The sequence below is a fragment of the Drosophila serrata genome, unplaced genomic scaffold (genome assembly GCF_035046125.1).
Source record: "Drosophila serrata isolate PLE 108 unplaced genomic scaffold, ASM3504612v1 contig_130, whole genome shotgun sequence".
Classification (NCBI taxonomy): domain Eukaryota; kingdom Metazoa; phylum Arthropoda; class Insecta; order Diptera; family Drosophilidae; genus Drosophila; species Drosophila serrata.
In genome coordinates, this window is record NW_028257028.1 from 158,502 (window position 1) to 406,717 (window position 248,216).

The following is a 248,216-nucleotide window of genomic DNA, read 5'->3' on the forward strand; positions in this document are numbered from 1 at the left end:
TAGATATGAGAAAACAAATACTTTATTATCAGAAAACTAATATGTAAATACAAAAAGCCAAATTAAAGTTTAAATAAGGTTAATCTTCATTTAAATAAGACAAAATATAAGAAAACCATAAATTAAGTTAAACTTGATATAAATAACATGCTGAATGAATAAAAAATAAAATACAAATATTATCAATCGGCATTTTTATATGCGTATTTTCAGGGTAAATTCAAGTTTTCAAATGTCATAACTAAGCCAAAAATGCAGTAATTTCAATTCGGGAAGCTTTTCCATGTTAGTTTTTATTAGGGTTATAAATCTGCATTCTCAATTTAGAATTTTATGAAATTCCAATTTTTAGCAATTTTTTAAAATTCAATTTTCATAATTTTAACCCTTAAAAAAATGTGAAATTTTTGAAAGAATTAAAATTCTGTCGAAGATAGCTATATCGATTTAGCTTTTCATGCTGATCAATAATATATATGGTTTATAGGGTCGGATATGATTCCTTCCATATTTTTTAAGCTCCTGACTAAAATTTTAATACCATTATTTGAGCCAATATTTACCTATGTTTTTATATGCCAATTTATTCAACAAATCAATGTTTAAAAAACTCATAGCTTAGCCAAAAATGTATTAATTTCAATTCGGACAGCTGTTCTGTGTTAGTTTTAATTGGATTAACAAATCTGCATACTCAATTTAGAATTTTTTGAAATTCAAATTTTTATCAATTTTTCAATATTCAATTTGCTAAATTTTAACCCTTATAAAAATGTGAAATTTCTGAAAATATAAAATCTTTGTCGGAGATAGCTAAATCGATTCAGTTTTTCATGCTGACCACGAATATATATGGTTTATAGGGTCGGAAATGACTCCTTCACTACGTTTCATGCTTCTGACTGAAGTTATAATACCCTGTAAGGGCATCTTCGTGCAAGGGTGCATAGCTGGCACAGCTGATTCTGGATCTTGGTTAGAGCCCTTCTATAGCATCTATATACATGATATAATTGTTTTGGTTAAGACTTACCGCAGTTGAGGACATGCTTTTTCGACATTGCTTAATTCCTTTCAGTGTAGAGAGATATTCTTGGTGACTTCAAATAGGCTTTTCATGGTATCATCGAAGTTACCTTCTTCCTGGTTATACACATGTAATTGCATTGGCCACGTCATATTTTTGGCAATCACTATCACTATCACTATTATTATCAGCATCGATGTAAAGAGGAGGAAGGCCGTGGACAGAATGAGGCGAGTGCGACTGCAGTGGCTGTATTTATAGTCTCCGAGTGAAGGAAAGAGAGCGAGAGAAAAAAGAGAGAGAGAGAGCGCTATAGAGAAATGGATATCTCAAGAGATGGGCAGAGAGAGATAGAGAGTAAGGGATCCCTAGAGCAACAGAGAAAGACGGAGAGAGAGAGTGGTAGAGAGAGAGAGAGAGAGTGCTAGGCATACATTTACGATCGTTGCTATTTAAGGTATATAATTGATGCCGATCAAGAATATATATGCTCAATATATGATCGAAAATGAGTCCTTTACTGCGTTGCAAACTTCTGATTAAAGTTATAATATTCTGCAAGAGTATAAAAATATATAAAAAATTCCCGCCTTTAGTAAAATATGTACTATTATTTAGTCTTAATATATTTTTCATTCTAAACTACTCCACAAAATACTTATTCAACATATTTTCAATGCCTTTTTTTGTGCAGTGCATGAGGTGCAATTCCCAAACTCATCCTTATTCCGGTCGACACGAATTTACGGCGATTTTGCCGTCACTGGCAGGACATTTTTCGCCAGGCATTTTGCAGGAATTGGCTGCCGTTCCCGTTCCCATTCCCATTCCCCTTCCCGCTGCTGTTGCTCTCCGGGCCAAATGTCTCAAGTCGTGGCTGTCGGGGATTCCTGAATCCTGAATCCTGAAACCTGAATGCCGAGTCCTGAGTCCTGAGTGAGTGAGTGCATCCGTCCTGCCGCGCAGTTTACTGCTCATAAAAATCCATTAAATTATTCAAATGGCATAGGAAAAACAGTTCTCTCCGAATATTTTCGGCCATGACGTCGACACACAAGCGGAGATTTTGTTCAGGAAAATAGAAAAACGGATGCTGCAGGTTTTTAGTGTGTGTTTGATTTCAAGCCATTTCTCTACCTTGTCCTTAATTCATTTTTTTCCCTCTTTTTCCTTTTCTATTTTTAAGTTTATTTTGACTTCATTTTAAGGTATTTTTCCGCGTTGGCTGCTTAAAATAAAAGACAGCCGGCGGTTGCAGCCCAGTGAGGCATGCATCAGAGGAGGAGCCAGAGGAGGAGGCAGAGGAGGAGGCAGTGGAGGAGTCAGGGGAGGAGGCAGTGGAGGAGGGGCCCACACATCCTGTACATCCACTTGACTGCCAGCTGAGGTTCCCGCCACATCAGTTCCAGTTGCAGCCACCAAGCTCCAGACCCAGACCTAGAAGCTGCACCTACACGGAGCAAAAATTGATGTATCCACAAGGAATTGTCCAAGTAAATGCAGGAATTTGTTTAAATTTAAAATTAAAATTAAATATTGAAGCTAACTTGTTGCTTTAAAAATGGAATTTGTAAGGCTTTCAGTTTGTATTTAATTAAAAATTTAAGGTGTAACTTTAAGTCAGACAGCGGGGAAACCAGATGCAACGACCAGGCCAGAGACCAGAATAGCGCAGGTCAGGATGCGGCTGGGTTAAGTTGGTTTAGACCTGGATGGGAGGGGCAGGAGGAGCAGGAGTAAGAGGAGGAGCAGCAGCAGGAGGAGAAGGAGCAGGAGGAGCAGGAGGAGCAGCAGCATCCATCGGTTCCACACTAAAATGTAGGCGGCGAGAAGCTGATGCTGCTGATGCATGTGGCTACGCTTCACATGTGGCGGAAAATTTAAGGAAAATGTGTGAGGAAAATGCGAGAAACTAATTATAAAAACAACTGGGATTAAATACCCAAAAAAAAATAACTTGCGAAAAAGATTATTTATATAATTTAATAAGCTAAATAAATACATATCTTTCCTTTTTTTTATTGTGGGGTAAGCTTAACTTAGCCCCACTGTGCCAGGTGGGTGTGTGTGTGTGTGCCCCGCCCCCCTCCGAGTGTGTGTGTGTGTGCGCTTGGCATTCTATTCACAGTCTGGTTAGCCCAGCGGCATATCTAATTATTTGCCCACAGAGTCATCAGCAAAACACTGCCTCCCACAAAATCCACCATTTCGTCCTGCGCTCCTTTGTGCACCTGCAGCCTAGCCTCTGTGTGTGTGTGTGTTTGTGTGTGTGTGTGTGTGCCTCATTATGCTGGAAAATATATAGAAAACGAATTTTCTAGTTTGCCAGCACACGGTACGCGCTATTTTATAATATCTCTCTCTCTCTCTCTGTATTTTTTTGCCCCCTAGTTTAGCTTAGTAATTACATATTTGCACTGTTATTACCCGTGCATCGTGGTCGCCCTTTTTGAGATCCTTTATTTATCTGTTGGCAGCCTCCTCTGCATTACATAATTACGCGCATGTGAATATAAAAGTGCGTAATGGCTGCGGGGCATATATGTTTATGTATATGCCATAATGGCTTTCAAGGACAGCAGCAGCAGCAGCAGGAAGCCAGAGTCAGTCTTTGGCAGGATTAGCTGGCCAAGAGAGGGGGGAGAGGTTCCAGGATCAGGATACAGCAAAACAGCTGCAGGATTCTACACGAATCGAAATACAGCGAAATGGGTTTTAAAAAGTCAAAAGTTTAAGTCGGCTTTGAGAGAGGATTTGAAATTCTATAATTAAATACAAGAAATGCTTAGAAAAATACATATATTTTATATGAAATATATATATTATATATCATTGTGACACATTTAAAAGTATCTTCTTCTGCTCTTCCCTCTTAATTTAAGGCTCAGTGCCTGGGCTTGTGTCCTGTGGACATGTGAGGCCCAATATTAACCTGAACTGGAATTCGTAGCTGGAATTGCTACAATGTCGATAAAAGAGCAATCTAACCGCTGCCCGGAGCAACGATTCGGATTCGGATTCGGTTTCGATTCGTTCCCTTTTCCTTTTCCATTCCCAATCTCGTTGTCGTCCCCCCCTGAAAAGTAGGCAACACTGCACACTGCATTTGAAAGGCCCAACCGGATCGTCAATTTCAATGGGCGAGGCAGAGAGGGAGAGAGAGAGGGAGTGTATGAGAGAGAAGAGGGACAGGTCGCCACTACTGGACACTGGTGGGTCAGTGGTTCAGTGTCCCTGCTCCTGCTCCTGTCCTGCTCCTGTCCTGCTCCTGTCAACGGTCCGTCGCTGTTGTTGTTTGGCTTGTGACACGTGGATTGCCGAGAGATTTCGCTGCTTGTTAGCTGTTTGCATTCCTGTGTTTTTTGCCCTGTCGCACTCGTTAAACATTCGTTGGCCATTCCCTTTCCCAGTGACTTTGGCTCTCCTTTAACCTATCCCTGGTTTTTGTTTTTTCTGGCAGGACTATCAATGCTAAAGTCAGTTGTAGGTCTTCAATCTGCTAGACCGCGAATGGAAATGATTTTATTTACATAAATTAAATGAAATTCAGACATTTGCATGGCCTTAAATTAAATTTAAAAGGTTTTGGATTATTCAAAGGATCTTATTTTAAATGAAATTTTAAGTAAAATATATAAAGGATTCAAAAATACTAAAGAAACCCATTTCAATGTTCTGGCATACTCTTGTTTATCATTTATTTACCTAAGAAAATAATTCCGAACATAAATCAAACAGTTTTTAAGCCTTTAACCTCTGCAATAATTATTTTCCCTTATATGTATCAAATATTTTTCCTGCTCAGTTAACACAGTTTCTACATCCAATTAAATATTTAAGGCTTCGCAGCCGAAAGTCGCTTTTGACTTTAATCCATTTGTGTATTTCAAAATGCATTAATAAATGATATTATTTACTGTGTTTGCAGATGGAATTACATGTGCAATATGGACAAGAGAGTCGTCATTCAGGCCAGGGATTTATCAGTTCGTCGACTGGGGAACGATGACCTCAATTCCGAACTGAACTGAAATTTGTTTGCAGTTGTAATTATAACATAGTTTGCTTGCACAATTATCTATGTTATAATTGTTATTGTGTTTACCCATTAGTTGTAACATATCCAAGGATATATATATATATTTTTTTAATATATTTTAGGGGTTTGTCCAAAGGATTTCGTTGGCTCAACGCATTGCGCAATTGTCAAGTGTCCACCGTAATTAATAGCGAGCTGCTGCGAATGCAATAAATAATCGATACTCACTTAATTCCGCCTTCTGTTCTGTGTGTTTCAGTTACTTCTTTTTATTTTTTTCGGTTGCCTTGACTCGATTTTAATTAATTTTTTATGGACTCTGTGCTCGTGTGTGTGTGTGTTGTTAGTTGTAAATATCCGGCAGGGCTCCGCTGTTTTCCTGTTTTCCCCAGCTTTCCCTGCTTTCTCTTGCTTAAAAAGGAGCACAAAGGCAGCCGGAATGATGAATGACTGCCAAATGAACATGTTTGAGTGGGAAGTCGGCAGAGATGAGCTCGGAGAGATAGAGTCGGAAATGTACAATATAATCGAAGCGATTTCATTCGAGGCATGCACACACACAAAACACAAACACACACGCACTCCCTGCCCCCAGTAAAAAGGGGTATTCCCCTTCAAACTCAAGCTGCATTCCACAGTGCGGCTGCCATATAAGCTCCATTTTTGTAATTCTAAATTTACACTTCAGGTTCTCAAGGCTCTTCAAGCTCATATTTAGTTTAAAGGACACAAAATCGTGATTTTAGAAAACTCATAACTTGGGCAAAAAAGCCTTGATTTTAATTTGGAAAGCTGTTCTCTGCTAGTTTTTATTAGGTTAAAAAATCTGCATACTCAAATTAGAATTTTTTGAAATTCAAATTTTGTTCAATTTTTCATAATTTAATTTTCACTATTTTAGCCCTTATAAAAATGTGAAATTTCTGAAAAAATTAAATCTTTGTCGGAAATGGCTAAATCGACTCAGTTTTTCATGCTGATCAAGAATATATATGATTTATAGGGTCGGAAATGACTCCTTCCATATTTTTTAAGCTTCTGACTGAAAGTATAATACAATTTTCTGACTCGATTTTATCTTTTTTTTTATATGACAATTTCTTCAACAAATTAAAAACTAAAAAACTCATAACTAAGCCAAAAATGCATTAATTTTAATTCGGAAAGCTGTTCTGTACTAGTTTTTGTTAGGTTAACAAATCTGCATACACAGTTTAGAATTTTATGATATTCCAATTTTTATCAATTTTTCAATATTCAATTTTCCCTATTTTAACCCTTATAAAATTGTGAGAATTTTGAAAATTTTAAATCTTTGTCGGAAATGGCTAAATCGACTCAGCTTTTCATACTGATTAAGAATATATATGATTTATAGGGTCGGAAATGATTCCTTCACTGCGTTTCAAACTTTTGAATAAATATATATATAAGACCCTGCAAGGTTAAAATAAAATGATCGGGTTTTTTTTTGTAATCCCAGTTGGTTTCTTGAAATTTATATAAATATTTATATTTTTATTTGACTCATTTAGAGAAAAAAGAAATGTTCATTCATTTTTTAACGGAAATTAGATAACGATGTGATTCAAATTGGTTGGGAACTGGTCAGCTGATGTTGATGACATCGATAAGTCCCATTTATCGCCCAAAAGCTTAAACATCGCTTAAACATCGCCTAAATATCGCTTAAGCATCGAAGCTTTCGATAATCGTAAAATGATCTCTCACGGAAGCGGTTGGTTTGCTCTCGTTTCGCTGACCAAAATCGGATGAACAAGAACTAAAGAAAAGAAAAATGAAACTGACTCAACCGCATGGAGATCGATCGAATTAAATTATAGCCCGGAAAACGTACGGCGGAAAATCAGTGAAGTGAAGTAGAAAGTGTGAGTGAAAAGTGCAAGTGAAAAGTGTAAGTGAAAAGTGTAAGTGTAAGGCCTGAAAAGCCCCAAAATGGCATTTTTTTTCTTTTTTTTTTGTTCTAAAGCATAAATTGCGAAAATATATGTACAAAAGTACATAAATTGCCAAGATCAAAGCGTTGCTAGTTAAGTTGCTAGTAAATTTTGTTGTTTTTTTTATATGTGAATGTGAAAAGAAGAAAGATCAAATGTAAAAAGGTACCGCAAATATTCTTTCTTATCTCCTCTCAATCGTTTCACTACACTCGAAAAAAATATTCGAGGTCATAAGTATTAAAAAAATAACATGAAGGGAGAGATATGGAAGAAGCGGTTAAAGTGTATAATAATAAGTGTGCTACACTCGGAAAAAAATAATAAATAAAAATATGAATAATAAAAAATAATCGTGGTTATAATAAGTGTGCTACACTCGGAAAAAAATAATAAATAAAAATATAAATAATAAAAAATAATCGTGGTTATAATTATCAAACAAATAAAAATAAAATATAAAAGTGTGCCTGCCCTTCAATTAATTCGAAGACTAAGACTTGCTCCTCCTTTTTTTGCGTGTAAGCTTTGCCAGCTAATTATAATCGCCGTTGCGATCTGTACCAAGAGCAACTGTAAACGAGTGGAAGGTAAGGTAAGTGAGACAAAAATATATTCTTGTTCCTCTTGTTTCTTTGGTTTCTTCTTTGACTTTACGCCCGCATTTATTTCTTATCTCGATTTGCAATCTCGTGGTTGTCATCCGGAAAGCTTCTGCTGCCGCGTTTTAGAGTTGTTTATCTTGGCAATTTGTAAAACGTAATTTAAATTGCATTTAGCATGCACTTCAAGCTTTATTTTACTTAATAATACTAGAAGTAGTATTATTATGCCCTTTTAAGTTAAAATATAATTATTTTCTGCAGTTTTAAATATAAAATTAAATTGATTTATTATATGTTAATCATATAATGTATATTTAGCCTTTTCTTTTTACTAAAATGAACATAAAACCTATAATGGTTGCTAGTTATCGATGTCCCACTGTATCTGATTATTGATGAAGCTCCACTGACAGCCAAAACGAACGGCAACAAAGCAGCAACTTTCGGGTTACCTGTACCAGGATTAGGCATCTGTCTCAGTCTCGTCATCTGTCTGCCTTCCCATCGCCTCAGAGATGCTGGCCGCCTTCGTCTCCGTCTTAGCCTTGGTCTGTGTGTCCCTGCCTGTGTATATGTTTCATCTTCCAGCTGTCATTCGTTCACTCACTCACTCACTCACCGAGAATTGATGGCATTTGCCAAAAATACTGATGACACGCATACACGCACATATACACTGGCAGGCACGCACACACACACACACACACTGGCAAGCGGAATGAGAACTTTTGTTGCATACTTAGTAGGGCAGGACAATGCGCCACTGATTGAATTGCATGTAAATTAACTTGCTGATCCGATTAGGGACGAGACGACGGAGGCCAACAACAGAAATAATATATCCAATGCAGAGCGAACTATTTACACAGAGAGAAAAAATCCCTTCATATATATTTGAAGCATTTTATAGCATATTATTTATTTATTATTTTTAATTTGGTTTCATTTGTTATTGACCTATATATATAACATATATTACTAATCATTTATTATACATTGTTTGAAATTTACTTATTTATATAAGAAATTAATAAGGGGACTCTTATTAAAATTCATAATTTGATGAATATATATTTATTCACCAGTTGAATCTGACGGCGGGTTCATTTGACTTGAATTTATGGGTACTGATTATATCAATTGATGAGTTCTTTCCTTCATTTATTAGTACTTTTTACTAATTATTGAAGAATATATTGGTAAAGAGAAGTTTATTAACTCACTTACTGGGCAATTCTTAAGCGAATTCTTACCCATTTATTATTTCGTGTTTATTGTCTTATTGGTGAAAACAAGTTGGGGAGTATATTTTTTGACTGGGTAATAATATTATTGATTTATAATTGACTTACCAATTAATTAAGAATTTATTTATCAGACTTTATGCTGGTCAATTCATTGGTGAATTTAAGTTATTGAGTTCATTTGTTGGTGAACTCTTCAATGAATTTGGATGCATTCATCAATTAATTAATAAAGAATATGAATATGAATTCGATTCGTTAAGTCTTTAGTAGTTCCTAGGATTTAATCTTGTATTTTTTTTTAATAAACTAAAACTAAGATGATTTTTCTCAGCGTTTCGTCAGTTCTAAAAAACCGCATGAACTGCGCCAGCAGGTAAATGGCGAACGAACTCGCACACTGCCGCAGATACGCATGAAGGAGCTAAGTACACACACACACGCACACACACACCCACACACACACACGCACACACACACCCACACACACACACACACACAGAACACCCACACTCATGGCCACCGCCTCGGGCAATTTCATTTGCTGCTGAGCTCTCACACAATTGAAATTTTTGTTGCATACTTTCGAGCAATTTGTTTGCAACTCAAGTCGGCCGAACACACACACACACGCACACACACACACACTCACAAAAAACAGACGGGGAAAATCCATCCATTCCGCTCGGCTCTTTACAGAAATCTTCCACAGATTCCACACTGCCTTCATCCTTATTCTCTTCTATTTTGCCCCCGAAAAACTTGGACTCGATTTATTTTGATGCACTTTTTATTTTCTGGCAGGGATTTTTCTTCTTTCTATTTTCTTGCTTTTCTTTTTTTGTGTTGAGAACAGAACGGAAGGGAGGGAGGGAGGATGGTGGGGGAGTGGATTTGATGGTCGACCGAGGGATTGGAAAAAACTTGTGCATACTTTTCGTGGCACATTTTCATTTTGCCCCTTGTTCGTTATGAAAGCGGAGCTTGGTTCAAAGAGCTGCGACCACAATTTGGCTCTATCCACCAACTGCCATTCACCCTTCAGCCACTCCCTCTCAGCCCGGATATATATATATATGTATATATATACTATATATTTTAGGGAGGGGGCTATCTCTTGACCAGCGCCCGAAAAGAAAGCAGGAAAAACTGTAGACGAACTTATTTATTTTCATACTTAGAGCTTTGGTTTTGGCTTTGGTTTTGGTTCCTCTTTTTTTCCCTCCGCTTACTTTCCTTTGAGGATCTGCGCGCTTTTCGCGAAAAACAAAACAAAAGCTGACGGGAAATATTTAATTAAAAACAAGCAAAAAAAAAAAGAAAAGAAAAGAAAAGAAAAAACTGCTGCCAGCAGTTGCTCACTTCTCTTGATAAAATCATTAGAGGGGGACAAGAGTCCTAGGAAAATCGAAGGGGAGTATCGTCATGTCACATACAACATATTATTTATGCACATAACAATGATGCAGGGGGCTCAGCGGCTGATTCATTTACATAATCGCCAATTCATAATCTGCCCTGCTCTGGGAGGGATAATAATAAAGTCTAAGGGTGGCAGAAAAATAAAATAAAATTAATGAAATGCGTCGCCTTCTTAGAAGCATCCCATAATCCTGGGGCAGCTTTCAATTTCTCACAAACTCACATTGGAAAACTGCTTTCAGAAAAGCCGAATTTCAAGACTGAATTTCAAGGCGAAGTTCTTTAAAAATGAATTATTTTGTTTGTTATTTTTTTGATTTCAAAACCACCTACATATATGCCTTCCCTAAAATCAATGGGGGGAAAGGAAAACATTCTTTATATATGGTTTAATCCTGGCTTGAATGGCATTTAGGATTACCCTCCAGCTGTCGTCCTTCCGTATCATTTGAGCCACTTCCCAATGGCTCATTCTTCGCTCCACACGATTCGGTGTGGTTTTTCCCAGGGATTTCTTTCACCTTTTTCTTCTCCTTTGAACTTCGTCTGCATCAATTATACAGATTGCGTATATAGTATATATACTACGGGATAGTAACTGTTAGCCCCGGGATAGTCGCATAATCAGTGCCAAATGGCACAGGACACACAGCACACAGATGTGGACACTGGGACAAACTCATAAAATTCATGAAGGGGAGGCTTCCCAAGCCCCAAAACCCCAAACGGACTTTTCTGAAGACCAACTGGCTTACGGTACATTTGGCATTTTCCGCAAAAAGGGACAAACTTGCCCCGATTTTCACACTACGCAAATATATATATGTATTTAGTATATTTGTATAATCCGGGGACCAAATGAGATGGAATTGTTTTGTTCGGACACTTGATTTTCATTTTGTAGTTAACAAATTCATAAAACGAATTCCTTTCCATGTTTTCATCTGGCTGACCGCACCGAACTCATTTCCAAGTCAGAAATTACAACGCCAAAAACCAAACCAAAAAAAAAACAAGTGAAAGTGAAGGGGTGAAAAATGGGCAGAGTGCTCTTCGGAAAAAAAGACAGGGTAAAAAAAACAAGGAAAATCCGCAGGGGGGCTCCTTCGAAAAATATTATGCAGGTTTTATCCCATTTTTAGCCGCCCCCAAAAATGGTTTAGCCAAAACAAGCAACACACGCAAAAAACAGGCAACAAGAAGGCCAAAAAGAAATACAAACAAAAAACGGTGACAGCGGTGATAACATACACACTCCAAATAAACAAAAAAATAAGAAGAAAAAACGAGGGAAAATGGGGAAAAATATTTAAAAAAAAAAAAGGAAAAAGGGAGAAAACAAGGAGAAAAAATAGAAAAGCAGGAAAACGGAACAAAGCATTCTAAATTTGAGGAACAATGTGGTGTATTTTTTCGGTTGCTGTTGTTGTTGGCAGAAGGCGTGAAGGAATCAAGCGAATATATTAACACATTGAATGCCCTCTCACGATTATTCCCTTTAACAGGATACTGATTCAAATTGATTTGATTTAATCTAAGCATTCAAATCGAATAAATATCGAATCAAATCGATCAAGAGTTCCATTTCGGCCATTTATAAACACGAAATTAATCTCATTTGCATTAAATGGTATCAAATTTTGTAGAAAAAATAGTGTAGGGGAGTGGATTTGTTTAAAATAAGTATAGCTAAACTGATTGAAATTAGGAGATATATAAATAATATGAATAAATTCCTCAAAATTGATCTATAATATATAATATTATAAGATTTAACAAATCATAGGGAACAAATTTAAGGACTGTGCTCCTTTTAAGAGCGGTTAGGTGTAGGAAAAGTCGAGAAAAAGTGGCTTCTGTTGCTCTCAAACTCCAAATTGCTAACCGCCGTTGTGCGTTTTGTGGCGGTCAGTGTTCAGTTTTCCACATTTCCGAGGTTCGTCCAGGTGAAACTTGCGGCGCCACTGGCAACGGGAAAATACCAGGAAAATGCTGCACCGGCAGTCAAGCTGAAATTGTGACACAATTTTTGACGAATGTCAAAAACTGAACCGTAACAAGTGGATGCACACAGCGAAAGGCGAAAGACAAACAAATGAAAGGGACCAGGATGCTGGGATCCTGGGATGCTGGGATCCTGGGATGCTGGGATCCTGGGGTGTGGTGTGAGAGGTGAGGAGGTGGGGAGGTGGGGTCCAAAAAAGGACCCAACGAATGGCGGTTAATGGAGGCAAGTGCCGTAAACCCGCATCAGCGCAAATGTCATTTGATGGATAAGTTTTCGGGCCAACCTCTGCCCCAGCCTCTACTCCCACTGTCACAGCCACAGCCACAGCCACACCCATTCCTCGTTCTAGTCCTGGTGCCAGTTGTTGTCCCAGAGATGCTCTGGCATCCTGGCACCGAAACACAGAGATAACTATGTTCCACATTTAATTATTCATGAGGCGACAGAAGTGCCGGAGCGAGACAGACTCTTTTGATTAATGAAGCAGCTGAGACAACATCAGCAATCAAATTAATTTTAGTTACATGAGCGGATTATAAAGAAACAACAACGCAGCGAATGGATTTGTATCCGAATTTTGTTCAGGACTTCGACTAGGGGATGCTCTTTTGGATTGGATTTACATATGATATTCATTTCGAGCCTTGTAAACAAAATAAAATGAAGTTTTGGTTACAAAATAACCTAGAAAATAATGTTGAAAAATATTTAGTCAAATTCTTTGTTAGCCTGCTATTTCCATTTTGGTTTTTATGTTCCGCAAAACAAAACAAAAACTAAAGCAGGACGAATGAAGGCAGAAACACGCAGAGTAACAGAGAAAAAACCCTGGGAGGGACAGCAACAAATCGCTTTGGGGAACAGAGGCAACGGCGAGCGGACATTTTTCACAACTAAATGAAGTAATTTAAAATAATTATCAATGCTAATTTAATGAGGCCTGGGCCAAGGCGCCGGCTGCCGAGGGCTCTTCCCCGTCTCCGCAGGATATATGTTGGCTTTGCTTGGTTTTCCCTTATTTTTTTTGCGGAGGAAAGGCTATATTTTTTTTTGTTTGTTTTTCTGTTTCATGTTGAAAATGTTGCAATTGAAATGCATTAAGCGCGCGTCTAGACGGCTTTTCCACATTTATTTACAAGTTAACGTTCATACAAATTAGCCAAAGTCAAATTGGCTGGTACTTGAGGGAGGGACAAGGGAGGGGACAAGGGAGGACGAGGCCTTTTGCGCCCTCCTCCCCCTCCTTCCATAGAAATGCATTGGGAATCGTTTGCGTCGACAAGTATGCAACATAAATTGTGCAAGCCGCTAACGGTAATTGTAGCGCCGCCAACATGACGTATACGCGATATTTGCCTAGCTGCAAATGAGGCTGCCCCTCTCTCTTTCTCTTCCTCTCGCTCTTCCGCCTGCTCACTTCCGGTGGGCATTTGTGTGTGTGTGTGTGTGTATGTGTTGGCGTGCTCAAGCGCCTGGAAAATGCCGCTAACGATGACGTTAACGTTGCCTTTTACTCGGCCCGTTCTCGCATCCTGGGCGCCTAAAAGCATGCAAAGGCAATTTAAATTTTGTGCGCATTTCAATTTGCAAAATGGCGGAATAAACAACAACAACAACAACAACAAAGGGAAAAAATAAAGACTGAGAAAGAGAGCGAAGGGAAAAGAAGAGAATGCAGCTCGGCAATTAATTGTGCGGTAAGCAGAAGAGTAGAAGAAGGGATAATAAAAGTCGCTGGGAGGTAGGGAAATTAAGAATAAAGTTTATAACAAAATTTCACAAATAAATTAGAATATTACAGAAATATTTGGAGTTAATTTTAAGATTTATGTTTAAAAGGTAATAAAAATAATATAGGAAATAAGGTTTTAATATTTTCCTATACATTTTTAAGCGCTTCTCTTTTCAAGCAAATATTCCTCAACAAATATAATTATTTACCATATTTTTCATAAGCACTTCTCTCTCAAAGCAAACATTTCCTTAGCAAATACTATTATTTATAATTATTAACCCCTATATGTGTTAGTCAACTAAAAGTTGTGTATTTTCACAAAAAAACCCACTCTACGAAATGAACAAAAAGTATAAACATAAATGCCACTAAATAATTAATGTCGCGCTTATTTATTCCCGATATAAATATGTTCTCCCCTTGTTTATATTTGCCCATTATTTTCAAAGCCACACATAGTCACTTTTAAATGCTGTCCATAATTTGTTGAAATTGGTTAAATTTAATTAATAAATGCACAAAAGCTTGCTGGCATTCCAATGAACTCGGTTAATCAACTTGTTTACATTCAATTTAAATTCAATTGGAATTTTAATTTGCGTTATTTCGGAAAGTACATATATTTGGGAAAGCAAGTAATCCTTGAATAAAATTGAGTAGCTCCTTGCAGGATTTACACCAAAAAAAGCAACTTGTTTCGATCAGAGATGCTATTGCAATTACAAGGATTCCTTGCTGCCAATAGAAATTCCTTTTTGCAAACGAGACCCAAAGGGAATCTATCTCTATCCGTATCCGTTTCCGTTTCCGTGTCCGTTTCCTGCAGCTGTAGCTATATGTGTGTTTATATATATATATATTTCTGTTGCTAAGTGGCACGCGAGGATCCCCCTTTGCTGACCCGTTGATTGAAACGCTTCGCTAGCGCGTGGCATTTAAACTTTAATGCAATGGGAAAAGTGGTGGGGAAAAGAAGCATTGGGAAAACTGATGGTGGGGCAGAAAGGAGGTTGGAAAATGCGGCGGTGGTGGCCAGTCGGGCAAACAGCAAGGGGAAAGTATAAATTGGACTGCAATGGCACTGGACTGGACTCGCAGTGTGGGCAAGCCGCTTAGAGAAGTGCACAGAGCGGACACAGAACAGCACAGCACGCACATTAAAAGTTCAAATGGCACAAAAATAAAAATCCGCTTACAAAATTCCAAAGAGAGACTCGGACAAACAAAAGACAAAAGGACAAGACTGTGGCAGTTAAAAGTGGAATAACAGCAGGCCAAAGTAATGCCACGCATCGCGTTGGCCATTAGCCCGGGGAACTACTGTCCATTTTCAACTCTAGATTCACTTTACTGATCGATAATCAAGCGCCGGAATACAGTAATAGAATAGAGTCCTAGAAAGCCAGGAAAATGATCCAAAAGTAGCCAAAAAATATACAAATTGTCAAGCAGAATATAGATTTATCGTATATACAATTGATACATTTTGATTAGGTTGGTAGCTTCGCTATTATAGCGATTTATCAACACTTTTCTTTTGCAAATTAAACAAACAAAAAGTGTTGGTAAAATACTATAATGTGGTAGTTGCCAACCTAATCAAAAATACTTCATTTTATTGGTTTAACAAAGCAGTCTATAAGTTTACAATCAGCCAATGTCAGTTGCTATTTTCACAATATTCACAAACCTGGAGCGAGTTGGAAAGAATTTCTTTACTTTTTGAAGAAAATGTTGGATTACATATTCAATATCCTAATCGTAGGGGACGTGGGTGTGGGAAAGAGCTCCCTACTCAATCGTTTTATGGAGGACCAATTCACTGACAGCTACAACGAGAACACGGGCGTTGAGTTAAAGACTTACCAAGTGGAGATAGCGAAAAAGAGTGTTCTTCTACATATGCTGGACATCCCCGGGGAAGAGCGCTTCCGGGCCATGCTGCAGATTCATTATCCGAAATGTCACGGAGTGATCATTGTCTACGACACCACCTCACTAAGCAGCTTCCACCAGGTGAGCTCCTGGGTGCAGGAACTCCGCGATTACTGCGGCAATGAGGTCAAGCTCATGTTGGTGGGCACCAAGTGCGACGAGATGGAGAAGCGCCAGGTGACCGGGCCTATGGCATTCTTATACGCGGAAGGGCATGGCCTCACCTTCTTCGAGGCATCGGCTAAGAGTGGCAAAAATGTAACGAATATCTTCCACACCTTCGCTGGAGAAGCCTACTATAGCTTGGTGTACAGGAAGGGTAATGGGTATTGCCAGCAGGATGAAGAGGGGAACGAAGGCGATGGCTATGTTCCATCGTCATCGAATTTTTTCATCAAGGAAGATCATGAATATTGCCTGCAGGGTGGCCAGGACAAGGACCAATACGATAGCGATGGCGATGTTCCACCTCCATAGAAATGCTCCAAGAAGGAAGGTAATGAAGTTTGCCAGCTGGGTGGACAGGAGAATGTAAACAAGGACGAAGACCATGACGATAGCGATATTCCATCACCTTTGTTATGTTTCAAGAAAGAAGATGATGGAGATCACCAGAATGATGAAGAGGATAAGATGGACAAGTCTATATCGAAGGCCTTGTTTCCTATTAATTTACTAATTTCAAATATAAATCATTAGCAGATAATTTTGCTTTTTTATTAATATATGCTAGTTCAGCCTCTTTAAGGTGATGTTCTGAAGACATTGATACATGTTTGATGATGTTTCCATCGACGTTATTCCACTTCTGTCTGCTAAAGGGAAAGAAACACTTTAAGCTAGTCTCCTGGACGAGTCCTTGGACTGTGTCAGGCTGACCTTTATGGGGATACACATGCTGTGGCCATAGCTCTGAATGTGGGGGATGGACGGGGAATGAGGGGTCAAAATGATGCCAAACTAATTACTTGCTAAAAGCGCAAACAAAGGGAAAAGAACGGAAAGGAAAAAAGAAAATAAAAACAATCACAACAATGGGGATGCAAAAGGGCCTGGAGGCTGACACCATATCTCCGATCGCACACTTGACGACCTCTAACCCGGCTCCTGGCAGGACGAAACAATGGGGGAGCCGGCAAGCAGGACTCTCGAGAGCCAATCAATGCAAAAATTGTCCCAAAGTCAACTTGCGCAACATACATCCATGCAGGGGAGGTCCTTTTTTGTCCTTATGGAAGGATTTTCATTAATTAGTGGCGAACATTTTTGAAATGTGTGAGTGAGTGTGTATACCCATTACATACAAAGCCTGCATATTGGCCTGAAGCCGATTGACGCTTAATTTAGTTGCGCCATAAATGCTTAATCCGAAAGTGAATTGTCCCAAAGGGAAGTTGGCTTAAACGGTAAAAGACGCTTTTAATGAAAACGTAGATTAGCAAAAATACTTTTCGATTAAGCTGCTTTAATTAATTATTTATAATCTTTGTGCAAGGGACTCTAAAAACTTGAGGGTATTAAAGTAGGTTTCGGCTTGGCTTTGCTACATTTTAATTATATTAAAAACTTAATTTATTATCGAGTTTTTTTTTAAGATTTTTGTATAAGCAGTGGCTTTTTATATCAGCCAAGATCGTAGCCCGGAAAAGCGTCCAAGCTTCACGAGTCTTTATGGCTTCTGGGGGATTGTCCTAGCTCCTGGACTGGGCTTAGCAGCTGATTAGGTCAGCGGCCAAGGAAGGGTCCTTGGTAAACGAACGGGGTCCTTGCAGTTCGATGGCCGTCGTGGTGCTAAGCCAAGGCATTGGGGCTGAGCACGGCTCAGCTGGGGCACTAACCAGGGCGGTCAGGACACGCCCCATGTACACAAGCAAGGACACTCTCATTGTGTGTGTGTGTGTGTGGTGTGTGTCCTTATCGAAATCCAGTGCTGTCACTTGTCGGGCACTTCACGGCAGCCAGTGATCTCCCTTGAGTGTGTTGAACATACGCTTCTTATGTGACTCCCTCCAGCAGCAGGTCCCATGTCCTGCGTCCATGTCCTGCTTCCTCTAGCTCCTGCTTCGGCTCCGCTCTTCTGTCTGTGTTTGCTTAGCCCCTGGACTGACCCCTGACCCCTGGCCGGGGCTTATACAACCACTCAGTGACACAAATAAAAGTAAACATGATAAAACCATTGAAACTTTTTCCATTTTCACTTTTGAGTGTGTTTGTATTTTGCTTCACTTTGCTTTTGTCCCTTTTTTTTGCAGTACCCTCCCTGACCGGGGTCCGACTCTCTTTCCCCCAAACACAGAGCAATACACTGAAAAGAATTATTTAGCATGGCCGAAAGAGGAGGAGATATATTTCCTTGATAAGCATCAACAGGCGAATCAATTTAGACGTACAGCTTATCCTTAAACGGCTTTATCAATAAGTTGCTCCTTCTCTTTGATATCGCTACCATTTTTTGATTTTTTTTCTTATATATTGTATAGTACTATATTATTTTTTTAGGTGTAGTAGTACACATTCACCCCCCAACCCTCCTCTGGATAGAGAGCTGCATCTCTGTGTGGGAGTTAATCTCAAGTGCAGCCGAGAGCTAAATATTTACCATTGGCGTTGACTCTGCGCCTCTCTACCACCGCAAATACAAACACAATGCCGCCAAATGCTGACCGCCTTTGCCGCCCACCTGGCGCCACGCCCCCTCTTAGCCATTTTCGCCATTTCACCGCAGACTTTTCCCGAAGCTCCAAGCTCCAAGACCACCGCCACCGCCACTCGTGTTGACTTCTCGCTTATCATCGATGGAGCTGAGGTCTGTCCATCCAAACATGTATTCAAATGACCGAAGCAACGCTGCAACGCTTTTCTCTATTTTGTACTACCATTTATACACCCCAATTTTCCGCCCCTTTCCGCCCATTTTCCTTCGGCTTTCCACCCACTTTTAGCCACTTTCTAGCCCACTTTGCCTCCCCTTGTTTACGCTTAACTAACAAGCCAAGCTAAAAGTTAGCTAGCTGCAAGCCAAAGCTACTTTCGCTGTCTTTTTTCGTCCTTCTCGTCCTGCTCGTCCTATTCCTTTGCCACTCATAAAAAAAAAAAAGAAAGAGAGTCCTGCTGGCTTGTTGTTCATAAATTGTTTATGTTGGTGGCTACCCTGGTCCCGGATTGTTTTTAGATTTCAACTCTCCGGCGTGTACATATTTGTGTCAGTCGTTGAACTTGCCCCCCCGAACAGCACTGGCAGACTCTGCATAAAGTGTAATGTAGGCATCACAGAGGGCTGGTGGAAAAAGGATTCAGTTTCAGGATATTTTAACGGCTGATTTTCCACCAAATTGTCGTGATAGCTGACTGCATTTCGACGGTTTTCAGGCCACGTGAACTCGTTAATATTTAAGTCTCTCCAGCTTCAATATTTCAGCATCGCTCAGCCTTGACAGCGTTATGAAGTGAGTGTTGCGACTGCAGCAGGTGGTGTGCCTGAGTGTGCGGTGTGCGGTGTGTGTTGGAGTGTGTGTTGCTCGCTCCCATCTCCTGGGAAACTGTCAAATGTTTCATGAAGATTTAACTCACTTGTCGCTCCAATGAGGCGCCTTATTATGAGCCGGATGCAGATGGCGGATACGGCAACGGATTAGGGACAGGGTCATGAAGGCCGTAGTCTTATTGTCTGCAAACAATTGGAAAAAAAGTGCACGTAACGATGTCTTAATTAAGCTTTGGCCGATGGCTTAATACATATATTTTTTGTGGTAAGCAAAACCCATCATCATGACATGAAATTGGAACATTTTTGTGTTTAACATAAGTTTCAGTGAGTTTGCAGAATCCCAATATATGGGGGTGAAATGTTGTGGTTTTGTCTTTTTTTTCTATAGAAAATTTCAACAAAATCGTTATTCTTACTCATTTATATTTATATATATATCGTTACTGTATGTATATTGATTATTTTGTGGCCATCTTATAGGAATAATAGTTCATCTTTGCTCGCTCTGTTTTATTGTTCTTATTTGCAGGAAGTTTAGGAAGCCTACTCGTTGTCTTTACTAGTTATTTTTCTTATTCGTCATTCCGCTTACTGTTCTTTTGCCTGTGGTTTACTCGCTCCTCTCCAATCGTTCTTATTAGCAGGAAGTGCAGGAAACCTACTCGTTGTCTTTACTAGTTACTATTCTTATTCGTCATTCTTACTTATTCGTCCATTCGCTTACTCTTTTTCTGCTACTCGCTCCTTTCCAAGGATGTTATCTTCCTGTAAATTATTACTGACCATCTCAGCTAGTAGAGGGCAAGAGTCAACGCTCCTTGGCTATCAATCAGGGGTTAAGCGCGAGCAGAGATGGAACGCCAATGGGTTAACTATGTGTGGGGGGAAAAGTCGCCATTGCCATCGTCATCGTCATCGTCATCGTCATCGTCATCGCTATCGCTGTCGCTGCTCGACAATCATTTACCGAGCAGCTTTTGCCTTTCACTTTTCACACATGCCGCAATTAATTTCCGTTTGATTGTTTGTCTCTGTCCGGGAGCCAGGATTCGGGACTCGTTTTCCTCGTATTTGCTCGCCACACAGCGAATGCGATTTAATTGCTTTGGGACTGCTGTTGCTTCGACTTGAGCTTTTCCCGCACCCGCTTTTCCGCCACTGCATTTTCCGCTATAAATAAAGCAGCTAAGCGCTCGGTGAGGCATTGCAGGTGGCAGTCGGGATGGCAAAGGATGCTGCCACGTCAAGAACTTTGCCGTGTGTGCGATTCATTTGCTCGCGCTTCATTTGTTGCTGCAGAAATAAACTGGCAACGGGGAAAAGGATAATGGAAAATGAGAATCTAGCTCGTACATATGTACATGTGTAGGTACATGAATAGGAAAGTTCAGAGTGTGTTAACCAGTGTTGCCAGGCGACAACAAATCATGCCAAAAATAAAGCTTAAAAGGCAGGAAATCAAGATCAAAGACTGTATTATCCTCTTTCTTCACCTCCTTTCATAATACATTTTGCAAGTCTCTGACTTAATTTAAAGCTTCTAAGTTAATGGGTCTAATTCTTAAGCTTTAAAGTGGTAGAGAATTAGAGAATTACCATTCTTTGAGCCAATATTTATCTATATTTTTATATGCCAATTTTTTCAACATCTCAATCTTAAAAAACTCGTAACTTTGCCAAAAACGAAGTAATTTCAATTCGGAAAGCTGTTCTTTGTTAGTTTAAATTAGGTTAAAAAATCTGCATACTCAATTAAGATTTTTTTTTAATTCTAATTTTTATCAATTTTTCAATATTCTATTTTCACAATTTTAACCCTTATAAAATGTGAAAATTTTGAAAAAATTAAATCTATTTCGAAGATAGCTAAATCGATTCAGCTGTTCATGCTGATCAAGAATATATATGATTTATAGGGTCGGAAATGACTCTTTCCATATTTGTTAAGCTTCTGACTAAAATGCTAATACCATTCTTTGACTCGATTTTATCTATATATTTATATGACAATTTTATCGATAAATAAAACCTTAAAAAACCCATAACTCCATAAAAAATGCATTAATTTCAATTCGGGAAGCTTTCCAATGTTAGATTTTATAAAATTATCAAACCTGTATACTCAATTTAGAATTTTATGAAATTCAAATTTTTATCAGTTTTTCAATATTCAATTTTCCAAATTTTAACCCTTATAAAAATGTGAAATTTCTGAAAATATTAAATCTTTGTCAGAGATAGCTAAATCGATTCAGATTTTCATGCTGATCACGAATATATATGGTTTATAGGGTCGGAAATGACTCCTTCCATATTTTTTAAGCTTTTGACTGAAAGCAAAATACCATTTTGACTCGATTTTATCAAATTTTTTTATGACAATATTATCGCCAATTTAAAAATTAAAAAACTCATAACTCCGTAAAAAATGCATTAATTTCAATTCGGGAAGCTTTCCAATGTTAGATTTTATTAAATTAACAAATCTGCATACTCAGTTTATAATTTTATGAAATTCAAATTTTTAGCAATTTTTTAAAATTCAATTTTCATAAGTTTAACCCTTAAAAAAATGTGAAATTTTTGAAAATATTAAATCTTTGTCAGAGATAGCTAAATCGAATCAGATTTTCATGCTGATCACGAATATATATGGTTTATAGGATCGGAAATGACTCCTTCACTACGTTTCATGCTTCTGACTGAAATTATAATACCCTGTAAGGGTATCTCCGTGCAAGGGTGTATACCTGGCACAGCTGATTCTGGATCTAGGTTAGATCCCTTCTATAGCATCTATATACATGATATAATTGTTTTGGTTAAGACTTACCGCAGTTGAGGACATGCTTTTTCGACATTGCTTAATTCCTTTAGGTGTTGAGTGATATTCTTGGTGACTTCAAGTAGGCTTTTCATGGTATCATCGAAGTTACCTTCTTCCTGGTTATACACATGTAATTGCATTGGCCACGTCATATTTTTGGCAATCACTATCACTATCACTATTATTATCAGCATCGATGTAAACAGGAGGAAGGCCGCGGACAGAATGAGGCGAGTGCGACTGCAGTGGCTGTATTTATAGTCTCCGAGGGAAGGCAAGAGAGCGAGAGAAAAGAGAGAGAGAGAGAGCGCAATAGAGAAGTTGATATCTCAAGAGATGGGCAGAGAGAGATAGAGAGTAAGGGATCCCTAGAGCAACAGAGAAAGAGGGAGAGAGAGAGTGGTAGAGAGAGAGAGAGAGAGTGCTAGGCATACATTTATGATCGTTGCTATTTAAGGTATATAATTGATGCTGATCAAGAATATATATACCAACTCCTGACTAATATCTTCCTTTTTAGTTGTTATTATTATTATATTTATAATGTAAGTGTAATGTTTCTCCGTCCTCCGCAAAGAAGGCCTTGCCTCTTGGATCAGCTTGGCCCCGATGCCACTGTCGTTAGAATTTTATGGAATTTATGGTATTCAACACACACAGGCATACACACAAGCGTTTATTTACAAAAAAAAATATTAAAAAAAAAACTCTAAAAACAAAAGAAAACCAATCGAACGGGAAAAAATCAAGTCCAGTATTTAGTCCGTTGAATGAAGAGTTCGCTGCCGCGTCATCGCATCATCGGAGGACCAATCCGTGAAAGTGATCCGTAGCCACAGGACGTAGTCGAACCAAGAAAAGGACACGAAAAAATTCACAGGTTTAAGTTCAAGGATATTCGGGGGACTGACCGACATAAAGATAAAGATAAAGAGAGAGACATAGGGATCCGGAGAGAATCGGATCTCATACCAAGTGCCAGGAGCCGGAAACCGGAAACGGGAAACCGTAAACAGGAAGCGGCAGCTGCCTCAAAATCCAAATTTGGAATATCTTTTCCACTTTTCTTTTTGATATTTATTTCTAGTCAGGTAATGGATGTTTTCGTAAAATTACCCTAATTTTGGGATAGAAATTAAACAGATTATATAAAATTAACCTATATCTAGCTAGGATGGTCATCAATCTAAATCCGGCCACTGCCAGCGATTACAATGCGAGTGGCAATGGAGGCGGCGATGGTGTAGGAAATGGCGGAGTTGCCGTTACCGCAAGTGCCAACGTTATTGACGGAACTGGAGCCGGAAACGGAAACGGAAGCGGAAGCGGAGCCAGTGACGGCAGCAGTGGAGCCGGAGGCGGAGGCGGAACTGGAACGGGAACCGTAAACTTAAACGGAAATGATAACGGCGGTGAAAACTCGGAATTAGCTAACGAAAACCAGAACGGAAACGGAAACGGAAATGGCGGCAGCGGCAGCGGAAGCGGCACCAATATAATGGGCATCATAACCCATGCGATTTTCAACGGTATCATCTATCTGCATGTGATCTATGCCGGCGAGGATTACTCCAAATGGATCACGCTGGACGAGGCGATGGCCTTCTGTCCCAGCGGCGTCGTGGCCTACACGACCCTCCAGATCTCCGAGGTGTACGATGTGCCCATGGAGCTGCTCTTTGATTAGGCCCTTCGCCCCACCTGCAACCGTCTTTTGTGAGGAGTGGAAAAGTGGATGAGCTTGGATATAGAGTGATATACATGTACAGCAGCTGCGGCTTTTGGCAATTGGCATTTGGCAAAATTGAAAAAAAAACGTTAAGTGGAGAAGAAGTCCCTCAGGAATATCCATTGGGTAAACCATTAGAAAATCTGCAAATGTTCGAACGATTTTCCACAAAAAAACAAAAAAAAAAAAAAAGAAATACTTAATGCCAAAATTTTGAGTTAGGATAATGCTGAAGGTATATTCTTCAGTCATATTCGAGAAATCCAAGATCCACGAACCAAAAACAAAAGACAAACACTACAAAAAATATTGATGTTGGCTTCGATGATGATGGAACTGAGAAAACTGGTTGAACTTTATGGTCTGTGGAGGATTTCCCATATTCATTGGCACCATCTCCCCGAAGATTATTCGTGAAACGCAATGCGCTTATCCAGACGATGTATCGAAAGCTATCAATATTTCATAAAAAAGTGTATTAAATCTTAAAAAAAAGTCATTTTTCTGGAGAAGGTTTTGGGGGAAAATCATATTTAATAATATACTTAATAATCTTTAGAGAACCAAGAAATCAAAGGCATAGACAAGTGTAGGGACTTCTTTTTATTTCATTAACATTGTCACAGAATCCCACATAATTAAGTTAATATTTCAATGAGTGAAAGTAGGTTTTTGTCTTTTAATTTTCCCTCTTTACTCTATGTGGCATTTACTTTTTCATTTAATTCCATAAAAAAAACTCCTTTCGGTGTGGTAAATGTCATCCGTCCAAACTGTGGCGACTCACGTGCCCCTGTGGCATTTGTCAGCAGAGTTTTTACGAGGGGAATGGTCCTAGTTGGGGCGATGAAGATGAATGGACAGCGGCGGAAGTTTAAGGAGCCTTTGCCACGCAGCCAACACGGCGTATGCGTAATGCGGCCAGCCCACAGAATTTGGGCATTTCAATTGCAAATTAGCCAAGAGCCAACGTCAACGTTCGGATGATGCCACGCCCCAGTGCCGCCCCTCCTGTGAAGTGTTCCCCCGGCCTATCTGTCTGGGTATGCAGGACATTGGGTATATCCTTTTTTAGTTAAAGGAAACTGAAGTAATTAAAATTGAAGGATTACCCTTTTCTTATTTTTCTATTCTTTACATATATTATATTATATTATTATATATTATATTCCATTTTCCACACATATATCTACGATATATATTTTCCTCAATTTTAATTTATACAAATTCTTAGATATTTTATAATTAATTCCAAGCAAATCCCTTAGTTACCTTTAATTGCACTTAACTTTTGCCATCTACTGGGTATCCCCTAGGTCGAGGCTTTCTGTCCAAGGCATTCTTTCTTGTTAGCCTTCGCCTCTCTCTCTCTCTCTCTGTGTGTGTGTGTGTGCGGCAATTTGAATGATTTATGTTGATTGCGTATAATTGCATGTTGTGTCCTTGTCCGCCTCTTTGTCCCCAGGTGCGTTAGCCGGCCACGTGACAAATCCCCGCCAGTTTGGCCCCCTTGCCCCTTGCCCCTGCAAGCTGCTCCTTCGCTTTTCCGCTTTTCCATTCCACCTTTTTCCCGGCAAAGCCATCGCCTAACCTCAGACATTTTGCGGCGCATTGTTGTTGGAGTTGAGGTTGCTGCCGCTTTTATGACGCTCCATCTGTCAGCGGCTTGTTGTGACAACGTTCCTACAGGGGAGTTTGTCTTTTTTTGTGTTGTTTGGAAAATGCAGGAAAAGTGGAAAAGCAGGGGTGGGGAAGGGGAGGGGGACGGGGACAGGGGCTAGACGACCGGCTGCTTATCTAATTACGCGCCCGAAAAGCACGCAACACAAAAATGCCAACCGAAGTTGTCTTTTGCGGCACGACGCTTCATTTTTCTAATGCCAGCGGAAGGACGAGGGAAATGGTAGCCAGGATGGTGGGTCAGGATCTGGGTTTTAGATCTTAGTGTGCCTGTGTGTGTGTGCCTGTGTGTGTGCCTGACTTTTGCCAAATGGCAGAGGCGCGCGCGCATTTATTTCGCTTGTAAACGAGCGCAATTTGCAATTTGAGCGCGTCCGCTTCGCGTGTAGCTCTCCCCAACTTCCGAACTTCCTAACACCCCTCCATTTTGGACAGGAAAAAGGGGTGTGTGGGGTCGCCCCATTTGCAATTGAATATTTATTTGCATTAGCTCCCCCCCGCCTCGGGTGTGGCGCAACTAAAAAATTATTACGCATACGCAGTGTTGTCAGGAGGCAGAAAAAACCTAACGAATAGCAAATCAAATCCAAAAATAAAAGAAAGGAAAAGAAAAGAGCAGCAGGAAATAAGAAAATAGGTGACCAAAAGGATTTGTTTTGTTTTGTTTTAATTATTTATTTGTTTTGAGGGAAAGAAACTAAACATGATACACCTCATTTAGTGTGTGAATTTTTAAGGAAACTTCTCATTTTGTTAGCTCTTAACTATTCACAGATAGTTTAAGCCATTTTCCACTGATCTGGGCTCACTTAAACATGGAAACCTGGCCACACTAATAACATGCATAAGACCCAGTGAACCAGTGAAGGAAGCTAATAAAATGTACTTTATGCCGGAACGTGCATGGACTCTGAAAGCGTCCGAAAAACGCGTCCTGACAGGCGAAATCCAGGGGAATGTGGTTAATGTTAGAGGGGGGAGGGTAGCACAGGAAAATGTGGCTAAAAAAAAAAGAAAGGGGGAAAAGCGAACATCCTTTGCCGTTCGTATCTATCCATCTCTCACTCACTCTCCTGTTTCGCTCGCATCACGCGGGTCCTGGCTGCCTAATTATAATTTTGCATTCTGCTGGCGCATGCAAAATTCATGAACGAGAGAATTCCATTCCATTTCAGTACATCTCTCGCTCGGTGCCGGGGCGATGTTAAACATAAAACTTGACAACATCCTCCGGATGCGTCGGTGTCCGTTTTCAGTTTTTTTTTGGTACCCTTTGAAGGGTATTAAATAAATTTGGTTCAACGCACTGAAGGAGTCATCAACTGCAGAGTTTATAAAACAATGTGAATTTTAACTTGGCTTTTTATTCAACATGTTTTTATCTACTTGGAGATATTATATTATATCCTATAGCTATAGCTTTTAATTTAATCAAACTGAATTACCTAATAAGGATTCAATTGTAAACTGCAGGGTATACAAACATCGGCAGGATAATGTTTAGCTTTGTTTCTGGTTTCTTTTTTTTCCTTGCGGGAGGGCAGTGGTCCTGGGTCAGAGGTCGATCAAAGCGAACGCATCAACGTTAAGCGTTTTATGGCCAGAATGTGCGTTTCATTTTGGGCTCCACTGCTGCTCCTGCTGCTGCCAGGACTTTTTGCGCTGATTCGCACAAGCTCCAGTGGCAGTGCCACATCCGCATCCACATCCACTGCCGCTGACAGTGGCACTTCCACTTCCGTTGGCTGACTGCCCGTCTGCCCGCCCGACTGCCTGTTTTCTGCAAATGTTGCAAATCTTCGCGAAAAACTTGTCGTAAAAATATTTCCATCAGCCAAAATAAAGCAGGAGCGATGCGAACGAGCAGCGGATGAAGATGGAAGATGGCAGCGGACACGGAGGAGCTGGAGCTTGGAGCTTGGAGAAGCTGGCGGAGACCCGGAGGAGGAGCTGGTTTTCCTGGGAAGGGGCTCAGATAAGCGCAGCATATAGCCCCGCCAACCTTCGCAATGAAGCAATGAAACTGGCAATAAACAAATGGCACAAATGGCAACGGATGTGCACAAAAAAAGAGGAAACAAAATGTATGAAAAGCGCAGAAAAACACACACAAAATGAATGGCTAACAAAAGAACGAGAAAAGGAACTAATGGTACCCTCTAAATAAAACATAAATGTATATAAATTTGGTGATATATAATCATATGTTAGTTTTAGGTCTATAAATAATTCGACAAATAAACATAAGAGTATATTTTGTGTGCAAAATATGTTTTAAGTTGTTGTCAATTCATTTAAAAGTGTTCTTTTTAGATTAATAATAAAGTATTAAGCAACTATCTTTATAAAAGCTTCAATTAAAATCTAATTAGGTGAAATTCACAAATATGTAATAACAGTAAACTAGATTTTAAATCCGTATTACTATTTACCCTTAAGGTTTTCTTTTGTTTAAATCGAATGCAAATTTTACGCGAAGATTACTCATACGCAGAGTTGTCTAGGTTGTTCTCAAGGCTTTTTCCTCTTTTTGTTGCTTGAAAATATTACAATTAGTATCATTTAAACCTTTTTAAATTTAAATCTATTTTAAAATTAAACTCTAACCAAGTTCTCCCTGATATCTTGTTCGATTTCATAGCCATCGCTTATTCATTTGCCCCACGAAAGTAATTAAAGGTGTTTTTTGAACTTTAAGCTTTCATATTTTGTCAGACGGCATAAGTTTTCTTGGCTTTATGGAATCTGCAAAGTTTTTTGGGCAAAATTCTGGCCAAATTACCGAAACTACCGAGGGTATATAATGGAATGAGAGCATCGAGCTCCATCTCCAGCTCCAGCTCCAGCGGCGATGGAGCAAAATGCCACCGGAAGACGACGTCGCGGCGCCAAAAGCAGTGTCGTTGGCTCGAAGGGGGGAGGGATTTTAATGGGGGGCTGGAAGGATGGGGGGATGGGTGGAAATGGGGGCCTGGGAATTACGGATTGGAGGTGATTTCGGTGACAAGGGGCCGGAGGAATGGTGGCGAATTTATGAAGCATAAGCTGCATAAACATTAAGATTACATAAACGTCGTCGGGAATCCTTTGGCAGGACAACGACACTCGGCCCGGCGCGATGAAGATGAAGAGGAGAAGACCCTCAGAGAGGAGAGGTGGGAGGTTTGGGAGGCTAAAAAAGGGAATAAAGAGGAAATAAGGCTTAAAGGGAAATGGGAGAGAGAAGGAGGGTCCTGCAAACAAGCGACGCTTGCAACATTTTAAGTGTCGATAATTTGGCAGCGGCAGGACTCGTATTCCGCACTTCGTACACTTCAAAGCGTGGCCCTGTTTAAGTCTCATGCATATGCATTAACGCAGACCAAAAATAAAGAGAGAAAAGTGGGAAAAATCGGGAAAAGCGTGAGGAGCGAAAGAGGAAGCGAAAATGTTCTCATTGCAACAAAGGCATTTGCATTTTACATTTTGGTGCCACTGCAAATTAAATAAATGTAAATTTTCAGCCCTAAGAAAAACGCTATAGCTTGCTGTCATAAAAGGTATCGCCCCTTAAGATATCGCAATTTATGTTGTTGCAACTTGGAATTGATAAGATTGATGATAAGAGGTTTTAACTAGGAAAACTTGCAAGAAATGAAGCCTTGAAAACTATGCAAATCTTTAAGAGATTTTACTAGGTTAGGGAAGACTCTTTACTATCAGAAAATCTATAATATATATGTATATATATATTTAAACCAATCCAAGTTAGTGTAAGCCTAAATCCCTTATCTGAGAGGACTCTCCTTGACCAATGGCTTCTCGCTAAATCAATTAAGTATGGTGAATACGTTTCCACTTACTCATCCGCACATCTGTTTCGAAAATATATATTTTTGTAACCACCAAAACCACAGGAGCAGGAGGAGCAGGAGAACCAGGAGGAGGACTCGTTGTCCCCCAGCGAAATCAAGGAATGCGATGCAATGGCGGCCAAATGAGGGGCCATGTGTAATGGCCTTCGACCAGTGAGAGGTCTGTGTTCCGGTAACAGAAATCGGGATGGGCGAGAAAGAGCCCTCTCCTGCCGGTTGCTACGTGATTTGTTTGCCAAATTGTGGCAAATGTCTGTGCGAGTGTGCGAATGTGTATCTGCAACTCAATTAGTGCAGAAAGAGGACGAGCAGAAGCTCCGCACTTGGTTTATTGAGTTAGCATGACCCTAATTTAAAGATGATTTAAAATTCCCGCAGCGAAATTAACCAAACATTGGCAAATACAGAGGGGGATGGGGATAGGGACGAGGACAACGCGCGGGGACTTGGGCGAGCGATTTATCGCTGGCTGGCATTGGACGCTAATGCGACGCATTTATCATGGACAGGACACGGCACCGACTCCCGGCTCCCGGCTCCCGGCTCCGGCTCCAGCGATGGCGACGCAGCGCTAATGGTCGCCACTTGGCCAACATAAATTATGCTTAATCAGGAGGAGCAGGCAGGCAGCCTGGCGACCAGCAGGAGCAGGAGCAGGAGCAGCGACGCAACTTGCCCGGAAATCCTTTAATCGAAACAACAAGCAGATACATGGGCAATCATCAGATACACAGATATACAGATACATAGATACACAGATACATAGATGCAGATGCAGATACAGATGGCGAGGAGGAAATGCAAATTGAAAAGCGAAGCCACAAGAACTTTCACATTACCCCTTATCCATCCCTCATAATCCATTCTACTAATTTGCAAAAGGAAAACCTATAACGTTTCTTTGCTTATTGATGGAGATCTCTTAATTTCTATATCTGTATATGGAAAATAATAATTAAACCCTCTCCTTAAGAGTGGCTTAGGAGACCGTTTCAATTACCGGTGGCCACTCCTCGCTTATCCTGGCAACATTGACCAGGAGCCACAACATAATTTGCCAACAAGTCTCTCAATATCCCCTCGTCCCCGGGTCAAGCAGCGATTTGACTTTGGGCCAATGCATTGATCGGCCAAAAGCGAGAGCCAAATCAAATCAAAGCCGGTGGAGAGACAGGACTCTGCCACGTCTCCTTGCCACATCCTGGCAGCACCCGACCCCCCAGGCTGTCATCATATCATGTCAATCAAGAGCAGCAGGAAACACTTTAGCCTTGGCCAAGACAGCGACAGCGACAGCGGCATTAGGGGGTTAAGCGGGGGCCAAGGGGTGGCCAAAAGGGGGTGGAGGTGGGGGAGGGGAGTGGTTAAGGAGGCGTTAGGGGGCGTGGGGTGAAAACATTAAACTAAGCTGGCAGCCAAATGGCAAACTAAGTGACGAAGCCTGCGCGAGCCATTAAGAGCATTCGTGTTCCTCTTCGGGCCCTTCCACAGAAATTGAGTTGTGCACTGAAAGAAAATCACTAGGGAGATGTGTGAAAAATTTTATCGAAAAATTAAAGTTTAAAAAACTCATAACTTGGCCAAAAAAGCATTAAATTCGATTCGAAAAGTTGTTCTGTGCTAGTTTTTAATGTATAATTAAATCTGCGTACTCCACTCAGAATTTTATGAAATTTAAATTTTTATCAATTTTTCAGAATTCAATATTCACATTTTTACACCCTGAAAAATTGTGAAATTTTTGAAAAACATAAATCTTTATCGAAGATAGCTAAATCGACTCGGCTTTTTATGCTGATCATGAATATGTATGATTTATACGGTCGGAAATGACTTCTTCTATATTTTTTAAGCTTCTGACTGAAAGCATAATACCATTTTTGTCTCGATTTTATTTATATATTCATATGGCAATTTCTTCGATAAGTTAAAAATTAAAAAATGCATAACTCCGTAAAAAATGAATTAATTTCAATTCGAGAAGTTGTTCTGTGCTAGTTTTTATTAGATTAATAAATCTGCATACTCAATTAGGAGTTTTTTGAAATTCAAATTTTTATCAATTTTTCAATATTCAATTTTCACAATTTTAACCCTTATAAAAATGTGAAATTTCTGAAAAAATTAAATTGTTGTCGGAGATAGCTAAATCGATTCAGCTTTTTGTGCTGATCAAGAATATATATGATTTATAGGGTCGGAAATGACTCCTTCTATATTTTTAAGCTTCTGACTAAAAGCAGAATACTATTTTTTGATCGATTTTATCTATATTTTTATATGCCAATTTCTTTGACAAATTAAAAATTAAAAAATTCATAACTAAGCCAAAAATGCATTAATTTCGATTCGGAAAGTTGTTCTGTGCTAGTTTTTATTAGATTAATAAATCTGCATACTCAATTAGGAGTTTTTTGAAATTCAATTTTTTATCAATTTTTCATAACTCAATTTTCACAATTTTAGCCCTTATAAAAATGTGAAATTTCTGAAAAACATAAATCTTTGTCGAAGATAGCTAAATCGATTCAGATTTTTATGCTGATCATGAATATATATGCTTTATAGGGTCGGAAATGACTCCTTCTATATTTTGTAAGCTTCTGAATGAAAGTATAATACCTTTTTTTGACTCGATAAATTAAAAATTAAAAAATGCATAACTAAGCCAAAAATGCATTAATTTCGATTCGGAAAGTTGTTCTGTGCTAGTTGTTATTAGATTAATAAATCTGCATACTCAATTTGGAGTTTTTTGAAATTCTATTTTTTATCAATTTTTCAATATTTAATTTTCACAATTTTAAACCCTTATAAAAATGTGAAATTTCTGAAAAACATAAATCTTTGTGGAAGATAGCTAAATCGATTCAGATTTTTATGCTGATCATGAATATATATGCTTTATAGGGTCGGAAATGATTCCTTCACTGCGTTTGAAGCTTTTGACTAACATTAAAATATTATGCAAGGGTAGAAAAAAGTCAAATTTATTTTTATGCCACACACAAGTTGTGTCAATATTGACAGTTTTTGTGCTTTTTCATTGCAATAAAATGACACGAAATGGTTGTAATAAATAAAAGGCGGGCTTGCCTCAAAGGCTTATTGCAAAAGCGGACAATGGCGTTGCCATGGTGGCCATTGATATTTTCCGTGTACCGACGGACCACGCCCCCAGCGGCAGCCTCCTGCAGCGCCTTTGTTGGCCTCAAAGTATGCAACACAAAACAACGAGGAATCGTTTGCCGATGCGAAGTACAAATGATATCATTTCCACTGGGCGTGGCCATGTGTCATGCATCCTGCCACTCAAGGACATTGCCTGCTCTTGGTTCCCGGGGAGCGGGATGTTTCGCCAGACAAAAGTGTGAAAAAACTTCAGGCAAAGACTGAAAGTGGCAGAGAAGCAGCGATTTGAAAGAAGCAAGAACTTCATAAAAAAGAAAATCAAGAAAAGAAAAGTAAATGGGGAAAGCACTGGCTGGGAAATGGCAGAGAGAGAGAAAGGGAGAGCTAACAATACAAAGAAAATAAGTAAATATTACTGGAAACTTTCCACACATGATCGATAATTGAGTTTGAGTTTACAGATTTTTCTGGGTAATGAAAACAGCTGTGAAAAACAGCTCTTGAAATATAAATCCTTCTTTAATTATTATACTATAAATATATATTAATGTCATAGTTATTTAACCATTAATAAATTAGGTTTTTCCACTCCCTCCCTTACCAAACAAGAACTGAATCACTTTAAACTCCTGGAGAACCCTTTTTTTTGGCAATTGTGAAACCATATTGCAATCATTGTGGCTTTTCCACCTTGGCAATATTTGCTCATCCTTCATTTTGCAAAAGAAAAAAGCGAAACTAATCCCCAAACGCACTTCGATATGAGAAATGAATAAATATCCCCCCATTCTCCTTCTCCACTCTCAAATTTTTGGCAGACTTCAGGTCCTTTTGGTTCTGTGTCCACGCCCCCCTGGGGGCTCCGCTTTCATTCCGCAATTTATGGACGCGTTTTGGCCTTTTGCCGGTGAGTTTGTTTTGGGTTTTCGTTTTGTTTTTGTTTGCGTTATCTTTGCGCCAAAGCAAAAATGAAATAATGGCTATACCCACCGATCTCCCAGGTGGATATTTACGCTTGCCGCCGATCCATGAAATACACTCCTTTAGAGTGAACTTTAGAGTTTTCTTTTCCCAGGTTATTCTGGGAGCTTAAAGGTAAAACAATTGAATTTTCAAGGCATACGAGAATTAATTTTTAAAAAATTCTTGCTTGATTCGAAATATGTTTAGCCTTGACTTGTTGTCCTTGAACTGAATGAATTTTCATGTCCTTAAAGATCAGATCTCTTGACTGTTTCCCCAGGGCGTTTTCGACTTGCTTCAGCCTGACTTGATATACGAATATATATTTTTTTGTTGCCTCTTTTCTTTTTTGGGCAAATTCCTGGGAAACAAAGTAATTTATAGCTAGGAATTTTGTGCGCCGCCGTTGCCAGGACAACAAAACGGAATCGGCGATGGGTAACAGCACGGGCGAGCGAGCAGGATTCGACGGGAGAAAGGATACCGGAGGGGATTCCTAGAGAGAGGGCACGTAAATTGTGGATGACAGTTGAGGCGATGTCGCACAGGGCGCGCCTTTAATTACAACAGATTTATTTATTGCGCATACGACGCGTTGGCCGCCGCCTTGGAAAAATAATGGAAAAAGTGCAGCAGCTAATTTGCAACGAAACGCACCTCACAGAGAGCCTCAGAGCTCAGAGACCGTCTCACCTGACATCCAAGGCGATAAATTGTCATTAAAATGAGACTGCTGCTCCTGCTCCTGCTCCTGCAGGTCCTGCAGGAACCGAAGCTTGTTAGCGGGGGCCAAACGCTAAAAGTGTAATTAAAATTTAATTGCTTGCCGGCAAAGAGAACGAATGGAGGGGGCAGAGGAGTTTCAGTTGGAAATGGAAATGGAGACGAAGATGGCCTTAATCATCGTCCTTACAGGATACGCATTGCAAGCCACAGCGAATCAATGTACTCCTGGAAAGGGCTTATCCCAAGTATATTATTTTTTCTGTAAAAATATATCTACACTTCTATTATTTTCAATCAAATTACTTGCGCTTAAAATGTTAAATCGGACCTCACCATTGAATGGCTTTCTGTTTGACATGCGAATTGTATATATTGACATATTTTACCATTATTGCATTACTGAACAAATATTTAGCAATTTTTTGTGACATTTTTTTTTGGTTGTCCCTTTTTTTGCCTTTATACATTTCTGCTATTTATTTTGGTTTATTTCACTTCTACCTTTTTCTGCTAAAGTTTTTTCCCTTTATTTTCCATCTGTTTTTTTTTATCCTAAAAAAATTCTCTACCGATATGCAAAAATTTTTAATGAAATTACGAACGTTTATGGAAATGAAAAGCGTATTTAAAATATTATTACTGACCAGAATATTTAATTTAAGCACGTACCATTGCGATTTATTGACATATATTTACTTTGCGCTACTGCAAAAATATTTTGCAATTTATTTTTCATCTGAATTGAGCCGAGCGAAAAGTTTAGAAGAAAATAGAAGCACTTTGGGCGCGTTCATGGAAAAGTATCTCAAGTCACAGACAAGAAAATGGGCAGCAAAGAGGCTATGTAAACATGGCAATTAAAATTTAATAAAATTTAATGAAAGTTGATGAAACAAATCAAAAGCAAATTGTAAATAGCCAACGGCGTTGGCATGGCTTGGCCAGGCCAGGACCTCTCGAACCTCTTCGTTCCCTCTAACCGAATATATATATATTATATATCTATGTGTGTATATATATGGTTTTGTGGCCATGTTTCGGGTCTGGAAACTTTATCGATTTCCATTTGCATTGTGGGCGCCGCCACCTAGTGGCCAATAACCGAATAAGAGCAGTTTGGCCAAGATGTTGTATGGCCGAAACAAATCTCAATAATTGTGCCCTGGAGTTGTAAGCGCCAGTGCAGATAATGATGGTCAAGATATTAGCACTGGAAAGTGATAACTTTATCCATTTTGTTGTAAAATATTGATGGGAGGAGGTTCTTGGAGAAAGTAATTGCTAAAGGTAATTAGTAAAGTTATGGAATGGGGGAAAAGAGTTTGCAAGAAGGTGTTTAAGATCATATTTAAAAAGGTTCTTAAGCAGAAGGAGAAAGTAGAGTATAGAATGTAGAGCAAAGGATAAATTATACTTCAATATTTCTGATATATGTTATTTCCCCAATAAATGGCAATTTATTTTGTAAACCTAGTTTTTCGATACCAACTGTTGGAAATACCATATACACGCCTAGGTGGACACCCCGCTTGGGCCGATAAATTGATTTATGTGCTTGTTTGTCAGTTGAACTGCAACTTGTGCATAAATTTCAAATTGCCATTGCCACTGCCTGCCACATGTGGCGCCACACCCACTCCACCACCTCCGCCCTTCTATGCAGCATATATGTATATGTATATATATATATATATATACACTCGTGTTGAAAAGTTGGTCCACAAACGCATCTACACACACTCACATACACTCGACCATTGGGTGACCTCTTTTTGGTCTAGAAAGGATATTAAATACCTCGACTATTTATTTGCTGACCAAACGAACCGAAAGCCAATATGCCCGGCCTGATATTTTAGGCGGTATCTCTCTTGGCGGGCAGATTGTTTCCACAAGTTTTCATGTTGCCTCCCTGCTCCATGTTGCTGCTGTGCTGCTCAACTTTGCCGAGCATCTTCATAAATATTTTGAGTTCTTGTCTCGGATACCTAACAAAGTCGCTGTCAAGAAAGTGGCAGGTGCAGGCAACACACACACACACACACACACACACTCGCCGGTGCAACTCCAACAAATTCTCAAACTAGAACAACTACAGCAGCAACACCAACATAAAGTAACATAGAGTACTATCCAACAACGCCAAGAAATCGACCAAAAAATAATGCAAGAAATTATACAACAACAAGGATGTAAAGACATTTGTTTCCTGCCACACTGAACTGAATGCATCTTAATTTCTTAGTTGAAAATGAAAACAATCAAGAAAATGTACATATGTACATGCAAGTCTTGAAATAGCTAACAAACACCTCAAGAAAACCACCTCAAAGAGTGGGTAATTGAGTGGTAACAACTTTTACTCAGTATCTTCAACATACACCAACAAGGACTCCAATAAGTACACCAATGGATACTCACAATCTAAACATTCCAACACAGGTATATATTGGAGATCGCTTCCATGGTTTATATAAAATAAGTACTCCAACAAGTACTCTAAGACTTACCACATCAGATAATATTAGAAACACTAACAATACAACAATAAATACACCAACAAGTACTGAGCTCAGGCTTTGTTTTTACCAAATATTGCACTTAATGAATATATGTTGTTGTATCTCTTAAAAGCCATTTTGCTGATCCTATGTTAAGGTGTTTTCGATTAACGTCTACACATGCATGTTGTTGGGGCTTACCGAATCGTGGGGGAAGGGGAGAGGATTGTGCAATTGGGGAATTGGAGTCCCGCAGAGATTGTCGCTTAACCCCAACAAGGGGATTACATGCCAAAAACCGATTCCCAGGCCACCTGCACCTGCTTCTCTCTCTCTCTTTATCTCTCTCTCTCTCTCTCTCTCTCTCTCTCTCTCTGTCCCTCTGTTCTATTGAGTGAGTGGTACAGCAATTTCCATTTAAGCCATTTTCATGGCTGTCTTGTTGGGTGGAAAATGCCACGCCCCCCTGCGGCTTGAAGGGCTGTCAACGCCCTCGAGGCAATAATGCTCGTCGTAATGCCGTCGCAAGCTGGGAAAATCGTTGACGAGCTGAAGCTTGCGGTATACTATTTGTAGCCAAACTTAATCACATACCATGTGTGGGTCTCCTCTAAGATGTATATATATTAATATAAAGGGATATATGTAAGTGTGTATATCCTGTGCGTGCTAGAAATTCATCACATTAATTTGGCCAAAATAACGACAATCAAAGAGTTCATGTCAAAGAAATTAATTTCCTTAATGAATTTATCGAAGGCATTTGCTCAAGTATTTACCCTGCATTGCAATTTTGTGTTAAGTACACAGCAGGATCAATTAGGACTTGTCCTGGTGATTTGATTAGGGTCAAAAGTGCAGCATCTTCTCATATACATATGTATATTATTCTGGAAAATGGAAAGTAATTATCCAGGGGTCAGAAATGTTAGCTTATTTACTTGAAGTTTCCCCACAGAATACATGGAATTTCTTTGGACTTTAATAACTATGGGTTATTGCCTTTGAGACCATCATCGGTGGCTGTGTTAATCGATTAATTATCGCCGTTGAGGATGTGCCTTTGCTGGGCTAATGTGACCAAAATGCGAGTACATGCCCGCAGAGAGCCTTGAACAACTTGTTTTGTCCCAGAGGCAAGTGCTTACATGGCATCCTTCCATGTCCTCCTGCTCCTGCTCCTGCTCCTTGCGATGGGAAACCCCTTTTCCCGCTTTCCCGCCACCGCCACATTCGTTGTCTGCTTAAGTAACAAAAAGATCCGGAGTGCAACGCACAACATGCAAAAATCTACACACGCAGACACAGGCCACAACACACACACACACTCAGATGTAACGTGGCAGCTGCTGTCTTTATACACTTGAAGAAATTCTAAGAATTATATAAAAGAGTATGCAGTTTTTGTGGGAAATTTTAATAGAAAATCTATGATAAAGATTAGGAGCAAATAAGAAAAGCAATGGATATAGTAGACGAAAATACGTGCAAAGAAAGGAAAATATTCAATATTAAATAGCAAATAATATAGATGGCAAATATTTTTTTGTTACAGTGTAAGAACAAGGTGGATACTAGCTGCTCTCACATTCAAAAAGCCAGCAACAAAACGCATAAATGTGCGCAGAAACCCACACAGCTGGCGTAACACTCACACACTTGGTTACATGTGTGTGTGTGTGTGTGTGTGTGTGTGTGTGGGCTATCTGTACCCTCCCCCTCCACCCCCCTGCTCCACCCACAAGGCCACCGCTAACCCTCAGTACTTTTGGCCTTGTTTGGCCTCGTGGGACCAACTTCAATTCAAAGCGAACAAACTAATTTCCTATGCAAATTGAATGGCAGTCAAGTGTGCGAAGTTCGAGATACATTTGCAGCAAATGCTTTTAAAAACAACCCACACTGGCACACACACTCCCTCCCCTCCCCCACACACACACAACACACACCCAGGGAGAGAAAGAGACTAAACTGTGTCAGGTTGTGCAATGGTCCTGGATTTGTGCGCTAGGACCTGCAGCCGAATAGTGCCTCCTCTCTGATTCTTGGCTATATAATTTACTTTTCATTTTAATTGCCAAATGGTTAGTGTAAATTAATTGCCCACCCAACCCCCGCCCCTGAGCACACACACACACCCACAGCAAGCCCCCTTGTAAAACATCTAACCTCCAAGAGACAACAAACCCATCCAATCAAGTGTCGTTGCGAGAGGGTTCGGTGTGTGTTGGTAGTGGTTATGGTGTCGCCAAATAATTCGACTGGCAAAATTACAATACAATAAGGATCGAGTAACTGGCAAATTGGCCAGCAAGATACACTGTGAGAAATTGTGTAACAAAAATAATAACAAGCCAAGTAACGGCTCAAAAAGTACTCATTTCTATATGAAAAATGTCTCTGAAATAACTTTGTTTCTTGTTTTTAGATTTGAATAGGCTAAAATATTTATGTTTCATAGCCTTACAGGGTATTACAATTTGATTCAGAAGCTTGCACATAGAAATACTTTTAAAATACATTGCAAAATAAACTGCAAAATATTAGAGTATAGACCTAAGTCTGTCCTAAATAATGTTGATTTTTATGAGAAAACCTAAGAATATTAAGTTAAGTATTCTGCTCTCTTTTTGTTTTATAGATAATACCACAACAGGCATTTATAGATTTATTTTTGATATGCTAATACTTATTATTTCAGAAATGTTTAAAGTTAAAACTCTAACGTTTTTTAAACAAAATGCAAAGAACAAAAGATGTCTCTTCCGTTTGACTTGTGACTTTGTTGTTATTATCTTCTAGTGCTTCTGGTGGCTAATCGAAATAAGTAAAGTGTGTTGCTACCTTTAAGGCCCATATGCCACTGGATGATGTATCATCATTGTCATCATGCCACATGTCCTGTAATTGCAGGGGATGCCCTCCTGGCCCCAAGGGGCGCTGAGTACTTGCCACCCCAGGGACCCCACCCCCCCAAAGGACCTCGACCCCGACCCCGACCCCGACCCCGATGCAGATCCCCATCTCGACCCTAGGACCCACTCTGTAGGCACTTGAAAATTCCCAGCAGATAATCCGGCCCACGCCGCTGACAAGTGGATGTGCTAGATGGTGTCCTCTGGATGCTGTGTTCTGTTCTGCTCCTCCTGGCTGCAAGGGATGTGGATGAGGATGAGGATGTGGATGCGAAATTGTGGATATGTAGAAATGAAACTCATTCGTCATACGCAACGTGGGCCGGCGTGCGGAGCGAAATGGGAGTTATTCACGTACGTGAGATGGGGGCCAGGGCATTGTTGTTTGCTGTGGAACTATGGCAGCATTTATGATGCTTTGATATATCGAAATGGCAGGAAGCCAAATACGTTGCCAGTTTTTCCTTCTTTTTTGTGTGCTTTCCTACCAGCTTTTCCTTTGCTGCCGACGCCGCCATTGCCATCGCAGTTTCCATGACAAACATTCGCCGTCAGTTGACAGTCATAAAATCAAATGCACACACACCACACACCAGAAATACACTCGGAGCTGGGTGTGACAGCTGCTGCCCCCTCTTAGTTTTTTTCTGGATTTTTTGGATTTTTTTTGGAGGGGTAGCTCAAGCTTATGCAGCTCAAATATTTTTGCAACAATTTCGTTTCGTTTGCTGGGTAAATTTACTTTCCGTTATGCGGCCATTTTCAACAAGAGAACTTTTTGATTTTATTTCATTTCGTTTCGTTTAAACTGTCTTCCTTGTCCCGCTCCTCGTCCTCTATCTCTTCACTTTTAAAGCCAGATTTAAGCTATATATATATAGAGAGATATAGATATATAAAAGTTCTATTCATCTTGCAAAATTTGAGAATGACAGCCTCTAATTGATTGACGTAGATGTGGCCTGTCACTGGAGGCATAATGAAAAGCACATTTATTTCAATTTTCAACGCTTAAGTGGCTTGATTTCTACCCTTTCCCAGGAGGAGCTTGAGGTTTTTCCAAGAAGAAGAAATATATATATGAAAATAGGGAAAATAGTTATATTTGTATGGGAAATATATAAAGGCGTACTGCATCTTACTCTTTATATAGTCTTTGGTAAAAATGATGACAAGTATCAAGCGATTATTAAGTAATTTGAAAGCTTGTATGATTACCATATATGATATTATGCATATTTATAGAAATTATTGTAATATCTCAATGCGTTAGAGTAAAATGATTCAGAATATAAGAAACCAAATAGTAAATGTCTTCAATCATCATCAAAGTTGTCAACGAAGGCTCTTATCCTTATTCTCATAGCTACAGGTGGACTGAATTTATTCATCATCATAACCTACTTAGTTGGAAAAGCTGAAAACCAAAAAGCATTCTTGGCTGACCTTTCCCCCATTCCTCGGCCATTTTCCGCTGCTTGTCGCTAATTGTAATTGGAAAATTTATTTAGAGCGTCTGCAAATAATTGCGCATTAATCAATTTTTGGCGCATAAGAAACACGCTGACAGGCCAGGCAACTGGCATTTGGCTTTGACGTCATAACCAGGCTTAATAATTACCCGGCTAAAAGTGGGAAAAATTTATTTGTATATTGTGCAGGGAGGGGGTGTTTAATTAGTTTGATAACGGCTTCTCCTTGGCCTCTGACTTGGAGTATTAAATTGACAGGACATTATATATATGTCTATATGTGTATATATGTATATTTGAATGGAAAGTGGTGGATTATCAAATCAGAATTGCTGCCAATTATGACGGGATAGTGAAACCTAATTAGAGCATTTAAAGCGTTAGCTTTATGGCTGCCGAGGTCATAATGAGCAGGAAGTGAGCTCTCGTGTCTCTCTGTCTCTCGGTCTATTTCCCATTTTCCTTTACCAACCATCTACCCATTTTCTCATTACCCCTTTTCATCATTTTCCCGAGACTCTTTTTTCCTTTCCGCTGGCGGAACCTGTTCTGTTCTGTTATGTTCTGTCCTGTCCTGTCTTCTATGATTTAAAATTGGCTGCTTAATGCACTTGGAAAAACTATTTTAAATGAAGAAATATTATAGCTTTCAATGAAATAATTATTAAAACAAGTTAGTGAGGTAATAATGTAATTTAAGTAAAACAGTATTACAATTGTAAGAGCTGTAATAGTTCTATAAATATCTAAGAACTTAATCAAAAGACAAACCTAATTGTAGAGGTATTTGATAATTAAACTAATAACACATACTTTTCAGAATTAAAGCTTAAAACATTCATTGTTTAAGTAGCTAATATAATGATATAATATTAGCCAAGGGTTTTACTATTTTCCAGATTATCTCCCTAAATAAGTATTTAAAAATAATTTCTCTTTTAAAAGCACATTATAAATATGTTCAAATATTATCTTGCTTTGCAATAAAATATAAATATAATGTATATATAACTAATATCTCTAAACTTTTCTGGCCATGCAGCGTCGTGTGTCGCCAAGGCAACTTGGTGCCCGGAAAAGCGGAAGAGCCACTCCCTTCGCTTTCCCTCTCCCCCTCTCTCTATTCTTTTTGGAAATTTTCCTTTATTATTGCATTAGTTGTCGGCTGTTGTTGTTTGCATTGTTGTTGCAGTGTCAGTTAATAGAAAAATCTGCAGGCAGGCAAAGTCTTTCTAAAGTTTTTTGCCGGCTCTTCGTCCTTCGTCCTTCGTCCTTCGTGCTCCTCCCTTTGACCATTGCGCTTTCCTGTGCCAACCAAGGGAGTATTTCATAATTTAGCCCAGCTTGTCGCTTGCTGGCCGCTTTTCCTTGCACTCTTTCCACGCTGTTTCCCTTGATTTTCCCCCCGCTTTTCCCGCACATTTCCCCATAGCTATCCCTCACCCTTTCGCTCTCTAGCAATTTTGATTGTACACCCGCCAACAATATTCGAGTTGAGTTAAGTTGATTTTCCATTCTCTGCGCTCTCGGCTTTTCTTTTCTTTTCCTTACTGTTCTTTACTGTTCTTTTCTCTTGCTTTTGCTCCTGCTCCTGCTCTTTTATTTTTCATTATTTCCTTTTATTTTCCTCGGCCCCGATCTTGGCATTTCGGTGCCGTGTTTTGTGTGTGGCGCAGCGTGAAATTGAATTAGGTCAATGCGTCAGGGGGAAAATGGGGGAAATGGAGGAAAAGGGGGCAAAAAGTGCCAAATACTATATAGAAATTGGGAAACTACAAAGTGCAAGGCGGAGAAATTCCCCAGTAAATGAAATATGCTTCCAACTATGCAATAAGGAAAGTTTCCTTCTGCTGAAAGTGAAACTGAAACTGAAACTGATGAAAAGCGCAGCTTGAGTAGAACTATTTCCGGGAAATATGCAATTTAGACGCCATTTTGTATTATCTATTTCTGCATTTATTTCCTATTCTCTGAAATATTCTCATAAATAATAATGGGAAATTTCCGCTGCAAGTTGATTGATTATTTACCCATATTTATGAGATCATGCCGCTGGGACCATTATTTTTGTTGGGTAATTAACTTTGCTGTGGAAAATCGGGTCCGAAGCAAATTGAATTCTGGGACAATTCCCCGGCTGAAACGCATTAGAGAGGGAGGGAGCAAGGATGGAGGAGGAGCGGATCGAGTCCGAATCCAGTGCTAACCCGGGCTAACTGATGATGAGGTGCCAGCACAGGCCCCAATGGTAAATGAGGCAACTAAATCATAATTGTGACAGCAACTGCTACGCACAGAGGGACACTGGCTCTGGCTCTGTGTTCCAGCGTTTCAGTGTTTCAGCGTTTCAGCGACAACGACAACGCAGCCCATTAACAACTTCAAATAATTTCGCATAATTTATTGGCCAACATGCCGGCCCACTGAGCCCGAAAGTATGCCACGCGCCAGAGTAACGAAAAATCCAGGACATTGGAGTAAAAACTCCAACAAAATTATTAATTACACTTGGGAAAAATAGTGATGGAATTTTAAGGATTAGTATTGTTAAATTTTAATATGAAAAAAAGAGTTATAATGCCATCTGTGTGTCCAAGCAATGCAATTGAATTTATAGGAAAAAACGCATATATTTTAACCTTACCTTCTTTCTTATTGTTAGTTTTTTAGCTTTACTAGAATTTTTTATAATGATTTAAAAAATTACTAAAAGTATGGTTCATCACTTTACTTTAAGCATTTTGAATGGTTTAGCATTTAAATTGACTAGAGTTTAAATAATAATAAAAACTGAAACAATTGTTGAACAAATATATATTTTATTAGTCTTGAATCTTTAAAAAATGAACATGATTTTACCTTAAACCCATTTATTAAATCATTAGATTAATTTTTTAATTACATTTGAATTTAAACACTCTTATTCTTTTGCAATTACTCAAAGAACTCCACAATATACCTCTTAAACCCTAAAAAATCTATATAATATTATTCAATATATATATTTACATAAAATTTTTCTTAATTTCATTTATTTTCTAGTAATTTTAATTTGTAATTTTCACTTTCTCTCTGTACACCCTGAACATTGTTCATATTTCAATGCAAAAACTCGTGAATCCGGGTGCTGTGCTCATTAATTGAATTTTGCGCCCTAATAAGTACATTGGGAATAACGCCCTCTCCACAAGCGCGGGGCGTGGCATGCGTAAAATGCATAATTAACACGGCAAAGTGGAATTTATCGAAACACACACACTCGGCCATGTCCATAGCCATAATAATAATCATAGCCATGGTAACATCTGTGTGTAGTGAAAACAAAAAAAAGCAAAAAAAATAACGTATACGCACTGGTGCCCTTACGGAAAGATTAAACCATTGGGGAAAGCAACTTGCACACCATATATACATACCATATACATATATATATTTATATATCCGTCAATTTGAATTAAATGTGCGCCAATGTTTTGATTGCAGAAATGGATTTTCAGACCGGTTTGTTGCGGTTGTGTTGCACAATCAATATATTGAGAGCAGAGACTGGGCGTATTTTCTGCATTGATTGCAAACTGCCTGGCACACCTGCCATGCTACCTGCTACCTTTTACCTGCCACTTTAATTAACATTAACCCTTCGGAGAGCATCATCACGTAGTCAAAGCTGAAAATTGTTTTCATCGCTCCAAAAGGAGCATCCTCATCGGCATCATCTCATCGTCATCATTATCCGACCATCGACGATGTGCCACGCCCACCTTTCGGTGAAAATTTGCATTAAGCGAAGTGGAGTGCAGATGCGGAAGTAGATATTGATGCGAATGCTGGGTTTTTACCCAGGTGAATTGCCGTAAAGGTGCTGTGTGTGTGTGTGTGTGTGTGTGTGTGCCATAAACAAAAACTCATTAACCCAATTTCAATATTAACCCAATGAAAGTGCACTGGCAGCGGTGCCAAAGGCGAACGGAGAAGAGAGAGAGAGGGGGCAGACCCCATAGAATACATATCATATAATAGGATATAACATATATATGGGGAATACTTGTATAAAAACGCATTAAGTAAGGGCAAAGCAAAGCTCCAAGTGGAGGTAATTATCTCTTACTAAATGTGGAATGGGGGATTTCTTGGCAGAGATAACCAATTATTTTCCTATCGTTCCTATGGCAGCTATATATATGTATATATATAGTCCACCGATTCGTCATAGTCCGACTTATATACTAGTAAAATTATATAGAAGAATAACTCCATAGTTTCATTGAAAAAGCTTTATTCAAATTTGTTCCAAAACAAATCTCTCACATGTTTATGATTCCCAACTGGTTCTAACCTCCCCGGAACGAAGTGACTGCTGCCGACCACGTATCAGAAATGTGTTGTGTTACAAAAGTTGCAAGTCATTGTTTACAAGTGTTCAAAGTTAGTAACTGATCATACATACTTACTCGTCATAGTTAATACTGATCATAGTTATTTGCTGATCAAAATATATTGTTCAAGAATATATTTGAGTCGATATTTATTTATATTTTTTATATGACAATTTTATCGACAAATTAAAGTTTAAAAAAGTCATAACTAAGCCAAAAATGCATTAATCTTAATTCGGAAACCTTTCCTATGCTATTTTTTATTAGGGTAATAAATCTGCATACTCAATTTAGAGTTTTGTGAAATTCAATTTTTTATGAATTTTTCATAACTCAATTTTCACAATTTTAACCCTTATAAAAATGTGAAATTTCTGAAAAAATTAAATTGTTGTCGAACTTAGCTAGATCGACTCAGTTTTTCATGCTGATCAAGAATATATATGATTTATAGGGTCGGAAATGACTCCTTCCATTTTTTTTAAGCTTCTGACTGAAATTATAATACCATTTTTTGACCCGATTTTATATATTTTTTTATATGACAATTTTATCGATATATTAAAAACTAAAAAACTCATAACTTAGCCAAAAATTAATTAATTTTAATTCGGTAAGCTGTCCTATGCTAGTTTTTACCAGATTAATAAATCTGTATACTCAATTTAGAATTTTATGAAATTTAAATTTTTATCACTTTTTCATGATTCAATTTTCACAATTTTAACCCTTATAAAAATGTGAAATTTTTGAAAAAACTATATTTCTGTCCGGGATAGCTAGATCGATTCGCCTGTTGATGCTGATCAAGAATATATATGCTTTGTAGGGTCGGAAATGACTCCTTCACTGCCTTATAAGCTTCTGTCTGAAATTATAATATGAAATATATAATTATTAAAATGTTTATGAATTTAATAATATAAGGAACAAATGATACTAATGATGGATATAAATATACTTTTATATGAATAAATAATTTCCAATTGAAAGGTTACGGTCTAGGGCTCAGCAGGTGTTCTGCCGCAAAAAAAGAAAGATATAAATAAAGAAACAAATAAGTCTTTCACAACTTGAGTAAAAAACCAGAGTTTTTATGGCATTTTTTGTGTATGAAATCAATGTCCTTCTTTGTCAAAGGCTCAACTGGGAAGGGCATATTTATTCGATAAAAAACGCCACAACAAAAATGATGAAAGCGTCAATCAAATAGGAAATATCGTAAAAAAGAAAAATACGGACAATAAGCCAGAAATCAATTTTCCAACCAAACACCCGAACTCGTATGAAAGTCAATATGTAACTTGTCAATAAATATATATATTTTTAAATATTATAAAGTCCTTTTTGATCGGTGAATGTATGGCTAAGTGCTCTGAATAGCTTATTTATTTATATCGCAATTTATTTTAAATCAAATTAAATGCATATACACAAAGCTAGCTGAAACTTCCTCACAGAGAATATATATAGCTGCGTTTCTCAATCATTCCGTTTGTCAGAGCTCAAGGATTCGCCATACTTAATCAGCCGCAAGGCCAATGAAGGCCTGGACGAATCCAGGTATGTGACCCAAAAAAAAATGCCATACATTAATTAGAAGAAAGCTCAGTGTCACCAGTGATTGCCCAGTCTGATTTATTTTGGAAACCCAACCGAACTCCGTCTCCTGCCCCCTCTTATGACCACAGCAAACTTTGCCAATAACTGCAAATGCAATGCATTAAGCCTGGGAAAAAGGGGAAAATCGGAAAAGCAACGGTCCAAGCTGAAAGCTTTTCCTCCTCAATCTCCTCGGGCTCCTCGTGCTCCTCGTGCTCCTCGTTCTCCTATCGCCACTCAACGCACCTGTCGCAAAACTGACATTAAATTCACATTACAAAATTGGTTGCCTGCATTCGGCGTATCAGTTTTTGGTTACCTTGTTGCAGCAGCCACCAGCAACAACTACTTGATGGACCAGGGATCGAGGCGGAGACTGGAGCCGGAGAGCTGGGAGCTGGAGAGCTGGCTTAAAGGGGAAGCCATCGATGCGCTCCACCTGCCCGAAAAAGTTTCTTTTAATGGACAAAGTTGGCACTGAACGCTGAACGCTGGCCGGGATTGCCGGGGAACTCGAAACCTGGAAAACAGCGAACTGCAGCCCGGAGATGGAGCTGATGCCAAAGCTGAAGCTGAAAACTGCACAAGAAAAAAATACAGTATCATCTCTATTTTAAAAGATGGAAATCATAAAGGTTGGATTCAGAATTCCAATATAAATTCTCATAACAAATTAAGCAAACAAAAGTGTGAATAATGTGTACATACATTCTTTTGCCAGTTTTATTTTTATTTATTTTTTTTTAAATTTACAAAATGTAACAGCATTTCCCTGAATTTGCCTAGATTTCCATTTGATATTGATATACGTTTTTCGGTTGTGTGCGCTTTCGCCTTGCTCTATTTGAGTTTCAAGTTGTGAGCCGCAGAGCCGCCGAGCCGAGCCGAGAGGGTTTCACCAACTTTTTCCGCCAACACACAAATTAAATTATAAATCAGTGGGCGTGGCACACACCCACACACCCAGTGCACCTGAACTGGAGACCAGTTTGGTTTTGGATTCGGGCTTGGCTTAAGTCCTAGCTGATCCTGATCCTGGTCCTGGGTCGGTTATCGCTTTGAGTGATTTTCTTGCTCGTTAAATTTTGCCGCTGCTGCTGCTGTTGCGACAACGCGGCGTATGCGTAATCTATCAGATTGAGCCACAAAGAAAAGTTTTCCTCCCCCTTAACCGAAGAGAACTCAAAACTCTGGGAGACCTGACATTTGATGCCATTTAATTTGAGAGCACAAACTTTTGCCGGCAGCAAATAAATGTTTGAACCTACAGACACACACGACCATGAATCATGAGTGGAAACAATCGAGGTGGCGGAATAAATTGTGCGAAATGCGAGTAGGTAGACGAGAGATTATAAAGTTGAAATTATTGTTTGACTGCCAAATCGATGGAGTAAATATGTATTATTCAAGTCCATTCAAAATGGCAAAGCAATTAGGGCACACGAATTTTAATTAAAACTGGAATTGGAGATGAAATTCAGTTGGAATGAGCATTAAGATAAGAAGTTATTTAGTCACATCATCAACTAATGCTTAATTTTACATCTCTGTTTGTGTAAACTCTTCTTGAACTTGTATATCCTTCAATTATTTGATCAATCAATCAAGCGTATCTGTCAGTTTGATTATATCTCTCTCTCTCTCACTGTGATTGCAACACGCGACTCAAGGTCCTTTGCTTCCAGGATCTTTATTGTCCTCCATTGTACTTAAAGTGCAGCATTGTAGTTATAGCTTTTATGTTGAGTACGAGGTAGATTTAAGGGGTATTTTAGCAGTGGGGTATATAGGTATAATCCTAGCAGGGTTTTAATAAGAAATGAGTATAAGAATAAAGATAGATGTCTATCTATATTTCTTATTCTTAAGGCTTACTAATTTAAAATGCTACATAATCACATACTTAATAATTTTACAAGACTACCTACAAATAGTTAATATTAAAGATTCATTAAAGTTTGCAGCCTTAAAGTTTGCAAACATTTTCATATAATTTTTTCTCTGCTTTCCCCGGTATTTAATGGTCGGATCGAGATGCCTTTTTATACCACCCTCTGTTGTTTTTCTTTTTTGTTTTTTAAGTTGTAGTTGTAGTTGCTTGTAGTCGCTGTTGCCACGTTACCTCGAGCAACAATTTAGTCTTCTGTTCGCATTAAATGCTTGAGCTGCTTAATGAAGGAAATTAGCAACGCAGCCGTCCAGGCGGCGACAGGAAAGGTCGGTAGAGAGATAGCCGGAAGTGCAGACAGAGAGAGAGAGAGAGAGAGGAAGCGGAAGTTGCAGGGAGAAGCATCTAAGCCGCTGGTGTTGCATTGTGTGGGCAAGAACCCAAGCCATCGTCTTGCCATCCCTTTCGTTGGAACCCGGAGCCGCATTCCCCTCGAAGTGCCACCCCCTGCCAGCAGCGTGTAACATCCATCTGGCAAGCCAGTGGAGCGTGCAAGTTATGTTTTCTTTGAAGTTCATGAAGCAAAATGTCTTAATTACTGAAATGAGATGACGAGACGAGACAGAGGAGCGCCAGAAAAAAAGTATATGTATATATACCATGAGAATTCTGCTCATACTAATTAATTTGCGGCGGGTAAAGGAATAAAAATATATATATTCCCTCTGCCTCTCTGGCAGAAAATGGCTGCAACGGGGCGGAACGAAAGTATATACCATACATAACATACATATAGCTTGGCCTGGGTGTCCTGGTGCACATCCTGCGGCAATAACTCACGACCACTTTATGCGCTTAAGTGATTTCTAATGCAAACCAATTTCCGAAATCAGGCACAAGCACTTGAAGGCAAGGACAAAAGGCCCACCTACCCGGCTCCATCACCACCATCAGCAGCAGCAACTCCCCTTCAGGGGGGAAAATCTGAAGTCAGAAATGATATTCCGTTGATGGGGATTGGAGGGACTTTTAGGGAGAAACTCTGGCTCTGGCAAAGGCTCTGGCTGTAACACAGTCGCTTGCCAAAGGACGCCGTCTATCAGGCAAATGACAGTCGCGTCCTGCCTCGTCCTCGTCCTCAGCTTCCCGCTCCTGTTTGTGTGCGTGTGTGTGTTTCCCATGTCCTGTAGCCAGACGATGTTTGTCTTCGACTTGGTCCTTGGCTTAATATCACATGCAGAACTCGCAGAGCTGTTCGGAACCAAGTGCTGCCAGCAAAAAAAATGCCTCAAAGAGCGGGGAAAGCGAAAAAAATTGCTGAGAGGAAGTGAAGCGGCAGGAAGTAAGGGGCGCAAGTAAAACAAAAAACCAAAAAACAGAGAAAGCTATCCTCCGCAAGAAGGACTTTGCTTTCGGAAATGGGAATCTATGTGTGATCCCTACTTCGATCCGTTTACACTTTATGCCTTTTCTATTGTTAAAAATTAAATAAAACAAATTGTAATAGATTTAGTTTATATTCAATTTGATTAGCAGGTTTTTTTGCCATTATAAAAAAGTACTGGGACACCCTTCATGAATATTAATAATATAAAATTTATTTTAAAATAATTTAGAGCACAAGGAAATACTTCAAAATACTTCGCAACGTCCCACTGTGCGAGGCAAGGACTCGGCCAGCAGGCAGCAGCGGAAAATCATAAAGGAAAATATTGAATTTACTGCAAAAAATGCAAATTTCTCCTTTGAGTCAAGCCGGAAATCTTCGCTGACTTCTATGTGTCCTGGGTATCTAAGGGGATATAAGGCAAACTTTCTTTACAAAAATTATATAATTGTATAGTCCTTATAAGATAATTAAGTAAAGTATAAATATACACTCTTGGATATCTAATTTTATATGTATTTATATGTAAGAGTACAGGGTAATCCGTTGTCTATCCCCTTTTATGGCTGCTCATCCTGCTTGTCAGTTGTACTCCTTCCGGCTCAAACTTGTTCCTTGCTGCTCTTGCCAGGACACCAGCAGTGGTCACCAGCCAGGACCAGTGCCTGTCTCCTTCTCTGTCTGACCGAGTGTATATGTGTGTGTATAATAATATTGCCACAATTTGCTGGCCAGTGCCAGGGCCGCAGGGCAATAAGCCAGAAAGCATCGGCCATTATAACCCGTATATCCCTGCAGGATGCTGAACATTACGCGCTCACCTCGCAGCGTAATCAAACATATTGGCAACGGCATCGGAAAAGGGAGCAGGGAGCAGGGAGTTGGGAAAAGCGAAAATGTTTATGAGCAAATGCCGCCGCGCGAGCAATAAAATTTAATATGAGCAAATGATGTAGGGGGAATGGGGGGAGCTAGATCCCCGATTTCGATCCTTATTCCGATATCGATGGGCACAGGGGTCGGTGGAGTAATAACCACAAATAAAAGCGGCTGGCAGAGGCAATGACAATAAAGAATGAAGAGCAAAATCAAAGTTATGCAATGGCAATGGCAATGGCAATGACTCTGCCCCTCTAAATGGGGCTCCCATGTGCGATAAAATTAACAATTCAATGAAGTGAATTCGAAATGGCAAATCGAAAAGCGAAATTGCACAAAAGAACAAAACCATGAGCTCAAAATAAAGGAAGAATCGAAACTTGTACTCAGCCGTCGGAGGAGCTCATAAAAAATTGCGTATACGCCCGGGCGCACAGAGTCGCACAATAAAAATTAAAATGAAATGTGCAAAATAGAAGCCAACAATGAGAAAAGTTACCCAAGCAGCTTTAACAATTACGATTGTGTCTGTTTGTGTATATATATATTATATATACATATGAGTCTGTTCTAAATTTGATCACTTTCCCTCGGGGAGGGAATAAAGTCATGTGGGTCACCTATTTTCTTTTTACCGGGTTTCCCTCGCAACTGACATTGTTTTTAATGTTTGTTTTCTAATGTTATTCACTTTTTATTTCAATAATGAAATGGGTAATGTGTGCATAAGCTTTAGTTTTGACTTTATTAGTTGTTTTTTTCGTGTTGTTTCATAATATTAAAAATTTGAGTGAGGTATTTAATTTGTTGCTTTTTATAACTCGGAAACAAAACCCCAATGAGAAGATATTTGAATTAACAGGTGCTTCTTCTTTTATATAATAAGAATAATATTTAATATATAATACTATATATACATTATATCCAATTGATATTAATAAAAAAACATACATCTGCAGAACTATAGATATTTTTAAGAGAAAGGCTAGTTAACCTCTTTGATATAATGATTTTCAATCGAAATTTCTTTAAATAATATATAGAAAAAATTAACAGTAACAGTTATTTTTTTTGTTATAAAGGTAAAAGGATGAAAAATCCACTAAAAACCCTAAGCAAAAATCTCTTTTATGCCACAAAAATTCTTAATTAAATGCAGATGTGAAAATTGCCAAGGCATCTGCTGTACACAAAACTAAAATTAAATAAATACAGAAGCTTAACTACTACATAAAAATAAATATTTAACATACCGAAAACTATTTTTCAACAATAAACAAAATGATTGATTGGATAAGTGTGTAAGCCCAAGGTAAGCTCCTGTCAGAATGTTAATTAAAACGAAATCTAAATAGTTTTGACATGTTTCTGGGTGAGTTACTTTTGGGGACAGAAATCGATGAGGAAAAGGCGTTTTCTATTTGTGTGTCTCTCTCTCTCTGGTGTGTCGCTAAAATGTTTGCATTTGGCTTAAATGCAAAATCTGCAGATATTTGGCAGAAAGCCGGCACTTGCTGTCAATGGCAGCATCTGCGGTTAGCTGGAAACATTCAGGGGGGGGAGTGGGAGGAAGGAAGGACTTCCGCATTTGAATTGTTCATATTTTGATTAATTTCTCTGTGCTCTATGTACTGTGCTCTGTGCTCTGTGCTCTGTGTTCTCTGGCGGCTGCTGCTGTTTGTTTGTCAAGCGGAGTAATTGCGTGCTCGCAATTATGCTCGCTCTCGCACATGCAAACTGCAGTTGGGCAAATAAAGCGCTAAAAGCATAAACTAAATGAATTAAGCGGCGCCCGCTTACAGTCCCTCTTTCCCCTGCTGGTGATGCCCTCGGAAAAACCACCAACCCGAGAAGCTTTTCCAACCCACACCACTCCCCCTCTAACAGGCAGTGGAAGTTTATATAAAATATGAGATAATAAAAAGTGAATTATGTGCCTGCACACACACACACAGATGCACAGCAGAGCCAGCGGAAACAAAAAAAGGAAGAGCAACAAGGACAAAGGTCCCGACTAGGGGATATCCTTTGATTCAATTTAATATTTAGTAAATTTTGTACAAGAAAAGTATGAAATCATATATCCCTTAAAGATATTTTTCAATATCTTTCATTGTTTATATAAATATAAAACTGAGGGAAATCTCTGACTCTATTACGAATATATACCCCCAATTCTAGGCGGGAAAAACTCATGGATGATAGGCAAACGCAAAGAGCTGAGATGAAGAACAACAAATAAATGTGAATACAAACATAAAGCAATAAAAGCATCAACAGGGGCAACAACAACATTTAATTGCAATTGTTTGTCCGCCAGTTAGTTTTTTATTTGCACTTTAATTATGAGAAATAGGAGCAGAAGCAGCACAGCAGGAGCAGCAGAAACTAATTTTCATAAGTACACAACTTTGTGCGCTGCAGCAGTTGGGAAAATGAGGAAAAGTGCGGAAAATTGGGAAGGAGAATGAAGTAAGGCGTGCTGGTTGTTGTTGGGAGACATATGACTTATGACAAAACACAAAACTTGATGGCCAAGACGACTGTTGACCACTCCAGAGACGGTCCTTGGCGCCAAGGATCCAGCCAGGACGAAGCAACGCTGCAAGTGAAGTGAATAAAGCAAAATGAAATAAAACACTCGAGCCGTGCAAATAATAAACAAACAAAGTTATAAATAATAATGCCAGCTCTCTGTGTTTTTTCCCCCCCGAGTGAAATGCTCAGCAATTATGGCAATTTCAGGAATGTGTTGCATAATCAAAATAGCAAAATAACTTCAAAGGACCTTCTGTACGCTGCCAACACTTAATGGAGACAATTAAGGACAAGCTAAATGCATAAATGATTGAAATTAAAACTAAATACAAATTAAACAAGAAAGGAAACTTACTAAGGGAAGGTGAAGTCTTTACACCCTTGCAGTTTCGAATTTAATGAAAGAATCGTATCGGAAATCTATCATAACTGAGATTAAAAAAAAAACGCATTCTTTACATTTTATAAGACAATTTTTAATACAAATCAAAGTTTAAAAAACTCATAAATAAGCTAAAAATTCATTAATCTTAAAAGGGAAACCTTTCCTATGCTAATTTTTATTAGGGTAATAAATCTGCATACTCAATTTAGAGTTTTATGAAATTCAATTTTTTATCAATTTCTCATAACTCAATTTTCACAATTTTAACCCTTATAAAAATGTGAAATTTCTGAAAAAATTTAATTGTTGTCGAACTTAGCTAGATCGACTCAGCTTTTCATGCTGATCAAGAATATATATGATTTATAGGGTCGGAAATGACTCCTTCCATATTTTTTAAGCTTCTGACTAAAAGCATAATACCATTTTTTGATCGATTTTATCTATATATTTATATGCCAATTTCTTCGACAAATTAAAAATTAAAATATTCATAACTTAGCCAAAAATTGATTAATTTTAGTTCGGAAACCTTTCCTATGCTATTTTTTATTAGGGTAATAAATCTGCATACTCAATTTAGAGTTTTATGAAATTCAATTTTTTATCAATTTTTCATAATTCAATTTTCACAATTTTAACCCTTATAAAAATGTGAAATTTCTGAAAAAATTAAATTGTTGTCGAACTTAGCTAGATCGACTCAGTTTTTCATGCTGATCAAGAATATATATGATTTATAGGGTCGGAAATGACTCCTTCCATATTTTTTAAGCTTCTGACTAAAAGCATAATACCATTTTTTTATCGATTTTATCTATATATTTATATGCCAATTTCTTCGACAAATTAAAAATTAAAATATTCATAACTTAACCAAAAATGCATTAATCTTAATTCGGAAACCTTTCCTATGCTATTTTTTATTAGGGTAATAAATCTGCATACTCAATTTAGAGTTTTATGAAATTCAATTTTTTATCAATTTTTCATAACTCAATTTTCACAATTTTAACCCTTATAAAAATGTGAAATTTCTGAAAAAATTAAATTGTTGTCGAACATAGCTAGATCGACGCAGCTTTTCATGCTGATCAAGAATTTATATGATTTATAGGGTCGGAAATGACTCCTTCTATATTTTTTAAGCTTCCGACTAAAAGCATAATACCGTTTTTTGATCAATTTTATCTATATATTTATATGCCAAGTTCTTCGACAAATTAAAAATTAAAATATTCATAACTTAGCCAAAAATTGATTAATTTTAATTCGGAAACCTTTCCTATGATATTTTTTATTAGGCAAATAAATCTGCATACTCAATTTAGAGTTTTATGAAATTCAATTTTTTATCAATTTTTCATAATTCAATTTTCACAATTTTAACCCTTATAAAAATGTGAAATTTCTGAAAAAATTAAATTGTTGTCGGAAATAGCTAAATCGATTCAGCTTTTCGTGCTGATCAAGAATATATATGATTTATAGGGTCGGAAATGATTTCTTCACCACGTTTCATGCCTCTGACTGAAATTAAAATAGCCTGCAAGGTAATAACAAGTCCATAATCTGGAACCAACAAACCCTTATAATACACCCTTAACAAAGAGGTTTGCGTTAGCTTTTATAGCGTTCAGAAAGCAGCCATTGAACTTTAAATCAGCTCAAGTCAGTCCCTACTTTCTACAGTGCCTTATCTGGATCTGGATTGAGCTAGGTAGACATAATTTTACTTTACTTTTACTTTTCTACGATAATGTGTGAAAACGTAATCAAGATACTGATCATAGGGGACGCGGGAGTGGGCAAGAGTTCCCTAGTTTGGCGCTATACCGAGGATCACTTCACTCGCAATTACTTCGAGACCACGGGCATTGAGTTAAAGCATTGCCAAGTGGAGGTGGCTGGAGAACAGGTCCTTCTACATATTTGGGACGCCGCCGGCAGTGATCGCTTCCAGGACAGTATGCAGAATTATTATCGCAACTGCGACGGAGTGATCCTCGTCTACGACACCACCTCGCTTCGGAGCTTCCGCAACGTGAATTCCTGGCAAAAGGAACTCGCTGATTTTTGCAGCAATGGGGTCAACCTCATGCTGGTGGGCACCAAGTACGACAAGCTGGAGGAGCGCCAGGTGACCAAGCAGAAGGCATCCCGCTTCGCATCGCAGCAAGGTCTCTCCCACATCGAGACATCTGCCAAGAGTGGAGCAAATGTTAAGAATATCTTCGATACCTTGGCGGTAGAAGTCTACAACCGCCTGGTGCTAAGTTCCAAGGAGAAGGATAATGGGGATGGCCAGCAGGGTAGACAGGATAAGACAGACGAGGGCGATGGCCAAGGCCATTTTCCAACACCATCGAAACGTTCCAAGAAGGAAGATGACGGAGATCGACTTCAGAATGGCCAGGATAAGGCGGCCAAGGACTATGTTCCATCACCATTGTAAATTATCATGCTGCATGCATTTGCATAGTCTCCCATGGTCCAGCACTTTGTCTTAATGTTGTGAAAGCATAATAATTTCCAAAGATGTTTCTCCACAAACAAATTCAACAAGGTTTCACCCTGTTTATGTTTTTCCTATTCTAATAATGTAAAGATATAACAAATATAGTAGCCCGATTTTCTTACAATTTTACACAAAAATCTAGATTAAAATATAATGGCTATATACCAAATTTGATGCAAATGTGTTGAAAACTGGAAAAGTTATACTTGTTTTTTCTTAAAATTTTCCTATCGTTCCTATGGCAGTTATATATATGTTTATATATAGTCCACCGATCCGCCAGGTTCCGACTTATATACTAGTAAAATTATATAGAAGAATAACTCCATAGTTTCATTAAAATAAGTTAAATTTGTTCCAAAACAAATCTCGCGCATCTGTGCATATGATTCCCAACTGGTTCTAACCTTCCCGGAACGAAGTGACTGCTGCCGGCCGAGTATCAGAAATGTGTTGTGTTACAAAAGTTGCAAGTCATTGTTTACAAGTGTTCAAAGTTAGTAACTAATCATACATACATACTTACTGGTCATAGATACTTACTGATCGTAGTAGTCAGATCTTACTAGTCAGAGATATTTACTAGTCATAGATGCTTACTGTTCAGAGTTACTTTCTGCTCATTGTTATTTAGTGTTCATTGATACTTACTGGTCATAGATACTTGCTGATTATAGTTATTTACTCTCTTGCTCTTAAAGTATATACATATATGTATATATATGGTCAAAGATGACTTTTGACTAAATTAAAATACTATGCAAAGGTATAAAAACTAAACAAAAATCAAAGGAAACTTGCGGAAACCACAAATTACCTGGTTAATCCTTTGATGACCCTCATTTCTTGTTTTTTTGTTAATTTTTTGTCTCTAGTTTTTGGCCTACCTCAGGATCTTTTGATTGCCTGTGAATCTTGTAGGCTTTTACCATTACTAATCGCCTTACTATTTCCCAGATTCCGGTTTCTGGCTCTGGTCCTCGTCCTGGGGAAAGCCCCTAAAGTCCTTTAAAGGCTGTTCGCAGTGCCTTCAATGGCATTTTCCAGCGTCACCGCAAACTTTTCAGTTTCAGTTTTTTTATGTCGTGTTTTATTTTATTTTTGTTGTGTTTCTATCCCCTTTCTCACTCCAGCTCTTTTTCTCTTTCTTTCTCTCTCTCTAACTTTTCTTTTTCTCTCTTAGTATCCAAGCTTTTTGTGTTCTCTCTTCCATGTTACATTAAATTGAACAAATTCTAGCGAAACAACAACAAAAGCAGAACTAGGGAGCACAAACTGCAGAGAAGCTGCAAAAATGGGGAAGAGAAAGCTAAGGAAGTCGAAGATTGGATACCCTATCAGTGTCCATTTCTAACAAAATATATAGAAAGTCTTGCTTAAGTTGAGTTTCAATTATTCACTTATAAATGCAGTTTAGTTTTTATCAGAAATATTTTATTTAAACTAGCAAAGCGCCATTTAAAGTTAATAATACTATTAATAATTAAAATTATATATATACATATATATAATTAAGAAGTAATGAATCAGCTATCGGTAGTCCTCATAAAATCTTTACCATCTGGGGAAATCACCTACCCATCTTTCTATTTATAAAGTATACATGATATGATATATACCCTCTCCTAAAAAAAGAGTATGGAAAATGTCTGAAAACTTTTTTTGCGCGGCCTATACTCGTATATCGGTCCTTTTCGCACTAATTACGGCACACGTTAACTGTCAAGCGCAGAAAGAGATGGAGAAGGGATGCTGCTGCAGAACTGCAAATTAAATGAAAATTCTACAAAGTTTTTAGTTGCCTCTGGATTTTTTAATTTTTTGTTATTTTGTTTTTTTTTTTTTGTTCTAGAGAGCCAACTAAGAGTTCCCAGAGTATAATAAAAATCAGAGCGGCAAACTTTATTTTTATGCCGGTACTCTCTGGCCTCTATCATAAGTATTTAATGCACCAGTCTTAGTGATCAAAAACTTTAACAAAATCATTCTATTAAATTTTGCCTAATTTTACATGTTGCCTAAAAACTGGGAAATCTTATGATTATAGAGAAAGTGATTTGGAAATGTGTATGCATATCGAGAGAAAAAGTACAATATGATTTATTAAAGTCAAAGTTCATAAACGATTGTAACTTACAAGGATTGTATTCAATTGAATTGGATTGTGTCATAAGTAAACAAAAAATTTTCCATTCTCTTAATCAATTCATAATAGTCTTTTTTTTTTTTAAGTCAAATCTTAAAAAAATCATAAATAAACCATATTGACTGGTGGACGGAAAATTGTATTGAATTGGATTGGATTGTATCATAAGAAAGCAGAAAATTTGTGCTTTCTTTAAATCATTCTTTTAATCAATTCATAAGAAAAATCATAAAATCAAATCTTAAAAAAATCATTAAAAAACCATATTGTCTCTTGTCTTTTGATGGCTCTCAACCATCAATTTATCCTATAAATATTTCAATATTACAAAAAACATAAACGGAATCCATAAAATCGAAATTTAAATTCCTAAGAATTAATGTGTGTGTGGGGTGAGTGTCCACAACCATTTGTTTCTGCATCAGAGGTGTAAAAATACACCTAACAACCAATTAGGAAGATGCTCGAGGATGAAGTAAGCCGGGTTGCCACGTTGACAAGTTAACATGATGAATGCAATGAACGGGGGTCCAGGGAGATCGGGGGCATCGGGATCGTCGGTGCTTGTTAAAATTGATTGCCGGCCAGAAACTGAATAGGGCCAAAGACAAAGGCAACAACTGCTTAGGCATGTTACCTTTTTGCCGCTCGCCTAACCTGGCCCAAAGAACATTGATTTATATTTGTATTGACACTTCACCCGGTCTCCTCCCCCGCCCCGTCCCCTGTTTGTTTGCCTATCGCACAAATTTGTCTTTGTCATTGTTTTACAAGCAACCTTCACTGCCTGCTCCTCCCACCCCCCCCGGAAAAATCAGAGGCAAATACAGAGAAAAGCTGAGGGAAATGAAGGCAAGGAAATCAGGCAAAATCGATTGGGCCAGAAGAAATAAGGGGGGACTGAAAAAGAGGCAGAGTTTCAGAAATGATTTTAAAGCTTTAGGAAAAGTGAATAAATAGCCATACATATATTTAAGCCATAAACTATAATTATTTATGTGACTAGGTAGTATTTCTTTAGATATTTCTTTAAAATTAAATATCTAAGAATATGGTGTTTGTTTCAGGGATAAATTTAGATATTTATCATATATTTTAATATAGTTCTAATAACTCAACTGAGCTTGATTTATTCCCTAAAGTGTTGGTTTTTCCCCCTCTCAAAACTATTGTGAATTCAATGAATTTCTCCAAAATTTAAATTAGGAAGCACACACACAATGGTGCAATCTGCAGAGCAGAGACAAAACACTTCAATGGACTCATTTCCGCTCGAAACTGAAATTATTTCAAAGTTGACACACGAAATTACCATTGATAAATGCCGGAAATGTGCTCCTCATTCCAATGGATCTACTGCCACTGCCACTGCCGTTCCTCGTTTTCCTGTGGTCAGAGGTTATTCAGGGCATTCCGGGGAATCCTCCTCCTTCACAATGGACATGCAAATTGGACAGGGGATGCATTGCATTGAACCTCAGTTGAATCCAAATTCGGATCGGGGGAGGAAGTGTAGTGTAGTCCAGTGTTTGTGTGGCCTGTGTTTGTTTAACTCGGTCATCAAGTCAAAACAAGGGGCGGAATGGGTTTAAAAACAACAACAAAACGAAAAAAAAAGAAAACCAGGGCAACCGTATTTGATTGTGTTGAATGCAGCATGATTGGAGGTTTCCTTAAAGGACTATCAGATATATATTCATGTATGTCACTAACGACTTCCTGCAATTAATGTCCATGTCAGCATCATCACCAGAGGGGTATGATTTAGTTTCGGATAACCCACAAGCCACAACAATAAATGCAATTAAGTCCAATTTTTCTATTGGAACATATTACACAAATCTCTTTCCAAGGCCAAGTTCATTATACATGATAATTAAAAGCATATACTAGGGAGTATTTATACTAGATTAGATGCCTAATATTACAATTAATAAATTAACTAATTAACCGAAAGTGTTGACACAATTTGTATTATTTGTTTATTAATAAAGTGCTTATGTTTCCACTGACCTTTTATTATCAATTAACAATGATTTTCGCAATTTGCCTTTTACCCAAAAGTGCCTTTCTCTCTCGGTGGCTGTCATCCTTGTATCCTTGAAATTGTTATTTTCCATTCTCCATCTCTGTACGCCTTCTGGCCATTTGATAGAGTGGTTTATTTTTGGTGCGCCTTCGGCGATCGATGGCACCGAGTTATTTTTGACATGTCGCCCTGTCAACGTCAACACAACGCTGACATCCAAGTGGCAGGCCAACACCTGAGACAACCATCATCCTCTTCATCCTCCTCCTGCGAGTTCCTAATGCCATTTGCCATTCGAGAGACAGAGCCATCGAGTGCCTAATGATGCAAGATTTACACAACGCCAAAAAATATACAACATTTTGATTAGAAAAATCTGTTTTAAGCAATGTCCAAGATCCTTGAATACTTACATTGCAGCTCTTGAAGTAAGGTTTTTTTCTCAATTTTGTTAAAGATTATTATCCTTTTTTTGTTGCTGTGCACCGAGTCCTGTGTTTGTTTATCTAACGAGTAAATACGATTTTAATTAAATGTAAATCACATTGTCAAGCCAAACACACACGCACTCGTACGTACAGTGACAAGAACAGCAGGCAAGCCATAAAAGTTACTCGAAAGCTGCGGGAAAGCGGATGGAAAAGTGGAAAAGTGGAAAAGGGAATGGGGAGTCGGAGTGGGAAAAACAACAGCCTGCTTGCCTGCCTCCTCCCAGCTGGGTAGACGTCGGAAAAACACAAACAAAATATAGCTTTCGCATGTTACTCATACGCCCCGCTGCTCGGCAGCCCAGTAATCTCCATCTCCATCTCCAACTCCATCTTCTTTAGCATCAGCATCCAGTATGAGCCATGGCCACGAAACACCCTTGAGATTATTAATTAAAAGACAAGAAAACATAATTTCTAAATTTCCATACAAAAAGCAAACAGAGTTGGGGGGCTCCCTGAAAAACAATGGCAAAATGGGAATTGAAATTGGATATTATTGTATGTACATACATTGTTCTTTTTGGCGTATGTACATATGAAGAAAGCTTACAAAAGACAAGAGTTATGAATATACATATGTACATATGTATTTACATTCTCGTCATATTTGGTTTGCTGGACCCAACTGGAAGCGCTCTTTGAGAAATTCCAACCTTCTGATAGCAGCGCCAGTTTGTGGAAACACAAAACAGAAAGAGTTTTACATTTGCAAGAGGTTTAACATACAATACAAACAAAATAAATAGTAATATCTCAAATATTTACTCATTAAAAATATATAACTGCACACATGTGTGTGTAGTTTCATCAACTACAACATCATACAACTACATCATGCAACTATTTCCACTGGAGGTGCATTAAACATTTGTGCTTTTGGTGAAAATCACACAATCACACTAAAGATGGTTTACGTCGAAACTTATTTACTCTTTATATAAAAAAATAATCAGTTTATACAGTTTGTATGGGTACAGCTGTGTTTTTAACTGCCGATGCTTTTCGTTAATTTAATCATTCAATCGTATTGGGAATTCCCCGAATATTAAGGAAGCACATATCCAAATAGAGTTTTCTTGTGTTTAAAAACATATTTTAAATGCAACATATGTTGGAAAAACACAAAAAAAACTGTAACTGAAATACTGCATTTCCCTATTACCATGCAATTACTTATAAAATATATTCCATCTTTATTTTGAACATACATAAATCTGGATTATAATTTTAATACATATAAAAAATATATAAATTATTAATATCCACAAGAAAATATATAAAATTATGTACAATAAGGATCGTTCTAAATGAACGAAGCCTAACGTCCACTATTTTATTATCTCGCATTGAGTTGTTTATTTTTGTAATCAATTTTTTAATTATACAATGGGTTTATTATTATTATTTATGTTCTTTATTTACTATCACAAAATATGAAGCATATAAATGTGATAAATATCATATAATAATAATAAATATCACACAGAATTCTCTGCAAATGTATAATATTTTATAACTATTAACTAACTATTTCAAATTTAAAGAAAAAAAGGTGTTCGTTTCCCCATTACCATTCAATAACTTATAAAATATAATATATCTGGATTATAATTTTAGTATAATAAATATCAAAATTATGAAAATCCAGAAGAAAATATATAAAGATAGTCACAAGAATGATGCGTTGTAAATAAACTAGGACTTATGTGCACCATTTTATTTTCTTGCATTGAGCTTATTTTTAAATCAACATTTTAATTATACAAATACATATATTATTATTATGTTTGTTCTTTATTTACTATAACAAAATATGAAGCGTATTGGCAAATGTATCATATTTTATTGCTATTAACTAACTATGTAAAATTAAAAGAAAAAAAGCTGTTTGGTTTGATGAAAACTCTAAATGCTGTTTTGCTTAATGCCTTAATGCATTACTGAATTTGTTAGCAAAACTTTTACGCGATAGTTAATATCGATAGTTGACACATGTCTGAATTTGAGCTTCCGGTATCGCTTTCGATCTATCGGTCTCTTTCTCCAAATCTTGCTTAACGAACGGACGCGTGCGCGGAAGTATAAAAAATAAACAAGGTGAGAAATACTAAAGAAATATAAGGAAATACATAAAGGATTGAATAGCTGAAGTGTTAGTGGTATTATACGGAATATTTGTTGCTTGGATAATTGGATTCCAAAGGTGGATGTCCATAGGATTCCCATCAGATTTCCATATAATCGAAAGAGTAGCCTTCGAATTCCAGGAATTCCCCCCTCTAATTTTGTTAACTTTTCTCAGCGAAATAATGGCTAATCGTTCGGATAAGGTAAAATCTTCCCAGAAAATCGAAGATCAAGTGTTGGCATTGACTGGTGCCATGCCGAAAATCAAGGTGAGAACCAAGAAGCATAACTCCACGTGTGAACCCCACGCTACCTTCAATTCCAGCTCTATGATTCTTTTACTGCCTTGTTCTACCGCGAGGGATCGGAGATCCTTTGCACTGGAATTGACAAGGACAAGGTGGTTAGAGTATTTGACGACGAGAGCACTTTGGCTGATGAAATCAAACTCATGCAAGCGTTTGCCAATGACGATGTCGTCGAGGTCAAAATTTACGTTTATGATAGAGATGCAAAGGGGGAAGAGCAGAAGGAGGATGAGCAGAAGAAGCCAGAAAATAAGGAGGAGGAGCAACTAGTGGTGGAGGTCAACCCCAGCGAGGTGGACCTAGAGGAGCTGGACTAGTGTTCCGATCAGAGAACAAAGTGAAATCCAAGAAGGAGTCTACACAATTTGCGCAATTTTCATCTTTTGCGCTCAAGAAATCAACACAAAAACATTCGAAAAAAGTGTTAAATATCCATGAATAAAATAATCCACTCAACACTATATATGTGAAGAACTTGAGTTACTTATTTCGTAATACTTATCCAAAGTTTCGCTTAGAAGTGGAAGTACTTTGAACTGCGGATTTTTGACCTCTTGGTGACCCTTAAATAACCCTTCTCTGTATATATATTTATGTGTATATCTCCGACAGAGATTGCCACCTGGCTGGCTGGCTGCTTGCCCATCAATTGCAAAATGACACCGGGGAAGGCAGCTCTCTCAGAGGCGTTTGAATTGATGATGCCGTTGATGGCATCGCTTGCAGGCGTTGCCAGGAAAGTCTTACGACATGTTCGTTCACCTCGACTCAAAGGAAGGATCCGGCTCTGCTGCTACATCTCCGTATCCGTATCCGTCCGTGTCTCTTGTCGTCTTTCGTCGTCACCGCTTTCATTTGCCAGCAGCAGCCACAAAAGGCATGTGCCATTGTCGTCGTTTATGCCGTCAAAGTGAAAATCCATGCGAGAAATTATATGTCAAAGTTTCACTTTTGATATGCCAAAGCATTTGCGTACAGCCCACAGAGGGGAGTGGAGAAGGATGAGCATGGAGCCGGGACCGGGACCGGGGACGAGGACGATGCTGGCCTGGCACTGCAACGCGGCACGCTCCACTGACGCACTGACAAAGACACATTTGCGGCCCACACAGCGCTGAAGATGAGCAATGGCAATGACGAAGGAGGCTGTCAGGCGGACGAGGGGGAGGAGAAGGATCAGCAGGAACAAGGGGAGAGCGGGTGATGGAATGCGGGGGGGAACTGAGTGCTACCAATTACTCGAGTTACTGGGCCAGTGCAAGTCCGGGTCCGGCTTTCCTATACGGGTCCCTTTAGGTCGCTTGGCCAATGCCCTCACGCGACTTTCCTAAGGGAACCCTTTAACAGGTTTTTATACCTATTTATATATATTTCCTAATCTAATTTTAATTGATTTTCTATAATTTTAGATAAGATTAAAGTAAGCTTCAACATTCAGGTCTGATTGAAGGGTATTTAGTTGGAATTAACCCCTTGTCTCTGTACTTCTTTTTGCCATTGCAGTTAGCTGTGCGTTGTCCTTTGGTTTTGTCTTGCCTCTGCTGCCTTTTCCTCTTTCCACAATTTCCTTTCTCTGTTGATTTTTCCTTGGGTCTGGCGCCATGACCTGCACAATTCCAAATTTCCATTGGGAGTATATCTGATCTGATAGGAGAAACAGAACCTGAAATTATTTGAGGACTTGCGCTAAACTCTGCAAAATATGAAACTGCATTTAAAGGACCAACATATCTTGCAAGTTATTATTTGGTTTGTTAATTAAGTTGAGCTTCTTTCCCTAATTTGGTTTCCTATTTTGCAGTTTTGATGGGCATCTCAAGGGTCGAGGCTTTACCCAGCTTTTCCCTCCTTCTCTGGGTTGGAATTTTCCGGCATCTTTGGCTCCTTGGCTGGTGGCATCATTCAGAGCAATGTAATCTACCCTACTTTGAAGTTGACAACATCCTCCTCATCCTTCTCCTCCTCGTCCTCGTCGGTTGCGGTTGTGGCTCTGGCTCCAGCTCCGTCTCCGTTCGAAGCAAAGCTTTCCCGGACTCTGTAGCTGCATTCCGGGTTGCTGCGGCCATGGATCCCGTCCTCAATCTTCCCAGGTTGCCATTGCCTTATCAATGTTTGCGCACTTTGCTTAATTTGATTTCGCATTTGGCGGCGCTTGGGCCTTGATTGTGTTTGTACTCGCAGCTTAGCTGGCCACGCTGGCAGCCGCATTGAGTGGCCTGGTCACACTGCTCCGCAAATTGAACGACCATTCTGCCCGGAGGAGGGAAGGCTTCTCCTTTCAAGCAACCACTATTATTGGGATTTGAACTTGAAACGAAGACGATAAACTGTGCTCCTCTGGGAAGTTTAGGGTCTTATTTTCGAAAATATTCAGAAGAAAGTATGCCAAACTTTTAAGTGAATCAGTTTCTTTTCGCCTTAGGTACATATTTTCTTGGAAATGAAATGTAGAACCCCAAGATTGATGTCGAATCAATTGCCACCGCCGAGATTCAGATGAAAGTCTGGAACTGAAATTGGAGCTGGTCCTAGGACTCCTTCCCACTGGTAATCCTTACGGCCCCTTGACAGCCTGTAGAATTTATCGGGCTCATTAAACGCAGTGCACTCCCTTTCCTCGAATCCCTCCCCCAGACAGCTATTGGAGGGGGCAGGGATGGAATGGTATATGGGATGGAATGGTTCTCTTCTCCCGGCAAACACTGACATGCAATTTATAGCCCCGACTGGTAATTGACAGACACTCGGTTACTGGGTCCTTGTTGCTGCTACTCCTTCGGTTTGCTACTGCTGCTGTTTATTAATAAATTGTCACTTTGGCATCTTCTGTAGCCCGGGAAAAGGCTGCACTTGCAGGAACTAGGAACAAAGAAGGGAATACTTTGATAGGAGATGGTAAATAATATAAAAATATTGTAGCAACTTAACCTCTTTATACTGACTGTATATTTCGTTTCATAATTTTCTTAGATCTTTGGGGTGAAACACAATTTTCCTTCAGTGTGGCATTATAGTTGATGGCCAAGTTGGGTTAGTGGGCAATGCTAGCAGAGATGGAGGATGAAGCAGCTGGAACCCATTGCCAATTAGTATCTCATCGCCCCCCAACATGGGGCATCCTTCGTATCTCGGGGGCCGTCTCCTTGCCTAATCCTTGTTAAGCTTCATCGAAATTGTATCATTATCATATCGAGAGCTGCCATTTTTGGCTTACACAATGGACGGGCTCTGAAGTGGGCTTCCAGTACCCAGGTTCGTCTTCGTGTTCCTTTTCCCAGCTCCAATATCCAGACACACTTGCTGTCTGCTATCTGCTCCTGCTCCTGCTCCTGTTCCTGCTCCTGCTCCTGTTCTCGCGATACCTGAGGGAAATCTCCATCGCTCTCCATCGCCCAACGTCTCAATTCAATCTGTATAATGCTCGACGGCGCTGGGCTCCAGCTTCATCTCATCTCCTCCGGCTGCAAGCTCCTCCGGCTTCGATTTTGGCGTTAACAAGTTTTCTCCTTACACTTCTTTACACTCTGCTGTCCGGAGTCCAGACTGTGGTCTGCCTGCGGAGTTCGCAGCCGCAGCTTAAGCTGCTTATTATCCCGCGGGGCTTGGTCCTGGGTCTGACTATATGTATCTCTCCTCCGCCAGCACTAATTGGATTTCTCCGACCCAACTATCTGGACTCTTATCTCCGCCCAAACTGGCCCATATACGGGCCAAAAAAAGAAATTCAATTGTCGGACTGATTAAGCTATGGCCAAGTGGCGGCGAATCTAATTTAATTTTAATAGAAATAAATTTGTCAGAACGAATACATATAATTAGATATATATTTAATCATTATTTTTATTTGAAGTCAAGTGATAAAGATGATAAAACTAAGATTCAGGCATTTAAGTTTCTTCAAACTTGTTTCCCATTTGATTCTTCAAAAATCAAATTGTTTAAGGTTAGAAAAAACTTTTGAAATGCTCCCTGAAGCACGTGAGGATCAGTCTATTGTCCTTTGCCATTCCCTGTGATCATTATCAGAAAGAATAAGTAAAGATAAATCAAATCTCAGGACCTAAGCTTCGATTTTGTTTGGAACGGAGTATATTATTGCAATATCCTTGGGCAATGGGTACCCCGAAGGGGGTCAAGGAGCAATGATGTCCTGTCTGCGACTCCGCCTCATCACTTACGGTTAATTGTGATGGCAACGGGCGCAAAAAGAGCACATAATTCATGGCACTCGGACAGCAGTTACAGCGGCCAATGCTAACAAGGACATTAATAATATCGCACGCAGACGCTCGAATGGCGCCTGGGCACAGTGAGACTTTGACTAAAAATATCTAGAAAATGTATAGAAAATATCTGGATAGGAATTAAATACTTGAGATATCATTTGGGAGCATATAATTGCTTTTAATGGAGTTAATACACCTTAATTTAAGCTTTTACAAATGGGACTATATCCTTTTTGTATTATTTTTTTCTGCCCGCGAATCTTCACTGTGTCAAGGCTCCACTGTGGTGGGGTGGCAAATGGCCATTGCCATGGGACGTGGTCGGGCACAAAATGCAGTTAATTAATCATTCCGAGGCAAAAGTAGTTGCGGCTTGATTTATTTTCGGCCAAAAGAACAGAGCGCGGGCAAAGTTAAAGTTTTTATCTGGCCAACTTCAGACTTTTGGGCTGGCGCACAGGCCTTGGCCAAGTTATTATTATTATAAAAAAAAAAGGAAAACCCGCGTCAACAGGCAAGCACAGTGAAAACCGCAGCGACAGGAAGTCACTGGCAGGACTCGCAGTGGGTGTGAATTTCAGGGGGAGGAGGACTATGCAGCTATGAGTCGATTAATTAAACCACAAGCGTTTAAGCGGCAAACCGCGGGGGGTGGTGGTGTACTGAACAGCTCTGTCTGCCAAGTCGAGTTTACTTTAATTTGACTTTCCCTGCCACACCCACACTCACACACTCACACTCACACTCATACTCGTTTGCTCGCTCAAAGAGAGAGCCCGCATCCGGTGCTGTGCACGCTGCTTCTTCAACTTCCGGTCCCCACGCGGCAGAGGCAATCAAATTTCGTATTAATTATGTGCTTAACCAAACACCTCACACACACACACACACATACGCACACGCACACGCCAAAAGGACACTCAAACACACACACTCGTACACACGTACACACATGCAAAAGAGGACAACATCATCAACAGGGCAAACAACAACGAAAACAAGTGAAAAGGAGCAGGAGAAACAGCAGTCGAAGGGGGGCCAGATAGTGTTGATATTTAAAGCTAACAAATATTAATTTTATAGTAATTTATTTAATTTAATTAACAATTTATTCTTCAAAGGTAAATACTAAATTATAATCTGAGGCTCTTGACTAGGATATCCATATTGGGATTAAAATGGAAGTTGATCATAAGGAAATCTATAAAAGTGCTTAAATTAATTATATTAAGAAGAGTTCTTATGAATTGTGAATTCTTTTCAATTAATTTGTTTCTATTTAAACTAAAAATGCTGCAGAAAAATGTTTAAAATATTAACATCAATGCAATGTCAGCAATGAAAACTTAAAAATTACCATACAATATATTTTAAATATTGTTTCCAAGCTCAAATGTTTTCGAAACTAATTAAACCTATAAAATTTGTGCAATTAAACTTGAAATAAAGGTTCATTCAAACACATTTTAATTATTTCGAAATTTTCGAATACAATTTAAAATGTTAGCATTGAAAATTTTAAAAATAACAACTGTTTTCAGAATTTTGCAAACCCAAAACCAAATAGATCATAGCTCAGTCAAAAATGAATTAATTTTGAATCGGAAAACGTTGCTGTGTTAGTTTTGAAAGGCTTAAAAAATCAGCATATTTTGTTTTTAACTTAAGAAATTCAATTTCTTTTCTTTTTTCGAAAAACCTTCTTGACATTTGATGCTGATCAAGAATATATATGATTTATATCCCTCACTGCGTTGCATGCTTCTTAATGATATTACGAATACCCTGTAAAAGGGTATCAAAATGTCTTTTGCAGTATTAAAGTGTAGCTTGAACGTAGCCAAACTGTCAGCACTCCCGTTGTCGGCTCCAAAATTGTAAACTGCCAGCCTGGGGATACGTTGACGCCGACGCCGACGTCTGGCGTTGGCACAAAGATTATGCCAGAGTCCGCACCCCCTCCGCCCTCCGCCCTCACCCTCATCCTCACCCTCATACTCACCTCCTCCCGCACCCGTTGTACCCTATACCGAGAGAGGGTCAGGTCAGGGACAGGCGACAAGGCAATAATTCTTTGGTTTTCCACATTCTGCCGCCGCCGTTGTCGAAAATCTTTTTGCGGCTTATGTTACAGCATCCCAACCGAACACACACACACACACTCACCCATCGTCCTGGCCAACCAGATGCGGGTCCAGATGGGCGGCTGTGGGCGTGTCCGCTGGGACGGGCGACACATGTTACGGGTCAGTGGCGCTGCTGTTGCCTCCGCCGGTGCCGGTGCCGCCGGCGGCTTACACTTTTCGGTTTAGATTTTATTCATTTGCATATATGCATGCTTATGATGAGATTTATTTATTTGATTCTCGCTCGCCTCTCCCCTTTCTTTTCTTTTTTTTTTCTTTTTTTTTGGGTGCCACGATTATGGTCGGGTTAAGTTAAGGCGGCGATGTGGAATTTAAGCTAGGTGTCACACATCGACCTGGCAGCCGGATAATAAATTGTTCGTATCAGAGCCACCAAAGGAGACTGTCATAAAGTGGGAAATTCGCCTTCGCATCGGGAGCATTTAGGGGGTTATATTATGAAATATCTCGTGTGTCTGCTTTAATCTTTAAACAAAAATAATAATCCCCATCGAATGATCAATTATCTCCATTTAATTTTAATTAATATAAACCCAACAACCGCATGCTCATTCAGTGATTAATCATATGCAAGTTCTGGAAAAATCATTATTCACAACCAGGCAATGATTGATCATTGGCAGTTGAATAAATTATTTCATGTCATTTAAATGTGCTGTCTGCTCAAGACGATTATTCTTTGTGTATATCACATAATCATTTTCATTTAAAGAAGACAGTGACCCTATGCTCAAGTCACCATTATCGATGAGCCAATACTTCATTTTTCCACTTTGTGGCACAACAATTTATCGAAAATCGACTTGTGTACAGTCACGCCCAAGCACGCAACCAGGTGGCAACGCTGCGCGAATGTAAACAAAACCCTAACCTAACTTTGGCACGCAACACGCGCGCGATTAGCAACAATTTGTACAGCAATTAAGCTCAAGTGCAATAAAAGTTATTCGCAATGCAGCAGCGGGTACAGGAGCAGCAGGAGCACAACCAGGAGCAGGAGCAGGACCTGAAACTGTACAACAACGATGACAGCCACAAGTCGCACAAGTCGGCAGCGGTGGAAGCCAAAAGTTATGCACTTTTTTAAGTGAATATGATTGCATTCTAATGTCAGGCCATAAATTAGCGACTCGGACTCGGGACTCCGGGACTTGGGCACTCCGTTGGCGTGGCATGACCTCAGCTCAGCACGCGACCCACGCCGCCGCTGACAGTCAGCTCCTCCTCCTTGCCTCGCACTGCATCGCATCCCATCCCATCCCATCACATCCCATCCCATCGCATTTCCCAGGACCGATGAGAGGAGCCCCCACTGCGCGTTACGTGACAGGAGTATGTGAAACTTTTCAACTTGAACGAAAATTTATATGCTGAAAAATATAGCGAGCGAAGCCAGTGGCACACCAACATCAACCAGCCAGCGGCCACAAAAAAAGAAGAAGGAAGGGGAAAGAATGAATGAACGCGGCCCATAAAAGAGTTTGGCAAACATAAAATACCCAGTACAGGTTTCCCCATCTTCTTTACGATCCTAGCCATAAAAGTATGGAATGGCTTCATTTGATTTCAAACTACTTGCTGCGATATGGTTGTAAAAACTATCAAAGAGATAGGGTTTGAACTGGCTGCCATTATCAGAGAAGCTCCTCGAATGCCATCACTTGAGTTGGACTTGTTGGTAAAGTTGGGGAAATGTCTGGTTGTAAATCTGCAGGACTAAATTGATTAGTGAGTTTATTTAACATTTAACATTGGCTTGCACATACCAAAATTCAGATTTAAAGCTCTTAAGGAACTCGGGTTCGTAATGTTGAGTTATATTAACAGGAAAAGGATGAATTTCACATTGATCACATCAGATCTGTGACCCTCTTGATCCTTATTATATTTTATAATGTTATTTCCCAAACATTAATTAGATCACATCCCATTTTTCAGATTATTATATTTCATAGAAACCCCACGAATGCTTATATACCCTATCCAACCAACCAAGCCAATCGCGGGATATCAAATACAACAAAAAGTGAAAGGGCAAAAATGTGCGAAAAATTCGCAATGCATGACTAGGCCAAGGGGGAGAGGGAGGGCGTGCGAATCCTAGTACAAGGATAAGTGTGAGGACGAGAACCGGGACCAGGATCAGGACCAGGACGAGTGCAAGTGCGAGTGCGAGAGGGTGTGATGATGTAAAAGGTCTGCAAGTGGGGCGGCGACATTTTGTGCGGTTTCGCGTGCCACTGGAAACTTGAACGTGCTCTAGCTCCTGCTCCTGCTCCTGCTCCTGCTCCTCCTGGTCCTGCTCCTGCGGATCCTGCTGCAGCTTTTGGCTCCATCACATCTGGCACTGCCAAGGCCAGAAAGGGCACGGGCAGTGGGCGTGGCACTCGCATGCCGCCCGCTCAGAAGAAGATGAAAAACTGCTGCGGATTACTACGTGGTGGTAAAAACTTTTTGACGCTTGATTTTCATGCTGATTGTAATCCTTGTGTACGAGTATTTTTTTTTTTTTTTTTTGCTTTTTTGTTTGCAGTATGATTATGGACCTGCGGCTGAATGTGTCGGCAATTAAATTGAATGGCAACTATATAATTAATTTATTAAAAATTACCTTATAATGGTAATGAATTTGAGAGAATTTTCTGTATACCTACACAGAAACCCAAAAAGGGTTTACCAAGCCTGTAACTCCTGGACAATGGATTGTGGTTGCTGCAGCGAGAGTGATTCTCCTCCCAGGAGGAAATCCTGCTCCTGCTGCTGGACCCAATCTGGCGCTTTTCCCCCGAACTGCGTGTATTTAACATTTTTGATGTGGGCCCCGCAAAAAGGAGGCAAAACTAATTTATTTCCATTAGTCGGCGACGTTGGCCACGTGAAATACTTCCGCTAATTGGCATTTGACAGGCCACGCAGAGAAGATGGAGCAGCTCCCAGATTCAGGATCCGAATTCCAGGATCCAGGATGCTGAATGCTGAGTGCCGGAGACCTTGGGAAACATTTTGTAATTAATCATTTTCTGATTTGGCACTCCGGTGGGCTCTCCAGGACTCTCCGGACTCCCTGGCATTTTTCCGGCCATTTGGCGTCGCCAGCCTGGCATTTTACGCGCCGTTAAAGTTTAATCGAAAAAGTATTTTTGTGGCCAATGAAAATTCCAATAACGAAATGCCGGGACAGGCCAGGCCAGGTCAGGTCCTCAGTCCGCCAGCAAACTTCTTGACTTTTTTATGCCCCGCAGGGCAGGAGAAGTTTTCGTACGTCGCCTTCCAACCTCCACCTTTCCAGGTCACTTTTGGTTGATTAGTGCGGGAAGTGGAGTGGATGCCTCTCCGGATGCGGACATTGATGCAGCCAGCCTGCAATTGACGGACTTGGTCGTCAAATTGTCTGCCTGGATGGAACTTCCGCAATGTGTTGCGTTGTGGCCATTCGCAGGAAACAGGAAAACTTTTCCCACCCCCCGTAATGCGCAATTAAGCAAAAATTCCACAAAACCCTCCAGCCCCAGCTTCAGCTCCGTTTCCGGATGAGATTGGAGTGGAGCATCACCTAAGCGGTGGAGGCGCAAGTTAAAATGTTGAAAAATTGTGCGGCTTCACGGGTCTGAGGATGGGATCAAAGGCGGAGCAATCGCAACTTTAATTGCATGGAATCAAGGCCCAGGCCGGAGGTACATAAGTATGCGCACTAAGTTGGCCAACAATATATAGGAAAAGTTTCGGTTTATTTAGTAATAAAGTTTGCACAGGCATTTATGTAGTTCAGTTAGTAGTTGTGGAAAAGTATACATCACATTTATACAGGTAATAAATGAGGGTACTACATCTCAAAAATAGGAAATATTACTTTTCCGATATAGATTCCTATAGTGTGTCACTGATTTTGTGTCAAAAGTGTTTTCATTCACATAAAAGCTTATTGTCTTAGCTCCTGGAATTGTTGTTACTTTATTTATGATTTGTAGAACTTCCTCTTCGAAACAAATTCAACTTGGCTTTAACGTTTTGACAGCCCATTAAAATTTGTACCTTTTTTGACACAAAATCAAATAAATTCATAGGTCTTACACTTACCCACTGCAAAAGCATATTCGAAGCTGATTTTAGCCACGATCGTACGTGGACGCCCGCAGAATGGGAGATCAGGGAGGAGGAGCCACTGCCCACCAGCAGAAGCAGCAGTCGGAACCCAAAGTGCCACCAAAGGTGGAATCGAAACCGGAAGCGGAAGCGGACGCCAAGACCACGTCACCGAATCAGCAAAAACACCACAACGAGCCACAATTGCTGGCAAACGAATATCCCAAGCTGGTGCGACGCCGATCCAAGGGAGGCAACCTAATGACAGCCATCGAGGATATTCAGCGATTGTGAGTATGAGTCGGAGAAATGAAAGAGAAAATCCTTTTTCGAATGATTAGAGGATATATTTTAGTTCTTGATATTAAATTGTGTTGTTTGAAGATAATATTCTGCATTTCATAATGCTTTCTTCACTGACAACACTCTTTGCTGGATAACAACTCACGATATGTTAGGCTATCGCACATCCTTCACTCAATAGTAATCAATTTTGCCTCGAATTCAGGCCCACGGAGGTCATCTACCAGGAGTTTGACCGCTTGCTAAACCATGCCCAGGGCCAGATCAAGGAGGTGGCGGAGATGCCCTGCGGGAATCTGGCCAACCGACTGAAGGACTGTCTCTATCACAATCGCCAGCGCTCCTGCCAGTGCTTCTCGGCCATGGAGCAGTACCGCCAGTGTGTCCTCCGGGCCACCCAGGACCGCGTGGATGACATGGCGGCCAGGGAGCCCGTTATGATCCCGGTGGTGCCGCCACAGCCAACGCCACGTCCCGCAAATCCACCGCAGCGTTCGCATCGCAGCTGGTGGCGGCCCTGGACCTGGTTTAAGTAGCCTTTTTATCCGGTTTCCGGATCTCATATATAAACCGTAAAACCGTAGCCGAAACCGAAACCGAAGCCATTGCCGAATCATCGGAGGCCTTCGGAGGAGCGGTCTCAGTCTCAGTCCGAATAAAGAAATGGCTTTATTAATTAAAAGCAGAAACTTGAATCCATTTAACTGCCGGGGCCTGGGCCGGTTCCAGGTGCTGGGAATTTCCACAGGATTCGCTCATTCCCACTCTCTCCCTCTCTGCCGCAGGACTTGGCCACAGTGTTGACTCCGGTTCGGGGAAATTGATAGTGCGCTTGTTAGTGTCTGGCTGCCTTTGTGAAAATTCAATTTACCTCGAAATTTCCTTTCAACTCACGAATTCTAAGGGAGACGGAGAGAGAGAGTCTCAGGTCCTGTTGTCAGGCTTCTGAAGAGTACATTTTTACAAGTCCTTCAGGATAGTTAGCAATGTTGCAAATATATATAACTGTGAGTCCTGGAATTAAGTCACAGTGGGTCTATTGTTAATATTTATAACAAATTGTCGAGAAGCTATTATTGTTTATTATGTCTGGTAATTTCCATTTCCATTTCTAGACTTTAAACGAGGGCTTACCCAAGTCTTGCATAAGCTCCAGCGATGCGCATTTCGATATTGTGTTGCTCTTTCAATTTGTGGCTTTGCCTGTCCATCATAACCAGCTGTCACTGTGGCGGACAGGCGAGAGGTGCGCTTATGAAATGCAGATTCACATTCGCAGTCATGGGGAGATAGATGAGACTGAGGATGAGGATGAGACTGAGGATGAGGATGCATATGCCAGCTCCAGTTGCACATTAGCCCTCAGGGGCCCTCTCTCTGTGTGTGTGTGTGTCTATTCATTCATTTAAATGTCTATATCATGTGGCCAGAAGGAGGCCAGGAGTCTAGAGTCGACGGCGGGAATGCAGAATTGCAATTTGCAATAAAAGTAAATCTGCTCTGGCGCCGAACTCTGGCTGGCTGGCTGGCTCCTTACATTGTTAGTCCTTTGGTCCTTTGCTCCTTTGCCCGACCCCGAAAACCAGCTGCTGCCGGCAAATAGCCAAGGCTCTTGACTATGTAACCATATAGAGAATCCTCAGCCTTATTTCTCTCGGTGCACCGCTGTATGTGCTTGTGCTCACGGTTTCTGGTTGAAAGCCTTTCGGGCAAGGTAAGCAAACATTAGAATTTATTAAATCCAGCTCAGGCATGCCGTACCGCCCACTCACTGCCTGGCAGAAAAACAAAACGGCAAAAAAAAAGAAACAGAAAATAGGGAGGAAAATTATTGCATATAAAGCTCACCTTGCTGTGTGTGTGTGTGGAGCAGCACATTCAACTTTTGGGAGGGGGTGGCCCCTCACCTCACACACGGCGGACACCAGATTCGTTTGTATTATCTCGACACACACACCAGTACACACACATCCTGGCACACACATAATCCAAGCTTGCTTTTAGCATTTGGCAAGACAAACAAAATGGCAGTCCCAAAAAAAGGAGTTATCCTGCCGCTTCACTGACCAAAAAGAGGAGGCAAGGACATCTGATCATGAACACTGATGATCGGTTTTGGGGGGTAACATAAGGATCCAAAAATAACAAGAAAAAACCTTTTCTACCGAGATTTTCCACCAGAACATTTTTAATAGCATACTTTTTTGGGAGATTTTTGAAACCAACCTTAAACCCTTTCTTTCGCATTCCTGTTAAATCTTCCGATTATTTGCTTAAGCCAGGAATCAAGGAAAATGCTAAAAGAAAGGAAATGTAAGCTGCCTCTGTATTTGAGTTATTCGTAGGATTTGCCAGGTAACATAAGTTGTTGCTTCCTCAGGAAGCAGGCGATTTATTATCGCAACTTAATCTCGCACAAAAACACGTCAAACCTAAAAATCCTTCAGCTACACCTACCCTCAATGTGTGTGTGTGTGTGCTGGTGTAGGTGTGCATACATTTGGTTTGCTCGCCGTTGGCTTCATAAAAAACCAACTACATGGAGTGCGCATAGCAACAACAAGGAAAAAAACAGAAAGCGGAGAAAAACATGCAGGCAAATCACAGTGTACAGCGCGCACTCACTTTTTCTTCTTTTTTTGGAACCCCCTTGACAACCCCGCCACTGGAAATTTCCATTCAGCTGCCCTTGTGTGGCAGTTACACTGAGAAGAAAATTACGAGAAATGTAGGAAATTTATAACAAGAATTTCAAAACTATGTCTATCCATAAGTCGTAAACTTCTACTTGGTAAATAAGTTAACATAAGTGGGAAGACTCCTAGTGTAATCTCTAGGAAAACCTAGTTTTAATCCATTGATTATCGAAGTTAAAGGTTATCGATGAACCCTTCTTGGTAGAAGCGAAACAGCTCGATTCATGCATTCACGCAAAATTACGTATACGCACATGTGGAATTATACCATTACAGCATTAAGGAGTCATTTCCGACCCTATAAACCATATATATTCTTGATCAGCATGAAAAACTGAGTCGATCAAGCTATCTCAGACAGAAATTTAATTTTTAAAAAATGTTCGCCACTTTTTAAGGGGTAAAATATTGCAAATTGAATCATGAAAAATTGATAAAAATTGTCATAAAATTCTAAATTGCAGATTTTTTAAACTAATAAAAACTAGTATAGGACAGCTTACCGAATTAAAATTAATGCATTTTTGGCTAAGTTGTGAGTTTTTTTAATTTTTAATTTGTCGATAAAATTGTCATATTGAAATAGATAAAATCGAGTCAAAAAATGGTATTATACTTTCAGTCAGAAGCTTAAAAAATATGGAAGCAGTCATTTCCGACCCTATAAATCATATATATTCTTGATCAAAATGAAAAGCTGAATTGATTTAGCTATCTCCGACAAAAATTTAATGTTTGAAAAATTTTCGCAATTTTTTCAGGGCTAAAATATTGAAAATTGAATCATGAAAAATTGATAAAATTTTGAATTTCATAAAATTCTAAATTGGGTATGCAGATTTAATAATCTAGTAAAAACTAACATGGGAAAGCTTTCCGATTTAAAATGTATGCATTTTTGGCTTAGTTGTGAATTTTTTAATTTTTAATTTGTCGAAGAAATTGCCATATGAATATATAGATAAAATCCAGTCAAAAATGGCATTATGCTTTCAGTCAGAAGCTTAAAAAATATGGAAGGAGTCATTTCCGACCCTATAAATCATATATATTCTTGATCAGTATAAAAAACTGAGTCGATCTAGCTATCTTCGACAAAAATTAAAATTTTTAAAAATTTTCGCACTTTTTTATGGGCTAAAATATTGAAAGTGGAATATTGAAAAATTGCTAAAAATTTGAATTTCATAAAATTATAAATTGAGTATGCAGGTCTATTAATCTAGTAAAAACTAACCTGGGAAAGCTTTCCGAATTAAAATTAATACATTTTTGGCTTAGTTGTGAGTTTTTTAACTCTTAATTTTCGATAAAATTGTCATATTGAAATATAGATAAAATCGAGTCAAAAAATGGTATTATGCTTTCATTCAGAAGCTTAAAAAATGTGGAAGGAGTCATTTCCGACCCTGTAAGTCATACATATTCTTGATCAGCATGAAAAACTGAGTCGATCTAGCTATATCCGGCAAAAATTTAAGTTTTTCAAAAATTACACAAATTTTTGAGGCGTAAAATATTGCAAACTAAATATTGAAAAATTGATAAAAATTTGAATTTCTTAAAATTAATTAAAAAGTATGTAGATTTTAAAACCTAATTAAAACTAGAATAGGAAAGGTTTCCGAATTAAATGTAATGTATTTTTGGCTTAGTTGTGAGTTTTTTAAGATTTAATTTGTAGAACAATTTGTCATATAAAAATATAGATAAAATCGAGTCAAAAAATGGTATTATGCTTTCAGTCAGAAGCTTAAAAAATATAGAAGGAGTAATTTCCGACCCTATAAACCATATATATTCTTGATCAGCATAAAAAACTGAGTCGATCTAGCTATCTTCGACAAAAATTTAATTTTTTTAAAATTTTCGCAATTTTAATGGGGTAAAATAAAGAAAATTGTATATTGAAAAATTGATAAAAATTTGAATTTCATAAAATTATAAATTGAGTATGCAGGTCTATTAATCTAGTAAAAACTAACCTGGGAAAGCTTTCCGAATTAAAATTAATACATTTTTGGCTTAGTTGTGAGTTTTTTAACTCTTAATTTTCGATAAAATTGTCATATTGAAATATAGATAAAATCGAGTCAAAAAATGGTATTATACTTTTAATCAGAAGCTTAAAAAATGTGGAAGGAATCATTTCCGACCCTATAAATCATATTTATTTTTGATCAGCATGAAAAACTGAGTCGATCTAGCTATCTTCGACAAAAATTTAATTTTTTTAAAATTTTCGCAATTTTTAAGGGGTAAAATATTGCAAATTGAATCATGAAAAATTGATAAAATTTTGAATTTCATAAAATTCTAAATTGGGTATGCAGATTTATTAATCTAGTAAAAACTAACATGGGAAAGCTTTCCGAATTAAAATTTATGCACTTTTGGCTTAGTTATCGGGTTTTGAAAAATTTGATTGGTCGATAAATATCGATTTAAAGAATGCAAATATTTTAATCGAATTAATTTATTTTCAATACATGTGTTACTCATAGTTAGTTTTCGGGCTTTATAAGCCATTTGATTTATTAAAAATCATAAAAAAAATAAATACATCTTTTCGAGTGCAGTTCGTTTAGCCGTGTGTTTTCCGTTTTTGGGTTTTTTTTTTTTTTTTTGGTAACAATTTTTGCCCATTTCTCCTGCTCGCGCTCCCTTCTCCCTTCTCTGCTCCTCTCTCTACGCCTTTTTTCTATTTTTCTCGTTGTGCCATAAAGATTATTATGAAAGTATTTTGCTAAGCTTTTTGAGTTGAGATGAGATGAGATGTGTTGGGTTGGTCTGGTCTGGTCCTGGGTTGGGTTGGGGTTTGAGGTCTCGGGTTCCGGGTTCCGGGGGTTCCAGGGGGTTTGGGGTTTTTCCAGTTTAGGTCCGGGGCTTACTGGCATCTCTGTTGCTCGCGCTATCTGGCCCAGCATCCGTCTCTGTCATGCCATTTGGCTGGCACTCTTGAGGCCTTAAGTGTGCATGCATTATGCCATGTGCAAGGACCCCGCCCCACCGCGTATAATATGCATGCATGGATAATTTATCAGGACACACACACCCACACCCACACACACACACACACACAGCACAGGGCATGGCATGGCTTTAAATTTGATTTAAGCCACATGTCCCTGTCCCTGTCCCATGTCCACTTTAATTGTGTTGACCAAACTGACAGCGCAGCTCAAAGCAATTAAATGGTCCAAATCAAGCACAAATCTCAGCTGAAAAAAGAGAGAAAATGTCAATGTTTGGTTTAACATTAAGACGGGGAATTGGTAAATACTATAAAGAAATTATATTAAATATATTATACAAATAATATAAATAACTACATTTTAAGTCGGGGAATTAGTTTAAATTAGGTAAGAAATCAAGTCTTCACTATTCCAGTTACTATTTCATTATTTATATTTAAGTGTGCTTTTATAATTAATTATTCATATTTGAGTTAACATTTGAAATCCTTCCCTTAGGTGATGCTAACTGGACACGAAACCATGAATGATATAATTGTGCTTGAGTGTTAATACCAAGGACTTCACCTCATCCTTGTTCACACACACACACACACACGGCACTAATCCGCTGTCCGGGGATTTTCAGGAACGGAACGGAAAGGACTCGAGAATATGCCTTGGCAAGGAGTAACATCCTGGCTTTGTGCCTCCCGGCATTCTCGATGTTTGTTACGCGTGTAAGTCTCTTCATGCTTTATTTTTTTTCGGGGGGGGGGGACTTTTGGTGGATGTTCCTCATCCGCCGGATGCCGGGGAAAATGGGATATGGAAATGCCTTGGCATCGGCTTGGCTACATGGAAATCGGATAGAGGCGAAATTTGTTGTTTTTATGGTGTCTTCAGCTGTCTTCTTTTCGGTGTCGGCGTTGCATAAAGTGCATTTTTCTGTTATCCCGACGAGGTTTTGTTTTGCACATCTACAGCTCCCAGCCTGGACCATTTTCCCTCCACCCACATACATATATTCGCTCAGATTTTCCCCCCATTTTCTTGCACTAGTACAGAGGGCACTTGTTTTCAACGGAATCAATTTAGCGTAAGAAGTTTCAGTTCCCAGCGCAAGTTGTTGTCATGTGCAGGGGTAAAGAGGGGGAAGGACGCAGGACTCGTCGGTCAGGAAGGGTGTGTGTGTGTGTGTGTATATGTGTGTGTGGTGCAATTATGCCAACGACAGCTGCCTGGCAGCCTCGTCGTCGTCGCTCTATTAATCAAAAGTTATACAAAAAGCCAGCGAACTTCGCCACACGACTTGCCCCGCTTTTGCCCCGCGCATTTTCCCCCTCTCCCGACTCTCCCACATAGAGCATTTTCCCGGCAACGCTTTTCCTGTGCTCAGCTCAGCTAGCTCCCTATTCCCAGCTCGCTTTAGCCAGCTTTTGCTCCTGGCGCCGGCTTCGGCTTCAGCTTCCTCATCCTCATCCTCATCCTCATCCTCATCCTCATCCTCATCCTCATCCTGTGTGTGTGTTCTTCTTGTTGTTTGCAATTTAACTTTGCTGTGAGCGAAGGCGAAGCCTCTTCATGAGTTTGGCCCAAGCTTATGTGCGCATACACTGGGAGAAAATAGATGCCCATTTCTTACCATATATGTTGAGCATAACTCCCTTTACCTAGTATTATCTCGCAGTGCATGAGTGGCCCGCAGTGAGTAAAAACAAGATATAATATTTTATGAAAGCTTTCGCAACCACTGCCCCCTTGGCAGCCACATTGAGGCACCTCCTCCTCCCAGCTCCACCTTCATGACATCCCCCCATCCGGACTCTGGGACTCATTGCCCATAAATAAATAAAGCAGCCAAACACAATCAAAAACCAATGAAGCAGACCAGCAGCCACAAATGACAGAAGGAGCAGCCAGTTTCGACCTTATCCCCAAACCCCAACCCCAACCCCAACCCCATCATCATCGTCCTCATCATCGTCGTCCTTGTTGTGTCAGCTTTTTGTCCTCGTCCTTGGGCAACCGAAACTCTGTAACTCTGTAACTCTGTTACTGTGTTAAGTTGGAGGAGCTGAGACTGGGAGCTGGAAACCAGAACTCGACTTTGGAGCCACTGTTATATCAGCAGTTCCTACTTCCAGACCATCGGTATTGGGATCAAGGATTCCCAAGGATCCTATGTTAGGTGCTCCTCTAAAACTCCTCTCTCTCTTCAACATCAAACTCAATAATTTGGAAACGTTACAAAGTTCTTCGCTTAATTTAATTTCCAAAAGGCTTTCTCTAACTCGATTCGCGTTTATCGCTGGGCGACAACTTTTTAATTGCCAGGCGTCGTTCGCATTCTACATATGTATACATATATGTATGTATGTGTAATGATGTCCTGGCAAAGTCCTGGCAAGTCCTAGCAAGTGTGTGTGAGTGTTAATAAATAAACAGTCCCTTGAATGGGGTAACTCTGAGGAGGGGGCGACCTCCGCCAAGTAGTTCCCTGTTTTATTTAAGCTTTTTCATGTCGCCACTAATGCGCGAATAAGTGGTACTTAAAATAATACTTAAACTACTGTTGGTTATTCAAAATAAAACATACTTGAGAACTTGATAAAGTTAAAGAAAATATTAACATTAATATTAAATAATAACCAAGGAATAGTAACGAAGGTCTTTGTGTTACTTTCTGTCTTACTTTGGAACCTTTAAAAGTTAATGTTCCTTTGAAATGGTTCTGTAAGGTAATTTCCTTAACATATATATAGTATATAGTATAGTATATATATATAGATTAATTTGTATGTATATAGCTTCAGGATCTGCTTTAATTCGTGACGCTGCGTGATGTGCTTTTCATTTGCCCTAAACGTTTGCGCCATTTGACTTAATGAAGCTTAAAGACAATAAAACGCTTAAGCACACAACTTTGCCAAAGCCACCCTACACCCACACATCACCCACAGTGTGTGTGTGTGTGTGTGTGTGGCACAACAACATTGTGTCAACGTCAAACGTCTTTTTCTTGCAACTTTCTGCGCTCGCGTCATAATTTCTATGAATTTTATACACTTTGATAAGCATTCCATTGGCATGCGAGGCACGTTCGCGTTCGTGGACCATCCTTACAGGACGTACCTCCCCCCTAACAGGAAATCCCCCCCCCCCCTAGGAGAATGCACTGAAAGAAATGTGTCAACTTGAGCTAATTTATGGATCTCTAGCTCTATCCATATACCGATGAGAAGGTAGTCAACAATTTGAAGAAAAACCAAGTAATTTCGCTTGGATAAAGGGAAACATCACCCCTTTTTTTTGTCAGTGTAAAAGCCACCCCTCCTTTGGCTGTTTGTTTTGTGAACTTCTGCCGCCGTCCATGTAAATCAGGCCAAGCAACAATTAAACGCGCCAAGCACGACAATACTTAGGGCTAATGGCCACGGACCAGGACTGCCCAGGACCTCGGACAATTGTTGGGTGGTGGGGAAAACGGGGTGGTGGGAAAAGGGGGAAGGTGGTCGGGGGAAAATGGCTGGTAAAAATCGAGGTGCTGGTGGCAAGCCTTTGGCGCTTCCGCTCCCATTTCCGCTCGTTGGCCGAAAAGTGTAAACAATTAAATTTTAATTAGAATTCGCATCGCTTGACATGCGACATGGAAATGGAAAATGCGAATGGAAATGGTAATGGGAATGGACATGGGGGGGGGATGCCAGCAAAATGTCAGTTGCCGGAAAAGTGGAAAAGCCACGGGAGGTGGCGGCAAAGTCTGCAACTGGAAGTCACAGTCACATTCGCACACTGAAAACCGCACTTCCGATCTCCGCCACAGGCACACAGACATTTCATTTCCGTTCTCGTCTGTTGGTTAATTTATTGGGCACCTTGCACGTCGCCCCCCCCGTGACCCCTTCTTGACCCCCCGAGGAGGTGCCGGGATTGTAAATTAAACGGCTGACAGTTAATAGAAAACCGAAAGCCTCTCATTTGGCACATTTGCGGTCGTCTCTGGGTGCCTCCTCTCTCGGTTTGATGGATTGCCGGCTTAGTTTTAGCCAGTTAACTGCCGCACTCGACAATTTATGCTACCAATTCCGGTAAGGTGTCGAGAGCCGTAAAATACGATAGCGGCAGGGAGTGCGAGTCCTGCAGGAGAGGTGCGAAAGCGACGGCCTTAATGCCCAAATTGTGGCTAATGAAAATGTCTAAAATTGCTCAGATGATTTGTTGATTTACCAGGGACTGTGGGCTCTTAGCGAGTGGCCTAACAAGGCCATAAAGATTACGGGTCAACAAAAGAGCAAATAATATACAACACCTTTTTACACACACACATTACGAAGGACAATACTTTATTTGATGACTGTAAGCAGTAGAGTGCTTTCGAGATATACAACATATGCTTACATATATCCTTAAATGTCATAAGATTTGTATAAACCCTAAGAAAAGGCCTTTCAAGTGTTTGGTGGTGTTTTTTTGTAAGTTTATTAACAAATATAATGTAACTAATATAATAGTTGCGTGTCTTTTTGTTTCTCTTTTTCATTGAACACATTTAACATATAGAAATATATAAGAAGGATTGCCAGGATCAGAATCAGGTGCGAGGGATGGATTTATGGATGTCTCTATTTGCTGTCGTGTGTCCTTGTGTTCCTTTAACAGCCGCCACTTTTGCCAAACACTTGAAATCCTTAGTTCCTGTGGTACTTGTGGTAGGTCTTGCGTGGAATACGACGCTGAATTGAACGCTTCAGGCTCATCAGAGCTGGCAAATCCTTTCGCAAGATCATGCCCTCGATGGCCTTGAGTCCCTTGAGGTGAGACATGGTCCAAGATTTCTTCTCAGTGGCACAGTCTGCAAAGCAAATTAATATTTTAGCCTTGTCAAATGGAAATCATTCCGTCAGGAGGAACTACTTACTCAATAAATCGTTAACTTTGATTTTCTTATAGTGTTCTGCTTTCGGCTGAACACAGAATCCTTCCTCGATATGTCCCATTGGCTTTTTGGCCTCGATCAGCGAAATGGCAATACGGGAGCCGTGCTTCTCAGCGGAGAAAACTGGATGAGCCTGAGTGCCGGCTCCGTAGAGAATGGCGAAGATTCCAGCTGGAACGGATAGAATGTGATATATAATTAGTATATATATAATATAAACAGACTATATATTTGGTATCCTCCTCCGGCAGGACTTATACTCACTTATCCACAATAGCTTGCCTAGCAACATTTTGAAAAAATAGATTTACTATCTAAAAATTTAACTAGATTTATTTTATACTATAAACTGTTTCCTAAACTTTTTGATTCCTATTTTCTGGTTCAATCTATTTTATTTTGAAAGCACTTTTTTGGTTTTTGGGAGCTGTTCACTGTAGAACGATCGAATTGGAAGTGAGGTTTTGCTGTTGGCTTCTTACACAGATCACATTTTACGAGTGCCACATAGACTAGGGCTTACTTTGATCTTAGATTTTCTCTGAAATGGGTTACTGAATGGGTTTAAAATTTTAAAGCTAAACAGTTGAAGGAGCTTCATTAAAGATAATTTAAATATATTCTACCATCCTCTTCACCTGACCTGATTTATGGGGGTATTTCTTTTCCGGGAACATAAAGTAGTTCAGGAACATTGATATAAACTTAATAGCACGTTACAAAAATAAGTTTGGAAAGCCAAAGTTTATACACCTTTGCAGTTTGCATTTGAATTATTGGATCATATTGGAAATCGATCATAAATAAGCCCAAAATTAGTGCATTCTTTAAATTAATTTGTATGGATATTTTTATATGATCAAATTTTTCATAACTAAGCCAAAAAAACATTAATTTCGATTCGGAAAGCTGTCCCATGTTAGTTTTTACTAGATTAAAAAATCTGCATACTCAATTTAGAATTTTATGAAATTCAAATTTTTATCAACTTTTCAATATTCCACTTTCAATATTTTAGCCCATAAAAAAGTGCGAAAATTTTTTAAAAATTATATACCCGTCGGAGATAGCTAGATCGACTCAGTTTTTTATGCTGATCAAGAATATACATATATGATTTATAGGGTCGGAAATGATTCCTTCCATATTTTTTAAGCTTCTGAATGAAAGTATAATACCATTTTTTTAATCGATTTTATCTATATTTTTATATGACAAATTGTTCTACAAATTAAATCTTAAAAAAATCACAACTAAGCCAAAAATGCATTAAATTTAATTCGGAAACCTTTCCTATTCTAGTTTTAATTAGGGTTTAAAATCTGCATACTTATTAATTAATTTTAAGAAATTCAAATTTTTATAAATTTTTCAATATTCAGTTTGCCATATTTTACCCCTCAAAAATTTTTGAAATTTTTGAAAAACTTAAATTTTTGCCGGATATAGCTAGATCGACTCAGTTTTTCATGCTGATCAAGAATATGTATGACTTATAGGGTCGGAAATGACTCTTTACATATTTTTTAAGCTTCTGACTGAAAGTATAAAAACGTTTTCTGACTCGATTTTATCTATATTTTAATTTATTAAATTTTATCGACAAATTAAAAATTAAAAACTCATAACTAAGCCAATAATGCATTAATTTTAATTCGGTAAGCTGTCCTATGCTAGTTTTTACCAGATTAATAAATCTGCATACTCAATTTAGAATTTTATAAAATTCAAATTTTTATCAATTTTTCAATATCCAACTTTCAATATTTTAGCCAATAAAAAAGTGCGAAAATTTTTAAAAAATTAAATATTCGTCGGATATAGCTAGATCGACTCAGTTTTTTATGCTGATCAAGAATATGTATGACTTATAGGGTCGGAAATGACTCCTTCCACATTTTTTAAGCTTCTGAATGAAAGCATAATACCATTTTTTGACCCAATTTCATCTATATTTTTATATGACAATTTTATCGACAAATTAAAAATTAAAGAGCTCACAACTAAGCCAAAATTGCATTAATTTTAATTCGTAAAGCTTTCCTATGTTAGCTTTTACTAGATTAATAAATGTGCATACTCAATTGAGAATTTTATGAAATTCAAATTTTTATCAATTTTTCAATATTCAATTTTCACATATTTACCCCTTAAAAAATTGCGAAAATTGTTCAAAAATTTAATTTTTGTCGGATATAGCTAGATCGATTCAGCTTTTCATGCTGATCAAGAATATATATGGCTTATATGGTCGGAAATTACGCCTTCCATGTTTTGTGAGCTTCTTACCTTGGCAAAGGGTATAAACTTTTTTTAAAGAACAGCGCCTTCGTAATTCAACTCTGTGGTGACTTTGTTCTGCTCTTTTTCCACCACGCTCATTTCGCTCCTCGTTCTAGTTCCACTCTCTTCGCTCTTCGCTCTCGTCGCCCCTGAACTTCGTTTTCGCTCACGTGATCTTACCACTGCTCGGCTGTTGCGAAAAGAGGAAAGCGAAAAAAAAGAACGCAATTGCGGAGTGCTGCTGTTAAAAATTGTTTTTAGTCGTGAAAAAACGTTTAATAGCATCAACTAAACTATTAAATCAGTTCAACTAAGTGCAGTTTATGCGGGGACATTGAATAAATCACCAAATATGTGAAATTTCAAAGAATAAAGACGAAATGAAAAGTGAGCGCCGCTTCTCCGTCCAATTGGTGTTGTGACTGCGTCAAATGGAATGTGAAAAAATCATAAATTGTGCAAACGCCGAAGTGAACTTGACAAATAACTTAATAAATAGCTTTTCTGATAACGAGAGAAGACGTTTTTAAAATAGTTAGCTAGTACATATCTAATTAAAGCCACTAAAACTGCAATAGAAAAACCTGAGACTCCCGGCGACAATGTGAGACAGGGAGCAGCAGTCGCCGTGCCGTCCCGTTACATACATACATACATATATGTGCGAGGAGTTTAGGCATATTTAAGTGTGTGTGTGGGTGCATGGCAAGAGAAAGAAGAAAAGGAAGGCAATAAAATTAATTGTTTTCCTACTGCGTTAGTGTGACCAGTTTTAAAAGCTTCAAATGTAACTAAAGCGTTAAGGCGAACATAAAGTGCAGTGCTACATAAATGTGAGTGTGTGTGTGAGAAAATTGGTGTGTTGGTGCGTTTAATTTTGCTGTTCTTTCTATTCCTTTCCATTTTTTTGTTTTCTTTTTTTTAAGTGCAATGGTAATTAAGTATGTCAGAAAAGAAAGCCTGTGTGTGTGTTTTTTGTTTGTTTTTGTTTAAGTGTTTAATTATTGAATATATTAAATATTGTGATGTGTAAATGTGAGTGGGAAAGGAAGGAAAGATTTAAAATCACGCGAGTGGCCAGCGTTGAATATGTGCGGTGTGTAAATGAATTTTTAATTCAACAAGAAAAAGACGAAACAAAATATTAAATTCGGTGAGTGACAACTTGAGTTCATTTTAATATTGAATGCATTCCAATTCCATCTTACACATAATGGAAACAATTTTATTGTTCGGCCTACGAGATTTTTATAGTTTTTCACAGGAAATATAAGAAAATTTTAGTAGATTCTTCAATTTGAACAAATTAAAATTAAAAAATTAGAAAAAAAAATTCAATAATATTTTAAAATATATATATTTGAAACTAAGTATGCAGATTATTAATTATGCATTCATATGTAATTAATGATACAATCAAATGTTTGACTTTCTAAAGTTGCCATGCTTTCTTTGATGGACATATAAATAACGATAACAATAAAATATAATTTTTGGCGGCACGCGTTCCCGAACAATAAAAACAAGGAAAACACAAAAAGAAATTAAGGAACTGGCCGGAAAAGGGACACCAGCCAAGTCACTTGCCGAATCAAGATGCCGTATAACAAAACAAACAACAACAAATGTGGATATTTATACATACATAAAAAAAGCAAACTTAATTTTCGACCCCCTCGAAATCGACCATCTTGAAATAAAAAAGGACGAACTGGCAATGCCCTGCCCCAAAGAGTTGCAGGTTATCCCAGTGGACGATAACCCAAGTGGATGCCCAAGTGGATGTGGTCCGATCGGGGCAGCTTTCCCTTTAGATTCAGACGAGGGGCGCAGAGTAAATATTACAAAAATGTATTACACGGGACGGGACTTGGGCGGATAGGAGCGGCTCGGGGGGAAATGGGGAAATGGAGATGGAAATGGCAGACGTGACAAAAATGCTTAAGTGAAAAGTTACGAGCGAGCGGCGGAAATCGCTTTTTCCCTCCGGCCCCACCCTTCGACTCTTGTGTTTCCCTTTTCTTTTCTTTATTTTATTTTGCTTGTTTTCTCAGCGTAAACCCCCGAAAAAGTTCCTTCGCGCATTTCGTTTTCCTTTTTTTAGCTTTGTTTTACTCTTTTTTTTTTATTTTTTGGGTTGTGTTACGTTTTTGTTTTGCTCTCGCAGCTGCTTAATATTTTCTTGTTTACGTTGGGTTTCGGGGGGTGCACTGAGAGATAAAATTGATGCTGTTTAAATTATGTATAATTTAAAGTTGGATTCGATTATGCTTTATTTCCTTTTTTAAAAACGCTAAATCCTTTCGTTTAACTTCTTGTTCTTCTCTTTTAAGCCATGAAATAGGTGGAGAACGATAAAGAAGTAGTACTCGGAAAATGATTTATTCGGTTAATTATAAATATTAACATATATCTTATAAATTAAAATGCATACATCAAGAATTCTTTTGATTTATCGTCTTCAATTGTGTTTAACAATTTTGTGTAATTTCTATTAAGAATAATATTTATTTTTGTGTGCTGCCCTGGGGCCAGAAGCTGTGCGGGAGCGTTGAATGAGTGGCGCTGCTGACTGGTGGCCTCCCGTTGTTCATCATCATCCCGAGTGGGTGTCATCCTGGGCGCCTCCCGCTCTGCTGTCAAACTTTTCACGCACGCACGCTGCCGGCGAAGCGATTTCCCGGCACGGGTTGAAGACGGCACGCTGCCGGGATGCCAGGATGCTGCTAGGATGCTAGGATGCTAGGATGCTGGGATGCTGGGATGCTGGGATGCTGGGATGCTAGGATGTGAGGGAAAAGGAGAGGAGCCCGCTCCAAATCGATTTCCGCTTCATTACGCCACCGCTTATGCGGCGCCCCCGAAGCAGAGCGGCGGCTTGAGCGGCGGGCGGGCGGGCACAGCAAGCACTTCAAATCGTATCAATCATCTTTCAGAAACACTTTGCACACCCCACCGCACACACACACACACACACACCACACTCACACACTCGGAGTAAGATGTGGAAGACGCTTCCGCCTGGCGAAATATTTTGTCCGTCCGCCACTTGCTTTCCCTCTTTCCCTCGCACTCATATGTCAGAGACAAGACCCGCAAATTGTTTGTTTGCTTTTGCATGCCATTCAGACACACACACACACACACACACACACACACACTCACACAGTGTTATTTCGTGCCGCTTTCATGTCATTTTTCAAGTTTACACAAAATATTTCAAGTGTTTGATGTCTTTTACACCCGAAGCGCATCAATTTCCTCTTCCCCTCCCTCCAAATTTGGCCATATTTTACATTGTTTCTGCCTGGGAATCCCCCGAAAACGGAGAGCTAGCAGTTTCCAGATCCCAGATATATGTATATAGATACAAAACTAGGGCTATTTTTCGTTTTTCATCTGCGGCAACTCAATTAAAATGTAAGCCAACCGCAAATGGTGGCGTAAAAAACATATAAATATCGCGTATACGCCGCGTAAATCCATAATTGCATTTGTTTGTTATCGCCGCATAAGGGGAGGGCGTAGTGGGGTGGTGGGGTGTGGCTCTAGTTGAGAGGGGGGGTAGGGGTCCAAGAGGTCGAACCATAACAAGCAGCAACCAGAGCCAGTGCACACGGTCCATATATCCATGCTGTAACCAAGTACCGATAAACGTTTTCCCAGGAAAAACTATCAAAACAAACAAATACAAAGGAAAATGGAAAGAAAAAGAAATGTAATTTTTATTTAGGAGAAATATGTGGGGAAAGGTTTATTAACAATGTTTCTATGTGCTTAAATGTTTAATACAATTAGTGGAAATCCATATTGAAAGTAAAGAAATATAAAACAATAAAGAAAATGAACTTTGGGAAGCCGATTAATAAGGATCAATTTCGAAATCGATCATAACAAAGTTTATTAGGCGATCTTTATTGTCTTTCTTCTTGGAAGATGTTGGTGGTGATGGAAAACCGTTTTATTTTTTGGGGTTTTCCCAGAGAAATCGCTTTTCAGCACCACACCCCCTCTCTTAGCATGTTTTTATATGCATTTCGTTGCATTTCCACTTCAATTTGAACGTGCAATGTATTTTTAAGCACTCGGCTGGGCGACACGGGTTGCGGGGAAGGGAAAGCAAAAGGAAGCTGGGAAATGGGAGGGAGGGGGGTGGCCTTTGGTGGCAACAATTGCCAAGTGCAGCACGGCATGATCATCATCATCATCGTTCCCAGCATCATCATCATCATGAAGAGCAGCGGCAGCGGCATCATGATGATTGCCACTTGAGCGCGTTTTTTGCGCCGAGCTTGCTCTGGTTTTTATTTTTTGCCAGCTAACCAGCCGGAATTCTCCACACCCCAAGGATGCTTTCCAGGACACGTGCGAAAGTGTGTGTGTGTGTGTGTGTGTGTGTGTTTGGCGGGTGGTCAATTATTTGTTGCTACTTTATAAACTGGCAGCGAGAGCGCTTTTGTTGTAGTCTCTCTTCTCCCTCTCAACCAGCTGCTGCATAAATTGACCCCGTCGAGTGGTTTTTCTACTCTTCTCTGTCTTGGCCAAAAGGTGTAACCGGGTAATCGAAAGATATCGGAAAATCAGATAATCGGAAAACCGGAAAATCACACCCGCCCCAAAACGAGTGCGGAAAGAAAGGCAGGCGGCATGAAGGAGCCGGAAAAACTTTTCATATAAATTACAGGAGGCGTGAAGGAGGCGCATTTGGCATTCACCGAGAGCCCCACAATAATATTTATTTAAAACTCTCTGCCAAATGGCTCGGGGAATGCTCCTCCATCTTCACACACACGTGCACCTGCTTAGCAGGTTCTGCTTCTGCAAAAAAAGAAAAGAAAGGAAAAACAAGAATACATTCCCGATAATTTGAAAGTAATTCGTTTAAAGAAATTTACGTGATTTGCTTAACAACCCAAGGGCGTCGAGGAGTCCTTGGGTGTATATTGAGTTGTCCAATGACACGCCATAATATTTCCTTGGGCGTGATCTCTCCTCCGGCCGGGTTAATATGTGCGCCATTTGCGTGCCACCGAATTATTGCCTAATCACTGCTCCTTGGGCCGGCATCCTGTACAGGACATGGCTTCGAAGGGATGTGCCGCCTGGCTGCTGCTGCTGCTGCGACATCTTAGCTGGCGTCGTCAGCGGGTTGTAGTGGCGAAAGTAGCCGCAAGTAAAAGTTTCCTCCCTCAGCCAATTTGGAGCCGAAAAAGAAAATTTGTAGGCTACGCAAAAGTTTTTCCGCCGCCGTCCGCAAACCTCTTCCTGGGACCTGTTTTGGCGTTGGAACTTTTCCGTATATAAATGGTAAATACAGACAGAAAAATTCGGAGAGATCTCAAATTATCTGAAATAATCTCTATTAATGTGTTACTAAATAAATCATTTTTCATTTATTTATTTAATTCTATTGTAGGAGAGTTTTTTAGCGAGTGTTTTCTACTTTTATTTTTTCTACTTGCTGGATTTTACAATTTTAGTCAGAAGCTTAAAATATGTGGAAGGAGTCATTTCCGACCCTATAAATCATATATATTCTTGATCAGCATCACTAGCCCAATCGATCTAGCTATCTTCCACAAAAATTAAAAATTTTAAAAATTTCACATTTTTTTATGGGCTAAAATATTGCAAATTGAATATTGAAAAATTGATAAAAATTTAAATTTCATAAAATTCTAAATTGAGTATGCAGATTTATTAACCTAGTAAAAACTAACATGGGAAAGCTTTCCGAATTAAAATTAATGCATTTTTGGCTTAGCTGTGAGTTTTATAATTTTTAATTTTCGATAAAATTGTCATATTAAAATATAGATAAAATCGAGTCAAAATTGGTATTATACTTTCGTTCAGAAGCTTAAAAAATATAGATGGAGTCATTTCCGACCCTATAAATCATATATATTCTTGATCAGCATGAAAAACTGAGTCGATCTAGCTATCTCCGACGAGTATATAATTTTTTAAAAATTTGCGAACTTTTTTATGGGCTAAAATATTGAAAGTGGAATATCGAAAAATTGATAAAAATTTGAATTTCATAAAATTCTAAATTGAGTATGCAAATTTATTAATCTAGTAAAAACTAACATGGGAAAGCTTTCCGGATTAAAATTAATGCATTTTTGGCTTAGTTATGAGTTCTTTAAAGATTAGTTTGTCGTAAAAATTGTATATAAAAATATTCTTGTTTTAAAGACCGTTATTAATATCTTATTTATTCAAATTAATATTCTATGCATTTGAACTCCTGCTTGCAATTTTAAATATGTGTTTTCTGTAGTTCATTTATTTGATGTATTTATTTACATATTAATTCTGACATTAACTTTATTATAATGTCAGCAGAAATATGGTCAAATGGGTTAACTATGTTATTTAAAACTTTTCCCTATAGCTCTCTCCTAAGTGCCAGACAATTTCCAAGTTTTTCTCGCTGTATTTGCAGATATCTTTGTGTATATATCTTAATGTATATATACACCTACAGTGTGTTGGTTTTTTTTTTTTTTTGCTTGGCCCGCTTAGAGTCTATCTGTTGTTTAGTGGCCCTAAGGCAGTCAGACAGGATGAGGGGCGAGCCTGGGCGTGGCATGTGCAAAAGTTTTCGCAGAGCGCCGAGGCGCCCGGCTACCAACAAATACCAAAACAAACAGCCAACAATGGCAAGTGGCAGCGGTTAAGCTGACAGAATGCTGAATTCGGGATGGGATTCGGATGGAGTGCTGGCCGTGGAGTAGTGGTCGTAGTCGTGGTGTTGGCGGATCTGCAAGATAAAGCGCTGAAAACTCGAAGCCGGCGGCGGGCAGGCAGGCAGTCGGAAAAGTCGGGGAAAGTCGCTCAGCACAAAATGAAAACAAATTGTGTTTTATACACTTTCCATTAGGGTTACTCGGGCGAGAGCGAGAGCGAGAGAGAGTGGCATCATGCAAGTTGAAGGTCGTTCTCGTTCTCCCTTTGGCGGTGATGATGATGACGAGGAAAAAGGACACAAGACACAGGACACAGGACGCTGGACGTAAGACCTAAGACGCAGGATGCGGACTCCTTTGCCGGATGATAGATAATCGGGCGACTCAGCTCCAAATAAAGTGATAAAGCACAGCGTGATGGAGAAGTTCGGATGAAGCTTGGATGACTTGGGGCTCCAAAAAATACGACCGTCTATTTGTTTACAGCGAGGTGATTTCATCGAGTCACTGCTCCTTTATCCGGAGGAGTTTTGAGCACAAATTGAGTGAGCGGCGAGTGACAAGTAAAAGGGAGTAGGGAAGTATGTAATAAGTGGATATTTGAGACTCACTATTGACTAGTAGCGAGTGGAAGTGGCGAGTGACGAGTGAGAAGTGGCCAGGCATATTCAGAGCGAGTATTCAAGGACTTTCTTAGGGATTATCCATGGGAGAGTTCTACGAAATGACCAATAACTAAAGTATATTTCTTCTGTATAGAATGTGCTTTTCAGGTATCTTGCCATACCATTTATTTTTCAACTCCCACTCGGGTACCCCTGATTTTCCATATAGACAGCAAGCCCGAAAAATTGAAATATTAAGCCAAACAAATCAGGCTGCCGTTCGACACGCGCAGCATTTATCAGTGTTTTCTTCCTTTTTTTTGTTGTGCTGGTTCCTTTCCTTTTTCGGCAGTCGCACACACACATAAACAGGAACCGGAAGCGAAAAACAGACAGAGAAAGGGCTGGAAAATGGCCGGCGGCAGCGTCTGATGCCGATAACAGGAGCAGGGAGCAAGAGCCGGGCCCCAAGTGCGGAACAGGACGCTTATTGACGTTGAGCAACGCTTATTGGCGTACTTAATCCTTTTGGCAAATTCCAATAAATTACGACAAAGACAGGAACAGAGACAGGCGGCATCAAAGCCAGCCGAACATTATCCTTTACGAAAAAAGAACAAAAAACAAGAAAGGAAGCTAACATCGGCACACCGAAATTTGTTTATACCCTTGCAGATTGAAATTCGATCACTAGGAATTAATAGAACATAGATTATATATATTTATCTTAAAAAACAATAAAGTAATGCCTGCTTTCCATTTATTCATCCATATATTTTATATTTACAGTTTTACATTTACCGTTTTGGGTTTTCCTCTGTTTTTAACGATCGCTTTGTATAGCAGCTATATTATACAGTAGTCCGATTTTCATTAAGTTTAACACAAAATTCTAGATTAACATTTAAAGACTAAATATTAAATTTTATGAAAATCTGTTGAAAACTGGAAAAGTTATAATTTTTTTTTTCTATAAATCGTCCGATTGTTCCTATGACAGCATATATATGTATATATATAGTCCACCGATTCGCAATGGTCCGACTTATATACTAGTATAATTTTATAGAAGAATAACTCCATAGTTTCATTGAAATAGCTTGCTCCTAAATTGGTTCAAAACAATTCTCTCACATGTTTATGATTCTCAACTGGTTCAAACATCCCCGGAACGAAGTGACTGCTGCCGGCCGAGTCTCAGAAATGTGTTGTGTTACAAAAGTTGCAAGTCATTGTTTATTAGTGTTCAAAGTTAGTAACTGATCATACATACATACATACTTACTGGTCATAGATGCTTACTGCTCATAGTTACTTACTGGTCATAGATACTTAGTGTTCATTGATACTTACTGATCATAATTACTTATTGAACATAGTTACTTAGTGTTCAGAGTTACTTACTGCTCATAGTTAATTACTGATCTTAGTTCTATAAATTGTCCGATTGTTCCTATGGCAGAATATATACGTATGTATATAGTCCACCGATTCGCCATGCTTCGACTTATATGCTAGTAAAATTATATAGAAGAATAACTTCATAGTTTCATTGAAATAGCTTGCTCTTAAATTGGTTCAAAACAAATCTCGCACATGTTTATGATTCCCAATTGGTTCAAACCTCACCGGAACGAAGTGACTGCTGCTAGCTAAGTCTCAGATAAGTGTTGTGTTCCTAAAGTTGCAAGTCATTGTTTATCAGTGTTTAAAGTTAGTAACTGGTCATAGATACTCACCGTTCAGAGTTACTCACTGCTCATAGATACTTACTGATCAGAGTTACTCATTGCTCATGGATACTTACAGTTCAGAGTTACTTACTGTTAATAGATACTTAGTCTTCAGAGTTACTTACTGGTCATAGATACTTAGTGATCATAGTTACTTGCTGCTCATAGTTACTTAATATTTATTTATTCTTACTGAACAAAGTAACTTAGTGGTCCTTCACTGTGTTGCAAGCTTCTGCTTGAAATTATAATGCCCTGTAAGGGTATAACAAGAAGCACATAGCACGCAGCATGAAAAAAATCATCAATAGGCCATGATGAGTTTCTGATTGCAAAGCAGTCAAAAAGGGAAAAGTCGGGCGAAAAATAAAGAAAGAAACAAGGACTAAGGACCGAGGGAGTGTGGAAAGGGCAACGAGGATACGGATGATGGCCCCTGATTGTCCGAACGATGCGGCCATGTCACCCGGGTTAGCTTCGAGGGAGACCCTTCTCCGGGATTGGTGATTTTGGGGCAGTCATAAAATCGAACTGACGCTTTATGGGTCGTCCAAGAGAGAGGGAGACTTCTACCTTGCAGTCCAAGTCCAAGTTCAAGTCGAAGGCTAACTTAAATTGAATGCCGAAGGACCTTTCTTACCATTTACACTAAGACTAAACTCAACTCGATAAGAATGTTAATTTTTGTCCTTTTTGGTTTTATTTAAACAATAACCAAAGTCCAATATATACTTAAACATTAAATTACTTAAACGGAAATAACACTTAGAACCTGTTCAACGCATAAAATTCCGATCCGAAAAGCAAATTTCTTTATATTTCTTATGTTACTTTATTCAGTTTTAATTTTGTTTGCAACTAAATCGAAATCAATTTGAAATATCACATTTGAAAGGAATTGTTTAAAGAAATCAATAGACTTAAAGTAACGAAAGGACCTTTTGGTAAATTTTGCGTATTTTTGCAGTGTTTTGGCCCTGGTCTGTTGCTCTGGCTTATCTCTGGCCCAACCTTCTCCTTCGGTCCCCTTCTCGGTCCAATTCCGGAGTTGTGCCCCTTCCATCGTCGGTTTGTCTGCCGCTTTTTATTGTAAATGCTTTGCATATTTTTGATTGGCTTCCCGACCCCTGGCCAAATAAAAAAACAATAAGAATCCTTTGTCCCACCGCTTCCTTTAATTTTGTGCTGGCTCCTGTGTGTGCTCCTGCTACTCTTCGGCCTCTTCTTCCTCCTGTTCCTGTTCCTCAATCTTCCCCTGCTCATGCTCCGAATTATTTTCCTCCTCCTGGACACAGTCTTCGTTCGAGTCGTCCTCGGAGTCAAAGCCAGAGTCCCCCCTCTCATTGAGAAGTTTCCCTCCATACAGGCTGGCATCAATGCGCCGGCAAAAGGCCACAAGACGCGGGTAGGAGTACAGGAGCTCGGCCAGCTCCCGGTTGGGTAGCGGAGTGTTGAGTATTCCCACCACATGGCCAAAGACCAGAGCATCCAGCTCGCAGGGCTGTGAGCCGCACAGGAAGCCCTCCGAGTCATCTTCGTGCTCCTCCAACTGGTCCATGAGGGCGTCGCAGCATTCGCTGACCTCATCGAGCACCTGGTCGGTGCTCAGATGGTGCCACTGGTAGACGCGGAGCAGTCGCATGGCCTGACGCTGCTTGTAGAATCGCCGGAGCAGGCTCAGCAGCCAGGGATGACCGGCGCCGCTCCTTCGGGCCGTGTACAGGCGATAGTTGACGGGATCGACGTAGCTGAGATGAATCTCGGCCAGTGTGAAGACCGTCTCCACGTAGTTGACCATGCAGCGCATATCCTCGCGCTCCTCCTCCGACAGCCAACGGCCCAGAGCCTTCGATGGCCTGGTGGCCGCCACATGGTCCACAATGGGCTCGAATTCGGCCAAGATTTGGAACTGACCGAGTCGGAGCATGGGCAGTCCGGTGAGACGGCCGCCTTGGGTCATGAACTCGGCATGGGCGCTGATCTTCTCGGCAAAGGGCAGGCGGCACAGGCGCAGGTATGTCCTTACGGCAATGCAGCTAGTGCGTTCCGCCAGGAGCAGCTGACTGTGCTCCGGCGGCTGATGCAGTTGAACTAGCTCCGGCCAGGGCTCCTCCTCTTCGTCCTCGTCCTCCCGCTCATCATCCACCTCATCATCAAGCTCCTCCTGCTCCTCGGGTGTCCCCAGCTGTTCCAGCTGCTCCTGATCAGCAGCTGATAGCTTATCCACCGCTTGACCCGACTGCCTCAAGGCGGCGGTCAGATTCTGCTCCCGATTCATGGCCGGAAAATGGGGAAATTTTGTGTTGGCTTTTTGAGCAAGAGACTTGAAATAATTCCAAATGAAATGGAAATTAATCGAAAGTGTTACTGGTTTGTTGGGAAATTTTCTTTTCTCTGTGTGCAAATCGATTATTTTTTATTATTTGCGTGCTGTGTCAGGGTTTAAATGAATTTTATCATTAAATTTAAGGAGTTTAATCGGGAAATGTGCAATTAGTGATGAGCAAATAAAACTATATTTGCAATTAAGCCAATTATATATACATAAAATCGCTGGGGGGCATTATTCCTGCACTTTTCGTTAATGCTGAGCTGAAAATCAGTTTCAGTTTCTGTTTTGAGCTTCGGCTTCGCTTTGATGATGAAAATGTTTTGTGAATTTTCCGCTCAAACGGACATTCCGGCAATTAATCATCGGGGCGGCTCTCCTTCTGGGGGGGAGGGAGCATGGAGAAGCACTCAGCACTGGCCTAAAAGGTTTGCCCCACTCCCCAGTCCCCTCCCGGCAGACTTCAGACAGATTCGCGGACTCTGGCATCGAGGATGATAAATTACACAAGCGGAACGTTATTATGCAGGAGTCCTTGAGGACTCCGCCAGGGAGTGCTTCCGGAGCTGAGCCGCAAGAGTCTAGAGTCGAATTGTGTCCTTGACGAGTTTCAAGGATCATCAGGTATGAGGCTTAATTGAATAGGAGAGTCAGAAATGTTTATTATTATTTCCTACCATTTTAGTACTTGGTAAATCTTTAAAATACATCAATATTTAATGTTCCTCTTAAGAAACCCAGTGAAATCCTGGACAAATATAGCCTCTGAATACACAATTTCTTTCTGTGTGTACAAGGACTCACCCATAATTACTTTGGCCGCTGACAGCCAAGAAAATCTGATGTGCGATTGACGGATTATCCCAGTTGGCGATTTGCCTTGACCCGCCTTTGCCTTTTGGGACTAATTTAACGCTAAATTACGAGTCTTGGAGGCGAATTTTTGATTTTGCTAGCTGAATGGGGGAGGTCCTAGAGCCCTAGAGGCCTAGAGGCCTAGGGGCCTAGATTCGAGGTCAGTACTTCCCTGTCGTTGATTGATTTTGGCCAAAATGACTATTGGGAATACCTCAAGGCTTCAGTACTGCTCATAGTCCTGCCAAATTAATTAAGCCCTGCTTCAGCCACTTCACACAAGTCAGGGAATTGAACAAAGCGCCAGTCGTGGTCGTGGTCGTGGTCTTCCTCCTCTGTGGTCCAGGTGGCAGGATGTGGCGGAGACAGAAGGATACTTTTGGGTGGCTGGGCGCTGGCCCGGTTGAAACATCGTTTCGGCAACAAAAGCCAACAAAAGGCAACAATTCTTACCCACTAATAAAGAATAATATGACTGCCATAAAACTCAATTTATTACCAAAATGTCGACAAGCACCCCTCTTCCTCTCTGTAGCCTCCATTGCGTATGTGTGCCACTGTGTCTCTCTTTCACTTTTCGAGAATTACGACCTCCGGATGGAAAGGAGCAGGGAGCAGGGAGCTGGGAGCAGGGAGCTGGGAGCAGGGAGCTGGGAGCTAGGAACCACGAGCTGGAATCCTGAGACACCACAGCAGAGAAAGTGCCGGCGAAAAAGGAGAACGAATGATGTACGGAAGTGAAGGGGAAACGGCAAAAGTTTATGCTGCCATTTTTGTTTGGCAATTTTCTATTTCTATTTCAATTCCAAGGCGTCGTTTTATTTGCATTTGGTGTGAGAAATGTGTGTGTGTGTGAGCGCGACTGGCTTGGCCTTCTTACTTTATCAGGATACCAGAATACCCTGTACTATGGAGGTCCTGGCCAGTCCTCGTTAACTCAGGGACAAGTGCAAAATAAACATAACCAAGCTGAGAAAATGCTTTCATTTTTTATTCGTTGATAAATCTGTATATTATTTTTACTATGTTAACCCTTAAATACTTATGCCAAATTTTACTAAATTTATATTTTCTCTTATTCTTTCAGTATTTTGTTATTAATTGAAAATGCAATGAAGAGTCGGAATCAGCCATCAAAAGCTTATTATAAAATTGTATGATATGGAGAAGAACAACGATGATATGTGAGTGTTTAAACCTATAATTATTGATATATTTATAACACAAAAATGATATTTCGAATCTTTAAACTATTTGAACTAATATCTTCAATTATTTATATTATTTTTATCTGGAAATTTTGAATTTTCAAAAAAGAGTTTTTCATGGTTATAGTTAGAAAAAAAAGGGGTAGTTGAAATATGTTTTATATTTGAATATATATAAATTATAATGCTATTTTACACAAAGAATATACAAATATTTTCCACAAAAGTAACCTTTATCATAAAACTTGAATATTTAATTCTGATAATATGGCAATAACAGGGTATATCCTGGCTTAGTACCTCCTCATCCGTTGGCATCGTTAGTCCTGGCTTCTAACGTAATTCTTTCGCACGACTCTCCGGCTTCGTCCTTTGTCTTCGTCTCCTGCATTCGCTGCTCCGTTTCCATCTTTGTTGTGCAATTTTATTTGCTATTTCGGTTTTGTGCTCCTCCATTCCACGCTGCTGTTGCTTGTTTCGTTTTCTCTTTCTGTCTTTCTGTCTCTCTTTATTTTATTTTTATTTATTTATTTTGTTGCCACAGTTGGCCATTGTTGGATATTGTTGGCCAGCTGTTAGACGCATTTCGCCGGCCGCTTTGTGGCCAGAATTCGGCGGAGCGAAGGACTCCTTCCTCTAGAGACCGCTAAATAGCCGTTTGGCTGAGCTAATCCACGGCCGGAGTGTCCTTTGTCTGGAGGAGATAAGCGGGCACTCGGACAAAAGCCGGCAGGACATAAAGGACGAATCACAGCTGATGGCGAGGCGGGATAAGCCAACTTGTTGGGGCCTGTTCAAGCAGGTACTGCCAATTGGTTAGGTGTTTTGCTAAATATATTAAATAATAATAGGAATAGGAGTTGAATATGTTCCCCAATCCCTAAATAATTATCAAGTAAACTTGGAATTTAAGCTTTTCCCCATAATTTGAACCGATTTTCTTCCAAGGACAGTCCTGAGCAGCATTTTCTTATTGATTTGATCGTTCTTTCTACATTTGTTGAAGGCTGTCTATCTCATACAGTCTCGTCCTGTCGCATTATCATGCTTATTTTGCGGTTGTCCTGATGGAACCAGAACCATTACCTCCCCCTTTCTCTCTCACATCCTTAGATGGAAAACGAAATGGAAAACCTTTTATGTTACATTAAATTTGACTGCGTGCCGAGTGATGCGATGGTGCGATGGGAAAGGGTCCTGTGACGACTTTGCCTTGGTGTCCTGGGTCTTGGTCCTGGTCTTGGTCCTGGTCCTGGGTCTTGGGCTGGCAGCGGGGGCTGAGGGCTTGTCAAAGTTGTCGCAACATTGTGGCGCTGTCAGTGTCATTGTCGCTGCAAATTATGGCGGCCTGAATGCGTAAATGATGCTTAATTAACATTTACCCGGGCTCCAGCCAGGCGAAAGCCGAGGAATGTCTACGATGTGGCAGGCAGGCAGTCAGGCAGGACTCCCCGGACTCCTTTCAGGCCGAAAATAGGCGGCAGACAGGACGAAACGGGGCCAAGTGGGGTGTGCAGCTGACACGGCCAAAAAAAGTGGGCCAAAGGTGAAGCCAAGGAAAGAAGACCACAAACAATGCAAAGAGAAATATTTAAAACCAAAATTTAACCATCATTTTGTGGAGTTTCTACAAACATGTCTGGGTACATTTTTCTGGCCTGCTAAACGTGTTTTCTTCACTTACAACATTCAGAATAATATAAAGAAGTTCAAATAGTGTAGATATTACACTTGAATTAATAATTAGTAAAGCATTTTAAGTAGATCTCCTATTTTTCTCTGTGCAGAGCGCAGTGGCAGTGACATTTAGAAGTTTGTCGGCATGTTTGGGGTAATCGGAACTAATTGCAATGCCGGCGAGTGCGAGAAATACGGGGAAAACCCCTTTCGGCTGACCCTAATTAAACCATAAGTCAGATAAGGCACGCACTCATGGAAATCACTTAGCCGAATTAGCCCAAAACCGAGATGCTGGCCAGGCCAGAACGAGGCGAAATGAAACCAAACTAGAAACGAGAAACGAGAAAACGAGACATTGCGTCAACGTCGCAGGCAACTCAACTCAACTATGGCGGAGGTCCCTTTCCGGTTTTGGTCCTGCAAAATGGGGATTGAGGAGGGGCGAGGAGAGCGAGGGTTGTAACATAGGCGGGACAAGACACGCTTTTAATACAATTAGAGCGCTTAAGTTAAGTGCTCCCAGACTACGCAGATGGCCAGATGCTGCTTATGCGACGAGTCCTGAAACTCCAGGCTCCAGGATATGGCAACTGGGAACCCCAGGCTGGGACGGAACGGGGCCAATGGCACTTTAAGTTAATGGCGTAAGCAGGGAACAACAAAGGATTGAACTTTGTTGGTGGGGACGGGCGATAAATGAAATGAACTACAGGTGGACCAGGGAGCAGGGACCAAGGACCAAGGGGTTCGAGTCGGGATTGGGTCCTGGTTTGGCCAGGGTTAAGTTGGGTGCCAATGAGAGCACGAACGAGGCAATAAATTAGAAATAATAAGGTCGGGCAGGCGGCTAAGACTAGCGGTTACCTAAGGATTTATATATATTTCAATTGAATTAAATATTTCTTAACATTTTGGAAGAATAATTTAATATTTAAGCCTTTGCTGGGTATTTAAATTAAGGTCAGAAGATTGCAATGCAATCAATAAGTCATTTTCGACCATATATACTATATTTTCTTATTATTTAATTGTAATTTAAATATAAATACAAATTCACACCCGAACTAAAAACTCAAGTCTTGGCATCAAGTCAGCCTTGAACTCCTTGTGTCAAACCGAAACTTTAGCTCCCCAACTGAAGTTCTACAAATATTCAGTATATTTCCATTCGCCGTAGAAGCAAGACCTTTAGTTCATATTTCTAATTTATTGTTCGGAAGTTTTTCAAAAATTTATAAAATTTCCATCCAAGTTTTAAGGTGTGTTCATTTTTTTTACTCTCATTACTGAATACTGATTACAATAATTTCCAAAGATGTTCGTGTGAAAGAATCTGTGAAGAAGACTTTGGTTTCCTCGGCGTTCTTAAACTGCGTTTCTTTTATTTTCACCAAAGCTGCTTCTTCCGGGTTTTGCAAGATGACGATAGTTTCCCGAGCTTAAGGAAGCACCGGATACCAATTGTCATCTTGTGAAACTGGGGAAAAGCAGCTCTGGGGAAAGTAAAAGAGCTTCAGCTCAAGGAAGCCACTGTGAAGCAGAAGCTAGTGAGGCATTTCCATAACCGCCTGAAAAACCCATCGTTAAGCAGGGCAGGTAAAGCGAAAGATCCTGGGATATCAACCTTGACAGCAAAAGCAAATCTCTACGATTTCCCAGAGTATGTATTAAATGCTGTGTGTCCTCGATGCGATTGATCAAAGATCAAAGCCAGCATATCCTTATAGATGAGGATACGTGTCTGAAGAACAAATCTTGCTTAGAGTTTGTGGAACTGCTGTGGCAGGGACCGTCAGTTGTGGCAGAGCATGACCTTGGTGTCGCCCAGCTACATGACCAACTCGCTTGACATGATCTGTGTCTTTGGATCAGCCGGAGGGCCCAAGAAGTCGGTCACCAGGTGATAGCTGCTTCACTATCTTGCAGGGCAGGATGAAGGATGAACTTGATTTTAAGCCATTAGATGGAACTACCTCTCTGGAAAGCCTCTACGGATTCTACATGTTGCAGAAGCGGTTTATGATTAATGATTGAATCATAAAGTCCATCAAGAAGCGCGATAATAATCTCTAGATGTTGTAAATGCTTTAGCACGATTTCAATTTTGAATTCTAAGACCCTTTGACAACAATTTCAAAGCTCTATTGTTTAGCATTTTATTTGTTCAATTTCTTGGGAATCGGATAAAGGAGTTTTCCTAGATTCAGGAGCCTTTTTCCTTTAATCCTTTCTAAATACCATTGCATGGTCTTCTAATTAAAGTCCAAGTATTAGCACTGCTACGATTTTAACCAATTTGTTTGCTGTTGAAAAGGGGCACATAACCAATAAACCCCCTTTTAAAAAAACCCCCGTACAGGGTATCAAATTTGACGTGCCGTCTCCTGCAGCTTAGCACTTACACTTACACTTCCACTTATCCTGGCGGCGGACCTGATTAGGTCCATGCCATTGACTAACGCTGACCCAGACGGAGGGAGCAGCTCTGGGCCACCAAGCCCTGATCCTGCGTCCACGGTGTCTGCTCCTGGCATAGTGTTAATTGAAAATTAATGGTGCGATGGCAACACAAAAAAAAATAAAAGAAAATATGAGAAAAAACTAAACATGAACATTTTCGCTGACTCGCGTTGCTAGCAAAGTCCGCGGCCAGGTGACGCCGGTGAAAATGGATTACAGGCGGGAGGGAAATGGTCGGGAAAAGAGGTGAAAATATAGGGAGAGGCGTCGGCTTGGCCTGAAGTGCTAAGCAAATTAACATTTCCATAATTAAATGCGGATGACGTGGCCGAAAAGGGTGCTGTGGAAAGGCAGTCGGTGTGTCCAGCAGCCGAGGTATATATGACGGCAGAAAGGATCTTCGTGCCGTTTTTAATTGTGATTAATTGCGAATTTCTGTGCCCTCGTCTGGACTTTCTCTCTACACTGTAATAAAGAAGGTTTTCCTTCCAAAATACAGAAAATCAGTTAAAATATTTCAAGTTTCGTCGAGTTCATTTAAGAGTAAACCCAAAGAGCTGGCACTTTTTTTTACAGTGCACTCGACATTATTTCCTTACATATTTTCCCCATTGTGCGGAGGCGTAAAAGTTGCGTGGGCAGGGGGCGTGGCAGGGCACAGAGGAGCAGATGCCAACACAATGGCGACAATGGCTTAACACTTTGACCGTATCCCTCTGAGCCAGGACACCGGCCCCTCCCCTCACCTCCCTGCCCAGCCTCCCATCACAAGTGAAGGTTAAATTAAAATAAGTAGGTATGTCCGAAAATAAAATAGCGAAAAAGGGGGACAAAGAGAAAGCGAAAGGGAAAGGAAAAGTGGAAGGGGCAAGGGGAAAGCCGAGAAAGATGGAGTGGAGGAAATTAAGGAGGACGGCAGGATAATGAACGAACCGAAAGCAGGGAAAACAATAACGAGGAGTTAAAGAATGAAAAGAATCGAAAAGAAATGGAACTACTTTCACAACAAAGGGTCGTACTTTTCCTTTTCCCACTACAAATTTGGAAATCTTCGAAAGTTTTCTTGGTAAACAAAATAAATTGAACAAATCGATTTAATAAGCCTGCGAATTGAATTTAATTCACATGCACGAGGAAAATAATCAAGTCGATCGAATCAATTAGAAAACCATTATAAGCCATTACGAAATTAGTTTCAAAGGAAACTAATCAAAAGGCAAAACAATCAAAAATTTAGACATAAACTTAAGGGAAATAAAATAAAATAACATGATAAAATCTAGAATCGTATTAGCTGCAGAAAGACGAAGTTTATATACCCTTTCAGTTTCAAATCGAATTATAGGATCGAATCGGATTTCGATCACATATTCGCATTCTTCAAATCAATATTTATCTTTATTTTCATATGATTTTTTTTGATTAAATCAAAGCTTAAAAAACTCATAACTATGCCAAAAAAGCATTAAATTCCATTCGGAAAGCTGTTTTGCACTAGTTTTGAATAGGTTAATAAATCTGCATACTTAATTTAGAATTTTATGAAATTTAAATTTTTATCAATTTTTCAATATTCAATTTTCACAAAAAATTGTGAAATTTTTTCAAAAATTAAATTTCTTTCGGAGATAGCTAGATCGATTCGGCTGTTCATGCTGATCAAGAATATATATGATTTATAGGGTCGGAAATGACTCCTTCCATATTTTTTAAGCTTCTGACCAAAGGTTTGGGTCTTGGAAATTACAAAATCTGAATTCAAGTCAAGAAATTGTTGAGGAAATATTAAGAAAACAGACAAGGACAAATCCATCAGATATCAGGAAGACCCAAAGGATGCTTTAAAATCTAATTGAGAAATTGTTGTATTTAAAAACGAAATATAGTGAAAGTAATTGTATGCGTCCTTCCTTTCTTCCTGCGTTTAATACTACCATTTAATTATAATTACCCACCTCTAGCTTCTGGGAAAAAATTCTAATAATTTAAATTTAAGCCAAAATCTGGCAAACAATAAACTTTCAAGGAGCAGGGAATATCTGCACATACGTTATGCATGGAGCCAAGCTGTCCGCCAAAAAGTCAAAGCCAGTCGTTGAAGCCAAGGCAAATAGGACAAAATACACACACTTTGCACACACACACACACACTCTTCGCACACTCGCACAGCTGTCTTTTGGCCACAATTTTGGCGGCGTATGAGCCGCTTTGTTTGTGTGGGCGCCCACTTAACACAATGTTTGTCTTGGCAATTACACGCGCCTCCTTCGGCGCTGTCCGAAATTTGTTGCCAAGCAAAATTTGATTGTCAAACAGGGGGGGCAGATGGGGAAAATGCCTGGGAAAATTCTGTTGGAAACTCGGTCTTCGACATCTTTGGTTTCTTGGTCAAAGAGAGCCTACACTTGAGCACACGAATAATTCCATTACTTAACATTTGAGTCGCAAATAAGGCACGCAATGGGGAAAAGTCAACGAAAAACCAAGGCCAAGTTTTATGTGTGTGTGTGAGGGTGTGTGTGTGGTGTGTGTGTGTTTGAGGGGAGTGTGTGTGTGTGCTCGACTATAAATGTCTCCTGTGACCAGTGGCAACAATGGAAAAGCTGCTGCTTAAGTGATACAAAATGCAAATACTTTGGATACGTTGATGATGGAGCAGCATTTGCGACTTGAATTGCACTGCAAAAAAAAAAACAAAATCAATCAAGTAATATTTAATACAATTTATTCTGTGATAATAATCTTAATTTAATACTGTATAATTCTTGAAAGAAAGATCTTGAGAGGATGAGTTTGCTGCTACTCATTTGTATTGCTTTGCTGACATTAATGATTATTAAAACTAGTTTTTACTTGGATGTATTTTTGGTAATTACCTATATTTTTTTTCTTGTGTAACTGGCGGTTGTAGTGGCTGAGCATTCATTTTCTTTTTTGTCGTACTTCCTTTTTTTTGGTTGAATGGCAGGAAGGCAGCAAAGTCACTTGACGAGCTTCCGGCTTAAGGTTATTTGCACACAACTCCTCTTGGCCCTGGCCTGTGCCTTTTGCCTTTGTTGTGCCAGTGCCTGGTGATATCCACTCGTCGATTGTTGTCCTTGCCGCCCCACCCCCCCTCCCACTGCATCCTTAACCGCCCGCTCGGCGGACGGCGTCTCTCGGCCCTCTTTTGGGCCGTAAAAGTGGCGTCCATGTGACAAATATATGGCGGCATCTTGTCGCAGCTTAAGACGAAATGTAAACACAAACACGGCCCAGACAGCAGCACCTCCCGCCCCCCCTTGAATGTTAAATTATGCGTGGCCCCCTGGCACTATCTCCGGCGCCCTGGCTTTTCCGCTTTTCCGCCGCCCGTCAGTTTGTCAGCTCGTAAAAACAAATAGCGAGAAACACAGAACTGCAAACGCAGACACAACTGCCGAATGGTAAATGGTAAACGGAAAATGGAAAATGGAAAATCAAAAACTCATCTGCATGTTGCTGGATCGTTTAAATCAACTCGAGCTTTTGGAGTTTCCACAGCTGCCCAGTCACGTCCCGCCATCAAGAGGTTAGTGCCGCTTAAAAATCTCTCTAACCAAATGCAAAAAATGGAAAATAAAAATAGGGAAAAATAAAAGAAAAATGCGAAAAAAGAAAAGCTAAACAAAGCGACGGGTCATGTGCCGCTGTTTTGTTATTTTCGACCATAAAGCTGGCGAACGAGGTGACGAACGATCGTGACCATAATAAATTGCCAGAAGGAGAGAGAGGAGCAGGAGCAGGACGAGGACCACGACCAGGACGAGGCTTTCATTCTTTTCAATTCAAGGGAATAGTGAAGCTTAAACTGTGATTTGTTGTCGGCATTTTTCCCATTTTCCCTCAACATTGACATTTCCGAATTGCAGTAGTTATCAGGCTTCAGACAAATATGCGTTTTATATGGGCTTTGAGCGGGTTTTTCTTTGGTTTCAGGGCAGATCCTTGAATTCAGTGGGGGAAAATAACATAACCAATAGGATATTCTACCTAATCAGGTCAATTTTCTCTCTAGTTATTAAAAACATATTTGTTTTCCATTTATTTTTGTTGATTTATTCATACAAAAGCATAATCATAAAGCAAAACCTTTCTAAGCTTCATTTGCATATCATAGTTTTTCAAGCTTAATTAAAGTCATAAATTTAACACATAATATATATGGTACCAAAAAGGCTTAATGACTGCTTTCAGAGAAATTTATTTGATAGCAAAATTTAAAAACAAGCAAAACCAAGCTAAAATCAAATTAATTGAAATTAATTATTTATGAATGTTTAGTTGGAAACCAATTCAGCATTGAGCTAGTCTTAATTTTAGCTTTAATATTAATATACTTGATGTTTTTCCAAGCATAATTTACACTCTACTTGAGTTACTCAATACTTTTCATAGTTCAGTTTTTTCCTAAAATCCTTTCCTTTCCTTTCCTTTCCTTTCCTTATTCTGTGTCCTTTTTTGTGTATTCCTTTTGGGGATTTCCACTGAGCTGCCTTCAATGCAGCCATCAGACATGGGCTTACACACTTGGCCAGCCTGTCCATGGCAACCCATTAATGCCTCCTCTTCCAGCTCCAGCTCCTTGGCCAGGATCCCCATCCAGGATCCCATTTGCCGGCGGTGCTTTTGACGCCTCGTTCGGTGGGGGAACAAACGAACCTCTCCTCTGTCTGTGGAACGTCAATTCAATACGTTTAAAAGTTCATTTGCTGTTTAGCTTGGTCATTATGTGCCTAGACCCATAACCATCCCGTGCTGATTCACTGCCTCCCAGTCCAGTCCAGTCCAGTTCAGGGCTGAGTTGGGTCCGGACTTTGGAGCTGAAGTCGGAGAAGGGGATTCCCCCCATCTTGGATGGGGAGCGGGGAGTCCCATTAAATGGGCACTCAATGTGTTTGTCTAACTTGCCATTTGCGATGATAATAATGTTGTATGGCCGTTACATTGATGTTACGGCCAGAAGGACAGAAGGACTACGGCTTCGTCCATTGTTGTCCTGCCTTTCGCATTGTTGTTGCTCCTGTCCGAGTATTTCCAAATCGTTTGGCTCGACGTTTTGATTTCGTTATCAGTTTTTATGTTTATAAGTATCGGACACATGCACACAAGGCACTCCTCCCCATGTCTGCCCCTGCCGATATATACTCTCTCCCCCCGTTGAGTTTAATTCATTTTGTTAGGTTTTAGGGTAAAGTTTGATATATAGTGAACTCTGTGCTATATATTATTATATTTATTATTATTATATCAATATTCAAGTTAGAGCCCACAAATATAGAGCAAAAATATGTTTAAACAGTTGCTATTACAGGGATTATATACCATTTATAAGTACAATTACTTAAAGTTAAAAAGGCATTTATTTCATAGAAAATCTGATACTTAAAACTAAATGTTTAACCTTTCTTTTCTGCTACAAACTCCCACGATTCTCATTCATTAAAATATTTTGTAGGGTATCTAAAGCTTCTCCTAACCGCAGCCTATTATCATGTTCCCGGTTTTTGTTGCTTTCAGCCTGATGTTGTTGGCCTGCCTTTTATTTTTGCGTTGTTTGGTCAATTGGAAAACATTTCGTTGCAGACTTTTGGTCGCCGTCTCGCTCGCCAAACCGCCGGGCGCCACCGAAAAGCAGAGAGGCAGAAAAAGAGAAAAACAGGATGGTAGGAAAATGGGGGGAAGGTATTTTCCGAGGGGTGAAAAACGTTGCACGTTGCCCGGGCATAATGGCGTCGTTATTATTTTGGCATTAAAAAGAATTAATACGCTTCAATAGTTCTCGTTGTCGTCGCCAGGAGTCTCGAGACGCCTCTCGACGTGAATAGATCGTTAGGGCAGCATGCCAGGCAGGCATTCACCCCGAAAGCACCACCCACCACCCACTGAACACCACCCACCGACTTTTCCTTTATCGAGTCGGCTTTCGCTAGTTTTTCCATTCTGCCTTTGGCTTTGTCACGCATTGGGGAGCAATTTTTGGGCTCTCGAAGCATGCAAATGGAAGAAGAGACGTCGCCGGCAGGCGGAAGACCGGAAGAAAGGCTGAAGAAAGCCAAGAGGGGGAGGGGGGAGGAGAAAAGCCGGGAAATTGCCAGGCAGCAAAGGTCCGTCCGGGCATGAGACACACGCATTCTAGGATGCTTCACAGTCAGCCGTGCATGGGCCAGCACGATTTCCCTTTCGGTGCCATTTTCCCCATTTTCCCATTTTCCCATCTTCCTATTTTAGCCATTCCTGTTGGCCACATTCTTATTTGGCTAAATACGCTGCTTTATGTTTTCATTTGCCCGCTGGGCCAGCTCCTTGGCAATGCCATCGATATGGTTATTAATATCTTTAATTGCTTTTGTTAACAAGAGTAGAGTTCTGTTTATTTATGATTTAAAAAGCGAATTAAAAATGCTACATATGTAGGTTATATATGCCATCATATCCACACAAAAATAAGTCATTAGTGCTGACCCAAAGAGCGGTTAAGCCCTGCTGCTGAATAAAATAACACAATAAATACCGAAAACGGGTCAGAGTGCAATTACGTGGCTAGGAAAAAATTCAATAAACCCTGTGTGTGTGTGATTACACATCGATAAGTGCTTAAGCCCCCCCTTGTCAATCCGCGTTTAAATGCGAGCACAACTGTCAATAATTGTGCATAATTCCATGTTGAAAGCTTTGTCCTTCGTCCTTCATCCCGTGTCCTGTGTCCGGTGTCCTGTGACCTGCATACTAAACAAACAATGGTCGACCGGCCACTTGACACGCTAAATGCTGGTGAATCCTTTAGGAGAGTGCTTAGTCCTGCCCGTGCTGGTCAGCATGATTAACCCGTGATCCGCAGGGTATTGTGTGCTTAACCCATGCTTTTTATATGGCAAACAGAATAAAAAAATCAGGAGCATTTAACATATCCCTAGATTCATTTTCAATTGAATTACCATTTTATGTTTATGTAATGTTTCCTTTGTTGTCAAGTCAAAATGCATTAAAAAATGTGAATATTATTATTTGTATTTATTGTGGTTTGCAATTAGAAGTGATATTCTTTCTGCTGCTGCTGCTGCTACTGATAATAATAATTATGACAGGAACAGGGACAGGAATTTGCAAATTCAATGCAAATTCGATTTGCAATCGTTCTGGGCGAACTGGAATCTGAATCAGAATCCGAAACCGAATCCAAAACCGAATCCACAGCATTCCAATTCCAATTTAGTTGCACGCAAATATTTATTTAATTTCTATGCAAACTCATGCACAGATACAGATGCAGATGCAGATGCAGATGCGGATGCAGATACATATGCAGGCACAGATACAGATACAGATACAGATACAAATGCGAATGCGAATGCAGATTGGAATGCAGATATAGCTACATATGCCGAGTGCCAGATACAGATACAGATACGGCAACAGATACAAATGCAGACACATAAATACAGGTGCTGTCACTGCATATCTATTAGATACACAAGCCCCTAACAGGGGGATGCGGATGCAGATGCGGATGCCGAATATTTTCATTTTGGCATTGCCTCAGTTTGCATTTCGTTTTTTGGCAGGAATTTTTGGAATTCAGCATCCCTTCTCCGCCAGCAATTATGCCTGTGTCCCTGTGTTTGCTTTTCATCTTCCCGGATTCCGCACTCTCCCCAAAAACACACACATAGGTATATCAAAATACACACACACAACATCCAATTGGATTAGATTTGAGATGCATATTTTCAATGCTCTGCGAATGGGCCTTTGAACTGGAAATTTATTTGCTTATTAGAAGCAATGGAGGCCCCAATTAAAGTCAAGCTCACAAGCTGTGTAATTGACTCGACCCGGGGCAACAGGGGAAGGACACACTTGTTTGTCTCTCTCTCTCTCTCTCTCTCTCTCTCTCTCTCTCTCTCTGTCTCTGGGAAGGACTCCTCACGTTGGGCAAACAACGAGTCCTTGCACTGAATGCAGTGCCTCGATAGCCATTGTTATTCCCCGATTGTGTCGCCTCAACTGCCAACATCAATGTTTAATTAACACAATCGTTCGGCATTGCTTACAGTTCATCGATTATTTAGTCTTGCATTTCCCAGGGAAAAACTTGTACCCAAGTACTTGAGTTGGAGATGTCTTACGATGGTAGATATGTATCCCTCCATCTCTTGAACAAATTGGTGTTTATGATCTCTCTCCCATATATCTATTGATTAACAATTATCCACAGCATCCATGATTGAGTAAAGTGCACACCATGTGGAAAATCATTTTCCATGCAAACTTTTCACCACATTAACCCCTCAGCCAGAGGAGAGCCTCTCCCCGATAATAATTATACAAATGGGCGAGCGACCATTTGCTAGATTTTCAATTGCAAATGTGTGTGTTTTGGGGTAATGCTCCCAGAATGATGAATCGCATCCGGGTGCCAAGTCCTTTCCCCTCCCCAAACTCTCTGCTTTTGGATACCAATAATTTCGAAATGGGGAAGGGGGAAAACACTCTACAATTTGCCATTTAACCATTATGGCCATTGGAACCCCCTGTGCGATTGGAGTGCCGCCTTTGTTTGCTTTTTTGTCACTCTTATTCCTGTTGTTGTCATTGTTGCTGCTGCTGCTCTTGTTTGGGTTGGGAAATCATGGGTTTCCATGAGCGAACCGGAAGCAGGAAGGCGAGTGAAACCGCTTTTGTGCGCGACTCCTGGATATGTTTGTCAAAAAATGAAAGCAGATAGAGTGAAAGGCAGTGGCAAACAGGATAAAAAGGATGGCTAATGAACACAACACTCTCCAGCTGCTGCTGCTGCTGATGCCATCGATGAGGGAGGGATGATGGGAGGATGCCTCTTAGTGCATTTTGCAATTATGACTGGCTTTTTCCCCGAGTTTTCCGGCAACAAATTTAGAGCGAGCGTAAAATTTGCAATTAAATGCCAGGCCACGCCCACTAACAGAGCACACATAGCAGAGAGTCTGTGTGTTTTTGTCACAAATGAGGTCAGTTCCCCTTTTCCGCTTCTGGCGATCGTTTTTCTCCATTTCCCCCCATTTTGTTAAATTTTTTTTTTAGCTTGTTGTGACGTTTTTTGGTGCATTAAGGCAACAAAAAAGCTGGCAGGAGGATGTAACAGCAATGGGCAGTCAGGTGGAGAACCGCTTCCTCTCTCTCCCTCTCTCTCTCTCTTCCCCCTCTCTCTCTCTCTCTTTTCCCCCTCTCTCTCTCTCTTTCTTCTGGCATCACAAATTGCGTATACGACGCGCTGGTCACGATGCAATAATGCCCCGACGTTGGCATTAAAAACAAAACTGAAAATGAATACAAAACAAGGATGGAAAAGTAAGGAAGTTGAGAACTTGTGATACCCTCTAATACGGTTTATTTAAGGGCATGAAAAAATAATTCAACTAATTGAAAATGTAAGAAATATCTCTTAAAAAATAAGACAGTTTGCTAATAGATTTTTATAATCAAATGATTAACTGTGGGTTATTTAGGAAAAGTGACTCTTGTAACCTTAAAAAAGGAAATGTTTTTCAGCAAGGACCAAAAAAAAAAGGACGAAGGAAGCAGCAACAGAAGCGAACAAACAGCGACAAGAAAATGACAGAAGGTTTCGATTATACAACAGCAGGACGAGAGTTGAGAGAGAGAGAGAGAGGGGCATGTGTGTGTGTGAACAGGGCAATATATGAAGCTTGTTGTTGTGCCAGCGGATCGAGTGTGTGTGTCCTGCAGCTGAGGGCGTGGCTGCAGTGCAGTGACACTGCGCCCATTCCGTTGACCCGCATCAAGGACAAGGAGGGGGCAGAGGCCCTCTTTTGGCGAGTGCAAAAAAGGGTTCGCAAATGATAAATGACAAAGGACATGCACATACGCAGGATATCTTTGCTGCCTGTCTCTTTTTTTCTTTTAAGCAGCTGTTGCCCTGCTCCTCTTCCTGTCTCTCAGCTTGTTAAGTAATGCGTGTGTACGTGGTACATCAGCTGTTTTCAAGGATTTTGACTAATTGGTTTCAGTTGAGACTTGCGCCAGGCTAAGCGAGATATAATTTGAAATAAATGTCATACACTTCTGAATTCAAACTGATTTTAAATACATTTCCAATCAATTGGCTTTATTTTCGCAAACTAAGTCCTATGAAGTCCTTTCTTTGCAGAGAAAACCCGCCTTGCAGCCCTTTGAGTACTTTCATTTAATTGATTTCATTCTCCGTTCTTCACTTTCATTTAATTTGTTCAATTTGATCAATTTTCTATGTGTTTTGCATCCACTTCAATTGATTTTGTCGCTTTTTGTAGTCCTTTTATTTACATTTCTTGTTAAATATTATGTTTTGTGTGTTGTGAGCTTTGCAAAAAATTAAATCATTTTGTCTTGTTTCTTCATTATATTTTACAGTTTTCTTTGCCTTTATTATTTTATTTAAATTGTCTAATGTCTTGACTATACTTTCATAAATCCTCCATTTGCCACAGTCTTGCAGTTGATTGGTCAGAACAAACAAAAACAAACGATTGTCGGCATTATGTAGACACTTGTCTAAGGCTATTTCCATAGTTTCGTAAAATAAGTTTGCTGAAAACTTACTACAAGTATTTAGGTACACAAAAGAATTAAAAAGCAAATACTTAGGGATTATTGAAATACAATACTTAGTTGCTACAATAACTAACTTTGAACTCCCATTGAGACGTTTTCAAAGTCTTTATAAATAAAAACCCTGTTAATACAAATATTTGAATACGCCCTTAGATACATCTATATAATATACATATGGAATACAAGGCTGTGTGTGTATATATCTCTTCTCAAGTTTCCACTCGAGCGAGCCATTTTAATTAGGCAAATCAACACGACGAAGAAGTTGAAACTGAGATTTCCATTGAAATGGCGACCGTTTGACGGAACTTGACACTTGGCTGGACATCTTGGCATGTTGGCAGCCGGATGTTGAACTTTAAGGATGCCACTTAAAGTACAAGTGAGGGGGGAGTAAGTGCATACATATGTACATGCACCCTGTGTACCATAAATAGCCCGCATCCGGCTTGTTCAATTTGCGGCTACATGAAAAAGGCAAGGCCCCCGAAACTCGACCCTTTCCGTTTCCGGTTTCAGTCCGTTCCCATTCCGTTCCTCTTGCCATGCTACTCGCTTAATTTGATTTCTGGCCGGAGGGAACGTGGTCGGCGATGAAATTAGCACCGCCTCCGCCTCCACTTTGCATAATAACCCGGACAGGACAGGATAGGATAGGACAGGACACGACAGGACAGGACACGACAGAACAGGACAGGACAGGGCAGGACAGGAGAGGAAATGGGGAGCCCGGGACTCGACCGGACCGTGAGCAATTCAATTAAATCGCTCGTCGTTTTAAAAACAAATAAAAATCCAAATAAAAATCAAAATTAAATTCATGCCGACAGAGTTTCGGGGACACGGACACCGAGCACCGAGCAGGAGTCCGAATCGGAATCGGACACGGATCCGGATGGAATGGAGCATTCCAATTGGCATTTCAATTTGATTTGCTGGCCAGCCATCGCCGAGAGCGGTGTTTTTAATGTGCAAATCGTTTGAATTGTTCGAATCAATTAAATTTCTGGCCACGCATCGCCAGCCGTTTTTGGCTTTAGTGAGCTATTTTGATTTATTTAATATTGCTTTTGTCGCTTGTTGTTTTTTGGCTGTCTGTTTCCCGGAATTAATAAAAATTAATTGAATCAAAAGCTTGCACTGATCGAAGCGTATAAATTCGAGATAAAGTTAATTCCCGGGAAGCCATTAGAGGCCAATATATTTATGTATGTTGTGGGAGGTTATATATATATATGTTACATATTAAATTCAATTAGGAGCTATGACCATACCATAGACGAGTCACCAGTGACCAGTGGCCCGTAAATTCAACGAAATTCACGGCAGGCCATCAATCAATCAGTTAGTCAATCACTCAGTGCAGCGTGCCAAAAATCAATCTGTCGCACTAATTTCATCAATTTAAGCGCAGTTAAAATGCATTTATTTTTTTGCCCTTCTGCCAGTCAACGAGTCTCATTGCATTTTTGCATCAATTGTAAGTGATCGAATTCAGGTTATTGGCATTCTAAGGGTGAGGCTTGATACCCTAGCTATTTTTTGCTTTTTATACCCTTTCAGGGTATTCTACTCTTAGTTAGAAGCTTGCGAAATAGTGAAGGAGTCATTTCCGACCCCATACATCATATATATTCTTGATCAGCATCACCAGACGAATCGATCCAGCTATCTCCCACAAAAATTTAATTTTTTTTTAAATTTCTCAATTTTTTATGGGTTAAAATTGTGAAAATTGAATATGAAAAATTGATAAAAAATTGAATTTCCTGAAATTCTAAATGGAGTATGCAGATTTATTAATCTGGTAAAAACTAGCATAGGACATCTTCCCGAAATGAAATTAATTAATTTTTGGCTTAGTTATGAGTTTTTTAATTTTTAATATATCGATAAAATTGTCATATAAAAAAATAGATAAAATCGGGTCAAAAAATGGTATTATAATTTCAGTCAGAAGCTTAAAAAATATGGAAGGAGTCATTTCCGACCCTATACATCATATATATTCGTGATCAGTATGAAAAACTGAGTCGATCTAGCTATCTCCGACAAAAATTTAATTTTTTCAACATTTTCGCAATTTTTGAGGGGGTAAAATATTGAAAATTAAATATTGAAAAATTGATAAAAATTTGAATTTCCTGAAATTCTAAATGGAGTATGCAGATTTATTAATCTGGTAAAAACTAACATAGGACATCTTCCCGAAATGAAATTAATTAATTTTTGGCTTAGTTATGAGTTTTTTAATTTTTAATATATCGATAAAATTGTCATATAAAAAAATAGATAAAATCGGGTCAAAAAATGGTGTTATAATTTCAGTCAGAAGCTTAAAAAATATGGAAGGAGTCATTTCCGACCCTATAAATCATATATATTCGTGATCAGTATGAAAAACTGAGTCGATCTAGCTATCTTCGACAAAAATTAAAATTTTGAAAAAATTTTCACATATTTTTAAGGGCTAAAATATTGAAAATTGAATATGAAAAATTGATAAAAAATTGAATTTCATAAAATTTTGAAATGAGTATGCAGATTTATTAATCTAGTAAAAACTAACATAAGAGAACATTCCAAATTGAATTTAATGCATTATTGGCTTAGTTATGATATTTGAAAATCTTTGATTTGCCCTATAAATTAACATATAAAAATAGTGATTTAATATATCTAGAATACACATATTTTATGTTTTCTGTGAAGTATACAACATATATGTATATTTCTCTTTGCATTCTAAATAATAATCAACATAGAATAAAACATTTCCACTTGTTTCATGTTTGTAAAATGCTTTCCCTTTGCATTGTGGGGTATCCAAGCTTCGGTTGAAAAGTATTTCTTTGGTCGCCACCAATCTGTCAGTCGTTATCCTGTTTTTTGATTAATGATCTGTGTCCCAGCTTTGAATTTCCTCCCCGGTTGCCAGGCTTTTCCGTTCCGCTCACCGTTCCTAGAGGGGGGGAAGGAGGGAGGGAGAGACCATTAGCCTTGGTTTTTGGGCCCGTCCAAATGTCAATTTCATTTTGAGCCGCCCTGCGGCTTGAATAAATTGTATCCAGTTCGTCGATTGCACTGATTGCAGCGTGCTTTGGCTTTGCTGCTGTTTTGTTCGAGGGGGGAAAACGGTGAAGGGAATTGGGGGCTCAACAAATTGCATAATGCCAACCGAAATGTAAAATTATGGCGATAGCCGGAACCCCCTCTCTCCACCCCATCCCAATGAACCACAACCAACGAGGGGTGCTGCTCCTGCTCCTCCTGGTGATGCTGATGCTGTGTGCGGGTTAATTTGATTTTAATTATGAACGAGGACGCGACCAGCAGCAGCAGCAGCAGCAGCAGCAGGCTCGTTTCCCTGTTTGCGGTTAATCAACTGTCCATTGCATAAATATTTTGATTGCCACAAATGCGCCAATGGCCAAAGCCGAGGCCTTTGCCCCCGCCTTTGCCTTTGACAGGACCAACAGCACCGCATACCAACCACATCGAGCCTCGAGTACTTTGGCCCCGAAAATGAGGCGCCATCGTTGCCGCAGAAAATGACAATTAAAAATAATTTCAAATGCAGACGGGAGTGCCGGAGGGCAGGGAGTCATAGATGGGAGCTCCATCTCAAGAGCAGCAGTGCATTTCATTAAAATTTCAAGTCGACTCAACTTTCAAGCACCACACACACACAGGAGGACAGCACTTGACAACAAGAGCCGCCACCACCACCACCATCACCACCATCAGATCCGGATGCCTGGTCCTGGTCCTGGTCCTGGTCTTCTGCCACTTCTATCCTCGCCAGTGCACACTCCACACTCAAAGTCCGCTCGGAAGCGCCATTTAAAATTAGTGAAAAGTTAAAGCCAGAACGGAACGAGCAGACAACATGAGCTGCCCCGCAATTAAGTGGAAGCGAAGCCGAGGAGAGTCCTCACGACGAGGAACGGGCTGAGGGATACCCTGGAAGCTGACGTGAAAACCAGTAACAAGAGGGAAATAACTAGAAGCTGTACGTATTTTCTCTCATAAAATGTATAAAATACAAATGCAATTGAAAGCATATACTACAAGTGCTTACCAGGACACATAACGTACCTACCCGAAGCATCCTTGTTGTGGCATCTGCAGGATAGCAGATCCTGGATGGCTGTAGGTGCTGCAGATGTGGGCGATGGCGATTGTAGCCATCGTTGGCCTCGACTGAAATTCAAAACGTCCAGCCAAGTGCTGAGCTGCCATTCCGGCAGCTCCTCCCTCTGGATCCTTTCGCCATTTTCACTCCCTTCCTTCGTTCCTTCCGCATTGCAGTCATAGTTTTGGGGAAAGCCAGAGCATCTAGCGAAGGGTCAAGCGATGGGGGACGGAGCCATCGAAGACACAAAATTAAAAAATTCCAACAAGAAAAAACCCCAAACCCAAAGAGACCAAGGAAAATGCATTCGATTGACTTTGCTTTCGTGTGTATTTCTCATTTTGTTTCGGTTGCAATCTTTCTTAATATTGAATTTCATTTATCATTTATCGTTTGTTATCGATTTTCTGTATCGGGTTATGCTCAGCTCTTGCCGTTTGCCTCGCCTAGTTACCAGCTATCGCTAATCGTTAATCGCTCAGCGCTCAGCGTCTATCGTTTATCGCTTCTCGCTTGCCTTTTGCTTTTGAGCGTTCCATTGCTGTTTGTTTTGCTTCGTTTCGTTTTGCCTTTTTCGGGTTTCATTTTCTATTTTGTTTTCTTTTCCAGTAAACGCACTCACACACACATATTCAGTTTAAGTTAAGTTTTTTTCTCATTTTCGTTTAATAATAACTTAAGGTTAAATAACAATCACATTTACTTATTTTTCTTTTTGTTTTCGTTCGACCCAAAAAAAAAAGTTCTGCACACCTTTCCTAACCTTTATATTTGATTTACGAGTAGTATAAGAGTTGTTTATTCATTATTTTCTTTATAGTTATTAATATTCATAATATTATTTTCCCATTGGCATCCCCTCTCTCTCTATATCTCGTGTGTTCGCGGGGCTAAAATTGTCAATAAAACAATTGGAACAAACGTGAACGAAAACAACAAAACAGTGGTTAATCGTTAGTCAGGGATTATAATCCACCTTTAAACGTACGCGTGCCGCCCGTATATCGGAGTTATCGGAGTAATCGAAGTAATCGGGGGCGCTGGATAATTCCTACTACTTACAAATTACGCGCTACTTGCAGTGCACGGTTTTTTCTGACTATTTTTGTATTTTTTTGTTGTTGTTTTTTTTTAATTCTAAGAGAGTTAAGTTTTGTTCTATGCTTTATCAATTGGTGTATGTATACTATATATACCTATATATATATAGGGGTATATATATAGATGTATATATGTATTTAATGTGTGGGTCAAGTATACGGAAATAATTTCTGTTGTTTTGTTTTTAGCATTTTTTTAACGTATTTTACCAATCGCTTAGGTCTATCGTTAGCCTGGGAGCTCGTGTCCCCACACACAAGAAAAAATATATGTATAATATATATATATATTGACTAGAACTATTACTATTTCTTTGAGTTTTACGGTTTAAAAGGTTACATATACATATATGTATATATATGTTATATGTTCTGCTGTAATCACCATATTGGCATTGTATAAATTGTTCGTTTCATCTTGTAAATTGTGTTTCTTTTTGGCTTGCTACAAAAGTTCGGCACATTTGATTTTGTCATGTTGTGAATGTGTTTGTAATATTTGCGAAATATCCATAGTCGCCATTAACGACTATTATTTATTATTATATGAGTGTGCTTGATCCAAATCAGGGTTTATTTCTTGTCCAGGGAAAAGTTTTGTTCTTCCAAAAAAAAAAATCGAAAAATTTCTCACTGAAAATATACTTTTTACGAACTGAACAACTGGAAATTGGCCATATTCGATTTAACCTTTGAAACCCACTTATTCTGTGCCAATTAACCCTCCCTCGGAATGTCCGGACAAAGGACAAAGGACACACTCTTGGATGTTATTCAATGTCCATAGAATTTCGTTACAATTATTCTCCTTCTGCATATTTTCTTTTTTATATTTTTTTTTGGCTTTGTTGTGTGTAAATAATTATCCTAATTAATTATGCATTATTACATATAACTGTCTGTTGGATTTAATCGTATTACTGTTACTATTTCTCGTTACTCTTTACTTTAACTCGTTACTCGTTACTTGCCTCGGTTACTTGTGTTACTCTTTACTGTTACTATTACTCGTTAGTTTTAATGGTTGTTATAGACATTGAAGTACTCGTTATTAGATGGTTGATGCAGGTGGGGAGAGGCTGCCAGCCGCAAATAGACAGTAAACAATTAAATATATTATTAATCGCATTAATCGCTCTTTAATTGTAATTATTATTATATTACTTGTATCTCGATATATTTGGAAAATCAACAAACAGTAAGTGGAAAAAGTTTCTGCTCAGTGTTGTGTATGTTTATAAGTATTTTTCTCTTCGTTCGCCTTGTGGTATCAGTGGTATGTATCAGTGACCCCTTTGAGTCCTATTGATACGGATTGAGAAAAAAAAGGACCACTTCTCGCTCACCTTTCACTGGCCGCCATTCTTAACTGCCATTCACATCGACCATGGAATGCATCCCGTTGCTCAGCCCATTCCCATTGCCATAGATCCCGCTCTGCGGCGGCGGAGGCGAAGCTGGGGGCGATGCTGGTGGAGTCAAGGTGGCCGGCTCCTCGGCCTCCACTTTGCCCAGTCCGTTGGCACTCCCATTGCTCAGAATGGCCTTCTCCTCCTCCACTGCTGACTTGGTGCCGAGATGGTGCTCCTGTGCAGGTGGCGGCGGTGGCGGAGGCAGGCTGTCCAACTGATTGGACTCCAGCAGCGAGTAGTCGCCGAGCTCTGAGTTGATCTCGTCCGTGGATGGTGGCGCCGGCAGGCTCATCAGGCTGTCATAGTTGCCTTCGGGCTCTGTATAGACGACATCTGGTGTTGATTCTGACTCTGCCTCCGCCTCTGGTTCCTCCCGAGTCTCCTTAGTGGGCTCATCTTTGACCTCCGGCTGTGTGTCTGCATTTTCCGGAAGGTCAAGTGGCTTTTCCGGCAGTTCTGATGAGGCCTTTTCTGGAGGAATCTCCAAGCTACTTTCTGCTGGCTCCAAAGGGGCCTCCTTCTGTGGCGGATTCTCTTTCTGCTCGGGCTCCTGCTCCAGCTCCAGCTCCTGCTCCTGTTCTTGCTCGGGCCTTGGGCTGGCCAGGATAGGCTGAGCCGTTGGCGAAGTGGTGGCATAGCCAGGCTGCTCGATGACATAGAGCTCCTGGTTGCCGTAGGAGTAACGCTTGTTGGAATCACCCGACGAGGTGGAGCTGAGGTCCGACTGCGAGAGGCCGGTGCAGGCACGGATCTCAGCTACAGGAGGTGCCTGCTCCTCGAGGGTCTGCTCCTCGGCCTCCTCGATGAGATGCAGCGGTGCAGCGGCATGGCCGCCGGCAAAGTCCTGCGGCGGAGCATGGATCTGCACCTGTTCGTGGCTCGGCGGCAACGAGTGCTCGTCCAGGAGATGGACCCCATTGCCGGTCATTTTGGTGTCGAAGGGCAACTCGGTGGCATCCAGTCCAGCGGCAGTTGAATCTGCTGGCTGCGTGGAACTGGAGTCGATGCCGCGGGCCACCTCCACGACAAAAACGCCGTCCTTGTCCGTGTGCATCTTGGTCTCCCGGGCGTTGCGCGAGATGTCCTGCAGGGAGGAGAGAGGAGCAGGCATTGAGAGGGAGATAGAAATGTAGATGGGGGATAACAGGTGTGTGCAGGTTAGCATGAGACAGGTGCTTGTACACACACGCACACAGGGACACACTCAGATAATTGGCTACGACAACAACATCAAGGATACAGGGATACAAGGATACAATAGAGAGAGACAGAGAGAGAGAGGTGAGGGGAAAAGGAGGCGATAGAGCAGACAAGTGTCGAAAATTGAATTTGCATATACGCTTGAGGCTCTCACTCACACACGCACACACACACACACACACACAGTCCTGGCACTCCTTACAAAGGCTAAGAGGAGTTCCCTCCTTCTCATTACCCAAAAATAATCAAAAATCACATTAAATCAACCGAAAAACGACATAATCTGGGTGTGTGTTTAACTTTGAAAACAGTGCTTAATGGCTAAGACTTAGATCTAGGTTCTAGGGCAGGTTTTAATCGCTAAAGGACACAAACAACAGCATTTTCCGGATGCAATTTCCCAAACAGAACCGCAGGCAGAAGGTGATGCAAAGATACACAGAGACAGGACAGAGACAGAGATTAGGATGAGAGAGGAGAGATGGACAGGCAGCAAACTACGACAACATCCTGACGAGCGAAGAGACACCGAGTGGGACTAGGTACAAGGACACATCCAGCCAAGGACCTCGGCCCGATCGGATGACTAACGAACTTACGTGGCGCTCCTCGGTGACAACAATCAGATGATTATCTTTGAGAGTCATCTTGGTGACGGAGCCACTGGGAGCCACTTCGACACCACCATTCCCACTCACATTCCCACTCTGAGCTCCATCTGGCTCGCCACCGAATCGAAACTGGAGGCACTCCAGAAAGCGGCCTTGACTGCCAAGGAGGGCTGCACCCGGAGTGGGTGGCTCTACCGACTGTGGATGCCTCCGCGGACAGCCCGTCGACGTGGTGGTTGTGGCACTGGCGGATGCAAACGCAGCCCCAGATGATGACGAGGACGAAGGGGATAAGGAGGCGGCAGAGGACTGCAAGGAGACAGGGCAGGGCAGAGCCTTGGGTTCAGTATTCTAAAATAGGAATGCATCTCGCACACACACACACAGCATGGGACACACACTCTGGCACAGAAATTTCATTACCGGCAAAAGGGAATTCATTTAAATGTCAACTCAACTTGGGATTCAAATGGCGTTCAGAAGGATATGCACTTTAACGCTGAAGATGCATATTTCACATGTGTTAACCGAAACTTTAACCTTATCCTAAAGAACTAAATTCATAAATTACGAGATTTCTATAAAAGATATTCTATATTTGATACATCCAATGATACCCTGGAAAAAGGGTGTGATTATTATTTTACTCGGAAGCTTGCAACACAGTAAAGGAGTCATCTTAGGACACCCTAGGTTAGGTTTTTGGTTTGACACAAGAAGTTCAAGGCTGACTAAATGCCAAAATTTAAGTTTTAAGTTGAAATATAAAATCACAATAATATTAACAAAGCAAGTTAAATAATAAATATATACCCAAACTAGAGAAAGGTTAGTAATGAGTTATTTATGATTTGGCTTCTTCAAAAAATTGTCTTCAAAATATAAGAAAATATTGACTCAACGAATGTGAAAATACAGGGTATTATCATTTCAGTCAGAAGCTTAAAACGTAGTGAAGGAGACATTTCCGACCCTATAAACTATATATATTCTTGATCAGCATGAACAGCCGAATCGATCTAGCTATTTCCCACAAAAATTTAATTTTTTTAAAATTTTCACAATTTTTTAAGAGCTAAAATTTTGTAAATTGAATATTGAAAAATTGATAAAATTTCGAATTTAATAAAATTCTAAATTGAGTATGCAGATTTATTAATCTAGTAAAAACTAATATGGGACAGCTTTCCGAATTAAAATGAATTAATTTTTGGCTAAGTTATGAGTTTTTTAATTTTTAATATATCGATAAAATTGTCATATTACAATATAGATAAAATCGGGTCAAAAAAGGGTATTATACCTTTATTCAGAAGCTTAAAAAATATAAAAGGAGTCATTTCCGACCCTATAAATCATATATATTCTTGATCAGCATGAAAAACTGAGTCGATCTAGCTATCTCCGACAAAAATTTAATTTTTGAATAATTTTCGCAATTTTTTAAGGGGTAAAATATTGCAAATTGAATATTGAAAAATTGATAAAAATTCGATTTTCATAAAATTCTAAACTGAGTATGCAGATTTGTTAATCTAGTAAAAACTAACATGGGACAGTTTACCGAATAAAAATTAATTAATTTTTGGCTCAGTAATGAGTTTTATAATTTTTAATATATCGATTAAATTGTCATATTAAAATATAGATAAGAATGAGTCAAAAAAGTTATTATCCTTTAATTCAGAACAAAATTCCCTAAAGAGCTCCTAACAAAGATATTATTTAACATATATTCTCCGATATATGTTTATCTTCCCAGTTAATTAATAATAAAGCATAAACAAAATGGAAAATTGCTTAATTTAATCTAGAGAACAGCAGCACAAAGTGCATTCACCGAGCTGGCTTTTGAATTTTCACAATTTTCACAGGACACAGTTTTCGTGAGGCGAAGGTGAGACGCACTGGGGGTGGTGGCGCAGTGGTGGGTGGGGGTGGTTTAGCTTAGGTCAGGTGTTAAAAGGGGGGCGGGGGTAAGGTGGTGGCTTCGGAGGGATGTTGCCCCATTCATCCTTTTTGAACAGCGAACTTACCTCATGCTTGCCAGAGTCCTGGCCCTGCTCGCTGTCGTCGCCTGGGGCGCCACCCGCGCCCGCCATCGAGTTCTTGTTCAGGACATACCTGTAAGTTGAGAAGGACACTGGTAAAAAATGTGTGGACATCAATTTACTTACTATTATGTGCTGTTGGAATAAATTTTATTCTTTCTTTCAAGTTAAATTACAAAACCTGAGTCACAAATATTTCCAAACCTTGATTTGTATCAATTTTCCCGCAGTGTAAGTGAGTCTGAGACGAGCACTGCGGCTGCTGTAGGTGCCAAAGTTGTTAAGGAGCCGAGCTGAGCTCCAGAGGCTCTCTCTCACACACACAGCCTTCCCAGAGAGAGAGAGAGAGAGAGAGTTTCAAAATCCAATGCATTTCTAATGATGCCGCGACTCAAATTAACATTTTGTTGCCTACTTTGCGGCTGACTGCAATTACCCAGACGATGCCCTCAGTTTCCGGAAGTGTGTGTGTGATGGTTACAAGGAGCTCAGTGCTGTGTATAGCCTCCCAAGTGAGCGCAATTCGATTAAAATTCAATCTATACTTTATGGTTTTTAATTGAAAACCGAGGGTACCAGTTTATGCTGATGAAATTAGTAAGAAAAAGGGTCGCAAAACTATTTAAAAATTCATTTCACTATACGCTTCCTTGTTTATTTTCACTACTTTACGCAAATACCCAAGACTTTAGATTATATGTAATGACTAAAAATTCAAGGAATCAAATAACAAATGATTTTCTAGGAAATCGCCCGGCTTCATTATAATTCTTCTGCTGCCGGAATGTCCTCGTTTCCCTAGGCCTCTGCCTTAAGAATAATGTTTGCCTCTCAAGTATCTGGTATCCCCTCTCCTCTACATCGACAATGGAAATTACAATGAATTTTGCGCCATAAATATTAAACATTTCCATGGGAAAGTTGGTCGCAACTCGCGAGGGCGAGTGTATAGGCATTTTGTCGTTGCCAGGACATGCTCCTGCGACCCTGCGACCCTGCGACCTGGGTCCTGTGTCGTAACTCTCGTAATGCTATTGGCACTCAACAAATTTCGAGTTGGGAAGCCGCCGAAACGAGCCACACGCACAACTAATTTCTCGTCTCAAGAGTTTATTGTGCAATTTCCTCCCAGACACTCGCCCAAAACTCTGGCACACACTCAATGAGCTCGGTGTCCTTAGTGCCCAGCCCAGAAAGGACGAAGAATAAGGCAAATAAATTGTGTGTGTGTGTTTCCCTTTTTATTTTGACTCTAGTCCCGGGATGAGGGATGAGGGGAGGTGGCAACGTTTGCGGTTGCCATTTTCCGTTTTATGCGTTTTTCCGGCGGCCTCCTGTCCTGGGGATCACCTTCTTAAAACAGCTGCCTTGTTAGCTGCCTGGCATCTACATCATCTGAGGATGTGAGGGGAATGTGACTTCCGTTTTCCGGCCGCCTTGATTTGTTGCGCCTTTCGGTTTCCTTGGCAGACGTCGCGAGGTCGCTCCCTCTCAGATTTTACTTCATCTTCATCCTGCTGAATGCTGTCCGCTTTCTACTTTCATGTTGTTTGGCATTTAGTGCCCAGTAAGGATGTGAGTACACTGCGAGAATTAAGTACAGCAAACTCTTGGGAAAAATTACCTTAAGAGCTTTGCTAAAGAATAACTTCATGTCTTAAAGGAGTTAAGTCCTAAGCCCATTTTGTGCCGTGTATTTATATACTTGTATATGTATTTCTATATAAGATGTATCCCCCGCAGAAGCCCCATCAGCTTTCAGCGAAATTCGGTGGCGTGGCCAAGATTTATGTATGGGCCAGAGACTGCGGGCGATAAAGGATGTGTGCGCCCAAGGACCTGCTCTTCCATTCACTCTGCCGTCACAGATTTGTCAATGTTTTGTTGCTATTCCTGCCCTTGCTGACTGTCTGTTTGTCGCCGGCGAATGCGAATGCGAATGCGAAATAAAATGCCACGAATGAGGCTGATAAATGCGATTTGCCACGCCCTGCCAGCAAATGGGGGGAAGGATGTGGGCGGTAAAGGAAGGGAGAAAGGAGTTGGAGGTCAGGTGGTGGCGGCAAATTGCTTTAGATTGAGTGCATTCTGTGGAATACCATGCGTGGGTTGGGTTTGGGTTGGGTTGCCCTGAAAAGTAGGCAACAAATATCCACCTCCCCCCGAAAAAAGCAGCAGCATCCTTGAAGGGTTGCGGTTGCCAGGGTGGCCCTTTTCTGGCTTGTGCTTTAAGGTGGCTCATCCCTCCCTATACTTTTCATCCCTTCCTTCCCCATATTGTGTGTGTGCCTGGCAATTTCCCGCAATTATTTTTGATTTGTGTGGAACATGGCCAACGTCTAAGCTGATTAAGCGCCACACGAGGCGGAACCAATTAGCCAGGGACCACTGTCTTAGAAGTCTTGCTCCTAATTAAGAGACGGAGTTCGATAACTATCACAAGGATTAGATAGAATAAGATGCCCAAGGAGTTTTAAAGGTTGGCTGGAACTACATATATAAGGAAGAAAGGAAGGAAGGATAATAATAATACTCACTTGATGGCGCAGTACATAGACACCAATAGAGCCGAGGGCAGGATGACTATAATCAGACCCATGGATACGGCAAATAGATTGAAGAAACCTGCAAAGGGAAAGACATCATCACAATGGGATCCTTGGAGATAGTTTTCCAAGCCAACTCACCATCATAGTCAGCCAGTGGATCCTCCGACAGAGCTGTGGCATTCGAGGATCTGCCACTAGCCAGCAGCGGGGCCATGGCCGAGGCAGAGCCCGAACCCGAACCAGAACCCGATCCTGAACCGGAATCTAATCTCTGGAGGAGCGTGGCATTCACCATTTCGGCCACCGGCAACTGCTCCCGATGCAGATGACTGGCCGAGTGGCGGCTGGGCAGGTGACTCAATCCAGAGCCAGATCCCACCTGCTGCTGCTGCTGTTGCTGCTGCTGATGCTGTCGGTGGGCAGGACTGTCGAAGGGATATGAACCCTCGACGCCATCAAAGCCTCCGCCAGCACCGTCATCAATCAAATCCCCGCCGTACTGAATGGAGCTCTCGATCACATCCGGTTCGCTGTCGATGCTATTCCCCTGCAGGTCATTCTCGTAGACACCCATGCCCAGTTCGCCGGGCATGTAGTCGATCTCCTTGAGCTCGATCTGTGGGGGTAGCTCACCAATTACGGGCACCCCAATGGCCAGATCTGGAAGCACTGCCGGCTGGATAACTATATCCTGCTGCTGCTGCTGCTGCTGTTGCTGAAGAGGCGACGATGTCGAAGAGCTGCTGCTCCAGCTCAGAGCCGGCTGTTGCTCCACCTCAATGACCGACTCGCCCACATAGGTGACGTCCAGCGGTGGAGCACCATCATCCGAGCGATAGATCTTTAGGGAATCGGAGCTGTGGTGCGGCGACAGGATAATGTCCTCCTCCTGTGCCGAAGCTGCCGCCGAAGAGGATCGCTGTGACTGATCCATCACGTAGCTGGCGGGGAAGAACTGGTTCTCCAGCTGGAACTTGCGCTGCTGGTCGCCACCTCCGCCTCCGCCAGTGTTGGGACCCAAGGTGGGCAGGCTCTCACCCACTTTCACCTCCGTGTTGGAGATGTAGAAGATTGTGTCCGAGTCGCGGTCGATGCTCGGTTTCCTGGGCAGCGGCGGCGGCGGAGGAGGTGGCGGTGGCCGCGGCACCGATCCACCACCACCCTCCTTGAGATCCTTTAGATCGGCCATGAACAGCTCGTCCGCGTCCTGGACGGAGGACTGCTGCGGCGGACGCACCGCTGGCGGGACACCAGCCACCGCATCCGAGTTGCGGAAGGTGAAAATTGGATCGGAGGAACCAGATGAAGAGGAGGATGATGGTGATGATCCTCCTCCCGATTCCTGACTGCTGTTATCCGCCCCGCTGTCAATGATCTCCACCACCAGGATCTCATCGCTCAGCTTGCTGGGCTTCTCCGGCTGTCTGTAGGAGAACTCTAGATCCTCACTTTCATTGCCAAAGGCCTCGGACACATTGATGTGGATCTCAATGGCCGCCGGCTCCGGCTGGCCGAGAGGGGAAGACAAGCCTCCACTTCCGCCGCCTCCAGAAGCCGGCTGAGTGGACACATCCGCTCGATCGATCACATACTGGGTGAACCTCTCCTGGGGCAGCTCCTGTCGTGGTTGCACCGCCTCTGGTCGGGAGGTGACCACCTCCAGGGGCGGCACTGGCGGCGGGTAGAAGCCCTCGCTGTCGCGGAAATTCGTCGAGGCCACAATCGAATCCACCGTGGAGTCGTAGACCTCGATCTGAATGTCGGAGATCTTGGACTCGGTTCGCTCGCCGCTGAGGGGCAGGCGAGTGGTGCTGGTCTGTAGCTCTGGCACCTGGAACACCGTGGTGGACACTGAACTGGCTTCAGCTAATCCAGGTCCCTGTCCCTGTCCCAGTACCTTTTCCACTGCCGGAGGAGCTGTGCTCGTGCTTGTGTCGAGGGTTACCTGTTGCTCTAGCAGAGCCGTCGGTGCCAGAATCTCCACCAGCTGTCCGTTCCTCAGTTGGCTCTCAATGGAGGCCACATGCTGATGGCTCCTGCTCGCCGGCTGCGGCTTCTTCAGCGGATGCACCACACTGAAGGTCTTCTCCCCCATGAAAATGGGTCCCAGATAGCCGCTGTGGTGGCTGTGCGGTGACTTGGTAGAAGTGGTGGTGGTGGTGCTAGTGGTGCTAGTGGTGGGTATTCTCTCCATTTCCGTCTCCAGGTTCCTGGGCGTCATGGTAGGGGGGAAATGCTGCTGCTGCAGCTGTTTCTTGCGGGTGAGCTTGAGGCCATCGTGTCCACTGTCCAGAGAGGGAGGAGGAGCTGCCGTGTGCTCCAGATCGAGCAGCTGCATCGCTGGAAGCTGTCTAGCTGGATGGTCTGTCTGGGTTCCTGGAATCGCCCTCTGAGTGGTGGCATTGCTCGTGGTTTCCGGTGGTTTTTCAGTGGAGCTTCTGAAGGAGTTGCTCTTGGTTGAGGTGCTACTTCCTTCAGTGGAGCTTCCCTCGGGGAAGGCCTCCTCTGTGGGGTTTGTTTCCATGCTGCTCTTTGCAGAGAAACTGCTCACAGGAGTACTGACCTCTAGAGTCTTGATCAGTTCACTTTTGTCCTCTGTGATATCCTTTATCCTTTCTGTGCTGCTACTCTCAGTAGTGCTCTCCAGAGAGCTACTGCTACTGGTGGTGGGCCTCGGTGAGGTGCTTCCTAGTCCTTGAGAAGCTGCTTCGGTGGTTAATCTCTTAGTAACCAGTGGAGCATCCACCAGGGTGGGTGTATCACCCTGAACACCAATCTCCAGGTGGTGATGCTGGTGATGACTTCCCCCAGCGGCGGCGGGAGCTGCCCAGCCGCCATTGGCCAGCAGGAAGAGCAGCCAAAAGGCGTTCATTTTGGCCACGCCTCTTTCGAGCTTAGTAAGAGATAATCTGGAGGATTTCTTGGGTAATATATAGTGAGTTTTGATTCTGCAGAGGAGAGAGAAGAGAGCGTAGAGTCCTGGCTACTGTCTGTCCTTGTGCAATTCGCTCCTCGTGGATAGGTCCCTTGTGTTGTGGCCTTTGGCACTTAGTTGAATCCTTTGTGGTTGGCACTCTGCATCGGCAGCATCTTCGTCTGCAGCATCATCTGCCGCAGCATCATCATCATCAGAACCATCAGAATCATTGGAATGTGGAGCAGCTTGCGCCGCAGATGTTGCAGGTTGCATTCATTTGTGCCGCACTGTTGCAGTTGCAACTGCCACTGCTATTGCTGCTGCTGCTGTTGCAGCCATTTCCCTCTATGTCCTTATAGTTATGTTCCTGCTTTTATTATTATTATTATTATTACTATTTGTTCACGCTTTAATGGCTTGTATCCTTGCGGAGTGCAGCTGCTGCTCCTTCGATCTGCGCTTCGGAATGAAATGGAAATTTAAAACAATGAAACTAATGAAGCAACTCGAAAGCGGCAAGTGTTGCAAAAATGGGGAAAAGAATGCAAAATAAGGGAAAATAAAAGAGGGAAGAAAGGATAATAATAAAGGCAAATGACTGAAATAAATTATGCAAAAAAAAATAATATAGAGGGAGAGGAAAACGGAATAAAAATCCTGTCCTTGAACAGCAGTGTTTATTGAACATTTCTCTAGAGTTTTCCTTCTGAGAGTTTCGCTTCCCTTGGTAGTTTTGCACAGATTGCACACAGCTTTCGCGAGAGAAGAGAACTGAAGGACTCAGGACTCTCTACATCTATCTTTCAACCACAAAACTGTTGCCCCTTTTTCCCTTTCTTTAATTTAGTCAACTTTCGAAACCCAAATATGCAGCGCCCAGGACCTCAGGATGAGGGATGAGCGCTCCTTTGAACCCTTGGCTGTGGCCAAAAAGCATGCAAATTAAATATAAAGCCTCACAAAATGATTCGATTTCCGCCTGTGTGTGTGTGTGTGTGTGTGTGTGTGTGTGTGTGTGGGGGGAAAAAAGGTCGCTCTGGGCCCTAGAAAATGGGCCAAAAACCGCAGGCACAGGCACAAGGCTTTTCAATTCGCTCATCATCATCGTGGTCATCGTAACAAGTTGCTTATCATCGCCCAGTTTTTCTCTTCTCCTCGTTTTCTCTTGACCCCTTCATTTACCAACTATTGTTGAAAATAAAAAAAAAATATAAAAACAAAATAAAACATCAAAGGGCGCAACGGAAAAAGGGAAAAGTTTTGCGGCGAAGGGAAACACAAATACCAACGAATCGGCGCCACATAAAAGCGGAAGCGGAATAAAGGCGTTGATAATGGCCAGACCGTAATGATATGGCTGGGAAATCTATAAATACTCAAAAACACCTCCACAAAGGAGGGGAAAATAAGAACAAATAAATAAAGATCTAGGATGGTTTGGTTGGTTTAAGAAATACAAAACACTTTTTAATTGTAATAAAAAAGATTCCAAAAGGTTACTTCACTCAAAACTTTAAAAGTTTCTTTAAAAAATTGCTATTTTATAATAACTATTAATTAGAGAAGATTAAACAAAGGCCTTAACATATTATGCAAGTTTTAGATATAGGTGTAAATGGGTTCTTTAAGTCAAAATTCTTAAGTTTCTCTCAGACTAAACTTGGTCAAATATGCACTTTATAATTTGGCACTCTATTTAATTGTTTATAATTTTATTAATTTATTAAAATATATCTATATAAATGCAGAAAATTGCATTTTATGGCATACAATTTAATGGCAATCACTTTAAAACGTTTTTACTAGTTACATATTACACATTAAATTAAAGTTCTTTTCCTATCCGGGATTTCTGTTTAACAAATTTAATTTATTAATTACATTGAAATTATGTAAAGTTACTTTTTTATATATTCAAGAATTAAAAATAAATTTGGTTCGCAACATAAAACCGCAAGAAATAAATTAAATCACAATCAATTAACATGAAATAGTTATTGGAGGAAATTATTGAATTAAATGGATTAAAAAAGGAGAACTTTTAAGGAAGTGAAAAAATGATGAAAATATATAGTAATATCTTTGGAATAATAAATAAAAGAAAGAATGCACTTGTCTTTGACAGCCGATAAATTCAAATGAAATACACTTTTTATTCTAAACGGTTAAATTATATTGTTATTTTATTATTATATTTTGAATTTTTAAATTAATGGATTAAAGGTTTAACTATGAAATGAAACAAAATCACCAGCAAAGTGTTTAAACGCTTACAGTTTGTTTTATAATTAATATATTTGGGACATTTCCCATTTGTTTGTGGTTTTTATGTAAACTCACCGGTGCTCCTTCGATTCCAAATCCTTAATCTTAATTCGCCCCGCAAGGTAATCCAAGGGTCCTTGCAGAGCCCAAAACTCCGGCACACTCGCGCCTCTTGTTTTTTGAAGCAAATACTTTTTTGTTTTTAATTTTTGGAAAATTCACCCCACTCACTTTTAACTGTGAGTGTCTTTGATTTGCACCAAGGCAGTATGCTTATTTTTTTGTTTTTATTACGTTATTTTAGTATGTTCACTGCAAAAAAAAAGGTGAAGGTAAAGGAACAAACAGCATAGAAACCCGGAGAGAAACACTGAGAGAAACCGGAGGCAGAGCTCGTGTGTAAAGAAACGCCCCGCAAAAAGGCGCCAAATTCTTGGGTGAATTTCGCAGGGAAACGGGAATAAGGCGATGAAAGGGATGTGGCGGGATAAGGAACGGTAAATGGGACGCAAAGGACTCACAACACTGCTCTTTATCCTATATCCTATTTGGTATTTTGATTTCTTTGAGGCTGTGTTTCTCTGGCGACCGCTGTTTCTACTGCTGCCACTTTGCTGTTGCTTTTCCGCTGCTGCGTCCTATTGCTCCGAAAACCCACGCAAACTGCGCAAAACTCGAGCATCCTTTGACTTAAAGGACTCGGCACATTAGAGGTGGAGAATCATCGATGTTCGCAGACATCGATGCTTCCGATAGAGCATCGATGTTTTGCATTAAAATGGGGAATATTTTTGTATTGCCTTCAAATAAATTGAAAATAATTCAATTGCTGTGTGTAAGTGAAGAGGTTTTATGTTTCATTTTACATATTTAACGATGTTGTGCGAAATTCGCATAACTTTTGCATTAATTTTGTTTTACAACCGATAATCAGCCAGTGTTGGCAAAGACACGGGTGTGGCAGTGGAGAGTTTTGTCAGCTGTGCAGCTTTCTAGGCAGGTGGTTCGTAGCCCGGCTAAGTTTGGCCTTGCCAGACTGCTGGAGAGATTAAAGCTTTTCGTGGAGAATAGCGAGGGGAAAGTGGTTGCCAGATCGTCGTTTAAAAGCTTACAGTGACTTCTCGGTAAAGTGGAAGTCTAAAAATTCTGTTGAACTCTTTTATTTTATTTCTTTTGTGTTGTTTGATTTATTTTGAAACAAGAAAGAATCGAGTTTGAATTCAATTCATAACCATGCTTAAAATATTCACATTCTTTTTATATGACAATTTATAAAGAAAAATGTACTTAGGATGCAGATTTATTTGACTAATAAAAACTAACTCGGATTAAAAGTAAGACCATTTGAAATTAGTGTTCAAAGGGTATACAGTCATCGAATTTCCTTTGAATTTAGCTTTGGCTCAGTTGTTCTGTCTGCCAAATCTTTTTCACATTTATTTTGATCATGCAACACGCACGATAATTCGCATAAATAACTAATGCCAGTTGGCCAGATTATGTAAGCATTTCTCCTCTTTCCTTCTGGCTCTTTCTTCTGTGGAATTGTCTACGCGGTGGAATTCGAGGCGAGTCCCCTCGGGCGACACTCCCAAAACGACTTGGTCTTTGGGATTTCAGCTGGACTCTTGGTCTTGGTCTCCCCATTTGATGCGTTGCACTTTAAATTTAAGCCTGACTTCGCCTTTGGAACGGACATCTGTCAATTATATAGTCTTGGGGTATTATATCTTGAATACACTGCAGGCAATATTTGTACATGTATAATACTTTCTAAATGGTTTTTTATAGGGGAAAATGCACAATTCAATTAATTAAATCAGGAGAATAAATAAATAATATTTGGTATATTACAGAACATATAGAGTTGGTTTACTTCATTAATTATTAAACATGTTAACAATACATAAATATACATTACTTTATTTTATATACTCTCTTTGAGGTATTATTTATCTTATTGCTTACTTATTTCTCTTAGTGCACTTGTCAAAATCTGTGACAAAAGCTGTACATTTTTGGCAAAATCGTTTGCATTTTTTGACAAATTAATAGGGCGCACACCTGGCACACACCCACCTTACACCTGGAGAACTTAATTGAATTTGGAAGAGAGACAGACTTGCCTTGCTCATTGGCCAAACTCCAATTGTTGACCTCAAAGAGATCCATTTGGATGGCGGGGGTTTGTTTTGTTTTGTTTTTTGTGGCCCTTTTATGGATTTCGGCATTCGGCGGAACGCTTTCTTTGCCGTGAATCGAATGGAATCAGTACGCAGCGAGGCCGTTCGCATTTATCGAGCGTAATGAGCACGCAGCCGAAGACGAAGTCATCTCGGATTCAGACCCATTAACACACAAATCCACAGCGTGGAGTTGAAGATGAAGTTGAAGTGCGATTGTGACCTAAAATGCGTGAGACTTCTGACCTTTTGCCTTTGCCTGCATGTCTCAATAGAGTAAAGGGGGGAAATCTAGGTATTATAATTTCAGTCAGAAGCTTGAAACGTAGTAAAGTATAGAAGGAATCATTTCCGACCCTATAAATTATATATATTCTTGATCAGTATGAAAAGCCGAATCGATCTATCTATTTCTCACACAAATTTAAGTTTTGAAAAATTTTCACAATTTTTAAGGGCTTAAATTTTGTAAATTGAATATTGAAAAATTGATAAAATTTCAAATTTCATAAAATTCTAAATTGAGTATGCAGATTTATTGTTCTCGTAAAAACTAGCACAGAACAGCTTACCGAATTAAAATTAATGCATTTTTGACTAAGTTATGAGTTTTTAAATTTTTAATATATCGATAAAATTGTCTTATAAAAATATAGATAAAATCAAGTCAAAAAATGGTATTATGCTTTTAGTCAGAAGCTTAAAAAATATGGAAGGAGTCATTTCCGACCCTATAATCCATATATATTCTTGATCAGCATCAACAGCCGAATCAATCTAGCTATGTCCGACAACAATTTAATTTTTTGTAAAAATTTCACAATTTTTTAAATTTATGAAAATTGAATTATGAAAATTTGATAAAAATTCAAATTTCTTAAAATTCAAAATTGAGTATGCAGATTTTTTAACCTAGTAAAAACTAGTATAAGAATACTTTTCGAATTAAATTTAAGGCATTTTTAGCCGAGTTATGATCGATTTTCCCAGCAAGGGTATACAATTTTTGGGGTTTACCGAAATGAGCTTTCTTTCTTGTTATTAATAAATAATAAATCATAATTGGCATCTCTCAAGAGCGATTGCATTTCGGGGTTAATGTGGCATCAAACTGCAAAACTGCAAAACTGCAAACTGATATTAACTTGGCTATCTTGGCCCGTTGGCCATCGCATCGACATCGCATCGTCGCATCTTAACGGCTTATTTTAATTTTGTGTGCCGTTTGGCCTATGGAAATGCAATCGATCCGCTGCTGGCGGCGGCAACAACAGTTGGCAATTGGCAAAATTGGCAGCTGACAGTTGGCCATTTGGCCATTTGGCCGCCCATGGCCATGACTGCGCCTGGCGTCGACTTAAATGCTCAGCCTTTCCGTGCCTGGAATGCCGGCAAATATCGTCTCACTCAATCCGCTTGGCCAAGAGACTGTTAGCCAATCAATGCACGAGGCCAATAGCAGAAACTGAACCTGTAAAGAAGCCAACCTCCTGCAGGGGATTATGGCCAAGTCTGGAGGCCAAAGCCAAAGTCCAGCTAGCTGTGACTTGAGTTTTGAGGGGATTCAAGAAAATATGCAAAAGAACTTAGGAATCAAGAACAAAGTTAAAATAGGAAAATAGATAAGAGATTTAATTAAACTATTGCATTGTAATATGTTTGTTATCTATATATACACAGCCTCCAAAAGGGCTTTGTAGATTATGTCCAAACAATCGCATCTCTTTTATCCAAAATCATCTCAAAGAAACATCTTGAAATCTCTGAATCTTTTCCATTTCGAATCCAAATCGCAACGCAAGACTTATGCAATCGAGATGCTAATCATTGGAATTGTAAGATATCCGGGGATATATGTTATCTTCTGCTAAAGTTTTATGTATGAGAAATATTTTTGGGGATCGATAACACACACACTGACACACCCAGAGAGACTGAAAACTTTCGCATTTTTTTCGGGTGTTGTTAACTGATTCACAAGCCAAGTTAAGGGGAGGCGTTGGCCGGTGGTCAACCGGGGAGGGCGTGGCAGATTGAATCATCAATGGCCGCGAAAGCATTTCACTTTCGCTTCTTGTCATCGCACAATTTCTTTTCATGCCTGAGTTTCTGTTTATTCGGTTGCTTGTGTTTTTTTGTTTTTTTCTGGTTCGTATTTCGTATTTCTTTATTTTTTCTCCTACCAAAAATTTCACTTTCTTTTGAGTCATCCTCGTTGGACCTGCGGCTTCTTTACGACTCCATTTACGTGGGTGACAACGATTGCAGCATCGCCTCAGGTCCACAGCCTCCTCCGTAGACAATGGACCCGCTCTGTTCCGAGTTTCATCATCATCCGTCGCAACAATTAATGTGCATTATTGTCGGGGAGCGGAGCTCGGAGGCCGAAGACCGAGTTTATTTATTTGTTACAGTAGAAATTGTTAAGCAAATATTTTTCTTTTTCCTTTTCTTTCGCCCCCCAAAAAACAAAAATAAAACCTGTCGCGAGAAAATTGTGTTGTGCTGCGTATTTGCACAGTTGCTGTTGGTTTCGGTTTCATTTCGGTTTCATAAAAATACAAATTAAGGAGGGGAAAAATATGCAGCAACTTTCTTTCATCCGCTCCTCGATTCTGGCCAAAACCAACCTCGGGTTCTCAGTCACGTTCCTTGGCCTGCCCTGAATTTGCCCAGAGTTCATTTGCCGCAATTGTTTGGTGGCGCAGCACTGGAAGAAATCATTTATTGTTATGAATATAGCATATAGCTATTGATTTAATTAATATTTAGTTCCTTGTATAAATCCAATTGCAATTTTCTGGCCTAATCAACGCTCAACGCGTTGAGGCCAAGTTCGGCAGAGGTTTTGTGTGTGCCCAGAAATCATAATTCGCTAATAAATTTTTACATTTCCCTGTCACAATGCGTCGTCGCTGGCAGGTTGAGCGTTTGTGCCGAGTGAAAGTGGCCCCGAATCCTCATCGAAAACTACAAAAATTCCCCAGTGTCTTCCGTTCGTCCGCTGACCTCTTTCGAGTAGCCCTAAAAGTCAAACATTCCGCCAAAAACAAAATAAGAAAACAGAAAATACCTGTGCGTAATTGAATTTATGAGGGGGGAAATAATAGGTTTCTTGGCAGAAAGCACACGAAAATTATTATATTGCTTAAAACACAATACAAGTATTCATTTTTGATAAGAAAAGATTATAATTTAACATACATTTACAGGGTATACTACTTTTAGTTAGAAGCTTAATACGCAGTGAAGGAGTCATTTCCGACCCCATAAATCATATATATTCTCGATCAGCATGAAAAACTGAATCGATTTAGCTATTTTTGACAAAAATTAAAATTTTTCAAAATTTGCACAATTTTATAAGGGTTAAAATTTGGAGAATTGAATATTGAAAAATTGATAAAAATTTAAAATTCATAAAATTCCAAATTGAGTATGCAGTTCTATTAACCCAACAAAAACTAATATAGAACAGCTTTCCGAATTGAAATTAATGCTTTTTTGACTTAGTTATTAGTTTTTTAAACTTTAATTTATTGAATACATATCATATAAAATATAGATAAAATCGGGTCAAAAAATGGTATTATAATTTTAGTCAGAAGCTTAAAAAATATAGAAGAAGTCATTTCCGACCCCATAAATCATATATATTCTTGATCAGCATGAAAAACTGAATCGATTTAGCTATTTTTGACAAAAATTTAAATTTTTCAAAATTTTCACAATTTTATAAGGGTTAAAATTTGGAGAATTGAATATTGAAAAATTGATAAAAATTTAAACTTCATAAAATTCCAAATGAAGTATGCAGTTCTATTAACCCAACAAAAACTAATATAGAACAGCTTTCCGAATTGAAATTAATGCATTTTTGACTTAGTTATTAGTTTTTTAAACTTTAATTTATTGAAAATGTATCATATAAAATATAGATAAAATCGGGTAAAAAAATGGTATTATAATTTTAGTCAGAAGCTTAAAAAATATAGAAGAAGTCATTTCCGACCCCATAAATCATATATATTCTTGATCAGCATGAAAAACTGAATCGATTTAGCTATTTTTGACAAAAATAAAAATTTTTCAAAATTTTCACAATTTTATAAGGGCTAAAATTTGGAGAATTGAATATTGAAAAATTTATAAAAATTTAAACTTCATAAAATTCCAAATTAAGTATGTAGTTTTGTTAATCCAATAAAAACTAATATAGAACAGCTTTCCGAATTGAATTTAATGCATTTTTGGATTAGTTGTGATGATTTTTGTGATCAAACTGCAACTGTATACAAGCTTCTTTTTCTTTTTATTGTTTCCTTTTTGTCATATTTTATGAACTCCATACTTTTAAAAATAGATATTAAATAAATTATTAAAATGTAACTGGTAACTGCTAGCCAAACGAAAGACTTAGGCAACAAACTTGCCTGGAAAAGCCATAAAGAAGAAGTCGCAGAAGAATGCAAAGCTAATTACACCGAATCTTTAAATAAAAAAACCCCCACCATTTCCGGTATTTGTGGACTTGGTTTAATTACAAATTTCACTCTCGTTTTCTGCATAGAAATGACTACAGCCCCTGGGTTTAAAAAGAGTTGTGTTGTGGCTCATAAAACTTGTTTCTTGTTCAGCAGAGGAGGCGAGATACGAATAATTTCACTTTTATTAAGTAATTTCAGGCATTTGGCCGAAAGAGTGACACTTGTCAATGGCATGGGGATAGGAGAGAAAGAGATACTTGGATACTTGGCTACTCAGATACTAAGATACAGACGGGTGGAAAGCCAGAGCAACAATTTGGGGAATGTGCTTAAACCCTTCCTTACTTCTTTTGTTGTTTCTATTTGTTTTATGCAGAGATGCATGTCTGCTGATAGCCCAGCAAAGTGCCAGCGAGAACGAAACTTTCTTGGCTGCACATTTGGCACAGGCTGGGAGCGTTCAATCAAAGCCAAAACGCTTCCAGCAATAGCTTTAGCTTCAGCTTCAGCTTCAGAGATATGATAGCAATCGGAGAGCAGCATAAATGATCCAATTTCAGGCTAGACTAGATTTCTGTGTCTCATTTGGCTGACTTGTCAACAGAACTGAACCCTTATTCCTCCGCTTTCGGCGGGTCACATCAAAGTCAGTCTCAGATCTTGATTTGCCGAGCACTTTCTCCCGATTCTCTTCTTGGGTTTCAGTATCTTGTAGAGCAAATTGTGATAATATATTGATATTAAAGTGATTCCATGATTCTATATTTATTGTTGGAAATACACATTAATCACCTGTCAGTCTCCTTCTTTCTTTCTCTTCAAGATTTCTTAATAATATATATTTTTGTATAGTTAAAACTCTATCTTTGAGTTACTTAAACACTGCGCTGTGTCACAAGTCACAAGGTTATCTTGTTTGTTTGTTTTCCATTTTGACTGCATTTAGCTTTTGGCCAATTTTCACAGACACTCCGCTGCTGCTGGCTTCTCACGCATTTGTCAAGGGGTTTTTCTTGAATATATCTCTTTCTGTATTGTATATCTGTAGCCTCTCTTTTAATGAGTGGGTCATCAACACTGACAGTTTTTTTATTTGGCCGAGACTGTAAGTTATATGAACTGCATTGCGCTGTCACAGTTTTCACAATGAATGAGAGCATTTTCATTGGCTTAAATTATTAAAATAGAAGGGGAAATATAATTAGGAAGTTCGTTACTTTACTTAAAGTTTAACCCTTTGTGAGTCATGGTCAAATCAAAAGACTTAGGACACAAACTTGTTATTGATATCTTTAAGCTAAATGATAGGAATACGAAATAGTTAATCATGAATTATTGGCTTTTTAAAGCTTAATCTATATATGTTAATAATTGAATAAATAAAAAGAAAAGTAGTATCCTTTACTTTTCCCAGACTTTCCCCCAAATATTTGCCTGAAAGGGTAAACCCACTGGGTTTTCCTCAACTCTAAAATGTCGTCGTGTTTTGTGATTTTTTCGCTTTTATTGATTTTTTCGAACGATAAGCATTGCTGCTGTTTGCATTGGCATTGTTTTGGGCCTGCTTTTCCCAGCCACGTTTCTTTCTTTCTTTCATTTTTGGCCAATTGACACATCCCGATTGTGTCAGCTGGCTGACCTTGTGGCACATCTCGGCTTCATCTCTGGCTTTCACGTTGCAGCAGGTTGCAGGTTGCAGGTTGAGGCAGCTGCTGCGTTGCGATGCGGAAATGGAAATGGAAATGGAAAATGCAAGCTCTGGATTTTCGGCTGCACTCGGTGCACTTTCAGGCCAATCGTCACACGGCTCGATTCGCTGACAATCGCAATCCTCGCGGCTAATCATAATTTCAGACAATTTAGCAACAAATAACAAACAGCAACAAGTGCTTCTTTTTGTTTTTTAGTTGTTGTTGCTTCTGTCATTCTGCCCGATTCTGTGCAGTAGTAACTTTCTCCCGACCTCGTTTAGTTCCAATTCCAATTCCAATTCCTAAAATAAAATTATTGACACAGAAATTGCCGCGGCGTTGTTTTCGTTTTCTGTTTTTTGCTTACAACTACAGAGAGAGAAATCAATATAACATTTAAGAAACAACTATCAAGATGGCTTAAAAAAAGACATTTTGAGTTAAAGCCTTTATTTATCAATGCAAATTAATTATGATACAAAAAATGCAATGAGAAATGAGATAAAGTGAAATTAAACAATGGAATTTCTTTGACAAGTTGCTTAATTAAATAATAAAAGACTTGAAGACTTCAAGTGTTCATTTCTCTCAAACTTCCTTGACTTCTTTAACATGAAATTAATCTTAATCAACTTCATCTTGTATTTTCCAGTGTAACTTTGATTTTTGGGCGTCTATTGACCCGCTGAATCATAAGCAGTTGAAGCCGAGAGAGACACGCCAGCCGGTTCGTATTTCATTTTTTGTTTTAGAAACTTTTCGGCAAAGCCATAATCATAAGTAGCCAGCAGCTTGAGGAGGCGAGTCCCAAGAAATTTATTTGCATAATTCTCGAAGAGAAACACTCGGCCCGGAATGCGTTAATTGGCCAGGCAGGCAGCCAACTGAGCAAACAGTTAGCCATGTTTGGGTTTGGGCCCGGCTTTCGTTCTTTGGTTCTTTGGTCTCTCATAATTCACCTGTTGTGCTGATGGGCACCGCTTAGCAGCCTAACGAGGCATCACTGCGTCCAACTCCAGCAACAATTCTACTTTAATGCCAGCAAAGGGCACTTGACACCTGTCCGGATCGAAAGTGAAGCTCATTGGAGATGGAGGAGCAGCAGGAGGAGACCCACATAGCCATTGAATGGGTTGTGGCCATAAAAGAATCTCGAGAATTTCTAAATGAAATTGATACGGCCTTAAGCACTAGCCGAAAGTTGTGAAAAATAGAAGAGAAGAAGAAATAATAATGTTGTTAATGGGTTTTATATGATATAAATGAGAGATAATGATAAAGAATTCACTTATATCTTCATTCTTTGAATAAAAAATATACAGAGAAGGAAGATATATATATATATTTAAATAATTAAGATAACTTCTTTCAATTTCTGCATGAATTTCCATGTGTCGATAGAACATTTTCCCCGCTGATGGCTTGCCTTTAAGTACTCTTAAACTCTTTCTTCATTAAATTATCATTATCAAAATGAAAGTTGGTGCGTGCAATGGTCAATAAGCACGTACAAATGTATGTATGTATATATGTATCTGCTGGGCCATCAATAAAATTGTCGAAATTGGCAAGGAGCCCGGGAAAACGGGGGGAAAGGGTCCGTCTTCGTGGCCAGAATAAGCAAAGTGGCATTGAGTGCGGGGGAGGAATGAAAGAAGAAGCAATTAAATGCAAATTTCTCCGGTCATTTGCCTCTCTGCCTCTCTCTCTCTAGCTCTCTCTCTCTCTGTCTCTCTCTCTCTTTCTGGAATCGAAAGACTCAGGCAACGAACTCGAATTATTAGGGCCAGAAGAAGCAGGGAGCAGGGAGCAGGGGTCGCGGAGATCAGCCATCGTATGTGTGTGTGTGTGTGTGTGTGTGTGCTAATGCCACAAATGATTGTTTTCCAAGGCAGATGAAACATGTCATCTCGATGGCATTTTTCTCCTTACTTCAGCCATTCAGCCTCTGCTCCAAATGAGCCGCGGTTGCTCCACTAAGGTGACACAATCCACAACGCTAACTCTGTCCAGAGCGACCTGATCTAGTTGATCATCGCAGGGCCCCTGCGGAGGCTCAACAAACTGATAATACACTGGCAGAAAACATGAGTATAGTATAGTATAGTATAGAATATAAAGAGTATTTTATTTCTCAATATATATTTAATACAAAAAATTAAAAGATTGCTAGGGATTTCAATAACAACCAACTTTAAACCTATCTTAGAGCGGTTTTTAACATAAATATACAAATTGGTAAATTATTACGAAAATACTGTTATGAATTATATAGTTTTCTTCATTATCATTATGTTTTTTAAGAAAAATAATAATTTCTGTTTGTATTTCTTGGTTATTTTCTGTAACCTTACCACATTTTGAAGTACTTCCAACTTGGACTGCTTTTAATACCTTTCTCAAACCGTTTTACAAACATTTTAATATAAAATAAAAATAAGATAACACATTTCATAGCCTTGGAAATAATTTATTGCCTCTGAAATATAGCTCTTTCCTCACATTTTCTCTCATTTTCCGATTATTTCTTTGAGTGCACAGCAGCTGCCCTCTCTTTGCCAGCGTCAATTGCTTTGTTTTTCCCCCCTGTGTCTTTTTTTTTTGGGTGATTTTCTTTTTCTCTGTTTTTGCAATGTTTATTGTTATTGTTGCCACTGTCGCACAGCAACCACACAGTAAAATAGTGATGGCTTATGTAAGCTCTGGATTCTCTCGCCCGCCGCTCTGGACATCAGACGGTTGTTGCATTCATCATCGTCATTAGTGTCCAAAAATGAAATGATTGCAAATATCAAAAGCGCAACAAAAGAGCACTCCACTTGTCAGTGGAGCACAAGTGCCCACAGGGTGGTGGTGGTGCTGGTGGTGCTGGTGTAGGATCTGGTGGGTGGTTGGCTTCGCTCCTATGACTCCCTGCCTTCGAGACAGGCCTTCGTGGTTGCCACAGACGAAAGACAAGAGTTTTACTTTCGTTTCATGTCAGACATTTCACTGCGCTATTGTTTTTGTTTTTTTGCTGCTGCTGCTGCTGTTGTTTATTTTTCTTACTATTACTACTAGGCAGCTCCCTTCAAGGGGGTGGAGAACCTGGCCCTATGCGTTGGCCAGCGCAACCTGCCACGCCCACCGCTTCAGTCACTTTCTGTGGGCGCCCAATTGCGTAATCATAAGCATATGTATGTGCAACCAGCAAAGGGGGAGGCAAGTCGGATGTTATCCAATGCGTAATTGTTGCAAAAATTACGAAAACATTAACAGAGTTTATCCCCAATTTGTGGTTTTATTTAAAGGAAATTTTAGCTGCAAATTTACTGAAATTCACTTGCAATTCATTATCTTTTCTCCTTCTTTTCCCAAATTCCCGAAATATATAGACAGCCTCAGTTAATTTATCATTATTTCACATCAAAGCCAACGATTTACTGGGTCAACAGTTCATTAATATCGGAAATCACTCTGAATTAATCTTCGTTTTGTCATAATCAAAAGCTCATCATCGGAGATTGCCGAACTAGTTTCCCATTGATTTTCAACCTGAAAGAAGAAAAGAAAAACGGGAAAGCAATTGCTTCAAACTGGAGCACAAAGGCACGAGATTTTCCCCCGGGGAGTTGGGGGAAAAGCCGGCGGCTAGAAGGGCCTGAAGGGAATCTGAAATCCGGAAGGTAAATCTACCCAAAGGCAACAGCGACTCAGAACATTAATCTCGCGCTGCCTGGGCTGGAAATTAAAAATAATAAAGCACTAAATGGAAAATGAAGCGAGCTATGGCCTCGACTGGGATGGAATTGGTTGCTTTTCCCGGGATCTCGTACAGCAATTTGCTCTGCTTGGCTGCGTCCTAAATTCTCCCAGCAGTGGGCCCAGCTTTTCCCTGCTTTTCCCAGCTTTTCCGCCGAACTTGTTGCGTGCGCCTCCTGCCTGGCTGCCTGCCCGAGTTGATTTCCTTGTTGTGGTCACTCCACACTGGTCACTACTTACCTGGTGGGCGTCTCTTTGGAGGAGGAGGAGGAGGCGGAGGAGGAGGAGACGGACGGAGCCAGCAGCACGTGGCCATGTGGCTGCCTTTTTTACACAGTAAAAAACATTTAAGGGAACATTGGGAACTAGATTAAATCATTGCTTCAAAGTAAATGTTTATAAGAAGTTGTCTTTAATCTCTATTTTGAACATTTAATGGGGTAAAATGTATACAAATTTAATATTTAATATGACTGAATTTCTCTCAGTGTCATTACTATAGGTATACTAGCCCCCTGCCTGGTCAAGCAAGCGTAACAATTGTTGGCAGATGAGCTGAAGCTCAAGACGTGGCCGAGGAAGCCTCATGACCAAGCCCATCGAGCATCCACATCCACATCCACATCCCCACTCCCATTCCCATTTCCATTCGCAATCCCGTTCCCAGCCACTTGCACCAACGATTTTCTAATTAAATGTTGCCACAAGCCAACAGCCAACTGCCAACTGCTTGTTTTTTATGTTGGCAAACAAGAGTAGGGGGAACGAGGGATAGAGGCAAGATCGAACATGGATCAATCTGTGATCCCAACTTTACTTTGACATGACCGAAAAAATTGCTGCTTTCGGTTGGAGGCCCCCAAGGTGGCGATCAAGGTGACACAAATAGCAACAGCTGGCGGCACACATTTAGAAAATATATATTCAATCAACTAGGGAATGTATAAAATAAACATAAATTCATTTGTTCAAAGTTAATGCAGTTCATGTACAAATAATTTTGAAGAATTAAAGCATGAAAACTGCAGAGAAACATCTTTGATTAGTTATTTGCTAATCTTTTATATAGTTAACAAGAAAGGAAGCTAACTTAAGTTTAGTATAGATTTTACCCAAAATTCTAGATTAATATATAATGGCTATATAAATTTGATGAAAATCCGCTGAAAATTGGAAAAGTAATAATATTTTTTCTATAAGTCGTCCGATTGTTCCTATGGCAGCTATATATATGTATATATATATAGTCCACCGATCCACCATGCTCCGACTTATTACTAGTAAAATTATATAGAAGAATAACTCCATAGTTTCATTGAAATAGCTTGCTTTACATTTGTTCCAAAACAAATCTCCCACATGTTTATGATTCCCAACTGGTTCTAACCTCCCCGGAACGAAGTGACTGCTGCCGGCCGAGTATCAGATATGTGTTGTGTTACAAAAGTTGCAAGTCATTGTTTACAAGTGTTCAAAGTTAGTAAGTGATCATACATACATACATACCTGCTGATCATAGTTACTTACTAGTCAGAGATACTTACTACTCATAGATACTTAATTATCATAGTTAATTGCTGGTATAGATACTTAGTCTTCGGAGTTACTTACTGGTAATAGATATTTATTGTTCATATGATACTTACTTGTAACAGATACTTACTGATCATAGATACTTACTGTTCAGAGTTACTTACTGTTCATAGTAACTTTCTATTTAAAGATACTTTCTGATCCTCTACATTTAACAACCATTTCTCTGGCAGTTATATTATAAAGTATTTCGATTTTCATAGAACTAAAAGCGAAATTCTATAATAATAAAAGATAGCTTTGAATCAAATTACGAAATTCTATCTATCTACCCTACTCTCTATCTATCTATCTATCTATCCATTTATCAATTTGAATTTTACTCTTTGTATCTATCTATATATGTATATGTATGTATCTTTCTGTCTACGTTTCCATCAATCCGTGAACGCTTCTATCGCCCGAAGCTCCCCTGCTCCCCTGTGGTCATGCTGTCAGGTCTGTCCAGTAGTTGGTCCACAAGTCCATCGGTCCATCATCCATGGCCATTTCTTTGGCAGATCGTGTGGAATGCTCGACTGCACTTTGCTCGCAACCCAATTCGATGTCAACCTGGTTCGATCGGGTTTCTGGCCTCCAGCTTCCAAGCTTCGAAGCCTCCCAGCTCTTGGCCAGCTCACGATGATCATTAGCCTGTGTCTGGACCATTTTGCATTTTGCATATTGCATTTGGCCCACATGTGTCACATGTGCGTTGGCCGCTGGACTTGGTTGGAATGGAGAAAAAGCATAAAGAGAGCAACTGAAAGATGCTGCAGTGCATCTATGAATCTGGATTTTGTGCCAGTTTCCTGACCATTTGGCTTACTTTCCGCCCCGTTCGTGCGGCATGCAAATGCTGCTGAGGCATTGTGCAACGTTCACATCTACCACTGCGTCCAGTTCCAGGCCCACATCTTGCCAGCAGCAGTGGCAGCAGGTAAGCCAGGTAAGACCAGGTACCAATAGAGGAATTCTTCTTCAAATTGGTCCACTTACCAGCTCAGATGGACAGCCAGACACTGGAAAATATTAGTAGTTCAGTATTTATCGGAGAGGGAAAATTGTTGGAGAATATTAGATGAAAATCATAAAGTTATTTTGTATATATTAATACTGGTTAATTTAAATCAAGTGCAAGGGATGCACTTGATCGAATCGATCATAACTAAGCCAAAAAAGCATACAATTTAATTCGGAAAGCTGTCCTGAGTTAGTTTTTATTAGGGTAATAAATCTATCAATATGACAATTTTACCGACATATTAAAGTTTAAAAATCTAATAACTTAGTCAAAAATGCATTTATTTTAATTCGGAAACCTTTCCTATGTTAGTTTTTGTTAGGTTTATAAATCTGCATACTTTATTTAGAATTTTATGAAATTCAATTTTTTATCAATTTTTCAATATTCAACTTTCAATATTTTAGCCCATAAAAAAGTGCGAAAATTTTTCAAAAATTAAATTTTTATCGGAGATAGCTAGATCGACTCAGTTTTTCGTGCTGATCAAGAATATATATAATTTATAGGAGCGGAAATGACTGCTTCCATATTTTATAAGCCTCTGAATAAAACATTAATACTATTCTTTAAGCCAATGTTTATCTATTTTTATATACCAATTTTTTCAACAAATCATTGTTTGAAAATCTCATAACTTAGCCAAAAATGAATTAATTTTTATTCGGTAAGCTGTTCTATGCTAGTTTTTACCAGATTAATAAATCTGCATACTCAATTTAGAATTTTTTGAAATTCAAATTTTTATCAATTTTTCAATATTCAATTTTCACAATTTTAACCCTTGTAAAAATGTGAAATTTTTAAAAAAAATAAATTGTTGTCGGAGATAGCTAGATCGACTCAGTTTTTCATGCTGATCAAGAATATATATGATTTATAGGGTCGGAAATCACTCTTTCCATATTTTTTAGGCTTCTGACTGAAATGATAATACAATTTTTTGACTCGATTTTATCTATATTTTAATATGACAATTTTATCAACTAAACCAAAATATTAAATTTGCGCAATTATAATAAAATTGTGGAATGTTTGAAAAAAATTTAATTTTTGTCGGAGATAGCTAAATCGATGCAGCTTTTCACGCTGATAAAGAGTATATATAGTATATGATTTATAGGTTCGAAAATGACTCTACTGCGTAAAAAATTTCAACTGAAATATATATAAAAATCACGCTGATAAAGAGTATATATAGTATATGATTTATAGGGTCGAAAATGACTCTATTACTGCGTAAAAAATTTCAACTGAAATATATATAAAAATAAAATAATAAAAATAATTATCTTTTGATGAATTTCAAAAGCAGAAATGGATTTATTTGTGTGGATATCTCGATCCTTAAAAAACCCTCTTTAGAACAAGAGAAACTGTTGATTCATTTTTCTTCTTTTATTTTTAAAGAACAAATATTATGTGTTATATAATATTTAATCAAAACTATAGTTTTGCTTTGTAGAAACGTATTTAATAAACCTGAAAAGGTGTGATTTATAAGTCTAGAAATTTCTCCATTATGTATTTAGTTCCGATTCCGAATACCCGATATATATCGTTATATTCGATATATATCTCCACCCCTTCACTTGGCCCCTTTTTTGCCAAGTGTTCCGTTACAGTTGCATAACCTGTATTAGTTGTTATTACCGTTCTGGCGATGATGATGATCATGATCATGATCATGATGACGCTGATGATGGCCCAAGAACAGCTATTGGTGGCCATTGATCAGCTCACCCTGAGTGGTGAGTGGGGAGGGGAGGGGGATGGGGTGGAGAGAGAGGGGGCACTGGCGCACTTGGCACTTGCCAAAAGCGCAGCAGCAAGTGCGTCGACCGAGGCAGAGGCCGCTCAGCAGCAGCAGCAGCAGGTGAAGCTTACAAGACGCACGACGCGGCGTCTCCAACTTTCAGTTGCTTTCGAGCTGCACAAGGCAACGGTTTGGCTTCAAGTTCTCGGCTCTGCCGACAAAAGAAAAGAAAGAGCGACAGCGACAGCGACAGCGAGAGAGGGGGAGGGAGAGAACTCAGAGAGAGAGCGAATGAGAGCGAGCGAAAAGTGAAAGAAGCCGAGCTTAAAGCGAAGACCTCTTCGTGCGCGATCGCCGCCTTCGAGTGCCAACAGTCGCCCTGCAAAACTCCCAGCGAACGGTTCGGTGCAGCGGAAAAGCGCGTCGCGTCGAAACTTAATTAAATACTAAAGTTGCTGATTGCTTTTTTTTCAAGTTGTTTTTGTCGTGCAACAAATTCCCGTGTGCAGTGCACTTTGTTTTTTTTTCTGTGTGGTTCACATCCACCCGAAACTCGTACCCAGTGAAGTTCAAAGTGTGCCAAGAGCTGAATACTAAAGGAGAGGAAAAACCGAATTAAAGAATATCAAAAAAAGAAATAAATTAAATAATTAAGAAAAACTAAAGTAACACAGGTGTGAGCGAGAGAACAGCAATGCATCGCACGCCGCGCTCGCTGCTGGCGCTGGCTCTGGCGCTGGCGTTGGCGTCGACGCTGGCCACGGCGCAGGCGCAGGCCAAGGCGCAGGCACAGGCGCAGGCGCAGAATATAGGTGAGTGTGTCAAGCGAAAGACGAAAAACGAGAAAGAAATGCTGCGAAAATGTAGGGGGGAGAACGACTTAAGGATACCCTTTAACAATAGAACTTTTGAGGAGAGAGAACTGAATGTTTCTCTGGCTTAAAAGTTGGTTATTATCCTACAATCGATTGGGAAAATTGGTATTTTGAAAGTTAACTTACCTTTTACTTTTGTTTTAAAAAAAAAAAAGAAACATCTTTAAAATTCAATTGCTAAAACACCTTAAAAATATTTATCTTTCTTACAAAAAAACATGCATTATCTTTTGACTTGAAACTATTTAGTTATGAATATAACCTTAACATTATAAGTCATTTAGTTTTTCCTATTAAATAACCTTTTCTTAAAGCATATCATTAAAAATTCTTCCTCTCTCATATTAATTACGAAAAATTCTTTCATTAAGCCCAAAGTCTTTGTTTATTTATTTATTTCTAAGACGTCATAATTATCCCACATATCATCTGGCCATTATTCATTTGTCTTGGCGCTTATCTCGATTAAATGCTTAAATACATTGCCTTGACATGTGGGAACCGTTTTTTCCCAGGGGTTTTTAATACATTGTTTATACTTGGTCTCATTTGCATAATTTTGGAAATTTAAGCGAAGGTGCTGCAAGCCATTAAAGCTTGCCTCAAATTAATCTGTAAAGAAACAACCTCCCATTCAATGGCCTCGATTTCCCAAGCCAAATATTGAACTACCGAAGTATATGTAGTATTATAGTATATATACCCCACTTTCAGTAGGGTATTTGAAACATATATAAAAAAAAAAACCGCACCAACGGCACTCTGGCACTCTGCTGCCAAAGCAAACAAATTTTCTCTCGTTCTCGTTTGGATCCCACTTGTTGCTCTGCCTTGGCTTCTTCTCCATTTTTTCTCTTGCTGCTGTTGTTGTTGTTGTTTCTGGTGGTGCTTTCATCACCCATTTTTTACAAGTAAAGGTGTGTGTGTGTGTGGGGCACACCTAAAAAAAGAGCAAGCGATTCTCCGTTTTATATATTTTCACATTTAATTTTTATTTTGTTTTTGCATACATTTTTTTCCAACTGATTGTTGCCTGGCTGCCTCTTTTTTTTGTATTTCCGGTTCTGTCTTGTATTATTTTAATTTTTTATTTTGGCTGCGTTTTGCATTTTGTTCTCACGTTAATAAAAAGGCGTCCAGGCCGCGTCAGCTGTCAGCAAAACTGGCCCCGCTCCCGGTTCCAGTTCCACTTTTTGTCTTTTATTTTTTGTTGCTATTTTTTTTGTTAGTAATTTTTGTAAGCTTTGCGTCAAGTGTCTTAATTGTTTCGTGGGATATGCGACAAAACTCAACCGGAGCCGAGGGAGTGGCAGCGGGCGCATTCGCCAGGAAACGGATGTTTGTTTGGGTCAGCAAACATTCGGGCAACTGAAATGTGGCACAAATAGTGCAAGGGGAAGAGAGAGAGGGGAAGGTGCTGCACGTGGCAGCAGAACTTAGGGGGGGAGGGAAGAAAAAGAGGTGAAGGTGGAGTGTCGCCCTGGAAAGCCAGAAAAAGCAGAAAATCAAAAGACTTAGGCAACGAACTTGAAGCTGACCAAAGTGTGAAAATTACCTTCAGAGATAATTTTAAAGCTCAAAATACAATTGTTTAAGGCTTTTCAATTCATAATTTAATTTCTTGTTAAGTTGTTAAAATTATTTCTTGTTGTTAAATTCTCCTCTTCTTCAAACAAGTCTAAAAAAAACACTTGGAAAAAGTCAAACTCAGTTTAAGACAGACTTTTACTTGGACTTTTACCAAGGAAAATCGTGTAAATTAACATAAATTAATCACAGACCAGACACACGGCGGCTGCAGAACATACAGAAACTGAAATTAAAAGAAAATTTATGATCTTGGGGAGCTATTCCACAATAAAAGTGACAACAATTGCGGCTTGTTTGGAGTACAAAAAAAACTGAACGAAAGAAAGAAACAAACAAACAACAGTAGCAGCAGCAGCAGCGACAAATCTGTAATGTTGGGAAAGTTTTATTTTCTGCGGCTTTCCTTCTCAGACAATTGTTGGCAATAAGAAAAGTAAAAGTGCCGAGTGCCAGCTGTTGCTGGAATAGGATGATCGGGCCCAACATGCCCAACATCTAATGGCCAAAACGTAATGTCTGCGCACACACCGATGGGAGTCACAGCCAGAGTCATGCATGACCAGCAGCTCATCATAATCATCATCAAATTCATCATCATCATTATCATTATCATCAAGAGATGCGGAAGCGTCGTGTTTGCCTAATTGCAATGCGAAACTTTGAGGGAAGAGAAGACGGGGAGATGCGAGTACCTTTGGCAATATGAGCTGAAAGATATATATATGCATATGTAGCTATAATGATACCGATACCAATACCTCCAAAGTCTGCACAATGAACCGCAGCAATTTGTTGTTAGGGCGAGGGGGCGTGGCACGGTGCACGCATGCATGCCGCAGCCTCTCCTTGCCACTGCCACAGCAACTGCAACTTCAATTGCGGTCGCTCGTTTTTACATAAGACCCTGGCTTTGCCACAAGGAAGTAGGAAGACATCATCAGGAAAAAAAATGAATATAAAAAACAATACAACAAATATTTAGTTGCAAATTGTGAGCTGCTAGAGAGATCTTTCAACCTGAAATTAACTTTAAATACCTCTTAGCTCAAAATGTAGTTGATATAATTGATTAAAGTTACTTTATAATATTAAATACTCTAGTCAGTCTATTTAGAAACTCAAGTGGAAGAGGTTTAAGTATAATATTTATCCCCTAAAGATATATCTACTCTAGAGTACACCTCATTAGTCTCAATTTCTATGCGAGTGACACTCTCTGGAAAATATATATTTCGAAACAAATCCAAACTTAACTTGAGCATTTTCGACTTGACAATTTTACGCAACTTTTGCGCTTTATTTTCTTTAGTTTCATTTTCGGGTTTTGGTTTTATTTCAATTTTGTTGTTTCAACGTTTCCTCCCAAACTGCAATTGCCGCCTTGGCACGTAGGAGGTCTCAGCGAGTGTGTGTTGTGTGTGTGTTGTGTGTGAGGGGGTGTTGGAGTACTCGGATTGCGCAAAAGCTGTCAATGGCCTTGCCAAGATACTCATGCACTCGATATATATGTAAATCATTGTCGAGAGGGTCGATTGAAAGCAAAAAGTTGAAGAAGAAATAAAGACTGAAAATTGTAACAAAATAATGTTGGTATTCAAAAGACTTAGGCAACGAACTTGCTGGAAAAAACAACTGAAAGGAAATGCATTTAAAATCAATTGAGGGGCTTGCAAGTCTTCGTTTTTTATATGGAATAAAATATTTAGACAGAAGAAACATAGCCATAAATAAAGGGAAAAGAAATTGAAGTATTTTGGTAACAAAATTGATTCAAAAGTATCTTAAAAAGTAGAAATCTTATATCATAACTCCCTGCTTGTATCCCCAAAAGAAGCTCTAAAAAGGTTAAGAAATCTCTGTGATATTTACACCTAAACCCAAGTCGCTTTGCTTATTTACCAAAGATGATTTCATGCCAAAAGCTGTCTGGGAATTGATGAGGCGAGGGAGTGTCTTTGGTCGTTATCCAAACCGAACTGATCTCATCTCATCTGGCATCATCGCAACTCATGTCGCTTTGGCTTTTCGCATAAATTTCAATCAATTGCATTCAGCTTTTTGCCTGATTAAGCCGTGATGATTCTCAGGCGGGGTATCTTTTTCCCCACTTTTAATTGCCATAAACATAAGTGGCGGGGCTGCAGTTAAATGTCTTTTGCACACACACAGAAAGGAAAATAAATAAATGCCTCGACAACACCCTGGGAGCTGCGATGGCGACAACTTTCGCGTTTTGTCCAGAGGCCGGCGTCGTGTGTGAAATTTTAATGTCGCCAGTGAAATGCTCGAAAAGTGAAACTAACGTCTAATAAATAAATGAAATTGTTTGCTATTAGCAACGCATTTAAATGCCTGCGAAAGAGAAACATGGAAAGAGCCGCTCTTTGGACAGAATTTATGCGCTTGCCTTTCTTCTCCCATATCCATAAACATATTTTCTTCAGTAATTTAATTAATTGTAATATATGTACGAGTGCGATTGTTGCCACTGCCACTGTGCTGCAAATTGGCCCGGCTCTGTGATTCACGACCCGTGTTTTTCTGTTTTTTCTGCCTTTTAAGCCATCAATGCCATCGCTAAGGCAAACAATTGAAATTGTTATTAATAATTGCTTCGTTAATAACTCTAAACGCCATTGTGTTGGTGTCGGTCGCTACTGCCTTTGACGTTTCGTCACTGGCCCCAAAAACCGATTGCAAATTGCCATCAAAGAAAACTATATATATATGTTTTGTATATGTATGAAAAACCGATCGTGAAACTCTACCAACTCGATGGGAGAGTGATTGATAATTGGCCACAGCTGTCGTTAATTATCAGAAACCGATTGCATTGCTCCCAGATTGAGTGTGAAAAGTAAGGCAAAGTGTGTGGGTAACCGATTTTATGGCTGATTTGATCGGGTTTTTTGTTTTTTATTAAATATCTAAGCTGGCAAACTTGCGAAAACATGTACATGATTTAGAGGACAGTTATTAATAGGTGGGATTAATTTGTATATCGAAAAATATATAATCAAAGAATCCTCTTAAATGTCCTCATATTTATTATGGTGTTATAAGGAACTGTGTGAGATTTTCACTTGAATAACCATATTAATTTGGATCTTAGAGTGTTTATATAGTGTATCCCTTAATTTTTCATGGAAAATCAGATGAAACTTTCAAGGAACTTCCATTTTTATCTCTTCATAAATAATGCGGCACTGCCCGGCACCATTTTGTGGTTTATTTCAGCGTTTTCCGCCTCAGTCTTTTCAATATATTTTAGCCATAACGATAGCGATAACACTTATACTAACAATAGCCATAACAATAACCATAGATTATGATGGGGCCGGCTACCTAATTGCGGACATGGGACGTGGACATGGACATGGACATGGATGAGGCTGTGGATGTGGTTGTGGATGGGGCTGTGGCAGGCAACGCATGGAAATTGCAATTTGCTTAGCTCGGCATGTAACCAATGTTGCAAATGTTGCAAATGTTGCTCATGTGGCTCCTCGCTGCTGCTGCCAATGATGACGACGATGATGATGATGTTGCTTTTGTTCCGCTTGCTCGCTAAATGGATGAGGCGATGGCGCCATCTTCATCATGATGAAGGCGACGGTAGCCAGGTTCAATGACTCTTGGCTCTTCCCCTGCTGCCTCCTCCGGCTCCTTCGGCTCCTCCTGCTCCTTCTCCAATCGGAAGTGCTCCTCTGCGGCGGCATGAGTTGCAAGTTGCAAGTGGCAGCTGCAGGCCAATCAATAGGAGAGCAGCAACAGTTATGCTCAAATGTCTTGGTCCACCTGCTCTCGGGAAATTCCTTCATCTCGAATCGATCTTCTTTGATGTCGTAATGCTTGGCCTGAGTAGCGGTAAAACTAGCCATGCCAAAGATGGAATTTCATATATATATATATGCATCTTATCGATTTTATAATCCAGCGGCATTTCTCAGGTGAAAATATTTACAACAAAGCCAGGGGTTATCTGTCCTGCTCTCTCTCTCTATCTCTGTCTATTATTGGGGCCAAGCTTTGATTTGTGGCTGGTCATTTGCATAGAAGAGTTGACAAAAGTTAAAAAAAAAAACCAGAAAACCAGAAACCCCCCAAAAAGAAGAGTCTCCCAGAGAAAGGCCCAAAAAACTGAAATTATAAAACGAAGAAGAACGCCGGCTTTATTTTAATGCGTTTCGTTCTTCTTTTCTTTTTTTGTCGTGTTCTCCTTTCTTATGCAAATTGCCACCTAAACTGTTGTTTTTCCTCTCTATTCTTTAACATTTTCCCATTTTCCATTTCTTTTTTTATGGCCTCCACTGGCCAAGAGATTAGCCTTGTATTTGTCCCCCCATAAAGAGCCATAAAGAACTCGAAGTGGAAACAATCTTCGCATAGCATTGGAAATGTTCACAGCAGCAGCCAAAGCAAATTAAGCACAAAAAACCAAAACCGAAAAGCCGCAGAAGCTGGCGGAAATTAGCAAACTGCAACGAGAACGCATCGGAAAATCTGAAAAATCTCAAAAGCAAATGCAGGGTACAGTGGGCGCCGGCTAAGTGCGCCGCCTCTGCCTTAATCTGCTGCAGCAATCACTCACTGCAAAGTCTTGACTGTGGCACGAGTTGCAGCAGCAGCTTCTGCTGCAGGTGTTTTGCAGCTGCCACACACACACAGACACACACACACACACACTCGCACACTCGCCCAAGATCGCATTCTATCTAAAACTGCATTTGGGCCGAAGTGACCCAGTTTTTGTCAGTCTACAAATGCACTGAAAGAAATTGGGTTTACTTCTGGGGAGGGGGAAATAATTGGGTAAAAATATATATTTTAAATATAAGGGTTTTATGTAGATGGTTTCCTAAATTTTAACATATTTCAAGTATTATTTTTAAACTTGGTTTCAAAGGGTTCTTAAAGTCATATACATAATATGGAAATATTTTGTGTTTCACATATATTAAAAGCACCAAAAACAAAAGTTTTACTCTACAAGAAAAGTAATAAAGTATATATATTTTACTTTGAATATTCTTTATAATAGTAATAATATAATATATAAAATAATTATAATAAAATACTTGTTAGCTACAAATCAAAATTATTATATTTAGAGTCAGTTTTTGAGTCTTTTTCTTCCTTTTTTCTAAGATATAATTAAATATGATTAAACTATTTTTACATACCAACATTTCGTAGAGTTTTTTTACCTTATTTCTCGCTGTGCAGGAAAGAGAAGGACGCGTCTCTTGATGCTGCCTGCCTATTGCTGTTTTTTTTTGTGTGTTTTTTATTATTTTTATTTTTTTCTGCCTCTGTTTGCTGTTTGTTGGTTGTTGTTGCTGGTGGAGATGTGGCTTCTATGCTTGCACATTGATTTGCTGGCCAAAGAGCTTGGAATGCGGTCAACTGGCAAACGGCAACGGCAACGACGACGACGACGGCTTTCCGCTTTCCCACTCGCCGCTCCGCTGCTCTTCCAGCAGATCTGCCAGCATCCAGCTTCCAGCTTCCAGCATCGGTCAATGTCGTCGATGGCCTGTCCGTCTGTCCGTCTCTCTGTCCGTTCGATTGCCGTTGCTTGGCCTTGCTTTAGAAGCGGCAATCAAGCGTTTCCTTTGCGGCAAAAGTGCCGCAAAATCATATCGAACCTGTTACAGAGAGCCGAGTGCGGAGTGGGAGGGGTCCAGGGGGTCCAGGGGGGCCAAGTCCACATCCCATATCGTCAGGTGAAAGATGCTGCCAAGATCTGTTGCTCTGGCTGCTTTTGCTGCTGTCGATGCTGTCAGAGATGTGGCAGTTCCAGCGGGTTTGTGTTTGTCTTTGTATTTTCTCTTGGATTTTTTGTTCTTTTACGTAACTGTTTACGCCTGAAATTTATTGTTGCTGGCCGTCGTGTCGTTACCGTTACATAAAAGACCAGAGCGGGCACACCGCATGTTTATTTAATACGCTTAGCAGCTCTTGGCTTTTACCTTTAAGCCAACTAGCTGCCACAAACACACATCGGAGAGTGTGAGCGTGTGTGTGAGCCAAGCAGACGGTCTTTGATGTCTCATTTAATGCCCATGATGGGCAATTTTTATGCGCAATTAATTCTGAAAGGCAGGAGGAACCAGCTAATAGTTAGGGAGGAACAGAACAGAACTGAGTAGAGTAGAATACCCTCTAAAAGCCCAAAGGGGAGTCTCAGTCTCAGTCTCAGACTCAGCAGATACCCTGGAAAAGTTTCGAACTTACACTAAAGAAAATATATTGTTTAATAGGAAATATTTGTTGGGAAAGTAGGTTTAAGAACTATATATTTAATGGGGAACATTTGTTTACTTTTGATTTGATTTTATCAGTAAAGAGGGATTAATTAGGGAAAATGATTATAGAAATCGTAATTAAATTGAATATATACTTCAATAATATGAAAATATATATTAAATTCAAGATATATATATATTTCCCTTCAATATATATTGATTTTATCGTAATATAAAATATTACCACTTTATTTTAATAGCTTTCACTGGGATTTTAATCTTTTAAAGTCATTCTTAGGTAACAAATTCAAATTTTAAATCCTACACAATACCTTTAATCGAATACAATTAGTATATTTTCAATAAACGAAGAGTTTTTGTATAAGAAAAGAGTTGAAACAGAAAGACTTTGGTCACTAACTTGACATAAGAACTAACATCTTAGTAGTAAAATCTTCCCCCCTTCCGTCCCCTTACCTTTTAGTCAATCTGTTTTGAAAATTTTACAAACAACTCGCATTTTCGCTCTGTGTAACTGCCCCCTTAGCTTTGGCTTTGGCTCTAGCCAAAGAGAGATCCCCTGGCGCTTGCGCAGAGCACTTGGCGGAAGTTCAAATCAAAAGACTTAGGCAACGAACTTGCAGTTGATTTGCACAAGTCTTGGTCTGGCCAGGCGCATCCGCCAACAACAACAACAACAATAACAACAATAGCAACAAATGCAACAATAGCAACAAACATTGCGCAAAAGCGAGCCACTTGCGAAATATTTGCAATGTTCTCCGAAGCGAATGTGTGTGTGCGATTTTAACGAGGTTCTACTAATTTGGCCAGCAAGCCAAGCCAAAAACTAAATCGACAAAAAAAGAAATAAGAAAAAAATCAACGAGAAAATATATATATATATATGAACAGAAAACGCTGCTAACTGGGTCAAGAGAAGCAGCGGAGACGACGACGACGACAACGGCTTTGGCCGAGAGAACAAGTCCAGCGCCAATTTATGTAAATCCAAAACCAATCAGCGGGTCTCTCCAGGCCCCGATCATCATCATCATCATCATTATGTTCATCATTATGATGGCCTAACGGTTTACACCGTTTTTTGACAAGACCGGCTTAAAACGGCTCTTGCCTGGCCCATAGAAAATCAGAAAAACCATCGAAGAAAAAGAAGAGTAGGGAAATTTCTTCAAGGGGGGAAATACCTTGGCTTATCGCAATTGGGCCATCGAGCTGTAGCCTGGCACTTGCACTTTCCGCCCCACAGCGGCTCTTGGCTCTCGTAACATTTGTTAACATTGGTAGTAAGTGCTGGGGATAGACCAGACATTACCTTACCTTACCTTAACTCACCTTTTCTTACCGTACTTACCTTACCTTTCTGAGATGCGAAGCAATCGCCGAAGCGTAGGCGCTTAGCAATCAGCGCATGACGTCCCAGAACTGCAATGCACTGCAGAAAAAACCCATCTCTCTCTATATCTCTCTCTCTGGGGCTAATTTCCACCTGTAATTAGCGGGGTCAAGCTCATCCCTAAATGAGGCCCAAACCCAGTAAACAAATGCAGAGAGAAATGGTAAATTTAGTTGAAACAATGCTTCCAGAGCTTCACAAGACATTTGCGCCTAGGAAAGCCACACCTTAGGGGCAGTCCAGAGATACCACACACCTGTACACATATCCCCTCCCCTTCCCCCTTCCCCATTCCCCCCTTCCTGATACCACACCAGGTGTGGACTTGCATTTAAAATGAAATTAGCCGACATACGCAAATTGCTGACTTTGGTATGGAATGTTGCACGGAGGCGAGGACGGGGGCTAATGCACAGGTTGGGCCTGAGACTTTTAGCCAGCCTTTTGAAATGGAAATGGGAATGGAGGTAAAGCTAAAGCTAAAGTGGGGGTCACCATTAGCTATACAGAGCAACCAACTTTCTACGTAGCGTTAATGGCAGGGGGGAATTGCAGGTTGCAGGTTGCAGGTTGCAGGTTGCAAGTTCCAGGCAGCCTTTGCAGATTCAGCTGCGCTTTAATAGAGGCTGCTGTACCTGGTAACTGGTACCTGGTACCTGGTACCTGGTAACTGGTACCTGGCGAAGCGGAAATGCAACCTGCCACAAAATAAGTGTTGAGTTTTATATAATGATATAAAAAATGGGGAAACATGACTAGCTTATGATAAAGGGTTTTCTTTTAACAATTTCATAAACAATTTCCTGAAATTCGATCAAAATAAAAGTATATATTTCTTATAATAATTAATTAATCTTTTAAATACTTAGGGAGATTGAAGTGTATATTTCTTATAATTATTAAATAGTCTTTTAAATACTTAGGGAGATTGATAATAAATAAGATAATGTATATAAAATTCAACCATAGTTAACACTCTTGCAACATACCTTTGCCATAGAAAAGAACTTACAGCTTTCGTTTTATTGTATTTATAATATATTCTTTGCATCTCAATCTCTAATATTTTATTTTTCAATGCAATGAAATGCTTCTCTTGAAGCTACACTTCTTACCCCAAAAAAAACAAGACAAAAAATATTAATAAATAAATATATAAAGCAACACTCCGAGTACACATCGTAGGAGAAATAATAAAGGCCTGGCCAAAAGGCGTTGATGGGTAATTTGTTACAACAACAATGGCGAACGGACCATGTCCGAAACAAGTTGGAAATTATAACGGTTATTATGCTTATAATGATTATTAGATGATTTTAATCCGTGCACACACACACACACTCGCACACTCGCACACACACCGAATATTATTATTATTCCATCTGCTTGTTGTTACAAATCGCTGCCGTTGTTTTGTCAATGCCGCCTTGGCGTGCCTCAGATGTATCTTTCTTTGTGGCATTATTTATGTACGTGGTGTATGGTGTGTGTAGTGTAGTGTATGGTGTATAGTGTGTAGTGTGTAGTGTGTGTGTGTGTGTGTGGGGTATCACTTTCACTAAGTTCGCGCACATAGAAAGCAAATGAAAGCAACAAGTTGCTTGTACGCGCAACTGCTGCCGTTTGCCTTTGCCTTTGCACTTTTTTTATACTTTTCGTTTGTTTAAAACATTGTTTTTTTTTTTGTATACCCTCCCCCCTTGCCTCGTTGTTACTTACCCAGTTTTTTGAGGCATCTCTTTGGGGCACATTGTCATGCATGGCCGGCATGGGCAACCTTTCGGTGCTGCGATCGCATCTTGGTTGCTGTTTTTCTTTTGGATTTCAGTTTTTTTCGGTTTTCGGTTTCTTTTCGACGCACAGCGTGGGAGTTCGTCATTACTTCTTTTGCCTCTCAGGGTACTCGCTTTGGAAACCGACACTCACACTCAAACACTCAGACACTCAGACACTCAGACACTCGAACACTCGAAAAACTGAAACCGAAACCGAAACTAAAGCGAGACTCTGGGGCCGAAATTGAAAATTTGTTTGCCTCATGAACTTGATTTCTTAATTTGCGTTTTGCCCTGCATGACAAATGACTCGGCTAAAGTAGTTTTTTCGTTGCTTTTCTTTGGCATTTTGTTAATTTCAATTTGCCCGAACTAATTTGATTTCCAGCCCGAGAGAATTGTAGTGGCCGAGAGTCTGTTGTTTGGTTTTTTTGCTTATTTTCTTGTGGCATTTGATGAGCAGCAAAACCGTTATGATGAAATTGCTGTGGCATTGTATAAGAAGCATCTGGAAAAATGTATAGCAAGAGACGTGTTTTGCCACCGACTCCTGATCATGGCTGGAAGCTGCTTGGAAAGTTGCACTGGTCAAATGATGTTGCAGTTATTCGACCATTTATGGCATGCCTCACTGACAGCCGAGCCACAGAGAGAGGCAGCCAGTAAGGCCACTAGCCCCTTCTCTAATCATTCCCATTCCCGAGTCCCATTCCGAGCCTCATTCCTCATCGCTGATTATGCAAAATCGCACTTAACAGCTCCGAGCCAAGAACGATTTGAGATACACACACTGGGATGAAAAGTGTGTAGAATCAAGATTGAATTTAAGAAATCCATAAACAAGAGATTGCACTAGAGTTAAGAATTGCATATAATATCATGCTATAGTCGTATCAGCAATGTTCTATGTTTTATATAATTGCATCTACAAAAAGTTGTAAGTTGTTGAAAGTTTTTAACTTATCAGTTATCAGTTAGCAGTTTGTAGCTTAAATAATATTCCAGTTAATATTCAACAACCTCTAATAGCAAGCTAGAATATTGTTAATGTTGTGAAATGATTTCTTCCTCTTCTAGTTGCTTTTCTTTGCCCAACTCCCTGAATTTTCCCTCTGTGCATCCCCATTGGCTCTTGGGGATGTATCAAACTCATGACATTGGCCAGTCTGGGCCTGGGAACTGATCAATTGAATAACTAATCATTCGAAGCTGCCACAGCGGCAGCAACACATTTGATTATTGCACACGGCTGACACTCGCATTTTTGCATAGATACATAGATACAAAGATATGTATATAGAGATACAAAGATACAGAGATACAAGCGGCAACTAAATTGATGGCTGTTTCCATCTGTTTTTTTTTTGCTTCTATTTTTATTTTTTCTGCTCGCTGCTTGTGTTGTTGTGGCGATTTTCTCACGCTTTGCATTGACAACAGCAAGAGCTCAGACATAACAACCAAAGTCGAGAGAACATTTTGCAATCTGACGGCGGAATGCCAGAGATTTTTCACCAGGCGTCGTCGTCGTCGATTGGCCAAACTGGAACGGAACTGGCTTAATTGTCAATCAAATGCTTCGAACACACAACAAACCCCCAGACAAGGCAGAGCCAATGAGAAATAATGGCAAATAGCAGTCCATTTTGCAGGATTTTTGCTTTCATAATTCAAATAAATCCAAGGTGGACTTAAGCTTGAATATTGTATTAATCAATTATGCCAAAGAGCTTACTTACCTTTAAAGGTATTACAATTTCAGTCACCAGCTTAAATGCAGCGAAAAACTCATTTCCGACCCTATAAATCATATATATTCTTGATCAGCATAAAAAACTGAGTCGATCTAGCTATTTCCGACAAAAGTTTAGTTTTTGAAAAATTTTCGCAATTTTTTAAGGGTTAAAATAATGAAAATTGAATTATGAAAAATTGGTAAAAATTCGAATTGCATAAAATTCTAAATTGAGTATGCAGATTTATTAATCTAGTAAAAACTAGTACAGAACAGCTTTCCGAATTAAAATTAATGCATTTTTGGCTTAGTTGTGAGTTTTCTAAGCTTTGATTTGTGGTATAAAAATATCCATAGATGTGGATTCAAAGAAACCTAAAATGTACTAAATCTTGTAATTGAAATAAACAAAATTGCATATAATAAATACCTTAGGATGCATACTAATGGGGATATATAATAAATTAATTAAGCAGCAATCATTTCCCTTATAATTACTTGGAAAACATGAGCTAATTTCTCCAATCTCTTTTCCCACCATCTTCTCCATCTTCTTCTCCGATCCAGATGCGGGATGCAGCTTCCCGGGTTCTCCGGCGCACAGCAGCGTGGTCTTCTCCAGCGCGAATCTCACCCAGGGAACGGTGGCCTCCTACAGCTGTGAGCGTGGCTTTGAGCTGCTGGGACCGGCGCGGCGCGTTTGCGACAAGGGACAGTGGGTGCCCGAGGGCATTCCCTTCTGCGGTAAGCACAAACCAAAAAAAAAAGAAAAGTAAATCAGAAAACACCCAAAAAACCCACAGTACACCAATACACATACACACACCAAATACACCAATACACCAATACGCTAAGACCAACAAACGAAAGACTGCGCACACGAACTTGCTGTTCGTCAACTCAATTAGCGCCTTGGACTCGGACTTGGATTCGGACGTGGACTTTGTTAGTGGGGGGAAGGGGAAAAGGGGGGACAACTTTCACCGCCACAAAATTTGAAGCGTTCTCAAAATATCTTTACATTGAAATTAAAAATGACCAAGTTAGGAAAGAAACAAGAAAGGAAGCTAACTTCGGCATGCCCTTGTAGATACAAATTTAATCAGTAGGAATTAATACAATATAAATTAGATATATATTTATGCTTAAAAACAATAAAGTAATGCCTGTACACGTAAACATTTTATATAAACAGTTTTACATTCATCGTTTTACATTTTCCTCTATTTCTACCGATAGTTTGTATGACAGCTATATGATATAGTAGCCCGATTTTCATACAATTTTACGCAAAATTCTAGATTTAAATACGGTGGCTATATATCAAATTTGATGAAAATCTGTTGAAAACTGGAAAAGTTATGAATAAGTTATGATTAATTTTTCTTAAAATTTTCCGATCGTTCCTATGGCAGCTATATAGATGTATATATATAGTCCACCGATTCGCCATGCTCCGACTTATATACTAGTAAAATTATATAGAAGAATAACTCCATAGTTTCATTAAAATAGCTTGCTCTTAAATTTGTTCCAAAACAAATCTCGCCCATGTTTATGATTCCCAACTGGTTCTAACCTCCCCGGAACGAAGTGACTGCTGCCGGCCAAGTATCAGAAATGTGTTGTGTTACAAAAGTTGCAAGTCATTGTTTACTAGTGTTCAAAGTTAGTAACTGATCATACATACATACATACTTACTGGTCATAGATACTTACTGATCATAGTTACTTAGTGTTCAGAGTTACTTACTGTTCATAGTTACTTGCTGGTGATAGATACTTACTGTTCAGAGCTTGTTCTTTGTTGTTCTTTGATACTTACTTATCATTGTTACTTAATGTTTATTGATACTTACTGATCAAGCCTTTATATTTAAATTCAACCAGAAACCCTCTCAAAAACTCTCCCCCAATTTTTCTAAGTGCACAAACTTCACGTTCTCTGTGCAAAAAACAAAAAACAAAGAAATAAGTAAACAAACATAGGAAGAAAGAGAGCAAATGGCATTCCGATTGAATGCAAAGTTGTTAACCGAAAAGCGAAACATGATTAACAAAACGCGCGAAATTGGGCTAAAAGCGATGCGTGTGTCGAGTAGAGAGAGATAGAAAGAGAGAGAGAGAGAGAGAGAGAGAGAAAGAGAGAGAGAGACAGAGAAGAAAGAGAGAGACAGAGAAGAAAGAGGAAAGAGAGAAGAAAGAGGTGGCCATGAGGTGGGAAGAATTCAGCTCCACCAAATTGACCCACTTTGTTCACAGCTCAAAAAAAAACAAAAAATAAAGAAATAAAAAAAAAGAGTAAAAACCAGTCGAGCACGAAAACAAATAAATGAATTTTTAATCAATTTCCAACGAGACATGCACTTCCGTGAAATAAGGGAATTGATTGACACAAAGAGAGCAGCTGGAAAGGGATTCCAATAATGAATCCATGAATGAATGTTCGAATAAATAAACCGATGGCTTGGAAAGGCTCAGAAAGGGGCGGCAATTCAACGATCCATCAAACCTTCTGACAGGCCCCATTTCTTTATAGAAACTATATTAATAACAAAAAGATCAAGATAAAGACATTCGATCCACACAGTAGTAGGTGTTAATAAGCATGCATAATGCCATGGGAACTCTCAAGACAAAATTTCATGAATTTATATGAATTTTAAAGGGATTTCAAGTTAAGAACTAGAAATTTTAGTACCTCTATTTAAAGAATAAAAGCTGAAGAAAAAGTACTCTTCTGATGAAAATAATTATATCTAAATTATCAACTCTAGGCATTCATTTATAATCATTTTTAAAGAGATGAAGCACTCCCCCAACCCAAACCCAAACCCAAACCTTATTCGATCTCAATGTTGAAGTTTATAGACCAAAAATCAAGCGTTTTGTTTTCGTTGATTGCACTCGTTGATGACGCGGGAAAAGAAAAGGAAAACAGGAAAACAAAAGCTGAGAGTTGAAAGACGAAAGCTGAAAGCAATTTCCGACCTGAAAATTGCTTTGGAATTCGACTTTAAATTCGAACATGACACAGCGGGCATCGGCAGACATCTGGCAATGGGAAATTAATTAAAAGCAATTAAAAGGCATTTGTCACACCGCCACACACCTGCTGGGCTTAGATGCAAGATACAAGATACAAGATATATACTATATAGTGTATGAGTGCTCGAGAAAGCCAAGCTTCCACTGACTCCGAAAACCGAACTTAAAACTCTCGGCATATCTTATCCGACAGATGCATCTGATTAATGAATCCCCAATGCCGCAAAAGTGCGTGGCGAGCGATGTAATTAAGCGCCGGCAAGTAAAAGTTGAGCCGCGAGGAGCCGCCATTAAATTTCACTTTTGCTTTTGGCCACACTCTGGCTCCACTGACTCTGGGCCTCACTTTTGGCCAAAAAAGAAAAAAAACAAAGAGTCTTGGTCGAAACAATGGCCAGAACGAAGGCCTCTTGACAAATTCGCCAGCCCAGAACATCATCTTGACTTGGCTTGTCTCGGTTTTGCCTGCTTTTGGCCACAAAACCGTGTCAGGGCCCGAAGCCAATTAGCCGGGCCTTGGGCCCAGCTTGGGAACTCTGGCCCCCTGGCTGTCCAAGCCACGATTCAAGCTGCATCTTGCTTTCAATTCCCAAATAATTACCTATGACCCCTATTTTCTACACTGAGAAATTTGTATTACTTTAAACACACTCTTTTTACGTGTTGCAATAATGAATCTTTGTTTATGTTTCAGTTTTAAATGTGGCCGCTGGCAAGGCTCCGATGCAAATCTCCACGGAGGGAGCTGGAGCTCCTCAGAAGGCCATCGATGGATCCACCTCCGCCTTCTTCACCCCGGAGACCTGCTCCCTGACCAAGGCAGAGCGTTCTCCCTGGTGGTATGTCAACCTCCTGGAGCCCTACATGGTCCAGTTGGTGCGCCTGGATTTCGGCAAGTCCTGTTGTGGTGAGTGAACCTTATTGGTAATAAGATTATTAGGAGTAGAATATAATAATTACAATATATATAAGGTTCCTTGGAAGTTTGAATTACCCCCTATACTAAAAGCGAGAGTAACCGCAATTACTTAATATCGGAAAACCTAAACCATAATTATTCTGAGACCAGAAATTCCTGCCTGTTTGTGGCCAAGAGTCTTTTTGGGGCCCCTAAAGTGGCGCTTAGTGAAAGACAACGACGACGACGACGACGAAGCCAGGCAAATTGATTAAAATTGCGAAACTTTTCGCTTTTATTAAACCGCAGTGCCCCGGGCCCAACCCTAAACCTGTCGCGCTCACATGCTGGATATTGGATGGTGGATAGTGGATAGTGGATAGTCCATGGTCCATGGTCCATGGTGGATGCTGGGGGCCGGATTATGGACCTGCTTGGACCGCATTCTCTGGGAGGAAACTCTCTCGCCATTCGATGGACAGTTCAATGCCCCGTTTTCCCAGGCTGCCCAACCACGAGGCAGTTTTCAATTTTCCAAATGTTTGTCTGGCAAAATGGCAAATGCTGCACGAGCAGCCCAGCCAAGGCTGGCTTAAAGAAGAAAAATGGCAGAAAAAAGGGTTGCCGAAATGCAGAGTAAACAACTGCCAGCCAGTTTTCCCTAATGCTTTCACTTGCCAGCAACCTGAAGTCCCCCAACTCCGACTTCGACTCCATCTCCTCCTCGATCGAGGCGGCTTGTTATGTGATTTTCGTGTGGCTTTTGCGACGACAGCCAAGACAAAGACGAAGACGAAGACTTCGACTTGGACTTGGACTTCCACTTCGACTGAAGAGACCAAAATAAAAATATATATATACATATAAGAAAAAACCCCAGACCTAGTGAGTCAGTCAGTGCGGGCCGAAAATTTATGATTACTTTCACTTGGATGAGGCTGGTGTTGAAGCTGAAACTGAGGCTGAAACTGAAGCTGAAGCTGAACCCGCCTGACCCGCTGACAGACAAAGCCATAACCATAATAATGACAACGACAGTGGGAATACCAATAGAAATGGCTGCAGACCAAGTGCAGCACTTGTACACTGTGAGAAACCAAGGCGAGTGAGAAGGGAAAACTAACCAGAAAGACTAAACCAGAGAGCTCATCAGTACCTTAGAGCAAATCAATAATAATCAATGCTTCGGCTCAGCTTAATTTAGTTTAGATTTAAGATACAATTCCAAGTTAAAAAGGTTAATCTTTGAACCCCATCTTCCTTAGGAAACAAACCTGCCACCATAGTGGTTCGCGTGGGCAACAATCGTCCCGATCTGGGCACAAATCCTATATGCAATCGCTTCACCGGACTCCTGGAGGCCGGCCAGCCCCTGTTCCTGCCCTGCAATCCACCCATGCCAGGTGCCTTTGTGTCGGTGCACTTGGAGAACAGCACACCGAACCCGCTGTCCATTTGCGAGGCCTTCGTGTACACGGACCAGGCGTTGCCCATCGAGCGTTGTCCCACGTTCCGGGATCAGCCGCCGGGGGCCCTGGCCTCTTACAATGGCAAGTGCTACATCTTCTACAACCGCCAGCCCCTGAACTTCCTGGACGCGCTCTCCTTCTGCCGCTCCCGGGGCGGCACTCTGATCAGCGAGAGCAACCCGGCGCTGCAGGGCTTCATCAGCTGGGAGCTGTGGCGACGCCACCGGAGCGATGTCAGCTCCCAGTACTGGATGGGAGCGGTGCGGGACGGCAGCGATCGCAGCAGCTGGAAGTGGGTCAACGGGGACGAGCTCACGGTGTCCTTCTGGAGCCATCCTGGCGGCGACGAGGACTGTGCGCGCTTCGACGGCTCCAAGGGCTGGCTGTGGAGCGACACCAACTGCAACACGCTGCTGAACTTCATCTGCCAGCATCAGCCGAAGACCTGTGGCCGGCCGGAGCAGCCGCCCAACTCCACGATGGTGGCCCTGAATGGGTTCGAGGTTGGTGCCCAGATCAAGTACAGCTGCGATGCGAACCACCTGCTGGTGGGTCCAGCCACGCGCACCTGCCTGGAGACGGGCTTCTACAACGAGTTTCCCCCAGTGTGCAAATGTGAGTAGAGAAGTTGTTGCATTTCTTATTACGATTATTAATTTCATTTGTTATCTTGAGCAGACATCGAGTGTGGCCTTCCGGCCAGCATTGCCCATGGATCATACGCCCTGTTGAACAACACCGTCGGCTACCTGAGCCTCGTCAAGTACTCCTGCGAGGAGGGATACGAGATGATTGGACGTGCCTTGCTCACCTGTGACTTTGACGAGCGCTGGAACGGACCGCCGCCGCGCTGCGAGAGTGAGTTGAAGCCAGGATAAAGGATAATGGGATTATATTGGATCGATATAGATTTATAGAGTAAAATGTACAGATGCAAAACTAGCACAGAACCTTTCAAAGCTTTCAAAATGGAAAATTGAAGCATTTTAAGCTTAGTTATGCCTTATTTTATCATTGATCTTAACATAATTTAGCTAAGTTGAATTTAGTTATCAACTGTTGCTGCTATCTTAACTTATCCCTATCCCAGAGATCTATCTTTTTATAGATTTTGTTTCGAATTATTTATTTTACATATTATGTGAACTTTCTGTTCATTTTTAACCTAACTTTCCTCCCAATAATTAATTAATATTATCATAAATTGATTCTTTAAGTACAAGTATATTTTGATATCTAATTTTTCCTTAATTTTTCTCCCTCAGTTGTGGAATGCGACACCCTGCCGGGCAATTACTACAATACCATCATCCATGCACCGAACGGCACCTACTACGGCTCCAAGGCGGAGGTCAGCTGTCCGCCCGGATATCGCATGGAGGGACCCCGAGTGCTCAGCTGCTTGGCCAGTGGTCAGTGGAGCAGCGCTCTGCCGCGTTGCATCAAGCTGGAGCCATCCACGCAGCCCACAGCGGCGCCCACGGTGCCCTCATCGGTGGCCACGCCGCCTCCCTTCCGGCCCAAGGTCGTGGTGTCCAGCTCCAGCTCCAGCTCCACCACCAACCGCACACCGTACCGACCCGTTGTGTCCACAGCCAGCAGCGGCGGCAGCAGCAGCTCCAGCTCCACGGTGGGCACATACCCGAGCCTCCGGCCCACGCAGGTGGAGATCAACGGAGAGTGTGAGTAGACCAAGAGATGCGAGGAGCTTGGAGAACCAGAACCACTTACCTTATCCTTCCTTTTATCCTTCCTTTAGCCGAATCCGAGGAGGATATCATCAATGTCCCCGTGCCTGGCACCGTTCGCGAGGAGTTCCCGCCACGGCGCACCGTCCGACCCGTGCTCATTCCGAAGAAACCGAGCAGCAGCACACCCGCGGCGGCTGCAGTGCCTCCGACCACGCAGCACGTGCCCCAGCCGCCGCAGGTGCCCTCCACCTATGCCCCATCCCCGCCGCGCATTCGTCCCAGCGGTGCTCCGGTGGAGACGACCACCCGGAACACTCAGCAGATCATTGCCAACTCGCATCCGCAGGACAATGAGATCCCCGACAGCGTCAACATCCAGCAGAACCAATCCCCGAATGTCAATGTGCCGTTTGCCGTCGACAATCCCGATCGCAAGGAGACCAAGGAGGCCAAGCTCAATCTGGGCGCCATTGTGGCTCTGGGTGCTTTCGGTGGCTTCGTTTTCCTGGCCGCCGTCATCACCACGATCGTGATCCTCGTGCGAAGGTGAGTCCTGGCTCAGAGCAGTCTGCAAATATCCTGGGGATCTGTGATCAGTCGAGGTCGTCGATTTTGTTGTCCATTTTCAAATATTTCAATGATTTCTTTATCGATTCTAGCATTTGATTTTCAAATTGGGTAACACATTTTATCGATAAATTGATTTGATTTTGCCGTATTTGAAATTATTATTGTGGGGTCTTTAAAATTGTATCTCTCATTTAACATACAACATTTTTCAGTTATTTAGTTAATTTTTCAAATTTGAAAATTCAAATTAATTCGAGAACAATTGACATTGAAATGTTGATTATTGATCGATAACATTCGATTATTTATCGAGAAACTGTACGTTTAATATGCTTGAAAACTGGATTGGACCATGATTGATACGTTTTTTGTCTGTGTGTAGAGCAAAGTCGATCGTTGTCGGGTTGTCACACCACCACCCCCCCATTCTCTCTTAGAGTTCCTGTCCCCCCTCTCTCAAGCTCTCTTTCTCCCACACACACCTCTCTCTCAGGTCTCTCTCTCCGTGCTCCTCTCATTTATCTCGCTCTCGGTTACCCCTCGCTTTCTCTCTCTCATATTCACTTAAGCTCGATCAAAGAGAGTCTCTCTGGCACACGCACACGCACACACCCACTTGAACATCAAACGCTTTCTCTTTTTCTCTCGTTGTACAACTCTCTTTTTTCGTTTTTGCTTCTCCCACTCTCTGTACTTTTTGGCAAAACCAAAACCGTCAGCACCCCGAACAGCCAACGGCGGCACCTAGCCAAACACTTAACTGCTTACCAACATCATCATGCTCATCATCACCACCACCAGCAGCTCCACCAGCACCAGTACCAGCCACAGTACCAGCCACAGCAACAGCACCACCACCAGTGCCAGCTCCAGGTCCAGTCCCACCAGCACCAGCTCCAGCTCCAACAGCAAAAGTACCACCACAGCCAGCAAAAGTGCCACCAGCACAGCCAGGCGAAGGGATCACAGGGGATCAGCCTCGGCCTTGGGCTCGGTCTCGGTCTCGGTCTCGGGTTCGGGAAGAGGACTGGCGGCGGCATTCCGCGTCCCAGCCGACTGCCCAGCTATGCCACGGCGACGGCCACCAGCGCCACCAGCTACGCGTCCACAGCCCAACTGACCAGCACCAAGGGCGGCTACGGTAGCATCACCTCCAGGCGTGATCCCGATACGGACCAGGAACGGGATCCCACCTCCCTGTGGTACAGTGTGCTGGCGCTGCCCTTCGATGACCAGAAGCTGGGCAGGCGGGAGTTTAGCAGCTACGGACGAGGGTATCGGGCCCGGGCCGGGCTCTTTAGCAGCTCTACGACCACAACGCACATGTAACCCACGGATGGCATGGGAATGGGCAGGAGCAGGAGCAGGAGATAACCACCAAAGAGGAATAGACAGAGGAGAGCCAAAAACACAACCTGGAGACTACCTGGCCAAGATACCATAACGAGTGCCAAAGAGATGCATCAACGAACCCAAAAAAAAAGAAAGAAAACGAAAGGAAAAGTTAAAAGGATAATTAAGGAAACCGAAGAAAAACCAAAAGGACTCTAGAAAAACTAAGAAGAAACAAGAGCGATTAGATGAAAATGAAAAGAAAAGCACAAGAAACCCCCAAACAAGATCCAAGGAGAAGCGAAAAAAGAAACAGCGAGTTAAGCAAGTCAATCGATCAATCAATCAGCCAGTCAATCAGCTGAGAACTATCAAAGCGGCCATAAATATGCACAAAATGTAAGCAGCCCAAGAACACAACCAAGAACAACACCACACCAAACAATCAATCAATCAGTCAGTCAATCAAACCCAACAATCAACACTGAAACACTGAAAAAAAAAACAAAACAAAACAAAACAAAATACTGCTGCGAATGCTGTGGGCTGTGAGGCGATTCCTACTCCTGGCTGTTGCACCTTCAACCCATCAAACCATCAACTCAATCACACACCCATCAATCATTTCACACACACTCTCTTTGTGGGGACTCTCTCTTTCGCTCTCTCTCATACTCCACGCCTGGTTCGCTCGCTCTGTCTCTGTCTCTGTCTTCTGTAGTCTGCCTGCCTGTCTCTTTCCCACCTCCATATCTACATATATCTGTCTCTGTCTCATCCCACTCTCTGTGTGTGCGTAGTGCCTAACCCCCCCATTTATCTGTTGCCTGAACTTTGTGACTAACCCCAAACACTCCTTCGTCCTGGCATTCAGAAAGATATATAGAAGAATATGTATAAAGAAGCTCACTAATTATCAAATCAATATATCTGTCTCACTTTCTCTGCAGGAATCGAACCACTCAACACTATCGCCATCGCGCCTCGCCCGACTGCAACACCGTGGCCAGCTTCGACAGTTCCACTTCCGGATCCCGGAACGGACTCAACAGGTGAGCACAACTCCCTCAATTTAAAACAAGAAAGTTCCCTTTCTTCGGGGAAGCCGGGGAAGTTTATATGAATTAAAGGACGGAAACGGGAATCGATTGTAGTTAAGCTTAAAATGATCGCATTCCTTAAATCCGTATTTATCGATATTTGTGTGTGACCATTTTTTTTTTCTTCCAACAATCATAACCTAAAAAAGTCATTATATCTTGCCATCTCCTCCTTGTGTCAAATAAAAAGTCTAGCTGCCAAACTCTGCTCCCAATAATTTTCACTATAATTCCATTCGTCGAACCAGCAACACCTTCAGTAAATATTTCTAAAATTTTTGCATCCCAATTTTGCAAATTTCACCAAATTTCCAGAAAGTTCACGAGGTGTGTTTGTTGTAATTGTAATACATATATATTTGGGTTATATATAATACCCTGTATACCCCTATATAGGCTGAGCAGATACCAGAATCTTCGCCCTCGATCAAGGGAGCATATTCCTAGGGGGGGGCACACACGCTGAGGAACAAGGTTTTCCCCTCGTCCGACTCCTTGAGGGATGCACTGCATCTAGACGTAAATCGCTTTCGGTGACAACAGCACACCTACCACATCCATTGGCTTTCGTGAGAGGTGCTGCCGTACAACCCGAATCGTCCGATGTATATGCAAGTATTGCCCGAAAATTAATGCCGGTTTTCCGACATTATTTGCATATGCATCGGACGACTTGGGTCGTATGGACAGCACCCTTCACGCAAGCCAATGGATTCGGCACGGTCGTCGTCGTGGTTGGACAGCTCTTCCGCCTGGCTGTTGCTCCAGCCAATGCTGCTACCCTGGACGCTGCTGCCCCGCCCCCGCTGCTGTTGCTCTCGGCGGTGCTGCTACCCTGGAGGCTGCCCTCTGCGTCCATGAAGCGACCTTGACTCGCTAACAATTGACGAGAGCTTTTGCTGCAGCCGGTATTAACAACTAGGATTTGGAAACGAATAAGAAAACCCAGGCACTGGAGCTTCTATTTATACGAAAATCGATTGGAAAAAGTGACGGTCACGTTTTGGCAAGGTTGTCCAATGCAGCGGAGAAATATCAAGTCTTCGGCTTAACCTCGAATTTTTATTTAACAATTAAGAATTGAAGATGCATTGTTTTGAGAAAAATAGAGGTGTTTTATGCGACTGAATCGATGTGTTTAGTACCGTAGAAAGATTGGGAACTGGGATAAGCTACACTTGGTTTGGCAAACAAAAATGTGTGTGTCTCTCCTTCGTGTCTAGAAAGATTTGCCTGTTGAGGCTGATCAAGAATATATATATAATATATATATAAGAATATTGTTTATAGGGACGAAAACGACTTCCTCACTTTGTTGCATGCATGTTTTGACATAAAATCAACTTATTTATTGTGTTATTTATTTATTGTAGGTACTACCGCCAGGCCTGGGAGAACCTGCACGAGTCCGCCTCGAAGAACAGCTCGCACAATGCCCTGCGTCGCAAGGAGACCCTCGATCCGCCGAGCATGACCCGTTCCCGCGACAATCTGCGCGACAATATGCAGCGTTCCCGCGAGAATCTCGACAGGTGAGTGCCCGCACCAAGGAAAAGCATTCCGATTGTTTATTATTTATTTATCTCCTCGAACAGATGCGGCCGGGACAACTACGGCATGCGGGATGACTCCGAAATGGTGGTCTCCGACGTGTGTCTGAAGGGCGAGAAGAAGCGTCACCATCACCATCACCACAAGAGCAGCTCCCGCAACGGCGACTATCGCGATCAGTCCTCCGGCAGACGCGAACACCACCGGCATAGTGGCGGCGGCGGCGGCGGCGGTGGTGGAGGTGGTGGCGGCCACTATTGACCAACCATGGTCATCACCATCAACGTGGAGCGGCAGTAGCCAAAAACAAAACAAAACAAATCGACGAGGATGAGGATGAGGATGAGGATAAGGAGAAGTCGGAGTAGGAAGTCGGATTTGGAATACAAAATCTGAGAGCTGCAGCAGCGAGCGCAACAACGAAACGTTTTTTGTTTAATTTTAGCAACAGTTTTTTTTCGCGCTTTAGTTATGTAAGAATAAGAAGAAGCCAGGATCTGGATCAGGATCCACGGTGGCTAATGAGGAGGAGACTTTTCTGTTCATAGCGAAAACATAGAGCAAGAGGTCCTTGGTCCTTTAACTTGCAAGTCAATACTTAGCTATATTCAAGAGGGAGAGTTCTGAGAGATCTGGAGATTTGCAAGCTATGAGAGATTTCCTCGAAGCATCGATTCCAGTCCCCAGATTCTCGCGGAAACCCCCCAGAAATGATATGTTTATCGTGCGTGCTTAACACTCGACCCGTATAATTTATTCGCAAAGCTTTCGTAAGGTTCTTAGTTAAATTTTCTCTATGAATTAGTTTTATGTAAAGAGAGAGTGAACAGGTCCAAAACAAAACAAAACAAAAGAAAAAAAAACAGGAAAATAGAAAGGCGAGGCGTAGTAATTAGTTGCAAAGCACCAGCACACCACGCACACACCTCGAACATCCCCAATCCCTTCCAGCAACGCTCACCGCACACGTTACCCCGTCTTCACCCCCAGCAAGCAGGATCACAGCTGCAGCCAAATTATGTGCAACTTGGTTTCGTTTGAGGTCTCAAGCCAAATCGACTTGCTCATAGTCGCAAATTAGTTACGTAAACCCCTACACACTAGATACAATCGAACGAAGCCTTCCCCAAGAAGCCTCCACCCAAAAGTCCAGAGGAAGTCGAAAGCGAAATCGAAATCGAATCAATCCATTCCATTCCATTTCTATCAGTAACCATTATGTTTGTATCCCACTATCATTATTACATTATATGTGTATCGCCCTGTATTTGTATTTCTAGAGCCTTGTAATATTTAGATTTTGTTTTCAAGTGTGTATCGCCAGGGGCCGCCCGGGCATGCAATATTATTTGAATTTCGTGCATTATTTCCAATGTAAATAATAATAATTTATTTCATAAATAAAACAATGAATATTTTTACTAAACAATGAGCATATAGCTTATTGATGATATTATAATAACCTGCAAGAGCATCCATATAATTCGAATTTGAATTGGCCGGCAATTAGATTACCGCCTGAACGTGAATTATCGATAATTCAGTATTTTTTGCAGTAACCGTAAACAGATGTTTACTTGGCCACTGTAATTTTAAATATCGATTATTTAGTAGTTTTTACTTAACAGCTGTTAAACAATACGATCTGTTAACTATCGATAATTTTTGTATATTCCTTCTGAAGTAAATAATACCGAATTCTATCCCATGTATCTGTAAATGTGTAAAATTGTTTATAGACGTGTAAGATGTAAAATGTTAAATAACAGACTCGGATTTCAGAGTGACCAAACAAAAACTATCGCAACATCTATAGTTGGGTACTCCAAATATCGATATATCAACGACAAAATGTTAAATAACAGCTTCGGAATTCAGAGTGACCACAAACAAAATATAAATAAAAGCAAGAAGTATATATTGATATTTTTATATATTTTCAGCAACCAATAATGACCCAACAGCCAACGAGAGAAAATTCTTCATCCACGCGACAGACAACGAGAGGGAATTCTGTTAATGAGATCAGGTATGTAAATGTACTTTACTTCCTACATAAAAATTGTACTTCTTACATGAGAATTCTAACCCAAGAGTGAGAGTGTTACTCCATGTATCTGTAAACGTGTAAAATTGTTCTGCACACCTGTAAAATGTAGAGTGTTAAGCAACAGCTTCGATTTCAGAGTGACCAAACAATAAATATCTCAAAAATCACTTTAGCCGTGTTCAACACCTCTCGACGAGGGATGCAAAAACATCGATAGTGAATACATCGATATACCGCCGTCATCGATACTATCGATAGTGACATCGATGTTTTTGCATCTCTATTTCAATCCCACTCCCAACTCTATTTCCGCTCTTTCTTTTTTGCACCGTTCGCCACTCAACATGGTAAAGAAAATCCTCGTTCGCCAAAATAAAATCGCTCTGAATCCCGGCCATCCGTGACAATTTCGTGATTACAATGTGATAACTATGGAGTACTTGCGATGTGGATTACGAATTAAATGGAATTTCACGAGTGGCTTGGCCGCCAGTGGCGGGAATTGGAGTGTTTATATTATTGTTGGCTGCCGCTTTAATGAAAAGTGATTCTAATTTGTTTGTTTTGTTGTGTGTCCGCCCCTACAGACGAAGGGTACATCCAGCTTTGGTAAACGCCACAACAAGACGCACACCCTGTGCCGTCGCTGTGGCCGCAGCTCCTACCACATCCAGAAGTCGACGTGTGCCCAGTGCGGCTACCCCGCCGCCAAGTTGCGTTCCTGTGAGTATCTCTTGCTCCCCATACGTGCCATGTATGTGCTAATTAATGTTTTCGCTCGACAGACAACTGGTCGGTGAAGGCCAAGAGGAGGAAGACCACCGGCACCGGTCGCATGCGCCACCTGAAGGTTGTGCGCCGTCGCTTCCGCAACGGATTCCGCGAGGGAACCCAGGCCAAGCCCAAGAAGGCCGTCCAGGCCGGCAAATAGGCAGGGATGCTTCTCCTTCGTCACCCACAACATAAATTAGCTGATAAATCTTCAGAAATGGCAGCCGGCAGAGCCGAAAAGCCCCAACAACCAACTGTCGCCGCCGGCAAGCTAATAAAAGATCGAGGATAATAAATGTTCGTTTTTTTTTTAACTAAGTGAATACTGGTGACTATTTTTTTATGTTTGTGTGAAAGAAAAGTGAATGAAATGTGAAGAAAACCCACGAAAAGCAGGCGCTGATCCGCAAAAATGCTTCAATACAACAGTTATGATCCTAACCTCGAGGGAGCGGCCATGTTTCCAGTGCTTATTCCGCGGTAAGCATTGTAGTTGTTGTTTTTAAATTGAAACCTCGTGGAGGTGGCTCTGAAAACATGGCCCCAGACCTCGGCCGCATTCACCAGCAAAAATGTGTCGCTGATCATTAATTTATTGTTTTCTGTTTAAAGAAAAAAGGGAAACCAAATGCTTGCTCAGCTTTTCCAAAGATAATGGATATTAAATTTCTTTGAATGTGAGTTTAATATAAATATTTGATTTTACAAATGCAGAATCGGTTTCAGTGCCATATTACATTTTTATACCCTTGCAGGGTAATATAATTTTAGTCGAAAGCTTGCAACACACTAAAGGAGTTATTTTGCGACCCTTTAAACATTAAATCTTATTTTATTTGAATTAGAAACTTGCTTTTTATGATCTTTGAGTACATTGAGCTGGTGAATTCGGTTTTATATGTATATATATTTGATGTGGTGCAATGTATAAGTATATATATTTTGAACAGGAACCTTTTATAACTCAGTTGAAGTATTTGCAGTGGTTATGGATAAAATTATGAAATATGCAGCAAAAGTAGAGAAACTTTAGAACTTGACTTAAGTTGGAAAATTTTATTATATTTACAAACTGTTAAAGGGTTTATTTCAAATGTAATTACTATTTTACTTAGCAAAGAGCTATTTAATATGTATTTTTTGTATTACAATTGTTTGAAAAGACAAATGTTTCAATTAGTTTTTAAAAGAATTTTCTTCAAATCTAATTACATACTCATTTAATTCCAGGCTATTTAAAAGCCTTAGTGTTAAAAAATGCACCTAGCTTTCTATTTAGTTTTTCTTATTCACTTTGAATTTTGAATTTTCTAACTTTACTAACTTAAATAACTTTGTACACATATTTGTGATTATTATATTTATAGAATAACTAACGGAGTAGTAGCCAGAGTGTAGGGAAAGATTAGATTTCTGTTTATGATCTTTGAAGACATTGCCGATCCGAGGCCCGTCTCTTCCAGTAACCACCAAACCTTTTCTGGCTGCCGAAAAGCGTATCCAAAGCTTGTCAAATTGTATGCTCTGAATTTGAATGTTGCACACGTTCCTCCAATTGAAAGAGTATTGCAGATTTTTCTGTAACATATTCATTTATTTTATTTCATTAATTAAATTACCATTAAAAAAAAAAACGTTTATTCGACCTTGCTTAGTTTATGGTAGGTTTAATCTAAAAGACATGGGGCCTCGAGGGTCTCGGAACTCTCCGACTGCCTCTCGGTTTTAAGCAAGCAAGATAATATCGCACATCAAGCAGTGATTGATTGGTTTAATGACTACAAAAGGGTTTCCTTCTCATTCGTCGCTCGAGTTTTAATTAACAATACAATTTACAATGTATAAAGCGTTCGACTATAGCTAGGGGCGGGGGAGTCAGGGAGGGGGCTCAGAGGATTATCGCCGGGGTAACTAAACCTATTGCCACTAAATGCTAAGAAGACATTTACAGGTTTACAAACTAAGAAAGTACGTGTGCTGTTCACAGACTAATCGGAGTGCGGATGCTGATTTTGATTAGGTTCCACACGTGGGGCAGTGCTAGTGGGCTTGGTCGCCTCCTCTGATGCCGTGCTGGTGGTCAGAGCTGGCTTCGCTACCTTGGCAGCAGCGGGGGCGGGCCGATTGATCAGTAGCTTCTTCAGATTCTGGAAGGGCGCATCGAAGAGCACCGTCAGGGCCACGGAGGCCAGGAAGATCGATATGAACTCGTTGGTGTCGAGCTGTAAGTAATGGGTTGGTTAAAATTGGAACACGCAAGCGTAGGTAGAGCGGTGAGAGGCTCTCACAATACTCACAATAATCGAAACAAAGTTGTAATAATGATGAATGTGACGCCTTCGGCCGACATTGAAGAAGAAGACGGGGAACTGCGTCAGGTAAATGGCGTACGAGAGCTTTGTGGACACCTGGAAACCGCGCCAGGCAAACAGCTTCGTAAGTTTATCTGAAAATGTAAGAGATTTATAATTAATTGGCATTTTATCCTATCCCGACTGTAGGGTAACTCACTCGTGTAACCATTATGAGACACAAAGACGATCCAGGAGAAGAACAGGCACCAGGCAATGGGCGCAAACGCTGCGTAAATGGCAGCATGTGTGGAATTATACACGTAGTTGATGTCACCCATCGGAGCAGGCCCCAGGAGCGAGGCCAGCACACAGCCGGTGGCCACCAACCAGCCCAGCTTCAGCTGCAGGCTACTTAGCCTGGCACTTGGATACTTCCGGAGGACATAGCCCAGCAGGATGCCCATGATGTACACCGTGGAGCGATGGGGCGGGAACGAGTACATGTAGTCGGCAGTGCGGAACAGGCGCTGGATGCTGGAGGAGAATTGTGAGTCAGAAAGGATTTCATAGATTGATTATATTATTAGCTACTCACTTGGTGCCAAAGTATATATAATTCGAAAGCTGATTCACAATCGTCGTGTAGTATCTCGCCGCCGTGCCCACCGTGCAGAGGAGCAGCAGGGCCATGAGTCCCCGACGTGGCCACCGCCAGAGTCCGAGAATCAGAAGAGGAGCCACAGCAAAGAGCTCCGTGTCAATGCCCAGATGGTGCGTGTGCGTCAAACACATCTCGCTGAAGCCAAAGTAGTTGTGGATGAAGAGCAGGTTGCGCCACCAGTTCTTCTTGCAAATATCCGCATGATGGCCCACCACCAGGTTCCACTGGGGACCACTGCCCCACAGGGGCAGGACATAGGTGCAGAAGAGGATCAAGGCGGCCAGGGGAGGAACAATCCTACAGAGTATGAAGGAGAATCAATATAAAGTATACTGTAATATATATTTGTATTTCAGATATTACCTCATCAGGCGGCTGATGTACTCATTCTTCAGGCGGATGGGCTGCTGCTTCATCAGGCGACCGAAGAGCGAGTAGGCGGTGAGCATTCCACTGAAAAGCAGGAAAGGATCCGTATACAGGGACGCCGCCCTGCCAATCACCGTCCACGGCTGGCCCAGACTCTCGGACATGGCCGTCCGGTTGTTATAGGGATTAAAGAACATTGCCATCGATTTGTGCGAAAAGATCAGCATGATGGCATTGAGGAAGCGGATGCCATGGACAGCCTCAATGTCCCCGGGAGCGCTGCTCGTGCTGAACAGCCAGCGCAGGTTCTTGTCCAGCGAGAAGGCCGTGAACCAGGCATCTGTAAGGCAATAAATATAAATTAATAATATATATTAATTATCTGAATTTCCCCCAGAAAGTACTCACTCTGCTTGGGCTGCGACTTGGTGGAGCGATCGTAGATGGTGGACAGTATGGCCACGGAGAGTATCAGGACAAAGAAGCGCACGGCCCAGGTGGTGTTCCTATCCCAGGGACGTTGGTCCCGCACCTGGCACATCTGCGGCTCTACGCGGACGTTGAAGGTGATGCCAGTGGAGGCCGTCTGGTTGGACAGATACTCCGCCACGCTGTACTCCACATCCCGGGCAGTGCAGCCCGAGGGCACGCACAGACCCCAGTTGATCAGCGAGTAGCGAGGAACTCGGTGACCGGGCTGCAAATGGGAATACAAGATTGGATCCGGTTAGAGATAATTCTTGGCAATGACGCAGAAGGAGGAGGAGCAGCATTCCCTCCCTAATGGAAGTGAATCACGGGTGTTGTTGACCCCCTCGACATCGAGACAAAGGCTAGTTAAGCGAGAATTAAGGCAATTCAATTAAGCCAGGTCGCGCGATCTCACACCAAGTGTACTGATTGTCTAATTTACATTACAACAAAATTCATACAACGCATCGCTTTATCACATAAAAAAAAAAAAGAAAAATCAAAATAAATAAACAATAACAAAGAGCGGAGAACTTGTTTATTTCATCGAAATTTAATGCAAATTTTGAATTAATTTAATTTATGGAGCAAAGATTTGAAATTAAAAAAATTTAATAGAAAAAATATTCAAAGAAGCTTGAAGGAAGAACATGGAATTGTTTTTAAATTGGGAAATAATTTAAAGAATATTACAAAACAATAATAATAAAAAAATTATAAAAGTAAATAAAATAAAACAAAAAATTCAACACAATACCCCGCTCAACTTTAAGAAATAACAAATCCAACAACAAAAACCAAGTCCAATTTAGCGAATCCGCGATATGAAATTTCTGAAGTTCTACCAGGCGAACAGAACATTCAGCAAGCAGCTATTCCGCTGATGCAAATGCTCCAAAGTAATGTTTCTTAAAAGATGGGAACGTGAAGATCGTGTCTGATTGGTCTAATCAGATGTAAACAAAGGGCGGCCATTAATGATTTTAAAGTCCTAACGGATCTTCGATGAGACGAACTTAAAGAAAGTCTCTGATTGGTCAATTCAAATGTAAACAAAGGACGGCCATTAGGATTTGTAATGCTTTAAAGCGCCGTTATAATTTGGCATTATCTCAAGACCCTTGCCGTGTTGCCCGTGCCTTTGGTGTTGTGCAGCTGAGCTGCTGCCAATCGATTCTGTTTGCCTGGTATACCAAAGGCGTTGGATTGTTAAAATAGTCCGATTTCAAGACCATATTTAAAAGAAATAACAACAAATCCAACAACATACACACTGAATTAACGAAATTCGCCATACAAATTTCATAAAACTTGACTTTATACACCAGGCGAACAGAATATTCAGCAAGCAGCTATTCCGCTGATGCAAATGCTCCAAAGTAACGGTTCTTAAAAGATGGGAACGTGAAGATCGTCTCTGATTGGTCTAATCAGATGTAAACAAAGGGCGGCCATTAATTTCAAAGTCCTAAGTAACGGATCTTAGAAAAGATGAACTTGAAGATTGTTTCTGATTGGTCTAATCAGATGTAAACAAAGCGCGGCCATTAATTCAAAGTCCTAAGTAACGGATCTTAGAAGAGTCGAACTTGAAGAACGTCTCTGATTGGTCAATTCAAATGTAAACAAAGGACGGCCATTAGGATTTAGAATTCTGAAAAGCGCCGTTATAATTAGGCATTATCTCAATACCCCTGCCGTGTAAATCACTTGGTGTTGTGCAGCTGAGCTGCTGCCAGTCGATTCTGTTTGCCTGGTATATCGTAAGCGTGAAATTGATAAATTTTATATTCGGTCTGATTAAATGAAGCGTAGTCGGGGGCGGGGGGCTGTTCAGATTTATTATTCTAATGCAAACTGACATGGAACAATTTCCGAATTAAAAATAATGCTTTTATGACTAAGTTAAAAGTTCTTTACAATTTAATTTGTCAATAAAAAAGGTCCGCAGTCAAGGAGTCATTTCCGACCCTATAAACCATACATACATATATATTCTTGATCAGCTTCAACAAGCAAATATTTCTGACCATGCAGAAGAAAACATTTTTAGTAGTTTTTTAATAACGACTTGTGTTAAAATATCGTTGCAGGGTACTATACTTTCAGTCCGTACTTGCGGCGCAGTAAAGGACTCATTTCAACAACAACAGGCGAATGTTTTTATTTGCAATAAATATTTTAACCCACAATAAATAAAACTTGTGAAAAATAAATTCGACAAAATATGTAGTTTAACTTAAAGAAATCATAAGTCTAACAACAAAAAATAAACAAATAAAATTTAGCGATTTCGCCATACAAATTTCTTAAAACTTGACTTTATACACCAGGCGAACAGAACATTCAGCAAGCAGCTATTCCGCTGATGCAAATGCTCCAAAGTAACGGTTCTTAAAAGATGAGAACGTGAAGATCGTCTCTGATTGGTCTAATCAGATGTAAACAAAGGGCGGCCATTAATGATTTTAAAGTCCTAACGGATCTTAGAAGAGAAGAGCTTGAAGAACGTCTCTGATTGGTCAATTAAATGTAAACAAAGGACGGCCATTAGGATTTGGAATGCTGAGAAGCTCCGTTATAGTTCGGCGTTATCTCAATACCCTTGCCGTGTAAATCATTTTTGCTGCTGGATTGCTGCCATCTCTTTCCGATTCTGTTCGCCTGGTAAACCAAAAGTGTGAAATAGTGAATTTAAAGAATCGGTCTGATTAAAGAAAGCTCAGACGAGGGGCTATGAAGATTTATTATTCTGATGGAAACTGATATGGGAAATACTTCCGAATTAAAATTAATGTTTTCATAGCTTCAAACTTTAATTTGTCAATATACATTTTCATATAAAATTGTAAATAAATATCGGTTAAAGGAATTTTATTCTAATTATAGTCAGCAGCTTAAACCCATATACATATATACATATATTCTGGATCAGCATCTACAGGCGAAAAAATTTTTATATAAAAATATAGTTAATATCGATTAAAAAATGGTAATGGACCTTCAGTCAGAAGCTTAAAAATAAGTGAAGGAGCCATTTCCGACCCCATAAATCATATATATTCTTGATCAGCATCTACAGGCCTTTCTTTCTAGCTTTATCCGGCCGAAAAAAATTTTTTTCAGAAATTTCCCATTTTTCGGAAAAAAGGAAAGGGGTTACATCATGAAAATTTGCAAAAATCGGCCAAAAATTCACATTTTAAATTGAGTATGCAGTTTTGTTAACCTGCTTAAAATTAACATACTACCGCTTTCCGAATTGAAATTTGGCTGAGTGATGAGATTTTTAAATTTTGATTTGTCGAAAAAATGCATTTAAAAATATTGTTAATATCGGTATAAAAATGGTAATGGACCTTCAGTCAGAAGCTTAAAAATAAGTGAAGGAGCCATTTCCGACCCCATAAATCATATATATTCTTGATCAGCATCTACAGGCCTTTCTTTCTAGCTTTATCCGGCCGAAAATTTTTTTTTCAGAAATTTCCCATTTTTCGGAAAAAAGGAAAGGGGTTACATCATGAAAATTTGCAAAAATCGGCCAAAAATTCACATTTTAAATTAAGTATGCAGTTTTGTTAACCTGCTAAAAGTTAACATACTGCCGCTTTCCGAATTAAAATTAATGCGTTTTTGGCTTAGTTATGAAATTTTTAAATTTTGATTTGTAAAAAAAATTTCATATAAAAATATTGTTAATTTCGGTATAAAAATGGTAATGGACCTTCAGTTAGAAGCTTAAAAATAAGTGAAGGAGCCATTTCCGACCCCATAAATCATATATATTCTTGATCAGCATCTACAGGCCTTTCTTTCTAGCTTTATCCGGCCGAAAAAATTTTTTTTCAGAAATTTCCCATTTTTCGGAAAAAAGGAAAGGGGTTACATCATGAAAATTTGCAAAAATCGGCAAAAAATTCACATTTTAAATGGAGTATGCAGTTTTGTTAACCTGCTAAAAGTTAACATACTGCCGCTTTCCGAATTGAAATTAATGCGTTTTTGGCTGAGTTATGAGATTTTTAAATTTTGATTTCTCGAAAAAATTCATTTAAAAATATTGTTAATATCGGTATAAAAATGGTAATGGACCTTCAGTCAGAAGCTTAAAAATAAGTGAAGGAGCCATTTCCGACCCCATAAATCATATATATTCTTGATCAGCATCTACAGGCCTTTCTTTCTAGCTTTATCCGGCCGAAAAAAATTTTTTTCAGAAATTTCCCATTTTTCGGAAAAAAGGAAAGGGGTTACATCATGAAAATTGGCAAAAATCGGCCAAAAATTCACATTTTAAATTGAGTATGCAGTTTTGTTAACCTGCTTAAAATTAACATACTACCGCTTTCCGAATTGAAATTTGGCTGAGTGATGAGATTTTTAAATTTTGATTTGTCGAAAAAATGCATTTAAAAATATTGTTAATATCGGTATAAAAATGGTAATGGACCTTCAGTCAGAAGCTTAAAAATAAGTGAAGGAGCCATTTCCGACCCCATAAATCATATATATTCTTGATCAGCATCTACAGGCCTTTCTTTCTAGCTTTATCCGGCCGAAAATTTTTTTTTCAGAAATTTCCCATTTTTCGGAAAAAAGGAAAGGGGTTACATCATGAAAATTTGCAAAAATCGGCCAAAAATTCACATTTTAAATTAAGTATGCAGTTTTGTTAACCTGCTAAAAGTTAACATACTGCCGCTTTCCGAATTAAAATTAATGCGTTTTTGGCTTAGTTATGAAATTTTTAAATTTTGATTTGTAAAAAAAATTTCATATAAAAATATTGTTAATTTCGGTATAAAAATGGTAATGGACCTTCAGTTAGAAGCTTAAAAATAAGTGAAGGAGCCATTTCCGACCCCACAAATCATATATATTCTTGATCAGCATCTACAGGCCTTTCTTTCTAGCTTTATCCGGCCGAAAAAATTTTTTTTCAGAAATTTCCCATTTTTCGGAAAAAAGGAAAGGGGTTACATCATGAAAATTTGCAAAAATCGGCAAAAAATTCACATTTTAAATGGAGTATGCAGTTTTGTTAACCTGCTAAAAGTTATTTATGAGATTTTTAAATTTTGATTTGTCGAAAAAATGCATTTAAAAATATTGTTAATATCGGTATAAAAATGGTAATGGACCTTCAGTCAGAAGCTTAAAAATAAGTGAAGGAGCCATTTCCGACCCCATAAATCATATATATTCTTGATCAGCATCTGCAGGCCTTTCTTTCTAGCTTTATCCGGCCGAAAAAAATTTTTTTCACAAATTTCCCATTTTTCGGAAAAAAGGAAAGGGGTTACATCATGAAAATTGGCAAAAATCGGCCAAAAATTCACATTTTAAATTGAGTATGCAGTTTTGTTAACCTGCTAAAAATTAACATACTGCCGCTTTCCGAATTAAAATTAATGCGTTTTTGGCAGAGTTATGAGATTTTTAAATTTTGATTTGTCGAAAAAATGCATTTAAAAATATTGTTAATATCGGTATAAAAATGGTAATGGACCTTCAGTCAGAAGCTTAAAAATAAGTGAAGGAGCCATTTCCGACCCCATAAATCATATATATTCTTGATCAGCATCTACAGGCCTTTCTTTCTAGCTTTATCCGGCCGAAAAAATTTTTTTTCAGAAATTTCCCATTTTTCGGAAAAAAGGAAAGGGGTTACATCATGAAAATTTGCAAAAATCGGCCAAAAATTCACATTTTAAATTGAGTATGCAGTTTTGTTAACCTGCTAAAAATTAACATACTGCCGCTTTCCGAATTGAAATTAATGCGTTTTTGGCTTAGTTATGAAATTTTTAAATTTTGATTTGTAAAAAAAATTTCATATAAAAATATTGTTAATTTCGGTATAAAAATGGTAATGGACCTTCAGTTAGAAGCTTAAAAATAAGTGAAGGAGCCATTTCCGACCCCATAAATCATATATATTCTTGATCAGCATCTACAGGCCTTTCTTTCTAGCTTTATCCGGCCGAAAAAAATTTTTTTCAGAAATTTCCCATTTTTCGGAAAAAAGGAAAGGGGTTACATCATGAAAATTTGCAAAAATCGGCCAAAAATTCACATTTTAAATTGAGTATGCAGTTTTGTTAACCTGCTAAAAATTAACATACTGCCGCTTTCCGAATTGAAATTAATGCGTTTTTGGCTTAGTTATGAAATTTTTAAATTTTGATTTGTAAAAAAAATTTCATATAAAAATATTGTTAATTTCGGTATAAAAATGGTAATGGACCTTCAGTTAGAAGCTTAAAAATAAGTGAAGGAGCCATTTCCGACCCCATAAATCATATATATTCTTGATCAGCATCTACAGGCCTTTCTTTCTAGCTTTATCCGGCCGAAAAAATTTTTTTTCAGAAATTTCCCATTTTTCGGAAAAAAGGAAAGGGGTTACATCATGAAAATTTGCAAAAATCGGCCAAAAATTCACATTTTAAATGGAGTATGCAGTTTTGTTAACCTGCTAAAAGTTAACATACTGCCGCTTTCCAAATTGAAATTAACGCGTTTTTGGCAGAGTTATGAGATTTTTAAATTTTGATTTGTCGAAAAAATGCATTTAAAAATATTGTTAATATCGGTATAAAAATGGTAATGGACCTTCAGTCAGAAGCTTAAAAATAAGTGAAGGAGCCATTTCCGACCCCATAAATCATATATATTCTTGATCAGCATCTACAGGCCTTTCTTTCTAGCTTTATCCGGCCGAAAAAAATTTTTTTCAGAAATTTCCCATTTTTCGGAAAAAAGGAAAGGGGTTACATCATGAAAATTGGCAAAAATCGGCCAAAAATTCACATTTTAAATTGAGTATGCAGTTTTGTTAACCTGCTAAAAATTAACATACTGCCGCTTTCCGAATTGAAATTAATGCGTTTTTGGCTTAGTTATGAAATTTTTAAATTTTGATTTGTAAAAAAAATTTCATATAAAAATATTGTTAATTTCGGTATAAAAATGGTAATGGACCTTCAGTTAGAAGCTTAAAAATAAGTGAAGGAGCCATTTCCGACCCCATAAATCATATATATTCTTGATCAGCATCTACAGGCCTTTCTTTCTAGCTTTATCCGGCCGAAAAAAATTTTTTTCAGAAATTTCCCATTTTTCGGAAAAAAGGAAAGGGGTTACATCATGAAAATTGGCAAAAATCGGCCAAAAATTCACATTTTAAATTGAGTATGCAGTTTTGTTAACCTGCTAAAAATTAACATACTGCCGCTTTCCGAATTGAAATTAATGCGTTTTTGGCTTAGTTATGAAATTTTTAAATTTTGATTTGTAAAAAAAATTTCATATAAAAATATTGTTAATTTCGGTATAAAAATGGTAATGGACCTTCAGTTAGAAGCTTAAAAATAAGTGAAGGAGCCATTTCCGACCCCATAAATCATATATATTCTTGATCAGCATCTACAGGCCTTTCTTTCTAGCTTTATCCGGCCGAAAAAATTTTTTTTCAGAAATTTCCCATTTTTCGGAAAAAAGGAAAGGGGTTACATCATGAAAATTTGCAAAAATCGGCCAAAAATTCACATTTTAAATGGAGTATGCAGTTTTGTTAACCTGCTAAAAGTTAACATACTGCCGCTTTCCGAATTGAAATTAACGCGTTTTTGGCAGAGTTATGAGATTTTTAAATTTTGATTTGTCGAAAAAATTCATTTAAAAATATTGTTAATATCGGTATAAAAATGGTAATGGACCTTCAGTCAGAAGCTTAAAAATAAGTGAAGGAGCCATTTCCGACCCCATAAATCATATATATTCTTGATCAGCATCTACAGGCCTTTCTTTCTAGCTTTATCCGGCCGAAAAAATTTTTTTCAGAAATTTCCCATTTTTCGGAAAAAAGGAAAGGGGTTACATCATGAAAATTTGCAAAAATCGGCCAAAAATTCACATTTTAAATTGAGTATGCAGTTTTGTTAACCTGCTAAAAATTAACATACTGCCGCTTTCCGAATTGAAATTAACGCGTTTTTGGCAGAGTTATGAGATTTTTAAATTTTGATTTGTCGAAAAAATTCATTTAAAAATATTGTTAATATCGGTATAAAAATGGTAATGGACCTTCAGTCAGAAGCTTAAAAATAAGTGAAGGAGCCATTTCCGACCCCATAAATCATATATATTCTTGATCAGCATCTACAGGCCTTTCTTTCTAGCTTTATCCGGCCGAAAAAATTTTTTTTCAGAAATTTCCCATTTTTCGGAAAAAAGGAAAGGGGTTACATCATGAAAATTTGCAAAAATCGGCCAAAAATTCACATTTTAAATTGAGTATGCAGTTTTGTTAACCTGCTAAAAATTAACATACTGCCGCTTTCCGAATTGAAATTAATGCGTTTTTGGCTTAGTTATGAAATTTTTAAATTTTGATTTGTAAAAAAAATTTCATATAAAAATATTGTTAATTTCGGTATAAAAATGGTAATGGACCTTCAGTTAGAAGCTTAAAAATAAGTGAAGGAGCCATTTCCGACCCCATAAATCATATATATTCTTGATCAGCATCTACAGGCCTTTCTTTCTAGCTTTATCCGGCCGAAAAAAATTTTTTTCAGAAATTTCCCATTTTTCGGAAAAAAGGAAAGGGGTTACATCATGAAAATTGGCAAAAATCGGCCAAAAATTCACATTTTAAATTGAGTATGCAGTTTTGTTAACCTGCTAAAAATTAACATACTGCCGCTTTCCGAATTGAAATTAATGCGTTTTTGGCTTAGTTATGAAATTTTTAAATTTTGATTTGTAAAAAAAATTTCATATAAAAATATTGTTAATTTCGGTATAAAAATGGTAATGGACCTTCAGTTAGAAGCTTAAAAATAAGTGAAGGAGCCATTTCCGACCCCATAAATCATATATATTCTTGATCAGCATCTACAGGCCTTTCTTTCTAGCTTTATCCGGCCGAAAAAATTTTTTTTCAGAAATTTCCCATTTTTCGGAAAAAAGGAAAGGGGTTACATCATGAAAATTTGCAAAAATCGGCCAAAAATTCACATTTTAAATGGAGTATGCAGTTTTGTTAACCTGCTAAAAGTTAACATACTGCCGCTTTCCGAATTGAAATTAACGCGTTTTTGGCAGAGTTATGAGATTTTTAAATTTTGATTTGTCGAAAAAATTCATTTAAAAATATTGTTAATATCGGTATAAAAATGGTAATGGACCTTCAGTCAGAAGCTTAAAAATAAGTGAAGGAGCCATTTCCGACCCCATAAATCATATATATTCTTGATCAGCATCTACAGGCCTTTCTTTCTAGCTTTATCCGGCCGAAAAAATTTTTTTCAGAAATTTCCCATTTTTCGGAAAAAAGGAAAGGGGTTACATCATGAAAATTTGCAAAAATCGGCCAAAAATTCACATTTTAAATTGAGTATGCAGTTTTGTTAACCTGCTAAAAATTAACATACTGCCGCTTTCCGAATTGAAATTAACGCGTTTTTGGCAGAGTTATGAGATTTTTAAATTTTGATTTGTCGAAAAAATTCATTTAAAAATATTGTTAATATCGGTATAAAAATGGTAATGGACCTTCAGTCAGAAGCTTAAAAATAAGTGAAGGAGCCATTTCCGACCCCATAAATCATATATATTCTTGATCAGCATCTACAGGCCTTTCTTTCTAGCTTTATCCGGCCGAAAAAATTTTTTTTCAGAAATTTCCCATTTTTCGGAAAAAAGGAAAGGGGTTACATCATGAAAATTTGCAAAAATCGGCCAAAAATTCACATTTTAAATTGAGTATGCAGTTTTGTTAACCTGCTAAAAATTAACATACTGCCGCTTTCCGAATTGAAATTAATGCGTTTTTGGCTTAGTTATGAAATTTTTAAATTTTGATTTGTAAAAAAAATTTCATATAAAAATATTGTTAATTTCGGTATAAAAATGGTAATGGACCTTCAGTTAGAAGCTTAAAAATAAGTGAAGGAGCCATTTCCGACCCCATAAATCATATATATTCTTGATCAGCATCTACAGGCCTTTCTTTCTAGCTTTATCCGGCCGAAAAAATTTTTTTTCAGAAATTTCCCATTTTTCGGAAAAAAGGAAAGGGGTTACATCATGAAAATTTGCAAAAATCGGCCAAAAATTCACATTTTAAATGGAGTATGCAGTTTTGTTAACCTGCTAAAAGTTAACATACTGCCGCTTTCCGAATTGAAATTAACGCGTTTTTGGCAGAGTTATGAGATTTTTAAATTTTGATTTGTCGAAAAAATTCATTTAAAAATATTGTTAATATCGGTATAAAAATGGTAATGGACCTTCAGTCAGAAGCTTAAAAATAAGTGAAGGAGCCATTTCCGACCCCATAAATCATATATATTCTTGATCAGCATCTACAGGCCTTTCTTTCTAGCTTTATCCGGCCGAAAAAATTTTTTTCAGAAATTTCCCATTTTTCGGAAAAAAGGAAAGGGGTTACATCATGAAAATTGGCAAAAATCGGCCAAAAATTCACATTTTAAATTGAGTATGCAGTTTTGTTAACCTGCTAAAAATTAACATACTGCCGCTTTCCGAATTGAAATTAATGCGTTTTTGGCTTAGTTATGAAATTTTTAAATTTTGATTTGTCGAAAAAATGCATTTAAAAATATTGTTAATATCGGTATAAAAATGGTAATGGACCTTCAGTCAGAAGCTTAAAAATAAGTGAAGGAGCCATTTCCGACCCCATAAATCATATATATTCTTGATCAGCATCTACAGGCCTTTCTTTCTAGCTTTATCCGGCCGAAAAAAAATTTTTTCAGAAATTTCCCATTTTTCGGAAAAAAGGAAAGGGGTTACATCATGAAAATTGGCAAAAAACGGCCAAAAATTCACATTTTAAATTGAGTATGCAGTTTTGTTAACCTGCTAAAAATTAACATACTGCCGCTTTCCGAATTGAAATTAATGCGTTTTTGGCTTAGTTATGAAATTTTTAAATTTTGATTTGTAAAAAAAATTTCATATAAAAATATTGTTAATTTCGGTATAAAAATGGTAATGGACCTTCAGTCAGAAGCTTAAAAATAAGTGAAGGAGCCATTTCCGACCCCATAAATCATATATATTCTTGATCAGCATCTACAGGCCTTTCTTTCTAGCTTTATCCGGCCGAAAAAAATTTTTTTCTGAAATTTCCCATTTTTCGGAAAAAAGGAAAGGGGTTACATCATGAAAATTTGCAAAAATCGGCCAAAAATTCACATTTTAAATTGAGTATGCAGTTTTGTTAACCTGCTAAAAGTTAACATACTGCCGCTTTCCGAATTAAAATTAATGCGTTTTTGGCTGAGTTATGAGATTTTTAAATTTTGATTTGTCGAAAAAATGCATTTAAAAATATTGTTAATATCGGTATAAAAATGGTAATGGACCTTCAGTCAGAAGCTTAAAAATAAGTGAAGGAGCCATTTCCGACCCCATAAATCATATATATTCTTGATCAGCATCTACAGGCCTTTCTTTCTAGCTTTATCCGGCCGAAAAAATTTTTTTTCAGAAATTTCCCATTTTTCGGAAAAAAGGAAAGGGGTTACATCATGAAAATTTGCAAAAATCGGCCAAAAATTCACATTTTAAATGGAGTATGCAGTTTTGTTAACCTGCTAAAAGTTAACATACTGCCGCTTTCCGAATTGAAATTAACGCGTTTTTGGCTGAGTTATGAGATTTTTAAATTTTGATTTGTCGAAAAAATTCATTTAAAAATATTGTTAATATCGGTATAAAAATGGTAATGGACCTTCAGTCAGAAGCTTAAAAATAAGTGAAGGAGCCATTTCCGACCCCATAAATCATATATATTCTTGATCAGCATCTACAGGCCTTTCTTTCTAGCTTTATCCGGCCGAAAAAAAATTTTTTCAGAAATTTCCCATTTTTCGGAAAAAAGGAAAGGGGTTACATCATGAAAATTGGCAAAAAACGGCCAAAAATTCACATTTTAAATTGAGTATGCAGTTTTGTTAACCTGCTAAAAATTAACATACTGCCGCTTTCCGAATTGAAATTAATGCGTTTTTGGCTTAGTTATGAAATTTTTAAATTTTGATTTGTAAAAAAAATTTCATATAAAAATATTGTTAATTTCGGTATAAAAATGGTAATGGACCTTCAGTCAGAAGCTTAAAAATAAGTGAAGGAGCCATTTCCGACCCCATAAATCATATATATTCTTGATCAGCATCTACAGGCCTTTCTTTCTAGCTTTATCCGGCCGAAAAAAATTTTTTTCTGAAATTTCCCATTTTTCGGAAAAAAGGAAAGGGGTTACATCATGAAAATTTGCAAAAATCGGCCAAAAATTCACATTTTAAATTGAGTATGCAGTTTTGTTAACCTGCTAAAAGTTAACATACTGCCGCTTTCCGAATTAAAATTAATGCGTTTTTGGCTGAGTTATGAGATTTTTAAATTTTGATTTGTCGAAAAAATGCATTTAAAAATATTGTTAATATCGGTATAAAAATGGTAATGGACCTTCAGTCAGAAGCTTAAAAATAAGTGAAGGAGCCATTTCCGACCCCATAAATCATATATATTCTTGATCAGCATCTACAGGCCTTTCTTTCTAGCTTTATCCGGCCGAAAAAATTTTTTTTCAGAAATTTCCCATTTTTCGGAAAAAAGGAAAGGGGTTACATCATGAAAATTTGCAAAAATCGGCCAAAAATTCACATTTTAAATGGAGTATGCAGTTTTGTTAACCTGCTAAAAGTTAACATACTGCCGCTTTCCGAATTGAAATTAACGCGTTTTTGGCTGAGTTATGAGATTTTTAAATTTTGATTTGTCGAAAAAATTCATTTAAAAATATTGTTAATATCGGTATAAAAATGGTAATGGACCTTCAGTCAGAAGCTTAAAAATAAGTGAAGGAGCCATTTCCGACCCCATAAATCATATATATTCTTGATCAGCATCTACAGGCCTTTCTTTCTAGCTTTATCCGGCCGAAAAAAATTTTTTTCAGAAATTTCCCTTTTTTCGGAAAAAAGGAAAGGGGTTACATCATGAAAATTGGCAAAAATCGGCCAAAAATTCACATTTTAAATTGAGTATGTAGTTTTTTTAACCTGCTAAAAATTAACATACTGCCGCTTTCCGAATTGAAATTAATGCGTTTTTGGCTTAGTTATGAAATTTTTAAATTTTGATTTGTAAAAAAAATTTCATATAAAAATATTGTTAATTTCGGTATAAAAATGGTAATGGACCTTCAGTTAGAAGCTTAAAAATAAGTGAAGGAGCCATTTCCGACCCCATAAATCATATATATTCTTGATCAGCATCTACAGGCCTTTCTTTCTAGCTTTATCCGGCCGAAAAAAATTTTTTTCAGAAATTTCCCATTTTTCGGAAAAAAGGAAAGGGGTTACATCATGAAAATTGGCAAAAATCGGCCAAAAATTCACATTTTAAATTGAGTATGCAGTTTTGTTAACCTGCTTAAAATTAACATACTGCCGCTTTCCGAATTGAAATTAATGCGTTTTTGGCTTAGTTATGAAATTTTTAAATTTTGATTTGTAAAAAAAATTTCATATAAAAATATTGTTAATTTCGGTATAAAAATGGTAATGGACTTTCAGTTAGAAGCTTAAAAATAAGTGAAGGAGCCATTTCCGACCCCATAAATCATATATATTCTTGATCAGCATCTACAGGCCTTTCTTTCTAGCTTTATCCGGCCGAAAAAATTTTTTTTCAGAAATTTCCCATTTTTCGGAAAAAAGGAAAGGGGTTACATCATGAAAATTTGCAAAAATCGGCCAAAAATTCACATTTTAAATTGAGTATGCAGTTTTGTTAACCTGCTAAAAATTAACATACTGCCGCTTTCCGAATTAAAATTAATGCGTTTTTGGCTGAGTTATGAGATTTTTAAATTTTGATTTGTCGAAAAAATGCATTTAAAAATATTGTTAATATCGGTATAAAAATGGTAATGGACCTTCAGTTAGAAGCTTAAAAATAAGTGAAGGAGCCATTTTCCGACCCCATAAATCATATATATTCTTGATCAGCATCTACAGGCCTTTCTTTCTAGCTTTATCCGGCCGAAAAAAATTTTTTTCAGAAATTTCCCTTTTTTCGGAAAAAAGGAAAGGGGTTACATCATGAAAATTGGCAAAAATCGGCCAAAAATTCACATTTTAAATTGAGTATGCAGTTTTGTTAACCTGCTAAAAATTAACATACTGCCGCTTTCCGAATTGAAATTAATGCGTTTTTGGCTTAGTTATGAAATTTTTAAATTTTGATTTGTCGAAAAAATGCATTTAAAAATATTGTTAATATCGGTATAAAAATGGTAATGGACCTTCAGTCAGAAGCTTAAAAATAAGTGAAGGAGCCATTTCCGACCCCATAAATCATATATATTCTTGATCAGCATCTACAGGCCTTTCTTTCTAGCTTTATCCGGCCGAAAAAAAATTTTTTCAGAAATTTCCCATTTTTCGGAAAAAAGGAAAGGGGTTACATCATGAAAATTGGCAAAAAACGGCCAAAAATTCACATTTTAAATTGAGTATGCAGTTTTGTTAACCTGCTAAAAATTAACATACTGCCGCTTTCCGAATTGAAATTAATGCGTTTTTGGCTTAGTTATGAAATTTTTAAATTTTGATTTGTAAAAAAAATTTCATATAAAAATATTGTTAATTTCGGTATAAAAATGGTAATGGACCTTCAGTCAGAAGCTTAAAAATAAGTGAAGGAGCCATTTCCGACCCCATAAATCATATATATTCTTGATCAGCATCTACAGGCCTTTCTTTCTAGCTTTATCCGGCCGAAAAAAATTTTTTTCTGAAATTTCCCATTTTTCGGAAAAAAGGAAAGGGGTTACATCATGAAAATTTGCAAAAATCGGCCAAAAATTCACATTTTAAATTGAGTATGCAGTTTTGTTAACCTGCTAAAAGTTAACATACTGCCGCTTTCCGAATTAAAATTAATGCGTTTTTGGCTGAGTTATGAGATTTTTAAATTTTGATTTGTCGAAAAAATGCATTTAAAAATATTGTTAATATCGGTATAAAAATGGTAATGGACCTTCAGTCAGAAGCTTAAAAATAAGTGAAGGAGCCATTTCCGACCCCATAAATCATATATATTCTTGATCAGCATCTACAGGCCTTTCTTTCTAGCTTTATCCGGCCGAAAAAATTTTTTTTCAGAAATTTCCCATTTTTCGGAAAAAAGGAAAGGGGTTACATCATGAAAATTTGCAAAAATCGGCCAAAAATTCACATTTTAAATGGAGTATGCAGTTTTGTTAACCTGCTAAAAGTTAACATACTGCCGCTTTCCGAATTGAAATTAACGCGTTTTTGGCTGAGTTATGAGATTTTTAAATTTTGATTTGTCGAAAAAATTCATTTAAAAATATTGTTAATATCGGTATAAAAATGGTAATGGACCTTCAGTCAGAAGCTTAAAAATAAGTGAAGGAGCCATTTCCGACCCCATAAATCATATATATTCTTGATCAGCATCTACAGGCCTTTCTTTCTAGCTTTATCCGGCCGAAAAAAATTTTTTTCAGAAATTTCCCTTTTTTCGGAAAAAAGGAAAGGGGTTACATCATGAAAATTGGCAAAAATCGGCCAAAAATTCACATTTTAAATTGAGTATGTAGTTTTTTTAACCTGCTAAAAATTAACATACTGCCGCTTTCCGAATTGAAATTAATGCGTTTTTGGCTTAGTTATGAAATTTTTAAATTTTGATTTGTAAAAAAAATTTCATATAAAAATATTGTTAATTTCGGTATAAAAATGGTAATGGACCTTCAGTTAGAAGCTTAAAAATAAGTGAAGGAGCCATTTCCGACCCCATAAATCATATATATTCTTGATCAGCATCTACAGGCCTTTCTTTCTAGCTTTATCCGGCCGAAAAAAATTTTTTTCAGAAATTTCCCATTTTTCGGAAAAAAGGAAAGGGGTTACATCATGAAAATTTGCTAAAATCGGCCAAAAATTCACATTTTAAATTGAGTATGCAGTTTTGTTAACCTGCTTAAAATTAACATACTGCCGCTTTCCGAATTGAAATTAATGCGTTTTTGGCTTAGTTATGAAATTTTTAAATTTTGATTTGTAAAAAAAATTTCATATAAAAATATTGTTAATTTCGGTATAAAAATGGTAATGGACTTTCAGTTAGAAGCTTAAAAATAAGTGAAGGAGCCATTTCCGACCCCATAAATCATATATATTCTTGATCAGCATCTACAGGCCTTTCTTTCTAGCTTTATCCGGCCGAAAAATTTTTTTTTCAGAAATTTCCCATTTTTCGGAAAAAAGGAAAGGGGTTACATCATGAAAATTTGCAAAAATCGGCCAAAAATTCACATTTTAAATTGAGTATGCAGTTTTGTTAACCTGCTAAAAATTAACATACTGCCGCTTTCCGAATTAAAATTAATGCGTTTTTGGCTGAGTTATGAGATTTTTAAATTTTGATTTGTCGAAAAAATGCATTTAAAAATATTGTTAATATCGGTATAAAAATGGTAATGGACCTTCAGTTAGAAGCTTAAAAATAAGTGAAGGAGCCATTTTCCGACCCCATAAATCATATATATTCTTGATCAGCATCTACAGGCCTTTCTTTCTAGCTTTATCCGGCCGAAAAAAATTTTTTTCAGAAATTTCCCTTTTTTCGGAAAAAAGGAAAGGGGTTACATCATGAAAATTGGCAAAAATCGGCCAAAAATTCACATTTTAAATTGAGTATGCAGTTTTGTTAACCTGCTAAAAATTAACATACTGCCGCTTTCCGAATTGAAATTAATGCGTTTTTGGCTTAGTTATGAAATTTTTAAATTTTGATTTGTAAAAAAAATTTCATATAAAAATATTGTTAATTTCGGTATAAAAATGGTAATGGACCTTCAGTTAGAAGCTTAAAAATAAGTGAAGGAGCCATTTCCGACCCCATAAATCATATATATTCTTGATCAGCATCTACAGGCCTTTCTTTCTAGCTTTATCCGGCCGAAAAAAATTTTTTTCAGAAATTTCCCATTTTTCGGAAAAAAGGAAAGGGGTTACATCATGAAAATTTGCTAAAATCGGCCAAAAATTCACATTTTAAATTGAGTATGCAGTTTTGTTAACCTGCTTAAAATTAACATACTGCCGCTTTCCGAATGGAAATTAATGCGTTTTTGGCTTAGTTATGAAATTTTTAAATTTTGATTTGTAAAAAAAATTTCATATAAAAATATTGTTAATTTCGGTATAAAAATGGTAATGGACTTTCAGTTAGAAGCTTAAAAATAAGTGAAGGAGCCATTTCCGACCCCATAAATCATATATATTCTTGATCAGCATCTACAGGCCTTTCTTTCTAGCTTTATCCGGCCGAAAAAATTTTTTTTCAGAAATTTCCCATTTTTCGGAAAAAAGGAAAGGGGTTACATCATGAAAATTTGCAAAAATCGGCCAAAAATTCACATTTTAAATTGAGTATGCAGTTTTGTTAACCTGCTAAAAATTAACATACTGCCGCTTTCCGAATTAAAATTAATGCGTTTTTGGCTGAGTTATGAGATTTTTAAATTTTGATTTGTCGAAAAAATGCATTTAAAAATATTGTTAATATCGGTATAAAAATGGTAATGGACCTTCAGTCAGAAGCTTAAAAATAAGTGAAGGAGCCATTTCCGACCCCATAAATCATATATATTCTTGATCAGCATCTACAGGCCTTTCTTTCTAGCTTTATCCGGCCGAAAAAATTTTTTTTCAGAAATTTCCCATTTTTCGGAAAAAAGGAAAGGGGTTACATCATGAAAATTTGCAAAAATCGGCCAAAAATTCACATTTTAAATTGAGTATGCAGTTTTGTTAACCTGCTAAAAATTAACATACTGCCGCTTTCCGAATTGAAATTAATGCGTTTTTGGCTTAGTTATGAAATTTTTAAATTTTGATTTGTAAAAAAAATTTCATATAAAAATATTGTTAATTTCGGTATAAAAATGGTAATGGACTTTCAGTTAGAAGCTTAAAAATAAGTGAAGGAGCCATTTCCGACCCCATAAATCATATATATTCTTGATCAGCATCTACAGGCCTTTCTTTCTAGCTTTATCCGGCCGAAAAATTTTTTTTTCAGAAATTTCCCATTTTTCGGAAAAAAGGAAAGGGGTTACATCATGAAAATTTGCAAAAATCGGCCAAAAATTCACATTTTAAATTGAGTATGCAGTTTTGTTAACCTGCTAAAAATTAACATACTGCCGCTTTCCGAATTAAAATTAATGCGTTTTTGGCTGAGTTATGAGATTTTTAAATTTTGATTTGTCGAAAAAATGCATTTAAAAATATTGTTAATATCGGTATAAAAATGGTAATGGACCTTCAGTTAGAAGCTTAAAAATAAGTGAAGGAGCCATTTCCGACCCCATAAATCATATATATTCTTGATCAGCATCTACAGGCCTTTCTTTCTAGCTTTATCCGGCCGAAAAAAAATTTTTTCAGAAATTTCCCATTTTTCGGAAAAAAGGAAAGGGGTTACATCATGAAAATTGGCAAAAATCGGCCAAAAATCCACATTTTAAATTGAGTATGCAGTTTTGTTAACCTGCTAAAAATTAACATACTGCCGCTTTCCGAATTGAAATTAATGCGTTTTTGGCTGAGTTATGAGATTTTTAAATTTTGATTTGTCGAAAAAATTCATTTAAAAATATTGTTAATTTCGGTATAAAAATGGTAATGGACTTTCAGTTAGAAGCTTAAAAATAAGTGAAGGAGCCATTTCCGACCCCATAAATCATATATATTCTTGATCAGCATCTACAGGCCTTTCTTTCTAGCTTTATCCGGCCGAAAAAATTTTTTTGCAGAAATTTCCCATTTTTCGGAAAAAGGGAAAAGGGGTTACATCATGAAAATTTGCAAAAATCGGCCAAAAATTCATATTTTAAATTGAGTATGCAGTTTTGTTAACCTGCTAAAAATTAACACACTGCCGCTTTCCGAATTGAAATTAATGCGTTTTTGGCTTAGTTATGAAATTTTGATTTGTAAAAAAAATTTCATATAAAAATATTGTTAATTTCGGTATAAAAATGGTAATGGACCTTCAGTTAGAAGCTTAAAAATAAGTGAAGGAGCCATTTCCGACCCCATAAATCATATATATTCTTGATCAGCATCTACAGGCCTTTCTTTCTAGCTTTATCCGGCCGAAAAAACAATTTTTCAGAAATTTCCCATTTTTCGGAAAAAAGGAAAGGGGTTACATCATGAAAATTTGCAAAAATCTGCCAAAAATTCACATTTTAAATGGAGTATGCAGTTTTGTTAACCTGCTAAAAGTTAACATACTGCCGCTTTCCGAATTGAAATTAATGCGTTTTTGGCTTAGTTATGAAATTTTTAAATTTTGATTTGTAAAAAAAATTTCATATAAAAATATTGTTAATTTCGGTATAAAAATGGTAATGGACCTTCAGTTAGAAGCTTAAAAATAAGTGAAGGAGCCATTTCCGACCCCATAAATCATATATATTCTTGATCAGCATCTACAGGCCTTTCTTTCTAGCTTTATCCGGCCGAAAAAAATTTTTTTCAGAAATTTCCCATTTTTCGGAAAAAAGGAAAGGGGTTACATCATGAAAATTTGCTAAAATCGGCCAAAAATTCACATTTTAAATTGAGTATGCAGTTTTGTTAACCTGCTTAAAATTAACATACTGCCGCTTTCCGAATTGAAATTAATGCGTTTTTGGCTTAGTTATGAAATTTTTAAATTTTGATTTGTAAAAAAAATTTCATATAAAAATATTGTTAATTTCGGTATAAAAATGGTAATGGACTTTCAGTTAGAAGCTTAAAAATAAGTGAAGGAGCCATTTCCGACCCCATAAATCATATATATTCTTGATCAGCATCTACAGGCCTTTCTTTCTAGCTTTATCCGGCCGAAAAAAATTTTTTTCAGAAATTTCCCATTTTTCGGAAAAAAGGAAAGGGGTTACATCATGAAAATTGGCAAAAATCGGCCAAAAATTCACATTTTAAATTGAGTATGCAGTTTTGTTAACCTGCTAAAAATTAACATACTGCCGCTTTCCGAATTGAAATTAATGCGTTTTTGGCTTAGTTATGAAATTTTTAAATTTTGATTTGTAAAAAAAATTTCATATAAAAATATTGTTAATTTCGGTATAAAAATGGTAATGGACCTTCAGTTAGAAGCTTAAAAATAAGTGAAGGAGCCATTTCCGACCCCATAAATCATATATATTCTTGATCAGCATCTACAGGCCTTTCTTTCTAGCTTTATCCGGCCGAAAAAAATTTTTTTCAGAAATTTCCCATTTTTCGGAAAAAAGGAAAGGGGTTACATCATGAAAATTGGCAAAAATCGGCCAAAAATTCACATTTTAAATTGAGTATGCAGTTTTGTTAACCTGCTAAAAATTAACATACTGCCGCTTTCCGAATTGAAATTAATGCGTTTTTGGCTTAGTTATGAAATTTTTAAATTTTGATTTGTAAAAAAAATTTCATATAAAAATATTGTTAATTTCGGTATAAAAATGGTAATGGACCTTCAGTTAGAAGCTTAAAAATAAGTGAAGGAGCCATTTCCGACCCCATAAATCATATATATTCTTGATCAGCATCTACAGGCCTTTCTTTCTAGCTTTATCCGGCCGAAAAAAATTTTTTTCAGAAATTTCCCATTTTTCGGAAAAAAGGAAAGGGGTTACATCATGAAAATTTGCAAAAATCGGCCAAAAATTCACATTTTAAATTGAGTATGCAGTTTTGTTAACCTGCTAAAAATTAACATACTGCCGCTTTCCGAATTAAAATTAATGCGTTTTTGGCTGAGTTATGAGATTTTTAAATTTTGATTTGTCGAAAAAATGCATTTAAAAATATTGTTAATATCGGTATAAAAATGGTAATGGACCTTCAGTCAGAAGCTTAAAAATAAGTGAAGGAGCCATTTCCGACCCCATAAATCATATATATTCTTGATCAGCATCTACAGGCCTTTCTTTCTAGCTTTATCCGGCCGAAAAAAAATTTTTTCAGAAATTTCCCATTTTTCGGAAAAAAGGAAAGGGGTTACATCATGAAAATTGGCAAAAATCGGCCAAAAATTCACATTTTAAATTGAGTATGCAGTTTTGTTAACCTGCTAAAAATTAACATACTGCCGCTTTCCGAATTGAAATTAATGCGTTTTTGGCTGAGTTATGAGATTTTTAAATTTTGATTTGTCGAAAAAATTCATTTAAAAATATTGTTAATTTCGGTATAAAAATGGTAATGGACTTTCAGTTAGAAGCTTAAAAATAAGTGAAGGAGCCATTTCCGACCCCATAAATCATATATATTCTTGATCAGCATCTACAGGCCTTTCTTTCTAGCTTTATCCGGCCGAAAAAATTTTTTTTCAGAAATTTCCCATTTTTCGGAAAAAAGGAAAGGGGTTACATCATGAAAATTTGCAAAAATCGGCCAAAAATTCACATTTTAAATTGAGTATGCAGTTTTTCATATAAAAATATTGTTAATTTCGGTATAAAAATGGTAATGGACCTTCAGTTAGAAGCTTAAAAATAAGTGAAGGAGCCATTTCCGACCCCATAAATCATATATATTCTTGATCAGCATCTACAGGCCTTTCTTTCTAGCTTTATCCGGCCGAAAAAACAATTTTTCAGAAATTTCCCATTTTTCGGAAAAAAGGAAAGGGGTTACATCATGAAAATTTGCAAAAATCTGCCAAAAATTCACATTTTAAATGGAGTATGCAGTTTTGTTAACCTGCTAAAAGTTAACATACTGCCGCTTTCCGAATTGAAATTAATGCGTTTTTGGCTTAGTTATGAAATTTTTAAATTTTGATTTGTAAAAAAAATTTCATATAAAAATATTGTTAATTTCGGTATAAAAATGGTAATGGACCTTCAGTTAGAAGCTTAAAAATAAGTGAAGGAGCCATTTCCGACCCCATAAATCATATATATTCTTGATCAGCATCTACAGGCCTTTCTTTCTAGCTTTATCCGGCCGAAAAAAATTTTTTTCAGAAATTTCCCATTTTTCGGAAAAAAGGAAAGGGGTTACATCATGAAAATTTGCTAAAATCGGCCAAAAATTCACATTTTAAATTGAGTATGCAGTTTTGTTAACCTGCTTAAAATTAACATACTGCCGCTTTCCGAATTGAAATTAATGCGTTTTTGGCTTAGTTATGAAATTTTTAAATTTTGATTTGTAAAAAAAATTTCATATAAAAATATTGTTAATTTCGGTATAAAAATGGTAATGGACTTTCAGTTAGAAGCTTAAAAATAAGTGAAGGAGCCATTTCCGACCCCATAAATCATATATATTCTTGATCAGCATCTACAGGCCTTTCTTTCTAGCTTTATCCGGCCGAAAAAAATTTTTTTCAGAAATTTCCCATTTTTCGGAAAAAAGGAAAGGGGTTACATCATGAAAATTGGCAAAAATCGGCCAAAAATTCACATTTTAAATTGAGTATGCAGTTTTGTTAACCTGCTAAAAATTAACATACTGCCGCTTTCCGAATTGAAATTAATGCGTTTTTGGCTTAGTTATGAAATTTTTAAATTTTGATTTGTAAAAAAAATTTCATATAAAAATATTGTTAATTTCGGTATAAAAATGGTAATGGACCTTCAGTTAGAAGCTTAAAAATAAGTGAAGGAGCCATTTCCGACCCCATAAATCATATATATTCTTGATCAGCATCTACAGGCCTTTCTTTCTAGCTTTATCCGGCCGAAAAAAATTTTTTTCAGAAATTTCCCATTTTTCGGAAAAAAGGAAAGGGGTTACATCATGAAAATTGGCAAAAATCGGCCAAAAATTCACATTTTAAATTGAGTATGCAGTTTTGTTAACCTGCTAAAAATTAACATACTGCCGCTTTCCGAATTGAAATTAATGCGTTTTTGGCTTAGTTATGAAATTTTTAAATTTTGATTTGTAAAAAAAATTTCATATAAAAATATTGTTAATTTCGGTATAAAAATGGTAATGGACCTTCAGTTAGAAGCTTAAAAATAAGTGAAGGAGCCATTTCCGACCCCATAAATCATATATATTCTTGATCAGCATCTACAGGCCTTTCTTTCTAGCTTTATCCGGCCGAAAAAAATTTTTTTCAGAAATTTCCCATTTTTCGGAAAAAAGGAAAGGGGTTACATCATGAAAATTTGCAAAAATCGGCCAAAAATTCACATTTTAAATTGAGTATGCAGTTTTGTTAACCTGCTAAAAATTAACATACTGCCGCTTTCCGAATTGAAATTAACGCGTTTTTGGCAGAGTTATGAGATTTTTAAATTTTGATTTGTCGAAAAAATGCATTTAAAAATATTGTTAATATCGGTATAAAAATGGTAATGGACCTTCAGTCAGAAGCTTAAAAATAAGTGAAGGAGCCATTTCCGACCCCATAAATCATATATATTCTTGATCAGCATCTACAGGCCTTTCTTTCTAGCTTTATCCGGCCGAAAAAATTTTTTTCAGAAATTTCCCATTTTTCGGAAAAAAGGAAAGGGGTTACATCATGAAAATTTGCAAAAATCGGCCAAAAATTCACATTTTAAATTGAGTATGCAGTTTTGTTAACCTGCTAAAAGTTAACATACTGCCGCTTTCCGAATTGAAATTAACGCGTTTTTGGCAGAGTTATGAGATTTTTAAATTTTGATTTGTCGAAAAAATTCATTTAAAAATATTGTTAATATCGGTATAAAAATGGTAATGGACCTTCAGTCAGAAGCTTAAAAATAAGTGAAGGAGCCATTTCCGACCCCATAAATCATATATATTCTTGATCAGCATCTACAGGCCTTTCTTTCTAGCTTTATCCGGCCGAAAAAATTTTTTTCAGAAATTTCCCATTTTTCGGAAAAAAGGAAAGGGGTTACATCATGAAAATTGGCAAAAATCGGCCAAAAATTCACATTTTAAATTGAGTATGCAGTTTTGTTAACCTGCTAAAAATTAACATACTGCCGCTTTCCGAATTGAAATTAATGCGTTTTTGGCTTAGTTATGAAATTTTTAAATTTTGATTTGTCGAAAAAATGCATTTAAAAATATTGTTAATATCGGTATAAAAATGGTAATGGACCTTCAGTCAGAAGCTTAAAAATAAGTGAAGGAGCCATTTCCGACCCCATAAATCATATATATTCTTGATCAGCATCTACAGGCCTTTCTTTCTAGCTTTATCCGGCCGAAAAAATTTTTTTCAGAAATTTCCCATTTTTCGGAAAAAAGGAAAGGGGTTACATCATGAAAATTTGCAAAAATCGGCCAAAAATTCACATTTTAAATTGAGTATGCAGTTTTGTTAACCTGCTAAAAGTTAACATACTGCCGCTTTCCGAATTGAAATTAACGCGTTTTTGGCAGAGTTATGAGATTTTTAAATTTTGATTTGTCGAAAAAATTCATTTAAAAATATTGTTAATATCGGTATAAAAATGGTAATGGACCTTCAGTCAGAAGCTTAAAAATAAGTGAAGGAGCCATTTCCGACCCCATAAATCATATATATTCTTGATCAGCATCTACAGGCCTTTCTTTCTAGCTTTATCCGGCCGAAAAAAAATTTTTTCAGAAATTTCCCATTTTTCGGAAAAAAGGAAAGGGGTTACATCATGAAAATTGGCAAAAAACGGCCAAAAATTCACATTTTAAATTGAGTATGCAGTTTTGTTAACCTGCTAAAAATTAACATACTGCCGCTTTCCGAATTGAAATTAATGCGTTTTTGGCTTAGTTATGAAATTTTTAAATTTTGATTTGTAAAAAAAATTTCATATAAAAATATTGTTAATTTCGGTATAAAAATGGTAATGGACCTTCAGTCAGAAGCTTAAAAATAAGTGAAGGAGCCATTTCCGACCCCATAAATCATATATATTCTTGATCAGCATCTACAGGCCTTTCTTTCTAGCTTTATCCGGCCGAAAAAAATTTTTTTCTGAAATTTCCCATTTTTCGGAAAAAAGGAAAGGGGTTACATCATGAAAATTTGCAAAAATCGGCCAAAAATTCACATTTTAAATTGAGTATGCAGTTTTGTTAACCTGCTAAAAGTTAACATACTGCCGCTTTCCGAATTAAAATTAATGCGTTTTTGGCTGAGTTATGAGATTTTTAAATTTTGATTTGTCGAAAAAATGCATTTAAAAATATTGTTAATATCGGTATAAAAATGGTAATGGACCTTCAGTCAGAAGCTTAAAAATAAGTGAAGGAGCCATTTCCGACCCCATAAATCATATATATTCTTGATCAGCATCTACAGGCCTTTCTTTCTAGCTTTATCCGGCCGAAAAAATTTTTTTTCAGAAATTTCCCATTTTTCGGAAAAAAGGAAAGGGGTTACATCATGAAAATTTGCAAAAATCGGCCAAAAATTCACATTTTAAATGGAGTATGCAGTTTTGTTAACCTGCTAAAAGTTAACATACTGCCGCTTTCCGAATTGAAATTAACGCGTTTTTGGCTGAGTTATGAGATTTTTAAATTTTGATTTGTCGAAAAAATTCATTTAAAAATATTGTTAATATCGGTATAAAAATGGTAATGGACCTTCAGTCAGAAGCTTAAAAATAAGTGAAGGAGCCATTTCCGACCGCATAAATCATATATATTCTTGATCAGCATCTACAGGCCTTTCTTTCTAGCTTTATCCGGCCGAAAAAATTTTTTTCAGAAATTTCCCATTTTTCGGAAAAAAGGAAAGGGGTGACATCATGAAAATTGGCAAAAATCGGCAAAAAATTCACATTTTAAATTGAGTATGCAGTTTCGTTAACCTGCTAAAAATTAACATACTGCCGCTTTCCGAATTGAAATTAATGCGTTTTTGGCTTAGTTATGAAATTTTGATTTGTAAAAAAAATTTCATATAAAAATATTGTTAATTTCGGTATAAAAATGGTAATGGACCTTCAGTTAGAAGCTTAAAAATAAGTGAAGGAGCCATTTCCGACCCCATAAATCATATATATTCTTGATCAGCATCTACAGGCCTTTCTTTCTAGCTTTATCCGGCCGAAAAAAATTTTTTTCAGAAATTTCCCTTTTTTCGGAAAAAAGGAAAGGGGTTACATCATGAAAATTGGCAAAAATCGGCCAAAAATTCACATTTTAAATTGAGTATGTAGTTTTTTTAACCTGCTAAAAATTAACATACTGCCGCTTTCCGAATTGAAATTAATGCGTTTTTGGCTTAGTTATGAAATTTTTAAATTTTGATTTGTAAAAAAAATTTCATATAAAAATATTGTTAATTTCGGTATAAAAATGGTAATGGACCTTCAGTTAGAAGCTTAAAAATAAGTGAAGGAGCCATTTCCGACCCCATAAATCATATATATTCTTGATCAGCATCTACAGGCCTTTCTTTCTAGCTTTATCCGGCCGAAAAAAATTTTTTTCAGAAATTTCCCATTTTTCGGAAAAAAGGAAAGGGGTTACATCATGAAAATTTGCTAAAATCGGCCAAAAATTCACATTTTAAATTGAGTATGCAGTTTTGTTAACCTGCTTAAAATTAACATACTGCCGCTTTCCGAATTGAAATTAATGCGTTTTTGGCTTAGTTATGAAATTTTTAAATTTTGATTTGTAAAAAAAATTTCATATAAAAATATTGTTAATTTCGGTATAAAAATGGTAATGGACTTTCAGTTAGAAGCTTAAAAATAAGTGAAGGAGCCATTTCCGACCCCATAAATCATATATATTCTTGATCAGCATCTACAGGCCTTTCTTTCTAGCTTTATCCGGCCGAAAAATTTTTTTTTCAGAAATTTCCCATTTTTCGGAAAAAAGGAAAGGGGTTACATCATGAAAATTTGCAAAAATCGGCCAAAAATTCACATTTTAAATTGAGTATGCAGTTTTGTTAACCTGCTAAAAATTAACATACTGCCGCTTTCCGAATTAAAATTAATGCGTTTTTGGCTGAGTTATGAGATTTTTAAATTTTGATTTGTCGAAAAAATGCATTTAAAAATATTGTTAATATCGGTATAAAAATGGTAATGGACCTTCAGTTAGAAGCTTAAAAATAAGTGAAGGAGCCATTTTCCGACCCCATAAATCATATATATTCTTGATCAGCATCTACAGGCCTTTCTTTCTAGCTTTATCCGGCCGAAAAAAATTTTTTTCAGAAATTTCCCTTTTTTCGGAAAAAAGGAAAGGGGTTACATCATGAAAATTGGCAAAAATCGGCCAAAAATTCACATTTTAAATTGAGTATGCAGTTTTGTTAACCTGCTAAAAATTAACATACTGCCGCTTTCCGAATTGAAATTAATGCGTTTTTGGCTTAGTTATGAAATTTTTAAATTTTGATTTGTAAAAAAAATTTCATATAAAAATATTGTTAATTTCGGTATAAAAATGGTAATGGACCTTCAGTTAGAAGCTTAAAAATAAGTGAAGGAGCCATTTCCGACCCCATAAATCATATATATTCTTGATCAGCATCTACAGGCCTTTCTTTCTAGCTTTATCCGGCCGAAAAAAATTTTTTTCAGAAATTTCCCATTTTTCGGAAAAAAGGAAAGGGGTTACATCATGAAAATTTGCTAAAATCGGCCAAAAATTCACATTTTAAATTGAGTATGCAGTTTTGTTAACCTGCTTAAAATTAACATACTGCCGCTTTCCGAATGGAAATTAATGCGTTTTTGGCTTAGTTATGAAATTTTTAAATTTTGATTTGTAAAAAAAATTTCATATAAAAATATTGTTAATTTCGGTATAAAAATGGTAATGGACTTTCAGTTAGAAGCTTAAAAATAAGTGAAGGAGCCATTTCCGACCCCATAAATCATATATATTCTTGATCAGCATCTACAGGCCTTTCTTTCTAGCTTTATCCGGCCGAAAAAATTTTTTTTCAGAAATTTCCCATTTTTCGGAAAAAAGGAAAGGGGTTACATCATGAAAATTTGCAAAAATCGGCCAAAAATTCACATTTTAAATTGAGTATGCAGTTTTGTTAACCTGCTAAAAATTAACATACTGCCGCTTTCCGAATTAAAATTAATGCGTTTTTGGCTGAGTTATGAGATTTTTAAATTTTGATTTGTCGAAAAAATGCATTTAAAAATATTGTTAATATCGGTATAAAAATGGTAATGGACCTTCAGTCAGAAGCTTAAAAATAAGTGAAGGAGCCATTTCCGACCCCATAAATCATATATATTCTTGATCAGCATCTACAGGCCTTTCTTTCTAGCTTTATCCGGCCGAAAAAATTTTTTTTCAGAAATTTCCCATTTTTCGGAAAAAAGGAAAGGGGTTACATCATGAAAATTTGCAAAAATCGGCCAAAAATTCACATTTTAAATTGAGTATGCAGTTTTGTTAACCTGCTAAAAATTAACATACTGCCGCTTTCCGAATTGAAATTAATGCGTTTTTGGCTTAGTTATGAAATTTTTAAATTTTGATTTGTAAAAAAAATTTCATATAAAAATATTGTTAATTTCGGTATAAAAATGGTAATGGACTTTCAGTTAGAAGCTTAAAAATAAGTGAAGGAGCCATTTCCGACCCCATAAATCATATATATTCTTGATCAGCATCTACAGGCCTTTCTTTCTAGCTTTATCCGGCCGAAAAATTTTTTTTTCAGAAATTTCCCATTTTTCGGAAAAAAGGAAAGGGGTTACATCATGAAAATTTGCAAAAATCGGCCAAAAATTCACATTTTAAATTGAGTATGCAGTTTTGTTAACCTGCTAAAAATTAACATACTGCCGCTTTCCGAATTAAAATTAATGCGTTTTTGGCTGAGTTATGAGATTTTTAAATTTTGATTTGTCGAAAAAATGCATTTAAAAATATTGTTAATATCGGTATAAAAATGGTAATGGACCTTCAGTCAGAAGCTTAAAAATAAGTGAAGGAGCCATTTCCGACCCCATAAATCATATATATTCTTGATCAGCATCTACAGGCCTTTCTTTCTAGCTTTATCCGGCCGAAAAAAATTTTTTTCAGAAATTTCCCTTTTTTCGGAAAAAAGGAAAGGGGTTACATCATGAAAATTGGCAAAAATCGGCCAAAAATTCACATTTTAAATTGAGTATGCAGTTTTGTTAACCTGCTAAAAATTAACATACTGCCGCTTTCCGAATTGAAATTAATGCGTTTTTGGCTTAGTTATGAAATTTTGATTTGTAAAAAAAATTTCATATAAAAATATTGTTAATTTCGGTATAAAAATGGTAATGGACCTTCAGTTAGAAGCTTAAAAATAAGTGAAGGAGCCATTTCCGACCCCATAAATCATATATATTCTTGATCAGCATCTACAGGCCTTTCTTTCTAGCTTTATCCGGCCGAAAAAAATTTTTTTCAGAAATTTCCCTTTTTTCGGAAAAAAGGAAAGGGGTTACATCATGAAAATTGGCAAAAATCGGCCAAAAATTCACATTTTAAATTGAGTATGTAGTTTTTTTAACCTGCTAAAAATTAACATACTGCCGCTTTCCGAATTGAAATTAATGCGTTTTTGGCTTAGTTATGAAATTTTTAAATTTTGATTTGTAAAAAAAATTTCATATAAAAATATTGTTAATTTCGGTATAAAAATGGTAATGGACCTTCAGTTAGAAGCTTAAAAATAAGTGAAGGAGCCATTTCCGACCCCATAAATCATATATATTCTTGATCAGCATCTACAGGCCTTTCTTTCTAGCTTTATCCGGCCGAAAAAAATTTTTTTCAGAAATTTCCCATTTTTCGGAAAAAAGGAAAGGGGTTACATCATGAAAATTTGCTAAAATCGGCCAAAAATTCACATTTTAAATTGAGTATGCAGTTTTGTTAACCTGCTTAAAATTAACATACTGCCGCTTTCCGAATTGAAATTAATGCGTTTTTGGCTTAGTTATGAAATTTTTAAATTTTGATTTGTAAAAAAAATTTCATATAAAAATATTGTTAATTTCGGTATAAAAATGGTAATGGACTTTCAGTTAGAAGCTTAAAAATAAGTGAAGGAGCCATTTCCGACCCCATAAATCATATATATTCTTGATCAGCATCTACAGGCCTTTCTTTCTAGCTTTATCCGGCCGAAAAATTTTTTTTTCAGAAATTTCCCATTTTTCGGAAAAAAGGAAAGGGGTTACATCATGAAAATTTGCAAAAATCGGCCAAAAATTCACATTTTAAATTGAGTATGCAGTTTTGTTAACCTGCTAAAAATTAACATACTGCCGCTTTCCGAATTAAAATTAATGCGTTTTTGGCTGAGTTATGAGATTTTTAAATTTTGATTTGTCGAAAAAATGCATTTAAAAATATTGTTAATATCGGTATAAAAATGGTAATGGACCTTCAGTTAGAAGCTTAAAAATAAGTGAAGGAGCCATTTTCCGACCCCATAAATCATATATATTCTTGATCAGCATCTACAGGCCTTTCTTTCTAGCTTTATCCGGCCGAAAAAAATTTTTTTCAGAAATTTCCCTTTTTTCGGAAAAAAGGAAAGGGGTTACATCATGAAAATTGGCAAAAATCGGCCAAAAATTCACATTTTAAATTGAGTATGCAGTTTTGTTAACCTGCTAAAAATTAACATACTGCCGCTTTCCGAATTGAAATTAATGCGTTTTTGGCTTAGTTATGAAATTTTTAAATTTTGATTTGTAAAAAAAATTTCATATAAAAATATTGTTAATTTCGGTATAAAAATGGTAATGGACCTTCAGTTAGAAGCTTAAAAATAAGTGAAGGAGCCATTTCCGACCCCATAAATCATATATATTCTTGATCAGCATCTACAGGCCTTTCTTTCTAGCTTTATCCGGCCGAAAAAAATTTTTTTCAGAAATTTCCCATTTTTCGGAAAAAAGGAAAGGGGTTACATCATGAAAATTTGCTAAAATCGGCCAAAAATTCACATTTTAAATTGAGTATGCAGTTTTGTTAACCTGCTTAAAATTAACATACTGCCGCTTTCCGAATGGAAATTAATGCGTTTTTGGCTTAGTTATGAAATTTTTAAATTTTGATTTGTAAAAAAAATTTCATATAAAAATATTGTTAATTTCGGTATAAAAATGGTAATGGACTTTCAGTTAGAAGCTTAAAAATAAGTGAAGGAGCCATTTCCGACCCCATAAATCATATATATTCTTGATCAGCATCTACAGGCCTTTCTTTCTAGCTTTATCCGGCCGAAAAAATTTTTTTTCAGAAATTTCCCATTTTTCGGAAAAAAGGAAAGGGGTTACATCATGAAAATTTGCAAAAATCGGCCAAAAATTCACATTTTAAATTGAGTATGCAGTTTTGTTAACCTGCTAAAAATTAACATACTGCCGCTTTCCGAATTAAAATTAATGCGTTTTTGGCTGAGTTATGAGATTTTTAAATTTTGATTTGTCGAAAAAATGCATTTAAAAATATTGTTAATATCGGTATAAAAATGGTAATGGACCTTCAGTCAGAAGCTTAAAAATAAGTGAAGGAGCCATTTCCGACCCCATAAATCATATATATTCTTGATCAGCATCTACAGGCCTTTCTTTCTAGCTTTATCCGGCCGAAAAAATTTTTTTTCAGAAATTTCCCATTTTTCGGAAAAAAGGAAAGGGGTTACATCATGAAAATTTGCAAAAATCGGCCAAAAATTCACATTTTAAATTGAGTATGCAGTTTTGTTAACCTGCTAAAAATTAACATACTGCCGCTTTCCGAATTGAAATTAATGCGTTTTTGGCTTAGTTATGAAATTTTTAAATTTTGATTTGTAAAAAAAATTTCATATAAAAATATTGTTAATTTCGGTATAAAAATGGTAATGGACTTTCAGTTAGAAGCTTAAAAATAAGTGAAGGAGCCATTTCCGACCCCATAAATCATATATATTCTTGATCAGCATCTACAGGCCTTTCTTTCTAGCTTTATCCGGCCGAAAAATTTTTTTTTCAGAAATTTCCCATTTTTCGGAAAAAAGGAAAGGGGTTACATCATGAAAATTTGCAAAAATCGGCCAAAAATTCACATTTTAAATTGAGTATGCAGTTTTGTTAACCTGCTAAAAATTAACATACTGCCGCTTTCCGAATTAAAATTAATGCGTTTTTGGCTGAGTTATGAGATTTTTAAATTTTGATTTGTCGAAAAAATGCATTTAAAAATATTGTTAATATCGGTATAAAAATGGTAATGGACCTTCAGTCAGAAGCTTAAAAATAAGTGAAGGAGCCATTTCCGACCCCATAAATCATATATATTCTTGATCAGCATCTACAGGCCTTTCTTTCTAGCTTTATCCGGCCGAAAAAAATTTTTTTCAGAAATTTCCCTTTTTTCGGAAAAAAGGAAAGGGGTTACATCATGAAAATTGGCAAAAATCGGCCAAAAATTCACATTTTAAATTGAGTATGCAGTTTTGTTAACCTGCTAAAAATTAACATACTGCCGCTTTCCGAATTGAAATTAATGCGTTTTTGGCTTAGTTATGAAATTTTTAAATTTTGATTTGTAAAAAAAATTTCATATAAAAATATTGTTAATTTCGGTATAAAAATGGTAATGGACCTTCAGTTAGAAGCTTAAAAATAAGTGAAGGAGCCATTTCCGACCCCATAAATCATATATATTCTTGATCAGCATCTACAGGCCTTTCTTTCTAGCTTTATCCGGCCGAAAAAAAATTTTTTCAGAAATTTCCCATTTTTCGGAAAAAAGGAAAGGGGTTACATCATGAAAATTGGCAAAAATCGGCCAAAAATCCACATTTTAAATTGAGTATGCAGTTTTGTTAACCTGCTAAAAATTAACATACTGCCGTTTTCCGAATTGAAATTAATGCGTTTTTGGCTGAGTTATGAGATTTTTAAATTTTGATTTGTCGAAAAAATTCATTTAAAAATATTGTTAATTTCGGTATAAAAATGGTAATGGACTTTCAGTTAGAAGCTTAAAAATAAGTGAAGGAGCCATTTCCGACCCCATAAATCATATATATTCTTGATCAGCATCTACAGGCCTTTCTTTCTAGCTTTATCCGGCCGAAAAAATTTTTTTTCAGAAATTTCCCATTTTTCGGAAAAAAGGAAAAGGGGTTACATCATGAAAATTTGCAAAAATCGGCCAAAAATTCATATTTTAAATTGAGTATGCAGTTTTGTTAACCTGCTAAAAATTAACACACTGCCGCTTTCCGAATTGAAATTAATGCGTTTTTGGCTTAGTTATGAAATTTTGATTTGTAAAAAAAATTTCATATAAAAATATTGTTAATTTCGGTATAAAAATGGTAATGGACCTTCAGTTAGAAGCTTAAAAATAAGTGAAGGAGCCATTTCCGACCCCATAAATCATATATATTCTTGATCAGCATCTACAGGCCTTTCTTTCTAGCTTTATCCGGCCGAAAAAACAATTTTTCAGAAATTTCCCATTTTTCGGAAAAAAGGAAAGGGGTTACATCATGAAAATTTGCAAAAATCTGCCAAAAATTCACATTTTAAATGGAGTATGCAGTTTTGTTAACCTGCTAAAAGTTAACATACTGCCGCTTTCCGAATTGAAATTAATGCGTTTTTGGCTGAGTTATGAAATTTTTAAGTTTTGATTTGTAAAAAAAATTTCATATAAAAATATTGTTAATTTCGGTATAAAAATGGTAATGGACTTTCAGTTAGAAGCTTAAAAATAAGTGAAGGAGCCATTTCCGACCCCATAAATCATATATATTCTTGATCAGCATCTACAGGCCTTTCTTTCTAGCTTTATCCGGCCGAAAAAATTTTTTTCAGAAATTTCCCATTTTTCGGAAAAAAGGAAAGGGGTTACATCATGAAAATTGGCAAAAATCGGCCAAAAATTCACATTTTAAATTGAGTATGCAGTTTTGTTAACCTGCTAAAAATTAACATACTGCCGCTTTCCGAATTGAAATTAATGCGTTTTTGGCTTAGTTATGAAATTTTTAAATTTTGATTTGTCGAAAAAATGCATTTAAAAATATTGTTAATATCGGTATAAAAATGGTAATGGACTTTCAGTTAGAAGCTTAAAAATAAGTGAAGGAGCCATTTCCGACCCCATAAATCATATATATTCTTGATCAGCATCTACAGGCCTTTCTTTCTAGCTTTATCCGGCCGAAAAAAAATTTTTTCAGAAATTTCCCATTTTTCGGAAAAAAGGAAAGGGGTTACATCATGAAAATTGGCAAAAATCGGCCAAAAATTCACATTTTAAATTGAGTATGCAGTTTTGTTAACCTGCTAAAAATTAACATACTGCCGCTTTCCGAATTGAAATTAATGCGTTTTTGGCTGAGTTATGAGATTTTTAAATTTTGATTTGTCGAAAAAATTCATTTAAAAATATTGTTAATTTCGGTATAAAAATGGTAATGGACTTTCAGTTAGAAGCTTAAAAATAAGTGAAGGAGCCATTTCCGACCCCATAAATCATATATATTCTTGATCAGCATCTACAGGCCTTTCTTTCTAGCTTTATCCGGCCGAAAAAATTTTTTTTCAGAAATTTCCCATTTTTCGGAAAAAAGGAAAGGGGTTACATCATGAAAATTTGCAAAAATCGGCCAAAAATTCACATTTTAAATTGAGTATGCAGTTTTTCATATAAAAATATTGTTAATTTCGGTATAAAAATGGTAATGGACCTTCAGTTAGAAGCTTAAAAATAAGTGAAGGAGCCATTTCCGACCCCATAAATCATATATATTCTTGATCAGCATCTACAGGCCTTTCTTTCTAGCTTTATCCGGCCGAAAAAACAATTTTTCAGAAATTTCCCATTTTTCGGAAAAAAGGAAAGGGGTTACATCATGAAAATTTGCAAAAATCTGCCAAAAATTCACATTTTAAATGGAGTATGCAGTTTTGTTAACCTGCTAAAAGTTAACATACTGCCGCTTTCCGAATTGAAATTAATGCGTTTTTGGCTGAGTTATGAGATTTTTAAATTTTGATTTGTCGAAAAAATTCATTTAAAAATATTGTTAATATCGGTATAAAAATGGTAATGGACCTTCAGTCAGAAGCTTAAAAATAAGTGAAGGAGCCATTTCCGACCCCATAAATCATATATATTCTTGATCAGCATCTACAGGCCTTTCTTTCTAGCTTTATCCGGCCGAAAAAAATTTTTTTCAGAAATTTCCCATTTTTCGGAAAAAAGGAAAGGGGTTACATCATGAAAATTTGCAAAAATCGGCCAAAAATTCACATTTTAAATGGAGTATGCAGTTTTGTTAACCTGCTAAAAGTTAACATACTGCCGCTTTCCGAATTGAAATTAATGCGTTTTTGGCTTAGTTATGAAATTTTTAAATTTTGATTTGTAAAAAAAATTTCATATAAAAATATTGTTAATTTCGGTATAAAAATGGTAATGGACTTTCAGTTAGAAGCTTAAAAATAAGTGAAGGAGCCATTTCCGACCCCATAAATCATAGATATTCTTGATCAGCATCTACAGGCCTTTCTTTCTAGCTTTATCCGGCCGAAAAATTTTTTTTTCAGAAATTTCCCATTTTTCGGAAAAAAGGAAAGGGGTTACATCATGAAAATTTGCAAAAATCGGCCAAAAATTCACATTTTAAATGGAGTATGCAGTTTTGTTAACCTGCTAAAAATTAACATACTGCCGCTTTCCGAATTGAAATTAATGCGTTTTTGGCTGAGTTATGAGATTTTTAAATTTTGATTTGTCGAAAAAATTCATTTAAAAATATTGTTAATTTCGGTATAAAAATGGTAATGGACTTTCAGTTAGAAGCTTAAAAATAAGTGAAGGAGCCATTTCCGACCCCATAAATCATATATATTCTTGATCAGCATCTACAGGCCTTTCTTTCTAGCTTTATCCGGCCGAAAAAATTTTTTTTCAGAAATTTCCCATTTTTCGGAAAAAGGGAAAAGGGGTTACATCATGAAAATTTGCAAAAATCGGCCAAAAATTCATATTTTAAATTGAGTATGCAGTTTTGTTAACCTGCTAAAAATTAACACACTGCCGCTTTCCGAATTGAAATTAATGCGTTTTTGGCTTAGTTATGAAATTTTGATTTGTAAAAAAAATTTCATATAAAAATATTGTTAATTTCGGTATAAAAATGGTAATGGACCTTCAGTTAGAAGCTTAAAAATAAGTGAAGGAGCCATTTCCGACCCCATAAATCATATATATTCTTGATCAGCATCTACAGGCCTTTCTTTCTAGCTTTATCCGGCCGAAAAAACAATTTTTCAGAAATTTCCCATTTTTCGGAAAAAAGGAAAGGGGTTACATCATGAAAATTTGCAAAAATCTGCCAAAAATTCACATTTTAAATGGAGTATGCAGTTTTGTTAACCTGCTAAAAGTTAACATACTGCCGCTTTCCGAATTGAAATTAATGCGTTTTTGGCTGAGTTATGAAATTTTTAAGTTTTGATTTGTAAAAAAAATTTCATATAAAAATATTGTTAATTTCGGTATAAAAATGGTAATGGACTTTCAGTTAGAAGCTTAAAAATAAGTGAAGGAGCCATTTCCGACCCCATAAATCATATATATTCTTGATCAGCATCTACAGGCCTTTCTTTCTAGCTTTATCCGGCCGAAAAATTTTTTTTTCAGAAATTTCCCATTTTTCGGAAAAAAGGAAAGGGGTTACATCATGAAAATTTGCAAAAATCGGCCAAAAATTCACATTTTAAATTGAGTATGCAGTTTTGTTAACCTGCTAAAAATTAACATACTGCCGCTTTCCGAATTAAAATTAATGCGTTTTTGGCTGAGTTATGAGATTTTTAAATTTTGATTTGTCGAAAAAATGCATTTAAAAATATTGTTAATATCGGTATAAAAATGGTAATGGACCTTCAGTCAGAAGCTTAAAAATAAGTGAAGGAGCCATTTCCGACCCCATAAATCATATATATTCTTGATCAGCATCTACAGGCCTTTCTTTCTAGCTTTATCCGGCCGAAAAAAAATTTTTTCAGAAATTTCCCATTTTTCGGAAAAAAGGAAAGGGGTTACATCATGAAAATTGGCAAAAATCGGCCAAAAATTCACATTTTAAATGGAGTATGCAGTTTTGTTAACCTGCTAAAAGTTAACATACTGCCGCTTTCCGAATTGAAATTAATGCGTTTTTGGCTTAGTTATGAAATTTTTAAATTTTGATTTGTAAAAAAAATTTCATATAAAAATATTGTTAATTTCGTTATAAAAATGGTAATGGACTTTCAGTTAGAAGCTTAAAAATAAGTGAAGGAGCCATTTCCGACCCCATAAATCATATATATTCTTGATCAGCATCTACAGGCCTTTCTTTCTAGCTTTATCCGGCCGAAAAATTTTTTTTTCAGAAATTTCCCATTTTTCGGAAAAAAGGAAAGGGGTTACATCATGAAAATTTGCAAAAATCTGCCAAAAATTCACATTTTAAATGGAGTATGCAGTTTTGTTAACCTGCTAAAAGTTAACACACTGCCGCTTTCCGAATTGAAATTAATGCGTTTTTGGCTGAGTTATGAGATTTTTAAATTTTGATTTGTCGAAAAAATTCATTTAAAAATATTGTTAATATCGGTATAAAAATGGTAATGGACCTTCAGTCAGAAGCTTAAAAATAAGTGAAGGAGCCATTTCCGACCCCATAAATCATATATATTCTTGATCAGCATCTACAGGCCTTTCTTTCTAGCTTTATCCGGCCGAAAAAAATTTTTTTCAGAAATTTCCCATTTTTCGGAAAAAAGGAAAGGGGTTACATCATGAAAATTTGCAAAAATCTGCCAAAAATTCACATTTTAAATGGAGTATGCAGTTTTGTTAACCTGCTAAAAGTTAACATACTGCCGCTTTCCGAATTGAAATTAATGCGTTTTTGGCTGAGTTATGAGATTTTTAAATTTTGATTTGTCGAAAAAATTCATTTAAAAATATTGTTAATATCGGTATAAAAATGGTAATGGACCTTCAGTCAGAAGCTTAAAAATAAGTGAAGGAGCCATTTCCGACCCCATAAATCATATATATTCTTGATCAGCATCTACAGGCCTTTCTTTCTAGCTTTATCCGGCCGAAAAAAATTTTTTTCAGAAATTTCCCATTTTTCGGAAAAAAGGAAAGGGGTTACATCATGAAAATTTGCAAAAATCGGCCAAAAATTCACATTTTAAATGGAGTATGCAGTTTTGTTAACCTGCTAAAAGTTAACATACTGCCGCTTTCCGAATTGAAATTAATGCGTTTTTGGCTTAGTTATGAAATTTTTAAATTTTGATTTGTAAAAAAAATTTCATATAAAAATATTGTTAATTTCGGTATAAAAATGGTAATGGACTTTCAGTTAGAAGCTTAAAAATAAGTGAAGGAGCCATTTCCGACCCCATAAATCATATATATTCTTGATCAGCATCTACAGGCCTTTCTTTCTAGCTTTATCCGGCCGAAAAATTTTTTTTTCAGAAATTTCCCATTTTTCGGAAAAAAGGAAAGGGGTTACATCATGAAAATTTGCAAAAATCGGCCAAAAATTCACATTTTAAATTGAGTATGCAGTTTTGTTAACCTGCTAAAAATTAACATACTGCCGCTTTCCGAATTAAAATTAATGCGTTTTTGGCTGAGTTATGAGATTTTTAAATTTTGATTTGTCGAAAAAATGCATTTAAAAATATTGTTAATATCGGTATAAAAATGGTAATGGACCTTCAGTTAGAAGCTTAAAAATAAGTGAAGGAGCCATTTCCGACCCCATAAATCATATATATTCTTGATCAGCATCTACAGGCCTTTCTTTCTAGCTTTATCCGGCCGAAAAAAAATTTTTTCAGAAATTTCCCATTTTTCGGAAAAAAGGAAAGGGGTTACATCATGAAAATTGGCAAAAATCGGCCAAAAATCCACATTTTAAATGGAGTATGCAGTTTTGTTAACCTGCTAAAAATTAACATACTGCCGCTTTCCGAATTGAAATTAATGCGTTTTTGGCTGAGTTATGAGATTTTTAAATTTTGATTTGTCGAAAAAATTCATTTAAAAATATTGTTAATTTCGGTATAAAAATGGTAATGGACTTTCAGTTAGAAGCTTAAAAATAAGTGAAGGAGCCATTTCCGACCCCATAAATCATATATATTCTTGATCAGCATCTACAGGCCTTTCTTTCTAGCTTTATCCGGCCGAAAAAATTTTTTTTCAGAAATTTCCCATTTTTCGGAAAAAGGGAAAGGGGTTACATCATGAAAATTTGCAAAAATCGGCCAAAAATTCATATTTTAAATTGAGTATGCAGTTTTGTTAACCTGCTAAAAATTAACACACTGCCGCTTTCCGAATTGAAATTAATGCGTTTTTGGCTTAGTTATGAAATTTTGATTTGTAAAAAAAATTTCATATAAAAATATTGTTAATTTCGGTATAAAAATGGTAATGGACCTTCAGTTAGAAGCTTAAAAATAAGTGAAGGAGCCATTTCCGACCCCATAAATCATATATATTCTTGATCAGCATCTACAGGCCTTTCTTTCTAGCTTTATCCGGCCGAAAAAACAATTTTTCAGAAATTTCCCATTTTTCGGAAAAAAGGAAAGGGGTTACATCATGAAAATTTGCAAAAATCTGCCAAAAATTCACATTTTAAATGGAGTATGCAGTTTTGTTAACCTGCTAAAAGTTAACATACTGCCGCTTTCCGAATTGAAATTAATGCGTTTTTGGCTGAGTTATGAAATTTTTAAGTTTTGATTTGTAAAAAAAATTTCATATAAAAATATTGTTAATTTCGGTATAAAAATGGTAATGGACTTTCAGTTAGAAGCTTAAAAATAAGTGAAGGAGCCATTTCCGACCCCATAAATCATATATATTCTTGATCAGCATCTACAGGCCTTTCTTTCTAGCTTTATCCGGCCGAAAAATTTTTTTTTCAGAAATTTCCCATTTTTCGGAAAAAAGGAAAGGGGTTACATCATGAAAATTTGCAAAAATCGGCCAAAAATTCACATTTTAAATTGAGTATGCAGTTTTGTTAACCTGCTAAAAATTAACATACTGCCGCTTTCCGAATTAAAATTAATGCGTTTTTGGCTGAGTTATGAGATTTTTAAATTTTGATTTGTCGAAAAAATGCATTTAAAAATATTGTTAATATCGGTATAAAAATGGTAATGGACCTTCAGTCAGAAGCTTAAAAATAAGTGAAGGAGCCATTTCCGACCCCATAAATCATATATATTCTTGATCAGCATCTACAGGCCTTTCTTTCTAGCTTTATCCGGCCGAAAAAAAATTTTTTCAGAAATTTCCCATTTTTCGGAAAAAAGGAAAGGGGTTACATCATGAAAATTGGCAAAAATCGGCCAAAAATTCACATTTTAAATGGAGTATGCAGTTTTGTTAACCTGCTAAAAGTTAACATACTGCCGCTTTCCGAATTGAAATTAATGCGTTTTTGGCTTAGTTATGAAATTTTTAAATTTTGATTTGTAAAAAAAATTTCATATAAAAATATTGTTAATTTCGGTATAAAAATGGTAATGGACTTTCAGTTAGAAGCTTAAAAATAAGTGAAGGAGCCATTTCCGACCCCATAAATCATATATATTCTTGATCAGCATCTACAGGCCTTTCTTTCTAGCTTTATCCGGCCGAAAAATTTTTTTTTCAGAAATTTCCCATTTTTCGGAAAAAAGGAAAGGGGTTACATCATGAAAATTTGCAAAAATCGGCCAAAAATTCACATTTTAAATTGAGTATGCAGTTTTGTTAACCTGCTAAAAATTAACATACTGCCGCTTTCCGAATTAAAATTAATGCGTTTTTGGCTGAGTTATGAGATTTTTAAATTTTGATTTGTCGAAAAAATGCATTTAAAAATATTGTTAATATCGGTATAAAAATGGTAATGGACCTTCAGTTCGAAGCTTAAAAATAAGTGAAGGAGCCATTTCCGACCCCATAAATCATATATATTCTTGATCAGCATCTACAGGCCATTCTTTCTAGCTTTATCCGGCCGAAAAAAAATTTTTTCAGAAATTTCCCATTTTTCGGAAAAAAGGAAAGGGGTTACATCATGAAAATTGGCAAAAATCGGCCAAAAATTCACATTTTAAATTGAGTATGCAGTTTTGTTAACCTGCTAAAAATTAACATACTGCCGCTTTCCGAATTGAAATTAATGCGTTTTTGGCTGAGTTATGAGATTTTTAAATTTTGATTTGTCGAAAAAATTCATTTAAAAATATTGTTAATTTCGGTATAAAAATGGTAATGGACTTTCAGTTAGAAGCTTAAAAATAAGTGAAGGAGCCATTTCCGACCCCATAAATCATATATATTCTTGATCAGCATCTACAGGCCTTTCTTTCTAGCTTTATCCGGCCGAAAAAATTTTTTTTCAGAAATTTCCCATTTTTCGGAAAAAGGGAAAAGGGGTTACATCATGAAAATTTGCAAAAATCGGCCAAAAATTCATATTTTAAATTGAGTATGCAGTTTTGTTAACCTGCTAAAAATTAACACACTGCCGCTTTCCGAATTGAAATTAATGCGTTTTTGGCTTAGTTATGAAATTTTGATTTGTAAAAAAAATTTCATATAAAAATATTGTTAATTTCGGTATAAAAATGGTAATGGACCTTCAGTTAGAAGCTTAAAAATAAGTGAAGGAGCCATTTCCGACCCCATAAATCATATATATTCTTGATCAGCATCTACAGGCCTTTCTTTCTAGCTTTATCCGGCCGAAAAAACAATTTTTCAGAAATTTCCCATTTTTCGGAAAAAAGGAAAGGGGTTACATCATGAAAATTGGCAAAAATCGGCCAAAAATTCACATTTTAAATTGAGTATGCAGTTTTGTTAACCTGCTAAAAATTAACATACTGCCGCTTTCCGAATTGAAATTAATGCGTTTTTGGCTGAGTTATGAGATTTTTAAATTTTGATTTGTCGAAAAAATTCATTTAAAAATATTGTTAATTTCGGTATAAAAATGGTAATGGACTTTCAGTTAGAAGCTTAAAAATAAGTGAAGGAGCCATTTCCGACCCCATAAATCATATATATTCTTGATCAGCATCTACAGGCCTTTCTTTCTAGCTTTATCCGGCCGAAAAAATTTTTTTTCAGAAATTTCCCATTTTTCGGAAAAAGGGAAAAGGGGTTACATCATGAAAATTTGCAAAAATCTGCCAAAAATTCACATTTTAAATGGAGTATGCAGTTTTGTTAACCTGCTAAAAGTTAACATACTGCCGCTTTCCGAATTGAAATTAATGCGTTTTTGGCTGAGTTATGAAATTTTTAAGTTTTGATTTGTAAAAAAAATTTCATATAAAAATATTGTTAATTTCGGTATAAAAATGGTAATGGACTTTCAGTTAGAAGCTTAAAAATAAGTGAAGGAGCCATTTCCGACCCCATAAATCATATATATTCTTGATCAGCATCTACAGGCCTTTCTTTCTAGCTTTATCCGGCCGAAAAATTTTTTTTTCAGAAATTTCCCATTTTTCGGAAAAAAGGAAAGGGGTTACATCATGAAAATTTGCAAAAATCGGCCAAAAATTCACATTTTAAATTGAGTATGCAGTTTTGTTAACCTGCTAAAAATTAACATACTGCCGCTTTCCGAATTAAAATTAATGCGTTTTTGGCTGAGTTATGAGATTTTTAAATTTTGATTTGTCGAAAAAATGCATTTAAAAATATTGTTAATATCGGTATAAAAATGGTAATGGACCTTCAGTCAGAAGCTTAAAAATAAGTGAAGGAGCCATTTCCGACCCCATAAATCATATATATTCTTGATCAGCATCTACAGGCCTTTCTTTCTAGCTTTATCCGGCCGAAAAAAAATTTTTTCAGAAATTTCCCATTTTTCGGAAAAAAGGAAAGGGTTACATCATGAAAATTGGCAAAAATCGGCCAAAAATTCACATTTTAAATTGAGTATGCAGTTTTGTTAACCTGCTAAAAATTAACATACTGCCGCTTTCCGAATTGAAATTAATGCGTTTTTGGCTGAGTTATGAGATTTTTAAATTTTGATTTGTCGAAAAAATTCATTTAAAAATATTGTTAATTTCGGTATAAAAATGGTAATGGACTTTCAGTTAGAAGCTTAAAAATAAGTGAAGGAGCCATTTCCGACCCCATAAATCATATATATTCTTGATCAGCATCTACAGGCCTTTCTTTCTAGCTTTATCCGGCCGAAAAAATTTTTTTTCAGAAATTTCCCATTTTTCGGAAAAAAGGAAAGGGGTTACATCATGAAAATTTGCAAAAATCTGCCAAAAATTCACATTTTAAATTGAGTATGCAGTTTTTCATATAAAAATATTGTTAATTTCGGTATAAAAATGGTAATGGACCTTCAGTTAGAAGCTTAAAAATAAGTGAAGGAGCCATTTCCGACCCCATAAATCATATATATTCTTGATCAGCATCTACAGGCCTTTCTTTCTAGCTTTATCCGGCCGAAAAAACAATTTTTCAGAAATTTCCCATTTTTCGGAAAAAAGGAAAGGGGTTACATCATGAAAATTTGCAAAAATCTGCCAAAAATTCACATTTTAAATGGAGTATGCAGTTTTGTTAACCTGCTAAAAATTAACATACTGCCGCTTTCCGAATTGAAAAAAAAATTCACATTTTAAATTGAGTATGCAGTTTTTCATATAAAAATATTGTTAATTTCGGTATAAAAATGGTAATGGACCTTCAGTTAGAAGCTTAAAAATAAGTGAAGGAGCCATTTCCGACCCCATAAATCATATATATTCTTGATCAGCATCTACAGGCCTTTCTTTCTAGCTTTATCCGGCCGAAAAAACAATTTTTCAGAAATTTCCCATTTTTCGGAAAAAAGGAAAGGGGTTACATCATGAAAATTTGCAAAAATCTGCCAAAAATTCACATTTTAAATGGAGTATGCAGTTTTGTTAACCTGCTAAAAGTTAACATACTGCCGCTTTCCGAATTGAAATTAATGCGTTTTTGGCTGAGTTATGAGATTTTTAAATTTTGATTTGTCGAAAAAATTCATTTAAAAATATTGTTAATATCGGTATAAAAATGGTAATGGACCTTCAGTCAGAAGCTTAAAAATAAGTGAAGGAGCCATTTCCGACCCCATAAATCATATATATTCTTGATCAGCATCTACAGGCCTTTCTTTCTAGCTTTATCCGGCCGAAAAAAATTTTTTTCAGAAATTTCCCATTTTTCGGAAAAAAGGAAAGGGGTTACATCATGAAAATTTGCAAAAATCGGCCAAAAATTCACATTTTAAATGGAGTATGCAGTTTTGTTAACCTGCTAAAAGTTAACATACTGCCGCTTTCCGAATTGAAATTAATGCGTTTTTGGCTGAGTTATGAGATTTTCAAATTTTGATTTGTCGAAAAAATTCATATAAATATATTGTTAATATCGGTATAGAAATGGTAATAGACCTTCAGTCAGAAGCTTAAAAATAAGTGAAGGAGCCATTTCCGACCCCATAAATCATATATATTCTTGATCAGCATCTACAGGCCTTTCTTTCTAGCTTTATCCGGCCGAAAAAATTTTTTTTCAGAAATTTCCCATTTTTCGGAAAAAAGGAAAGGGGTTACATCATGAAAATTTGCAAAAATCGGCCAAAAATTCACATTTTAAATGGAGTATGCAGTTTTGTTAACCTGCTAAAAGTTAACATACTGCCGCTTTCCGAATTGAAATTAATGCGTTTTTGGCTGAGTTATGAGATTTTTAAATTTTGATTTGTCGAAAAAATTCATATAAATATATTGTTAATATCGGTATAAAAATGGTAATGGACCTTCAGTCAGAAGCTTAAAAATAAGTGAAGGAGCCATTTCCGACCCCATAAATCATATATATTCTTGATCAGCATCTACAGGCCTTTCTTTCTAGCTTTATCCGGCCGAAAAAATTTTTTTTCAGAAATTTCCCATTTTTCGGAAAAAAGGAAAGGGGTTACATCATGAAAATTTGCAAAAATCGGCCAAAAATTCACATTTTAAATGGAGTATGCAGTTTTGTTAACCTGCTAAAAGTTAACATACTGCCGCTTTCCGAATTGAAATTAATGCGTTTTTGGCTGAGTTATGAGATTTTTAAATTTTGATTTGTCGAAAAAATTCATATAAATATATTGTTAATATCGGTATAAAAATGGTAATAGACCTTCAGTCAGAAGCTTAAAAATAAGTGAAGGAGCCATTTCCGACCCCATAAATCATATATATTCTTGATCAGCATCTACAGGCCTTTCTTTCTAGCTTTATCCGGCCGAAAAAATTTTTTTTCAGAAATTTCCCATTTTTCGGAAAAAAGGAAAGGGGTTACATCATGAAAATTTGCAAAAATCGGCCAAAAATTCACATTTTAAATGGAGTATGCAGTTTTGTTAACCTGCTAAAAGTTAACATACTGCCGCTTTCCGAATTGAAATTAATGCGTTTTTGGCTGAGTTATGAGATTTTCAAATTTTGATTTGTCGAAAAAATTCATATAAATATATTGTTAATATCGGTATAAAAATGGTAATAGACCTTCAGTCAGAAGCTTAAAAATAAGTGAAGGAGCCATTTCCGACCCCATAAATCATATATATTCTTGATCAGCATCTACAGGCCTTTCTTTCTAGCTTTATCCGGCCGAAAAAATTTTTTTTCAGAAATTTCCCATTTTTCGGAAAAAAGGAAAGGGGTTACATCATGAAAATTTGCAAAAATCGGCCAAAAATTCACATTTTAAATGGAGTATGCAGTTTTGTTAACCTGCTAAAAGTTAACATACTGCCGCTTTCCGAATTGAAATTAATGCGTTTTTGGCTGAGTTATGAGATTTTTAAAATTTGATTTGTCGAAAAAATTCATATAAATATATTGTTAATATCGGTATAAAAATGGTAATGGACCTTCAGTCAGAAGCTTAAAAATAAGTGAAGGAGCCATTTCCGACCCCATAAATCATATATATTCTTGATCAGCATCTACAGGCCTTTCTTTCTAGCTTTATCCGGCCGAAAAAATTTTTTTTCAGAAATTTCCCATTTTTCGGAAAAAAGGAAAGGGGTTACATCATGAAAATTTGCAAAAATCGGCCAAAAATTCACATTTTAAATGGAGTATGCAGTTTTGTTAACCTGCTAAAAGTTAACATACTGCCGCTTTCCGAATTGAAATTAATGCGTTTTTGGCTGAGTTATGAGATTTTTAAAATTTGATTTGTCGAAAAAATTCATATAAATATATTGTTAATATCGGTATAAAAATGGTAATGGACCTTCAGTCAGAAGCTTAAAAATAAGTGAAGGAGCCATTTCCGACCCCATAAATCATATATATTCTTGATCAGCATCTACAGGCCTTTCTTTCTAGCTTTATCCGGCCGAAAAAATTTTTTTTCAGAAATTTCCCATTTTTCGGAAAAAAGGAAAGGGGTTACATCATGAAAATTTGCAAAAATCGGCCAAAAATTCACATTTTAAATGGAGTATGCAGTTTTGTTAACCTGCTAAAAGTTAACATACTGCCGCTTTCCGAATTGAAATTAATGCGTTTTTGGCTGAGTTATGAGATTTTTAAATTTTGATTTGTCGAAAAAATTCATATAAATATATTGTTAATATCGGTATAAAAATGGTAATGGACCTTCAGTCAGAAGCTTAAAAATAAGTGAAGGAGCCATTTCCGACCCCATAAATCATATATATTCTTGATCAGCATCTACAGGCCTTTCTTTCTAGCTTTATCCGGCCGAAAAAATTTTTTTTCAGAAATTTCCCATTTTTCGGAAAAAAGGAAAGGGGTTACATCATGAAAATTTGCAAAAATCGGCCAAAAATTCACATTTTAAATGGAGTATGCAGTTTTGTTAACCTGCTAAAAATTAACATACTGCCGCTTTCCGAATTAAAATTATTGCGTTTTTGGCTGAGTTATGAGATTTTTAAATTTTGATTTGTCGAAAAAATTCATTTAAAAATATTGTTAATATCGGTATAAAAATGGTAATGGACCTTCAGTCAGAAGCTTAAAAATAAGTGAAGGAGCCATTTCCGACCCCACAAATCATATATATTCTTGATCAGCATCTACAGGCCTTTCTTTCTAGCTTTTTCCGGCCGAAAAAATTTTTATTCAGAAATTTCCCATTTTTCGGAAAAAAGGAAAGGGGTTACATCATGAAAATTTGCAAAAATCTGCCAAAAATTCACATTTTAAATTGAGTATGCAGTTTTGTTAACCTGCTAAAAATTAACATACTGCCGCTTTCCGAATTAAAATTATTGCGTTTTTGGCTGAGTTATGAGATTTTTAAATTTTGATTTGTCGAAAAAATTCATTTAAAAATATTGTTAATATCGGTATAAAAATGGTAATGGACCTTCAGTCAGAAGCTTAAAAGAACGTGAAGGAGTCATTTCCGACCCTATAAATCATATATATTCTTGATCAGCATCTACAGGAGATTTTTTCTAGACATAGACGGCCGAAAAAAAATGTTTTCAGATATTTCCCATTTTTTTTAAGTTAGGAAAGGGGTTACATCATGAAAATTTGCAAAAATCGGCCAAAAATTCACATTTTAAACGGAGTATGCAGTTTTGTTAACCTGCTAAAAATTAACATAAAAGCGTTTTCCAAATTGAAATTTCTGCGTTTTTGGCTTAGGTATGAGATTTTTACATTTTGATGTATACAGTTTTATTAACCTATTTAAAACTAGATCATATGCAATTTTAAATATGTTTTATAATTAGTTAGAAATAATAGATTGGAAAGAGATCATAGATTCAGTTTATAGCTAATAAAACGAACCTTTATTTTAGTATATTTTATATTTACAAGTCGGATATTCTGTATAGTTTAAAACCGGTACCGGTTAGGTATTTCATTCTTTGATATTTTCCCATAAATTAATTAAACTCGGATACGTATGAGTGATATAAATCACCAATAACGACTTTATGGGGAGGGATGCTTTCTGTGGGTATCGATTCTCCCCAAGATTTGGAGGAGGATGAGGAGGATGGGGCGGAGGAGGAGGAGGAGATCTATAGAGAATCGAGTGAGAAACCCGTCCACATTTTGGGTTCAGTGGCCGGAGCTCGGCTCGAAGCTCTCTCGGGGCTTCGATTTGCATTTTATGGCCATCTATCGCCTTCGATTGCTGCGCGGCGCTTTTCGTCTTGGCTCAAGTTCAATGTCGAAGTCAAGCGATTTAGCGGCCAAATGTTAATCAATCTATTTAGCCGACATTTAACTTTCACATGCGTAAAATTTAATAATACGCCAGAGCGCCTGATTTCTACTTGAAAAGTATCAAATTGTACAAATTGTGTAATATATGTGATGAGTTTTCTGCACCAAACACAAATTTTAACTGCAAATTTTCATTTGATTTCCGCAAATGTAGTTTAACGACAGTAACAAAAAAAGATATCAACATTTAATAAGGTTAGCTGAAATTCATATTAATATACAGAGACAAAAAAGCTAATTAGAGTAATATATATGTAGCTGAAAAAATTCTACAAATATTGTTTAAGCTAGAAATAAATAAAAACTATCCTAAAAGCTTAAAGACCCCATAAAACGCATTAAAAGCAATCAAGAAAGCCTTTATGTGAAATTAAATGATTCATTCATATAGAGCCCCATCCATTATAATCTCCAGATCTTAAAAGGCACAGCGGAGGAGGTTCAGGGACGCACAGAATTAACATATACTCTATACTCACGTCATTGAACTCGCTCTTGAAGGGTCCATGGGATTGGATGAGCTTGAAGAAGCTCTGCAGGCGCTTCGATTTGTGGGGCAGGACTGGCTGGGCATAGGCCAGACAGTACTGGCCGCGGATTATCGAGTCCTCTTGACCCTGATCCTGATCCTGGTTGTTATCCTCTTCCTGATTCGCCTTCATCCGCTGCTGAATGCCCAGGCACTGATCAAAGTCGCCGGGCTGATTGATGTTGCCATTCAAAATGCCAGAGTTTAACTTGCCACTAGCATCGTGCACTGGAAAATAAAAGGGAATACAAATTAGAAATATAGTAATAATGGATGGTATAAAGTTATTTGATTATTTATTTTACTCAATCTACACTTTTCTGAATTGTAATTTCACTATTTCCGTAGCTTTCTAATCGTTTTAATTATTATTGTTCCTCGTTAATACTTTAATCTCAATTTCATTCGTTTAGTTGATGAAATGAGTAATCTGATGTTCTTTTCAAAAAATTAAAGTTAGTCGGAATAAACATGATTATAAGACTTTCTTGAGAGCTTCGAACGTTAAATGAAAACAATTAAAGGTAGAGCTATAGCAACGCTTTTACTTTAATAAGAATTATATTTAATATGAAGATATTTGTAATATCTAATTGTTAGTTACAACTATTTAAAAGTTAGGGAGCTAATCCACCTCCTCAGTTACCCTTTTCACATAGCATACAATTTAGATCAAAATATTTAAGAATAGTTATAACAAAAGGAGCTATTAGTTAACATTTTAATCAAGAATTAGATATTTGTATTGATATATATTCTTAAAATTGTGATCCATTCACGTTTCGCTTTCGGGTCTCCCCGTTTGAAGGTGTGTGCCCCAGGTGTGTGTGTGTGTGTGTGTGGGGCGGCGGGGTGGTGACCTTGACTGTGATCGCAACTCGTTTTGTGTCTCGTTCTGATTCTGAGCCGCAGTCGACGTTGCGGTCTTTTGTGTCAAGTTCGCGTGGAATCACTGCCTTTTGCAATCGCTATTTTCGCTCGATGTTTGCAATTTTGCTGCTCTTGGCAAGAAAAAAATTCACCAGATGCAATTGGCAATGCCACAACCATGTGTGTGTGTGCGAGTGTGTGTGCGAATGTGGGTAAAGTTCGACGGTTGGCCTTCACTTTGGCGCACACACAGCTGCAATTGTACAGTGTCGGACATAATAGCAAGTGTTTTACATTACTTGAGATATATGAGATTTCATATTTCCTACTTCTAAAATACATATATCTTTTAATTTTGCAAGATTTTCATATATTTTATAAGATGTTTGAATAGATTATTATTATACATTTTTTAATGTTTTTTTGTATTCCAATTTTAGAAATGAATTTCTTGTTATTTTAAAATCCGCAGAATCATTAAAATATGTACTTTTCAAATAATATTTTTAAGGTTTTACAATGTCACTTTAATTGCTCTTTAAGTATTAATTTTTACAAGTACTCTTTACCTACTTTTACTATTGCTTCGAATGGATTTACTTCAGATATTAAGCTTTTAAAAATATAGAATTACGTTGTAAATATTTAAAGTAAAGTTTGCAATAGTAAATGAATTTGCATCTACTATTTTGAGCGCAACTGTTACGATTTTAAGGCACCGATGACTTTGGGGTCTTTCGATTTATGTCGACTCGTCTGGCGGTCATACTGCTCGCCGGCAGAGGCCAGTTGGCAATGACTCGAATTCGAGCTGAACGTCCCCCGACTGGTTCTAAGTATCCGAGCACTGAGCCAATGAGCCAATGAGCCAATGAGCCAGGTATCCATCCAGTAGGTCCAAGACCAACTATTATTATCCACTTGCAGAACTAGAACCGGCGATGCCGCCTTCTTTTTGCAGCCACTCTGCTCTTCTGTCCAATTTGTTTACTGTCACGGCACGACCTTGACGAAAACCCCCTCCCGGTGCTATTTTTTGCTTAGTTTTGGTTTGTTTTAATTTGTTTTCTGTTTGTTTGTTGTACTCACTTCGCAGTGCCCACAAATCAAAGTTGTCCAAGGCGTCCAGATATTGGCGCATCTGTCGGCGGCACAGCGAAGAGGCATCCGGATTTCTGGCCGGGTCGAAGGGCTGGGTTATGGCCAGAAAGCGTCTGCCAATGTTGTACAGATAGACTGGAATTAAAAAATATATATAAAAAACATTGCATTACATAATTATAATTTATTGAATTATAAATGTGAAATATCAAAACCATTTACTGGGTTCAATTTTCAATTGGCATTTAAATAAATTACAGTGCTGAGCGTGTAACCCCCTCATTTAACACCGTATCATATAGCCCCAATTTGGACAATACTTTATTGGCTATAACATAATAGTGGCCATTTCCACCGAATGCTGCACTTTTCAAATAATTGCATTATATCGGAAAATCATAGCAAAACTTATAAAAAGGAAGTTGCCATATGATATGCTTGATTTTCAATGGAAAATCAAATTATTTAACTGGCCTAAAGCCATACAGCATTTGTGGCTAATACCTAGTGATTCACTTGCAAGCCGCCAAAAGGCAAAAAAAGCTTTTGAGTCGTAGACAAAATTTGAGGTATTTACAAGCAAACGCTAACCCGTGATCAGCAAATATTAACAGAGATCGGTAATCAATGAAGTGTATCAAATATCATATCATAAGTCATTAAGTCACCAAAGAAAATTACTTAAAATTAAAGCTTCTGGTTATCAATAGAGATTAATTTTTATGATGCCTAAAAATTTATTCGAAATTCCAGGATATTATGAAGTTGAAGAGAGAGAGAGAGAAAATTCATTTTTTAAATTGTATGGTATTTATAAGTTTAATCATAAACTATGTATAAATCGAAATCATTTCCTGTGGAAAATTAATCTTTTGAAAATACTTATCAATGGTCAATTATAATTTAAAGATTATATTATATTATTTTTTGATTTTAAATTGAGCAAGCGGCTACCCCGCTGATTTAAGTCTTAAATTAACGGATCTTAGAAGAGATGAACTTGAAGATTGTCTCTGATTGGTCTAATCAGATGTAAACAAAGGACGGCCATTAATGATTTTAAAGTCCTAACGGATCTTAGAAGAGAAGAGCTTGAAGATTGTCTCTGATTGGTCTAATCAGATGTAAACAAAGGACGGCCATTAGGATTTGGAATGCTGAAAAGCTCCGTTATAGTTTGGCGTTATCTCAATACCCTTGCCGTGTAAATCACTTTTGCTGCTGGATTGCTGCCATCTCTTTCCGATTCTGTTCGCCTGGTATTCCAAAAGCGTGAAATTGTGAAATTTAAGAATCAATCCGATTAAAAAAAGCCAGTCGGGGGGGCTATGGAGACATATTATTCTAATGAAAACTGACATAGAACAAATTTCCGAATTAAAATTTATACTTTTGTGGCTTAGGTATAAGTTCTTCAAACTTTAATTTTAAAAAATTAAAAAATGAGTACGCCTAAAAAAAACTAGCATAGAAATGCTTTCCAAATTGAAATTAAAAATAATAAAATATATTACCCTAATATTATTAAATAGAAAACACATATTTTAGGTTTCCTTGAAAAGAAAGCCAATTAGGCAATGATATATATTTCGATTTGCAACCAAAATGGTAATCTATAGGTAATCTATAATAAGCAATAAACATGGTTTTAAAAACTATCAAGAACTTGTAAATATTACAATCAATATTATTGATAGTAATTATTTAAGCCTCTCTCTGTCCTCTCTAAACATTTCTTATAGATACATATGTATCTGTAAGGTATAAATACAAATGCTCTCCAAAATTGGCCAAGGTCAGGCCCCGCGGGGCACGTGGCTGTCGCAGCAAACAGGAAGTGAATGGGTGAGGAGGCTTGGTGCCCGCTGGGGGATTATGAGGCGCCATCCCGACCAAGATGGCGATGCCCGGCAATGCCTGGCAATGTCTGAGAGTTCCAGTTTCAGGCTCGAAAAAGCACCAGAGAAGTCCCCACATGGAGTGGCCACATCATCAGCATGCCGGGAGCGGTGCTTTGCTTCTGATTAACATTTCCATTGTGGCGGCATGCTGGGGGTTTTAGTACTTCTGTCCCTCATTTCAAATGCCGATCTCGTTCACCCGTCGAACATCGATCCATCAGCCAGAGTCTGAGCCGCCTGCATCCGTCTTTCCTTGTGAGGAGGAGCCGGAGGAGGCGGTGGAAAAAAGTGCTAAAATGCGTCAGAGTGCGACGAGATCTGACTACGGAATGCGGCAAACCTGTCGTCATATTCTATATATACTATATACATATATATTTCCATACGTGTGCCCACTAAATTTGGAAAAGCATCGGGTGTGTAGTATCGAGAACTGAGGATTGGGAATTGGGAGTTCTCCGGCTCCCCGATCAATTGTCAGTCGCGGCATGAAGATGTGTGTCCAACCAACAATGGCAGCCGTGCGAAACGAAGCCGCCTCGCTCATTAGCATCGCAAATTATGAAGATCTTGGGACATTGATAGAATGACACAACGGAGTTCTAGAATACATTTTGTAACTGTCGAAATTCCTTGAGCCACTGCCCATTGTTCGGGCTTAAAGTTAGGCGAATTTACGGCTAAAATAGAGTCGAAAGCAAGGCTTAAAACGAATTTATGGCTAAAATAAATACCAAAAGCAAGGTGTTCCCTGATAAATCATACACTAAACTAAGCAGAGATGCTGTTCGTAGCTAGAAATAATAAAAAAGTCACTAATTTAGCAATAAATTCAGGTGTGTTTGGGTCCAAGATGTACCAAGTTCTTCGGGTTTACCCAAAAACCAAAGAGTACTTCGCAATCCTATAAAGGAAGACCCATTAAACTCCATCCACTTATTATGCAAACTCTTTTTAGTAAACCATAAAAAGTGGAAGCGGGATACAGAGACCATTAAATGTTCAGGGAATGGACATTTGATTGCCTTAGAGAAGACTGAGAAAAATATATAAAAACTTTATATAAAATCCCACAGAAAATAACATAAACAAGAATTATGCAAATTATCATAAGTAAGACAAAAATTCATTAATTTCAATTCGGAAAGCGTTCCAATGCTAGTTTTTATAAGCATAATAAATCTGCGTACTCATTTCCAAATTTAAAATTTTTACATATTTTGTCAATTTTCACGATGTAACCCCTTGTAAAATTTTGCAATTTTTGAAAAAATTAAATTTCCGAGAGACAAAGCTAGATCGATTTGTATTTTGATGCTGATCAATAATATATATGGTTTATAGGGTCGGAAATGATTATTAAACCCAGCAGGAGCATAAAATCTTTATATGATATCCTACAGAAAATAACATTAAAAACTTTATATAACTTATTGAAACCGAGAAACAAATGAATTTCCTGCGACACGATGTAATGAAAAGCTAAAGCCATTGCCCCATCAATCAAAGGCAGGCAATAAAATGTACAGAAAATGCACAGTGGTTTGAGGAAATTCAGAAATAAGTAAAATCAAATAAAAACACTCAAGAAGTATGTGTAAACAAAACTATTTAATCTGTGTAAACTATTTAATGCCTTCTTAAGAAATCTATAATCTATAATTTACACATTTTCGACAGCTCTAAATTGAATCAAAAACAGCAGCATCTTAACATGTTTATAAATTGAATTTCAGTGAAAACAATAAACATTTCGATCCCATTGTACCTTGGCCAGATGCCAGATGCTAAGCAGTTGCCAGAAAGTGCTGAGCTGAGTGATTTATGCAAAAACAAGAACCCCATTCCGGAGCAGGCCGGTGGCAATAGCAATGCTGGCCAGCTGCTAGTTGGTAGTAGTAGTTGGTAGTAGCTGGCGGCTTAATTAGCCGAGTGCTTCGTGCTCGTATTTGTACTTGTCTCTGACCCACTTGGGCAACCTGCTAACTCTGAGCACAGAAACCGAAAGCCGAATGGCCAACAGCTGCTGCGAGTCGCGAGTGTTGGCCAATTCCTGGCCCGAAAATCGAAAATTGGAAAATTCGCGCAATCCTTGGCGGTGCTTTTGGATTGGCCAAGAGCGTTCTAGTTATCGAATCGGGTTTTGGTTCGAGAATCGCTTCAACAGTGAATGAAGGGGCCTTAAATGCCATGACTCAAAAAGCTCGGTTCGATTATGAATCGCAATGATGAGAACGCAAAATGCACACGGTCTTGTTTGCCAAAAAATGATTTCATTTTGCCAATTAGAGAAGAGGCGGCTCATCTTTTTAATGTATATATCTACATATATATCTACTTATCTATATATTTTTCTTGATTCATATACAGTTGTGTTTGTATTTACTTAGACTAGCAAACGTTTCAGCAATTCGTTCAGCACTTGTCACTTTGTTCTGGCAAACATTTGGCCAAGCTACTGCAATGCGATCGCGATCGACTTCGGTTATAAGTTTGTTTGCATAGCTTACACTGAGAGCAACAATTAGTTCGATATATTACAATAAACATAAGCAATTAAATTAATTTTAAATTCATTAAAAACTAACACAACCGTACAGGTAAATTAAACATATTATTGGTAATCCCCAAGGTATTTATTTATGGAATTAGGAAGAGTGAAGAGAACTCCAGCTCCGACTTGTCCCACCCTACGTATACGTAATTTCTCCCTCTGTACCGCAAGAGCAGCCAAGTTAAGTCGACTTTAAAGCCAATATTTAGCCAAGCAATTGACAACTTGGCTTAGCTGCTCAGCACCAAGGGGTTAAAGCTTGTTATTCGTTGCCAATTTGCCACCGTTATGCGAGTTCTTGTTATCTCAATGGGGCTAGATATCTCGGGTTCCATTCCATTGGCGGTAACCTCCGCTCGTCGCCTCCATTTAACCATTAGCAATTGGATATCATGAGTCTTTTTCTTTATACACTTCATTTCTGGCAATTGACAATTGACAATTGGCATGGAGTGGATGAGGAGGATGGCGCAGATCAATTACAAACGAAACGAGTCACAAAAAATCAAAAGAAACCAAATACAGAAAATGTAAGCAAAAAACCAAAGCACTTAAAGTCCGGTATGGGCTGGGCCTGGGCAGGAGCGAGTGGTACATCTTCATTGGGCATTAGGTACTTAGAAATGTTTATATTTATACATATAAAATATATATATTTTTGAGTACTCTTGTAAAAGTGTGTTGGCGCAGCGTTGCGAATTTTATGAGCTGCAAAAATTAGCCATGAAAGATGCGATATTCAACGCCAAGCGACTGCAGGAGACTATCTAATAAGTAATAATACTTTTACAGTACTTTATACACAAAACCTGCACAAGAAAACCTTCTTAAATAAAAGCCAAGAGTTCAAAAGAGTTAAGATGAGTTTAAAAAAACCCATGTAATTCCAAACAAATTTTGTGCATTAAACCTGCAATATAAATGGACTAAATGCCATTCGCTTACGTGCAGAGCAGTCAAAAAAAGAAAAAAATGGTAATTAAATCAACGAAAAATTGTCTCGTTTACGTGAGACTTCGCACTTTGCCTTGACGAGGTCTGGATATATATACTTTATATATATATATGAATATGTCTGGGGGTTTTCCCCGAATCATCCTCAACGCCCTAACTTGTACTGCAAATATTGGCACCGGAAAAGAGAATAAAAAGTGCCAACAAGGCCAAACCTTTTAACAAGAATAAGTGCGCAACCAAAAGGCGAGACAGGGGATTAGATAAGCAGATTCAATATAGGTATATATATATATATACAATAGAAAGATCCAACTTCAGGGATGGGCAGCCGGAAGTGAGCCAGAGATGCGTCAGTTCTTGGCTCAAATGGGGTCAAAATGGTCAAAGAAAAGCAAAAAGCAAACATATAATTTAATCAAATATGCCATCCAGCAATTGATTTCATTTGACGCACGCGCCTCTTATGCAACAATCCGCTTTTTCAAGCCAAGTGTCCGAGTGTCGTTAACATTAACCGCCGTACATTATCCATTACACACAACGAGTACAATTGCAGAAATCGCTTTTGGCCGAAATGCCCAAGGCCTCGATGTGGGCGGCGTGAGAAAGTGGCCAACGATCGATCCGAAAGCGAAATTATGATAGTATTAAGCCATCAACAAAAGGGGTATCAAAAGGGGGCTAACACTATTGTTAAGTATATAGGAAATGTAGAGAAAATATAGGGAAAATAAAAGATAAAATAAAAAAGAATATAACATATGTATAGGATTTATTAAAAATACGACCAAACATTATTGTTTTTAATATTTAATTGTTTAGTGATTGTGATATTGATTGCAAATCGAAATGTGTATGACTTGTGACAATCACTTCCAAGAAAACCCCTTTATTTTAGCTATATTATATTTATATTTTTTTATGCAAATTTTTTAGGTAAATCAAAGTTTTTCAAATAGCATAACTTGGCCAAAAATGCGTTAATTTTAGTTCGGAAACCATTTCTGTGCTAGTTTTTAAAGGGTTAACAACTCTGCATATTTAGTTTAAAAATTAAATTTTAAGGGTCGGCAATGACTTTTTCACTGCTTTATAAGCTTCTGACTGAAATTATAATACCCTGCAAAAGGGTATTTATTAGGCAATGACTTTCTGGCTTACTCGAAGCTTAGTGTCCTAATTTCAAAGCAGAGAACTCTCCTGTCTCCCCAAAATTAACCTAAAGAAGTTTCATAGCTTTTTTGCTAAAGTTAAGTAAATTAAATATATATAACACATTTTTTAAACAGAAAATAAACTGGCAAAGTATAAAGCAAATAAATCAATTACAAATTGCACAAATTGTTATGAATAAATCACAATCACAATATTATTTCCTTGAAAAGAAATCTTCATTGTTGAATAAATTAAACAAACAAGAAGTGAACCAAATAATCACTAATTGGTGCACAAAAATGGTAAAAGAATATATAGAAATCGAACAACTTCAGACCCCCAAAGCTCACCCTTTTCGTCCTCCTCAATTTGATCGTCTTCGGGGGCGTTGGCGGCCTCCAGCTGATGGAGCTGGTGGAGCGTAAAGTTTCCGGGCACCGCATGCAGCTCACTGAGATTGGCCGTCTGATACTCCAGGATCGTGGTGGTGGCCTCGTCGGCGAAGAGCTTCAGACTGTAGTTCACCTTGTCCTCGAAGATCGAGGCGATCTTGCTCTCCAGCTTGTCCCCGGCCACATCGCCGGGCTCGGATCCCTGACCCGATCGAGTGAGCAGATTGTCGCCCAGATTACAATTATCCTTCAGGGAGCAGGTGTCCGGCACGGGGACACCGCCACCACCAGCACCACCAGCACCACCATCGAGGGCATCGAGGCAGCTGGAGGCCACGGCGAGGAGGAGCAGCAGAGGGAACAGGATGCTGGCCATGGCCACAGCTTGGAGGGATATTTTTCGATTACTTCCTTCCTCCGCTAACACCCTGGCACATAATCACAGGCAGACACACGTTGAACACGCCAACAAAAAATTAAGCCGACGAAGGATCAATAGGGAAATGTATATATATATCCGATATATAATTAGTTTATTCTGAATATTCCCGAAAAATAAATCGAGGCGGATTGGATCTAGCGACCGCCCAGACGAAGCATTCGACGACAACTGATTGTCCAAATGCCGCCGAGCATGCCAAGACCGCTCAGCCCAGCTAAGCTCCACGGTGGCTCAGCGGTTCGGTGGCTCAGCGGTTCGGTGGTTCTGCGGCTCGGTTCAGCTTGGGATCGGAGCTCGGCGATCGGAGCTCGGCGATCTGCGAGCGAATTTCAAAAGCAAATGCAAGCCGAATTTGTTCAAGCTGGGAAGCCGCTCGATCTACGATCATAGGAGCTGGAGTTTGGTGTTTTGTTTTGAGAACATAGAATGCAGGGGAAAAATGCCAGGTGATCCGATCACCTGCAGCCTCGGGAGTGAATTTTATTCCCAATCTATGGCTCCCACAGTTATCTGATAATTGTTTCACTATCCATATGGTTTTTAGTCGCCATTAAAATCATGCTTAAAGCCAGAGTTAATTGGGCGATGACAAATGGATCTGGCAAATCGGAGACTCTTTTGGTTTTATCTAAATTCCATATCTTTATGATAGCAATTTAACAATATACAAACAAAAAACCTTATATAAATAATACAATATACACAAATAACTAACAAATCAACCTTTGTGATAAATGATTGTCGTTATATTTTAGAGAAAGGAAATTCTTATCAATTAATTACTGAATTTTTATTAAAAGATCTTGTTTAAGTATTTTTTTTACAAATCAAAACTTGAAAAACTCATAACTAAGCCAAAAATGCATTAAATTCAATTCGGAAAACTTTCCTGTACTAGTTTTTATAAGGTTAAAAATGCTGCATACTCAGTTTAATATTTTAAATTTTGCAATTTTTTAACAATTTTAACGATGTAACCCCTTATAAAATTTTTACTAAAATCAGAATACTTTTGCAAGGGTATAAAATATATTAAATTACTCGAGTTCCTCGGAAGTCTTATCAAATGATTTAGGGACTTCCTTAAAGCTTTAATATATTTATATATTAATTTAATGATATATATTTATTTTTATATTTATATCAAATGTAACTTTATTAATTTTTATTGAGAATTACATCCGAAAGAGGCTTCCCATTTATTAATAAATACTCGTATTTAAGCCAGAATTTAAGCTAAAACACAGTTATTCACCATAAAAATTAAATTTTAAGTTCCCGAGCAATCCGTAGCCATTAAAAAATAAACGAATAATCAAGTGAAAATAAATAATACAATTTAAATGTCAACAAAAAAAGATATCGTCAAGCACAAAAGAAACGAATTCCCCGCCATCTGTAAGATCATATTGGTGACATTTAAGGCAATTAATTTGTTTAAAAAACAAGATTATTATATTATTGAATTAGAATATTTAATATTTTTTGTGTTACCTAAAAAAACGGAGGCCGGATTTCGCAAATTGGCATGACACGACAGAATCGAAAGCGGCGACGGCCATGAAAAGTGAGAGATATGCGAGAAGTCGGGTGAAAGATGCCCCCGTTTTTCAGGTGGAGCGAAAAGGTGAATGACATTATGGTAAATCATAAACAAATCCAGCAGCAGACCGAGAATTTGGCCCTGAGGAGCCAGGAGGGAATCTCCAGGGGACGTGTCGCAACAATTTCTTGCTGATCAATCGCATTAGAGGCCAGAAACAGCTCACAAAAAAACGAAATAAGTTTGGAAACATAATTACAGCCGATCTGGCGACGTTGTTGGCCAATAACTCGTTTCGATGACAACAGAAGATAGAAGGCGGCGAAGAAAACGAGTTCCATGGATAAGACCATGACGCGTGAAAGAATCGTTGGAGATGAGAGTCCATCATCATCTCTTGGTCGAGATGATGATCCATGGCAGCAAAGCCTCCTTATATCTTGGGGTCTTAAAAAGTGTGACTTGTGCAGGCAAATAATAATAAATGTGTTATCATATACTTGTTTCTTTTCACTTTCCCCCCATTAGTATTTATACCATCTCCTTGGTAAATCTGATTCCAAATTATATGGTATTTTCAAAATATCCATTTGGGATATGGTTTTTTGCTCCGTGCAGCTATTCGCAACCGAAGAAAAACTGACGCAAATGCATTGAAAGTGAGTCCGGTCTCTGGTCGTCGTTGGTCTGGTTGCCAATATCAAATTACTCAAGCCGACCCGACGCCGGCAATTTGCAGCTCGGTTAGCCATATACTGCGCAGACAAATGCTATATATCTGCCATGTATTTAGCCATTTGGACTAGAGACATACATATAGCCAGGTCCATAAGGCGGCCGTTGCCGGCGGGTTCTTGCAACAGGCGCAAATTGCAAGCGGAACCAGAGCACTGCCAAAAAATACGACAAGTAATGGAGAAACCAAAACAAACACTAAATAGTTGTATCAATAAAGATGTTATCATGGGACTAGCAAGAAAAATTAGAACGATTTCGATATTATTTATAAGGCTTGGGATAGAACTTTTCATTTGAATATTATTTGTAGGAAGACTTGAGTAGCAAAGCCTTTAAATATATTCTTAACTGTTTAAATTGGCATTAAAAATATGCAGGAATTGTATATTTTTGGGTTCAATTTTTATATTATTTAATTTTTGATGGTATTTTAATATGTCTTAGCATATGTTTATAAGCTAGCTCCCCAACGAAACTTGATTTCTGGGAAAACAAACATTCTCTTTCGTTACCTGAAGCTGGTGGCAAAAAGGAAGAATGTGGCAATTGACTCTGGACTCCATGGCGACAGTCGTTATTAGGCACTGTAAAAAAACGGGAACACATTTTAGTGACACAAAACTAGAAGCACATACTACAATAATATGAATTAATAGTAATATAATACTTATTTATTGCAATTGTACAATTCACTCCAGTGTTTTGATTTCTTACTGTGCTCCTGTTAGGCTTTTTGGGCATTATTTTGGCCATGTCTGCTGTGGCTTGTGGCAACATCTGAGCGAGTTCGGTTCCGCGGAACCAACCACGGCAACGTGGCGGCGTCTCATTAACAGGCCAAGTTGCAAGTTGCATGTGGCGATTTTCAAGAGGCAACAGCCAACGTTCAACCGAGAAGTGACTGCCACATTGACTGCCACACTGACTGACTGACTGACTGACTGAGTTTGGCAATTGGCCAAGCCTCTGGCTGCGTTGCCAATTGAAATGTTGCCGTCTCTTGGCTTTTTGGCATTTTTCGTGCGAATTGTTTTTGCCGGCGTTTGCGGTTGTCTTTCCTATCCTAGAGTTCTTGTTTGCTCAGGTAAATAAATATACGTACAATGTATGTATATATTAGTTCAATGGCTGATGGAAAAGTCCCTTGCAGTGGCTGCATATACATATGTATGTGTGTATGTTGCACTCAAACTGGTTGAAGATGTTTCCAAACACCACGCAAGACATCTTTAAAAAAGCCAACGATCAGAGCGGGGAAAGATCAACGATGGCAACACTTGTCCGGATTGGTAATAACCAACGAGCCATACTGATAACGCGATGTCTCTATTTGCCGGCAAATGTACAAATGTTTGACAGACAAACACGAGGCAATGGCAAAAACGCAGAAAAATAATAAAGCTGTATAAACATTCAAGTGCACAGGGAACAGCGGGTTGCAAATCGAACAAAGCAAATAATGTTTAGAGAAAATCAAAGGGCAAATGTAAGGAACTTGTGGTTAAGACTGACTGAGAGAAATATCAATCAATTTGACAAGAATAGGGGAAAATAAGAGGGGTATTAATACGATAATTGTTGAAATTGATAATAAAAGAAATTTAGATTAGACTAGATTTCATTTGTAACTCCAATGATCTTGTTAATAGACTACCAAGGAAGTCAATCAATCATTGAACGACTCAAAGCCCAAATATTTGTTAGGCTTAGCTCTAAACAAAATAAATACAGAAAACCTGGCGGACATTTAATCACTGATAAATATGAACAAATAGACCTGATATTTCCACTTTTGGATTTTCCAATCCACCTTTGCCAAGTCGCCTCGTGGGAAGTCAATGGGTTAAATATGGGCCCCTGCAGCCGCCTATGCACTTTGATGAATAAAAATACAAAAATACAACAAAAAAAACTAAATGATGATGAAGAAAATCATAAATGATAATGCCCATCAAGTTTGTGGCTCGTTGAAGTCTTTTGTTTCGAGACTGCATTGGGAGGGAGGGAGAGAGAGAGACTGTTACGTTAGACTTTTTACACTGGGAAAAAGAGTGAGAATTGAGAATTTCATTTAATTATTTATCAATTAAATAATTTAGTTATATTTATAGCAAGTAGGCAGTGTTGTATGCAACATCCTTAAGCATTTATGGCAGCAGCTCAGTCTGAGAACACATTCCCAGGCTTTATTAAATATAAATTGATTTTTAATGACAAAATTATAGCGAATTATTTAATAAATTTCTTTAGAATTCAAGCATTATCTCATGCAACGCCCATTTTTGAATATTTATTACAAAAGGCAAGGGAAAGAGGTTAATAATAATTATTTAAAGTAAATATCTTGTAAGAAGAGTACAAATTATATTCAATTTCTAAACCTTTTTCGCTCAGTGCACGCAGTGCATTATACCGTCTTCGCTTCGCTTTCGCATTGGCTTCCCAAAAACAGAAAAAACTCTCCTTCTCCTGCAGCCAACGACTCCAACGACCTTGGGCAGTTGTAACCCATTTTCATTTTCAATTTTGATTTCTCGATTTCGACTTCAATTTCGCTTTCAACGACGAACTGCAACGATTTGTATGTGGAATTTTAAACAGTTTCTTTGTGGACTCATGTGAGTGGTGATGTCTTTCTCGGCCACGATATGCATACTCTTGTCTTGAGTGTCGATGGCTTTTGGCTGATAGCCCGGAATGGGCCAACTCCGAGCTGCAGTTTGAAGGGCAGAGAGCTCGGTTTGGTTTGAGCCAAGCCCAGGCCCGGGCCACGTCCGCAGCCATCCATCTAGCTTAATTTAGTTTTTCTTGCTTTCAAGTTAATGGCTCTTTGTCCAATTAACTAATGCTAAAGTTCAAATTCAAATCGCGCTGCGTAATTTAATATAATTAAAAGAATTAAGAATCTCTGCTTGATTCTCTTCGAGTTGTGATTTAAATTTGTCTTTCGCACTCAACTCTGGCTGCATGAATTTAATGAGCAATTAAATAAAATAATGTCCATCAGATTTGCAGCCGGGGGGCACCAGACTCGTTTATGCTCCAACAAATGAAAACAAACAACTTTCAAAGAGGCCAGCGAACTTTGTTCTGAGGGTGAAACTGAAATCATGATCAATGATCAATGATCAATGATCAATGGACCCTGGCACGTGGGACAAGAAAATTCACCCTGAGGGGATATATTTTGCCATTTATTTCGATGGAAATATGACATTTAAAACTTGAAAATCATTATATTTATGTAGATAACTTTATAATAACCTGACTGCTTGAAACTTAATTATGAAACAAGTATTAAACCATTATACAAATGTTTTTGAGTGAGTTCTTAAATAATTCTACAGATGACGTAGGGTGTTTAAAAAATTAAAATGCATTTATAATAAGCTATAAATACTTATTTATACAGAAATTAAAATATAATATAATGGTATTTATCATTTTATTAATATTAAAGTATAAATATTTTTAGCCATAAAAACTCTGTTACTTTTCGGCGAATAAGTAAATTTAATCAAGTACGTAACCAGGAAACACGCCGAGATCCATTTAAATGCAAAATAGCTCGAAAAATCCATCCGATTCAGGGCCCAAAAAACCAATTGGAAACTCCCCATTACGTAACACAAGGCAATATCTCTGATAGTACTGGGAGTGGACTCTAATTGAGGCTTTTAAATTTTATTTTTTAATTTCTTCTCAAGGAAGCGTTAAAACAAAGACCCGCCTGGACGCCCCATTAAATTGGCCTCAAGAACGAGGAAGTCCGGAATCTAATGGCAGCCAAAGTATATAGTACTTGTGTGTTCATAACTAAGTCCACATTGTACCAAGCGGCGAAACAGCTAAAACAACTAAAACCGAAAAACTAACACAAAATACGAAAAAAACGATGAAGAGCAACCAGCAATTTAAATGCCGTAAACGCGATTTATGTTCGCGTATTTAACGCCTCAAACAAATCCAAGCGACCCGTCGATTTCGGCATACAGTGCGGGTCACTAGAATACGAATATATATGTGTAAGAAATATAATAAATATAATTAAATATTACAGCCTAAAAAAATATATATTAATCCTAAAAACTCAATAATGCCCTAGACATTTTTATGTATTTTTAAGTGGCTTGCTACTTAATGGATTCAATTTCGATTTAAGCTTTTAACATATTTTCTCATATTCAATAACAATTATGATTATTTTATTACTTTATATAGTTGGTATATAAGAATAACATTTTAAATATTAAATATTTAATAAAGTATAGCTGTACACTTCCGTCTCTCACTGTAAATCCCAGCTACATGTGCGCATTGCGCACTTATGGACACGAGGGTTGTCTTTCCGTTTGTTTGGCCAATTCATATAGCTGAATCCGCCTCACTAACTTGGCTATCAGCCTCCTCTCCCCCCCTCTCCCTCTAAAAACAACCAACAAAATAAACCAAGTTCAAGGCAAGTTGACCATAAAAAACAAAATTAAGCAAAGAGTTGTATGTTTACATTGGCAGAACACACAACACACAATACACATCACAGTGAGAACATACACCGCAGAAGCCGCAAACAAGAATTGATATTCAATGTTTGGAATAATGAGAGGAGTCCGGCACATTCCAAGCAAAAGTTGTTTGCCAAATCGAATGATTCCGGACGGAGATTAATTGCGGACTGGTCCCCCGGTCTGTATTTGCATAAAATTAATTGCATAAATGTATTTATAGAGTGGATATGGAGAGGACTATCATATATATATTTAGTTCCCCCGGAAACCAGCTGCTCGTTGGGGCTTGCTAAACGGAACGACTCACCACCGTCCAAAGGTTACACAGAAATTCCCCCATTGTACAGTATATGGAATATAGTTCAAATAGCAGCCACTGAAGCCAGACGCTGGGCCACGCCCCTCTGTTCTTCCTATTCGAAAAGCAATATCCAATATCTAATATCGCATAGTGCCAAGTCATTCGTAGACTCAAGTCATTGACACGTCTCTCTATTTTTGGGGCCAATGTATTCAGTTTGAATTGATTTTAAAATGATTCAAATCGATTCTATAAAGACTCACTACTATCTGCATTTCTTTTTCTATTTTACCATTTGGCCTACAAAATTATCATATCATATATGGGTTTCCTTAGGATAGGCTTGGCAGGGGTTTCTTTGTTTAAAAGACATTTGTTAGATTGCTAGAATTTCTATTTCATGTTCATTTGAATGTACCAGTTAAAATATCAAACATGTCTTTTATTGCTAAATTAAATTAGTCAAAGATCTCTTAATCTTTATCCCAAT

The 248,216-nt window shown here is 38.3% G+C and overlaps 9 protein-coding genes, 1 long non-coding RNA gene and 2 pseudogenes across 20 annotated transcripts; 7 read left to right on the top strand and 5 right to left on the bottom strand.

The window, feature by feature from the left end:
• Positions 1–7,408: 7,408 nt before the first annotated feature.
• LOC110187047 (uncharacterized) lies at positions 7,409–177,163 on the top strand. 3 transcript variants are annotated; one of them, XM_086826091.1, is made up of 12 exons: positions 7,409–7,614; positions 100,872–100,968; positions 142,998–143,072; positions 164,646–164,822; positions 167,821–168,033; positions 169,290–170,108; positions 170,172–170,351; positions 170,759–171,175; positions 171,253–171,730; positions 174,037–174,138; positions 175,560–175,718; positions 175,782–177,163. In XM_086826091.1, the coding sequence occupies exons 5-12, from the start codon at positions 167,850–167,852 to the stop codon at positions 175,996–175,998; spliced, it is 2,556 nt and encodes an 851-aa protein (XP_086682217.1). In that variant the 5' UTR covers positions 7,409–7,614; positions 100,872–100,968; positions 142,998–143,072; positions 164,646–164,822; positions 167,821–167,849; the 3' UTR covers positions 175,999–177,163. The 3 variants fall into 3 exon arrangements, with proteins under 3 accessions (XP_086682217.1, XP_086682219.1, XP_086682216.1); XM_086826093.1 differs by lacking the exons at positions 7,409–7,614; positions 100,872–100,968; positions 142,998–143,072 and adding exons at positions 150,603–151,250; positions 172,474–173,079; XM_086826090.1 differs by lacking the exons at positions 7,409–7,614; positions 100,872–100,968; positions 142,998–143,072 and adding an exon at positions 150,603–151,250.
• LOC110187049 (ras-related protein ORAB-1 pseudogene) lies at positions 15,770–16,450 on the top strand (annotated as a pseudogene).
• Positions 22,838–24,212, top strand: LOC110187051 (uncharacterized). 2 transcript variants are annotated; one of them, XM_020956427.2, is made up of 2 exons: positions 22,838–23,378; positions 23,457–24,212. In XM_020956427.2, exon 2 carries the CDS (start codon positions 23,462–23,464, stop codon positions 23,972–23,974), a length of 513 nt encoding a protein of 170 aa, XP_020812086.2. In that variant the 5' UTR covers positions 22,838–23,378; positions 23,457–23,461; the 3' UTR covers positions 23,975–24,212. The 2 variants fall into 2 exon arrangements, with proteins under 2 accessions (XP_020812086.2, XP_020812087.2); XM_020956428.2 differs by having other exon boundaries at positions 23,461–24,212.
• Positions 55,817–56,941, top strand: LOC110187030 (ras-related protein Rab-13 pseudogene; annotated as a pseudogene). Its single transcript, XR_015270208.1, has 3 exons — positions 55,817–55,870; positions 55,929–56,037; positions 56,111–56,941. The product of XR_015270208.1 is annotated as a ras-related protein Rab-13 pseudogene (transcript).
• Positions 60,932–62,260, bottom strand: LOC147644606 (uncharacterized). Of its 4 annotated transcripts, XR_015270201.1 has the most exons (5): positions 62,084–62,260; positions 61,930–61,956; positions 61,590–61,877; positions 61,424–61,516; positions 60,932–61,328 (listed from the first exon to the last, which is right to left on the bottom strand). It is a non-coding gene; the product is annotated as an uncharacterized LOC147644606 (long non-coding RNA). The 4 variants fall into 4 exon arrangements; XR_015270202.1 differs by lacking the exon at positions 61,930–61,956; XR_015270199.1 differs by having other exon boundaries at positions 61,590–61,956.
• Positions 63,286–64,399, top strand: LOC110187053 (uncharacterized). The gene is made up of 2 exons (XM_086826094.1): positions 63,286–63,897; positions 63,954–64,399. Exons 1-2 carry the CDS (start codon positions 63,709–63,711, stop codon positions 64,251–64,253), a joined length of 489 nt encoding a protein of 162 aa, XP_086682220.1. The 5' UTR covers positions 63,286–63,708; the 3' UTR covers positions 64,254–64,399.
• Positions 74,198–75,384, top strand: LOC110187050 (uncharacterized). The gene is made up of 2 exons (XM_020956426.2): positions 74,198–74,682; positions 74,901–75,384. The coding sequence occupies exons 1-2, from the start codon at positions 74,447–74,449 to the stop codon at positions 75,229–75,231; spliced, it is 567 nt and encodes a 188-aa protein (XP_020812085.2). The 5' UTR covers positions 74,198–74,446; the 3' UTR covers positions 75,232–75,384.
• LOC110187054 (uncharacterized) lies at positions 84,804–85,745 on the bottom strand. The gene is made up of 3 exons (XM_020956430.2): positions 85,549–85,745; positions 85,267–85,455; positions 84,804–85,200 (listed from the first exon to the last, which is right to left on the bottom strand). Exons 1-3 carry the CDS (start codon positions 85,574–85,576, stop codon positions 85,037–85,039), a joined length of 381 nt encoding a protein of 126 aa, XP_020812089.2. The 5' UTR covers positions 85,577–85,745; the 3' UTR covers positions 84,804–85,036.
• On the bottom strand, positions 97,409–99,012 carry LOC110187048 (metaxin-2). The gene has a single exon (XM_020956424.2). The coding sequence runs from the start codon at positions 98,876–98,878 to the stop codon at positions 97,808–97,810; it is 1,071 nt and encodes a 356-aa protein (XP_020812083.2). The 5' UTR covers positions 98,879–99,012; the 3' UTR covers positions 97,409–97,807.
• On the bottom strand, positions 120,191–134,693 carry LOC110187046 (uncharacterized). Of its 4 annotated transcripts, none has more exons than XM_086826088.1 (6): positions 134,060–134,693; positions 128,941–132,173; positions 128,791–128,878; positions 126,239–126,326; positions 122,326–123,475; positions 120,191–122,058 (listed from the first exon to the last, which is right to left on the bottom strand). In XM_086826088.1, the coding sequence occupies exons 2-5, from the start codon at positions 131,672–131,674 to the stop codon at positions 122,345–122,347; spliced, it is 4,041 nt and encodes a 1,346-aa protein (XP_086682214.1). In that variant the 5' UTR covers positions 131,675–132,173; positions 134,060–134,693; the 3' UTR covers positions 120,191–122,058; positions 122,326–122,344. The 4 variants fall into 4 exon arrangements, with proteins under 4 accessions (XP_086682214.1, XP_086682215.1, XP_086682212.1 ...); XM_086826089.1 differs by having other exon boundaries at positions 128,941–132,178; XM_086826086.1 differs by having other exon boundaries at positions 120,191–123,475.
• Positions 177,164–177,848: 685 nt separating the features above from the next.
• Positions 177,849–178,854, top strand: RpL37a (ribosomal protein L37a). The gene is made up of 3 exons (XM_020956385.2): positions 177,849–178,134; positions 178,375–178,510; positions 178,573–178,854. Exons 1-3 carry the CDS (start codon positions 178,054–178,056, stop codon positions 178,716–178,718), a joined length of 363 nt encoding a protein of 120 aa, XP_020812044.2. The 5' UTR covers positions 177,849–178,053; the 3' UTR covers positions 178,719–178,854.
• Positions 178,855–180,131: 1,277 nt separating this feature from the next.
• Positions 180,132–240,976, bottom strand: drd (drop dead). Its single transcript, XM_086826095.1, has 9 exons — positions 240,153–240,976; positions 233,224–233,370; positions 231,215–231,492; positions 182,291–182,579; positions 181,877–182,222; positions 181,448–181,810; positions 181,070–181,386; positions 180,856–181,004; positions 180,132–180,780 (listed from the first exon to the last, which is right to left on the bottom strand). Exons 1-9 carry the CDS (start codon positions 240,568–240,570, stop codon positions 180,547–180,549), a joined length of 2,541 nt encoding a protein of 846 aa, XP_086682221.1. The 5' UTR covers positions 240,571–240,976; the 3' UTR covers positions 180,132–180,546.
• Between the last annotated feature and the right edge of the window lie 7,240 nt (positions 240,977–248,216).

Bases quoted from the DNA above. Each gene is read 5' to 3' on its own strand.
- LOC110187051 (XM_020956427.2), top strand. From the start codon at position 23,462: ATGGTCATCAATCTAAATCCGGCCACTGCCAGCGATTACAATGCGAGT.
- LOC110187053 (XM_086826094.1), top strand. From the start codon at position 63,709: ATGTCCATAGGATTCCCATCAGATTTCCATATAATCGAAAGAGTAGCC. The intron at 63,898-63,953 runs GTGAGAACCAAG...CTTCAATTCCAG, and splicing joins GTGCCATGCCGAAAATCAAG to CTCTATGATTCTTTTACTGC.
- LOC110187050 (XM_020956426.2), top strand. From the start codon at position 74,447: ATGGGAGATCAGGGAGGAGGAGCCACTGCCCACCAGCAGAAGCAGCAG. The intron at 74,683-74,900 runs GTGAGTATGAGT...CCTCGAATTCAG, and splicing joins ATCGAGGATATTCAGCGATT to GCCCACGGAGGTCATCTACC.
- LOC110187054 (XM_020956430.2), bottom strand. From the start codon at position 85,576: ATGTTGCTAGGCAAGCTATTGTGGATAA. The intron at 85,456-85,548 runs GTGAGTATAAGT...TATCCGTTCCAG, and splicing joins AGGCAAGCTATTGTGGATAA to CTGGAATCTTCGCCATTCTC. The intron at 85,201-85,266 runs GTAAGTAGTTCC...TTTGCTTTGCAG, and splicing joins CAAAGTTAACGATTTATTGA to ACTGTGCCACTGAGAAGAAA.
- LOC110187048 (XM_020956424.2), bottom strand. From the start codon at position 98,878: ATGAATCGGGAGCAGAATCTGACCGCCGCCTTGAGGCAGTCGGGTCAA.
- LOC110187046 (XM_086826088.1), bottom strand. From the start codon at position 131,674: ATGAACGCCTTTTGGCTGCTCTTCCTGCTGGCCAATGGCGGCTGGGCA. The intron at 128,879-128,940 runs GTGAGTTGGCTT...TTCCCTTTGCAG, and splicing joins TCCACTGGCTGACTATGATG to GTTTCTTCAATCTATTTGCC. The intron at 126,327-128,790 runs GTGAGTATTATT...CTCAACTTACAG, and splicing joins TCTATGTACTGCGCCATCAA to GTATGTCCTGAACAAGAACT.
- LOC110187047 (XM_086826093.1), top strand. From the start codon at position 151,133: ATGCATCGCACGCCGCGCTCGCTGCTGGCGCTGGCTCTGGCGCTGGCG. The intron at 151,251-164,645 runs GTGAGTGTGTCA...TCTCCGATCCAG, and splicing joins GGCGCAGGCGCAGAATATAG to ATGCGGGATGCAGCTTCCCG. The intron at 173,080-174,036 runs GTAACCCACGGA...CTTTCTCTGCAG, and splicing joins TCTACGACCACAACGCACAT to GAATCGAACCACTCAACACT.
- RpL37a (XM_020956385.2), top strand. From the start codon at position 178,054: ATGTTTTTGCATCTCTATTTCAATCCCACTCCCAACTCTATTTCCGCT. The intron at 178,135-178,374 runs GTAAAGAAAATC...CCGCCCCTACAG, and splicing joins ACCGTTCGCCACTCAACATG to ACGAAGGGTACATCCAGCTT. The intron at 178,511-178,572 runs GTGAGTATCTCT...TTCGCTCGACAG, and splicing joins CGCCGCCAAGTTGCGTTCCT to ACAACTGGTCGGTGAAGGCC.
- drd (XM_086826095.1), bottom strand. From the start codon at position 240,570: ATGGCCAGCATCCTGTTCCCTCTGCTGCTCCTCCTCGCCGTGGCCTCC. The intron at 182,223-182,290 runs GTGAGTACTTTC...ATTGCCTTACAG, and splicing joins CAAGTCGCAGCCCAAGCAGA to ATGCCTGGTTCACGGCCTTC. The intron at 181,005-181,069 runs GTGAGTTACCCT...TTACATTTTCAG, and splicing joins GTCTCATAATGGTTACACGA to ATAAACTTACGAAGCTGTTT.